The sequence below is a fragment of the Schistocerca serialis genome, chromosome 8, assembly GCF_023864345.2.
Source record: "Schistocerca serialis cubense isolate TAMUIC-IGC-003099 chromosome 8, iqSchSeri2.2, whole genome shotgun sequence".
NCBI classification, from domain to species: Eukaryota; Metazoa; Arthropoda; class Insecta; order Orthoptera; family Acrididae; genus Schistocerca; species Schistocerca serialis.
In genome coordinates this window covers 576,795,414-577,083,771 of record NC_064645.1, presented here as the reverse complement: position 1 = coordinate 577,083,771, position 288,358 = coordinate 576,795,414, and the positions used below count along the sequence as shown (strand labels likewise).

Sequence of the window (288,358 nt, the reverse complement as noted above, 5' to 3'; positions counted from 1 at the left end):
TGATGTCAATGTGGAAACTTTAATTGTCGCTACATGTTACATAGAATGAGAGTACCCTCTTTTTTGTTTTTCGTTTTTTTTTTTTTTTTTTTTTTTTTTTGTTTTTCGTTTTTTTTTTTTTTTTTAGAAAAAGTGTACTGGAAGAAGGAACACCATGGAGAAATGCCTTAACAGCAGACTATGGTTTGTTTCTAGAATAAATCTTTCACTCTCCAGCGGAGTGAACGCTATTTTGATACTTCCTGGCGGATTAAACGGTGCGTCGGACAGGGCTCAAACCCGAGCAGTGTTCTTGTCGATTGAGCTATTTAGTCATTAGCTGGCTGTTTTTAAATTTGAGGTTAATCGAAATGACCGCTTCGGCGGTTCTTTTCCTTGCGAATCTTTGTCACGGTTAAATGCCGAAAACGCTGTAGTCGAGTGTCAACAGAGCTATAAAGTTTGTCGCATGTGGAGGGGTTTTGTAAATGGTTGAAAATAACTTTTGGACTGTTTTTCTTCTCACACTCAGTTTCGTTCTGTTAAGTTTGCAGCCAAAATTAGTGTGTGCTGAAGGTGTAAAGTTTCAGTTTCCACTGATTCCAGTCCAACAGCGGTTACATACTGACGCGCCAAACAAACTGTTATAGGCAAGCGTATTCAAATACAGAGATATGTAAAAAGCCAAAATTTGGTGTTGCGGTCGGCGACGCCTATATAAGGCAACAACTGTCTGGAGCAGTTGCTAGATCGGTTACTGCTGCTACAATATCAGGTTTTTAAGATTTAAGTGAGTTTGAACGTGGTGTTATAGTCACCGCACAAGCGAAGAGGCACAGCATTTCCAAGGTAGCGATGAATTGGGGATTTTCCCGTACGACCACTTCACGAGTGTACCATTAATATCAGGAATCCGGTGAAACATAAATCTCGGACATCACTGCGGCCGGGAAAAGATCCTGCAAGAACGGGACCAACGACGACTGAAGAGAATCCTTTAACGTTACAGAAGTGCAACCCTTCCACAGCCTCCTGCAGATCTCAGTGCTGGGCCATCAACAAGTGTCAGCGTGCGAAACATCATCGATGTGGACTTTCGGAGCTGAAGGACCACTTGTGTACCCTTGATGACTGCACGACGCAAAGCTTTACTCCTCGGCTGGACCCGTCAACACCGACATTGGACTGTTGATGACTGGAAAAATGTTGACTAGTCGGACGAGTCTCGTTTCAGGTTGTATCAAGCGGATGGACGTGTACGGATATGGAGACAACCTCATGAATCCATGGAACCTACATGTCGGCAGGGGACTGTTCAAGCTGGTGGAGGCTCTGTATTGGTGTTGGGCGTGTGTAGTTGGATGATGTCGGACCCCTGATACATCTAGATACGACTTCGGCAGATGACACGTATGTAACCATCCTGTCTGATAACCTGCATCCATTCATGTCCATTGTGCATTCCGACGGACTTGGGCAATTCCAAAAGGGCAATACAACGCCCCAAACGTCCAGAATTGCTACAGAATGGCTCCACGAACACTCTTCTAAGTTTAGACACCTGCTGCCCACCAAACTCCCCAGACATGAACATTATTGAACATAGCTGGGATGCCTTGCAACGTGCTGTTCAGAAGATATCTCCACACCCTCCTACTCTTACGGATTTATGGACATCCCTGCTGCATTTTTGGTGTCAGTCCCCTCCAGCACTACTTCAGACATTAGTCGAGTCCATGCCACGTCGTGTTGCGGCACTTCCGCGTGGTCACGGTAGCCCTACACAACATGAGGTAGGTATACTAGTTGCGTTGGCTCTTCAGTATAAAATGGAGCTTTAAAAAATACAGTATTTAACTTGACATCTCGTAGGCACTAAACATGACACGAACCAGTAATTCACTTATGTTCATAACAAAATTACACTAAAGTAAGGCATTGAAACTTCTAGAATTGAAATACCGATATCTCAGAAACACATATTTACATATTTGTCTAGCTTAACATGCATATTACCAACGACAGACGTGCACAGTTTGTGCTTCTACGATGCACAATTTTACACCAATTATTGGACCGTTAGCAAGCACCTGTGCACAAAATTAGGGGAACCAGAACTAAACCAGTTAGACCATTGTTCTCCAGCAGTTTAATAACATTTCAGGAACTTGTAAAATGCCTTTGAGTGATTTATAAAAGCTGATTATAGATTCATCATAACTACAGACACTGTGTAACATTAATACTCATAAACAATTCGTATATATTGTGCGTATTGGAATGTGTAATTAAAACATGTCTATGATGTACATGATTTTCCAGTTTTACTTACTCATTAATAATGAAAATACCATTTCCAATTAAGTATATTTTCATGACAATTATACACTCGTCATTACATTAATAATTAAGAAACTTTTATATGTCGTTGAACACTGACGAAAAGTATGGTTCAGACTAGAAAGATACTGATCAGTCAGAGCATTATCACCACCGACGTCCAGGGGATAGCAGCGTCACCAGGCGAGGAATGATTGCTAGGCAAACACATGCACAGTGCAAGTAGCACCAGTGAGCTTGCTGTCCATGTGTAGAATGGGGAACGCATGCGATCCATCTGAGTTTGACCGAGGGCAGACTGTGATAGCCCAGAGGCTCGGCACGAGCATTTCGAAAATTGCACGACTTGTCGGATGTGTCGAGGAGTGCTGTGGTTAGTGTCTTCAACACGATTGTGTTTAACACTAGACTTTCCACTGCAGCAGCTATAAACAATTAAACACATAATAACAGCCCTTGTGTTGCGTAAATAGTTAAAAATTTTAACTAAATTCTTTTCGTTTCACAATAAATGAATAATAAAATAAGGCTAACTTCGCCTCATTTAAGTAATTAAAGTAAACATAATAGTGTAGCTTTTACTAAAGAATTGTTGACAAAATTAAAAGTCCTTTCAGTTCTGTCAGTGGTTAATGAGAGGCACGCCACATCTGCAGTGTTCCTGTGGGCCCTCAGCATGAAAGAAGAATACCACCTCCTGGATATGGGCAATAAATAAAGTTTTTTCTTTCTACTTTTCCGTTAAATGCTATCCTTCTTTCTAATAGATGCAAGACATATATATTACAGGCACAATATAACATAAAGCACTCCACTAACAAACTTTTATTTTACCATTGACAGTAATCCAGATAGTAAATCATGTAGGACACAACCAGAGTTAAATGCTCCTTTCCCATGTTCATTAGAGTTCATATATTTATCCCAATATAATTAAAACCGATACATCAATTACAATTACTACTAATAACAAATCTTCCCTGAACCATACTGTATTCAGAGCTCAAATTTTCATTTGAGTATTTCTTATAATCTAAATATTTTTCATACTGTGTCTTTTTAGAGTCATACAATTTGGTAAGTTCACTAGGGCACATAAATGTCTTCCTAAAGGCTATTTGCAATTTAATTGAAGTATTAAAGTTATTTTAATATTTACTATTCCATTCAGCAGCTTTCCCTCTTAAATGCTCAACAATAATTCCAATGCTCTTAATTTCAGACCAATCTTTGGGAAACACCCCGTCAAATGACTTTATTAATGCAGCTGGTTGTATATTGCCCACTGTATCAGATGTAACCAACATAGATAATACTAATTCATTGTCTTTCGCTGTTCCTTTCTTGACCATCAGTTTTCTAAACTTCATTTGGCTTATGTTGCTAATATTATCAATAAAATAAGCTATTACTGTTTGGCTTACAGTTATCTTCTCTGTTTTGGTAACCTGATGTTACTCTGCCATGTCTTGATTAGTATCTTGAATATTCTTTATCAAAAGAGGAGTTTCTGCTTTCATCAACTCTCTCGTTTGACTGCACTCAAGTTTCGACGTTTCTTTACATTTAGCAAATTCATTTTTCATAAATCTCTTAACTCTTTACAGTAAGCTTGTAGTTTATCATCTAATTTATCAAAATAAGATTCCAGTTCATTACAATTAGCCGCTAACTTATCTTCTAACTTAACAAATTAAGGTTTTATTTCATTATCAATTATTGGAGTCTAATTTGTCAAATTTATTTAATTTTCTATTATTAGAATTCAACTTAGATTGCAATTTGCTATTATTATTTCATACTTTGTTTAAATCATATCTGAGTTCAGTAAACATACTTTTCACACCACTGAATAAACTTGGTGCTTCCTGATTCCCAGAGTCACCTTCCTTTTTACTAGTTTCCTCCTTTTATACTAAGGACATTTTATCGCTTAGCTCCATATCACTAACACTTCCCACAGTTTTAGCTTCTCTTTTAAAACTGTTTCACTAGATATGTCTCCTAAGTCCTCCTTATAACTGTCTTTCCCTTCCATGGTTCCTTAGTTCACTTACTAGAATTCTGTCCTCAAAATTTATCTTAAATATAGCCAGCAATACGTGCAGTGCATCCAGTGGGTCGAACAGCCACCAAGTGGGTTGGTGTGCTACTGATGTACCCATGATGTTGAGGCTGCAGCCCCTCAGTTGACAAGGTGCAAGTCATGTTGTTGAGTGTGACACCACTGCCTGCCACCACCACCAGTGATGCTCGTCTGTGACTCGCCCAGTGAGGTTGAGAGGCAGTACCGAGTTTCCACCTGGCAGGTACTGGACCCACCAGATGCAACAGCCCGAACACGTTTGTACTACATCAAAAAAAAAAAAATGTGAGAGAGCAAATGGGCTCAGAGCCCACTGTGCAGCCGTGGCACCTGTGGCTCCATGAAGTCAGTCTCGCTGAACCTCAACCCTCCACCTAGGCAGCCAGTAGAGCTCTGCCAGCGACAAACTCGCCAAGCACCACCGCAGATAGAGTGACGGATGAACTGAACCACACCACACGGCGAAATGAGTCATGTAGCACCCCCTGCTGCCGATCACCTACTTGCCTGTTACCATCATAAACTTAGCCTAAAATCAGTTGTTTATCCGTCATGGCAGGGTCAGCAATGTGGGGATGTGCCTATCAGAAGGTGACGTTGAATGTCTTAAACTGTCTGTTTACCTTCACACTCCAGATCCTGGACACTCAAAGAATATTAATTCCAGTCCATGTGAGATCTCTCACTACAGTGATGTTGTATAAATCCCCACTAAATGCACAATGGTTAACTAAAATTATGGCCCTGACTAATAACCTTCACCTGACTGCGATAAATTAAAGTTCATCCTTGCACATGAAATTTTAAACTTCCAATTCTCATTGATTTTATAGTTTCCAAAGAATGAACATTTAACACTGTTCATAGTTGTTTCTGTGCACTGAATTAAACAGAATTGACAAACTCCAAATTTCAAGCCACTAATCACTGCAGCCTACTACTGTCTTTAAGAAAGAAGTTCTTCATTGCCCAAAAATTTGCTGTAAGAATAATATGTGGTGCTCTCCCGTGATCGTCTTGAAGACATCTGTTTAAGGAGTTGGGCATTCTGGCTACTGCTTCACAGTATATTTATTCTGTCATGAAGTTTGTTGTAAATAATCCACAGCAGTTCAAAAGGAGTAATGAGATACATAATTACAATACTAGAAGAAAAAATGCATTCATTTCTCAATATTAAGGTTGTCTTTAGCACAGAAAGGAGTGCACAACGCTGCAACAAAAATTTTTGACCACTTACCCAGTGATATAAAAAGTCTAACAGACAGGAAGGTAAAATTTGAAAATAAATTTAAAAAGTTTATCCTTGACAACTCCGTCTATTCCATAGCAGAATTTCTATGTTTGTAATGTATAAAAAGTGCTGGGTAGGGATTGCTAACTCAATCTGTATATCTTGTTTTCATTTTGGGGAAAAATTATTATGTGGTGAATGTTTAGAGAACAAATAGATGTACAAATTAGTTTGCAACGTGAATGTAAAATTACTCGTTCCACATCATGACGATTTATCGTGCAAAATGATCCATGGAACATGAAAGTAACTAACTAACTAGCTAACTAAAGTTCAAATCACGAATCACAAGAATATAAATGCTGTTAATAGTTTTTGCATACATGCTGAAAACAGCAGATGCATTAAAGCCACAGTATTTCTATAAATACTCTGAAGTATTTTAAAGCAATTCAAATTCCATGTTAAGTCAATAAAATTTGGCCTGGAGCAAACTATAATATTACGTTAGTCAATTAGATTGATATGCAGAATTTTCATCGAATGCTTCATATACTCATTTTAGTTCGTTCATTTTTTGTTTGTCAACAAGGCTTTTGGCAGCATTTAAATCTTCAGAGAAGCCCTTTTTGCTGTGGAGCAGTATTCAAATCGGAGTTCTTTTACTTCCCACACAACTTCACCCAGCACGTACCTATTTGTAAAACGTATTGAACTTTGTCCAATTATAAACATTTCCAGTCTCAGACACGGATACTTTGTACTGACTACTCAGAATACTTTGACTGTTCAGGTAATATTTCTTGTGACACTCTTTAAACGGATCTAGCTTTCTACCTTTCCGTACATCCATATTGACAGTTGTAGTAGCTGCAATGGTCTTATAATATAAGTGTGTAGGCTTAGGGACCGATGACCTCAGCAGTTTGGTCCCGTAAGACATTATCACAAATTTCCAATTTTGCTCTTTTGTGACCAGGAGACATAAAATATAGCTTTACGAGTAGTTTCTCTGTTCGATTACTCAAGGGAATATTCGAATAAGGCATTTAGAAAAATATCTCGTGAATATCTGTTTTAGCCAACCACTCTCATCACTAGAGTCTCCCAGCATACCTGATAACCTGAAATCTCCCCCTAATATTATAACATAACTAAGATATTTACGAACAACCTACTCTTTCCTTGAAATGTTTCGACACCACGGCTCATGATGCAGGGGGTCTACAGAGTTTTATGTACACACTTACCTTCACCCCGATTATTTCGCATTCAGAATCTGTGTTAAGCTAAGAAGGTATTATCGTATTGTTTCTGGCTACAAACACACCACCACCGACTTCCAGCCTATCTTTAGAACATACAATGTTCTAAAATTTTTTTCTAGTCATCTCTAATTTTTTGCAGGAGGAGAATGAAATTTTTTGTGAACATACTTGGAACATTTAGCTTGAGAGGCACCCACATGCCTTGCTCATACTGTGGCATCAAGCAGCCAGGCCTGCAAGATGAGTGGTCTGCCAAGCGAGTGGATTAACTCTTGTTTCACGACTAACATCAATGACTGATTATGAGCTCTAGTACCCACAATTAAGCTACAAATTATTCTCCTGTTTGAATATTACGCAACGGAAACGGATAACGCACATCTGACTATTTGTAATTTACACAACTCTGATTGTTCACTACGCTCTGGCAATACCACATTTTCTTTCTTACCCAACGGCTTTGATCAACACGTGGCCATCGCACTGAATATGAATGGCGCACACATTTTAAATTCTGGATATCATGACTACACACTGTTCGAAGAACCAGGCCACCAATATTTTTCTTTTCACTATCTTTTTTATTGCGATAAATTCTATTATGATTCGAAGATAACCTAAACACACCATTACATTTTATACAATTACACACGAGAAACTCCGCCCAGTGAGCATGGCTTTACATTGGTGATTCTCTATCTTATGGTCTCGTAATTATATAACGCTATAGTGCACTTTCTGGATAGGATGGTGGATCTTTTGCTATAACTCACACTTCGACTCTCACACCCATCATCACGAAAATTTACTCAAGACCGAGTGGTACAAAAAGGAACATGCATAACCCACTGCCTCTAAACCTATCTCCCATGCAAACCACACACACTTAAATTACATGAAATACATCACACTGGCAACATAGAATACATCACAAAGAATAGTCACAAAGTTAGAATCACTTCACTTTCAGATTTCCCACTTCAATTGGTATTCATCCCAGTTTTACACGACACTGCCCCACTTCGTAACTTTTCTTTCGTACTACGAACTCTGGAGGATATATGCACGTCTTCCGGTGCAATGCAAGTCAAGTGGCGTTGCTGGATAGACGGCTGACTCACCTTGCTTCTCTTTCAGAGTATTAGAGTTTGAATCTAGCGTCACATGGAAACGTAACACGCAAAGTAATATTAAGATCATATTCGTCACACACGCGAGTCCTCGACTGATACCTTGGACGAGTACTTCTCTTTATCCTTTGTCTCATACACAGATTGAGACTCACGCAGTACTCACCACGTGTAAGTGCTCGTCTCTAATTTCAAGTCCTGCACGCGCCACTTCTTAAATATTTCCAACTTACAGTACACACGCCAGTAATTCAGCTTATCATAGCACTCGGAAGTATTTCAACATATTACTAGTACTTGCAAGTATTTAAACGTAGTACTAGCAGTCGCAAGTATTTCAACTTATTGCTACACGTGGTTTCATTGTGACCATTGGTCACTTCCGAAGATTACTAGGATCCCCTCAATATTACCTGCCTGTCATTTAATTCTCCCCCCCCCCCCCCCCAAAAGTTCCTGAAATAGAGAAATAATTATTCCAAACTACTCTTAAGTATTTCACATGCATACCATTCTCTCCACTCCTTTGTCTTTACGGAGCACACCTAAGACAGGTCTTACCAACACAAGATCCAGTGCCAGAGTGCTAAAACATGGCTGTTCTTCAGGTCATCTCGCACCTCCGCCGAGGTGGGGGAGCACCATGCTCAAAGCTCAGGTAAATTTCATCTCTTTGGGTCCACCAAAGGTGACCAAAGGACTATCTCAAAGATGATCATATATTGCACATTCACTATCTGCGATTAGCAGACGACCATACATTCACTCATTTCACAGATCTCACAAAATTTGATGTAGGGATTTATTTTGTGGGAGTGCACATGTGATCAATTAAATAAATAAATTTTTCCTTCTTTCCTACACTGGTATCCGGCTTCGGTGTATTAAGTGAAATTGAGTTATTACTACAAAAAATATGTTGTTCTGACAAAAATAACGAAGAATGTTGTAACTATTTTCAATGTCGGGCGATATTGTACCCTTTCAAGCTATACATTGAGCCTATTCAATGTAGCCTCCACCAGCTGTGACACATCTGGCCCAACGTTCTTTCCATAATGTAAATGCACTTTGGTAAAATTCTAGGGATTGACGTTCGCACCATCGCTTGACACAAGAAATAAGGTCTTTTTCACTATCAAATGTTTTACCGCGCAGGTGGGCCTTCAGACGACCAAAGAGGTAAAAATCAGACAGAGCCAAGTCCGGACTGCAGGGAGGATGAGGAAGAATTTTCCAACCCATTTTCCAGATTTTGTCCTGTGTCATAAGGGCTGTACGGGGTTTGGCATTGTCATGGTGTAGTCTGATGAGCTGACCCTGAAGCTGTGGTCTGTGGGTCTTGATGGCATGTCGCAGCTTGTCCAATGACAAACAGTAACGGTCCCAGTTAATTGTGGAGCCAGGTTTCAAAAAGTCAACGAAGGGGAACTCCAGCACTGACCGTTGTCGCGACCTGACACCTACTTCACAGTCCATTATGGCTCACCTGTAAATAAAATAAAATACTATTATATACCAACTTATAGCTAAATGTTCAAAGTCTGTTCACAAAAAATTTCATTCTCCTCCTGCTAAAAATAAAAAAATAAAAAATAGTGACGACTGTGCAAAACTTTTTGAACGCCCTTTGTACATTCCAGACAGCACTTAAAATATTGATGCTATTCACTTCTGCAGTTAGGCAGATTTCTGTTTTGAGCACTATGTCTGCCTTGTTACCATTTATAATCGAGACTTGTTCTGAAAACTATCCATGGGCGAGCCAGCAGTTGACTAATACTGTATTAATAATTTTTTTCTCCGATTTTCCATGACGAATACTTGCCTCTGTAATTAAAGGAGCTGATGTGCTGACCTCTCAAAATCAAGATTTAATTGATTGGATCTGTGGAGACGTTTCTCTATGCCAAAAACCAAAATGTGCTTGTGACGCACACACTAGTACAGTAGTCGCCCCTCCATGCGTATAGTGCATGCCTGAATTATTTAGAAGGGTGCAGTAGTTCTGCATGCGGCAGCAGAGATCGAGAGACAATTGTAAAAAGGTCGCCACAGAATTGTCTGTGCATTTGGTTGAGACCTTCCACACAGTTCCAAAACCAGTGGATTACGATCAGTTCTCCATCTGGCGAGCGAACCAAATGGACATATTTCTTACTTCCTGACCTGGCTGTTGTTTCTCTAATCGGCGCCATCAGAGCTCTCAATGCCCTACTCTACGTTTGTCCAGATAGGTAAATCAAACCAGTCCCAACAGACGAGGTGTCCCATTCAGGCTCATGTGTGCTCACAGAAATGGGAAAGAACTCAGTTTTAAGGCATAAGGGGATTGCCACGTGGCCATTAAACATATTAACCTTCCTCCTACAGATTAATGATCCCGCCAGTGCAGGCCATGGCGAGCATACCAGGTGGCCATCGTCCTCCTTTCCTCACCTGACTGCTAGTTCCCTAATGGGCTCTATCACCCACCTGACGTTGGGGCTGTCAGTGAGCACGAAACCCACATCCTGTGTTTGTCCAGATGTATCGAGGAGATCAAATCCAGTCCCAACAGAAGAGACTTCCAAGGGGATGCCATGTGGCCATTACCCACTTTCGTCTTCCACTTGGAGATTCGTGATACCTCCTCTGTTCGCCATTCACCCCAAGTTATTTTTAAACGGACACTTGAGCCAGATCGGAAGGTGCTGTGACGCCGGGGTTCCTGACTGACTCTAGATGCGATGGCAGTACCAGCGACCCATTTTTTTGGCATCTGTGCATGACAGACACAGTCTCTATGCATCTTAACCTATATTCAGCTTCGCAAGAAGTAATACACTACTAATCCAAGCAGTTGCTTGATACAGTCTAAATACTCCTGGTAAGCTTTTGTAGACGTTCAGAGTTTTCATTGTCTCTTTTCCTTCCCCCCCTTCTCCACCCCCGCCTCACTTCCCATACACAATTTGCTGTCATCCCCAGATTTAAAATTCTTCAGATGCCTATGAGTTTAATAATTGTAATAATAATTATGAAATAAATGAAATGTTTCAAAATCATAATAATAATTTGTTTGCATCAGTGGTTAATACAACTCTTTTTGCTTTTCGGGGTTGGGGTCATGACCCCCCTCCATGACATCCCCACTCCCTCTCCCGTCCACCTTGGATCTGTACCTGGCAACGGTTCCTGGCTACCACTATACTACAAATTCAGTTCACATGATATTAACGCTGACAAGATACGCAAACTCTAAGAAAAAAGTTATAAACACTACTCATCTCACAAGAACAGACAGTTATTGTTGACTTCTTCACAGAAGTACAGAAGAGAAAAACGACTAAATTACGAGCAAAAAAACAGGTACTGCTGTTGCTTCTAGCACACGCCCTCGCCTCAGCGACTGAGCACTGCTGCGAAACATCACTGTTAATTTAAATAGCTGGATTTTCTAGGGTTTTAAACTTTGTTGTAGTATTAAAGCAGTGTTTTTTTATGTAACAGATAAACGTTGCGAGTTCAAGGGAGAGGTGATGTCTTCATTATTGCTTCTGTCTCCTTAGTTCAGCAGGACAGCAAAGATTTCACATACACTGCGGTGCACGAACCTCCGTGTATCGGACCTTCAGATACGCTGCTGTTGTGGAAAGAAAACAACAATGAGCCACTCCAGCTGGCGAATGACCTTGACTGATAACGCTTCCGCTTACATGACACCATTCCGCTGCTGCGTTAACTTTACGGGAGCTCTGTCCGTCTTACGCTGATAGCAGCCTCCACCAGCTGGACACGGCGGAGATTTTCCAGCAACTGAGTTCGTGGTCATACATGCGTTCATAACGGACGGCGTTAGATTTGAATTCTTCGCGATCTAGAGAACAAGACACATAGAGCATACCGTCGACATTTACACTCTTGTGCAGGTATTTTCAGTATAGTACGGATACGGAGATAATCGGGGAGTAAGACATCAAACCAAATGCAATTACTCAAACGAGACACCGAAAACCACAGGTTCCTTGTACCAAAATACATAGAAAATAGCCCTGAACAACCTCAGAAATTTATTCGGTGGAGCTCAGTTTCTACGTGTACAAAGAAGAGGCTTATCTGTACATATCAATGCTGCAGCTTCCATTGGATAATGAGAAATACCGAACTGAAAGACCAGTCACGTAAGGAGATCACAACAATTTCTCTCAGTGTCATTTTGCAGATGACATTCTTTGCCCCTAGTGTAGATGAAGTTATACATCCCAATGGAAGAACTTATCAAAACTAGTTTTAAAATAGGCTCGGAAATAAGTTACAGTAGTATTCAAGTAGTCAGAAGCCTGGAAGGCAAACTGTACCAATTAACTTGGAAGTCAGTGAGCCAATTGATAATTTTTTTGTGTCTATGGCAGCTGATGTCATCAATTGGGTTCACTGGAAAAGAAATAAACAGAAGAGTAAAAATTATTTGGAGTTCTTTAGATAAACTAAATAGACTTCTCTCAACAAAGTTTCCAATAAACCTGAATCGGAAATGGTGCAGTCTGTCTGTATCACCAGTTTCGAATCTTGACAGTGAGACTCAGTCTTTGAATACGAAAAATATTCAAAAACTAAAGGTTGTTCAACGAGGGACAGATTGACACATGATGGAAGTTAGCCATATTTCTTTTAAGTGGAGCCCCACAAGCCAACACTTGCTTGGCGACCATCACAAAAACTTCTACTCTTACCTCTGTGAAAAGGGTTAGTTTGTTGCAGTGGGGTTTACAGGATGCTGGTTTGCAATGCGGTCATCCATTATTATGGTCTCATCTGAGTTATATTCAGTTGGTGAATAAGTTCGTAGAGCGTTTTCGTTTTGCATGTTGATATTCCAGTTGCTATCGGTTTATTTATGGACTGTCATTTTTTTTATTTGTAGTTCGCTGCTGCTATCTGAGTTTACATACTGCCATTTAGTCGTTTGGAGATAGTGTGTGGAGCTGTGGACGCTAGAAAATGGAGTGCCAAGGCGAGAAATCGGGACGTTTACGACATATTCTTCTGTTTGAGTTCAGTAGAGATGTGACAGCAGCGGAGGCATCCAGAAACATTTGCACTGTGTATGGGGATAATGCCACTGGAATAGAGCACGGGTAAAAAATGTGTTCTTGTTTAAAGGAGGATCGTTTTGACATTAATGACTCTTCACATTCAGGAAGACTTCGGGGTTTGATGTAGATTGTGTAAATGCATTAATCAACAATGATACACGTAAGCGTACTCTAGAACTGGTGGAAGTGGTGAACTGTGATCATTCCTCCATCGAGCAACAGTTGCGTGCAATGGGCAAAATTCAAAAGTCAGATGTACGGGTACCGCATACTTCAAGCAAATGGTTCAAATGGCTCTGAGCACTATGGGACTTAACATCTGAGGTCATCAGTCCCCTAGAACTTGGGACTACTTAAACCTAACTAACCTAAGGACATCACACACATCCATGCCCGAGGCAGGATTCGAACCTGCGGCCGTTGCGGTCGCGCGGTTCCAGACTGAAGCGCCTAGAACCGCTCGGCCACTCCGGCCGGCATACTTTAAGCCAAAATCGCAAAAATCAGCAGGTGGCCATTTGTCCAACTTCGTTTGCTCGTCATCAGTTGGCTCGTGAACAACACCGACTATTTCTGTCTTGTATCGCTATTGATGACGACAAATGATCTCTTTATGCTAACACAAAGAAAAGAAAGGACTGACTGACCCCAATCGAAGCAGGAGCTGTCCATACACACACTTGCGTGCATCCACAAAAGGTAATTTATGCATCTGGTGGAACAGAAACGGTCTCGTGTACTATGAATTGCTTGCCCTCGGTCTAACTATCACTATTCACATTTATTGTTAACAACTGAGACTCGTTCCAGACGCAATCCAAGGACAACGACCAAGAAGACTGCTTAAACTGATGCTACTGCTCAATAATGCCCGCCCCATTCTGATAGACAGGCAAAAAAACACTATGCAGGAGTTGGGTTAGGAAGTCATTCCGTACCAACCTTACTCACCTGATTTTGCGCCCTCAGATTTTCACCCTTTCCGCTCTCTATCGAACAACATTCAGCAAGTAATGAAGTGAACCCAGAGCCATTTGTCAAGAAACCTCAAAAATATTTCGCCCTTCGCCGCTGTTCTCCTTGCAGCTGATAAATTACAAATGGGCCAGGCTTCTGAAAGGTTTCAGTTGCGTTGTGCCATCAATTCACGATTTTTTTTTTTCGCCTTGCATCACCAGCCAATTCTTTTCTATACCCACAGTAGAACTGTTCCCTCAGCATGTAATGAGTGTTAGTATTAAAGTAAAAGAGATTCCTAATCATCCTGAGTTAGCTTCGTACTTGTCAGCATCGATGTCGGCCGTTTCATCTTCACTGTTGGAAGTTACTAAAAATCTGATACGGACTGTAAGCTTTCTCAGTTAAATTAATTGGAGACAGCATTACTTAAAGCGGCAGCATTAATGTGTTCAGTGATTAATAAATACAGTTTTTCAGTAGTTTTGAGTTGTATTTTGATAGAAATTGTGCTTCGTAACTTCCGAATCTGGCATATCCACGAAACTGGAATGCGGCAACCCCCTAGCTCAGGCCCTGGTTGGGCCTGCGGACAGAAAAAAAAATAATAATAAAATCAGTGAGCAGACTGTAATGGAAGATATAACTATGGCTATAGTGAAAACAAAACGAAAACAGGCAGGACGTGGTGCGAGGTATACGGATGGAACGGCCAAAGCTGATTCCGAGGGATGACAGAAAGCTGACACGACAACTTAATGGAAAGTGGTTAGGTAACACTGAAAAACACCCAGGAGATGATGATCTATGGAAAAGTCTAGAGGTGGGCTTTTTCCAACAGTTAAGATGAAACGGCCGACATCGATGCTGACAAGTACGAAGCTAACTCAGGATAATCAGGAATCTCTTTTACTTTAATACTAACACTCATTACATGCTGAGGGGACAGTTCTACTGTAAGTATAGAAAAGAATTACCAGACAAATATTATTTTAAAACACTGATTATCTCAGAACACACATACCACTTCTTGTATTGAACAATGACTCGGGTTCCCCGCCGAGCTCCAGTATAGATATGGAGTCTAAGATAAGCGAATATCACTTAATAACAGTTCCTCGCGGCACCAGAGGCAGCGCAAGCAGAAGGTACAATGGATTCGTCCTCGTGCGGAGCTCTGCACCTAAATACGTGCTCGTGGACATCTGCTGCTACTTTCCTGTTGCTCTCGACTGCGCCATTTGGTACAGCGTTTGACTACAGCTTGTTATTAATTTTCCGTCTCTTTCTCTCTCTCTGTATTCAATCTGGACTGATCTTGTGCTCCAACGACTTTGCTGGGCTTTCGATTCTGTTTCTAGTCAGCCATTCTTTGTATCAAAATAATTTTTGTTGCTCGTGTTTCACAGCTTTGATAAATCATAGATAAGTATCCGGACACCTGGCTGAAAGTGACTTACAAGTTCGTAGCGCCCTCCATCGGTAACGCTGGAATTCAATATGGTGTTGGCCCACCCTTAGCCTTGATGACGGTTTCCACTCTCGCAGGCATACGTTCAATTAGGTACTGGAAGGTCTGTCGGGAAATGGCAGCCCATTCTTCACAGAGTGCCGCACTGAAGAGAGGTATCGATGTCGGTCGGTGAGGCCTGGCACGAAGTTGGCGTTGAAAAACATCCCAAAGATGTTCTATAGGATCCAGATCAGGACTCTGTACAGACCAGTCCATTTCAGCAATGTTATTGTCGTGTAACCACTCCACCACAGGTCGTGCATTACGAACAGGTACTTGATCGTGTTGAAAGATGCAATCGCCATCCCCAAATTGCTCTTAAGCAGTGGGAAGCAAGAAGGTGTTTAAGACATCAATGTAGGCCTGTGTTATGATACTGCCACGCAAAACAACAAGGGGTGCAAGATCCCTCCATGAAATACATGACCACACGATAACACCACCGCCTCCGAATTTTACTGTTGGCACTACACACGCTGGGAGATGACGTTCACCGGACATTCTCCATACCCACACCCTGCCATCTGATCGCCACACTATGTACCGTAATTCGTCGCAACGTTTTTCCACTGTTCAATCGTCCCATGCTTACGCTCCTGACGCCAAGCGAGGGGTCGTTGGTCATTTACTGGCGTGATGTGTGGCTTATGAACAGCCGCTCGACCATGAAATCCAAGGTTTCTCACCTCCCTCCTGTCATAGTACTTGCAGGAGATCCTGATGCCGTTTGGAATTCCTGTGTGATGGTCTGTATAGATGTCTGCATGTTCCACATTACGACCCTCTTCAAATGTCGGCGGTCTCTGTCAGTCAACAGACGAGGTCAGCCTGTACGCTTTTGTACTGTACGTGTCTCTTCACGTATCCACTTCACTGTCACATCGGAAACAGTGGACCTAGGTATGGAGTGTGGAAATCTCGCTTACAGACGTATGACACAAGTGACACCCAATCACCTGAGCTCGTTCGAAGCTCGTGAGTTCCGCGGAGAGCCCAATTCTACTCTCTCACGATGTTTGAAGACCATTAAGGTCGCTGATATGGAGTACCTGGCAGTAGGTTGCAGCGCAATGCACCTAATATGAAAAACGTATGTTTTTGGGGGTGTCTGGATACTTTTGGCCACATAGTGTACTTTCTTTATCTCTTCTACTGCAGAAAATGGTATTCTGCTCCACTGATGAGGCACACGTTCTATCGGGTGCTGGAAGGTTTCTTGAAGAATGGCAGCCCATCCTTCGCGGAGTGCTGCACTGAGGACAGGTATCGATGTCGGTCAGTGAGGCCTGGCACGAAATCGGTGTTGCAAAATATCCCAAAGGCTTCCAGAATGAAATTTTAACTCTGCAGTGGAGTGTGCGCTGATATGAAACTTCCTGGCACACAATATCCCAAAGGGGTTCTATAGGATTCAGATCAGGACTCTGTGCAAGCCAGTCCATTACAGGGTTGTTATTGTCGTGTAACCATTCCGCCACAGGCCGTGCATTGTGAACAGGTGCTCAATCGTGTAGAAAGATGCAACTGCCATCCCCGAACTGCTCTTCAACAGTCGGAAGCAAGAAGGTGTTTAAAACATTAATCTAGGCCCGTGCTGTGATAGTGCCACGAGAAACAACAAGGGGTGCAAGCCCCCTCCATGAAAAACACGAGCTCACCATAACACCATCGCCTCAGAATTTTACTGAAAGTGGGAGTGGGTTGGGTAGATTTGGTGAGGAGACCAAATTGCGAGGTCACCGGTTTCATCGGATTAGGGAAGGATGGGGAAGGAAGTCTGCTGTGCCCTTTCAAAGGCACCATCCCAGCATTTGCCTGAGGCGATTTAGGGAAATCACGGGAAACCTAAATCAGGGTGGCCGGATGCGGGATTGAAGCGTCGTCCTCCCGAATGCGAGTACAGAGAGCTAACCACTGCGCCACCTCGCTCGGTCCGAATTTTACTGTTGACACTACACACACTGGCAGAAGTCATTCACCGGGCATTCGCCGTACCCACACCCTGCCATTGGATCGCCGCATTGTGTACCGTGATTCGTCACTCCACACAACGCGTTTTACTGTTCAATCGTCCAATGTTTACGCTCCTTACACCAAGCGAGGCGTCGTTTGGCATTTACCGGCGTGATGTGTGGTTTATGAGCGGCCGCTCGACCATGAAATCCAAGTTTTCTCACCTCCCGCATAACTGTCACAGTACTTGCAGTGGATCCTGATGCAGTTTGTAATTCCTGTGTGATTGTCTGGATGGATGTCTGTCTATTACACAATACGACTCTCTTCAACCGTCGGCTGCGTAACTCGATTTCCATTGGCTTTAATTTCTTCTCACTCACCTTGTAGGTTTCCCACAGTTCAGCATAATACAGAGCAATGCTCTCAAACGTAGTTTCGTATCTCCTACTTTAACATGTTTAGACGTTGTTTTCTTCAAAATAATGGAATGTAACTGCTTGATTGCCATCTTCTCTTGCGTATGTTTTGCTTTATTTCTCGTCGTTTCAACTTTCAGCCGACATAACTGATCCTAAATATTTACACGATGGACCACACTTTAATACAGGTCCATTATCCATAGCAAGATCCCTTCTCACACCTCAAACGAGGTCGGCCTGTATGCTTTTGATCTGTACGTGTCCCTTCAAGTTTCCACTTCACTATCACACTGGAAACAGTGGACCCAAGTATGTTTAGGAGTGTGGAAATCTCGCGTATCGACGTGTGACACAGGTGACATAAAATCACCTGACCACGTTCGAAGTCCGCGAGTTCCACAGACCACCCTATTCTGCTCTCTCACAATGTCTAACGATTACTGAGGTCGCTGATATGGAGTATCTAGCAGTAGGTGGCAGCACAATGTACCTAATAAGAAAAACATATGTTTTGGGAGTGTTCGGACACTTTTGATCACATAATGTATATAATGCGTGTTTGTGTTCCAATTGTATCAAAAATAACAGAAACAAATATATGACTGTTTTGGAAAAACAAGTTACTGAATGCAAAACCACTTTGCCTTTAGATCAGATTTGTCAACAGTAAAAGCAGTAGGAAATCTGTTAGATATTGTATAAGAGGGCATTGAAAAGAGACCTGCTACATGTGGTACACTTATACATTTGAGCAAAGCCTACAACTCTATATCACACGAAAATATGTTAATACAATTAGCTCACTATGGCATTAGAGATTAATCATTCAGTATATTTGGAACCTATCTAGCTGACAGGTCACTGTTAGTATGTGCAATAATCAGGCACTACAGTTGTTGAAAATAAAATGTGGAATACCACAGCGGTTGGTTCTTGGACCCTTTCTTTCCAGTCTGTATATAAATGATTTCTGAATCATCTGCCATATAAGAATGTGCTGTATGCTGATGACATCACACTGATAACAATAGCTGGAAACTTACAAAGTGTTCAAAATTACAACAGAGAAATAGTTGAGATGACTAATCACGGGTGTCTGGCTAACCATCTGTCCATTAACAAGGCAAAAACACAAGAACTTTATTTCAGTCTCAGAGTAGTGAAGTCTGTGAATAAAAATTGCTTGCACATGTGATCGATGAAAGACTGTTGTAGGGTGGGTACATAAATTATTTAAGCACCAAACTAGCAAGAGTTTTATTGCATAAATGAAGTCATAGAGTTCAAAGAATCTGCTCCTTTAATCTAATTATGCGTTCTTCCGCTTAAACCTGCAATATGGAATACTGTTGTGGGAAAATACACCAGAGTTAGCTTACATTTTTCAATGGCAGAGGAAAGCTATTAGATGTATTCTAGGTGTGCCTCCCAGAGAGACTTGTTGAAGTCAGTTCAGAACATTTAACATAATGACAGTCCCCTACCTTTACATCTATAGCTCTCTAATTTGTTCTAAAGAAACATTAAACAAACTTAGACTAAAAGTAATATTCATTTTCGCAATGCAAGAAACAGCCACATGATAGTTTTATCATACTCAATACTTTCTCTCACACGCAATAGCTGTAAACACCTGAACCTTAAATTCTTCAACAAACTGCCAAAAACTGCTCACTTGACTCCCTTCAATGAGTTCAGGAAAGTCTTAAAAACTTTCCTACAAGATTAATAATTTTACCCAGTTAATGAGTTCTCGGAAAGCGAGCTTCAAGCAGTGTGCTTGAGGTAGCTCTATGTAACAGTAAAACTACATGCAATAATCAAACAATTAGATATATGCATGTAAATAAGTATATGAGTATTGTTGCCTCAACTATCCATAATTAGTTGTGAACTCTAAATGTGTGCAAATAATATGTCTCACATAAGTTTCTAATTAATATACAATTGTAATTAAGCATTTCCATATATATATATATATATATATATATATATATATATATATAGAGAGAGAGAGAGAGAGAGAGAGAGAGAGAGAGAGAGAGAGAGAGAGGGTGGTCCATTGATCGTGACTACCCCAAATATCTCACGAAATAAGTGTCAAACGAAAAAACTACAAAGATCAAAACTTGTCTAGCTTGAAGGGGAAACCAGATGGCGCTATGGTTGGCCCACTAGATGGTGCTGCCATAGGTCAAACGGATATTAACTGCGATTTTTTAAAATAGGAACCCCATTTTTATTATGTATTCGTGTAGTACATAAAAAATGTGAATGTTTTAGTTGGACCACTTTTTTCACATGCATACACTTTCATATCACATGCAAATTTGTGTCTTCAGTTTCATTTGTGTAAATAAAATGTTTTAGTATGTCTATCAATTTCCAACTATGTTCATGGTAAATTTTCCAAAATTTAACAAGATGCTGGAGTGTTTTCTTCAAATGTACCATAAACCTTATGCATTTAAACAGTATCTTATATTTAATGTGTCCTACTTTTTTGGATGGAAAGTGAAAGACTTCCACTTCCAGGATTAGATTATTAGACTGTTGTGATATCAGTTTTCCTGCCATCTACTCATGCATTGACCAACATCTCTTCCTCCAGTAAGACAAAATCTAAGCGCAAACTTCAGGACTCTGTTGTCCCCCATTCTAAAAATAAGGTTTTTCCAATTTCTCTTGTTTTCAGAAATTTTGTTATTCAATGAGGATATATTTAATTGCTGCCTTATTGCTACATTACATTTTTTGCCTTTTAGGAAGTATCTTTTTACTGATCTGAGGAACTGCATTTCAGAGGACTGTTTTTTGTTTCAATAATTTGTTTAATTCACCCATATCTCACTGTCATACATCAATGTTAGCACATCAGTAGTCTTATAAAATTTATGTTTAATCTCTTCTCTGACATTATCCTTCAATTTTCACCAAATTGGTCACCCAGATGCATTGAAACCGATGAAGCTTTTTCTTCACTTTGTCATCATCTTGAAAAGATAAATCACAGACATCTGGAACATAACTTTTGCAAATTATATTTAATATGTGTAATGATTCATGAAGCTTACCTAATGTTCCTGGAGGAAAAACTGAACATTTGCAAATAGCATAGTATTTATGTACATACTGCTAGTCAGTTTTATTCCAAAGTGCACGTTCCTTCTAATTTCTAATTATTTTGTGTATACATAATTTGAAGAGGGTTGGAGAGAGGCTACAGCGTTGGCATATTCATTGATTAATTACTGTTTTTCCATTTACATATTTCCCAGATTTTAAATATTTTTTTGTTATGCATACATATCTTGGATAACTTGAATTAATTGTTGAGAATGCCCCTTCTTTATCTCTATGCTCCCCAACTTCTCTCTAACTACCATATCAGAAGCTCTTGCCCAGTCAATAAAGGTGATGTAGGTTTTTAAGGTATATTCTATCCTCTTCTCCAATAACTGTTTTAAACTAAATGTATCAGCTGTACAAGATCTCCCCTTTTCTTAATCCAAATTTTTCTTTCTATAAAATAAAGAACAGCCTATAAGCTTAAGCCTGTTGTTTACTATTTTAGCATATATTTTGAACTCAGCATCTAGTGGACCTATTCCATGTTAGTTATTACAAGAACTTCTATCAGGTGAGATTACTTTAGCATTTCTTCCATTCTCCAAGTATGATTATCCTTTCCCAACAAAGGTTGATTAAATGTAAGTACCTGAATTTAAGAACCACCCCACCACATTCGGACAGCTTCAAATTCATTTTACCTAATCTCAGGGCTTTCATATTTTTAAATACTGTATTAAGTTTCTCTATACCGATTGGGTCATTTCCCGCAGCACCGATACCTCTACTTTGGTCTTTATATTTATATTGGCTGTCTCTCTTTCATCACTGTTAAAATGTTTTATTAATTTATAAGCAATATTTTGCTTACCATGCGCATGTTCTACTGAATGTTGTTAATATGTTCCAATATCATTGCTTCAGTTTCCTTTTTATTGACTTAACATTATTTCCGCGACTTTTATACGCTTCCTCATTTTCTGGGCTCCAATTCAGCATCAGCTTTAGATAAACTACTCATTTTTGCATGACAGCTTTTGAAAATTTTCCATTCCATATTTTTTATAATGACACAAGCTAAATAAGGGGCCCAAAGAGGAAGCTAGGGCGCAGCCACTGACAGTAGCTACTATCAATAACCTGCCACCACAGCAATCCCAGGAGAAGCAAATGCTTCCATGCCAGCCACTTCCATATGATTACTCCTGCATCTGGGACACTTTCAGGAAACTTCCATGCTAGCCCAAGGGTTCATGGACATGGAGGAACGTGGCAGAGGTGTGTCTTCCCCATGGTCAGCTCCATGCATCTGTAGTTAAACTGCTGGAACCTTCTGTCTTCGAAAGGATAGCTGGATCATGCTATGATATTCAGACTGTGCCAGTCGACGCCATATTTGTGACACAGCCATCACTGTGGCTCTGATCATCAGACCACCGACCACTGCCTGACTACCCAGGTCTCTGACAGCCAGCACATGGTTGCCGTCCCATGGTCTGAGGCACCAAGTGAGGTCCAACCAGCACAGAACTGTGTGGGTCCAACGCTATCTGCTACCACTCTCAAATCTGTGGTTCCATGTTCATCACTCTGAGCAGTACTACTGGGCAGACCCGTGTAGCCGCAGCTGTCAGCCACCATGTCGTCGCTCCTTCATCCTGTCCTCCACAATGCAAAGGCAGCAAAGCTGTATGGTACCAATTCCGTCCATGGGAAACGCTTGTCCTCGTGAGTGCATGCCAGCATGCTCAGGTCCAAGGGTCAATGGCTGCCACCTGTCGTTTACCTGCTGCAGACATACTATTCCACGTTCATTCGTGTTTGTAAATAAATAACTTTAACGAGAAATTGGCTGCCTACATCATCTGTATTGTATCGAAACCCATTACATTTGGCTTCAGAAGAACTATTGGAGGCTGAAATGACAGAATTCAGCAGCAGTGGCAGTGAGCGTAATAATACAAGTAAGTGGCGACTTTAAGCTATTGGGCCTGCCTGGTTACATTTTTTTTCCTTTTCTTTCTTTTCTGTTCGGGTATACTGAACGCTTGTGGTGGTAGCAGACAAGCAGAATGTCTGTCAATGATAAAGTGACACCCCAGGGGACGATTCAGTATTTGCCGGATCATGTAGCTAAGTGTAAGCTCATAATGAAGTGTTGCATAGGGAAACTGATCGATTAAAGGGGCGAAAGAAGAGAACGATCAACTCCTAGCATGCCTCCACCCATCCTTGAAACTAGTACTGCCTCATTAGTAATCCCATTACCTGGTGAATCTGTAGAAGATATCTGCATATAGGCGCAAAGTTAGGAAACTGGGAAAGCGAGCAGTTGTTAAGAATAGCTCGCTTAAAATTAGTATTGGATGCTAGAACGTAACATGCAGTGAGAAGTTCTTCGAAGACTTACAGGAAGGGTTAGTCTAGTTATTATCGAGAGCAGCTTAATACAGTAGTCCAAAAACAAGGGGAATTGGTAGAAAGAGGTTGTGGACTGAATCAGAAAACTCAATATTGATATATATGAGTTGATAGACGATGAAGGCGCCGATATGACTACTTTACAAAAAGCGGAACAAGGGCATTTGATGCGTTTTTGCTGTGTCTACCTGCTAAAACGTCGTAAAAAGTGCGCATGGAATTCCAAAAAATCTTGGACGAAGCATTAGCAACTGCATCAGCTGTTGCTGAGATTGACTCAGTGATGGAGCTGAGAGAGAGTAGTTTTTAATGAGGATTAGAATGATATAGATGTAGCCATCTGGGTTCCATTCACTGCTTTTGTGAGAAACCACAATGCAGATGGGGCCCTCTGTCCACAGGTGCGAGGAATGTAGGCTCAGGGTAAAACTCGCACCCCTACATTAAATGGGTTAGCAAGCATTGTGACCACTGTGCAACATTCCACAGGAAACCCCTTTGCCAAGTTATTGACACACTTTTGTCCAGCTGGCTATGTAAGAGGAAGGTTGTGGAAAATTTTATTGGATACGGGACCACAGACATCTATGGCAAGCCGGGGTATATTTGGTACAGTAAATTTGAACCAACCCCATTGTAGGTAGTAATAGTGTTCATTAGCTCAGTTCAGCAGCTTTGGTTTTCTGAGTGGGCATGAGACAGTTCAAGGTGTGTGTGGAAGTCATCCTTACCATAATCGTGAACTACCATGTAATTAATACATGTACTAGATTTCCTAATTAAACAACACGCCGAAGTCGAACTGCAATTGCACATAGCCGAGTTGGATAAGACATTGTTCTGTCTCGGTTTTACTGCTGAACGAACCGAGCTGTCACAAAGCACACCCGAGATATCAGGTAAGCCTACTAAACCCTGAAGTCTCTTAGATTCGAATCATAGGATACAGTTCTGAAAGGTACAGGGAAGCTCCTCTGGATAAATGCAGGAGGTGGTCTGTCGATTAATTCTTTATGTGTAGTTCATCCCTTGCCAGAAAACAAGGAACTGGATCAGGCACAATGTTTCAAACGAATAGTTTATCCTAAATGCAAGAATTTGGTAGAAATCAATTAGTGCTGTCAATGTAGACAGTTTTAGTTTCAAAGAAGCGAGGCTATCAAGTGGCGCAGTCCGTCAATTTTACCACAGAGGGGAAAAGTGCTGCATTTGAAAGAATGTGATAGGGTGGACATGGAGAGGTCACTGGAGAAATAAATGGAATTATTTAACCTGCCTGGACCATTGCCAATTAGCAGCACTAGGAATGAGCCACCTATATACAAAAAACTGTATGGATTTCCATTCCATCTACAAACAGGGATAGATTACTCATTAATTACAAGCTTCATGACAGAACTGTAGAAGAAGCACTATTCCCTGATGGGCACCTGTTGTCATGGTTCTGAAAAAGTCCTCAGATAGTAGTAAAGCTAATAAGTTTATCTGTCATTAGAGACATTTAAACGGTTATGGGTGCTTATCCAGTGCCTAATATTACAGAAACTTTGGACAATATAGGACAATGCCTTCATTTTACAATCACAGAGTTGCAAAGTGCAAAGGGGTACCACCAGTTAGAGGTAGCATGGGAGGATCACCCCATGGCAGTGTTTACGGATCCATCTGGTCACTATCAGTATCGCTGGATGCCATTTGGTTTGGAAAAGACACTGCTTACTAGATAGAGTTCTACAGAGTCTAAAACTGAAACAATGCATGGTGTAAATGAACGATATCACAGTATTTTCCAAGTACATATAAGAGGGTGTGGTACTTCTATGAAAGGTTTCTAATCGTTTATGTGCAGCCTGATTGGACCTTAGCTTTAAGCCGTATTATAGGCCAATTTGGTGTATGAACTGTTCAACGACTTATACAAGCCACAAAGAATTTCCCAATGTCTAGAGTAAGAAAGTAGTTATACTCATTTATTCGTATTGCTAATTTCTGTAGAATATTCATTCCTAAACTTGCAGGTGTAGCAAGACCCCTTGCACATTTATTAAAGAAGGGAATAAAATTTCACTGGCCTGCACATTGCAAAGCAGCCTTTCAGGAATTAAAAAATTTACTTACAGCTGGTCCTGTCATCACTTTCACAGTCTGTCAGAAACAGTTTATATTATTGTGTGATTCAACCACTCATACTCGAAGACGTGTTTTGAGCCAAGAGATACATGAGAAAGATCACACAATAGCCTATGCTTCTAGAATGTTCAGTAAGGCAGAGAAAAATTCTTCATCTACAAAAAAGGATATGTTAACATTAATCCTTGGCGTCATCTGACATTAATCTTTGGTGTCATCTGTTTTTGCTATTACTTTTTAAGGTCAAAATGGATCACGAAATGTTGAAATGGCTTTTGGGACTCAAAGAACCAACTAGTCACTTGACCCACTGGATTTTACAGATAAGGGAATTTGTTTTTGAGGATTTACATAATCCAGGGAAATCTCATGATAATGCAAACTTACTCGTAAAATTTCAACCTTAGGATGTATTGGTATAAGTGCAGAACAATGGAGCAAAGCTCAAGCCGGTAACCCAGATAGTCAGCAGTTCGCAAAGCAGGCACAATTCAGGTTCGCTAAATAGATTTTGATACAATTTTGGCTAATAGATTGAATGATTACTGAGGAAGGTTTGGTTATATAATTTACAAATATTTTATGAAAATTGGATGAACTATAATGAATTAAAACCCGTCACTACTATGAAAACGATGGCACTGTCATCTAGTGGTACAGTTACTGCAACTCCAGAGAGCAGTGAAGCTTAAGCAGAAACTAAGTTGAGTCTGGCGCTCTAGTAGTAAATCACATGCTTGGAAACTGAAAGCGCACCGTATCGAATTGTGGTTGGACCGTGGATTTTTCACTAGTATTCGCCTCTCCATGATGTGGACATTTGCCAGAAGCAAAATGTGTTTCAGATCTCATGTTAAAATGTATGCCTCCTTTCCCAAAACCGCATCGTAGTTGGGCTTGGTGGTCTAGTGGTAAAGAACATGTCAGGCAGCTGGAAGATTGTGGCATCGAATCTCGGTTAGACTGTAGACTTTTATCTTCGTTTTGTAACCTAGCAGCCACCTCTCAGTGCCGTGGAGAATCGCTAGAAAAGAAACATATTTCGGATTCCACATTAAACTGTAGGTCACCTTCTCCCAGTTGGATAACTGGCTCTAAGGTGCTGCAGTCATGGACTGTGCGGCTGGTCCCGGCGGAGGTTCGAGTCCTCCCTTGGGCATGTGTGTGTGTGTTTGTCCTTAGGATAATTTTTGTTAAGTAGTGTGTAAGCTTAGGGGCTGATGACCTTAGCAGTTAAGTCCCATAAGATTTCACGCACATTTGAACATTTTGATAACTGCCTAGGGAGACATCCAATTGAAAGATTTGCACCAGAACACCGAGCAACATGAAATTATCATTACCGGAATCTATACATACTTAGATACACTATCGTTCTGTTGATGTTGTCCATTAAAGTCTCCCGCCATATTTTTATGCCCATATATGAAGACTAATCTCAAGCGCGCTACGTCCATAAACTAATGGAGGACTGAGAGAATACATACAATGGTAGAAAAAAAACTGATTTCTTACATAAATAGTCACCATAGTGGTTGGGACGCTCTGCTACCATATGTAGTAGCAGCATATAACTCCAGCATACATGAAAATACGAGATTATCGCCATATGAGCTTGTTTCTGATCAAAAATGCCCTCCCCTTTCAAATTATGCAACCCACCGGCTGGATAAGATACATCCTCCGTTCGCAATTTTGCTAAAACGTTAAAAAATATCTGCCAGCAGGTTAAATAGATGAATACAATGGCTTTAGAACAGCAGGTAGGCACCCATAATTAAAAAGCAAAGCTGTCTATGTACCAAGTCCAGCAGTGACTGCTGAAAGTAAAAATTAAAACGTACATTTCACATTACCAAGGACGTTATCAGGTAGTCGAGATGACGTCTCCAGTCAATGTCAAAGTGAAGCTTCCAAATGGAACCACAAACGTCCATAGGGTGCATCAGAGGCTTTGCTTCAATTTCCAGTAGCTCCTTCCGGATGGGGAAGTGTTTGCAAAGAAGGAAAGGGGGGGGGGGGTTAAGACCAGGAAAGTGAAACTGGATAAGTCAACAGTCATCCTTACGCTCTTAGGTCGTTAAAGGGACAGGCAAATAACAGGTAATTTCCTATTCCAATAGAGTGTGATCCAAATCCAACCCAGGACCAGTTCATACAAAACAGGGGATTGAGCTCCAGCTCAAGTCGTCGAGTGCAAGACAAAGGGGGATATGAAAACAGAGACATCATAATTGTTGTCTTCCTGAGCCTGTTGGGCAGATATAAAGCGATAGAGTCTCACAAGGTATGTCCTTTGAGTGGTGAGGTACTGTTCACTCAGAAGGCCGACATAGTGGTGTCAGAACATTAGCAGACATTGAGCATGGACTTAAGTATATTGCTATAGAAACTGAAATTCAGTGACTGGAAGATTCCTTTGGGAAACGGAAATTATGATGCAAAGATAGGAGGGATTGAATGGCACTCGAGAGTAACATTAATTATTGCAATCAGCCTCCATACGTTTCCAAGAGCAGTAGCAATCCATTACAGGTATAGTCCTGCAGGCCTGACAAAATAGAGGCTGGTTAGGCGCAGGTGGTGGGATCCTAAAGAATGACTACCCAGAAGACCTAGAAAAGATAAACACGGTGATCCAGCAAGTATAAATGGATGTCGAAAAGAACCAGGAGACCACTGAATTGCACACCACGAAGCTCACGAGTTTCGAAAAGACCATGGTGAACAATACCTATCAATTACATGTGACAGCTACCACTCTCATGACTCATATACAGGAATCAGCAAATGCAATAAACCACGACATGGGTGTTCTCGAGGACTGTATGGATAAAGCTGACACCCAGCAATCGTGAAGCTCTCACATATTCTCCCCAAAGCTACAACCGACATGCACACTAAGACCAAAGGAGTTCAAGACACACTCTTTCTATGTTGTCTGAGGGCATCTGACAGCAACGCTTTTACCATGGGGTCAGTTCTTTTAAGGACTGTGTGACGTTCGAGCCTGGAATTCTTAGCCACCAAATGCCCAGCGTCATCAGCACAGAAGAGAGAACAAGGCCGAGGGCTCAAGTATAGATACTGCTATCATGCAGGGACTGGTAGTTTGAGGGTTTTGTTATCCACACCAGACCAGTAACATGGGAAATCCTACAGAAATTTGTGCATTTAAGAGTACACGAAATATTATTGGTAACGCCTAATAGAAAGTCTTATGGCCTATTCTACACCATGGAATTACCAAAGTGCCAAAATATGTGTTACCCTCTGCTCCACAAAGCAGATACACACAGACACTGGTTCATCCAAGTATGCCCTGTTTCTGCTATGCCAGAGCTCATAGCCCTCCAGTATAGAAGTGTTGCACCATGGGTGATCTATGCCAAAAGTCACAGGGGTCACAACAGTAAACACCGCCATGGCATACATCGCCGACTGATGGCAGTGGCATAGCCCTAAGAGGGCAGAGTCAATGTGGATCTACTCGCTTCTACAGGATCAAATTCTCGAAAATAGATCTCACCATAACCTGGTTTCTTAATAGTGTTTTAGCTGGGATGTGGCTATTGCTGGTCAGTTCTCCATAGACAATCTCTCTGGGTTTTACGCCAACAACTACTGCGGTTTCTCAGTCAGAAGCTCTCCTGTAATCCTCCCATGACCTGTTATTTGACACCAGTCTACCTGCCTGGGATCTTCGCCTCCAATGCTGCTAACAGTCGTTCTCAAGTCACACCACGACTTGGTCTCTACAGTTCGGACATTAGGGCTTTCAGTATTTTGGCCTGCTGCAGTCTTTGTATGATGGTGTTTTGTTTGTGGGTCACTCAACTGTGCAGTCATCAGTGCCTGTACAAAGTCCCATTCTTTACACAGTCCAACCTAGCCATTTTCACAAATGGTGATGAAATGATGGGGACAACACAAACACCCAGTCCCTGCACAGAGAAATACCCAACCCAGATGGGGATCAAACTGGGGACCCTATGATCAATGCTAACCACCAAACCACAAGCTGCGGACCAGTATTTGTGTGATTAGAGACAATCAGTTCCTCACGAATTCAGTGTTCCTTGACTGATGGTCCACTGAATCTATGCATCTCACTGACTTCAAAGACAGAGACTTAGTTATGTAATTACGATCTGAAGAGGAGGATTGAAGTTTATGTTCGTTTCAGTAAACTCGCTTCTCTTTATCTACTTGAGCTTTGGTTTCTTTGCATCGAACGAGATGTAGGACATTTCAATTGGCAACAAGGTTTTCTTCTGTGAACTCACTCCTCATGCTTGTGCTACATCCCAGTTACACGGTGCTTCTTCATATGTTTTCCAAGTTTCTGATGGACTAACATTTGCTGTATGTTTCAGTATGTCTACATCTATGGCCTTGACCATTCAAGTCTTACCACTTTTACAAAAATGGCTCAAGAGCTGATGTTTGAGAAGATGGCTGCCTTCCTTCCCCACCATATCATAGAAATTCCCACATGATTGGCTCATTGGCAAAGAGAGTCTAGATGGCGCCCACACTGTTCTAGGTGTCTGACAAAAAGATGGAGCCCTGGGCCAACTGTGTCTCCCACTTTGAATAACATTTCATTGCCCACAGTATCTCAAGAGACGTCCAGCAGAGGGCATTTTTTTCGCATACGCAGAAGTAGAAACCTATGACCTCTTGCAGCAGCTCTACCCTGTGGCTGAACCTCATGCTTTACCTCATGAACATTTAAAATCCTATTTGTGGTACTATTTTGATGCCCAAGTGTATTGTCAGCGCCTGCCACGAGTTTTTTAATTGCCATAAACAAAACTGGCAGCAGTACAGAGAGTGGATAGCCTGTCAGCAAGGCCTTTCTAGAGATTTCAGTTTCCAGTGTTGTAATCCTCAGTGCAAACAGACTTATGCCGAATCGCTTCTTAGGGATATGATCCTCGTCCACTCAACAGGTAAAGGACTACAGAACGACCTCTTAAAGCTCAATCTCAATCTTTAGCTACATACCTTCCCCTCATCCGTGCATTTGAACAGTCTATCAGGTCTTCGGCAGCTCTGCAGGACCAATTGCAGGTGTTTGTTGCCGTCCAGCTCATCTGGCCCAGATCCAGCCCTGTCCCCCAGGCCGACCTCGTTCGCTGGTCATGCACTCCTCCAGCAAAGTAGCCATGAGTAGACGAACATTTTATTTACTCATTTATTTTCTATATTACAATGATCTGCTGTCTGGTTTACAATAGCAGTTTCTGGAAATGATTATACAGTATAGCAGTAGTTACTATCCCTAGGTCCCCAAACAGGCTTCTGCAGGATGTTCATATGTGGTGTTAACTCAAGAACATCCTGCAGGAGCCTATTTAGGGAACTAGGGATACGAACTACTGCTTCCCAATGAAATTTGTCATTAAAATATTCACTTTTTCAAACCAACAGCTCAATTTTTGGAATCAATACTAGAAATAAAAATAATCTTCACAAGGATTTAAAGTCACTTAATCTTGCACAAAAAGATGTGCATTATTCAGGAACACACATTTTCAATAACTTGCCAGCAGCCATAAAAAGCTTAACAACCAATGAAATTCAGTTTAAGAGAAGCCTAAAGGATTTATTGGTGGTCAACTCCTTCTACTCCACTGATGAATTTCTCAGTAAAACCAACTGACAACTTCTGCACAATTTCAGTGCAGTAATGTGTTCATTGTAAATATATATATATGTGTGTGTGTGTGTGTGTGTGTGTGTGTGTGTTAAGTACAATCTAACTTCTGCACCATTTCAGTGCCGTAATGTGTTCATTGTAAATAACTATTACAGTAGTTGTATTAAACGTTTATTACCCTATAAATAAATAAATAAACTTTTTTATTTTAAATTTAGTGCATTAGTATTTGTAAAAGGACTCTTTCATACAGTGTTCATTAAAAATGACGATCATTCCTCTTGGGATCTGTGGAATGGTACATTAGCTTATTTGTTTTAGTTGTAAATATTTGTCGTGTATTGTTTTTCTGACATGTTCTACATCCTGGAGGACCTCCTCACTACGGATCAATTGGAATGAAAGTAAATCTAATCTAATCTAAAGATATGAAATGTGGTACAGCATGCAGAGTACTAGAGTGTAAAATATAATTCTACTGTGATTATTTCAGCTTACTTAACCTAAAAACTCTAATTACCATCTACTACCAATATATTACTCCTACAAATCAGTGGTGTTCTTGGAATGAATGGAGTCTCGCCATACGTACAGCTAAACTACGAACTATTCCAAAACTGCTACATTAGACAGACATTATCAAATGTGATGTTGCAGGGGGCAGCACACCCAGAAATTACAGAGAGTGTTCAAAAATACAGAAACCCCGAAAACGACATTATCGAATGTGATGTTGCAGGGGTCAGCATACCCAGAAATTACAGGGAGTGTACAAAAATACAGAAACCCCGAAAACACAACACATTAACATGCCTAATACAGTATGGGAAACCTGTTGGCACTCAAAGCAGCTTCCAGTCTTCTCGAAATGGATAGATACAGGTTCAGTATGGCTTTCGAAGGAATCTTAAACTATTGTAGCTGCAAAATAGTGACAAGTTCAGAAACCGATGACGAGATGGATAGTGATCACACAACCTTCGCTCCAAAGTAGACCGCAAAGCTCAAGACGAGTGAGATCTTTTGACTGAGATGGCCGGAGGATCTGCAACAGTTCATCTACGTGCTCACAAAACCAGTCCTGGACGATGTGGACCTGTTGCCTTGTAGTGCAGCATCACCACTGTGGAACAAACACTGAACCTTGGGACGGACCTGATCAGACAAAATGATCGCTTAATCCTTGGCAGTAATGCGAAGTTTCAGAGTAACCGTGGGGTCCACGGAACACCACGATATGGCTGCCCAAATCATAACCAAAACCCCGCCATGTTCATCTCCTACGGTGTAAACTCAGCCAGAAGTAGGAAACGGAGTGATACATGACTCATGCGACCACATGACTTTCTTCCACTGCTCCATAGTCCAGGTGTCTCACTATGGGTGTTTGCATAACTGATGAGTGATTTTGGAATTCCAGCTTGTCCTGCAATTCTCAGCTTATAGAGCTTTGTTCATATCATTTTGGTGCCGACAGGTTTCGTGATTTTGCAAACGTCGTCCTCTTATTTTTCGTCACAATTCTGTTCTGCAATGAATGTCTGCCACGATGATTCAACGCATACTTTCGTCCACGTTGTGACTTTAACGGATGATGTTTTGCACTTTCCCTGCATTCGGTATAAATCTTCGTGTGGATCTCCCTGAGATACTTAACACGTCGGCTCCCTCGGTTACGGAAGAATCCATCATACGAGCAGCAACAATTTGCCCATGCTGGAATCCACTTTTCTCTGACGTAACACAAACCTAACTACACAGAACATTGTCCTGACCACGACTGACACTGGCAACGTATAGAGAACATCACACAGGTGCCGTTCTTGGTCGAATACGACAGCTCAACCTACAGGCTAGCATCTGCATTTACTCGCACATTCAAGCAAGCATTTCTCATGGTTTCCAGAATGAGATTTTCACTCTGCAGCGGAGTGCGCGCTGATATGAAACTTTCTGGCAGATTAAAACTGTGTGCACCGACCGAGACTCGCACTCGGGACCTTCGCCTTTCGCGGGCAAGTGCTCTACCACTTAGCTACCGAAGCACGACTCACGACCGGTCCTCACAGCTTTACTTCTGCCAGTATCTCGTCTCCTACCTTCCAAACTTTAGAGAAGCTCTCCTGCGAAACTTGCAGAACTAGCACTCCTGAAAGAAAGGATACTGCGGAGACATGGCTTAGCCACAGCCTGGGGGATGTTTCCAGAATGAGATTTCCACTCTGCAGCGGAGTGTGCGCTGATATGAAACTTCCTGACAAATTAAAACTGTGTGAAGTTTCATATCAGCGCACACTCCGCTGCAGAGTGGAAATCTCATTCTGGAAACATCCCCCAGGCTGTGGCTAAGCCATGTCTCCGCAGTATCCTTTCTTTCAGGAGTGCTAGTTCTGCAAGTTTCGCAGGAGAGCTTCTCTAAAGTTTGGAAGGTAGGAGACGAGATACTGGCAGAAGTAAAGCTGTGAGGACCGGGCGTGAGTCGTGCTTTGGTAGCTCACTGGTAGAGCATTTGCCCGCGAAAGGCAAAGGTTCCGAGTTCGAGTCTCGGTCGGTCACACAGTTTTAATCTGCCAGGAAGTTTCATTTCTCATGGTTGTTTCATATTTTTTGGCCAACCCCTGTACCATCATCCAGTAACTTTTGTAACGCGTCAGTGCCAGCAGTGAGACTTTCAAAGGACAAAATACATAGCTTGTGGGAAGAATGGACACAAGCTGAAGTGTGCCGAACATTGACAAAGATGAATGGCAATCGTGCCCAACTGGACTCAAGGGATTCTTATTCTGATAACATTGACTGAATATATGGTATTGATTTATCTCTTGTTCAGGATGTCCTTTATATCTCTGATAAGTTATTAACATTGGAAATGTCCATCTACACCGTCACAGTTGTTTTTCAAGTCGATTTTGGATCATCAACCAATATTGTCAGTAGGGAGATGTACTGCCTCCTGGACCCCCCATAGACACCAAACTTTTTCTAAGTATCAGAAAAGTTATAGTAATGAGACAATCAAGGTAAAGGGTCAGTTCAGCACTTGGATTTAGTACCAGGCAGCATCTCTGTTATTACACATCCTCAGGGTCAACACGATGGAGGCCACGAGCAATATGTTTTGGATCTGTTCAGTGCCTTTGGTTTATGAGTCCACGATTCAACGAATCTCTTCCAGCCCTTCATCCTAAATTTCTACCTGCAGGACCTTTGTTCAAAATATGTTGTTTTTCTCAAATCCATAAACTGCTGTCACTGACTTCGATGCACACTTCTCTTTACTGCCTCTGGCAATGTCTGGGTCTTTTAAGGCAAGGTATGTTCCTTTTGCTCTGCGTAACAAGCTTCACCTTGGGTTGCAACGCCTACAAGAAGGAATCCTCATCAACGTTACAAACAGTGAGTGAACGACACCTATTATAATCGTTGAAAAACTGAATGGATCATTGAGGTTTTGTGGGGATTTTAAGTCAACTATCAATTCCTCGCCTTATTTGTTCATGAGACCCAGAAAATATTAGATACAGGCTCCCAGGTAGATGCTATTTTTCTTGACTTCCGGAAGGCGTTCGATACAGTTCCGCACTGTCGCCTGATAAACAAAGTAAGAGCCTACGGAATATCAGACCAGCTGTGTGGCTGGATTGAAGAGTTTTTAGCAAACAGAACACAGCATGTTGTTATCAATGGAGAGACGTCTACAGACGTTAAAGTAACCTCTGGCGTGCCACAGGGGAGTGTTATGGGACCATTGCTTTTCACAATATATATAAATGACTTAGTAGATAGTGTCGGAAGTTCCATGCGGCTTTTCGCGGATGATGCTGTAGTATACAGAGAAGTTGCAGCATTAGAAAATTGTAGCGAAATGCAGGAAGATCTGCAGCGGATAGGCACTTGGTGCAGGGAGTGGCAACTGACCCTTAACATAGACAAATGTAATGTATTGCGAATACATAGAAAGAAGGATCCTTTATTGTATGATTATATGATAGCGGAACAAACACTGGTAGCAGTTACTTCTGTAAAATATCTGGGAGTATGCGTGCGGAACGATTTGAAGTGGAATGATCATATAAAATTAATTGTTGGTAAGGCGGGTACCAGGTTGAGATTCATTGGGAGAGTGCTTAGAAAATGTAGTCCATCAACAAAGGAGGTGGCTTACAAAACACTCGTTCGACCTATACTTGAGTATTGCTCATCAGTGTGGGATCCGTACCAGATCGGTCTGACGGAGGAGATAGAGAAGATCCAAAGAAGAGCGGCGCGTTTCGTCACAGGGTTATTTGGTAACCGTGATAGCGTTACGGAGATGTTTAATAAACTCAAGTGGCAGACTCTGCAAGAGAGGCGCTCTGCATCGCGGTGTAGCTTGCTCGCCAGGTTTCGAGAGGGTGCGTTTCTGGATGAGGTATCGAATATATTGCTTCCCCCTACTTATACCTCCCGAGGAGATCACGAATGTAAAATTAGAGAGATTAGAGCGCGCACGGAGGCTTTCAGACAGTCGTTCTTCCCGCGAACCATACGCGACTGGAACAGGAAAGGGAGGTAATGACAGTGGCACGTAAAGTGCCCTCCGCCACACACCGTTGGGTGGCTTGCGGAGTATCAATGTAGATGTAGATGTAGATGAATTCCCTGTCCGTCATGAACGCTTACTCTATTTCTAAAGTCGAAGATTTCATGGCGCGCCTTACAGGAGGCAAGGTGCTCGCAAAACTTGACCTAGGGGTGCTCACCTACAGCTCCCCTTGGATGGATTTCCAAGACTATCCTGATCTCAAAACGCCGTTTTGTATAATTGCCAGCTCTTTGGCGTCGCCAGGGCACTGGCCATATTCCGATACTGCTTGTAACAATACTACTTGTAACACTTCACACAGGATGTTCTGAGGATGGCAAATTATTCAGACAATATCATTGTCACTGGTAAAAATGCGCAGGATCTAGCAGCCAATTTTGACTCCTTGTTCAGTGGGTTTAGTGCACTAATTTGAAGAAAAAATGCTGTTTCTTCATGCTGTGGAATATTTGGGACAGCTTTTCATTGCTTCAAGTGTATGCCCCAGTCCTCACCATACTGAGGCCATAAAAAACCTATCAGCCATTCGTTCGAAACGTATTCCTACTAGCTGCAGAAACTAATTCATTGCTTTTGTTGGATTCACGGTCTGGACATAACGACGCCTCTGTTTTTGTGGAGGACGACGAAACATCTGTAGATGTAATGTGGATTTCGCCTGGAACTACTAGCGCGATTCAGCTTCTCGATAAAGATTTTTTTCTGCAGTGGAAACCATTTTTCAGAAAATTATCAGACAACATAATTTCCGATACCTCTCTCTCATTTCAGGTTTCTCAGCGGAACAGTATTCTTAACCTCCAGTCATTTGTGCATTACCAGTTTTGTTCGCCACACTTTACGAGTTTGATTAAGTACGCCAGGTATGCAGTGCAATATGCAGAACAACGGCCGGAACCATTTCTGACTCCATCCCAGGTCTATCTAAATAAAACTAGTGGTTACTGCGAAGTGCCTGAGTGCACCAGTTTTTCCTTTGTCCGGTGTGCCTGGCGCAAGAAAAATGTTGGTTTTTGTCATTCAATAGACACTTCGCATTTTTGTGAGGACTACAGGGAATAAACAAAGAACTGTTTCAGTCACAGTCGAATGTACAACATTCAAACATTAGTATAAGGGATGGCCTGCAGGAATTGTCATAAAATGTAGTACTGCAAGACATATTTCATTTCAACTAATTACAAGTCCTCATTGACGGAAATCGTCTGTAACATCAAACAATGCCATGATTTTATATTCTCTGCTAGCCACTTTTATCAGAATTACATGTGCAAGAACTGAACTGCCGATATGAAGGTATAGTTTAAGCCAGGTGTTCACCAGAGCAAACAAGCTAATAAGCACGAGGTGTACCCAGTAGACCTCTTGTAGGTCTTTCAACCGGACGCCACTTACGTGTCCCTAACCCTGGAGACTTGCAGTTTAATATGGAATCCGAACCACATGTCTTTCGTGGCCACTCCAACATCTGTAAGAAGTGAATGCTCGGTTAAAAATTATAGTGAAAAAGTTGTGATCTGAACGGGATTTGATCCCGCGCTCTCTGTATCCCGAGGCGCGTGCTTTCCCCCTAAACCGTTTTTAGTTTAGAAAAAACATCAACAAAAAAGATTATGATAATTAGACGTTACACGGCTAGTGGAAACTCTAGCTGTGTCATCTCCTGAGATGACGCTCGTCGACAGTAATTAGTATTCTGCTTATAAATTTCCGCTCAATGGTAATGAAAAGTTAGGGAATAATTCAGCCGACATACAAGGAAAATTTTGGACCAGTATTAAGGAGAGATGGACAAGCAATTCCGTGTAATGTGCATGATCTCCACCCATGTCACGCTTCCATATAAATTGAGACACTTAAATTCTTCCTTCCCTGCGCCATTTTGCGTACTCCATCAAGAACAGGCTCTCCCCATGCAAAATAATCCTCACTGAATAGCAAAGTTTCTCATTGCGGCTCTACCAAGATATAGTTGTATCCTGTATGCTGAATATTAGCTCCAAAAACTAACAACACAGCGTTCATAGGTAATGTTCGTGTTTCTTCCTTTCCCTCTAGTAGAAACGATTCTACCGATATACAGGGCTATTACAAATGATTGAAGCGATTTCATAAATTCACTGTAGCTCCATTCATTGACATATGGTCACGACACACTACAGATACATAGAAAAACTCATAAAGTTTTGTTCGGCTGAAGCCGCACTTCAGGTTTCTGCCGCCAGAGCGCTCGAGAGCACAGTGAGACAAAATGGCGACAGGAGCCGAGAAAGCGTATGTCGTGCTTGAAATGCACGCACATCAGTCAGTCATAACAGTGCAACGACACTTCAGGACGAAGTTCAACAAAGATCCACCAACTGCTAACTCCATTCGGCGATGGTATGCACAGTTTAAAACTTCTGGATGCCTCTGTAAGGGGAAATCTACGGGTCGGCCTGCAGTGAGCGAAGAAACGGTTGAACGCGTGCGTGCAAGTTTCACGCGTAGCCCGCGGAAGTCGACGAATAAAGTAAGCAGGGAGCTAAACGTACCACAGCCGACGGTTTGGAAAATCTTACGGAAAAGGCTAAAGCAGAAGCCTTACCGTTTACAATTGTTACAAGCCCTGACACCCGATGACAAAGTCAAACGCTTTGAATTTTCGGCGCGGTTGCAACAGCTCATGGAAGAGGATGCGTTCAGTGCGAAACTTGTTTTCAGTGATGAAGCAACAATTTTTCTTAATGGTGAAGTGAACAGACACAACGTGCGAATCTGGGCGGTAGAGAATCCTCACGCATTCGTGCAGCAAATTCGCAATTCGCAATTCACCAAAACTCACGGTTTAAAGTTTACGGCCCCTTTTTCTTCTGCGAAAAAAACGTTACAGGACACGTGTATCTGGACATGCTGGAAAATTGGCTCATGCCACAACTGGAGACCGACAGCGCCGACTTCATCTTTCAACAGGATGGTGCTCCACCGCACTTCCATCATGATGTTCGGCATTTCTTAAACGGGAGATTGGAAAACCGATGGGTCGGTCATGGTGGAGATCATGATCAGCAATTCATGTCATGGCCTCCACGCTCTCCCGACTTAACCCCATGCGATTTCTTTCTGTGGGGTTATGTGAAAGATTCAGTGTTTAAACCTCCTCTACCAAGAAACGTGCCAGAACTGCGAGCTCGCATTAACAATGCTTTCGAACTCATTGATGGGGACATGCTGCGCCGAGTGTGGGAGGAACTTGATTATCAGCTTGATGTGTGCCGAATCACTAAAGGGGCACATATCGAACATTTGTGAATGCCTAAAAAAGCTTTTTGAGTTTTTGTATGTGTGTGCAAAGCATTGTGAAAATATCTCAAATAATAAAGTTATTGTAGAGCTGTGAAATCGCTTCAATCATTTGTAATAACCCTGTACAAGCGAATGGTAGTGAATTTTCTGCAAATACTCATTCGCACGTGTTCGCGTCCATTTGCTCCATTGTAAACCAGGTTTTTAGGTGCTTGAAATTGGTGTCTGTGAACTCCGGGTAATTCCGCTACGCGGCACTACGTGAGTGATTCGCTGAATCGCGCATTACGCGGGCAGAGCTGTACAAACTGCTGTTATAAGCTGTTCTTCGCGCATCAAAAATGTGTAACTTCAACATTTTTTACAAAATACTTTCAGTGCCTCTTAGCAGCTAAAATTTTGGCAGTGCATTTCTTTCGTTGTCTTCTTTCTCCATAAAAAATTTCAGGGTAGGTTTCGACATGTCTTATTGGACGAGTCCTGTGTGAACTTTACAATGACCACTGCCTTGCTCAGTCAGAAGCTCTCCTGGAATCCTCCCACAATCTCTTGTCCGAAGCCGCACTACCCTCCTGGCATCTTTGCCTCTGATACTACATGGAGCTACCAGCACTTGTCCATATCCATCATAGGCCACTACAGTTTTGCTCCAAGGATTCTTCTATCAAATGCCCTATGAAGGTAATTACGAGTAAAACTGCATTCATTCAGAGTAGTGGGACAAGGATTGTTAATAAATGATACACAGTATGACATTTAGGGACATGCATGCTGGTTATCTGCCACTGAGCCGTGGACGGATGGAAATCGATTTCACATGCCTCGATTTTGGGCATTATGCACTGGCGCCACTACTGGCAGCACGAATCAGTCTTACAAGGGGAGGCCGCCAATTGCGAAATTCAGATTCGATTCATACTGCGCATAATAAAAGCTCATGGCCATAGGTGTAATGTAAAGCACCAAGATGCACTTCTCAGCCGTTGTCGAGAAAATCGACAGTTAAAAGAAACCGTTGCGGTGAAATACTCTCTACGATTAATGATTTTCTACAGCGTCGTGGCGCAGCGGTAAGCGCTCTGGTTAGTAATCCGAAGGTCGCCGGATCGAATCTCACGCTATACAACCTTTTTTTTTTTTTTTTTTTTTTTTTTAGTATTTGTTTTTTATAATTCAAATATATATATAAAATTCCCGGCAATCAGTTGCAACAATTATGCATATAATAAGTTGTTGAAAGTCGTTTGTCGTGGAAAAACTGGCGACTTTGTTTTCCGCAAACAAAGTTGTATTTCACAAATGTTATTAATTGTCTTCATAATGTTAACCACGCATAGTTAACGGAAGACGTAGAAACGATATTCCGAAACGAATACGTATAGCGTAAGTCAAACGTTCGAATTAGAATAGAGACCCCACGAACACAAATTTGCTGTGGCAGGTATGAAATATAAACACCGTTAGTCGCTCGTTACACTTGAAGGACAGATGTTGAATGGGCCGAAACGAGCCGCCGCACAACAGCGTAGTTGCCTGCTAACTTCGAAAGAAGGTAGATGCGGTCCCTAGCGCAACTTATAACATTGTCGAAAATCAGTGCGGACGGGTGAGCTTTGGTACACCCTGTTAAAAAAAACGGAAAAATGGAGGCGGTACAATTGGAGAGCGATCCGCCTTCACCAACATGCAAAGCAATTCATTAATACTTTATATATATATATATATATATATATATATATATATATATATATATATATATATATATATATATGTTTGAATTATAAAAAACAAATACTAAAAAAAAAAAAAGGTTGCATAGCGTGAGACTCGATCCGGCGACCTTCGAATTCCAAACCAGAACGCTTACCGCTGTGCCACGACGCTGCTGAGAATTATTAGTCGTAGAGAGTATTTCATCGCAACGGTTTCTTTTAAATGTCGATTTCCTCGACAACGGCTGAGAAGTACATCTTGGTGCTTTGCCACATTACACCTCTGGCCATGAGCTTTTATTATGCGCAGTATGAATCGAATCTGAATTTCACAATTGGCGGCCTCCCCTTGTTAGCTTGGCGCTGTTATCTCTGGAAGAGGAGTGCTAAAGTAGACCTTGAGCAGCGTTGGTGGGGAAGTGAGAGTTAGGCAGCGAGTGACAGCAGACTAGAGGGCATCACAGGCCGAGTTTCAGACATATTGTGCCAGACGGCCGTTAGCTCTGTTTAAGACAAGACTTCGTGTAACTGGTGAAGTCGGAGTTACAACACTGAGCTGAATACAGCGTCCTTCTGTCTGCGCCCGCTGATTTGTCTGGCTTTGATATTATTTATTACATGCTGTGCAGGACTGGGTGCTGGGAGCCGCACTGGATGTTTCCAGGATTATCAAATATCTGCACACCACACGTTTATGGTCAGTACTTCTCACACTACGATACACCCACCACCCTGGCCTTCACTCGGTGGCTTACTGAAATATTTATTTGAGCGTAAATATCTGAGCTAAGGCTGTGTTGCTTCAGATTGTTTATTGGCTGTATATGTAATTGTGCATGTATTGGGGATTTCTGTGTAATACTGAAATCTTCACTGTAATGTATTTGTGTTAGCTATATGCAGGGTGAAAGACTAAATTCAGTGGTTAACCTTAATGTTAGATTCTTCCACTGATATGGCCATCGGTTGTGCCATAGTATCTTGGCAATAAGCTGTTGCAAAAATTTTGCAAGTTACATTATGATCTTAAATGTCTTTAAGGATTTTGCATTTAATTCTTTATTTTACATTTTGTTTGCCTTTTTAACAGAAATTTCCTATATTTAATACATGTGTTAAAACTGTGCTGAAAATTTCCATTTCTAAAAGCCACGGAAGGAAGTATTGTTTGTAAGGTCTCATTAGTAAGTACCACCTTGTAGAGGTAAGCTCGTCATTTTCCTTACGTATATTTTTGCTCCATGCAAGGTTCCTTTCCATGTGGTTTGGTTAAATTACTGTCACATCTTATTCTCTGGGCATTTATTAAGTTTACCTGCACCAAATTTTATTCAGCTAAATGATTTAAAATACATTACCTTTTCCACTACTAAGCACTCTTGATATTTTGTAAATTTGGTTAAAGATAGGTTTTTGAAATTTTGTAGCATATTAAGAGGCATTATGCTGACCATTTCTGAAGAAGGTGGCCATTAATATTTGGTTAATTTGTTTGTCTGACTGTGTTTCACAGATGTGGAATTAGTTAACAGCCCTACTGAATCCTCTGTGCTTCGCGGCTGGTTTTTCAGTGGCTGGTGGCCGTGGGAGCTTCTTGCTGTGACGCACCGCCTTGAGGCGCATCCACAGCTGCTTCAGCGTGCTAGTTCACACTGCCTACTGATAAATTTTAAGTCAAGTAGTGGTTATATTACTTATGTTCTGATGTATGGAACCTTATTTTAAGTGTACATCTATTCTGGAATATGCTTGTATTGCCCACGTTATGAGGTTCAGGTAGCTAAGATCTTTATAAACTTACTTATGTTATGCAAATATTTCCAAATAATTTAACCACAATTACTGGTTTGAGCCTAAATTGGGATTGTGCTCGCCTCATGTGTGGACAACCTAGATTTGTTTTGCTGTTTTGGTACTTGATGAAATTTTCATGCTGATTTTAGCAGTGTGTTTTCCCTCTTGTGTATTAAGGGCCTGTTTAATTTAAAAAAATGTATTTATTCTGGCACTGTGTTTTGTGGCTTGTTGAGGTAAAATCATTTTCTAAACCCGAGCATTGTTGTGAACAATCATTAGCCCTATCCTGTCGCTCATAATTATTTGTGACTATTGTATTTATTTATTCATGCTATTATCTGGTGATTAAACAAATGTAACCATTCAAACAATAAATGACGCCGTTCTTCTGGGTTCGCCCTTCCACACTTTTCTTGTCCTACCCCATCCTGTGTTTATGGATTTCAGCCACCATCACTGGAACCACAACCCTGAACATTAGTTACTCAGTGATCTACCTGCCAGACTTACACTTCAAAATCCTGCCAAAGGAAAACCTAAATGGCGTGATACATCTGACCTTTTTACATCCACTGATCAGATGGTAGCCACACAAAATGTAAATTACTAGTCACGTTGGCACCAGTGGTGACTCAGTCTCAGAGACTGAAGTAAAGTAGAGCAAAAATGGGATCTACAAACTCCATGTTCAAGCAATGTAGGTATGAGATACTGAATACAGTGTAACATAGAAAAGGGAATAACTACATGCAAAGGTGGAAGTTGCTCAAGAAGTACTTCATCATACTTGTGCAGGAAAACATAAAGTGCAAAGACAATGGTAAATATATTAGTGTTTCTGTTGCACATAATCTCTCAGGTAGTAATCCAGTGGACCAGATTTTCTAAGGAGATAAGAAATGTAACGACATGGGTAAAGGCAGGGGCCTAGAGCTGTACCTAGGGTGCAGCCACTGCCAGCAGCCATAGTCACTGACCTGCCAACACAGCAACCCAAGCGGCAGCAGCTGCTCTCATGTCATCTCCTTCTGCATAGCAATGTCTGCATCTGGGACAATAATCAACTTTCAGGAAGCTTCCACACTAGCCCAAGGGTCCATGAATACAGAGGAATATGGCAGAGGCATGTCTTCACCACACTCCGCTCCAGATAGTTGTATTTGAACCATTGGAGCCATCCTCTCATCAATGGGACACTGCAGCCATGTTTTCATGCTCGACCTGTGCCAATTGATGCCATATTCACGACACAGTTGCCACCGCAGTCTCCAGGACACAAACAGCCGTCTGCTGCCCGACCATTCAGGGCCCTGACAAACAACACTCAGTCGCTGCCTCATTATCTGAGGCTCAAAGTGAGATCCAGCCAGCGCTGCGCTGTAAGTGTCCGCTGCCGCCTGCCTCTGCCCACCGTCGCTCTCAGCCTGTGGATTCATCTTTGTAGCCCCGATCAGTAACACTGGGTGGATCTGCCTAGTCCTGGCTATCAGCGACCTTGTCACTGCACTGTTCACCTCCCACAAGAAACACTTGTGTCAACACAGCCCTGTCAGTGTGCTCAGATCCATTGCCCAATGCTTTGGATGGTTCCTTTAAAAGGGCACGGCCGACATCCTTCCCTAATCCGATGAGACCAATGACCTCACTGTCTGGTCTCCTTCCCAAATAACCCAACCCAACCCAACCCATTGCTTCTCGTTTGCATGCTGCAGACACAATGTTTCATATTTGTTTATGTCTGGAAATATAGAACTTTAACAGGTAATTGGCTGTTTATATCGTCTGCACCTCCACCTACCTTCAGCAGAGAGCTGCTGTCCCACACCTTCCTGTCGCCCAATCCCATGTCTGGCCATCCTGATTTAGGTTTTCCGTCATTTCCCTAAATCGCTCCAGGCAAATGACAGTATGGATCCTTTAAAACGGCACAGCCAACTTCCTTCCCTAATCCGATGAGACTGATGACCTCACTGTTTGGTCTCCTCCCAAAAACAACCCAAACCCTTCCTGTCACCAAATGTCACACTTTAGTCCAGCCTTTTACTGAATTTCCTTTTCTTCCCAATAGCCTCATCTCCTGCTTTCTTTACTGCTAGATATATATCTTCCCACTCTGTTTTAATATCATTTCTTGTTCGAATCCCAACTAAATATTTCTGTGACCAAATCTGATATCGGTATTTTATTCACTCACCTTGCAAAAGATATTTTTTACACATTTCATTGTTCTTATGTACTATCTCACAAATTGTAAACTATAGAGCTAAAAAGTTCCATTATTAAACTAACAACAAAAATAAATTTTATATTTTTATTCTTTCTACTCAGTTTAATAGATAGCACAGTTTTTTAAGTTACCCAAAGCAATAGATCTAGTCCTTTGTGCTACCACTAAAATCTTTTAAAGCTCTCAGGAATTACCTTAAATGCAAATGAGTGATTGATTATTTAATAATTAATACCAGAAAAAATTAAAAAGCTTATTTCTGTTGCTAAGGAATGTCTGTGTAGTACTTTGTGGATATTCTGGCTGGGAATGCTCGCAGGAAGAAGCAGAATGCCAGTGAATGTAATTAACACACACTTCATTACTAAATACTGGCATACAAAGAAACACATGTGCACGACACAATTATTCACAACGAACTGAGCAAGTGAAAAATATTCTCTCTATGGGCAGTTAAACTCGCTGCCAAAGAGTCTTGTTTTCTAATACTTTACATCATCAACAGTGAGGTCCCCACAGAGCCCTATCTCGCCCCCACCCCTTCAGTGTGTGGTGCACTGCTGGAAGAAGGTCGGTGAAGGTTCCAGCTGCTGATTGCTGACGTCATCTTCGAGCAGTTCCATGTGACCAGCCGTGCCATAGTAAGCTGCAATGCAGAACATGGCAGGACTGTTTGTCAGTGAGAAGAAAGTACATAGTACTGATGGCCTACTACCCTTCTTAATGTAAGTGATAATTGTTAAGGTAGGGGCGAGGTCGTCAGGGAAAACTATAACAGGACTGCTACTCAGTGTTGAGATTATCAGTTTGTAGTGGCGGAGTACTCAGCTCTGGAGGTGAAGGGTGAGAAGGAGTGCTGTTATCAATTTCTGACTGTCTGCTTGCTGGCAGCATTTGCTTCCTAGGAGGCATGATCGTTATGAAACCATCGGCTGATGGCTGTGTCCTATCATTGCAAGTTCAACAGTGTTAAGTAGTTTGTAAAGGCTTGTGAACTGTCTGAAAATAAAATCGTTTTCAACCTGTCGTTCCTTATGCTGCCGTTCAACCATGATGAAGTCGTCTGCTAGTTCCGCGTTTACGTCATTTGGCTGGAACTGGTGTATACTACGGCTCACCTAGAATGTGTTGTCGGTATTCTCAATGTGTGATGTCCTGTTGTGCTCTGGAGTGGCACTCTGTTGTCAATTCAAGCAGTCCCTGCACCATCTGTGCTGATTGCACCTCGTAAAATCCAGGCGGGTTTGAGAGAACGCATTGAGATGGTGACTGGCTTCCCATATAGGGAAATATCAAAAGTATAGAGTCTCCATTTCAGTATCCGATGTGCACCAGAATACAGTGGCTCATAACATGACATATTCGCAGTCTGCTAAAGCCTTGTGCACGAAAATTCTTGTTGAGCAGTTGGGTTATGACAGTGGTATCCTTAATTTCATGATATGTTGCTTCAGTCTTTGAACTAGAGCTGGTAGCTCCATAGTCGTTCGTGGTTGTACCATGGAGACAAAATCAACTGCTAAACTGAGCAGCTTAACACAGAATGCGCGCCTAAAAGAACCCAGATTAAGGACTCTGTCCACTTGCCCCAATGACACGTAAGTGCTGCGTTGAGTGTTCAGTGCCAGTGTTCCATCAAAACATTGCTCTGGGGATGACAGGCTTTGGAGCAGTAGTGCTTGATGCTACAAAGGTTATGGACTGCAGAGAATAATGCAGGCTCAAATTGGCACCTTGGTCAGTAGTAATGGATGCCAGGCAGCTGAATGTGACATCCACAATCGTGTAAACGCCCTCGCCATCATTTCCACCATGCAAGGGTGTTGCCTTAAGCCAGTGTGTGATGTGAGCAATCACAGAAAGAATATACTGGAAACCCCCCAAGTCCAGTACAGAGCTGACCATGTGGAGCTGGACATGTCATACTGACCTTTGGGTATTTCATATCATCTGTGTTTTGGATGTGCGTGTCGACCAGTCTTGCGGTGCTGGCAAGCCATGCAGATTTGTGTAACAATTTGTAGTCTCGGATCACATCCAGACAAGCCAATCAATCTGTAACATGTTTGTAGTCGAGACAGCATAAGATGATCCTTGACAACTCACGGCGCTGTTGTTATTTTCACTAATGGCTGCAGGTGCAAACACTAGCCATCTAGAGAGTTGTGACAACACTGAGGCGTTGCCACATAGTTGTTTACAAAATCACATTGCATTATTGATTGAGGTGGGCTCGCAAAGCTGCAGCACCCTGCCCAGTGCAACTGTCAGGGATCAACTTACGCCGACTCAGCTACAGTAGTGGGACTTATTGCCAGGTGTGAAAGTCCATGCAAGCTATGAAAAATAGGCTTCGACGTAGTGAGTGGAACTAGTGGGCAGAGGTAGTTTTGCGAAATGTCTCAGCAGACTTGTGTGAATGAAGTATGGATAGTGCAGCCCTCAACAAACCAGTCATAGTGCCTCATAGGAGACTGCAGATTTGCACATCCTGGTGTTGGGCCTTGGCGAGTTTGTCATAGTTGATGTCAACTGATAATGCATTTACTCGAGATAGGTAGTCAACCCTGACATTGTCTGCATCCTTGAAATGCTGAACGCCAGTAGTAAACTGTGCAACATAATGAATGTGGTGGAAACAGCATGGAGAACAGTCTTTTGCTGAATTACATACGGAATCTGCTAGTGTTCAGTTGTCCATGTAAACAGTGAAGGTCTGTCCTTGAAGAGTGTGTGTACAGCAAGCAGTTCTCTATCAAAAGCTGACCACTTTCAGTGAGACTCCATTAGCTTCTGTCAGAAGAAGTGTAATGGCTGTTGGTCGCTTGCAACTGTCTGCTGAAGCACAACTCTGACTGCAGTGTCACTCACATCAGAGGCTATTGACAAAGGAGCTGTTGTGCTTGGATGGGCAAACGTTGTAGCGTGTAGCAAACTGAACTTAATTCAGGTGAATGCTTGTTGCATTTGAAGTGTCTGAGTGAGAGCCTGCTTGCTGAATGTGTTTTTGCCAGTCAATTTGTCAACAGTGCCTTATGGCTGCCACTATTGGAAAATGATGCCTACAGAAATTAATCATGCCAAAAAAGGCTATAACTCATGATAATTCCTGGGCTGTGGAAGTTGATGGGTAAGTTCTATGCATTGGGTCATGGGTCAAAACCCACTTCGACTATTTGCCCCAATATACAGGGTCCGGCATAAAAAACTCCTCGATTACAAAGTAACGTGCAGCGGACAGTAGAAGGAACAGAGTGGTGGGGGGCGCGTCGTTAAGTAGCTGCCTACGTGCCGTTTTCAGTGTACGCCATGGCGTGGTCTGGTGAACATCGTGCCTTCGTAGTGGAAGATTTTATTCAAAATGGCGAATCGCCTATTAATACTCAACGTGCTTTTCGCGTTCGCTTTGCGCTCGGACGACGGGACCCTGTTCCCGATAAGAAAACAATTTATACTTGGGTTGCTAACTTTCGTGAGACAGGTTCCGCATTAAAAAGGAAACCACCTGGACGACCACGGACTGCAACAGGCCCCGGAAATGTTGATGCAGTTAGAGCTTCAGTTCAACAATCTCCTCGACGATCCGCTAAAAAGCATGCGGCAGCATTACGGATATCTGATCGAAGTGTGAGAAGAATCTTGCATCGAGATCTTAAAATGCATCCTTACAAAATTGTAACTACGCAGGAACTGAGTGAACGAGACTGTGGTGTCCGTGTGAGTTTGTGCCAAGACCTTCTTCGGAACATTCGTCCCAACGATATTGTGATTTTTTCTGATGAAGCACACTTTCACCTTGCCGGAACAGTGAACAGCCAAAATTGCAGGTACTGGTGTGAACACAATCCCCAAGAACTTCATCAACGACCACTTCATAGCCCTAAAGTAACAGTATGGTGTGCTGTTTACAATTCCGGAGTGATCGGTCTTTACTTTTTCGAAGAAAATGACAGGAATTTAACCGTCAACAGTGAACGCTATTGTGCCATGCTCCGCGACTTTCTCCAACCGCAACTAAGGGAGCTTTTTGGTGAAATAGAGAACGTGTGGTTCCAGCAAGATGGTGCTACTGCCCACACAGCGCGGCAGTCACTGGCATTGGTGAAGGAAATGTTTCCTGGACATGTGATCTCGTTGCGTGGAGACATTGGCTGGCCCCCACGATCGCCGGACTTAACGCCCTGTGATTTCTTTCTTTGGGGCTATTTAAAAGCAAAAGTTTATGAACAACGTCCACAATCTTTACGAGCCCTGAAAGAAGCAATTACACAAGAGGTTGAAGCTATTCCACCTGAAATGACTCAAAGAGTAATGAATAACTTCAGGGAAAGACTCAAACAGTGTGTCGACAGTGCAGGAAGCCATTTAAGGGATGTTTTATTTAAAAAGTAAGACCATAAGAGTATTTTCTAAAATGGCATAATATGTACTTTTATTTAGTATAAATAAAATTGTTCTACCTTATTTGGTTTTGTTTTTATTAGCTTTCCTTAAAGGGAAGGTTTTTCTGCCGGACCTTGTATTACTTTGGATGTTTCAAAGTTGGCATTAGTCATCATTTATCACTACATCAAAATGTTCAAGGATCTCAAAAATGAGTGTAAGATGTTCCTCGTGATCTTACAGAGATGCTGAAAAAACTAAAATATTGTCCAAGTGTGCGTAACAGAATGGAAGTTTGAAGAGATTGTTATCACTGAAGTATTGCCATGTTTGGGCTGCATTTTTCGAATCATAAGGCATAAACAAAAATCCTAGAGCCTTAACAGTGTTATTATCACTGTTTCAGATATGTCCTCAGAAGCCATGGGAATTTGCAGGTAAGCTTTTTTACAGTATAGAACGCTAAACACAGAAGCGCCTCTTAAGGTGTGCATAAAATTGTGAATTTCAGTTTGGGTAACTATCAGCTTCCATGCAAGCGTTGAGGGCCCAATGATCACCACATAATCTGTATGTTTCGTCTTTCTTGGTAACTAAGTGTATGTACAAAGCCCATGGGCTATCTGACTCCCCAAAAATGCCAGTTTGCAGTATTGCATTTATTGCAGTTTTATCTCCTTATGATCTGTCTGGTGCCAGTCTGTGTGCTTTGTGGCGAATTGATGGACCTGGTTTAGCATTAATTTTGTGCATAGTGTTGCGTCTAATGCTTGCCTGTTTAAATGGCGCATACATTGTCTGGGGAACACTGAGTATACACACACACTGCAACTAAAGTTCATCGTACTGACCTGTATTTGTGATGAGATACACAGCGCAGTATATCCCAACTGCATGTGCGTGCCATTGACCGGTGTCAAGGTGGGTGATGTCTCTTTCACACAAGGTACTTGGAGATGGTGACGCTGTTCCTGCTTTAAGTGTAGCAGGTAAGACTGTGTGGCATACACTTCATTCACTGACTAAAGTATTTCGAAGTGCAGTATTAGGTTCTTGCTCCATGGCCTGAGCTTCTCATAACTTGTTGTCATTGTTTGTATTTTTTATTCTAAAACCTGACGGTCATTAAGTAGCTGCAGATGGGTGTCATGTGTAGAGATTTAGGGAAGTGGTATCAGAATAGTCTCCTCCAGAAATGCCTGAAGATGTGGCTGTGGAATACTGATGACACCGTGTACCGATTTTCCACAGTTGGTTGTCCCGAGAATACCTTGTGTTAGATCTGGTGGGAGATGAAAATCCCAAAGGAAATTTGTGCACAAGATTGGTTTTCAAACATCTGTGACCAGAAACTGTAGACTGATGTCCACAGGGTGTGTGACAGTTCCGGAAAGTTTGATACGAGTATCGTTTGCAGCTTACAGTTGCATGACAGGTATCGTAAGCTCCATTGGTGGTTTCTCCCTAGGAAAGATGCTCACTTCTGAGGTTGTATCAATCAGGAAGTATTGATTTATTGATTGTCTCACACATACAGCCTACAACTGTCACTCAGAAATGGGACAAGACTAGTGTGGCCGATGTGTTTTGGGTGTAAGTGACCAGAGTGCAGTGGCGTGGAGTACCCATTGCAAACAGCGTCTTTGCATTTTGGCTCTTGTAAGATGTGGAGCAGCTGAATGCTCTGTCGCCAAAGCAAGCATGAAACCGACATAGCCACGGTTGCATCGGTTTGCCTGTGCGAGGACTTGGTTGTCAGTTGTGGGCATGGCTGTCACTGCTAGCCGAAGGTCACTGCCCTCACACTGGGGACCTGTAATGTCACTCACATGAGTATATATAATTACTCAGATTCGCATCAGCTGCTTGTGGCTACGGGCAGCATGTTGCATGAGGATGTAGTGACAGCATTTGCCATCTGTGTCCGGGGTGGTAGTTTGAGGAGAAATAGCGTCTATAGTGTGCTGTCTGTCATGAGAGTTCAGCTGATTCATGTATAGAGATGCCTTCAAAGCTGAGATTGTGGCCTGTTGCCCAGTCTTTACTCATAAATTATTTGTTGCAAATATTGCTCTGGTTTTTTTGTGTGTTGGTAGAGCAACGCTGCCCTCATGGTGTTGAATTTGCCATCGGCTAGGGGCTTGTATGATGTCACTGATGATTTGGGTGTGCTCTTCTATGTTGCTCAATAGGACCATGAACTTAAAAGCAGAATTGAAGATGCCGTGGCTGTGCAGCAGGAGATGAATGATTGTGGACCATATTGTCAGGTATTGCAGTTGAAAGTGCAGTAGTTCAGAGTGGAAACTCAGCTGCATGCATGATCCTCAGAAATTTTGTCAATGATGTGCTGGGAAGCGTTGGCTGATAGTGATGGCGGATGGGATCCCTGGAAATACGCACAGTGTGGATGACAACCTGAGAATCTTATGTGGCCCAGAAGACTTGGTCCTGCTTGAGGTTATGAACGAATTTGGTTGGGTCATGCCTGATGCAGATGGACTGGTAATATGGTACAAGGTGATGTTCTGTAGACTTGAAGTAAGTGGCAGAATATTGTCCTGTTGGTGCGAGGAAAGATTGAACTCTTCACCAAAATCGTCAGGCAGGTCGAAATTCGTTACAAATTGTTTGTGCACACATTAATCATTTTTGTAATCGACAGTACAATACGTTGTTCATAACGGCAGCAGTTGTGGGACGAATCCATTGTAGAAGTGAATGCAATTTAACAAAAGACTCTTATTATGTTAAAGTAGCTACAGTTGTTCGTTTCGGGGTGGCCACCGTGTAAATTTCAGCTGGGAATGATCACAGGAAGGAGCGGAACGCGAGTAAATACTTATTATTAACCGTGGATATAGAAACTCATGCACATGATACTTTATTCATAATGAACTAAGCGAGTCAAAGATATTCTCTCTGCTGGTTGCTCGTTGTCAAAAAGTCTTCTTTTGTAATATCTTACGTCAACGATGGCGAGGTCCCCACAACCTATTTTGAACGAAAAAAATAACCCATTGCCTCAATGATTAGATTTACACCTCAAGGAAAGGCAACTAATGTCTGAGAGATAAGGTGGGGGGCAGGGGAGAGAGGGTGCGTTAGATGATAATATGTTGCTTGTGTGTGCACAAATGTACTCGAAATGGTCTGGGGTATCGTTTCCACTTCACACTTCTCAAATCTGACGGCAATGTCAGCGGCTGAAAGCTTATGTACACCGAGAAAGAGTCTAACTAAGCGCATTTAACATGTGGTGGGCATTTCGATTTTCTTAAATATTATCACAAATAACTATGAAGAACCCACATTGTTTTTGTCTTTGTCCGTGACGTCACTATCCCGCTAGTGGGAGCCACGCATTTGCACACTTGCTATTGCGACAAAGTTACGACATAAACTGCGAACTGAGATAACTTTCTAGATATCATTTATACGGAAAATACTTAAGGGAACATTTCACTCTGTAATGGTTAAAGACACGCGAAACAAAGCATTTTAGACATTGTTTCCAACATACAAGAAAAGTGCACTCTATTAAAGGACACAAAAAGACGCAAAAGTTTGTCTTCACGTTAAGGTTAGCATACCATGAGGATTTCCACAGGGAATTGAATATGTAGGATGAAGTTGAGGGCTGGAGGGGAAAAGAGCGGAGAACCAAGGAGGTCGACGGCGTTCCTTCTGGGGGAATGTGCTCTTTATGTTCCAACCTGACCAAAGTACTTACGCATCTACTGATCATTATGACTTTGTGTGTCTTTCCCCTTTTTTCTTCTGTCTCTCTCTCTACCATTCTGCGGTTCCCTTTCACTAACAGCATCACAGCAACTAATATCGCTATGTAGCGCAGCCCATACAATTTCTACCTCCGGCTACACAAGTCTCACGATTTAGACAACTTCTTGCAGTATTAATCTCTGCCGTCAATGTTTATTCAGTATCATATCTCTTCCTCAGGCTACCTACCCTTTGTTTATAATACTGCGGAACGTTTGGTGATTGTCGTACCTACAACTGTTAGTTTATTTTTATCCACAGATGTGACACGACTAATTTTACCTTAAGATTCCGCAACGCTTATCAAAGTTCTATTGCTTGAGACTCTAAATAGTAACAAGAAGACTGTTACCAGACCTTCTACCTGTAAAACAATGGCCAACACTCATCTTCAAAGTTTACTGGATGCATCCGGTACCAGATACGAAGTTTTACTATGGCCGCATATCACTGTGATTATTCTTATGTTACTGGTATGATATTAAAACGCAGTACCGTTCACCAGTAGTGCAGACAGGAATCAGCTTTCTCAGTACGTTGTTACACCGAAATAACTGATGCGAGATGCCTTTTCTTTCTTATGCGCGTTGACACAAAGAAAGTTTAGAGCTAAACGATGCATGCGAAATAAATCAACACAACTGCCACTAACAATTATTAATATTCTCAATTCTAAGAGACTATTTGAAAATTTACCTTTTTTTCATACACTTGTAGTCTTTACTCTTGTATTGACCTTTTGCACCATTTAAAAGTTATACGGCATCTTTTTTAAACAAAAGGCCACAGACTAGACAAGATCGAATCGCTCCGAGTTCACTGCACTTGCAGTGTCGTATCAGAATTTGTTTTTTATTACATGTCTAATTACGAGTTGATATTGCCAAATCATAAGCATGGTTCAGAATTATATTTCATCTATGGGCAGTGTCTCACAGAGCTTAAACTTGATCTAACAGTGATCAGCTGAGATTGTAAACAAACAACGAGGAGTAGGTTTCATATCTCCCAGCTGTTCTTACGTCACTGTCTTGACAGCTGAGGTATAAAACAAGCAAGATGGCGCCGTAGGGGAGCAGACAAAGGAGCTGCGTATTAAACAGAAAATTTGCGTTATTCGTGTTTGTCACTGTGTGACTGGAAGAGGAACCTAAGTAAAGTTCTGTCGCTACATGCTGAAGAAATGCTCGAACTTGAGTTGGTACCAGAAAGAAGTCTAGGGTGTGAACAATGGGAATTTATTTTAGGTAAGCCTTTTACCATGTTTGTTGTGAATTATTTGCGTAATATTGTTTTTGTTTTGAACCAACGACAAGACTCTGAGATGATCAAACGAAGTACAGTAGCATGAGAAAATAGAAAATATTGTAACTGCTGATCATACGAAAAACTTGACGAGAAATATGAAGCACGATATAAACTGTCTAGAGTTACGTTGGAGAGGGTTGCACTAGGGGTAACCTTGATAGAGCAGAGCGAGTAGTATCTGAAATCATTTTATTTCTGATAGTAGCTGGCAAGTATTAGTGTGAGTCAAAGTAATTCCAATTAATGCAGTGGTTTTTTATAATTATTTTAATTTTTTCTTTTCATTCCAATCCACAGGAATGCACTTTTCGCAAGCAGTAGCAATAATTCAGTCACAGGTGGGCATCATAAAAGGCGTTCAGGTGCTCTACAGTGATTCGGTAAGCAGGCAATATCATATTGTTTAGCATTAGTTTACTGTGTTCATGGAGATACCAGAAAAATATTTTCTCCTTTTTTTTTCTACCGTATTACTTTAGATAATGGAATGCACTACAGAAAATTATAAAGGAGGATTGTTTCGTTTCTAGAATTTTGTTCTCGCTATAAACATCAGCAATGCTGTTTATTCGTCATTTTATGCAATTACCCTTTACTGTTGTTCACATGCTATTCAGGAAAGTTCTTTTTATCAGTATGTACAACAGAGAGAAAGAGAGAGAGAGAGAGAGAGAAGGAATGTAACGACATCAAAACATTACAGGCAAAGTAATTATGAAAAATTAAGCTCATTGGTTGAAAAAACAGTAAATATAGTCGAAACTGTTCTGTATCATGTGACAAGACCAATGAAAGCAAAAGAAAAGAGTGAAACTGATGTCGGAGAGAGTTGGTAACTGCAAAAAGATGTAGAAAGTCTGTTGCTGAATCATTATCAAGATGAATTTACAAAACATCATTTGCCTTGTGTTAATGTCTGGGAATTGGAAGTACCTCCTTTTAGATTGAAAATGAACAGCTGAAATCCAAAAAGAAGTATAATTCAAGTCGTAAGTTTGCAGGACAATAATGTGAGAATCTGCAGAGTATTCTTCTTCAACTGAATGTGTAGTGGGCATTACTTCTGTTGGTTTCACATTCTCTGTTATTGCAGGGAATACATTTCAGATTTCATTGCCAGTTAGATTTAAGCGTCATGCAATTTTGGAAGGGGGTGAAACTGAGCTGCACACCATAGTAGTTGGACAATATTTGTCTTGTAGGGGTCTTAAAGAAGGGCCTAGCTGATACCTTTCTATGTCCAGTCTGAGCTGGTGCTGAATATCTAACGATCTTGGTGTTGATAGTTGTTAGCTATAACTTTTATTGTAATGGACTGAAACTTCATCCAGGTACATTTCTTTTTTATATTATGATTACTGAAGATTTACATTCACTGCACAAATTTTGCAAGCGATGATGTAGGTGCAGTGCAGTAACAAACAGCAGTGATAAAACTGTTAATACCATAAATATAGCCTTCAATCAATTGTCTTATATATCACAACTGTGATGTGTAAACATATTAGTGAAATCTTGGCATAATTAGTTAAAACCTACTTGACATGGTGCAAGGTAGAACAAGCTAATGTTTGTGGTGTACTGAAATGCATATGGTGCACTGAAGAAATAATGGCAAATTGGAGATGTGCTATAGAGTAATTCTTATTTCATGAGAGCTTGAAGATGAACTGTGTTCAATTCATTATATGCCATTAATGGCCTCCGATTTCACATGTAAATAAGATGAAAATATAAATTAGTGGACACAAACTTTTGCTTTGGAAAGAAATGCTTATGCAAATTTTGTAAATGTTTGCATTTTCACCCATCTTTGATTATCATTTTCTCAATCCTTTGGCTCCTATTGCACCAGAAATATCACACTGAAGTAGATGATGTCAGAATAGTTTATAGTGGTAGTGACGATTGTAGCAGTAGTAGTAGATGAAGGCATTATGTTATGCATTTTCAATACAGTACTAGGTAATCCAGGGTAGTGTCATGGAAAAACAATGTCACTATCTAGAAATAACAGTGAGTAATCCATTCACACTCAAATATTAAATGTGTTGTTTCCAATGTTAGTTTTTCTGTCTTTTCATAGAGCTACCCTTTATTGTTTTGTTTTAATAAGTTACAATTCCTCTTTTTTGTGAATTATTGTCCCAGTAGTGTATGACTGTCACATTGATGGTTCTCAGTGAATGAGAATGTATGGATGCTTCCATTAGTTAGGGAAGAGTTTGAATGTAGTGCTTTCTTCACTCATGATTCTAATTTCTGCAGCCATCTTTGACTCATTCAAATTGTAATGCTGTAATAACTGAACCTTATACTGGGAAAATTGTTCCTTAAAATGTTTCACCTGTGGCAGGCTGTGTGTGGAAATTGTTTTATAACGAAACCCCATTTCTGTGTGCTGAAGATTATTCCACAAATTATAATCTAATGTTTGATTTGTGAAAATTTCATGAGGGATTACTGTGATTTGAATAGATCTTTTTAGATGAAAATATTGATATTGTGTCATAATTTAAGAGAAGTATAGCTAGTTTGAAATACTGAATATGTTCTTCCTTATATCGTGCCTTCTACTGACACCTGTGTGTCTCAATCTCCTCCTTGACATCTTGCAGAGCATCTCAGCAGTTATGCCTGCTTATTGTTGTTATCAGATAATTCGTTCACAAAAACAGATCTAAATTCTTTCACTTTCAAATCTTTCTTAATGTGGTCATACATTGTTGACCATGGTACTCGAAGTTCAGCTGTTTTTCATGAATGGGTTTCTCAGCTGTCACGCTGTGCTTTCGTTCCCTTTATATGTAAAAGACTACTAATTACAAGTTGTGTACAGGTTGAGAGTTTGGCAGACAACACAATCTCCTTGCTGATTGCACTTACACAAAGAAAAAACACTGTGGAATGCTGCATGCCTGCGTTTGAAGTTGGCCTATTTTATTGCTGTGAAAAATCCAGCCAGACACAAACACCACACATAGTCCAAGCTCATAGCATAAGTTGTCAACAAGAGGGTAGCTAGCACATGCAGACTGAATATGACACTGGCTTATTGTTACTGTGCTGGCAGCTTTATTCCCCTCCAGGTACCACGGGATCATGCCCTTTAATGTGATGTGGCAAAAGAAGGTGTATCCCTTGCCTGTTGTGATGTGCTTGCTGCCTGCTGTGCATATATGGCAACACTGGTGGTGGAAGTGAGTAAATAGTTTCCCTCTCTTTGAATCATTGGGTGCAACAAAGTCAAAAGGTGCACAGGGACTTCTCGCACACATTGAATAGTACTAAGAGGGCAGTCAAGTTTACTACCCATATCACATCACTTGCATGGATCCTCAAGAACTGTGTCTTGTGCTTTGATCCTGGAATACCCTGTGGAAAGGTCTTGAATTAAACCTATGGCATTAGCACTTGGTCAGAGTCACACACCTTAGAAAATATGTACACTGGAAAAGGGATGGGGAATGGTACGTAAAATCTAACACAACCTTTTTTGTTTGCCATATTCATGGAATATCAGGCATTTTTATCTGAAAGTAAATTCTGGAAATCGATCTAAAAGTTAAAATCATTTGATCAAGAGTAACAAGAGTAAAATTTTGTAGGAATGAAAATATAGTTCATTTTTATGCCAAAGACACTTATCGTTAACACTTTTAATAAACTTACCTTTTTAGTGCATTTGACTTCGATGTACTCTTTTTCACATTTTAAAGCTTCTTCAGCTATTTTTTATATGATATATGTTTTGTTTGCAGAACCCTTTAGGCGCAGATCTTATTATTAACTTGCCGCAGGATGGGATAAGATTAATATTTGACCCAATTGTTCAGAGACTGAAGGTATGGCTGTGAATGTAGTTTTTAATTGAATAATTTCTAAACGAAAATGAGAATTTGAGACTATGTTTTAGAGACTAACTTCTACAATATTTTATTTTTTATTTTTCAGATAATAGAAATTTACAACATGAAACTGGTCAAAGTAAAATACTGGTAAGTGTTTTCTTTTTGTGTAATTTTATGCAGAAAGCAGCATGTTGTCTAACTGTCCATCGGCTGTTGCAGTGGTCTTACATTCAACTCCCCAGAAGTACTGCCGAGTATTGAACAAATTGAGAGGTCTTTTGGAGCTACGCATCCTGGTGTACTGGATACCGAAAAACAGTTGTTTGTTCTGAATTTTAGGGGCCTTTCGTTTTGTTTTCCTGTTGAATCAAAATTTCAGGTAAGTGCCCTTAAAAAAATTAAGTGCTTAATTCTTGTAGCCTAATTATAGTACACTTCATATTGTGATTAGAGAAAGCAGCCGAAAAAATGTGCAATGTTCAAATCAATGTAGATGTCATAAGTAATACATAATCAATAACATTTGTGCAGAACTCCCTGGCTGTACTCAGACGTAATAAAAAGATTGTTTGTGGTTGCACAGTAGCTTGGTATGAAATGTCTTGTACACTCCATTTGAATGCCCAGTTCAGACCTTGTGGGCAGCCATTGACTGACCAGTTCCTACACGTAAACATAATAGTACAAAAATGACCAGTAGAAAACAAAGCTGTTCTTAAAGTCTTGGACAGCATTGATGTGAGTGAAATACAATGTAAGTTTTTAAGTTAATATAGGAGGAAGGAGTAGAAGAAGGGATTGTGGGAGAATATGGGCTTGATACTAGAAATGACAGAGGAGAAAACTAGTTCAGTTCTGTAATAAATTTCAGCTAGTAATAGCCAATACTCTGTTCAAGAGGAGGAGACCAGGAGATACAGGAAGATTTCCGTTAGATTAAAACATGGTCAGGCAGAGATTCTGAAATTGGATGTAGGATTGTAAGGCGTGTTCAGGAACAGATAAAGACTCTGATCACAATTCAGTAATGATGAAGAGTATGCTGAAGTTAGAGGCTAGTCAGGAAGGATCAATGCACAAAGAAATGGGATACAGAAGTACAAAGGAATGAAGAGATTGCTTGAACTTCTTTAAGGCTGTAGATACTGCAACGAACTCCTTGAAGGGAAAATTCCAACGGAAAATCATCCTGTCAATGAGAGACAAAATCTTTCCTTGCATTCCATTGTTTTTCTCTGTAGCTGGATGGGAACATCAAAACTTTTTGGAGAGGTTGGCAGGTTTGCCAATAGCACTTTCCACTATACTGCATGAAACCTATTCCCAATATATGATATCAGCTAATTTCATACGCTAAAAGTAACTGTGGGTTGACAGTATGTAAGGACAGAGGGCAAAAATGGCAGTGTTGTTATTTAATTGTAATTCATCGAAAGACTATCTCACATTGATGTAGGAAATGTCCTGTTAATATGGTGAAAACCAATAGCTCAAACTACAAATATACACAGAATACATAGATGTGCTCCACCAGGGTGGAGCCGGTGGGCGACTGTGGCCTCAATGAAGGAATGATCGCAACATTTGCCTGAAGTGATTTAGGAAGACCACAGAAAACTCAAATCATGATGGCTGGACAGAGTGAGCTTCATCCTCCTGAGTATGAGGCCAGTGTCTTAATAGCTTGACTGCCCCATTTGCCTGGTTTGCTCTTCATTGCCTCACACACTGGGAACGCCAGTTAATGACTTCTGGACCACGAAGATGCTGCTATGCCCCTTGAGCTAACTTCAGTTTGTTCAGAAAACTGACTCCAGGGCCACTGTGCTCCACGTTTGTCTTCCTGCCATGCCCTCCGTCCACCTGAAAAACTGTGTCAGCGGGGACTGGACTCTATCTGTACCTGCTGACTTCTTACTTTGTAATTTCTGTATTGTCTTCCTTACTTCAAGATTTGTTGTGGGGAAACATTATTGTGCTTGCTGTGTCATACATTGTGGACACTACATGTGTTGTAGTAAGATTTTTTTTCTGCAGCTTCTCCGCAATACCAAAGAAATAATCATTTACAAAATTTTCTAATTCCTAGGGACTTTCTGTTATTATACCCTAGTTTTTGATTTGCATGTTATTATGTTCGTGTCTGCCCTTTACAGCTTCTTGTTTTAGGATAACCTGCACTGCTTTGCATCTATTTTCTGCATTATGCAGTACTTTGTCAGTGAATGATATTTTTTTTTCAACAAGCAGTATCTCTCTGTATTTTTTACACCTGTGATAGTATTCTAGGAACTGTGAATTAGTGCAAACCTTTTGTAAAGAACTAACAAAATTAAGTTTCTGTGAGGACTTCCTGATATCCATAGTTATCCATCTATTTTCTTTGGGTGTTTTGTAGAGGTGGTTTGGAAATACTTCCTCAAAAACTAATTTAAACAATGTACAGAATCTAGAGAACTTAGCATCTACAATGTTTGATCAAAAAGTAATGGAAACTTTTGCTTTGCTTAAAGATTCTCTGCTTATTCGTCACGTGGTAATTTTTGTTTTTCTTAAAGATTCTGTACTTACTCGTCACCATTAACACCAACTTTGTCCCATTCAAAGTAATCCCCCTCAGATATAAAACAAATGTGCCAGTGTTTTTTCCAATCCTGGAAGCACCTCAGGAACTCATTTTTCGTTGCGGTGTTCAGCTCCTTTCTGTTGTTGTCTCATCAATGGTGGCAAAACAATGTCCTTTCATGCTTCTCTTCAGCCTCTGGAATAGAAAGAATTTGCAGGGGGGGGGGGGGGGGGGGCAGGATGTTCAGTGAGTATGATGGCTGAGGCAACATGGGAGATGTAATTTTCACAAGTAGTTTCATCACACTTTTGGTCAATTTCTTCAGATTGCTTCACGGAAACAGCACACAACTTCCAGGCAGTATTACTTATTGGCTGTACAACCGTAAGGCAGGAACTTATGATGGACTATTCCATTGTAATTGAAGAAAACAGTGAGAAGAACCATTATGTGTGATCGAACTTCAATTTTTTAAGCAGTTTCCATTGGGACAACTGGGCCCTGGTTTTGATGCCTTACCCGTGTACAGATGATTCATCATGTGTTATAACCTTCATTAGAAGTAGTGGATAGTGGTCAACTTCTTTCAGCAGTTCCTGAGTAATGTTTACATGACATTGTTTTTGCTCAAAATTCAACTATTTTTGGAACAGACTTTGCTGTTACACATTTCATACTGAAAACACCCCAAAAAATTGCTTGGCATGAGCCAAAGGATATGCAGACATTATGAGCAACCTCACTGGTCGTGATTCGGCAGTTTTCTAGAATCATTTTTTTTACTTGTTCCACAATGTCATCAGTAATTGATATGCCAGGGCATCCAGGAGAGTTGTCTTTTTTGGTGTCTTCTCAACCTTCTTTCAAATAGTTATACCACTAGTAAACTCTTGTCTTGGTCATAACAGATTCGCTAAAAGCCACAGTCAACATTTCAGATGTGGTGCTGCACTCTGTTCTATTTTTCAAGCAAAATTTGATAAAAATTCTTGGCTCCATCTATTTCGAAAGTAAAAATTTGGCAAGCGCTCAGAAACATGTATAACATTTTCAGCTGTCGGAGGTCAACTAAACATTCGAAACAGCTGAAAATACCAACATACATCAGAAACATGTGTACCAACAAGATAAAAAATTTGAAAATTGAATGTTTAAAGCCCACGAAATTAAAAAAATTCCCATTACATTTTGATCACATCTCGTCCATTGTTTTCCATTCTCACTGTCTCCCAGGTTTGATTTGCCAATTCCAAGGAAAAAGCATGTAATTTACACTCTGAGAGGATTCTTCTGTTAGCCTGCAGTTTTGCGGGTTTTGCCAAGCCTGTCTGTTGCTTTATTATCTAACAGATTTCATACAAATACTTACAATTTTCCCTGTCTGTATCTGTAAGCATGTGATCTAAGACCAGTGCTGAACATTTTGATATTCTAGGTGTTGTGTACACCATTTGCGCAACCCCAAAACTGCTCAAAATGTTTAAGAAGTTGTTACTAATTTCACCATTAACACCCATGTTAATATCCATATCTCAAAATATTATTACATTAGTTGTGATGGCTGATATTATTTCCAGGTGACAAAAGTAATGGGATAGCGATATGCACATACACAGATGGTGGTAGTATTGTGTACACAAGGTATAAAAGGGCAGTGGATTGGCAGAGCTGTCATTTGTACTCAGGTGATTCAGATGCATAGGTTTCTGATGTGATTACAACCGCACAGCGGGAATTAAGACTGACTGTGGAATGGTAATTGGAGCTAGATGCATGGTACATTCCATTTTGGAATTCATTAAGAAATTCATTATTCTGAGATCCACAATGTCACAAGTGTGATGACAATACCAAATTTCAGGCATTACCTCTCACCACGGACAACACAGTGGCCAATGGCTTTCACTTAACAACCGAGAGCAGTGGCATTTGTGTAGAATTGTCAGTGGTAACAGGCAAGCAACACTGCATGAAATAATCACAGAAATCAATGTTGGACATACTTGTATGACAACATATCTGTTAGGACAGTGTGGCAAAATTTGCTGTTAATGGGCTATGGCACCATACGATTGACGCAAGTACTTCTGCTAGCAGCATGGCATTGCCTGCAGCACCTCTCCTAGGCTCGTACCATATCAGTTGGCTCCTACATGACTGGAAAACCATGACCTGGTCAGGTGAGTCCCAATTACAGTCGGTAAGAGCTGAAAGTAGGATTTGAGTTTGGCTCAGACCTCACGAATCCTTGGACCCAAGTCGTCGACAAGGCACTGTGCAAGCTGGTGTTGGCTCCATGGTGGTGTAGGCTTTGTTTGCATGGAATAGAGTGGGTTGTCTGGTCCAAATGAACCGATCATTGACTGAAAATGGTTATGTTCGGCCACTTTGAGACCATTTGCAGCCACTTGCGGACTTCATTTTTCCATACGGCAATGGAACTTTTATCAATGACAATGCATCATGCTGCCAGGCCACAATTGTTCGCAATTGTTCTTCAAACCATTCTGGACAATCCAAGCGAATGATTTGGCACCTGTCAAATATTTATATGACATAATTGAGAGGTCAGTTCATGCACAAAATCCTACACCATCAAGACTTTTGCAATTATGGATGCGTATAGGAGTAGCATGGTTCAATATTTCTGCAGAGGGCTTCCAAAGACTTGTTGAGACTATGCCACATAGAATTGCTGCATTATTCATGGCAAAAATAAGTCCGACACGATATTAGGAGGTATCCCATGACTTTTGTCAGCTCAGTGTATGGTGTAACTCATCATCTCCAGACAAGTAATCTGTAATGCATACCATGACACTGTTCAAAGATTGTAATTAAACTTCAGGCTGGTGTACATTAGTTTTAATGGACTATAATTCTGAGCAAATGTTTGTGGTATCTGTGTGTTCCACTGGGGTACATTCTACCTTCTGTGCACACAATGAAGAAATCTCTAAACTGGTTGAGATAATTTAAGGAAGGGGAAACCATTGTCATGGTTTATCCGAGAAAATGTGTAATCGTCCTAACCTTGGAACACGTATTTGATCAAGTGTGACATCACACCCATCTGCTATATTCTCACTAACTCCACTAACCTCCCTTTTCTAGCACAGTTGAGGTACAGACCATGTCTAGTGTAGCCCCACCTCCCGATAGTCCATACCTGGCACCAGTACAACGTGTGCCCGGTCAGCATTTATCAGCACCATCTCCAGCTCCATGTTGAGGTGGCTTGCAGCACTGCCAAGATGAGGCCGATCATGCTGCTGGAACAGCTCTACCTTGCTGACATTGGTGCTATCAGTTTGGGAAGCTATCTTACTCGGGTCAACATCTATGCTGTATGCCCCCATCCATATCCAAGCTGTTCCCTGCCTCATTCACTGTTATTACCTTATCATCCATTGTGATATTCTTACACAAGGGCCCAAATCCTCAGTCATGTGGTTTAACCCAGGACTTGGCTTGAAAATGGCATCCTTGTACTCCTCCCCTAACTTCTCCCGTGATAGAAGACATGTGCCTCTCCCATAAGTGCTACCTAGCAGCAGTCCTCTGTTCTTCTTAACATTTGTGTTTTTCCAATCCTTCTTACTCGTAAAATCTGCTGCATATTTCCTACTGCTTTTTCTTTTTGCTGTTTACTTATGTAATTTGCATTTTTTTCAGTGTTACATTGAAAATGATAATGTCTCCATCATGTATGCTATCTTTATTATTATTATTATTATTATTTTATTATTATTACTGTTATTTTATTTTTGATTCATCAATCTTCTGACTGGTTTGATGCAACCCGCCATGAATTCCTCTCCTGTGCCAGTCTCTTCATCTCGGAGGGCAACCTCCATCCTCAACTACTTGTTGGATGTATTCCAGCCTCTGTATTCCTCTACAGTTTTGCCTTATACAGCTTCCTCTAGTACCATGTAAGTTATTCCCTGATGTCTTAGCAGATGTCTTTCCATCCTGTCCCTTCTTCTTGTCAGCGTTTTCCACATATACATATTTCTTTCCTCTCTGATTCTTTGCGGAACCTCCTCATTCCTTACCTTATCACTCCACCTAATTTCAACATTAATCTGTAGCACCACATCCCAAATGCTTCAACTCTCTTCTGTTCTGTTTTTCCTACAGCCCATGTTTCTCACTACCATACAATGCTGTGCTCTGAACATACATTCTCAGAATTTTTTCCCTTTATTATACAATACACAAGACACTTAACTGCATCACTGAAAAGAACAAAGAAATATATTAAACATTTTGAATGTGAGTAAAGAAAATAATTACTGTTGAAGGCAAATAGTTTTTAAAACATGTACTGTTATGTCTTTGATGTGAGATATTGGTTATAGTTTTAAAATTCTCTTCTAAGGAATTGTATTTCCCGTGCATCACCACTGCCCTATTGGGGGAAAATAGGAGCTCACTCTCTATTATACATGAAACTACACTGGCTTCATTGCTACTAAAAACAACTAGATTCATATATTTGTTGCCTACATACATTGTCTACATTTTTAATGGTATGGAAAGTTGCTCTATTGCTTGGTTCTGAGGGGAGCTATATTCTTTGAGAATATCCACATTGCTGAGACTTATTTTCCAAGTACACATACTAGGCTCTTTGCTGTGTCAGCATTGATAGGATTCATGTTCCTTATTGTAGGATTGTAGAGTTGAAGCAAGAATGAAGGGCTAAGAACACTGACGTACACAGATCTGTGGCCATAAGAGCTGGCCAGGTGCTGTCAGGTGTGAATATTACTGAAGATAGTAGTTGCAAAACACTGACTCAAAGTACGTACAGAATATTGGAAAAACTGGCTGAGGGAAACTTATATCATTTTCAGATTTACAGGGAGTATTGGTATTGTTGACTGGAATACGTTATTTGAAATTCTGAAGGCAACAGGGATAAAATAGGGGGAGTTATGACTTACCTATAATGTGTACTGAAAGCAAACTGTAGTTGCCGGAGTCAGAGGAAATGAAACAGATGCTGTGGTTGTGAAAGGAGTGAGACACAGTTCTAGCCACTCCTTGATGTTATTAAATTTGAACACTGAGTAAGCCAAGGAGAAATTTTCAAAAGGGATCAAAAGTTCAAGGAAATAAATAAAACTTGGGGGTGCATCAATGCTGTTCTAATTCTGTTAGAGACAGCATATGGTGTGGAAGAGCTGTTGAATGGAATAGGTAATGTCTTGAAAAGATGAATATCAGCAAAAGTAAAACAAGAGTAATGGAATGTACTTCAGTTGGGTGATATTGAGGGAATTAGATTAGGAAATGATACACAAAAAGTAGTCAGCAAGTTTTGCTAGTTGTGCAGCAAAACAACTGTCACTGGCCAAAATAGGGAGGATATAAGATGCAGATTGGAAACAGAAAAGAGTTATTGGAAGACAGAAGTTTATTAATATCAAAAATAGGTTGAAAAGTTAGGAAGCCTTTTCTGAAAGTATTTGTATGGTGTGTAGCCATGTATGGAAGTGAAACATGGATGATAAACAATTTTGACAAGAAGAGAATGGAAGCTTTTGAAATGTGATAATACAGGGGAATGCTGAGGTTTTGATAGTTGGGTTGTTTTGGGAAGGAGACCAGACAGCGAGGTCATCGGTCTCATCGGATTAGGGAAGGATGGGGAAGGAAGTCGGCCGTGCCATTTCAAAGGAACCATCCCGGCATTTGCCTGGAGCGATTTAGGGAAATCACGGAAAACCTAAATCAGGATGGCCGGACGCGGGATTGAACCGTCGTCCTCCCGAATGCGAGTCTAGTGTGCTAACTACTGCGCCACCTCGCTCGGTTTTGATAGTTGGATCGAATAACTGGTGAGGGGGGGGGGGGGGGGTGTACTGAATCAACATGACTAGAGAAGAAATTATTTATGGCCCAATAAGATATGGATTAGTGGGGTACATTCTAGGACATCAAGGAATTGTCTGTTTTGTAACAGAAGGAAGAGTGTGTATATGTGTGTGTGTGTGGGGGGGGGGGGGGGGGGGGGGAGGGGGGTGTATTGTAGAGGGTGTTCAGACCTGACCATGTTAAGGAGCTTCAAATGGAAGCAGTTTGCAGTAGTTATGTAGAGATGAACAGGCTTGATCAGGATAGACTAGCATAGATAGCGAATCACACCAGTCTTCGGACCAAAGCTGACAAGTGGAGCTGTCAGCTAAGTTTGAAAGAGCAACCAAATGTGTTTCAAGTTCTCTTTACATCTGTTCAAAGTATTTATCTCTGCTTTTTGTTAGTGTCTCTTTAATCTTGCTTGTTACATCACAAAAATTCCTTTCTTTGCAATAGAAAAGTGATCTTCATGCTGTTTTAGTTTGGAATACAGTTTATATGAAGTAGAATAATTTGAACACTAAGTATCCTGCCATATTAATCAGATTACCAGCATACCCTTACATTTTGCTTGAGGACACACAGAAAAGCCTTTTACAAAATTGCCAAAGTGTCAGTAACATTTTATAATGTTATGTCCAGAAGTTTTTGAAAGCAGGCATTTACTGCAGATAATATAGTTTGAAAATTTATGGAGAAGTGAGTAGGGGTGAAATTTGGCTTATGCTTTTAATTTTGTCACTTTTGTGTGACATAATTACACCCACGAACCAACATCATACACAAATTGCTGGATGACATTCCATGTATATTATCTGAAGTTTGATTAGGTGATTAAGCATATCTACTGAGGTATTAAAATAGTGGTACTGCAGTAATCTAATCTGAAAATTAAAGAGGAAGTCTCCGTGATGTTTCAGACACTTATTGTAATGTTCACCCTCATCGCAGTCACCTCTTGGCAATTGACTGTCTTCATTGGTACATTGTTCTCAAGTCATATCAGTTCCTCTTTTGGATTCTTCTGTGCAAGACCCTGAGCATTGTGGCACAATGGTTAATGTCAATGGTGAGCAGGGTTCAAATCCTCATCTAGATGCCTGGATTGTAGGTGCACCATTATTTGTTTAAAATATTTGAAGTGAGGAGTGTTTTGATAAAAAATTATCTTGGTACAAGCTACATAGTTTTATGGTCAACAAGAAAGTACTTCTACATGCAATATTACAAAAAAAGATTTCTGAAATTAAAGTTGTTTGTTACATGACTTATGATAGCATACAAGAAATGAAATAAGGAAACAAAGTAAATCCAACATTATCATATTTGAAACACGATCGTAAAAAAATTTTGTTAGGTCAGCACACACTAAGACAATACAATATGCAATTTCGACACAGTGCGGTAAAGGTCATGAGATGCATCACTTATTTGTGTGATGCTTGTTTTCCCTCTGGAACAATGCAACAAGCAACGGGAGAGTACAGATGTGTGACAGCTTACATTATAATTTCTTACAAGGTGTGAAGAAAGATCTGTTCCATACTTTTTAATAAGAGGCAATAATTGCACTGATTTCTTTGCATCACATGAATAGGCTACATTTTCACTTTAGACAATTATGTTATTGGAACTATTAATACTTACACCAATACAAAAGGAACATTTAACAAACTACATTCAGTAAGTGCTGCTCCAAATTGGATTGGTGGATAGTGTGAGGAAGAGTCATCAGTAGCAGATTAGTTCGTTTTATTATTATTTGCATATACAACTACCAAAAATAAGATGGAAACAATGACAGTAACAAAATCGTACATGTAAAGAGAAAAGCATATGATAGCTCATATTCTGCCAAGGCACTTTACCAGTCTCACTTGCAAAATAATTAGCCATTGAATTTCTGTTTCTTATTGCTGACACATTTCCTCCGCTTTCGTCAAATTTTGTGGCAGATTCAAATAATTTCGCAGTAAATTTATCTTCAAGTTGGTGACGTCCAGAACACAGTATGCTTTAGTTACATCACAATCAGAATCCTGTTTAACATTCCTAGCTTACTGGAACACAATGCGTGAACAAAAACAGTTACAGAATGTTTTGTGAATTAATCTGTTAGTGCAAACTAGAAAAATTGATGCATAAATTATATAGCCAACTCTGTCAACGGCCCTGTAATTGTCTCTCTCTAATTTTAAAATGAAAATAAGTCTTAATGCAGTGTTGAGTGACTTTATAAAGCACATACAAAAGAAACAATGTTCTCCCATTGTTTGATACACAAAAGAAGAACATAAGCCACAACTCTGCATGGTGTGCAGTCGTAGCATCAAGGGTGGTGTGCTGTAGCTCATCACAGCCAAACATCAAAATATATCACTTATCTGTTCAGGACTGGTAAGATAAACAGCTTTCCTTCCAGTGCTAAAAACAAGTTTGATGTATGAGTTAAATTTTGTATCCTGCAATGTGTGATCGTAAATAAACCAAACATAAACTGGCCAGCATATTTATGTTTTCTTTATTGCAAGTCCTTCTAAATATGTCCAGTGGTTTACTTATTTTTGAAGTAACAAATAACTGTGGACAATAGCAGAAAAGAAAAATAGTGCCTTGTAAAGCTGTGATGTGCAATTATAAAATTTTTTACCAAAAGTTTCCTCAGAATCGAATGAGACAGACAGAGGCTGCATGGTGGAGAGCACATGCGAATCTAAGAAATGTGATTTTTAAGTTTTTACACAAAAAGTAAAAGCTTTTCTGAGGAACTAAGTAGAAAGCTGCATGTAGCTTGGCTTAATTCACACACAACTTTTTTTTTTTTCAAGCCGCATCTGATTACTTGAAATTTGGTTCTCACCCTTCCCTCCCCATCTATTTTATGACACAGTTGCAGGGAGTAACCAGCATACTGTGTTGTGCTGAGCCATAAAATAGAGATACATGTCAGTGTATTGCTGTAGCCTCAGTGTCAACCAAAGTCACTTCAACTACATTTCCATGCAGATCACTGATGTGGGTTGCTTCTGCCTCATATCAAGAGTCACATCTCATATCATATCACCTCAGTGGAAACTGCAGCATGTTTTGTTTGTGTGTTAAGAGTATAAAGCAAATTGTGACTGCATGATTCAAATTAATTTTGCTGACTCCCATAACAATTAAGGAACTCAGATTCTTACTATTTTACAAGCAAAGTGTCACAATGGTTATCACACTGGTCTAACACTTTGGAGGACAGTATTTCAAATTCCCGTCTAGCCATGCAGATTTAGATCTATCGTGCTTTCCCTAAATCAAATGTCAGGACGGTTTATTTTTAAAAGCAGGTAGCTACACAACTGACTGCCTTCCTCACCTTTATTGTCCCCGATGACCTCATCATCAATATGATGAGGAACCTTAATCTCGTGTGATCTCTTCCTGCTATTTGGCACGACATCTATCACAACCCTGCAGATGTTAGAAAATATTTTTTCTTACATTAGAAAATTTTAGCTGACAGTTACTTCCTTCCTGTAATGTCTTCCTCTAACCAGCAACAGGAAAAGATAAAAGCTCCCATTATTCAGCAGAACAGGAATAGATTCAAAACTTTTGCTGAAGGAATTGCAGTGTCTAGTTTAGTATCCTAAAAGAATTCGGACACTGATACAGAAGTGAATGTAGCATGGTTGGCCTTTCAGAATTGTACGGTTTTACCGCCTCACTGCAGTTGGCATGTGAATGGGCAAGACCCTCCGACAGAATAGTTACTATTTGCACACAGTGACATGATTATTGTTGGTTATTCCTTCGGTTTGCTATTCAGGTTTTATTTATACAAAAGGTCAACAATTCTTTTGGCTTCACATTTCTCTTCCTGTCAGTTTTTTTCTTTTAGGACTTGTTTGGTCAGCTGTTGTCCAGTGCTCTTGTTTAGCCAGTTAGAGTTTCTGACAGAAAGTGTGTAGTGGCACTCTGCCACTTGGGTAGTGCGTTGGATGACGAAGCTGACACTCAAATGTGAAATCACTCATAACAATAGATCAGCAGTTCCTGGAGCTTGGGTAGCTTTAGATAAGGCTGTGAGAACAACAGTGGGAACAGATGTTACAACAAGTACTACAGCAGGAACAGGTGCAGGTACTGATCAGACAGAATACGGAGCTGATCTGAAACATGATGGTCAGCGTGCGGGTCGAGTATCTGTGGGACAGCCTTTGCCTCCAGTTGTCATAGCCATTATGAAGCTGTACAAAAGCTGCCTCTGCTCACAAACCCTGAAGCATTTGAATTTACTGAACTGTGCAGTCTGCTGCTGATCATTTCTGTCATCGGTCTCGCATTGTGGCAGTGTGATTGCAGTTTAAGCAATAAAGGAAATTTAGTGATCAGTCCAATGCGACTGGATAACAGATTTGCAAGTCATCATCTGTAAATGCACCTTGAAATGTATGAACTATAGGGTCTTGTTGCTGATTCATGAATCAGTGATTGTCTGATTATCACTGAGCAAAGAGATTCAGCCTAAAGCTGACATTACCAAGACATTTGAGGTGTTGGCAGCAGCTCAAAATGCATTTTCAGGTAGTTGGCGAATAGCTCTGCTCTCTACTGTTTGCCGGCAAGCTAGTCCTCCTGATGACACTCTGGGTGCAAGTCCCATGCAAGGAGACACTTCATGTTCCCAACTAGGTTTCATTGGACGTAGTAAAGAGGCACAACCTAGCCAGGCTTCTTGACATAGATCACATTCTTTAGATAATAAGAAAAGTACTCCCTCAACATTGGATTCACTCCCATTGATGCTCAAGTCTTGTCTGGACTGTTTGAGTTGTCATAAGCTTCACCAGTGTCCAAATTTTGTCAGTGCATATTATGCCTGTTGCAAGTGAGGGCATATAGCAGCAGTGTGGCTACACAGGGAAAGAGCACTGCAGGCTAATGCTCTGGTGTTTGACTGTACACTCAGTGCAGCAGAACATGACCAGTGTTAGTGTTTGATTCAACTCCAGTCTCAGAAGAGCCCATCCAACCACCTAATAAACTCCTGATGGATTTGGATATCAGTGGTTTTATGATCCAATGGGGACTGTAGTTTCTTGTATTAATCAGGAAGCCTATCATTGTTTGGGTACCCCTTCTGACAGCTGGCACAGTGGCAGGTTGCTTCATATATCTGGCTAAAGATACCTTTGTGAGGGTGAATTGTATTATGGACAGGACACAAATAATGTGGAATGTCAAATCACTTTCATGGTTGTGAGTTCATCATCAGCTGTAAATGTTTTTGATTTTGAAGAGATACAGTTTTGGCTGTTTCACTATAATGGGGTCATGCTATTTTTTAAGAAAAGTTTGTATTTTCTGTGTAGGTCAGTTTGAAAATGTGTTATTCGCAAAATGTAAAATAATGAAGCTTGTTTTGCAGCTGAGACTGTTTCTCTTCAAAATGTTCATCACTGACTGCTGTGTCATACCATCGCAAATTTGGAAAAGTTAATAATATTTTTGGTTTAGGTGGCATTCACTTCATTTGGTGAGGTGAACCTGGTATCCAGATGAGTAGCATTCCAGGATTTATCATGGTTGTTAGAGAATCTAAGCAGTTATTCCAGTCAACATTGTATCAGGCCAAAGAGTTTGAAGTGCTTATTTCACTCAAGCAGTCCGCTGTGACTAAATTTTGCTGTGCACTGCCAGTTCCTTTTGCAGTGCGTAACACAGTAAAGACAGAGTTAAACAGGATAGACAACTTTGGAGTCATTGTGCCAATCATAGCTAGTCAGTGGGTGACCCCAGTGGTCATTTTCAGGAAAGTAAACAGCTCCATCAAAATTTGTGGTGATTTTAAGACCACTATTAACACACAAAATGAGATAAACATTTACAGAATCCTTTGGCCAGAGGAAGTTTTAGTTAAGTTCTTGTTGCAGTTACCTCTAGACTCAAAATTCTGGTGCCAAAGATGCCTTTTTGAATGTATCAATATAGGAGGTTGTCTTTTGGAATCGCTTTGGCACCAGGAATTTTCTAAATGTGTGTGTGTGTGTGTGTGTGTGTGTGTGTGTGTGTGTGTGTGTGTGTGTAGCAATTAACTCATGGTATTTGAAAGTGTGTAAACTATTTGGATGACATTTGGGTGATGGGTGCAACTAGGGAAGAGCATAAGCAAAAGTTGCAAACATTATTTCAGCAGCTGCTGGAGAATGGAGAGAATAGACAAATGCAAGTTTTTTGCACTGTCTGCAGTATTTGGGGTGTACATTAAGCAGCAAAGGGGTCATGCTGATGGCAGAGCGTGTTGATGCAATTGAGAAGCTTCTGACCCTAAAAACCTTACAAGAATTGCAGTCTTTTCTGGGAAAGTGAACAACTATGCAAAGCTCATTCTCCAGGCAGCTCACCTCACATAGCCACTGAAACTTTTGAGGAATAAGGTATTTTATTCATTTGGTCATCTTGTAGTTGAAAACCACAAGTGATCAGCCCTATGCTTTAGTGACATTCATATCAGGCAAGTTCCTGACCCTTACAACTGACATATCACAATATGTACCCTCGCACAGTGGTGTCAGAGGTACACCACAACCAATTGCTTTTGTATCTAGGACACTCTCATCGGTACAGCAAAGTTATTAACTGCAGGCAAACACAGATGTGTTATCACACCTCTCCATAGTGCCTAATACTGAGTTAGACCTTCTGGAAGCAGATGTTTTGCCCCATGACGAGATTTTGTGCCACACTTCGAAAGATTTCCCAGTCACTGCTTGTAAAACAGCTGTGACTGCTATCCTGAACATCCTCATGTGATTCAGGGTGGTTGGCCAGAGTGTCTCCTGAAAGAATCAAACCCAGCATTGTGAAATTATACACTGAGGTGACGTGTTGTGAGATAGAGAAAAAAGTGCACATATACAGATGACATTAGTATCGCATACACTAGGTGTAAAAGGCAGTGCATGGGCAGAGTTGTCATTTGTACTCAGTTGATTCATCTGGAAAGGTTTCCAAAATGACTGTGGCCACATGACACGTATTAAGACTTTGAATATGGAATGGTAGTTGAAGCTAGATGCATGGGACATTGTGTTTCAAAAATCATTAGGGAATTTAATATTCTGAGATCCACAATGTCAAGAACTTGCCGAGAATACCAAATTTCAGAAATTACCTCTCACCACGGACAATGCAGTGGTTGCTTAACAACCGAGGGCAGCAACGTTTTCGTAGAATTGTCAGTGCTAGCAGACAAGCAACAGTGTGTGAAATAACTGCAGAAATCAATGTGGGACGTACGACGAATGTATCCATTAAGACAGTGCGGTGAAATTTGGCATTAATGTGCTAGTGCAGCAGGCGACCGACACAAGTGCCTTTGTTAAAAGCACAGCATCGCATGCAGTGCCTGTCATGGGCTCATAACCATATTGGCCTGATCAGTTGAATCTCAGTTTCAGTTGGTAAGAGCTTATGGTAGGGTTAGTGTGTGGTGCAGGCCTCACAATGCCATAGACCCAAGTTGTCAACAATGCACTGTGCAAGCTGATGGTGGCTCTATAATGGTGTGGGCTGTGTTGACACAGAATAGAATGAGTCCGCTGATTCATCTGAATGGAGAAATTTTTATCAATGACAATCTGCCATGTCACCAGGGCACAATTGTTTTCAATTGGTTTGAAGAACATTCTAAACAATTCAAACAAATGATTTGGCAAATTCTATCAAACATTTATAGGACATAATCGAGATGTCGTTTCGTACACAAAATACTGCACTGGCAACACTTTTCACAGTTGTGGACGGCTACAGCTCAATATTTCTACAGGGCACTTCCACTTGTCGAGTCCATCCCATGGTGAGTTGCTGCACTATGCCAGGCAAAAGGAGGTATAACTTGATATTAGGAGATATCCCATGAGTTTTATCATCTCAGTGTATTTTGCTGTGAAACATAAGCTGAATGTTGTTCAGGGAGCAGTATTATTGTCTACAGAGGCAGTCGGTCAATGCATTGGAATACAGTATCCAACCACGACCCCTTTCTGCCAGCCTCGAACTTGGAAGCTGAGTGGATAGTTGGAACATTCGAGGCACAAATGGGGAAGGCATTCACATTGCTGCCCACTGATATGGCCTTTGCTATCTACTGGTCTACCCCAGTTATCAAACGAAGCTCAGCTGGGATGGTGCACAGACGCAGGCCGCACACACTCCTGGGTGCTTGATCTGTTGCTTCCTGCCCCACCGACTCCTAAACTGGTCACACAACTTGCTAATTACAGAGTGCTGCTGCTGCTGTGTCAGCTCGCACATTTGGTCAAGAGCAGGGTTGGAAGCGGGCACGATTTTCGGCCACAAGGGCCACCAAATGTTGCTCATCCCGGCTGGGCTAGAGCACCTCCTCTGTCACAGAAACCAATTGTAGCTTCAACACAGGCAGGAACCATCTCCACTCCTCGAAGCGGCACAGGGAACTTCCAGCCCCACCACTATCAATGACAGTGTTTTGATGTTGCCCTGCAGAGTGTCAGTGCTCCTAGGTTGGCATCCTGCACAGGCCACCGTGCTGTTACAACCTGTGCCCACTCCATCATTACCAACAGTGTCAGCAGTTGATGACCAAATTGGCACAGGACTGGCAACTTGTGGATGTTGAGTCACTTACTTCAACACTACTCTTGCTGGCAAACTCAGTGTCTCAGCAATGAACGCAGCCTCTTCTAGAGCAGCCAGCAAATGAATAAGACACCACAGGAATGGAAACACCAGAAATTGAGATGGTGTTGGAGCCACTGGAGGGGCCACTCGCGCAATGCCCGCCGTGCCTCGGCAAATGAGGCACAGGTCTGGTTATGTCTGACCTTATGTGCCTATTGGAGGGGGGGGGGGGGGGGATTTAGTGTTACTAGATTCAGTTCAGACACACTAAGTGCAGTGTCAGCAACATGTGAATTGGAAAGACCCTCTGATGATATAAACAAAGAGGAAAGTGAGGCCTCACTCCTGGGTCACTTGTGTTGATATGTCTGAAGCTTTCTGGTCGCTGACATTACCATTTGGACACAATGACATGCTTTTTCTAGGTTGTTCTCTCAGTTTGCTATTCAGGTTTTATTTGTACACTGTTGACAATTACTTTGGCTTCAGATTTGACTTCCTGTTGGTTGTTCTTTTGGATTTGCGTATGACTACTCATTGTCTCGTGAAATTGTTTTGGGCAATTACTATTTTGGAGAGCGACCGCTTGGTGGTACACTGCCACTGGAGTAGTGCATTACAAATTCTTGCCCAGAGAAGTCCCTTTGGCTTGTGGTTCTAGAAGATACTTACATTTATGCTATAAGGTGCATGAAAGGAATGACCTTCATAGTGATAGGGCCTATGTTGTTGTGTTTATTGACACACACCACTTACCAAACCCACTTACTTTTGAATTAAAAGTAGTTGCCATCAGAACATATGTCACTGAAACTAATGGTTTGCACTTTATGACTCTCTAGACATAGAGGCTCTGCCTCAATTTTTTCTTGTTGGGCATTCAGTGCACAAACCATGTACTCTGCCCAGGCTGAATCATAGAAACCTTGACACTGCAACAGAGTCAACACCAGATATTGATATATTTTGCTGTTACGCTCTCATAGGTACTAATGAATGGGAAGAGAATAGTAAACTGGATTCTAGTTACCACATCCTAATATGGATTCGTCATCCTGGAAGAGTGGGCCTTAATTCAGTCACCTACAAGGATGCTTAGCTGGGTGAACTAGCCACCTTGCAACCACTTAGTTGTGTTTGATCTCCAATACAGAATCACGTTTACAGTGATATTTACCAAACTACTGAAACACACACTCCAAGAACATCTGAGCAGTGTAGAAGGCAGCTTATTCCATGGTGGAGTGTGGAATGCTGCCACACGATCAGGGAAATGCAAGAAACTCCTGTGGAAGTTTCGTTGTTGCTTGTAAACAGAAAATTTCTTTCGCCTTTCAAATGTGAAAAGCAGCAGTTCATTAGGTAATGAAAGAACAAGAAAATATCTTCAAAGAATTTTTGTATTATATCAGTTCTTCCATAACAACTACAAAAATTTGTGAGTATAAGAACAGCAAACACCAGTGTTCCAGACCTACAAGAACATGGAGGGAAGGGGGGGGGGGGGGGGGAGAGAGAGAGAGAGAGAGAGAGAGAGAGAGAGAGAGAGAGAGAGAGAGAGAGAGAGAGAGGGCTTGAACTTCTTCCCAAGCAAGGAAATATACAGCAACCAGTTTTCCATGCAAGTATCTGGACCTGCACTATCCCTGGCATGAGAAACAATTATGCACCAGATGTGATTCATTATTCCATGCTGTGTCATCTGTGGTCAGACACTAAAATGTGAACTCCTTTATTGTTTTAATAAATTTTCCTCTTGCAGATAGTAGCCTGATAATTAGGAGGAGTTAGTAATAGGGGGGTAAGTCAATTATTATCCACAAAGTAGTTATAAAATTTTATCGTAATCAAATAGAAAACTTACAGGAACATCATTTTTCAATCCTTGCGTTTCAACACACTTGGTCCATCATTGTACAAACTTCCTGATGCCCTCATAAAAAAGGTTCTCAGTTGAGCTGCAAGCCAGGAATGCACTGCTTCTTTCACTGCTTCGTATGAGGCAAATCGACGGCCACTTAATGCCTGTTAGAGTGGACGAAATAAGTGGTAGTCAGAAGGGGCAAGATCGGGGCTGTATGCAGGATGATCCAGTATTTCAAATTTGAGTTTCTGGAGCATTTCAGCAGTGTGGGCAGCAGATGGGCATTGTCGTGCAACAACACAACAACTTTTGACAGCAATCCTCGTCGTTTGCTTCGAATTGCAGGCGTTAGCCTGGCAGTAAGCATCTCACTGTACGAGGCGGATTCCAAAATTTTTGGAACTGGTGCTACTATCTGGAAGTGTGAGTAGTAGATGAGTCAGTGTGCTGAGTGGCATTCAGCTGGGAGGATGTGTTGCGTGTCCACAGTGATTTCCTTAATACTCTGTGTTTGGTGTGTGGCTATTTTATGATGGATCTGTGAACAGAACAGCGCATGTGTATCAAATTCTGTGCGAATCTCAGGAAAAGTGCTACGGAGACCCCTGCAATGATTCAACAAGTGTTTGGGGGACAGAGCATGAGCTGTACACCCGGGCTCTCCAAGACCCAAAAAAGCGAGACAGGTGAAGAGCAAAGTGAAGAGCATGATCATCATTTCCTTTGATACCAAGGGAATAGTGCGCAAATAATTCGTCCCACCCAACCAAACAGTGAATTCTGTGTACTACTGTGACATTTTGTGATGGCTCCGTGAAAACGTGCGGTGACGGCGGCCCGAACTTTGGCGTCAAGGGAACTGGCTGCTGCATCACGACAACATGCCCTGTCACACGTCCTTGCTCACCAGGACCTTTTTGGCAAAAAACATGGTGCTTATACCCCACTCACCGTACTTGCCACATTAGGCACCTTGCAACTTTGCACTATTCCCAAAACTGAAACTCAAGTTGAAAGGCCGTTGGTTTGACACTAGAGAGGATTCAAGAAGCATTGCTGGCAGTGATAAACACCTCATATAACAGGACTTCCAGAAAACGTCTGATGAGTGGCAGAAGCGTTGGGACCGGTATGTACGTGCGGATGAAAACTACTTCGAGGGCGATGGTGACCATTAGTCCAAAGGTAAGGTTTTCAACAGATGGCAGCACCAGTCCCAAACATTTTGTATAGCACCTTGTAACATACAATGTTTATTGTTGTGCCCCTTTCCACATAATATTCCAGCACTGGGCCTTGTGCGTCCCAAAAAACCGTAAGCATGTTTTCCTGTGGACAGTTGTCTCTTGAACTTTTTCTTGCACGGCAAATTTGGGTGTTTCCATTCCATACTCTGCTGTTTACTCTCCGGCTCGTAATGATGGATCCATGTTTCATCACCAGTAATGGTCCTGTTTAAGAAGTTGTCCCCTTCATTACCATAGTGATCCAAATGCTTTTTGCAGATGTCCAAACAAATTTGTTTATGCAAGTGTGTGAGTTGTTTTGGGACCCATCTTGCACAAACTTTATGAAACCCAAGTCTATTGTGGATAATTTCATAGGCAGAACCATGACTAATTTGCAGACAATGGCCACTTCATCAATAGTTAATCATCTGTCTAAGAGAATCAGTTCACATGAACACTGAATGGTTTCTTCATTTGTGGCAGCAAACAGTCATCCGGCTTCTTCATCGTGTGTAACACTTGTGCGACCATTTCAGAATTTTTCAATCCGTTCGTAGACACTCTGTTGTGGCAAAACAGTGTTCCCATACTGTACCGAAAGTCTTCGATGAATTTCGACCCCCGATACGCCTTCCGGCCACGAAAAACGGATCACTGAACGTTGATCTTCTTTGGTGCAAATAGACAGTGGAGCAGTCATGATAACAGCACAGCAGCGATAATGAAACTAACCTAGCAGCTTGAAAATTGCAAAAATATAACAACAAATAAACAAAGCATGAGTCGTCAACACAAAATGACACTACTACCAAAATAAACAAAAATATAACTAAATTGCGGATAATAATTGACTTAGCCTCGTACTTCTGCAATTTACTCTTGATGAGTACCAACCCGTCCAGAGACTTGATGTAGTATCATATTCATCAGCTACAGAGAAAAAGAGTTGTGAACAGATGCTCAACTGCAGCCTTGTATGGATTTTTGAATTCCAAAGACTCTTTAGCCACTTATCACTCCACGTTTCATAACCTAATTTGAGTGGAGAAAACCATACAAGAGTCTTTCCAGTAATAAAATCATGTAGTTTGTGTGTTTCCTTGGGAAGGTGAATGATGCTCCTAGGAGGTATAACATTCTTCACAAATTTGTCTTGCAAGGATTCTGTCAATTCTTATTCAGCTTTCTCCTGGTTAGTTCGACTACTGTGTTGAAAATACCACATTAAACCATTTTATTCGGGAGAATGATGTCCCCCAAGGCAGATTTGAAATAACTCAACAAATGTCATGTCCAATAAAGAGTTCTATTAAATGTTTGCTATTTGTGGATAATTTTGCATCTTTTGCTTCCTACCCGGCCTTATAACTGTATTGCAGTAGCTACATTCAGCTGTGAAGAGGTTCAAAGAACAGACAGATAAGACTTGATTTAAGTTTTCATTTGAAAGAGATTAGTGTAAATTTTAACCAGTAAGAGTTCTAAAGATGTGGCACTACAATTCAAATCTACATTTAAATTGATCAAACTGGACTCGCATTTGGGAGGACAACAGTTCAAACCCAACCCACGTCTGGCCATTCAGATATGTTTTCTGTGATTTCCCTAAATTGCTCCAGGCAAAACCCAGTATGATTATTTTGAAAGGGTATGACTCATTTCCTTCCCCATCATTGACACAGTTCGTGCTTGTGTTCTGTCTCTAATGAACTCAATGTCAACCAGACGTTAAACACAATCTTTCTTCCTTCTATCGAGTTGGTCAAGTACTGACTGAATGTCACTCAAAACTTGGTGTATAATGGCACAAAAATGGGAAGCTGCATTGTCATTTTAATACCATCTACAAAACTGAACATTCTTAGTTGATGAAAGAATTCACGTTTCCTGCATAGCGTTTTGGTTGTTACAAATAAAGTACTTTTCTTCAATCTACCTCCTCTACAGGCTGTTTTTTACCACTTGGTCCTTACCAAGTTTGCCTGAAGATCTGTTGAAACATTGCAGACTGTAATTAAGATCGGTATAGCACACAAAGTAACGTAATGAGTGATTGTGTTGTCAATTTGAGTCATTATTAAAAATTCGTAATCGAATATTCTGCATGGAAAACAAACAATGGAAAGAGTAAAGGTAATCACTCATCATACATTTTCTGTATGTCCATCTTTTTAGAGATGGTTGTGGGCCTCGGCTGATCAGAACAGAATGTCAAATCAAGTACCTTTCAGCCATCTAATTTACAAAACTGTTATTTTATTGGGCTACCAGTTTTGGTGATGTATTACACCATCATCAGGCCATCTGACTGACGTGTAGGAAGGTTTCAAGTTCATTTCCATTCAAAATAGGGGCCGGTATTCAAAGACTGTTATCTTTGGAGTTCTGCTTAATACAATGGCCACTTCAAACATCATGAAGTTTGAAGTGATTGCTGTATCAAGCAGTCTTTGAATGCTGGGCCCTATTTTGAGCTGAACTGAGGTTGGAATCTTCCTACATATCAGTCAGGTGGCCTGAAGTTGGTGTAATAAATCACCGAAACTAGTAGCCCAATAAAATAACAGTTTGGAAATTAGATGACTGAAAGATGTTTGATTTGGCTCATCATATAGTTAACATAGTTAAAGTGTTCACCATCAAAAAGCTCATAAACCAGGTTGAAATCATGATCAAGCTTTTGAACAGTGTTCTTCCAACACACTAACAAAAGAGTCAGATAAGCATTCAAGGCTACATTGTCCATGCTATGAGCACTGTAATTAGTGTAATCTTTTCTTTCTCGGTGCTACAGGAGCTTTGTGAAGGAGACTGAACTGCATTTCCTGATTCTTCTTTTAATACTGATTGTTGAAACCTTGTAAGCAGGCTTTTGTGGGAAAGCTAGCATCTGTCTTCAGTATCTGCCAGTTCGAGTTTTCAGCATTTATGCGACACTGTCCTGTGGGTCACACAAACATGTGAGATCCCTGTTAGATCTCTGTGGTAGAGGTCCCACACAATGCTCAGTCAGTACTTCATGGTTGTAACAAGGAGGACATTATAATGCCAGCTGGTATGAAGTAATACAACATACGAATTCTCAGGCTGCATGTTGGGGAAGAATATTAGATTAACTTGTTCACATGGAGGTAAGAAAACAGATTGGAATGCATTAGGAAATGTTTCAAGCATAGGGCTTATAATGAAATCCAAATGATGAAAAGCTTAATGCTGGTTCATTCTTCAAAACATCTAGTAGATGCTGTAATTCTCTTTCATCCTTTCGCAACGAGCGGTCATTTAATATTTTAAATTTGACTACTTCAATAAATTTATTTATTTATTTTTCTCTCTCTGATATCTTCAGAAGTGGCAGTAGTGGACGTAAGCATACATTTATTTGCAGCAGACAACAGTGACTAAATGATTTTGAAAGATCTACCTTTTCCTAAATAATATACATTTACTTGCACATAAAATATTAACTGTCTCACATTTGTGTATTATATTTATTGAGATTCACTTACATTGTGTACCATACCTATGTTCTACCTAACTTACCTCCACTAGATTTAGTTCTGTAAATCCATCTCGCATGTGGTGATGCTAACTAATTTTGGATGATATATTTAATGACATGGAATTACCTGTCTAAGTGTATTGTATAATGATTAACATGTGAATGCTTTTATCTGTGTGTATAGTATTTTTCTATTTATTTTCTCTTCAAATCTCCTTCTAGGACTTCTATTACGTTCAGGATTGACAAATGATGGTCACATGGCTGAAACTAATTGCTAATAAAGTTTTTATCTAACCAGCAGGTCTTGATGCTTCACACTGGCATTTTTCATTAAACATGATTTAATGCTTGTGGTAAGGCTGTCTTCAGCCACTGCTGTTGTGTTCAGATTTTTGTATTTGATGTAGTGACGATGTTGTGCACAGTGATCTGATCCAGACTGTATGGACTGTTCAATACAGATACTACCACATCCATGGGGAATGTTATACAGTGTGAATCACCTGAAACTTACACTGTAAATATTGCAGAAATGGTAAGTGCTATTGATGTGCAGTTTTCACAGAATGGGTTGGTAGTCAGGAGTTCGTATTGTTAGCCTATCAACAGATTAAAGTAATACTTAGAAAGTGTATTTTTTGTGCAGACATACACTTTTTAAACGGAACAATGCTTATTGACATTAACAAACTAAAAGTGGGGTAAATTAGAAGGTCATTTGTTGCAGGATTTTAATGCGAGTTTACGAGATACCATGTTTTGAAAAGTTCCCACACTAACACTTACACAATACTCATGTTAGCCCACACTAAAGAACAATTCAAGGGTGTACACTAGTTATGTGGGTTCTGATCAGTAATGAGTCAGTTGATAATCACAGGTTGTGTTCAAAATGACCACTGACAGTGGCAGTACATGCTTTCTTTTGGTATGAAATGACTGCTGCACACATGCTAGCATTTCAGCAGAGATGTCCGAGCAGGCTGCAGTAATATATCATTTGCGTATCATCGAGTATAGTTAGTATGTCCTTGTAGATAGTCTTTCAGCTTTTCTCACAGAAAAAGGTCTACAGACATCAGATCCAGTGAAGAGGCTAGCCAATGTACAGATCCTCTGCATCCGATCCAGTGATTTGGAAACAATTCACGAAGACATGCTGTAGTACTTAGTGCACTATGAGCCAGATAGCTATCATGTTGCTACCACAGGTTCGTGTTAGTCTGCAGAGGAACATCATCTGACACCCGTGAAAGATGGTCTGTTAGGAGGCTGCGACAGTTGTGTGCACTCAGTGTTCTATCTGTGAAAAACAAGTCCTATGAGCTGGTGGTTCACCATCCCACATCACATAGTGGACCTCAGAAATCACCAAGGCCGTTAGATATTGCAGGCAGGCTCTCCAACACCGTAAGTGGCATCCGTCATTTGAGCACCTCCTTGCCTTTAAACGGCTCTGTGCCTGGGTCCCTCACTTAATAAAATGACAAGAAGCAAGAATGCTGGGAATGGTATGTTTCAACCATCGGGCCACGTACACCTCCTCGGGGATTAGTCTCACCAATGTTGTCTGTAAATTACTCGAACACCTGGTGATCCAGCGGCTGTATTGGCTCTTTTAATCTCGTGGTCTTCTGGCTCTGTTCCAGGGCAGTTTCACAATGGCTGTTCCATTGCTGATAATTTAGTTTGCCTGGAGTCTGCCATCTGGACAGATTTCGACCAACGTCAACACCTAATTGCTGTCCTCTTTGATCTACAAAAGGCTTATGACATCATATGAGGGTAATCCCAAAAGTAAAGTTCCTTATTTTTTTATAAGTACATAGACCTGTTTATTTCTACAGTGGTTTACATCAGTTTACAGCTTGAACATTTAGCTATTTTTAGACATAATCACCATTTTTGTCGATTCGTTTTTGTAGACGCTGTGGCAGTTTTCGTATGCCCATGTCATACCAGCTCGGCGCCATGCTGTTCAGAAAGTCATGAACCTCTCCTTTCACCTTGTTGTTGAAGCTGAATCGCTTTCCGGCCAAATCATCTTTTAACCTAGGGAACAGGCGATAGTCACTGGTGCCAAGTCAGGACTATATAGGGTGGGTGGGTGGGTGATTATGTTCCACTGAAATTGCTGCAGGAGAGAAACAGTTTGCTGAGCTATGTGTGGGCGAGCGTTGTCATGGAAAATGTGTACGCCCTTGCACAACATTCCTCTTCTCCGGTTCTGAATTGCCCGTTTGAGTTTTTTCAGAGTCTCACAGTACCTGTCAGCGTTAATTGTGGTCCCCACGATTCAGCTCCGTCGACGAGGTGAAAGAAGAGGTTCATAACTTTCTGAACAGCATGGCGGCGAGCTGGTATGACATGGGCATACAAAAACTGCCACAGCGTCTACAAAAATGCATCGACAGAAATGGTGATTATGTCAAAAAATAGCTAAATGTTCAAGCTGTAAACTGATGTAAACCATTGTAGAAATAAACAGGTCTATGTACTTATAAAAAATAGGGGACCTTACTTTTGGGATTACCCTCGTATAGTGACACCTCATCCTTGCTACCTTACATGAGTGAGGTCTCCAGCACCTGCTTCAGATTTTTGTCCAGAACTTCTTGCTGCACCGTACCTTCTGGGTTAGAGTTGGTGCTTCCCATAGTCCCCCTCCTATATCCAAGACAATGGGTTCCTGTAAGGCTCTGTATTAAGTGCCCCCCTCCCCTTTTAGTGGCCACCAATGGTCTATCAGCAGCTGTGGGGTCTTCAGTATCACCCTTCTTGTATTTCAATGATTTTTGCTTTCACTATTGCTCCTCTAGTGTGGGTATTGCTAAACACTGACTGCAGGGCACTATTCGAAAGATGCTGTCATGGCCCCTTGCCCATGACTTTGTTTTCCACTGCCAAGACTCATGTCGTGCACTTCTATCGCTGTCGTACTGTTTGTCCACAACCAGAACTTTACCTTGATGACCAGTTACTTAATGTGGTGGAGGCTCATTGCTTTTCAGGACTGGTCTTTGATGCCTGACTGATGTGGCTTCCCCATCTCCACCAACTTAAGCTAAGGTGCTGGTTACTTCTTAATACTCTTTGTTACCTCAATAACACCAGCTGGTGTGCTGACAATACTGCCGTTCTGCAGCTGCACATAGCCCTGATCTTCTTCCACCTTGATTAGGGGAGTCTGGTGTATGGTTCTGCCTCGCCATCAGCCTTGTGGCCACTTGACCCAGTATACCACTGTGGGGTCAAACTTGCAACAGGAGCCTTTTGAACCAGACCTGTGAACAGCCTGCTTGAGAAGACTGGAATCCCTCCACTGCAGATCTGGCACCAACAGCTACTCAGTTACATTATACATGTTGGCAGCTTCCTTTAGCATTGAGGCTGACTTGTCCTTTTTCCTAGTAGAGAGGTCCACCTCCCACAACAGAGATCCAGAACTGGAGTCACAGTTGCAGTTCGACTGCATGTCTCTGCTCTGAACTCTTTAACTTCTCCCACTGTCGCCTCTTGTAAGAGAGCAATCGCATACACCCCCATGGCATGTACCCCGACCTCGGATCTGCTGCAATTTATCCTTTGGACCAAAAGATTCAATTGATCCCATGGTGTTTTGCCACCCGTTCCTGGCTGTCCTCAATGCATTTCCAGGTTCAGAAGTTGTATGCACTGACTGCTCAAAGGGTGATGGACAAATCAGTTTTGCACACACACATGCAAGGTGCATTAAACTATGCTCCTTGCTGAATGACTACAGTGTCTTCACTGCTGAATTGGTGGCCATCAAATGAGCCCTTAGTCATGCTCATTTGTGCATTGGCAAGATGGTTCTAATCTGCAGTGACTCCTTGAGCAGTCTTCGGGCCGTAAACCAGTGCTATCATCACCACCCATTAGTCACAACTATCCAGGATTTTCTTTCTGATCTCCATCAAGTTGGATGCCTAGTTCTCTTTGTTTGGAACCATGGCCATGTTGGGGTCACAGAGAATGAACATGCCAACCACTTGGCAAAGTTGGCTACCAGGATGCTGATTTTGGAAGTGGTGGACCCAGAACTTGACCTTGGTCAACTCTACACCATCAGTCGTTGGGTGTCTGGAACTTGGAATAGTTCTCCCGGGAGTCCCCAAAGAAACTGAGGGCAATAAAGGAGAGCAAGACCACATGGCAGTCTTCCCTTCATGCTTCTTGCAGGGAATCTGCTGTATGTTGCTGGCTATGCATTGACCACATAATCCGATGTGAAGACTCACATTACTGTCAATTTGTGTCCACCTGATGGTGGCTCACTTCCTACTTGATTGCCCGAATGTGGTTGCTTTGTGGCAATCTTTTAACCTTCCTGATACGCTGCCTTCAGTGTTAGCGGATGACGCCCAAGCGGCTGACCTGGTTTTATGTTTCACTCATGAAGATGATTTCTATTCGCCTCTATGAGGTAGGGCACTTTGGCCTCATTGACTACATGAGGGGTTGGAGGGGCACCCTTTACCTGCTCTAGCCCAGGGGTCCCATGGCGGTCCTTGCTCCGCTGTCTGGCCAGTCCCCTACCTTTCTCACCTTTTTATTCTCTTTGTTCTTTTGTTTGCCCTTTTTTAATTTTTTATCTTTCCTAAAATTTTATTATCTTGTTTGGACTGCTCATTTTTTTTTGGGGGGGGGGGGGGGGGGCGCTAACATACGCTGTGGTGGGGCTGGTCAGATGCAGAGGGTGCATCTCCCACCGAGCTTGAGGAACCTCCAATTGCATTCTGGACAAAGCAGCTCACACATCTTACCCCTCTCACTCCCCTCCTACTTCTCCTAGATTTTATCTCTGTCGTATTGTATCTTGCTTCTGTACCCCTCCTCCAAAGATTATTCCTGTTTCAATATACACAGGATGAAGGGACAGATAAGCTCACAGTTTGGCCCCTTTTAACTTCAACAACCATACAGCCAACCCATATCGCACATTTACACTCCATGCATGCTGATGTTCCACCTGACAAAGCTAATGGGGATTGTCAATAGACCAATAGTGCTTCTTTCAGCAGTTTATGTGGGCATATTTAGTAAATGTGGCTTCATCAATAAACATGATACATCTGGAGTATCCCGTCTTAATGCCCTGTATAGAAGTTAACACAATTCTCATAATTGTTTCCATGCAGCTCTTCATGGAGAGCGATGTGATAGGGATGCACATTTGTTGATGGAGAATGTGTATACACTTGCTTAACTCGTGGCCCCTTCCTCGTGTGATTGCATAGGAGCTAATGTGTGGATCACCTGCAACAGCAACAAGAACATTAATTGCCTTCTTCTGTCTTGACTTGTTTCCTTCTGTTACCTTGTCTAGGTGTTACACTACCATTTTCACATAACTGGTTGAAGAGGCTGGTATATAATTGCTGATATGATGGATGTCTATTGGGACATCTTGTTTCATACACTGTACAAGATACAAACTGCATTCTTCCTACACTCTCCATACACTATATCATCCACTCACTACATAGTGCTTGGACTGACACACACCAACTTATTAGTCACAGCAAGTCACAGTGTGCTCAAGGAATACACAAGCACACTTTAAGCCAACATAACAATGAACAACATTGTACCTAACAACTACACAGGTTGAACGGTACAAAACAAGTGTCAGTGTGGAAACTTTGCACAGTACAATGTTTTGTAAAAGACTCACACTAGACTCCTGCAACAAACACCACTGACATTCTAATTTAGCTTGCTTTTCATTTGTTGTTGTCAATAGGCAATACTCCATTAAAAAAAGATGTGTGTGTATGCACAATAAATACATTTTCTGAGTATTATTACAATCTGTTGGCTGGCTGATAATTAATACGACCCCCTGACTACTAGTCCATTCTTGAAAACTGCAGGTCAGTTGATTTCTGCAATATTTCCGGTGCAAGTTTTAGGTGACTAATCCTGTGTATTACACATACCCTGAGGGCACAGTTGTCTCTTTATAGGTGTGGAGCACTTTTTAATCTCTTCGGCAAACACAAAATTGATAAAATTCCTCCTTGTTTTCTAGCTATTTTACTGTGTGGAACACTACAAAGGGCAGAAGTGTTGCAAATGAATTATTTGTAATGGTTGTCCACACTTACTTTTTTTTTTTTTTTTTTTTTTTTTTTTTTTTTTTTTTTTTTTTTTTTTTTTTTATGATATACTCAATGCCTATTACCATTGCTGTTCTCCAAACTACCATTAATAGATGTGTTATCTTAGAATACAGGCAATTCTTATTGGAAATGATCATGGTGCTATATATTTAAGTACAGGGTGTCTCACAAAAGATGCCCAGGAGGATTCCTCGGGTCGTGTGGTATTCAGCCACCGGCCGCCACCACCGCATCTGCCAGCAGCCGTCACTCCTGACCATTGGCCACTAATCTGCCCATAGTCAGCTGCATATGCACTTCCCCTGAGTTAAGCGTATACAGTTTTGCCATCTGTTTAATTTAAGATTACATTTACTTACAGTAGGTGCTCAAAATGATGTCCCTCTGTATGGTAAGAGCAGCCTGACATCTTATGAAAACATTTGTTAACACTTGACGAATTTTAACTGCCAAAATCTGGAAAATGAGTAGTCAAATCCTGTCTTCCAGTTCTTAGAGTGTGTGGGGATTGGTTGCACACACCTTGTCTTTCAACATTCCCCAGAGATAAAAATTATACAGATTTATATCTGGAGAACGAAGAGGACAGTTGACTATCCTGTCGTCAAAAACACTTCGTATTGCTGTCGTAGAAGCAGTGGCGATGTGTGGACTTGCATTGTCCTGCATGAAATAAACATACATCTTTTCATTAGAGATTAGTTACCAAAATAAGGATGCAGTATATTGTTCACATACCTGTTGGAACGTATTGTTTTGTGGAAAAAGAGTGGTACAGTAATCTGTTTTGCACTAACTGTACGCCACATTCCTGTTTTCACATCATGCAGAGATTGTTGATGTAATTTGTAAGGGTTTTTGGAGCTCCAGCATCGATTTTTCTGAGATTTACATACCGTGACACATGCAGCCATACTTAAATTATAAATACACGCATCTCAGAATCAGCTTCCCCATCATGCACAGATTGTAACAGCTGGTTGCAATAACGATGTTGAGCAACAGTATCAGAGTTCCTCAGTTCATGCACTACGATTATTTTATATGGTTTCAACATGAATGAGCGCACAACTCTGTGAACAGATGCTCTTGACATACCGGTCTGAATTGCCAAACAGTGTAGAGTTTCTCTCGGACTTCTCTGCAAGGTCTCCACTATCACGTGTAATTTATTTTTGGTTAAAACATTAGGTTCCCTAGACCTTCATTTTTGTAACACTGATCCAGTCTCTTGAAATTTCTTCACTAATCTGCATATCATTGAATCATTGGGAACATGCACACTGGGAAATTTTCATATGAATTCAAGCCTACTTTCCACACACAAATTTGTTTTTGCATAGTTCAACTCAAGAAACACTTGTTAATCCTTCATGTATACCATGCGAAATGGATACTCAACAGGAAACTCAAAACAAAACACCTGAACACTAAATCATACAGTATAGAAGATACACAAGTGGTTTTTCTGAGGACCAGGCCCAGTGACATATAGGCAGGGAAAGCCATGACTTGGCGCAGTTGCAATAATGATGCATTTGAAAAAACAAAAAATATACCAGTACACTCAGCCAGTGTAGGGGATGCACGGAAAGTATTGATGTCTGAGAACTCCTCATAGTGCCAACTGCCAGACGCAGCAGAGACAGATGACAAACTCACTGTGTGACCAGTGGACCCCTCCCAGGCGTCTTTTGTGAAACACTGTATTTTAAATTTCTCTCTTTTAGCCAAATAATGTGAGCTCTCCATGCCAAGATAAAAGCCTGTATGCATTAGTCTGAGTACACAGTGTGACAAAGAAATTCATCAAATTTTTGTTTAACTGAAATGTCCGATAATGGTAATTTTCTGTCTCTCTTCATCTGACTTGTGAACTTTATATTAGAAGGCATGATATTCATCATATCAAGGAAATGGGGAAGAGCCATAACAGTATTTGACCAAGTCATGAATGTGTCATCAGCACAACAAAAGAGTAATGGCAAACTTGATTCCCATAATAAGTAATTAGCCACAACTGGATACACTGAAATATCCTTAGTTGATTTGTTCGTCTTTTGTAAAGTTTTTTCATCACACAAGAAGCATGTAGTAATATGAATATGCTAGCCACTTGCTGGCCTACTCAGTCCTTCATGCAAGAGAATTAGCATATTTCCTATGATTTTTGTTTCTTGTATATAGATTTAAATGACATAACAGCAGCTGTTACACAAAACAGAGCAAAATGTGGGAAGATAGGACATCTCATAACTCTATATCCATCAGCTGTTGACAGTTGAAGGCTGAAGGTGTGGTATCTATAAAATGTCCAAGTCTTACAAATGTATTTCTGCAGAAGACATTCTTTAAACATGAATTCTATAGTTTGTTCATGAGCTCCAAAGTCATTGGAGGAAAGGTTGCAGAGTCCTCAGTAGTTCACAATGACATTGTATATGGCACTTCCCATGATTGGTTGAGTCTAGTTCACACATTCCTTTTTGGAATGAATTCCTCTTTCATAATAATGATTTTTAAGTTGTATTTATCTACAGGTAGCATGTATTTCAGGTCACCTCAATAAATAAAGGCAAATTTCACCAATCAAAATATAAATTGCACCTAGACAGATGTATCCAAAAAATTCATAAATATCATATTATTAGCAGCATCAAATAATGGGAAATTCAGGATCGAATAATGGCAATACTATGGAAGGATAGATTGCTACCCAACACATAATGAAAATGTGAGTCAAGGACAGGCACATCATTTTTGTGTGTGTGTGTGTGTGTGTGTGTGTGTGTGTGTGTGTGTGTGTGTGTGTGTGTGTGTTTTTGTTTTGCCTAATTCAGAAGAAGGCTTTTTGGATGAAATCTTACTTGTTTAGCAGTCTTTTTGTTGTGCCTCTCTGCGACTCGTCATTTCCGGCATACGGTGAATAGTGGCCTTTCATAATATTGTCATATTACTAGCAGCTGAAGATTGACAATCCAGCAGAGAGATCTGTAACACCTTGTTGATACATTATGGTTAAGTTCTATGTCTGGCACCATTCTTCTTAGGTGTTGAAATCCTTCATAACTTGCCATACTGAATTCAAGTACTTAATCCAATTTGAAGGAAGACAGTCTAGGATCTCATGGATTTGGAGGTCATGTCATGGTTTGAGAAATATAACTTTCAATTCACGTATTGTTGCTTCCAATCCCATGAGTTGCGGAGGTGTTATATTAGTGATGGTGTGCAACCATAATGCAAGTGTTGACTGCAGTGACAATTCTGATGCACTCTTGAAGGTGATCATCATTCTTGTTAGTACCGCAGCTGCATTGCAAGACTGGGTCACAATACCCAATTACTGTGTACACTGAGATGAGATATGTCTAACTCATTTCTGATACTGCTAAATGCAAGTGTATTGAATAAAGTGAGAACCACATTTTAACTTTTTATACTCAAAAAGATTCAGTTGTTAAATTATGATACATAGCATAGAAGTAACACTCTTATGTCTTTGGCAGCCAGGTTATGCACATGGCCTGGGGTCACTGCAGTTTCCTAATGGATCTTCACCGGTGGTCTCTCGGACATCAGTGTACAGCGGTAGCAGTCTGAGTGAATGTCGCACACCGCAGTTACCACTGTGTTGCTACCATAACCACCTGTATCTGGAACGTGCAGAGGTTATTCGGGAGAGACTAACTACATGTGGCCTTCGTTTGCATCTCTTCACTGAAGGTAAAATAATCCATTGTCCCTTAGTTGTTTAAGTGTTGAGTACCCAATATTGCAATCTCCAAAATAGCTATATTTAATAAACATAATTTAGAATTCTGTTCTGAAATAACTTGGCAAGTTTAATAAATGGTTAGGAAATATGTGATGCAATTTTATAATAAATTAATTGGAAGCTCCTTAGTGCCCAAAACGAGCAATATTGATCACATGAATTTTGGTTTCAAATTGGACTTTCTTTTCAATTAAGTGTATGGTATGATCTGCAATTTTTAAGATATTGCTGTCCTTGCTGTCTATGTTTTTGTGTGCTCTTACTTTCGTAATTTACTATCTCTATTATCTGCCTGAAGTGGAAGATGAGCTTTCTTAGTGTTATGTGACTTTCCTTATTTTGAGTGTTGTAAACTAACATTACAGAGTTCTCCTACTGCAGATGATGTGAATTTAGCAGCAAAAATTCTGTGCATTTCACAAGTTTATTTACACACTTAAACCAACATCTGGAATTTACTGCATGAGAGTCCATGTATACCTTTTCTTTTTTTTTTTCTTTTTAGTCTTGCGCAAAATTGGTGCTGTATCATCAGTTATAAACTAAATTTGTGCTTCTTAGATATTTGTGGCAACAGCAGCCTCATTAAAGAACAACTGTTCTGTAATATTGTATATTAGGTAGTTTAAAAAAAAAAAAAATAAGAGAGATTCCTATGACTGTTGTGCATATCTTATTTCAAAGCAAATTGTGGGCTACAGTTGGGTATTCTGTAAATTTTGGCAGCAATATCTTGTTAGGAAATACTTTTCTCCATTCTTTCATCCATTTATTCTAAGCTATTTCCAGCCAAAAAGGCAACACCTGCTTTCCTACAGTAATTTTCCGCAGTCTGAGTTTGGGCTAGGCCTTGAATGGTATACTTAACAATTGGTTGTTGAATCTTTACTTTTATCTTCAATATGCAATTTTTATTATATATTGTAAATGGATAGATAAAAAATCTACTTACCAAGCGGCGGCAGGGGAACACACACACAAAAGGGTTTAACTTTTACAAGCTTTCGAAGCCAGAGGCTCCTTCTTCTGGCAGAAGAGTTGAAGGTGAAGGAAGGGGGGTGAAGGAAGAGGGGTGAAGGGAAAGGACTGGAGACGTTTGTTGTCCTAGTGTTTAATGTGACAATATATTTTAGTTATTTTGTTTTATTTGCCTATACTACCTGATAACTTACAGCATTAAGACATGACGAGTTAGTTGTAACTTATATAAAAATGAATATTCAGAAAGAAGTTGCAGAAATGTAGTGTTAGAAATACACCAAACAGAAATGAGCGATCAGTGTGTCAGTTTGTTACAGCATCAGACACATTCAAAGATACCATTACACATAACAGTAACTCCATCTTCACTCTCGTCACCATGAAATGAAAACTATTAATCACTGACAAATTGTCTGAGTTCTTTGAAATAAACACAATATTGAGCTGTAGTAAGCTCACCAACTAGTTGGGTTTTATTGTAAAAAAGAGATATGTACCTCCACAAGTTCTCCCATGGACAAACATCAGCAAAATGGAGGATGAAAAACAGCTGTAATGTTTTTTGTAACTGATGTAGTGTAGCAAGCAAAGAAAGTAAGTGCAACAAAGATTTAAAAACTCGTGCACAGATCATCTAGGCATTTTTGTTGCCTAGAACAGGCATTACTAATATTGCAAGTCGCAAAATTCTGCATTTAATGTACATTGCCCTTAACACGGAAAGACATTTGTAGTATGTAAATATTTCTATCACTATTCTAATTTCACTCCCTCCACTATTCAGTCATATCTTTGGATGGAGGACATGTTGGTTTTTTATTATTGTTTCTTTCATAATTTTTTGTACAGTTTTCATTTTGTTTGGTTCAAATGGCTCTGAGCACTATGGGACTCAACTGCGGAGGTCATTAGTCCCCTAGAACTTAGAACTAGTTAAACCTAACTAACCTAAGGACATCACAAACATCCATGCCCGAGGCAGGATTCGAACCTGCGACCGTAGCGGTCTTGCGGTTCCAGACTGCAGCGCCTTTAACCGCACGGCCACTTCTCATTTTGTTTGATTTTAGGTTAACTTGAGAAGGTACGGGTAGAAATATATTGCAATTCAAAGTTATTTGTCACCTTGAAGTAATCAGGAAAACAGATTTATACAAAGTGACATGAAGCAAAGGAAAATTACTATACATAATAACTTTGTTTCACATATCCTGCAATATTAAAGTAGCGTTACATGTAGTTTTCAGTAATACGTTAGTTTTCTTTGTACATAATCAGTTTAATGATTCCTTTTATTTTTATCTACTCATGAGGTTGGATTATATTTTTCGTGCTGCTCCATCATTTGATCAGGTCTTGTGAAAGACTAGGGAAAACCAGAACCAGAGCCTTCAACCACATGAAAAAATTTTTCTTACAGAACCTTGGTTTTGAATGCTTTTAAAGCAGCATTTTGTCACGTTTGTGACTGAATGCTGTTATGCTGTTATAGCAAGAGCAAACATGATTTATGGAACGTAGTACCATGTAGAGCAACATGTAAGGTACAGGTTGTGTGTAACACTGAACACATTGACTGGACAACAGTAATACAGCATAAAGAATAGGCCACACTTGTTTGTGACTGCTTAAGTATTACTGTTTCCTTGGTGGTTCACCAGAGCACACCAGGGGCCAACCAAGGTGGCATCTCTAAGTGGGAGTGTGAACTGTACGAACGTGCGATCCCTGAAATAATATGCATCATAAGTAAAGGTACAACACACCTACCTTCTAGGGGGTGGGAAAGCCATATACATACAAAAAACACTAGGCATGGAAAAATCGCATGACAGAAAAAATGCACTGATACTGGAAAAAGAACACGGGTACCAAAAAAAGCACTGATATCAAAAAATCACTGGTACCGTGGAGATAAAAGCACTGATCTCACAAGCCACTGAGATTACGAGTCACAGAAAACACCAGTGATGGCGCTGATGTCCATTTCATCAACTGATGACAGGTGCTGCAGCATGTGGCAGGCAGGCACTGGCGAGTAGGAGTGGAAGCGGTGAGGGGTGGTTTGGTGTGCCGTTCTCCCCTCTCATGAGAGGCTGTATGGCAGAATTGGGGATAGCACTTCCATAGTGATGTCCTCATTGAGGTCATCACCAGAGGCATCAACATGGGGCGTCGGACACAACAGCCGCACAGGGCCCAGCAACCAAGGCGGTGGCGGCTGCGGCATCAGGTGCAGCAGAGACTGCACTATCAGTGGCAGTAGAGAAGTGGTGCAGAGGCAGGAACTCAAGACAGCAATCTGCCAGGCAATGACCCCACTGTGGCGTGAATCAGACCATCTGTGACACAGGAACAGGTGTCAGTGGTGGCAGGGGCAGGGTAGGTGGTGGACTCTCCAGAACACACACTGCAAAGCATGGCCGCAGCTGGTCGAAGTGACCGGACTTCCAAATGTTAGGAGTGTGGATGAAGCACAGGTGCCTTATGAAGGCAGGAACTTAGTTCTGTTGTTGGCCAAAACCATGAGCCCAGACAGGAGGACCCGGACAGAACACTCGTGGAGCAGGCAACACCTTTGGAGGTGGTGTAGGATGCAACAGCTGAAGGAAGGAGGGTCCGTGGCTGGGGTCCATGTAGCTCTTGTCCCCCACCAAATTAAAATTCTACAAGCAGTCTAAAGGAACTTCCGGGGACATATTTCTGTGACTGAGTTTTAAATGTCCAAACCATGCATTCGGCCTCACCATTAGATTGAGGATGAAATGGGGGAGCTGTGAATGGCAAACACCAATAGCCAGGCAAAAGAATGCAAATTCTTGAGAAACTTCTTGGGGACCATTATCAGTAACTATGGTATATGAAAGCCCCCAATCGCAAAAATCTTGGACAGGGCCAAAATAGTGGCTGCTGCAGATTGGACAGGCAACATGCCATCTAGCGAAAGTTGGAATAGGCATTCAGTACCATGAGCCAATACTAATTTAGAAAGGGTGCAGCAAAATCGACAACTAGAAGCTCCCACGGGTGCTGCAACGTTTACCAGGGAGAGAAAGATGCCCGTGGGGCTGCCTGTTGCAGAACATTGTGTGTGCAAGCAGTGATAAGCCGCATAATGTCCCCATCTATGCCCAGCTAATACACATGTCGACAGGCCGAAGCTTTGGTGCGAGAGGTCCACCAATGACCAAAACACAAAAGCCACAGTATATTATGGCCTAAGGAAGCAGGAATCACAATCTCTGTAGCTAACAAAAGAACCCAGTCAAACACAGATGGCGGTGCTGGAGGGAGAAGTAATTATGCAAGGGATCCAAGGCACAGCCCGGGGGATTTTCTGGCCAACCATACTGCACACAGGAGAGGACCTGACTAAGTAGAGAATCCACCACAACGGCTGAGGTGATTGTGGCACTAGAGATGGGAAAACCATCGACCACTTTCTGATTCTCAATATCTAACTAAAAACAAAGCTATTCATCCAGATCGAAAAGTAGGTCTGGCCCAATTGGAAGGCGACATAAGGCATCGGCATTGGTGTGTTCCACTGTCGGCTGGTAATGGATCTGACAATGACATTGAGAGACGAGAGAACCCATCAGTGCAAACAACATGCTGCCTTTTGTGTTAGCAGAAGAGCCAACACCGTGTTAAGAGTGGAGGCCGAAATGCACGCATTTTAGCTCATGCAGGCTGGCGTGAGGAGGGAAGAACTATACTGACGTGAGGTCTGGAACATGACAAGGAATGAGAATTCAGAAAGCGGACGTAATTAGTTTGATACTTAACTTTAATCCATTAATGATGAACGTCGCTCTTGACGGTACATGATTCACAATATTATCTGTTCAGAATACATTCTTGAAGATAGTAATTATAGTAACTGAATATGCCACCTTGCTAGGTCGTAGCAAATGACGTAGCTGAAGGCTATGCTAAACTGTCGTCTCTGCAAATGAGAGCGTATGTAGACAGTGAACCATCACTAGCAAGTTAGGCTGTACAACTGGGGCGAGTGCTAGGGAGTCTGTGTAGACTAGACCTGCCGTGTGGCGGCACTCGGTCTGCAAGAAATGATAGTGGCGACACGCGGGTCCGACATATACTAACGGACCGCGGCCGATTTAAAGGCTACCACCTAGCAAGTGTGGTGTTTGGCGGTGACACCACACTACCTTGTCTGGCACTGAAGCCTAACAACAGGCAAGACTGTGCCACCCACACCCTGCCATTCGGACCGCGGGGAGGTAGGGACCGCCTGAAAACCTACTCCAGGGTGCACGCCAACATGCGGTGTATGCGCCCGTAGGGAGACAGGAGGGGCCAAAGGGTTGACCTCCATCGGGCCGGGGCACCCAATGGGCGAAGACGACATATGGTCCGGAGTGGGCAAGAGTTCCCTGTCGGAGGACAACTGGTCACGGGGAACAATCGGCGGCACGTAACCAACGGGGTGCCCGGTGGCTGCAGTGACGCGTCCACTGCGGGCGTCGCCGGCGGGAGAACAGGCGATGGCGGCGCGTGGCCATGGGGCAAAACTGTAGGCAGCGTCGGTAACACCTGGGGATGAGGCGAGCCAGTAGATGGGTCCTCGGGGAGCTGACCGGATGGCACCGTCGCTGAAAGCAGGCGGCAAGCGCACCTCACCAGAGGCCCCCAAAACCAGATACATAGCGTGTCCAAGGCAGCGAAGAATGCACCGTTCGAGCCAACGCCGTGAACCTCGATAGTGGCGGTAGTGGACAACGTCGCCTGGGACAAAAGCAGGTGTCTGCCGCTGCACAGGAACCTGATGCGGCGGATGTAGCAAAGACATCAAGGTTCAATGAAGCAAAGACATCAAGGTTCAATGATGGCGACCGTGGAGCAACTCAGCCGGCGAATGACCACCTTGGGGCTGAGAGCGATACGAGGACAAAAAGAGCAATAACGCGTCCTGCCGAGAATGCGACTTTTTCAACTTCAACGTCTGTGACTTGAAAGTCCTGACCAATCATTCAGTGGCACCATTTGACTGTGGCGAAAATGGCACAGATGTCAGATGTTGAATACCATTGGCCTTGCAGAATGACTGATATTCTGCGGACATGAATTGTTGGAAACATTTGTCTATGGAAGACCTTCAGTGCAAAAGATAGCAGATAACGTTTGGACAGTGGCAGATGATGTCGTGAAAGACAACCAGACAACAAAAGTAAAATTACTGAGTGAATCTATCATGACCAACTTTGGAGCATTCCAGAATGGACCAGCAAAATCGATGTGTAAACGTTGCCAAGGGGAAGTGGCTTTTGGCCATGCAAAGAATTTCCGCGGGGTGCTGATTGTTGTTCGGCACACACCATGCAAAAAGAGCACATATTCGTAATCGCGTCATCGATTCCGAACCAAGTACAGTGCAGAAGAGCAAGTTGTTTCATTCTCACTAGACCCCAATGTCCTTGGTGGAGAAGCTTTAAGACAGAGGACTGTAACGAACGTGGGACCACGACCCTGGACTGATCATTATCAAAACACAAGAGTAAAACACCACGTCGAACAAAAGGTCTCTCCTTGTGAGCAAAAAATTGGTGAACCAACGGGTCCGCAATTCGTGACTTTGAGAAGGGCCATTGCGTAGCAACAAAACGCAGGGTCGGCAGTTGTGGCTGTAGCTACACGATGAAAATCAATCGGAAATGATTCAACCATGTCATCGGTTTCCGAATCAATGAATATGCAAGCAAGTTTGGAGGAATCGAATGCCCAATCCTCAGCAACAGGCAAACGGGACAACGCATCAGCATTTCCGTGCTTAGCAGTGGACCGATACAAGATATCATAGCGGTACTGCGAGAGGAAAATAGACCAGCGAATGAATTTCTGCACTGTATGTGGAGGTACAGGCTTGATCGGATGAAAAAGTGATGTCAAAGGTTTGTGGTCTGTGATTACGGTAAAGTGACGACCATATAAGAAGTCGTGAAACTTTGTAACACTGAATACGAGAGCCAATGCTTCTTTCTCGATCTGTGAATAATGTCTTTGTGCAGACGAGAGCAATTTGGACGCAAAGGCAATAGGGCGGTCGTGCAAGCCATCTTTGTGGGCAAGCACAGCACCGATCCCGAAATCCGATGCATCCACCATCAACAAAAGGGGCTTCTGGGGATCAAATGGTGTAAGCAAGTATTAGAAAGCAACGCCAATTTCAACCGGCAAAAGGCGCGTCCAGACGAACGGAACACCTTTACGGCGTAAGCGATGAAGCGGAGCTGAAATGGAAGAGGCATGCAGCACATATCTGTGATAATAGTTGATTTTTACCAGCACACACTGTAGCTGCTTCAAATTCTGCGGCAAAGGCAAGTTGTGTATGGCACGAAGGTGTGTGGGACTGGGATATATGCCTCGGGCATTGTGTACATGTCCCAGGTATAGCAAGTCACGAGCAGAAAACACACATTTGTCCTTCCGTATGTCGCAAGACCTGAAATAATGTTCTGAGATTGGCTAAATGTTCTTCTTCCGTCTTTCCGGAGATAACAATATCGTCCAGATAATTTGCTGCAGTATGGACCGACGCACAAACAGTTTGTTGATATTGCTGAAACAATGCAGATGCACACCCGAATGGCAGTCGTTTGAATTTGTACAAACCAAGATGCGTGTTAACCACCAAAACGCGCTGAGATTCTTCGTCCACCGGTATTTGCAAGTACGCATTTGCTAGGTCCAACTTCGAAAAATATGTGCCTGGGCACAGTTTGTCAAAAAGATCTTCCGGGCAGGGTAAAGGAAAAGTTGCAACCACTAGTTGTGGATTCACTGTTGCCTTGAAGTCCACACACAGTCTCAATTTTCCTGAAGGTTTTGGCAAAATTACTACGGGTGATGCCCAGAGAGCAACCTGCACATGTTCAATTACACCTTGTGATTGCAAATCGTGTAATGTTTTTGCGACCTCCTCATGCAATGCGAGGGGAGCATTGCACGCACTGAAAAATTTTGGTTGCGTGTTTACTTCCAGTTCCAAATGTGCTTTATAGTTCGTAGCGCAACTGAGGTCCTGTGCAAAAATGTCTGCAAATTCATCACGTTGACGAGAAACACTTTCTAAAGGCACAGTCTGGTTCACTGATAGGACCTGATTTACTATAGTCAAGCTAAACAACTGAAATGAATCAAAACCAAACAAGTTCACTGCAGAAGAAGAACGTAGGACGTAAAATGACACGTTTTGTTTGTACTTTGGATGTTGCAAGAAGGCAGCACTGTCCTAACACAGGGATCTCTTGACCTGAATAGCTAGATAACTTTACATTTGCAGCACGCAACAAAGGTGTGCCCAGCAGTTTGTAAGTGTCTTGATTGATCAGTGAAACTGCAGGTCCGGTGTCGAGCTGGAATGGTATCACTTTGCCGTTAATGTCCAAGTCTACAAAAAGTTTATTGTCCTGCTGACAACAAGAACGACTGTCTCGTGCAACATGAACTGACACTGCTACAAACTCACTTGCGACTTGACGGGAGTTCTGGCGATGTCGTCGCAGACTATTTGTGGGACGAACACAGTCACTTTTAGAGAGAGTAGCACTGGGCAGAGTTGAATTAACGACATGAATTTCCATGGGCGAAGGTTTGTGAGCCTGAGTATCCGTGGTTCGATTCCAATTCCTTCGTGAAGTAAAGGAAGGGCCTGGAATGATTTGGAGTTTTCGATTTGAGCTTTTTCTGGCAAACACTCCGAACACGTCCCTTTTTAATACAGTAAAAGCAAAGAGCTCGGCGTGACGGGCATTTCTCACGCGACTGTTTAGTAGTGCACCGCGGGCATGATTTGAGCCCTGCATTTGCTTGCCAGCGCGGCACACATGGCGGAGAGCCTGGAGACAGCGGCGCGGCCAGGCGCGAGGGCTGTTTACTGCTCCGTGCAGCTCGCCTGGCGGGCCAGTTAACCTGACACACGGCTGGCGAAGTTTCAAATGATTCCTGAGCAAAGTCAAGTGTGTCCTGCCGATCCAATATGTCCATCACTTGTTGAAGGGAGGGATTGACTAGTCTCAAAATCTGTTCCCTTATACGAACATCAGAAACGTTCTGTGCAATTGCATCACGTACCAAAGTATCTGAATATGGGAGTCCACATTGACACTCAAAAGCCCAATCTCTAGTAAGGCCTTGCAAGGTTGCAACCCACTCCTGATTAGTCTGACCTGCCGTACGTTTTGTATGAAAGAAGGTATACCGTTTCGCAACTACATTGACTGATTGTTTGAAATATGCATCTAATGCAGACAGAATTTCTTCGTAGGACAGAGTTTCTACGTTGCGTCGGGGAAATAATTGGACTATCACACGGTAGGTTTGCACACCGACTGATGACAAAAGAAAAGGCTGCCGTTCGTTACCTTGAATTCTGTAGGCGGCGAGATGGAATCCAAATAGGCGTGACCACTCCATCCAGCTTTCCAGTGCAGCATCAAAAGGTCTGAGGGTCGGTGCAACTGCGTGTTGTGGCTGCATTAGCAGTGGAGCAGCGGGTGCCGCGTCGTTTTGCATTGCACGTTGACCCTGGACGAGATGTCCAAGGGCATCCAGTAATGCCTGCCTGCGTCTGCTGATTCTGTAAGAGATAAAATTCAGACAGTACATCAGGAAATTGTGGCGAAGCCATTACACAATGAAATCAGGGCAGTGTCAACGACCTATGTCAGTATAGTTAAGAACACCATTTTTACTCCTCGTTGCTAATTTTGTGTTAGCAGAAGAGCCGACACCATGTTAAGAGTGGAGGCTGAAATGCACGCGTTTTAGCTCGTGCAGGCTGGCGTGAGGAGGGAATAACTGACGTGAGGTTTGGAACATGACAAGGAATGGGAATTCAGAAAGCGGACGTAATTAGTTTGATACTTAACTTTAATCCATTAATGATGAACGTCGCTCTTGACGGTACATGATTCACAATAGTATCTGTTCAGAATACATTCTTGAAGATAGTAATTATAGTAACTGAATATTGTGCCTTGCTAGGTCGTAGCAAATGATGTAGCTGAAGGCTATGCTAAACTGTCGCCTCTGCAAATGAGGGCATATGTAGACAGTGAACCATCGCTAGCAAAGTAGGCTGTACAACTGAGGAGAGTGCTAGGAAGTCTCTCTAGACCTGCCGTGTGGTGGCGCTCGGTCTGCAATCACTGATAGTGGCGACACGCGGGTCCGACGTATACTAACGGACCGTGGCCGATTTAAAGGCTACCACCTAGCAAGTGTGGTGTTCGGCGGACACCACACTGCCTTGTCTGGCACTGAAGCCGAAGGGTTGAAAAGAGCAACCAGTGGCATGTGATCCACGAGTAAGTGGTATATAGAACCATAAGAAAAGATGTGAAATTTCTTGAGAGCAAACGTAGTTGCTAAAGCAGGGACAGCCAAGAACGCGGCATGTGTGCATCACTCCCTTCTGACGTCACACGTCCCCCACTGCCACACCAGCTGACTGCACGCGCATGCTTGGAACTATGAACATGCCGCACGCGACAGTGCATTCGCGTAAGGAACATCACCCTGCTAGCATGTGGCTTAGTTTCATATTACGACATTTGATAATATTAAGCTCTGTACAACACATCGTGTTGAGCAATACTGAATCTTTGTTGGCTGTTCGTACACCTACAGAAAAATAACAATAACTCTGGGTTTGAAATTGCATTACACCAACAATATCGTGCTTCTCACATCGTCACTCGTAAAATTCTTACAACATTTAAGCTGAGATATAGAAACAGACTTGAAAGTAGTCTACAGCATGCAGTATGATGTGGAAAAAGTGATTCCAACTGCATGTGAAACAAGCAAATTTTATATTCTGGAACTACTGTACAAAATTTGCAATAACTACATTCTCAACAAAACATATGACAAATACAACATAATTATCACCATTAATTTAATTATTTTTGGTTCACTGTAGACATAATAAGTACGTATCTGGCACAAACTGACGGTACACGGACAAACGCAAACAGTTTGTCATATTTTCGTCACTCAGATTGCCACGTAATCCTGACTTATTTAGTTTCATAATCGAAATAGACCTTTCGCACACATATGTCGATCCAAACACTGATATAACTTTTGCAGTCTCATTGGGGAGACGGGGAAACTCTTCCCAAGGAAAACCTTCGCAAAATTCCTGGACAGTTTTTACGTAAAAAAAATTTGTCTTTTAAATGGGAATTACACTGCAGATCAATCATTTCCATTTGCAAATGCACTGGAGTACTTTCAACTGAAACGGCAAAGGGTCTAGAAAATAGTTCAAAAACAGATGTCAGACTGGCAGTGTCCTGAAAACGTTAAGAAAATTGTGCCTGTAGTTCCTCCAACACAGAAACGAATTCGTCAGAAGTTGTGTTCTCTCTGACTTTAGAGAGCGTAGGGAAATAGGCAGTATTCATTTTCATGAGTTGTTCCTTCCACAATGCGAGTTTCTTATTAAATGCATCCACATTTTTCATCAGATCAGAAATAAGCTGCTACTCACCTTGCAAAGTCTTATTGAGAGCTTTGAAGTGTGCAGTCAGATCAACTAAAAAAGCGAGGTATGCAATCCATTTTGGATCTAATTTTGGCTCTGCCTTTCCTTTTTCCTTCAGGAACTCAACAATAGCGAGTCTTAAATTGAAAAATCTTTTGAGGCATGATCCTCGACTTAACCAACGTATTTCCCTGTGGTAAATAACATCTCCTTACTCTTCGTTCAGTTCCATGAGAAACTGTTGAAACTGACAGTGTACTAAGCCATGCAACTTCAAAAAATGCAGTATGGTGACTATCAACTTCATCACGTACTCCAAATTTGCATACTTAGCACAAAGAGCTTCTTGGTGTACAAAACAATGAATTCTGCACAAATCTTCTGTCGATCATCCTAGTTTTTTACGCAACAATGCTACAAGCCCATTTTGAGCACCTCAAATTGCTGGCGCTCCATCTGTGGTAACTGAAACAAACATTTTCCAGTTCAGGCCAACTGCTTCAACTGCCTCTTCAACTGCTTTTAGCAAGTTGGTACCCCTCGTTGGGTGTTTCATTGGTACTAAATCTAACAGTTCTTCCGTCACGTGCAAATTTGTGTCGACTCCACCAACATAAATCGCTAGTTGTGCTGTGTCCGAAATGTCGGTCGACTTGTCCAAAGCAATCGAGAATGCAATAAACTTGCAGGCACTATCAATTAACTGCCAGTAGACATCCGCTGCCATACCAGCTATGCGGCGAGCTATTGTCTGTCTGGAAAGACTAATTTCACTAAACTTCTTTACTTCCAGTGGCGTCAAGAGTTCCGCCACCTCAACAATACACTCCTTGATGAAATCACCATCACTGAAAGGCTTATTCGCTCTTGCAATTTTGAGTGCTATTTTGTAGCTTGCTCTTAAAGACAGGTCTCTATGTTCGGTTGAAGGCTAAAAAGAGGAAACAAAAATTGAGTGAACTCTAAATTCGAATTCTAACGACAAATATGTACAAATACAAACATCGGAATCACAAAGATTTGTAAGTGTTACTCGCGTTCGGTCCGTCTCGCTGCATAACACATCATCTTCTTAATTCCGCCAACTTGTTCCCAACAAAATCATTAAGTCCTTTGCGTGTGGTGTTATAATGCCGTTCTATTGCAAATTTGCGGTGCCCGGTGAGTATGCGACTGCATAATAGACATTGAGAATTTTCATCCTTCTCTTCAAAAAAATATTGCAATTCCCATTCAGCTCTGAAGGCTCGTGACGTTGTGTCACTACCCCCCCCCCCCCCCCCCCCCTCTTTGTGAGCATGTGTTCAATTGCAACAACCACTGTACAGTACTTATAAACTTCCTACAAATCGCTAACAAATAGCGAGGAATAAACATGGCTGCCACTACGAATCAACTAATGCACCCTATGTCGGAGGAAAAGATGTCGCATCGCACAGCTAGTCTGTCGCGCCGTGGCGAGCAGTGCCGCAAAAGACCAAGGAAAGCCGAGTAGTGCCGAGGCGGACCGAGCCCTGGACAGCACGCATGCAGCACATCTGTACATGCGTGCAGTTTGGCACGCCGTGGCCGTCCCTGCGCTAAAGCCTCCCTTCCAAGTCGAAGTCCCATAAGTGTAAGCAGTGGGTTGTTTAGACCCATCCACATGTTTGTGCACCAACAATGCACCAAGACTGTGCTGAGAGGCATCTGTAGCCAACATGAGATGCTGACCCAGCTGAAAAGTGGCCATATATGGAGCAGATTGAAGCTGAGATTTAAGCAAAGTGAACAGTTAGTTGCAAGCTGGACACATTTTTATGCAGAAGCGCATGCAGGAGCTGAGCAACAGTGAATGTGTCTGGAATAATCTTACGGTAGTACACAACTTTATCTAGAAGCAACTGCAGTGCCTTACAAAGGTCGGCTGTGGCAAAGCCACAATTGCATCAACATGGTGACAAAATGGTTTGACCCCTGTATGAAACCTAAGTACTCAGTTGACAGCTAAAAAAAATTAATATATGGCAAGATTGCACTTGAGACCCACAGACTGCAAAACAAGAAAAATGAACAGAGATTTCTGAGGTGGGCTTCGGTGGAAGAATCCAAAAAAGATATCGAGGTAATTGATGCAGCCAGGCACAGAGGCTGTCAGCTGTTCTAAAAAATCATGAAAAATTGCAGACACACTAGAAATGCCACAAGGCAAGCATTGATATTTGTATAGGATGAAAGGTGTATTGACAATGAGGAGACACCTAATGGACTACCGAGCGAGGTGGCGCAGTGGTTAGCACACTGGACTCGCATTCGGGAGGACGACGGTTCAATCCCGTCTCCGGCCATCCTGATTTAGGTTTTCCGTGATTTCCCTAAATCGTTTCAGGCAAATGCCGGGATGGTTCCTTTGAAAGGGCACGGCCGATTTCCTTCCCAATCCTTCCCTAACCCGAGCTTGCGCTCCGTCTCTAATGACCTCGTTGTCGACGGGACGTTAAACACTAACCACCACCACCTAATGGACTCATCTAAGAGGAGTTGGAGATACACTTCTGACAAATCAGTCATGGAAATGCAGTGGCCGCCTTATAATTTTGCAAGCTACTCATCGGTGTGTACCAAAAGGTATGTACCTATCACAGACTGTGCATTAATCGTGAAACAAAAGTCACTGCAGAGGCGAAGCTTACCCATCGGCTTCTTAATGGTGAATTATGACCAGTTGTGTAGCCCAAGAACTGGAAGAAATAGGCAGAATGACGTCAAGCAACACCAAATGGTCTTAATTCAGCCTTAGAGTTGCACTATGCGACAGGCATCTGCCGCGTCGGGGGGAAAAAAAACAAGGACGAGTGGACTCTGTCGTCATAAATTGGGTCTGAAAACGAGCAACACAGCTGAGCCCAGGAGAAAACAGAGACGAAACTCAGAGCAGATGGACTCCAGTTGCTGATATGGACCATGATCTGACACTAAATTTACCTTGTCAGCAACGTAGGAACGGAAAGTATTAAACACATCTAACCCAAACTGGTCGTGGTACGGGAATGATCCACAAGGGAAGTGAGGGTGCATACAGCAGATTTGGAACAGACAGGAGCAGGGAACTGACCTAGGATCGGAATCTGGCATTTATAGTTGCTAACCAACTTTCGTGAAACCTGTGTGAGGGGAAGCGAGCACGAGTCCATGTACGTTTGTGCATTTGCTAAAGTAACTGTAGCTCCTGTGTCTACTTGCATTTTTAGCAGTTTATTATACACAAGTCAATAAACAATTTTTTTGGAGAGGCAGTCACTGCAGAGGCAGTCACTGCAGAGGCAGTCACTGCAGAGGCAGTCACTGCAGAGGCAGTCACTGCAGAGGCAGTCACTGCAGAGGCAGTCACTGCAGAGGCAGTCACTGCAGAGGCACAGTTTATGTCCATCGGTACTACTGTGTCTGCCATGTTTGAAAAACAGCCCAACGCTTAGGGCACACAGCATGCTCGTGTTGGACGAAGCAGTATATGCAAGTTGGAAGGGGGGTGCACACCGCTGTTTTGATGTAGCCTGTTGCTGCTGTGGCCGTAACCAACACTGCCCCATGCGATGCCGAGTCGAAGGTTGTACTGCTGCAGTGCCCTCCCCATCTTTCTGAACACTTGCAGCATAACTAACAGGAATTGGCTGAGAAGCTTCTAATACCTCCCCCCACACAGCAAACTGATTCCCTGCGGCCTTGACACTTCAAAGGACTGTGCTATATTGAGCACATCTGTAAGCATTGGATCCTCACATTGAAGCACTTTTTCGCAGACTTTCCCATCCGGGGCCAGACAAATAATGTCACCATGCATCATACAATCAACATAGAATTCATGATGGGGACTAGTGACAAATTTACGATGATGGCTCAACCTGTGTAATTTTGCAGTCCAGACTTAAGATAGGTTTTGGCATTTCTGGGAATGGTAAAATTCTACACATATTATAATAACATGCCTCCTGTCACAGTAATAGGTTGAGAAGCATGCACATTCCATCAAATGACAAGCTAGCTAGTTCTTGGGGCACAGGTTGCCACAACTGATAAATGCACAGCGAAAGCCAGGCAAGAAAGAAAGCCCACACGGTTTGTATTGTCCATACGAAAAACTTGGAAATGTTGGCATAACCATGTCTTGTAGGAGTCCGTATCAGCAGCCGATTAATTGTATGCCATAAAGGGTGATGGTTGCAGTGATAGGAGAGTAACCTTCTGCAAACACACAGATGTCACTTGATTGAGAGCAATGGCAAGAGCCTGCTGTTGTTCCACGAAAGTTTGCTGCTTAATATGAGATGGAGTATTTCTTCCATCAAGACGTTTGTCGGGAGATGTAGCACTGACTTTAACACTAAGAGAAAATGTAACCCTCACTGGCTGCCAAGTTTGTTGCAGAAATAACAAACATGATTTATGGAACACAGTATACTTTATACAGCAACATGTAAGTTATAGGCTGAGCACTTGTTTGTGATCCCTTAAATAAAACCAGAGCATGTCAGGGGGCTGACCCAGGTGGCCTTGATAAGCAAGTTGGCGAACTGTAGGGAAATGTGATCCCTGAAATTGCACACATTATGAGTGTGAAGGTACATCATATGCAGTTTCATACAATAGGCACAGTAGTATATATTTACATTGTAGTAAGTCCATGGCATACCTAACCGTCTACAAATACTGCTGTAAAACATTACTGGAAGTATCCTGGGTGGGGTATGGTCCCTAATCTCATTAATTCCAGGATAGTTACATGAATAGGCTGCAGCATGGGTTATTGCAGTGATTTTGAATTGTCCTGTGTAAATCAGTTGCCATTTCTTACTCTTTTTAGTTAAGAGTAAGGACTTAACATGGTTTCTAACTAGTACTCCCTCTCCCACATGAAATTTCTGTATTGTTTAAAAAAACCCAAAGTGCTCTGAGGGCTTCTAACGTTGTGGTTGAATACATTTTCTCGCATCAAGATAAAATATGACTGGCAAATGCTTTAGTGTGACCCATAGGTTTGCAATTTATGTTCATTACTTGAAACAGACAGTTGCTGATGCCAATGGAGGAATCATCAGTAGGAAGACACAGCTTTTTGATTTTGTATGGGTTGTTTAATTTTATCAAATGCAGCCTGGCAATCTTTAGACCGGTATGATGGTACATATTTACTTAGCAAGTTTTACATAAGAATTTAATCTTTTCATGCTTAAATTTTGTTTTTGTAAGTCTGCATATATATTTTCTATAACATCAACATGATGTTAAAATGTTTCTGTCGGTATTAATAACTCGCCCACAAACAAGGTTACTCTGTCAAGTAACTCAAATCCTGGTACAAGATAGAGTGCTTTGATAAACATACTTGAACTAATGTCCAAGCCGGAGGGCAACACTTTAAATTGATAGTACCTTCCTGGATAGGTAAAAGCAATATATTTTATTTATAGAGGAATCTGCCAGTTGGTAGTATGGTTATCTATGCTAGTTAGACATTCAATTCTGTGGAATTCCTGAATCTATTCTGTTTCCTGGTCTGCTCCAGAATGATAAAATATTCCTAACAGCCCTGGCACCTAAAACAAGTCTACTATTTCCTCCTTGTTTCACTACTTTAAATAGCGGGCTACAATGTGGGCTTCTGGATAGTTTGATTACGTTCCTGTCCAACGGCTTTGCAAATTTCTTTGGTGACAGCAGGTATGTTTGCCCATCTACATCTACATTTATACTCCGCAAGCCACCGAACGGTGTGTGGCGGAGGGCACTTTACGTGCCACTGTCATTACCTCCCTTTCCTGTTCCAGTCGCGTATGGTTCGCGGGAAGAACGACTGTCTGAAAGCCTCCGTGCGCGCTCTAATCTCTCTAATTTTACATTCGTGATCTTCTCGGGAGGTATAAGTAGGGGGAAGCAATATATTCGATACCTCATCCAGAAACGCACCCTCTCGAAACCTGGCGAGCAATCTACACCACGATGCAGAGCGCCTCTCTTGCAGAGTCTGCCACTTGAGTTTGTTAAACATCTCCGTAACGCTATCACGGTTACCAAATAACCCTGTGACGAAACGCGCCACTCTTCTTTGGATCTTCTCTATCTCCTCCGTCAACCCGATCTGGTACGGATCCAAACTGATGAGCAATACTCAAGTATAGGTCGAACGAGTGTTTTGTAAGCCACCTCCTTTGTTGATGGACTACATTTTCTAAGGACTCTCCCAATGAATCTCAACCTAGTACCCGCCTTACCAACAATTAATTTTATATGATCATTCCACTTCAAATCGTTCCGCACGCATACTCCCAGATATTTTACAGAAGTAACTGCTACCAGTGTTTGTTCCACTATCATATAATCATACAATACAGGATCCTTCTTTCTATGTATTCGCAATACATTACATTTGTAAATGTTAAGGGACAGTTGCCACTCCCTGCACCAAGTGCCTATCCGCTGCAGATCTTCCTGCATTTCGCTACAATTTTCTAATGCTGCAACTTCTCTGTATACTACAGCATCATCCGCGAAAAGCCGCATGGAACTTCCGACACTATCTTCTAGGTCATTTATATATATTGTGAAAAGCAATGGTCCCATAACACTCCCCTGTGGCATGCCAGAGGTTACTTTAACGTCTGTAGACGTCTCTCCATTGATAACAACATGCTGTGTTCTGTTTGCTAAAAATTCTTCAATCCAGCCACACAGCTGGTCTGATATTCTGTAGGCTCTTACTTTGTTTATCAGGCGACAGTGCGGAACTGTATCGAACGCCTTCCGGAAGTCAAGAAAAATAGCATCTACCTGGGAGCCTGTATCTAATATTTTCTGGGTCTCATGAACAAATAAAGCGAGTTGGGTCTCACATGATCGCTGTTTCCGGAATCCATGTTGATTCCTACATAGTAGATTCTGGGTTTCCAAAAACGACATGATACTCGAGCAAAAAACATGTTCCAAAATTCTACAACAGATCGACGTCAGAGATATAGGTCTATAGTTTTGCGCATCTGCTCGACGACCCTTCTTGAAGACTGGGACTACCTGTGCTCTTTTCCAATCATTTGGAACCCTCCGTTCCTCTAGAGACTTGCGGTACACGGCTGTTAGAAGGGGGGCTACTTCTTTCGCGTACTCTGTGTAGAATCGAATTGGTATCCCGTCAGGTCCAGTGGACTTTCCTCTATTGAGTGATTCCAGTTGATTTTCTATTCCTTGGACACTTATTTCGATGTCAGCCATTTTTTCGTTTGTGCGAGGATTTAGAGAAGGAACTGCAGTGCGGTCTTCCTCTGTGAAACAGCTTTGGAAAAAGGTGTTTAGTATTTCAGCTTTACGCGTGTCATCCTCTGTTTCAATGCCATCATCCCGGAGTGTCTGGATAGGCTGTTTCGAGCCACTTACTGATTTAACATAAGACCAGAACTTCCTAGGATTTTCTGTCAAGTCGGTACATAGAATTTTACTTTCGAATTCACTGAACACTTCACTCATAGCCCTCATTACGCTAACTTTGACATCGTTTAGCTTCTGTTTGTCTGAGAGGTTTTGGCTGCATTTAAACTTGGAGTGAAGCTCTTTGCTTTCGCAGTAGTTTCCTAACTTTGTTGTTGTACCACGGTGGGTTTTTCCCGTCTCTCACAGTTTTACGCGGCACGTACCTGTCTAAAACGCATTTTACGATTGCCTTGAACTTTTTCCATAAACACTCAACATTGTCAGTGTCGGAACAGAAATTTTTGTTTTGATCTGTTAGGTAGTCTGAAACCTGCCTTCTATTACTCTTGCTAAACAGATAAACTTTCCTCCCTTTTTTTATATTCCTATTGACTTCCATATTCAGGGATGCTGCAACGGCCTTGTGATCACTGATTCCCTGTGCTGTACATACAGAGTCGAAAAGTTCGGGTCTGTTTGTTATCAGTAGGTCCAAGATGTTATCTCCACGAGTCGGTTCTCTGTTTAATTGCTCGAGGTAATTTTCGGATAGTGCACTCAGTATAATGTCACTCGATGCTCTGTCCTTACCACCCGTCCTAAACATCTGAGTGTCCCAGTCTATATCTGGTAAATTGAAATCTCCACCTAAGACTATAACATGCTGAGAAAATTTATGTGAAATGTATTCCAAATTTTCTCTCAGTTGTTCTGCCACTAATGCTGCTGAGTCGCGAGGTCGGTAAAAGGAGCCAATTATTAACCTAGCTCGGTTGTTGAGTGTAACCTCCACCCATAATAATTCACAGGAACTATCCACTTCTACTTCACTACGGGATAAACTACTACTAACAGTGACGAACACTCCACCACCAGTTGCATGCAATCTATCGTTTCTAAACACCATCTGTACCTTTGTAAAAATTTCGGCAGAATTTATCTCTGACTTAAGCCAGCTTTCTGTACCTATAACGATTTCAGCTTCGGTGCTTTCTATCAGCGCTTGAAGTTCTGGTACTTTACCAACGCAGCTTCGACAGTTGACAATTACAATACCGATTGCTGCTTGGTCCCCGCATGTCCTGACTTTGCCCCGCACCCGTTGAGGCTGTTGCCCTTTCTGTACTTGCCCAAGGCCATCTAACCTAAAAAACCGCCCAGCCCACGCCACACAACCCCTGCTACCCGTGTAGCCGCTTGTTGCGTGTAGTGGACTCCTGACCTATCCAGCGGAACTCGAAACCCCACCACCCTATGGCGCAAGTCGAGGAATCTGCAGCCCACACGGTCGCAGAACCGTCTCAGCCTCTGATTCAGACCCTCCACTCGGCTCTGTACCAAAGGTCCGCAGTCAGTCCTGTCGACGATGCTGCAGATGGTGAGCTCTGCTTTCATCCCACTAGCGAGACTGGCAGTCTTCACCAAATCAGATAGCCGCCGGAAGCCAGAGAGGATTTCCTCCGATCCATAGCGACACACATCATTGGTGCCGACATGAGCGACCTCCTGCAGATGGGTGCACCCTGTACCCTTCATGGCATCCGGAAGGACCCTTTCCACACCTGGAATGACTCCCCCTGGTATGCACACGGAGTGCACATTGGTTTTCTTCCCCTCTCTTGCTGCCATTTCCCTAAGGGGCCCCATTACGCGCCTGGAGTAATAATTGTGGTGGAAGGTCTTGGATGGAATGACAAAAGGTGGCATTCATAACCTCTGATTATTACAGGCCTTTCTTGAAGGAGATCTAAATACTTCAACAAATCCTTGTTAGATCAGTCCATTGATTATTGCTCAAATACATAGACTCAGTTACTTAATTCCCAAGTAATTCTGAATATGAAGAACCCCTGTTAAGCCAGGTTGCTGCTTGTTTGTGTAGTCACTCTCACTGCTGATAAATATTTCTTTCCTGCCTTGGCAGAATTTACTGTTGCCAATGTCAGTCTTTAGGATACATAATATAAAAGGTGTGGCAGTGAAACATGCGATTTTGGAACTTACACCAGCAATACAAATTTATTCACAGCTATTTGAAAGAAAACTGACAATGGCCAGGAGAGCGATGTGCCCCTCTGTAACTTCATCTGGTGATGCTTAAGGGCTGAAGATAACATGGCACCTAGTCAGTACCAAAGGGCCTTCAAAGCCTGTTCAGATGGTGCTTGTCTATGTGTATATAAAAGAAATATAACATAAATTTACAGTGCTTGCAATTAAAAATGTTTGTCACTTGAAAATATCATGTAGGTATCTGCCATTTTCCTGCACACACATTTCAAGCCTTTTACAGAAGCTAAGACTTCACATTTCACTGGGATGGCCCTGGAATTTGATTAACTTTGTCCAAATTTGATCCTTCAGTTCTTGGATGGTATGTGGTGGCTCACACCACAGTTATCAGAGATTTGAAATGAGAAATTCAGTACATGATTTACTGCCCATCACTCAACAATCAACAACCAGGAATATGAATTCTATCATTACATTTCCAGCTTAATAGGCAGGTGAGCCTTTAATTTATACTATGATATCTGGTGTCTACAACTCCCAGAATCTTGAGAGTTACTGGCGTGCAAGTTTGGTACCTTTACATATTTGCATATTCCTGTAAACAAATCAGCAGAGACCACATTAACTGCACAGCCTGTATCCAGAATCATGATGATCCAAACATTGCCTAGATACGCAATAATTGCGGACGCAGAATGTGTATCATTACAGTGACTACTCACTGTATAGCGGAGATGCTGAGTTGCAGTTAGGCACAAGAAGAAGACTGTCAAACAAGTAAGCTTTCAGCCAAAAAGACTTTCATTTAAATAGGACAACACACGCGTGTGTGCGCACGTGCCCCCCCCCCCCCCCCACACACACACACACACACACACACACACACACAGTTTCCAGCTGCCGAGGCTGATAGTGTGTTGCCTGGTTCTGATGGAGGCCTTTTTTTTGTTGAAAGCTTACTTGTTTGACAGTGTTTTTGTTGTGCCTATCTGTGGCTCTGCATCTCTGCCATTTGCTAAGTAGTAATCTATCATTTTCATAATATTGTAATTATTTCATTCTGAATTTTCCATTGTTTGATCATTACAGCGATTTACATGATACTAAAGTTCATCGCTAATGTCATTTCCATTGTTGTAACGTGTTAGGTGAATCAATCTGTCACTGCCCCAGCACCACAACTGTCGTCTCAGGGCATAATGAGGGCACAATTAGTTCTCATTTACAGAGGTAGATGGTCAATTGTTCTCATCCTCCACTCTCTTGTCAGGGGTCCAGCCGCACCAATTATGGTCAGATTGATGGTTTTGCCATCTATTGTACCACTGATGATGGTTTTGTTTGCATGGTCAGAGTTGTGTTTGTGGTCTTGTCTTGCCTGTTTATGCTCATTAGGATAGTTGTGGTGATTGTTGTTATTGTGCTGTTCACTCGGCACATTATGTTGCTCGGTGCTATATGGGCGATGATATTGTCAGTTGACCTGCTGTGATGTTATTGTTGTGGTTTCTCACACTGTCTATTCCTGCTTTTGTGTCTTTGTTAATTAAATCAGTGGAATAAAGTAGGACATGAACTCCTACATTTGACTCTTGTACACTTACTAATTTCTCTCTTTTATATCTCGGCAATTTCACTTTAAATGTTGTGATAAGATAATGAGATGAACCGATATCTTGTTTTGGTGTTACCCTTTTTGATGTACATTCTCAGACTGCCCTGTCAGGCATGAAGTGGTTCCAGGTTGGGAAGATCCTTGAAGAGTCTTTCTTGTATCCCTTTAGACCAGTACTTCATCAAAAAAGACTTGATGTAAAGATTGGTTCATCCTCCATAATATATGGTGATTCTTGCAACAATTGAGTCATCATCTCCAGGATGTAGCCAGGACTTTGTCAAAGGGAGGGTCCAATATGTTAAAGAAGACCTTAAATAGACTCATGTTCTTCATTTTATTGTGAAAACACGTTTATTAGTATATTTATTTATTTATTTTAAGTAAGTAATTAGCTTTTGGTAGCCTTTGTACAAATAGTATCTGATCTATAGGATTAAGGAGGAAATTGTGGGAAATTAAATATCTCTTTAATTCACAATATGTTAACTTTACTCTATTGCTACACCAATTAAAATGTGAATATAATTCACTACCTCTTTGTAAACAGAATGTAAGTCAGTCTTCTAATGTAAGATTCACTATAGCAGAGCACAAAAATCTTATTATTGGGTTGAATAATTTATAATGTTAAATGGCTTCAAATCTCTTTTGACAATAGCTATCACTCTCCTACTACATCCTTTATTTAAATTTACAAAGTATTTGAAACCAAGTCCGAACTTCATCAGCACATCAGAGCATCCAAAGTTTCTCACTTTAAACTCAAATTTTATTTAAGTAGCTTTCATTTCATTAAAATTTTTCAATTTCCTTAAGTGACCAAGAACTCTTCTTTAAATTATTATTTCAATATTGAACTTGAAACTAAAGCAACTAAATGTATGTATGAAACAAAATGGAATACACAAATACTATGAGTTACAGTTTTGGCCCCGTAACACTGATTCACACATTAATTTCAGCTAGACTTCTAGTGTATTCGACCTTGCGACCTCATAAATGAATTTTTGTTTATAAACTTATAGTCTTTGATGCCAGTAAACTCCTCTACAATGTAAAATAGATGATGTCATTTATATTTATTTACTAATATGTTAAGTTGTGACATTTGGACTTGGATTATTACGAATGAGACATTTCACAGCAAAATGTTGTTGTTATAGTAAAACTTGAAGAAATGCCATATTGCGATTCCACAAGTAAGCCATCTTTGTGCACAGATACATAGTAGAAAATGATGACCGTTAGATGCCTTCCAATGTAAATATGGCTTTTAGTGTGGGGAGTCTGGGAAGAGATGTTTGGCTCACCTTTGATGCAACTTGTTGTATTTAAGCAGAGAGACTGCATCTTTAAGAGAACTAGAATCTCCAGGAAAGAAAGGAATTTGGAAGGAATTGTCCCAACCTGACATTAGCCTAAACTGAAAATGGGAAACCACATAAAACCATTTTCAAAGTTTCCAGTGGATGGATTTGAACCAGCTTGCATCATGAATCCAGGGATTGCTAGCTCAATGTTCCAAGGTGCAGAGCTACCCTAGTTGGTGGAGAGTTCAGAAAAACTGGTTGTTGTACATGTGTCAAATAAAATAAAATGCATCACAACAAAAGATGCACATTTTTCCTTTAATGGTGCATGCTTCCTCATCTGATAGTACAAGAATGCATACATATTTTAAGATTTAGTTGTGCAGGGAATTTGTGGCTCCAGTTACCATAGTATAAGAAGAGTGTAGACGGACTTTCGACCGGGGGGGGGGGGGGGGGGGCATATTTTTGTTGATTGACACTATATATGTAGGCAAATCCAAGTGTTTTTTTATTCACTGACTTTAATTTATTGTTATTTGTAATGATATTTTCTGTTCTACTGCCCTGTGAAATATTACAACCCTTAAGTCCTGCTAGTTTCCGAACAATGACTCCTGTGCTAACTATAAACTGCTATAGAGAGATAATTAGGCTATGTTCGTAGTGCGTACATATTTTTAAGTTACATAATGCTAGTGGGCAAATCAGAATTGGTTTTCCACTTCTTTGTTGTTACAGACTTTACCAAAATTAGAAGTTATCAGAACAACATACAGCACAAGATCAATCAACAGGAGCACTAACATTAAATTCAACTGCAGATAAAAAAACAGGAATAGCCAAGAGCCGATCGTCTTGTCGATATATCAGTAGCTTAAATCTGTCAGTGGCCTTGTTGACTTTCGACAGTGCGTATACTTTTATTGTGATATGACTGAAAATCAGAATATAAAGGACAATCGAATGGTTTTAGTTTGAGACCATACTGTCCAGAATTGGTATGCAACTGAGGCAAAATTTCTGTGGGCATTGAAACAATTGTCCCACCAATGCACTAGGTTGAAGATACCTGTTTGGTAAAACTCTGTGTCCTGCTACATGAAGAAGTCAGTGACTGCCTGCTGCACATGCTTGTCTGGCAGGAATCAACAATTCTTCAAGGCCTTTATTAAGGAACAAAAGGCTTGTAATCGCATGGGGAGAGATCACGACCGTAGAGCAGATGCTCAAGCATCTCCCACTTGAGTTGGTGTTCTGTGTTATGACATATGTGATTTGGTGATGTGCATCATCATGAAGCAGCACTACTCTCGTCACACAATCTACAATAGCAATATTCGACAGACAGGCTGCTACATACACATTCTTCATTCTAAGATGGGTGTCTACTGGTGTTTGTCCTTTGGCAGCCAAGGGAAGAATAACAGCATGTTGGTTCTGTTTGGATGCATTTGGTAATAATGTCGTGATTGTTCACGTTTCCATGTTTACCGCAGGCATGTTGGAAAGATACGAATGCCACACTAAGCCCTTGCTTACATATCTGTGCTTATATACCTGCTTCAGAATCGCTCTGTGTTGCATATGCACTGCACTGTCCTCAAACGGAAACTTCTAATCACTCCTTATACCTCTCTGTTTCATTTTATGGCAGCTAGGTTGTGTGTAGTTTCATATTACTTGCAGGCTATTAGACATCGGTTTGGAAGTGTACATATTGTCAAGATTTGGGTGTAAACAATACATTATCATGGATTATATCCTTTACATTGGCTGATTCTTTCCTTACAGCTTCTATCTATATACTTACGGCAGTACACCATAGTGAAAATCTTTATCCAATTTGACGATGACCTTACATAACTTGGTTTGAAACTGACTGGCTTAGCAATCCATGTCCAGACATAACCTCTTCATTTATTTTGCAGATGTCTATTTGGTATTTTTCACTTATGATCTTGGCTATTTGTGTGTCTATTTTGTTCTCCAAACTTCAAATTCATCTGCAAGTGTCTGCCTTTGGAATTCACATTGCTTGTGCATCCTTTTCTCTTGTTTAGCAGCTATTGCATTATTTACTGTTTCTCAAAGATGACAAACATTTTAATACACCGTATGCTGTGCTTTCTTTTATTTCTGTGACGTCATTACCTTAATTTTTGTATGGCTTCTGGTAGGTCTATTCAATGAGCTTGCTTTAATTCTGAAATTTCAAGTGAGATTTCTGTTGCCCCTGTGTCTTGTTTTTATGATAAAGCATCCTATGTGCTGAAATTTCTAATGCCATGACCTCTTGCTTTTCTGAAACATCTAACATCATAGCATCTAAGAAACAAAAGTTTTGCCTACATTGTTGACAAATCTGCTTGCTTTGTCAAAATTTTGCTTACACTATTTAAGATGTGGACATCATTGTAGTTATTAAATCCATTTTTTGGACTAGTTTAGTCAACTGATCATTCATTTGATTTCCCTGAGTCGTAGATTTGCCTAATTCATGGTTAGACTCTACATCTTTTTCTCAGAAGGATGCATGTTTTTTTCTACCTTTACCATAACATTGAAATTAATAAAAATTTTCTAAAATTTTTGTTCTCACAATGAGAATAATAAATAACCAAACCTATTAATATTTTATATGTTTGCCAACAATGCTGGTTATGTCAGTTTCACAAGAAAGAACAGTCTGACAACACAGTCATATTCTTTGTGTGGCGTGCAAATTCCTCCAGCTTAGACATATAAAAATTGCTGATTACAATGTCTATTTTATAACATAAGTTATGTGCAACTGCTAAACTGAACTTCGAATGAGTAGTAACCAAGGTAGTACAGGAATAAGTAAAATTTTCAAACTTGTGGTCAAACTCCACGAGTGGAAACTTTTCTTCTTGGCATGCCAATTTTTAGTTTTGTCTGTGTCCTTTTTGGGTAATACTTTTTATTTCCTGGCAGATGTCTTCCACTCAGAACATTAGAATATGATTTTCATGAAACAGAAAAAACATCATTAGTAATTACCAGTTATTTTACATAATTTCAAATTATTTTTCAATGTAGAATTATGGCTTACATTGTTTATCATGAAGGCACGATTTAGTTGTAAGTTATATAGAAATGGATCTTTGGTTGCAATGTGACACACAGAAATTCCATTACACATTACAGTAACTCCTTCTTTACTCTTCTCGCCATGAAATGAAAACTATTAATTATTGATAAATTATATCAGTGCTCGAAATAATAATAGGATATTTCAATAAAAAAATCTACTCACCAAGCATCAATAGGGGAACACCCACAGAAAAGGTTTAACTTTTACAACGTTTTGCAGCCAGTGGCTCCTCTTCTGGCAGGAGAATTGAAGGGGAAGGAAGAGGGCTGAAGGAAAGGGACTGGAGAGGTTTAGGGGAAGGGTTACAGTTCAGGAAAGTCACCCAGAACCTGGGTGAGGGGAGACTTACCGGATGGGGTGAGTAAGAAAGACTGATTGTTGGACACTGCATCAGACAAGATTTGAAAACCTGAGAACTTAAAGGTGGAAGACAGGGTAATATGCAAGACAGAGATTACTACTAAACTGTTGGGCGTGAGTTAATGAGAGTGAAAAGCAAAGTGCATTGTTCGTAATAGAGGTGGAACAGGGGACAGCGAAAAATAGATAAGTCAGAAAATAAAAGATCTACAAAACTAAAATGGAGTGAAGAAAAGAGTAGTTGCCGTGAAGAAATGCTGAGGCAGAAGGAATTAACATAAATTAAGACCAGGCGGGTGGTGAGAACAGAGGAAATGTTGTAGTGCTAGTTCCCACCTAGTCTTGAATGTATTAATCAACTACTTCGACAAGGCCATGACTTCGTAAAATCATGCCATGGAATGAGATCTATTCTGTCTGAGATTTTTCCCAGCATACCTAGAATAGCATTTTTGTCACGTGGGCCTTCCAATCTCCACAATATCCTCGTTAGACACTATGCTCCTTTTGCACCCATCTTCGTACCTGATGGCTCCTACCCCTGTGACCGTTTCCACTGCAAGACTTGCCCTATGCACCCTCCTACCATCACCTATTCCAGACGTGTAACTGGCAAAACATGTACTATCAAAGGGAGAGCCACCTGTGAAACAACACATCATATACCAGCTGTTATGTAAACAATGTTTGGCCTTTTACATCGGCATGACTACCACCCAGTTATCAGTCAGGATGAATGGGCATAGGCAGAGGGTATATTCAGGAAACACACAATACTCTGTTGCAGAGTATGCTGTACAACATGACAGTCATGACCTCGGTGCCTGTTTCACCACAAGTGCCATTTGGATTCTTCCCCCAGAAACCAGTTTCTCATAACTCCGCCAGTGGGAACTGGCACTACAAAATATCATTGGTTCTCGCCACCTACCTGGCCTTAATTTACATTAATTCCTTCCATCTCAGCATTTCTTCACAGTAACTACACCATTCTTCGCTTCATTCTAGTTTTTAACATCTTTCACTTTCTGACTTATCTATTTTTTGCCATCTCCTGTCCCGCCTCTGTTACGTACACTGCACTTAGCTTTTCACTCTTATTAACCCATGCACAATATTTTAGTAGTAATCTCTGTCATGCATATTACCCTGTCTTCCACCTTTAAGCTCTCAGATTTTCAAATCCCACCAGGGATTTACCAACACCACCACAGTCACACCAAACCTCAGAGTTAACAAGCTAGCAAGTGAATCACATCTTAGTTCCAGCATTTCTGTAAATTAATAGGTAAAACCAGTTACAAAATTAAGGCTACATTCTAAATTCTTAATACATTAATTGTTCTCATGTGGCAAATTTGTGTATTTCTCAATTAGATTATGGTACATTGTAAAGGGGTTGTCACTATTTAGCTGCCTTGAAATGACTATTAAGTGAACACTTTCCTTGCTGTTTACACTGAAATTGTAAAGTAGTTCAAGTCAGAGAATCCAGTTTTCCAATTTAAAAAACTTGCCACTTTTTCCAATAATGTGCTTAGAGAAAATAAACCATTAACAGAATGCAAATGGGTTCCAGTACTTGTATAAAATTTAACACCCTTAATTTCAGTAAGGAAGTTCTATTTTGCAGATATATGATAAATACTGATTCCCATGAACTCAAAAATTAGTGGTAGGAGTAAACTACCACTTACATTTAAATTTATAATCAAGGGTGTAATTGATGAAATGCGAAAAAAGGGAAGACAAGCAGACAGGCATTTAGTTTCCCATTGTTATCAGATTATATAACAGCTGATTGTATCTGTCTTAAAGTGTGGCCATATATTCCAAGTCCATTTCAGTGACTATTTTCTGAGAAATAGAAAATACATATAAAGATCACAAAACAAATATAAGGTTCCAAAGACAGAAAACTGTGATGATATCAAAAACTACTAATGTTTTTTGGTCATTAGCTTCAGTAGCCAAAACAGGAACAGTTCAGAAGAAAGAATCCTCATCTGAGCTGTAACTAGTACCTATACTAGCACCTGAAAGTGTATAAAATTGCACATTCTATAAAAACCATTGTCTCGTCTATACAGGGGGATGATATTGCCTCACAACTCAGAAAGTCATCTCAACAGACCTGCAGAGAAAAACTTGGGAGTGGAGTCTCAATTGCAAATACTCTGATTCTACCATCGAAAAGGAAATAGGATCAGGGACCAAATGATCATCAGACACTCGATAAAAGGAACTGACTGTTGAATCACAATCTGACCTATGAACAAAGGATATTTAAAATCAGTCTGAGGGAACCAACAAGATGCTTGACAAGTTCCTCAACTGTTGTAATAAATACACCATGATAAAAGACATGGTGAAATAAATAAATACATAACTATCCCCAAGTGGAAAATAAAAGGGTTTGAAATGCATGAGAGGAGCTAGGACTGATAGCAAAGGGAAGATAGTGCAAGTGACACATTTCTAGCACTCTGATCTTGCTTTCTACTGTCATAACAGCAGTTGCTGTCACAATGTATGCAGCCATGTCTGCCATCCTCACAACTCCCTGCCTGTTACATTTTAATAGATGTAAAATTCTATGGGTCTCTGCAACTGCCTGATCCAGTGATCAAGCTGTGGAGAGAACCTTTTATTGGGAGACCCTCTGAACAATAGGCCTGAGGCACATTCATCACTGCTATGAGATTCTCCCCTCACAATTGATATTTCATTATAGCATACTTTCCTCCTTTCACAGCTGAGTAGGAGGTAATCCAACTTACATTTCTGTACCAACTTTCTCATTTAAAGTTGCTTGCCATCTAGAGCAATGTCTATAAGAGCCTCCAAGGTTGATATTCAACAGGGAAAATGCAATATTTCACACACAGGTTGCTGTCAGAATATTGTGACAGTCTTCAGGAAATGTGAATCATAGTTGCCTGTATGATCCACCATGTTGCCAGAACACCAGTACATAAATTCCACTGTCTTCAAGCCATCTTTGAATGTATGCATTCCACAGCTGAAAGATGAGGGACCACTTCGCAGTCAGGGGCAGGTAGGTGGCTTTGTGTAAGGACAGATAACCACAGCCTTTTGGGTAGTGAGATGAAACAACACAGAATAATGAAGGAGCCAGCATGGCCCCAAGTTCTTTAACAGATGCACTATGAGCCCTGTTCTATGGAATATTTCATGGAGAGTTGGAAGGTGCCCAGTTGCCTCTATACTAAACCAGCTTACATAAAAACATTCTGATGTCCACATTCAGCTGCATATCATACTGTTGTTTACAAAACTCCTTTTGAGTAGCTAGGTAAATTTATCAATTACAGATGTTAAGTCTGTAAATCAGTCCACAGTCATGTTAAGGCACTTTATTTGCAAAGGTCCATCTTGATCACATTAATTGCATATCTCACAGTTACCACTGTGGGCTACTGACATTTTCAGATTTGTTACAAATAGAAAAAGTGGAATAACTAAGTAAGTTCAAGTAGTTGAAGTAAAATCTATAACAGGCATAGTAGTACATAAAAAATGTTAACATGATCAACAGCCATGCATACCAGCCATACATAGCATATAGTGGTGGCCTGCATACATCCATGTTCATACAAGTAACTGAGGCCAATAGAGGGCGTGAATGCCTGAGTGCAAGCTAGTTAAATACTATAAGCAAGCGTTAAGTTTCTGTTTTTTCGTTGAGTTCTATCCTTTTGTGTAAGTATCAGGGAAAATGGATTGTTATTAAGGAGAAAAATTCATTTACTTTTATTCCCATAGTGCCACACAAGCACTGTAATGGATACGCTTGGTGGAGAAAACAACCCAACACTGGTAGGAGAGGGAGTATCATGCCATAGTTTACTGCAGCATGGGAGAGGAAAAGTGACTGAAGGTAAAGAACAGTAAGCTGTGATTAGGAACAGGGAAAATCATTATATTTTGTAGGCAGGTTTGATGTTTTTTTTTCCCCCAATTCTGGCGCCATTTTGTGCCACCTTTGGCATTATTTTTTGCCAATTTTTGTATTAGTTTCTGATTCCTTATTTTTGATGCACAATATGTTCTTTGTTTTTTCCTATGTCATTGTTTCTCAGTGTTATGCTGAAAATGAAAATATCCCTATCATTATCTTCATTGATAGTACAAATCACATTTATTCACAATATTAAAAAAGAAATCTTTTGTATTAAACCTATTAAATCTAATCAGTTAAAAATAAGTAACCGTGTAACTATATACTGTTGAAAATTTTTCAGCAGGAAGCAAAGTTCTCCTCAGAGACCTTATACCACTGATCCATAAACACTTCACTGTATTTCGAAAACAGTTGTGCAGAGTCAAAATCTGAATGTGGAAGACAAACTACCTTCATTTGGCTGTTTATAGAGACATCGGGTTTCCTGCTACTTTTGTGTAACAAATCATACCAAAAACTGCATGCATTGGGGAGTTCATTAATGTGGTGCAGCAGTTAAATAGGATATGTTTGGTAATACACAAATAAAAATACAAAAGTCACAAAATAAATGACTTTTAACTTTGCAAATGCATAAACTGACATGATGTCATGCAAATGTGTTTCTAGTGGTAAATCTGAAAATGTTTGTCAATAGTTTTTTAGTATTTTTAGTATTTTGTGAATGATGATTTTGGTGACAACATATGTTGCATAGACCAGGCCTTAGGTTAGGTTGAAAGGTGATCAGAGGCCATGTTGATTTATGTATTTGCATCACTAAGGTACTCCATATTATACACTCCTGGAAATTGAAATAAGAACACCGAGAATTCATTGTCCCAGGAAGGGGAAACTTCATTGACACATTCCTGGGGTCAGATACATCACATGATCACACTGACAGAACCACAGGCACATAGACACAGGCAACAGAGCATGCACAATGTCGGCACTAGTACAGTGTATATCCACCTTTCGCAGCAATGCAGGCTGCTATTCTCCCATGGAGACGATCGTAGAGATGCTGGATGTAGTCCTGTGGAACGGCTTGCCATGCCATTTCCACCTGGCGCCTCAGTTCGACCAGCGTTCGTGCTGGACGTGCAGACCGCGTGAGACGACGCTTCATCCAGTCCCAAACATGCTCAATGGGGGACAGATCCGGAGATCTTGCTGGCCATGGTAGTTGACTTACACCTTCTAGAGCACGTTGGGTGGCACGGGATATATGCAGACGTGCATTGTCCTGTTGGAACAGCGAGTTCCCTTGCCGGTCTAGGAATGGTAGAACGATGGGTTCGATGACGGTTTGGATGTACCGTGCATTATTCAGTGTCCCCTCGACGATCACCGGTGGTGTACGGCCAGTGTAGGAGATCGCTCCCCACACCATGATGCCGGGTGTTGGCCCTGTGTGCCTCGGTCGTATGCAGTCCTGATTGTGGCGCTCACCTGCACGGCGCCAAACACGCATACGACCATCATTGGCACCAAGGCAGAAGCGACTCTCATCGCTGAAGACGACAAGTCTCCATTCGTCCCTCCATTCACGCCTGTCGCGACACCACTGGAGGCGGGCTGCACGATGTTGGGGCGTGAGCGGAAGACGGCCTAACGGTGTGCGGGACCGTAGCCCAGCTTCATGGAGACGGTTGCGAATGGTCCTCGCCGATACCCCAGGAGCAACAGTGTCCCTAATTTGCTGGGAAGTGGCGGTGCGGTCCCCTACGGCACTGCGTAGGATCCTACGGTCTTGGCGTGCATCCGTGCGTCGCTGCGGTCCGGTCCCAGGTCGACGGGCACGTGCACCTTCTGCCGACCACTGGCGACAACATCGATGTACTGTGGAGACCTCACGCCCCACGTGTTGAGCAATTCGGCAGTACGTCCACCCGGCCTCCCGCATGCCCACTATACGCCTTCGCTCAAAGTCCGTCAACTGCACATACGGTTCACGTCCACGCTGTCGCGGCATGCTACCAGTGTTAAAGACTGCGATGGAGCTCCGTATGCCATGGCAAACTGGCTGACACTGACGGCGGCGGTGTACAAATGCTGCGCAGCTAGCGCCATTCGACGGCCAACACCACGGTTCCTGGTGTGTCCGCTGTGCCGTGCGTGTGATCATTGCTTGTACAGCCCTCTCGCAGTGTCCGGAGCAAGTATGGTGGGTCTGACACACCGGTGTCAATGTGTTCTTTTTTCCATTTCCAGGAGTGTATATTTCATATATGTGTGTTCCTACTACGAAAATATGCAGTTTTTTGGTGACCATGTTGAAGGTCTCCCAAAAACAGGACATTTTTTGTATGAAAACTTCTGCAAGTCTCTGGAAATGTCGGATTGATGCTGTTGCTGGAATGGAGATCATTGGTAGGATAATTTTATTTTATGTCATGCCTAGAGCCATAGTTCTTTACACAGGAAACAAACTGCCTTTTTAAGATTATACACAATTCTCAACATTGAGGAAAACACCAAAAATCTAATTTCAACATTCAGTAACTATCAGTTTACCAATATTAGTAAGCTGCCACTCTCAGATTTGATATTTTTACACAGGAACAGGGAAAAAATGCCAGATTTTGTGACATTTCATAAAAACTGGAGTAATATCACAAATTTATGCATAACTTTGTGCTTTATCATTTATGCAAAAGTTTCCTGCCGGCCGTAGTGGCTGTGCGGTTAAAGGCGCTGCAGTATGGAACCGCAAGACCGCTAAGGTCGCAGGTTCGAATCCTGCCTCAGGCATGGATGTTTGTGATGTCCTTAGGTTAGTTAGGTTTAACTAGTTCTAAGTTCTAGGGGACTAATGACCTCAGCAGTTGAGTCCCATAGTGCTCAGAGCCATTTGAACCATTTGAACCATTTGAACCAAAAGTTTCCTGACGCTACCTGTTGTTGTCTTGAGTCCAGAGACTGGTTTGATGCAACTCTCCATGCTACTCTGTCCTGTGCAAGATTCTTCATCTCCAAGTACCAACTGCAACATACATCCTTCTGAATCTGCTTAGTGTATTGATCTCTTGGTCTCACTCTACAATTTTTATCCTCCATGCTGCCCTCCAATACTAAATTGGCGATCCCTTGATGTCTCAGAACATGTCCTATCAACAGATAGTCAAGTTGTGCCACAAATTTCTCTTCTACCCAGTTCTATTCAGTACCGCCTCATTAGTTACGTGATCTACCCATCTAATCTTCAGCATTCTTCAGTAGCACCACATTTTGAAAGCTTCTATTCTCTTCTTGTCTAAACTATTTATCACCCATGTTTCACTTCCATACAGGGCTATACTCCACACAAATACTTTCAGAAAAGACTTCCTGACACTTAAATCTATACTGATTGTTAACAAATTTCTCTTCTTCAAAAATGCTTTCCTCACCATTGCCAGTCTCCATTTTATATCCTCTGTTCTTCGACATTCATCAGTTATTTTGCTCCCCAAATACCAAAACTCATCTATTGCTTCAAGTGTGTCATTTTCTAATCTAATTCCCACAACATTGTCTGATTTAATTCGACTACATTCCATTATCCTCGTTTTGCTTTTGTTAATGTTCATCTTACATCCTCCTTTCAAGACACTGTCCATTCCATTCAACTGCTCTTCCAAGTCCTTTGCTTTCTCTGACAGAATTACAATGTCATCAGCAAACCTCGAAGTTTTTATTTCTTCTCCATGGATTTTAATTCCTACTCCAGATTTTTCTTTTGTCTCCTTTACTGCTTGCTCAATATACAGATTGAATAACTTTGGGGATAGGTTACAACCCTGTCTCACTCCCTTCCCAACCACTGCTTCTCTTTTATGCCCCTCGACTCTTATAAATAGCCTTTCGCTCCCTGTACTTGACGCTTGCCACCTTCAGAATTTGAAAGAGAGTATTCCAGTGAACATTGTCAAAAGCCTTGTCTAAATTTACAAATGCTAGAAATGTATATTTTCCTTTCTGTAATCTATCGTCTAAGATAAGTCGTAGGGTCAGTTTTGCGTCACGTGTTCCAACATTTCTTCGGAATCCAAACTGATCTTCCCCGAGGTCGGCTTCTACCAGTTTTTCAATTTGTCTGTAAAGAATTAGTATTTTGCAGCCGTGACTAATTAAACTGATAGTTCAGTAATTTTCACACTTATCAACACTTGCTTTCTTTGGGATTGGAATTATTATATTCTTCTTGAAGTGTGAAGGTATTTCGCCTGTCTTATACATCTTGCTCACCAGATGGAAGAGTTTTGTCATGGCTGGCTCTCCTAATGCTGTCAATAACTGTAACAGAATGTTGTCTACTCCCAGGGCCTTGTTTTGTCTTAGGTCTTTCAGTGCTCTGTCAAACTCTTCACGCAATATCATATCTCCCATTTCATCTTCATCTATGTCCTCTTCCATTTCCATAATATTGCCCTCAAGTACATTACTCTTGTATAAACCCTCTATATATTCATTCTAGCTTTCTGTTTTCCCTTCTTTGCGTAGAACTGGTTTTCCATCTGAGCTCTTCATATTCATACAAGTGGTTCTCTTTTCTCCAAAGGTCTCTTTAATTTTCTTGTAGGCAGCATGTACCTTACCCCTAGTGATATATGCCTCTACATCCTTACATTTGTCCTCTTGACATCCTCTCTTAGCCATTTTGCACTCTCTATCTCATTTTTGAGGCATTTGTACTCCTTTTTGCCTGTTTCATATACTACAATTTTATATTTTCTCCTTTCATCAGTTAAATTCAGTATCTCTTCTGTTACCCAAGGATCACTATTAGCCTTCATCTTTTTACCTGCCTGATTCTCTGCTCCTTCACTATTTCATCTCTCAAAGCTACGCATTCTTCTTCTACTGTTTTTCATTCCCCCATATTTGTTAATTGTTCCCTAATGCTCTCTCTGAAACTATCTACAACCCCTGGTTCTTTCAGTTTATCCAGCTCCCAACTCCTTAAATTCCCACCTTTTTGTAGGCTCTTCAGTTTTAATGCACATCTCATAACCAACAGATTGTGGTCAGAGTCCGCATCTGCCCCTGGAAATGTCTTACAATTTAAAACCTCGTTCCTAAATCTCCGTCTTACCATTATATAATCTATCTGAGACCTTCCAGTGTCTCTATCCCTCTTCCATGTATGTAACTTTCTTTCATGATTCTTAAACCAAGTGTTAGCTATGATTAAGTTATGCTCTGTGCATAATTCTACCAGGCAGCTTCCTCTTTCATTCCTTATCCCCATTCCACATTCACCCACTACTTTTCCTTCTCTTCCTTTTCCTACTATCAAGTTCTAGACCCCCGTGACTATTAAATTTTTGTCTCCCTTCAGTATCTGAATAATTCCTTGTCTCTTATTGTACATTTCTTCAATCTCTTCGTCATCTGTGGAGCTAGTTGGCATATAAACTTGTAGTACTGTGGAAGGTGTGGATGTTGTGTCTATCTTGGCTACAATAATGTGTTCACCATGCTGTTTGTAGTAGCTTACCTGCATTCCTATTTTTTTTATTCATTCTTAAACCTACTCCTGTATTACCCCTTTTTGATTTTGTATTTAGAACCCTGTATTCACCTGACCAGAAGTCTTGTTCCTCCTGCCACCGAACATGATTATCTTACTTTAATAATTATCTATAAATCTAATCAGTATACTGAACTTTCATTATTATTTATTATTGCCATAAAATGTTAGTAACTATTTAATTAATTTTGTTTAAATGCTTTGTAGGTTCATCTCGTATGCTTGAACCAAGGAAGCAGAATCTTAGCAGAGAAGTAATGTTTGGTGATACATGCCAAGACGTTGCCACGGCTATTGGTGCACCATCACGAGTTTTTTATAAGTCTGAGGATAAAATGAAGATACACAGTCCAAATGCACACCGCCGCATTTCTGCCAGACGTTCAGATTTCTTCTACAATTATTTCACCTTGGGGATAGTAAGTGCCCAAGTATTGTGAAACGTATGCTAGTCATATTTTGTAAGATCATCTGCCATTACATTTACTTGTAATTTACCATTTCAGGACATTTTATTTGATGCTAAGACTCAAAAAGTAAAGAAGTTTGTTCTCCATACCAATTTTCCTGGTCACTACAACTTCAATATGTAAGTTTATAGTATATGTCAGTCACCTTTCATATATGGTTTAGTAAAGATATAATGTTGAAATAATTACATAATAATGAAAGTAACTTCATTTGTATACTGCTCTACAAAAACGGTCTTCAGCCTAGGCCAAGAACTTATTATGTACAGTAAAAAATGTGACTGTGTACCATATTTATTTAAACTGTACAGTCAGGAAATTCACTTACAACAAACATGAATAAACTATTGTTGTAAGAAGGAACATAGAAGTCAAGCTAAGCAAGAGTTAATTAACATAGAGAACATAGACGCTTACTTGTGGAAGTATTTTGTGTCAGCTGTGCATTGCTTATTTTCCTGTATGAATTTCATGGGTAATGTTTTCTTACAAAACTTAGTTATATCTGGAATAAGTATTCATGATGTAAACATTTGCAGATCGTAGTAGATTCTGTTGACACTGGGAACGCTACCTAATATTAGAATGGAGAAGAATATGACACTCCTAGAATCGCATGAGAAGTTCGTTTTGAATATCACATAAAAGTTTGTTAATTTTGACAGTTTGAATTTATATTTTAAGGTCGTCTGCATTACATAAAAGTGTAGTTATTTTGTATTGTCCATTTAAATGCAAACTGTTTATAAATTGTTCACTACAGAACTATGTTGTTCTTTTTTTTCTGAATGGTGGACTTTCCAAGATGCTTTTCTCGTTTTGAGACCAACATAGACACATTTTGGAGAAATAAAATTTCTGGCATATTTAAATGGCATGCTGCACATGGACTCAAACCCAGAACCTTGCCTTTGTGGCAACACTCTTATTGTCTGAGCTATTGGCACATGACTCACAAGCCACTCTCTTAGTTTCTCTTCTGCTGGAACTATCTCCTACTTTCCAAGCTCAACAGAACTCTCCTGCATACCTTTTTGAAATAGCACTTTCGGAAGAAAGGAAACTAGAAATTGCCTCACTATTTTGCTTTTGGTTTGAATGTTGTTGGTAATGTCCACAGAGCTAAACGAACAATTAGATGACTTAACTGTATTGTTATATTGCTTGTTTGTAAACAGTGTTGATGGGCTGGAGTGCCTTTATCCTGAAGGCATGAAATGTGAGTGGCCCACATTTATATACAGAAATCCAGGAGAGCATGTGCATTATGTTTGGCCATACAAACTGACCTTCAGATGTACCCTTCCTGAAAATCTGCATTCACAAAATACATTAGAAATCCATTTTTTTCTATCTTTATATGATATGAACTGTGAGCCACTCAGATGGTGATGCCTCAAGTTAAAATGTAGAAACATTGGATACTGGTGGGTACCTGGCATATGTTGCAATGCCATTCAAAGAAAGAAAGTGTTTGGATTCAAATTCAGTTTATTGAAGTGCTTTTGGATACATAATATTGTTTTGTTTTTCGATCTGGTGTGTACACAAATAAATCAGAAGATTTTCCAACACTTGAGCAGTCCACATACAGCTGATGATGTGAGGAGCATGGATTTGCCAAATTTAGTCGTCACACTTGTACTTTGTTGATGATCATAGTAAATGCAAGTTGCACCGGGAACTGCAAATGTTAAGAGTTCAGATAGCTTGTATGTCAGAATCATTGGGATGTGTGACAGTGGTACATCTTCTCCTGTAAATTTTCCACTTAAAATTATAACTCCAGTGGCATTGTCCATCACCCTTTTCATGAGGTGCATTTATGTTTCAGAGAAGAGTGATATGCATGCTAATTTTCAATGTTGAAATGTGCAGCATCTTAGCTGGCAAGTCAGGTGAATCCAAGAATTCAGTTGAATATCTGACAACTTCATCTTGATTCTTTACAGTACCAATGGGGTGATATGTTGTTGCTTTGTTTCATATTTCATTTTGAATGCTGAAATTCATTGCATTGAACTTGCTGCTTTTTGGCTGCTTATACAGCAAATGCACTGGGCCATTGATCATTTTTGTAAATGTGTGTGATATTTTGGAGTGCTTTCTCTGATTTTACAGAAGTTTGTTGGTAATGTGATACATTGTGTGGATTCATCAATTGCCATTTTTCCATCCCCAATATCATGTGATTGTTGTGAAAGACTTTCAGTGGACACCTTATATTGTTGTAAAGCATATTGGTCTTCAAAGCTGGTTTCTGTACATGTTGCTGTAAAACTGGTAATTTGAGGCTTGTACCGAACATTAGTAGAGATTAAATGCAACATAATTGGTAATTGGTAGAGTTTGTCAGAAATCACCAAGTAATAAAATGAGTGCACCACAGAAAAGCTTTTCACTACCTCTCAAATCTTTCATTATGTGATTAAGTGCATCAAATACTTTGTTGTGCCCCAAGTGCATTTGTTCTGTACAGTGAGTTGACATGATTGTTGTACTTTACCCATTCCAGATTTTTTGTTGATATTGCATGTTGGTATGTCACTGATTTGCATATTCAACGACAATTTCTGTGACTGAATGTGCTGTTCGGCCACCATCCATAAGAACTGCTGAAATTCCAGTGTAATATTTTTGCATGTCCATATGATTGCCAAAATAAATGAGAAAAGTTTTGCCTGTGCCTCTGGCCACATTTAGGAAGTACAGTCCACTGCTTTGGTTTATGATTGTGTACATAGTTTGGTCATAAGCACACATTGTTCTGGAATCAATTTCATAAGACTTATTTGAACAAATGTACCCAATTCGTTGACATAAAACTGTGTTTGTCATTGCAAATCATGAATGAAAGTCATTTGCAGATTGATGTAGCACACTCATTCTCATTTATAGCAGCTCTTCATTAGTGATTATCAAATTTATGCCCTCAGTAGAACCCAGGGTATCATTATAGACATTTGGTGTGAAATGAATCTCTGGATTCTGATTCATAATACACAGATGGCGTAGGACGCTTTCACTATTGAAGTCTTTGCATTTTCCCAAGTATCTTTTGATCAAATGGGAAGCATGTTGTTAGTATTGTTGTAAATAATGTGCATATGTGCATCTTCATGTTTTTATGGCACAAGGACTGCTCCATTAAAAATAAAAAATGCATATTTGTGCTGGTTGAGCAGTATTTGATGCATCAGTGAGCTAACTGTCACAGTGCACATCATTTTTAAGATGATTTAATTCTTAGCATACTTCATGATAAGTGGCACATATATTACAGTTTACTGTTTAATTCTTGAAAGGATGTCGATCCACAAATGTTAATTAACAATAATCACAAGTAAAAGCATTCTGCATTGTTTGGATGAATAGTGTACAGGCAGCCTAACACATTGGCTGAATATAAATTGAGATGTCCTGCAACTATTTTACCTTATTTGTGACACTGAAACTTGTTCATTCCATTTGTGTTACATTGATACATCAGAATAAAGTAGCATCACAGACCATGGTTAGTGTCACTGCCTCTGGATCACAGGGTCTTGGGTTCTATTTCCGGCCAGGTTGGAGATTTTCTTCACTTGGAGATTCGTTTTTGTTTTGGTCTAATTATTTCTTCTCATCTTCATCAATGAACAAGTCGCTGAAGTGTTGTCAGGCAGCTGAATGACCCTAGATGGGGTCTTTTGGCCAATAAAATCGTCCCTGTGCATTGAGAAAAATGCAAATAACATTGTTAATGTGCTAGTAGTATTCTAGCACATGCCCTATCCATTGTGAATTACCCTTGCTTCCTATTTTGAAAGTATAATGTCAAATTAACAGTTGCTTAATGTCGCTCATGGACTGGAAATAATGAAATATGCAATACTGCTTAATAGGTACTAATGTAGCTCCTAATTTATAATTGCTCAATTTCGTTGAGGTGCTGTTGCATTTCCCATTCCAAAAACTGCCATATTAATTCCTTTGTTGATAATATTTGCAAACTCACTTTATGGATATCACCAAATTACAGTACTCAACATAGATGTGTGTATGTTTTCTAGAGTAACAGTGAATATGGTGAAACCCAATGATTAGTTGTTTAGCGTGGTTATTTTGTACTTTTAAAGTGCTGTATTTGCCATCATATTGAACTGATTGCCGGCTCTAGAGTGGATATCCCTCATAACCAGCGTTGACAAGATTGCATTGTTAGCTGCGGCATGCAGAAGGTGAGCTTTGTTGTTGCAACACAGTTTCTGCATTTTTGAGTGCGATAAACTGATTGATCAGTGTTCATCTCTGGCTTGCCAGTGAAGGAGATGTCTCAAATTCATCTAAGCAAAAAATCCATGCAGTCTATGCATTTATTTACATATATAAGCAAACTTTCATTTTTTTCTGTACGTTAGACTGCATGTGGCAGATAAGTCCAGTTTGAAATTCTGGATTCTAACATTCTACTGTTTGTGTCCTCTTCACATAATCTTAATTGTGTCAGTATTTTTGTATATCGTGATATATTGTGTTTTTTCGAATATTTGTGAGTACCATGAATAACGTTTGCTGTATTGTCAATTGTAACCTTAATTTATACTTTGAAGAAGCTTTTGGCCATGGTATACTCCTCAAAACCAACCATTCCTTAATTTCATTGTACAGGGTGTTTATAAATGAATATCAGGGTTTTAATGCTTTATAATATTTATTATATTAAACTTAAAGTTATGGTTATAATAGAGGGAAACATTCCACGTAGGAAAAATATATCTAAAAACAAAGATGATGTGACTTACCAAATGAAAGTGCTGGCAGGTCGACAGACACACAAACAAACACAAACATACACACAAAATTCAAGCTTTCGCAACAAACTGTTGCCTCATCAGGAAAGAGGGAAGGAGAGGGAAAGACGAAAGGATGTGGGTTTTAAGGGAGAGGGTAAGGAGTCATTCCAATCCCGGGAGCAGAAAGACTTACCTTAGGGGGAAAAAAGGACGGGTATACACTCGCACACACATACATATCCATCCACACATATACAGACACAAGCAGACATCTTTGTTTTTAGATATAAACTTAAAGTTATAAATGATATGTCAAATGAAAGAGCAACTCAAACAGTTTTACCAAGAACCTAATAAATGTGCAGTGTGAGCACCATTTATAACATGGCACACATCACGTCTGTAGCTGAGTTCTTCCTAAACGTTGATAAGTGTGTCTTCAGTGATTGTAGCAACAGCTGCTTCAATCTGGTTTCTTAATTCAGGGATGTCTGCTGGTAGCGGATGCATATACACACAATCCTCGATGAAGCCCCAAAGGAAAAAATTGCATGGCGTTAGATCGGGTGAACATGGAGGCCATGCAAAGCAAGCTCTGTCATTGTCGTTTGCGAAGAACTCAGCTATAGACTTGATGTGTGCTGTGTGACAAACGGTGCTCACATTGAACATTTATAAGGTTCTTGGTAAAACTGTTTGAGTTGCTCTTTCATTTGACATGTAATTTATATCTGTAAGTTTAATGTAATTAATATTATAAAGTGTTAAAACCTCGATATTCATTTATAAACACCTTGTGTGTGTGTGTGTGTGTGTGTGTGTGTGTGTGTGTGTGTGTATAAGGTATATGTTTGAGAATTTATGGGTGCTTGCAAACATATATTTTCAAGAATTTTCGTAAGTTGTGGATGCTGTGCATAACACATTTTGCAGTAAATTGGCGTTTGTGATTTACAGCTACCACAGATAACTAACATACTGTGTCAAATTAGTTTTCTGTTTTAGTAGGAGTGTGTATTGTATCCAGCAGTAAATTATGTACCAAGTTCTTTCTGTTGTCATAATATGTATCTTGCTCTGGCTGTTACTCACTTCAGCTCTAAAAGACTGCTGGTAATATTTGTAGCTCATCAGACCCATAAATCAAAAGATAATCAGCAACCTTAGTTTAAAGTTACTTTTTACTATTCTGTAAAATATTGCACCTGACACCATGCAACCTTGCTATGTATGCTGTTCTTGAACATAAGATAAGCTAGTTGCTGTTTATAAGCAGCTGGGAATCGCTGTAACTGCTATCAAGCAATTGGAAGCTGCTGCGAATGAGTGTGTTAAGTGGGCACCCAAGAGTTTGAGAGGTATTGCAAGTAATACCCTCTCCTGTGGATACTGTCCTCCTGCAGAAAATACATGATCTATCACTGCTTGTTGTCTTGACTGTGAGTGGTGTGCAAATGGTAGGTCTAGGTGTTCTGTGAAGGGGAGATAGGAACCAGGGAGAACTCGGAGTGCTATGCCCACCCTCTGTAACCAACAAGTTCAAGGTCCTGTCTTCCACTGAAACCAAAACTGAACAAGTGATACTCACTTCACCTTTTGGGGAAAATGCTGAGTCCTGTGTCAAGGGGAGGCAAATGCAAAAGGGTAGTGGTAAATTAATCTTTGGTAGTTCAGATATATGCAGTCTCTCAAGGAAATGGCAGTGAAGGGAAGGAACAAGCTGTACATTCAGTATGTATGCCCAGGGGTCATCATTCAGTTTGATTTGCTGGGTATGGACTTGCTGACCCTGGGGTTCCTGAGCTGGTGACTGGTAAGCACCACCAATCCCCTTCGTCATAAGCTCTGGGCATGCTTCAGCAACCATCGTGTGGCACGGCGGTGGAACTTTGTGTGTCTCAGTGAATGGGGATCTTGACTTGACCGCCCAGATTGCAAGGACGGGACACACCTATGTAAAAAAAACCTCTCAATCTCAATGTGTGCAGCACGCTGAGAGATACATGGCTGTTGAGGTGGAACAGTCGTTAGCGGCCAGACTCTGTGTACCTGCCGCATCTCAGTTGTATAAGGCTTACTCAGGCACACGGGGCTCTGTGTGAGAGGACCCTTATTTCCCTCGCTGCTCCTGGGACCGAGATGGAACCCTCGAAATCATCTTCTCCTCCTCACAGTGGCAAGGGTGCGCTGCCTGGGAGTATTCACACCCATTCATCCAAAAAAATGAAAGGGGCTAGTCCTCCCGACAATAAGAATATTTTCGACTGCAGTAACAGGGCTCATGGAGTCATGAATAACAATGTGTTCCAGGTGATAAAGAGGAAGGAGGGGTCATTTGAAAATGTGTCCCCCTTTTTATCACTAAGGGTTTGGAAGGCCTTGCTGGAACATTAAAATCTATAAAACAGGTCAAAGCAGGTAGACCTTCTTAAGAAATTGCAGAAACTGGGTGATGATGATATCATTGTTGAGATGCAAATCTCTTTCAACTCCAGTAAGGGCGTTGTCACATGCCAAGATACCATGGACATGGACATAGCAGAATTGAAGCAAGAATGGGCATCCCAGGTAGTAGTCGATGTGGAGCAACGAACGCACAGGAATAATTGAGCAACTGAAAAGACTGCCACTTCCATTCTCACATTCAGTTCTCCGACACTACCTGAACATCTTATGGCAGCGTTCCTTCGACTCAATGTTCGGCCTTACATTCCAAACCCTATGTGATGCTATAAATGACAGCATTTTGGCCATACAACCGTGAATTGTGGAGGTGAAGCGATCTGCAATAATTTCAGAAAAGCCGCTCATGACACTGGGACTGACTGCCCGTTTCTGGCGATCTGCATCAGCTGCTCTGGGAACCATCCAGTCTGGAGTCTAGACTGCCCTGTTTTTGCGGAAGAATGCAAAATACAGGACTGAAAGTGACCAAGTGGATCCCCTGTGCTGAAGCCAAAAACAATATAAGGTGCTGAAACCCCCTATGTTTGCCACCTTACATTCTTCCACATGCAAAAACCTATTCCCAAGGTGGACGCTTAGACACAGACGATGCCTAGTGTGCCTGTATCCCCCACAAGCACCTGTACCTGTACCTGCACGTGTACATGACAAGGGAAAAAGAGTAAGGACAAAGCAATTCAGGCAGGTGCACCAGGAAAGACCAACAACAGTTCCGCAGTGAGCATCCAGAAGGTACAAGAAAAGAAGTATGCCTCTCAGTGTCCCCTTCACCCCCCCCCCTCCCCATCCTCAAAGGGACAGGGTGCAGGGAAAGGCACAACATTCAGGTCAAAAGCTGCCCCACACATTGTCAGACGTCGTTCTTTCCTGTGTGACTACTGTTGAGGAGGATGTCATGGAGTTACATGCCTTTTATCCAGGCAGCCCCACCACTCCCCCTCACTCTTAAAGTGCTTCACCTCCTCAGTGCAAAAATAGGGGTAAACTAAAACAACACTGATGACATGGCTTCCATGCTACAGTGGAACATGAATGGGTTCAGGGCTCATGTGGAGGAACAGAAACTCCTAGCACAGGCACGTCCCTTATGCTTTTGTTTACAAGAAAACACATTTTAAAGATGCACGTGTCCCTGTACTACAGGGATACACACTATATCGCAAGGATGACCTTTCGGGGGAAGGGCCAAAGAAGGTTGCAGTTTTTGTCACTAATGCGCACCCCTTGGCTACTGACCTGCAAGCAGTTGCAGTTCAAATTCATGTATGTCAAAGGATCACTGTTTGCTTACTGTATTTACCTCCACAAGATGCACTGGACTCTGAGGCTCCAACAGATCTTATCACACAACTCTCGCGATCATTCCTCCTCCTGGGAGACTTTAATGCCCATCATGTCCTTTGGGGCTCGACCAATACTTGCCCTAGGGGTCGGGTTTTGGAGGCCTCATGATGTCTCACGAGCTGTGTGTACTGAACATGGGTACTCGCACATTTCTCTACTGCTTCTGGGTCATTCTCAGCCATCGAACTCTCTTTCTGTTCTCCCGCCCTCGCTGACTCTGTTCAATGGTAGGTCATTGACAACCTTCATTTCAGTGACCACTTCCCAATCCACCTTCACCTATTAAATGGCTCACCACCTGAAATAAGCCCCTAAAATGGATGGTCAGTGGGGCCAACTAGACGTGTTTCAGCCAGCTGGCTGTGTTCGAACACTGCGACAGCGTCCAAGGATGGGTGGACCACATCACACGAGTGATCCATCGTGCCTCTTACCTCTCCATCCCACAGTCCTCAGATCATTTTAGGAGGCGACTGGTACCTTGGTGGACAGATGAGTGCCTTTCCGTGATCTGGGAAAGTAGTGCGTCCCTTAGACATTTTAAATGCCGACCGACAGCAGATAACCGTAGAGCCTTTCGAGTCACGAGGGCCAAGACTCGACACGTCATTAGGGAAAGTAAGAAAAGATCATGGCAAGCATTCCTGGACTCCATCAATTGTTCTGCTTCTTCTAAAAAAGTATGGGGAGCCATCCAGAGGATTTCCGGTAAACGCAGCTGTTTACCGATAGCAGCAGTGCTGAAACAGGGGTGCCTCCAGACAACACCCACAGACATTGCTCAGACACTGGTCGAACATTTTGCACAAACTAGTGCCAATGCAGGCCAGGATCCAGTGTTTCTTCGCTATCGTGCGATTGTAGATAGGGAAAAGTTGGACTTCAGGTCCAACAGTTCTGAGGCGTACAATTCCCCTTTCTCCATGTAGGAGCTCAAATCGGCACTGACTGAGATTCGTGACACTGCACCCAGGCACAACCAAATCCAGTACTGCAGGCTTAGACATTTTCCAGCGACATTAAAGGAAATCATCCTCAAATTTTTTAACCTAATATGGCAGGCAGGCAACTTCCCCAACTCATGGAGGGAGGCCATTCTGATCCCTCTCTTCAAACCAGGAAAGGACTGTACATGTCCCAATAGATATTGGAGTATTGACATAACAAGCTGTGTAGGAAAGACCCTGGAACAAATGGTTAACCACAGTCTCATCTGGTTTTCAGAGACCAGGCGACTCTTTAGCTGCTGTCCGTGTGGATTCCTAAGATTTCGGTCCACTGTCAACAATCTGACTCTCCTAGAAGCAGCTATTCAGCAGGCTTTCCTCCGCAAACATCACTGTGTCGGCATGTTCTTCAATATAATAAGGCATATTATACTACTTGGAGACACTGTACTCTCACACAACTGAATCAGTCAGGCTTTCGTGGCCACCTCCCCATCTTCACACAGTCTTTCCTGTCTCAGCGGTTTTTTAGGACCCAAGTTGGTAACACACTGTCTGCTTGATTTGAGTAGGAGGATGGTGTTCCTCAGTGTAGTGTTTTAAGTGCTACCCTCTTTGCCATAGCCATCAACAGTATCACATCTATGGCAAAGAGCCCTGCACAGTGCTCCTTATTTGTAGATGATTTTGATGTTTTCTGTTCCTCCTCCAGTGTTGCAACGGCGAGCCGTCAGTTGCAACTTAAAGTGCAGCAGTTAGAGAGTGGACCAAAAAGACGGGTCTTCAGTTTTCTGCAAATAAGTGTGCGTGTGTTCATTTTAATCATTCTCATTGTCTTTCTAATTTGCCTGCCTTAAATATGGGGGACACCATCCTACATAGTGTGGTTTCTGGGCCTCATTTTCTACTCCCAGTTGTCGTGGTTACCACACCTGTGAGATCTGATAGCCAGAACCCTGAAGGCACTGATCATCATCAAGTGCTGCAGCCACAGGTCTTGGGGAGCGGACAGGATGCATCTCTGTTCACGAGGGATTACGTTTGCACGGGGTGTGGCTCAGTGAGGCCCTCTTACTTGCATATCATTGACGCTGTCCATCATGAGGGGATATGGCTGGCCACATGTGCTTATCAGACCAGTCCCATACCTAGCATCTGTGTTGAGGCGGAGGAACCGCCACTTACACCTGGTGCCATCTCCTCATGGTGTGTCAGGCGTGTAAGTTCCTTGCAGCTCAAACTTCTGCACACCGTATTGTTGCACATCCACCTCTGCAACGCCTTCTTTCCAACCGTCCATGAGCCACGATGCCATTTGGGATCTGCGTGCAGCTTGTGCTGGATTTACTCGGTGTGGAGCCAATACGACCCCAAATCCAGGGTTTTAACCTTCGGCCTCCCTTGTTACTGGAGAGACCCAGAGTGATTTTAGATTTGGTGCGGTACAGGAGAGATAGCACACCTACTTCCATTTTTAATGCAATATTCTGTGACATTTTATCTGATTACCACGACCTTGCAGTTATTTTTATGGATGGGTCTAAGCAGGGGGCCTCTGTTGGTTGCTCTGTCGTTTTCCCAGATCATGTCCTTGAGGTCAGACTGCCTCCAGAATTTACCATCTTCGACGCAGAACTGGAGCAGATGAGATGTTCTCTCGGTGTTAGATTTCTCATATGCTCAGATTCTCTGAGCCCCCTTTACTCTCTTCAGTGTTTGTACCCAGCATATACAGCAACCCAGAATATCCAGGATGCCCTCCTACAACTACAGTGACTGGGAAGGAGATGTCTTTCTGCTGGGTACCTGGGCACATTGGAATTCCGGGGAATGAAAGGGTGGATCGAGCAGCCAAGAAGGCGTGTCATGATCCTCTGGTATTTCGGTGTGCTATCCCCCTGCATGCTATCGCCTTGCTGTTGAAGTACAAGGTCATGTGTCAATGGGAAGATGAGTGGCTGGCAGTAACTGATAACAAGCTCCATGTCATCAAGCGCACAACTCAACCATGGAGTACTTCCTTCCAGCCACGTCGGTGGGACCCAGTCCTTCTTACTCATCTTCACATAGACCACAGCCCCGTGACACGTGGATTCTTACCTGGTGAGAGGACCCTCCAATGTGTGGTGCTTGTGGCATACAGATCAGTGTGCCACATTTTATTGGACCGCATTTTATATGCCGAACAGCAGACTTCGGCAGATTTGCCAGCGGATCTGCTGTCTATTTTATGTAATGATTAATATAATGGAAGGAAACATTCCACATGGGAAAAATTATGTATAAAAACAAAGATGAGGTGACTTACCGAACAAAAGCGCTGGCAGGTCGATAGATACACAAACAAACACAAACATACACACAAAATTCAAGCTTTCGCAACAAACTGTTGCCTCATCAGGAAAGAGGGAAGGAGAGGGGAAGACGAAAGGATGTGGGTTTTAAGGGAGAGGGTAAGGAGTCATTCCAATCCCGGGAGCGGATGTTTGTGTTTGTTTGTGCGTCAATCGACCTGCCAGCACTTTCTGACATCTCTGCCCAAACTCTTTGTCTTTAAATATGTCTGCTTGTGTCTGTATGTGTGGATGGATATGTGCGTGTGTGCTAGTGTATACCTGTCCTTTTTTCCCCCTAAGGTAAGTCTTTCCGCTCCCGGGATTGGAATGACTCCTTACCCTCTCCCTTAAAACCCACTTCCTTTCGTCTTCCCCTCTCCTTCCCTCTTTCCTGATGAGGCAACAGTTAGTTGCGAAAGCTTGAATTTTGTGTGTATGTTTGTGTTTGTTTGTGTATCTATCGACCTGCCAGCGCTTTTGTTCGGTAAGTCACCTCATCTTTGTTTTTATGTAATGATTAAATGAATGTGGTTAGGGTTTTAAAGTTATGTTAATTGTCCAACGTTTTTAACAAGATTTTAGGGAGATGATCTTAACGTGTCGAAGGGTGGCTGGCTAATCCTAGTTTTTTGTTAGTGGTCAGCCAGTCACATTTCCTTGTGCTTTTCTTCTAGTTCTTTTGTGTTTTATTTTCTTTGTGTTTTAATTTCTTGATTAAGTCTCTTCCCTCATAATTGATTTTAGTACATGTGATGCAGAGTGACTGTGTGGTCATTTCGAGTGCATTTATACACAACACTTTTAGTTCATCTCCACATTCGTTTATTTTCATAAATGTAAGGGCACTGATGACCTCTCTGTTGGGTGCCCATTAGATCAAACATGCACATTCATTCAGTATGTTGAAGAGCCTGTTGCAACAAGCATTGAGGGAACAGCATGTAGCAATGTGCACATTGTACCACATATTGGGATAAACAATGCCTGTCATCTAGGATGTTGTTGTTGTGGTCTTCAGTCCTGAGACTGGTTTGATGCAGCTCTCCATGCTACTCTATCCTGTGCAAGCTTCATCATCTCCCAGTACCTACTGCAACCTACATCCTTCTGAATCTGCTTAGTGTATTCATCTCTTGGTCTCCCTCTACGATTTTTACCCTCCACGCTGCCCTCCAATGCTAAATTTGTGATCCCTTGATGCCTCAAAACATGTCCTACCAACCGATCCCTTCTTCTAGTCAAGTTGTGCCACAAACTTCTCTTCTCCCCAATCCTATTCAATACCTCCTCATTAGTGACGTGACCTACCCACCTTATCTTCAGCATTCTTCTGTAGCACCACATTTCGAAAGCTTCTATTCTCTTCTTGTCCAAACTGGTTATCGTCTATGTTTCACTTCCATACATGGCTACACTCCATACAAATACTTTCAGAAACGCCTTCCTGACACTTAAATCTATACTCGATGTTAACAAATTTCTCTTCTTCAGAAACGATTTCCTTGCCATTGCCAGTCTACATTTTATATCCTCTCTACTTCGACCATCATCAGTTATTTTACTCCCTAAATAGCAAAACTCCTTTACTACTTTAAGTGTCTCATTTCCTAATCTAATCCCCTCAGCATCACCCGATTTAATTTGACTACATTCCATTATCCTCGTTTTTGCTTTTGTTGATGTTCATCTTATATCCTCCTTTCAAGACACTCTCCATTCCATTCAACTGCTCTTCCAAGTCCTTTGCTGTCTCTGACAGAATTACAATGTCATCGGCGAACCTCAAAGTTTTTACTTCTTCTCCATGAATTTTAATACCTACTCTGAATTTTTCTTTTGTTTCCTTTACTGCTTGCTCAATATACTGATTGAATAACATCGGGGAGAGACTACAACCCTGTCTCACTCCTTTCCCAACCACTGCTTCCCTTTCATGCCCCTCGACTCTTATAACTGCCATCTGGTTTCTGTACAAATTGTAAATAGCCTTTCGCTGCCTGTATTTTACCCCTGTCAACTTCAGAATTTGAAAGAGAGTATTCCAGTTAACGTTGTCAAAAGCTTTCTCTAAGTCTACAAATGCTAGAAACGTAGGTTTGCCTTTTCTTAATCTTTCTTCTAAGATAAGTCATAAGGTCAGTATTGCCTCACGTGTTCCAACATTTCTACGGAATCCAAACTGATCTTCCCCGAGGTCCACTTCTACCAGTTTTTCCATTCGTCTGTAAAGAATTCGCATTAGTATTTTGCAGCTGTGACTTATTAAACTGATAGTTCGGTAATTTTCACATCTGTCAACACCTGCTTTCTTTGGAATTGGAATTATTATATTCTTCTTGAAGTCTGAGGGTACTTCACCTGTCTCATACATCTTGCTCACCAGATGGTAGAGTTTTGTCAGGACTGGCTCTCCCAAGGCCATCAGTAGTTCTAATGGAATGTTGTCTACTCCGGGGCCTTGTTTCGACTCGGGTCTTTCAGTGCTCTGTCAAACTCTTCACGCAGTATCTTATCTCCCATTACATCTTCATCTACATCCTCTTCCATTTCCATAATATTGTCTTCAAGTACATCGCCCTTGTATAAACGCTCTATATACTCCTTCCACATTTCTGCCTTCCCTTCTTTGCTTAGAACATCTGGGATGTGATATCATAATTCAATCGTTTCGGAGACTGGCCAAGAAGGTAGAAAACACAGCCTTGCTAATGGATTTCAATGAAGCTCACAACCAGCAGCTTTGTCCCCAGAATAGATTATTCTCCCCTGGTTCTGAGTCAAGTGGAAGGCTTGAACCAGAAGATGTGAACCAGAGGCTGTCAAGGTTCTGTGACAAGCTAGGCTCTGACTTCCTTAGGCTTGCACCATAGGTTGGAGAAGCGTAAAGACCCCCTGAATGGCTTAGATGTGCATTGCACATCAGAGGCTGCCAACCAGGTGGCTGACTGTGTGTGAGGTGCACACAAGGATTTTTCAGATTAGGTGACTCTCCACTTGTCCAGATAACAAAATAACTGTAGGAGACCCAGAAGTATCAGTGTAAGATCTAAGAAAATGCCGCCCCCCCCCCCCCCCCCCCTGCAGATGAGAGTATTAAAATATTAGTGGTTCACTGCCCCAAAACATTTGCAACAAAGAGCACACCAGAAAGGTAGTGAAGCTCACATAATACCATGTACAAAAAGCTGGTTGATTTCTGAAGTTGACAGCAGTGAGAATTTTGGGGAAAATTTAATCGTCTATGAAAAGGGTAGGCTAACGGGAAATGGAAGTGGTATATTTGTTGCAATAGATGAGAAACTCAAATCTACCGAGATAGAAGTTGAAGCTGTATGCAAGATTGTTTAAGCAAAACTCAAGTATCAGCGTGGGCATAAAATTATAATTAGATCCTTCTACTGACCAGCGAACTCATGTGCTGATGTAAACTTCAGTTCACTAGTGGGGTAAGTACCTCAGTCATAATGTAGTCAGTCACTGGAAGAGTCTTCTGAGATAGGCCTAAGGATTTGATTAGTGATGGGAGATCCTGCAGTCCACCATCTAAAAACTGATCCCGACCTTATAATCTTACCTGCAGACAAAGGCTCCACCACCGTTGTTTTGAACCGTTAAGATTACGTGGCAGAAGGACTCCATCAGCTGTCAGATACTTCCACCTACAAACCATGCCACAGTGATCCCATTCCAGTAATCCAGCAGGACCTCCAATCACTACTCAAAGCCTTAGGCCCATCCCAGAACCTCTCCCCAGAGTCCATCTCTCTACTTACACTGACCACTCCCCGCACTCCCGCCTTCTACATGCTTCCTAAAGTCCATAAACTCAACCCCCCAGGACGCCCCATTGTGGCCGGCTACTGTGCCCCCACTGGGAGAATCTCTGCTCTCGTAGACCAACACCTTCAACATATTACTCGGAACCTATCCTCCTATATAAGAGATACCAACCATTTCCTCAACCGACTCTCCACAGTTCCTGTCACTTTATCACACGGTGCCCTGCTTGTCACTATTGACGTCACCTCACTGTACACTAACATTCCTAATTCCCATGGCCTTACTGCTGTCGAACACTACCTTTCAAGATGCCCTATGGATTCCAAACCAACAACCTCCTTCCTAGTCTCCATGACCAACTATATCCTCACCCACAATTACTTCTCCTTTGAAGGCATTACTTACAAACAAATCTGCGGTAATGCTATAGGCACCTGCATTGCACCATACTATGCTAACCTATTCATGCGCCATCTAGAGGAATCCTTCCTAAAAACCCAGAATCCTAAACCCCTCACCTGGTTCAGATTCATTGATGGCATGTTTGCTATACGGATTGAAGGTGAGGACACCTTATTCACATTCCTCCAGAACAACAACAACAATAACAACTACTTTCCCCCATTTGCTTCACCTGATCCTACTTAACCCAACAAGCCACCTTCCTAGATGTTGACCTCCACCTCAGAGATTGCTACATCAGTACCTCAGTCCATATCAAACATATTAACAACCACCAATACCTCCACTTCGACAGCTGCTACTCATTCCATACCAAGAAGTCCCTTCCGTACAGCCTAGCCATCTGTGGTTGTCGCATCTGCAGTGACGAGCAGTCCCTCTCAAAAAATACCGAGGGTCTCACTGAAGCCTTCACTGACCGTTATTATCTTCCCATCCTTGTACAAAAACGAATCTCCCGTGCCTTATCTTTCCAGTCTCCCACCACTTCCCAAAGTCCTACAGCCCGGCCACAGAGGAGTATTGCCCTCGTAACTCAGTACCATCCGGGACTGGAGCAACTGAGTTACATTCTCCGCCAGGGTTTTGATTACCTTGCATTGTGCCCTGAAATGAGAAATGTCCTGCCCACTATCCTTCCCACACCTCCTACTATGGTATTCGCCATCCACCGAACCTACACAATATACTCATCCATCCTTACACAACCCCTGCTCCCAATCCATTACCTCATGGCTCATACCCCTGTAATAGACCTAGATGCAAAACCTGTCCCATACATCCTCCTACCACCACCTACTCCAGTCCGGTCACTAACATCACCTTACCCATCAAAAGCAGGGCTACCTGTGAAACCAGTCATGTGATTTACAAGTTAAGCTGCAACCAATTTGCTGCATTCTATGTAGGCATAAGAACCAACAAGCTGTCTGTCCACATGAATGGCCACTGACAAACTGTGGCCATAAAACAAGTGGACCACACTGTTGCTGAACACGCTGTCAAACATGACATCCCTCATCTCAATGACTGCTTCACAGCTTTTGCCGTATGGATCCTTCCCACCAACACCAGATTTTCTGAATTGGGCAGATGAGATCTTTCCCTGCAATACATCCTACTTTCCGTAACCCTCCTGCCCTCAACCTTCTCGTTAGTCACCGTCCTCACCCACCCAGACCCCACCCTATTCCCATTCCAAAACTACACAGCCGTCATTTCACCACCACACACAGTCTTTTAATTTCTTTTTATTTCTCTCCTTTCCGTTACTTAACCCCTCCCCCCTATGCACCTTCTCTCCTGCCCTCCATCTAAACTGCAACACTTCACTGTCCACCACTCCCACCATACTATCCCTCCCCCTCCCCACCCCAGCCTCCTCCTTACCCCCACCCAGTCGCCACTCCCATCATGCACTGGTGCTGCTGCTCACAGTGTGGTTTCAGTTCTCTGGGACTGCAGACGTGTGTGCAAGATGCGTTTTCGTGTGTGTGTGTGTGTGTGTGTGTGTGTGTGTGTGTGTGTCGTATTTTTACATTTCATCCTGGATTTTCCATTGTTTGAATACAGGGTTATAAATACAAATCAAACAGGGTCATGCAGGAATAGGTTTAATAATAAATAATAAAATAGAAATGTGGATAAGTTACTATGAACAGTGTAGTGAATGCCAAGATAGAAATGAAGCCCACAGCACCATTACAGTAGCACAAGTTTGTGTACCAACTAGTTCTGTGAATGATGAAGAGATTGAAGAAATGTATGTTGAGATAAAAGATATTATTCAGATAGTTAAGGGTGGTGAAAATTTAATAGTCATGGTAATTCAATAGTAGGAGAAGTAGTAGGTAAATATGGACTGGGGGAAAGGAATGAAAGAGGAAGCCGCCTGTAAGAAATTTGCTCAGAGCATAATTTAATCATCGCCAATACTTGGCTTAAGAATCATGGGAGAAGGTTGTATACGTGGAAGAGAATGGAGGCACCGGAAGCTTTCAGATTGATTATATAATGGTAAGACAGAGATTTAGGAACCAGATTTTAAATGGTAAGACGTGTTCAGAGCCAGAAATGGATTCTGACTACAATTTATTGGTTATGAACTGTGGATGAAAAGTGAAAAATTATTAAAAAAGTAGGAAATTAAGGAGATGGGATCTAGATAAGTTGAAAGAATCAGAGGTTGTTGAAAGTTTCAGAGGCAGCATTAGGCAATGGATGACTAAAATAGGGGAAAGGTATGCAGTAAAAGATGAATGGGTACCTTTAAGAGATGAAATGGGGAAGGCAGCAGAGAATCAATTGGGTAAAAAGATGAGGCCAAGTAAAAATCCTTATGTGATGCTAGAGATATTGAATTTAATTGATGAAAGGAGAAAATATAAAAATGCAGTAAATGAAGACGGCAAAAGGAGATACAAATGTCTAAAAAATGAGATTGACAGGAAGTGCAAATTGCCTAAGCAGGAATGGCTAGAGGACAAATGTAAGGGTTTAGAAGCATATATCACTAGGGAAAGGTAGATATCACCTGCAGTAAAATTAAAGAAGCCTTTGAAGAAAGAGAAGCAGCTGCATGAATATCAAGAGCACAGATGGAAAACCAGTCTTTAGCAAAGAAGGGAAAGCTGAAAAGTGGAAGGAGTATATAGATGGTCTATACCAGGGAGATGTGCTTGAGGCCAGTATTATAAAAAGCAAGAGGACATAGATGAAGATGAAATAGCCCAGATGAGATGGGAAATATAATACTGCGAGAATAATTTGACAGAGCACTGAAAGACCTAAATTGAAACAAGGCCCTGGGAGTAAACAACATTCTGTTAAAAGCTGCTGATAGCCTAGTGAGATTCTTCCATCTGGTATGCAAGATGTAAGAGACAAGCAAAATACCCCAGACTTCAAGAAGAATATAATAATTCCAATTTCAAAGAAAGCAGATGCTGACAGTTGTGAATATTATCAAGCTATCAGTTTAATAAGCCATGGTTGCAAAATACTGGTATGAATTATTTGCAGAAGAATGGAAAAACTGGTAGAACCTGACCTCAGGGAAGATCAGTTTGGATTCTGGAGAAATGTAGGAACACAAAAAGGCAATACTGACACTACAACTTTTTTTATAGCATTTGTCAACTTAGAGAATGCTTTTGACAGTCTTGACTAGAGTACTTTCTTCGAAATTCTGAAGATAGCAGGGATAAAATCCAGGGAGAAAAAGGCTATTTACAACTTGTACAAAAGCCACACAGCAGTTATAAGAGTTGAGGGGCATGAAAGTGAAGCAGTGGTTGAGAAGGGAGTGAGACATGGTTGTAGCCTATTGCTGATGTTATTCAGTCTGTACATTGATCAAGCTATAAAGGAAACCAAAGAAAAATCTGCAGTAGGAGCAAAGGGTCTGGAAGAAGAAATAAAAACTTTGAGGTTTGCTGATGGCACTCTAATTCTGTCAGAGACAGCAAAGGGCTTGGAAGAGCAGTTGAATAGAATGGACATCGCCTTGTAAGGGAGATATAAGATGAACATAAACAAAAACAAAACAAGGGTAAGGGAATGTAGTCACATTAAATCAGGTGATACTGTGGGAATTATATTAGGAAATGGATCACTTAAAGTAGTAGATGAGTTTTGCTATTTGGGTTGCAAAATAATTGATGATGTATGAAGTAGAGTGTATATAAATTGTTGACTTGCAACGTCTTAGAAAAGTTTTTCTGAAGAAGAGAAGTATAAAATTAAGTGTCAGGAAGTTTTCCTGAAAGCATTTGTGTGGAGTGTATGCATGTATGGAAGTGAAACATGGATGATAAACAGCTTAGACAAGAAGAGAATAGAAGCTTTTGAAATGTGTTGCCACAAAAGAACGCTGAAGATTAGATGGGTAGATCATGTAATTAATGAGGAGGTACTGAACAAAATTGGGTACAAAAGAAATGTGTGATGCAGACTGACTAGGAGAAGGGATTGGTTGATGGGAAACATTCTGAGACATCAAGGGATTAGCAGTTTAGTACTGGAGGGAAGCATGAGTAGAGGCAGATGAATAGATGAATTCAGCAAGCAGATTAAGAAAGATGCAGGTTGTATTAGTTATTTGGAGATGATGAGGCTTGCATGGGATAGGGTAGCATGGAGAGCGACATCAAACCAGTCTTTGGTCTGAGGATCACAACAACGACTACAACACCTATTAGACATGTATAGTGAACTGTTATTAAGTAAGCCAAATGGGCCATGAATCAAGTTTTAGTTGATGACTTCAAATCAATCTGGCTTAGTGTCAACATCTGGTACCTCTACTGGAGTGACTTGATCAATTTCATATGGTGTCACTTTTTCGATCAACCAAATATAATGTGTGCATGTGGCAGTGCTATCCCTTGCCATTCAGTGGAGTATGTCCAACAGTGTGCTTCTCCAGAAACACGAAGCCGGCCGCGGTGGCCGTGCAGTTCTGGCGCTGCAGTCCGGAACCGCAGGACTGTTACGGTCGCAGGTTCGAATCCTGCCTCGGGCATGGATGTGTGTGATGTCCTTAGGTTAGTTAGGTTTAAGTAGTTCTAAGTTCTAGGGGACTTATGACCTAAGATGTTGAGTCCCATAGTGCTCAGAGCCATTTTTTAACCAGAAACACGATACTCGACAAAGAAACCCATTAAAGATTTCAACTTTTGTTTGAACCCGCACGTGGAAATATTGTGACAATCCAATGATGATTCTCCAGTTAACAGAAGTTCTTTTATTTCATCCCTTGTAGGATTGTATGTGGATGTAATAAAAAGATCTAGGTGCTCATATATGTGAACATACATCAATGCTTCTTGCATGGCATGTGCAAGGGACTTATAAATATTGGCTGTAGTTTAACCAATTTTTCCAGTTCATTAGGATTCACATTGCTATCATTAGCACCTGCATCACATAAAAGAATGTACTCTTAAGAACGCAACTTGGTTTGATTTAATCAAATGTAGAGTAGTTGTTCAGTTTCAATTTTTGCATTTGCATCAACACAGCTATGGATGGAATAATTGTCGATGTTTCAGTATGTGATTTTCAGTGTTTTCATAAAACATCAGTTGATATGAATAGGTTACTTACGGGACTGACTTTCTTGTTCATCCGTTTTCATCATTTTCAAATTTGATGTTGAAATAATATCCCCCTTCTTCAAGCCAGAATAAAGCCAGATATTACTGTCTCACATTTCGTATGAGCATTGAGTATCTGAGACTCACTGAATATCACCATTCGTGCAATGAAGAATTATGGCATGCCAGTTAAACTCTTCACCATCTATAATAATCGCCACTTCATAAGTTGTTGGTGCATTGTACTGTCTTTTGTCTTGACTGGCAGGTGATTTGTCTGTTGTAATTGTAACTCTGTAGTCATCACCTGGCATTAGTTCAACAATCGAATTAATTTGTTGTGTTGATAGTATCAAGTTTTTAATACAGCAAAATTCTCGTACAGTCTAAATATTGAACTGACTATGTTGATTTATTTGTTCAGCAGTGGTCCCCATGAAATAAATTGGAAAAGTTTGTGATCTGACTAACTCGCATGGTGATAAATTGGCCTCTGCACTTTGAATGCCGTGTAATTCACAACATTTGTTGCAGTGAAAAATTTCACGTGGAAATTGAATTGTGTTTCCAAACGAAACTTCCTGCCAGATTAAACTGTGTAACAGACTGGCACTTGAACCAAAGCCCTTTGCTTTTCCTGGTCAAGTGCTCTACTGACTGCACAATTCATGACCCACTCTCCCAGCTTCTCTTCTACCAGTACCTCATCTCCTACATTCCAAACTTCATGGAAATTCTCTTTCATACTTTATGGGTCTAGCACACCTTGAAGAAAGGATATCGTGGAGACGTGGCATAGCCACAGGCTGGGGAATGTTTCCAGAGTAAATTTTCACACCACAATATCCTTTATTCCAGGTGAGATAGCTCTGCAAGATATGCAGGAGAACTTGTCTGAAGTTGAGAAGGTAGGAGATGAGGTATTGGCAGAAGTAAAACTGCGTGTGTAGGTCATGAGTCCTGCTTGGGAAGCTTAATCGGTAGACCACTTGCCTGCGAAAGACAAAAGTCCCAGGTCCAAGTTCTGACCTCGCAAACAGTTTTAATCTGCCAGGAAGTTTCCTATTAGTGCACACTCTGTTGCAGAGAAAAAATTTGTTCTGTATGTGCATTGTTTGCCAGTAAATGTTTCGATTGGCTTGTCACCTAATATCAACATTGATAATGGTTCAGATAATGAAAGTAATTGTGGAAATTTCACTGTTCCACCCGCACAGCCCATTTCTGTTGTTTCAGTCTTAAATTTGAGGGCACTGCAATACATACATAATTCATCCATTTTTTTTCCAATAACCACATGTGAGTGAAGACTGTAAACATTATTAGCATGGTAATGGACTGCAGCAAGATGTATGTAAATCAGTGTACAGTGTTCATCTAGATCTAGCACTGCATACTCAAATGGATTCCATCCTTTCTTCCTGTTTCTCATCTCTTTCAGATGAGCAGGCTCAAGCATTTTGTACTCAAATGATTTCCAGTTTTGCTTCCTGTTGCTTGTCTGTTCCTGAAGCTCATGTTGCCTTTGTCTTTTATGCTTAATGCATAGATTGACCAGTTGTTTGTAGATTAGCTGGCATAAATGATTTGACAGAAAAAATGATGCTGTGTAATAACTGTTGCAAATCCACTTGGAGAAAGAAGAGAGCATGTTTGTGATATCTATTATCTAATGTCAATTGGCAGTTGGAGTTTTGCAATAAACTCCTCCTGTAATGTTAATATATGAACTGAAATGTTGATGTTTGTGTTTGGTTCAATCCAATAATGTCATGTGTGTGCTCTTATATTCTGAAAACACACAAACTGCTGATAAACCATATGAAATACACTCATTTGTTGAAATAACTCACATGCCACGTATCATAAAATGGATGTACTAATTCAGAAACCTTCATGGGCATATGCACGATGACTCACCAAAGTTTCATCACATTCGGATCGATGGCATAGGAATGCATACGGGATAAACAAATACATGGTAACAAAATATTTTATTAGTCTTTGGTCCTAAAACTAATTTATTTAGTAAGCTGAAATGATTAGTTGTATTTGTTTAATTAATTTGCATGGAGTAGACAATAATTGAGACCCACCTCATCTATTTTAACTGTGAAGCCCAGTTTTATAATAAACGTTAATCAGGAAATTCCTGTGTCTGAGCCACATTGTTTCACTGTACAGGTATCATCGCTGTGAATTTCACCTGACATTGCCACCAGATTCAAGGCATGGGTCTGAAGGAAGCAGGCAGCTAATAGATGTGTCTCCAATCCCAGTAACGGTCAGACATAGTTTTATGAATGACACTATTTACGCAAGGAACAGCTTCAATGTAAAGCATAAATTCTTTATTTCAATGTCATCAATAGTAATTTCCTTTCTGTGTCTACAGATATCTGCGTACACTAAATGGGACACAATATCAGAGCAGCTTAAACCAAGTGAGCGACCTGTGGTTCTAAACAGGGCAAGTTCAACAAACACGACCAATCCTTTTGGCTCAACATTTTGCTACGGGTACCAGGACATCATCTTTGAGGTATTATTTTTAGCCCAGAGTCAGCATATTTGGTTTGGTTTCTTTAATTGCATGTTCCATGTATTGTACTAATGACTTCTCGCTATGGTTTGGGATGTCTCAATTTTACACTTATCATACATTTTTCACAGTGAAAAATATCACAATGTGTTAATCACATACATGATTGTCTTAAACTACCTTTTTTTTAAAGGCATTGATTTTCAAACACATGCTCATTCACATTCCCTGCTCTTAAGAGCCCCTGCAACTTTTACACACTAGGTAGGGATGCCCCTCATTGCCACTGTGTGTGAAGGACCCACAGCAGTTCAGTCAGTCTGTTTGGGAGTCAGCAGAAAAATACTGTGGGCATGAAGGGAGTAGTCCCTGTGACCATCAGTGAGGAGTGACCAGATAGTTGGACGCCATAGAGTCATCGGACAATGATGACTCACAATGTTGCTGCAACCTGATAGTCACCGTACATTTGCTGCATGGGTGTGGAACATGTGGTGGCATGTTCACTGCCATGACTTATGGCCTTGCCTTCAGTCATTTGCTAGCAGCCTGCGCAATCTCGACCAAGTGGACGATGCACAAGAAGTCCTCCAGTGATAGATTATTCAGTTTCACCACTACTGTGCAAGCCTCAGAGTCAGCTCCCAGCTGAACCACAACATCCTAAATCAAGGAGTCTGCGTAAGAAGCCTTGCACTCTTGATTGGAGCAAGTGAAACAGCATTTGCAGCTGAGACATTGCAATTCAGTGACCCAGGAGCAATATGATTCTCAAGGCTCTTTACAATATTGGTGAAACTCAAGCCTGGAAACAACCACATGATATATCAGTGAATAATAATTAGTCCACAGTGAGTATATCTCCTAAAAGAAGAGCACGACGTTCTCAGACAGAGGTGCTACTTTGTGGAGATGGAAAATTGTGCCCGATGACTCCCAAGACAGAAATAACGATCACTGTAGTGAATCACCCGTGACTTGAAACAGCGTGAAATGTTATTTGACTCGATGCAAATATGTGTCCCAGTCCTCCGCAGCATCTCTGAAAGGTGGAGACGGTGGAGGACGAATGGATACATTTTCTGCACAGGGTGCTGAGATCTGGAGCAAAGCTTCCTCATTTGCTCGGAATCTGTCTGCCTGAACCTGAAGCGACTTTTATAACAAGTCTATCTGAAGCTGCTGCTGTTGCATAGCTGCTGCTGTTACTCCAGCAGGCAAATCAGTTTAGTGTCCATGCTACCGAACAACTTTTGTTTTCCTTATTCCCAATGCTATATCTGCTAGTAGCCAGGTATCAGCACTTGTATCAGAATCCAGGAGAGAAACACTTGGAGCCACCTGTGGAAGAGAACATGACACCTAGCAGGAGCCAAGCTGAACACAGCTGATTGGTGGTGGACAGGACACAGACAGTTTCAGGACCAAATCAACCTATGTGAACAATGAAGTACAAAGTGAAAACCTTAGCTGTAGTTATGTGTCAACAGGTCAAGAGCAAAGAGAGAGACAATCTGACGAAGCAAGGTTGTTATCCAGTAGTCCGAAGTATAGTCATGATAGTAATTGACAATATCAGACACAAGTACAGAACTCGCCGACCATTTGCTGGGTGGCCATATTTATATTGGCTGCAAAGAACACCATTGGCCAGCGTATTCGTACAGTGAGACAAGTGGTGCACTCATGCTGTGAGCGCAATGTTACACTGAGACTGTGCCCTCTGACAGCCATCCTAGGTCCATAACCTCTGGTGGCATTCATCTTCCACAAAGCCAAATACCAGAGTGGGACACATACGTGACAATATATATTAACCTCATAGTCAAACTTCCACAGTTTAGGATCCAAGTTTGAGTCTCAGTTGATTGCACAATTTTAAAGTGGCCTGAATCAATTCATTTATCATGTTCCATACATCTCATCGTGAAAGAGAGCCTTTGGAAATGTGAAAAAAGCCAAAGTGTTTCTTAAATGCAGAGCAGCAGTTGGTACGAGCTCAGTCTGTATGCTTTATTCGTTGAAAACTGTCACTACACTGTCATATAGTCTTTGCACTTACAGGGACTAAATTTAACTTCGTAAAATTGGCAAGTAGGCTCAAACTTGTAAAATGCTGCTGTTTTCTCAGTTACATTAAATAAGTATTCTGTACTGCTGCTGCTAGATTAATAATAAAGTGAGTGCAGTAATAATTATCAAAGAGTAATAGTTACTTACCTTTGCAGTGATAATGGCCTGTAACAAAAAAGAAAAAAAAAACTTCAGTGCTTTTTTGCTTTATCCGTGATGGGGACTTGTTAAAAAATGTTCGCACCAGAATACAGAATTCTACTAGGAACTCAAAGCAAGGAGACATTGTCTCTGGGAAATCTATTTTTGTTGCTTCCATTGTAAGTGTATGAACCAAAGCTGAGCTATAGGACATTTTGAAGTTTTGCACCTCACCTGTCTTTCATAGGTATTAAATTTATTATATCTTTCCCGACTGGCCGATTTCAGCCTTGCAGGCTATTTTCAAGTGCAGAAGGCATTGATGTGTTGTACAGTTATCCTATTATTAACTGGTGGGTATACACAATCTGAGATTTCAACACATCGACACCTACTGCAATTGAAAATGGCCTGGAAGGCTGAAATTGGCCAATCGTGAAAGATACTATAAATTTAATACTTACGAAAAACAGCAGAGGTGGAAAACTTCAAAATGTCCTGTGACAGATATATGACTGTGGTATCCACATGAAGAAAATGATGAAGTTCAACTAAATTAATGTATTATTACTATGAAATATCATTAACAGTAAATATAATGGGAAATAAGTGTAAGAATACAAAAGTCTTTGATAAAGACCGAACAAATGTGTGTGCAGCTATTTTATATAGTATTCTTATTGCTCACTTGTACTGAAAAAATATTTTTGATTATTTCAGCTTTTTGTTAATATCTAGCTTGCTATCCACCAGATAATGTAGGAATTGTACCAATAGAGTTTCATTTGTGTATGATAATCGATATTAGATCTTGGATGAAATGCCATAATATGACTCTTCGTTACATTATTTGTTTCTTTTGCCTTACATCTCTTACACATTATGAGACAACCTTAATGAATCAGCATTGCAATATGCATAGTATGTGAACAGTGCATAATAATAATAGTAGTAATAAATATGTTAGGGTTAATGACCATCCCCATTTGGATGTCAGATAAATTACCCTGTTTCAGCTTTACAACAATGACTACACTGTTTTTCACATCCCCTCGGCATGCTTTGTATATAATCCATGTCTAGTGCTGCCACCCACTATCTGTGAGTGGTTATTGCATGTTGATGCCAAACATAGATTATGGTCGCATTAGTGTAACTGGTAGACACGAAGCCCATGCCTACTACAGTAGTACAAGTTTATCTACATCTACATCTACATTGATACTCCGCAAGCCACCCAACGGTGTGTGGCGGAGGGCACTTTACGTGCCACTGTCATTACCTCCCTTTCCTGTTCCAGTCGCGTATGGTTCGCGGGAAGAACGACTGTCTGAAAGCCTCCATGCGCGCTCTAATATCTCTAATCTTACATTCGTGATCTCCTCGGGAGGTATAAGTAGGGCGAAGCAATATATTCGATACCTCATCCAGAAACGCACCCTCTCGAAACCTGGCGAGCAAGCTACACCGCGATGCAGAGCGCCTCTCTTGCAGAGTCTGCCACTTGAGTTTATTAAACATCTCCGTAACGCTATCACGGTTACCAAATAACCCTGTGACGAAACGCGCCGCTCTTCTTTGGATCTTCTCTATCTCCTCCGTCAGACCGATCTGGTATGGATCCCACACTGATGAGCAATACTCAAGTATAGGTCGAACGAGTGTTTTGTAAGCCACCTCCTTTGTTGATGGACTACATTTTCTAAGGACTCTCCCAATGAATCTCAACCTGGTACCCGCCTTACCAACAATTAATTTTATATGATCATTCCACTTCAAATCGTTCCGCATGCATACTCCCAGATATTTTACAGAAGTAACTGCTACCAGTGTTTGTTCCGCTATCATATAATCATACAATAAAGGATCCTTCTTTCTATGTATTCGCAATACATTACATTTGTCTATGTTAAGGGTCAGTTGCCACTCCCTGCACCAAGTGCCTATCCGCTGCAGATCTTCCTGCATTTCGCTACAATTTTCTAATGCTGCAACTTCTCTGTATACTACAGCATCATCCGCGAAAAGCTGCATGGAACTTCCGACACTATCTACTAAGTCATTTATATATATTGTGAAAAGCAATGGTCCCATAACACTCCCCTGTGGCACGCCAGAGGTTACTTTAACGTCTGTAGACGTCTCTCCATTGATAACAACATGCTGTGTTCTGTTTGCTAAAAACTCTTCAATCCAGCCACACAGCTGGTCTGACATTCCGTAGGCTCTTACTTTGTTTATCAGGCGACAGTGCGGAACTGTATCGAACGCCTTCCGGAAGTCAAGAAAAATAGCATCTACCTGGGAGCCTGTATCTAATATTTTCTGGGTCTCATGAACAAATAAGGCGAGTTGGGTCTCACACGATCGCTGTTTCCGGAATCCATGTTGATTCCTACATAGTAGATTCTGGGTTTCCAGAAATGACATGATACGCGAGCAAAAAACATGTTCTAAAATTCTACAAGAGATCGACATAAGAGACATAGGTCTATAGTTTTGCGCATCTGCTCGACGACCCTTCTTGAAGACTGGGACTATCTGTGCTCTGGCAAGTTCTTTTGCGTACTCTGTGTAGAATCGAATTGGTATCCCGTCAGGTCCAGTGGACTTTCCTCTATTGAGTGATTCCAGTTGCTTTTCTATTCCTTGGAGACTTATTTCTATGTCAGCCATTTTTTCGTTTGTGCGAGGATTTAGAGAAGGAACTGCAGTGCGGTCTTCCTCTGTGAAACAGCTTTGGAAAAAGGTGTTTAGTATTTCAGCTTTACGCGTGTCATCCTCTGTGTCAATGCCATCATCATCCCGTAGTGTCTGGATATGCTGTTCCGAGCCACTTACTGATTTAACGTAAGACCAGAACTTCCTAGGATTTTCTGTCAAGTCGGTACATAGAATTTTACTTTCGAATTCAATGAACGCTTCACGCATAGCCCTCCTTACGCTAACTTTGGCATCGTTTAGCTTCTGTTTGTCTGAGAGGTTTTGGCTGCATTTAAACTTGGAGTGGAGCTCTCTTTGCTTTCGCAGTAGTTTCCTAACTTTGTTGTTGTACCACGGTGGGTTTTTCCCGTCCCTCACAGTTTTACTAGGCACGTACCTGTCTAAAACGCATTTTACGATTGCCTTGAACTTTTTCCATAAACACTCAACATTGTCAGTGTCGGAACAGAAATTTTCGTTTTGATCTGTTAGGTAGTCTGAAATCTGCCTTCTATTACTCTTGCTAAACAGATAAACCTTCCTCCCTTTTTTTATATTCCTATTAACTTCCATATTCAGGGATGCTGCAACGGCCTTATGATCACTGATTCCCTGTTCTGTACATACAGAGTCGAAAAGTTCGGGTCTGTTTGTTATCAGTGGGTCCAAGATGTTATCTCCACGAGTCGGTTCTCTGTTTATTTGCTCGAGGTAATTTTCGGATAGTGCACTCAGTATAATGTCACTCGATGCTCTGTCCCTACCACCCGTCCTAAACATCTGAGTGTCCCAGTCTATATCTGGTAAATTGAAATCTCCACCTAAGACTATAACATGCTGAGAAAATTTATGTGAAATGTATTCCAAATTTTCTCTCAGTTGTCCTGCCACTAACGCTGCTGAGTCGGGAGGCCGGTAAAAGGAGCTAATTATTAACCTAGTTCGGTTGTTTAGTGTAACCTCCACCCATAATAATTCACAGGAACTATCCACTTCTTATATGCCAACGAGCTCTGTAGATGACGAAGAAATTGAAGAAATTTATGATGTGATAAAAGAAATTATTCAGGTAGTGGAGGGAGACAAAAATTTAATAGTCTTGGGTGACTGGAATTCGAGAGTAGGAAAAGGGAGAGAAGGAAACATAGTAGGTGAATATGGATTGGGGGAAGCCGTCTGGTAGAATTTTGCACAGAGAATAACTTAATCATAGCTAACACTTGGTTCAAGAATCATAAAAGAAGGTTGTATACATGGAAGAATCTTGGAGATACTAAAAGGTATCAGATAGATTATATAATGGTAAGACAGAGATTTAGGAACCAGGTTTTAAATTGTAAGACATTTCCAGGGGCAGATGTGGACTCTGACCACAATCTATTGGTTATGAACTGTAGATTAAAACTGAAGAAATTGCAAAAAGGTGGGAATTTAAGGAGATGGGACCTGAATAAACTGACTAAACCAGAGGTTGTACAGAATTTCAGGGACAGCATAAGGGAACAGTTGACAGGAATGGGGGAAAGAAATACAGTAGAAGAAGAATGGGTACCTCTGAGGGATGAAGTAGTGAAGGCAGCAGAGGATCAAATAGGTAAAAAGACGAGGGCTAGTAGAAATCCTTGGGTAACAGAAGATACATTGAATTTAATTGATGAAAGAAGAAAATATAAAAATGCAGTAAATGAAGCAGGCAAAAAGGAATACAAACATCTCAAAAATGAGATCGACAGGAAGTGCAAAATGGCTAAGCAGGCATGGCTAGAGGACAAATGTAAGGATGTAGAGGCTTATCTCACTAGGGTAAGATAGATACTGCCTACAGGAAAATTAAAGAGACCTTTGGAGAAAAGAGAGACACTTGTATGAATATTAAGAGCTCAGATGGAAACCCAGTTCTAAGCAAAGAAGGGAAAGCAGAAAGTTAGAAGGAGTATATAGAGGGTCTATACAAGGGCGATGTACTTGAGGACAATATTATGGAAATGGAAGAGGATGTAGATGAAGATGAAATGGGAGATGTGATATTGCGTGAAGAGTTTGACAGAGCACTGAAAGACCTGAGTCGAAACAAGGCCCCGGGAGTAGACAACATTCCATTAGAACTACTGACAGCCTTGGGAGAGCCAGTCCTGACAAAACTCTACCATCTGGTGAGCAGGATGTATGAGACAGGCGAAATACACTCAGACTTCAGGAAGAATATAATAATTCCAATCCTAAAGAAAGCAGGTATTGACAGATGTGAAAATTACCGAACTATCAGTTTAATAAGTCACAGCTGCAAAATCCTAACGCGAATTCTTTACAGACGAATGGAAAAACTGGTAGAAGCCGACCTCGGGGAAGATCAGTTTGGATTCTGTAGAAATGTTGGAACACGTGAGGCAATACTGACCTTATGACTTATCTTAGAAAATAGATTAAGGAAAGGCAAACCTACATTTCTAGCATTTGTAGACTTAGAGAAAGCTTTTGACAATGTTGACTGGAATACTCTCTTTCAAACTCTTAAGGTGGCAGGAGTAAAATACAGAGAGCAAAAGGCTATTTACAATTTGTACAGAAAGCAGATGGCAGTTATAAGAGTTGAGGGGCATGAAAGAAAAGCAGTGGTTGGGAAGGGAGTGAGACAGGGTTGTAGCCTCTCCCCGATGATATTCAATCTGTATATTGAGCAAGCAGTAAAGGAAACAAAAGAAAAATTCGGATTAGGTATTAAAATCCATGGAGAAGAAATAAAATCTTTGAGGTTCGCCGATGATATTGTAATTCTGTCGGAGACAGCAAAGGACTTGGAAGAGCAGTTGAATGGAATGGATAGTGTCTTGAAAGGAGGATATAAGATGAACACCAACAAAAGCAAAACGAGGATAATGGAATGTAGTCGAATTAAGTCGGGTGATGCTGAAGGAATTAGATTAGGAAATGAGACACTTAAAGTAGTAAATGAGTTTTGCTATTTGGGGAGCAAAATGACTGATGATGGTCGAAGTAGAGAGGATATAAAATGTAGACTGGCAATGGCAATGGCAAGGAAAGCGTTTCTGAAGAAGAGAAATTTGTTAACATCGAGTATTGATTTAAGTGTCAGGAAGTCGTTTCTGAAAGTAATTGTATGGAGTGTAGCCATGTATGGAAGTGAAACATGGACAATAAATAGTTTGGACAAGAAGAGAATAGAAGCTTTCGAAATGTGGTGCTACAGAAGAATGTTGGAGATTAGGTGGGTAGGTCACGTAACTAATGAGGAGGTATTGAATAGGATTGGGGAGAAGAGGAGCTTGTGGCACAAAGATTTCCCTTTAGGATGCCCACCTCTGATCACATATCTGAGAACAATTTGCAGTACATTGGGATTCTCCAGTCAACTTACCTGGACATACATTTCTCAGTTAATATAAAGTAACTGAATATCATTCTAGAAGGGTTCAAAATGCTGTAAATATTTCTTCTATTAGACAGGAAGTTCTGATTTTCACTGTTTTGCAATTTTTATATTCTCCAGTACTACCATGGTCACCACATTCAACTTCATATGGAAATAACAGAGGATCTGCAGATGATGTTAAAGCTAAATGGGCATCTGTTGCTACTGTAGGTATGGTAGTGATGTCATGATAGTCATCATCATCTTTATTATAACCTTTTTTCAGAAGCTTTTTGGACAGCTGACACAGTGGGAAGCATTCTATTGCAGTCATAGCTACAACAGGAATTACTCTTCTGTCACCAGTTCCCACAGCATGAGAAGTGGATGCAGATGATCCCCACATTCTCTCCCCTCAGATGGAGATTACAACTTCATCTGTTGTTATTCGGCATGTGATGGGGAAGTGCCTTCATGTCTTGTGGCTGGGTCAGTTATATTGCCTATGTTTAAGCTTCATGAATGTTCAGCTTCACTTGCAAAAAGTTGCTGTAACTCAAGTTCATTTAACATTCACCGCATCTTTGTGTACATCATGACCCATTTGAAAGATCTGTCTCCTAAGTTTCTTTGCAGCTGCTGCCTCTAATGCCTTTTGTAGTATCATGTTGACTGTGAAATTCATTAAGCCAAGATGTTGGTTCTCAAGAACCTCTGTACTAATTATTGCTGGAATGCTGTCAAAATGTGACACTCTTCTCCCTGGCAGTATAATCCCAAGTAACTGACACCAGGCTATGAACAATGCCAATTCCTGGCTACTGTTGATAGGGGATTGTGTGTCAGTTTCCTGTGCAGTCTATCTTCTGTTACTTGATTTACATAGATTTGATATGGAGTTGACCACTCTGTTTACTTGTATTTTAGATGGGTGCTTAGTCTGTTATAGCTGTTTCACTATGTGACAGCAGTGCATAAGCTGCAAAGTCTTTCCCAGGTGAGTCACATTTTCTGTTCCTGTTGCAGCATGAAATTCAGAAAGTTTTCTCATCAGTTTTTGTGCATGCACTTTTCTGGTGGCCCTCTGCTAAACAATGGAGAGAACTCTATATTTAAAATTATGTATATAATAGAGGGAAACATTCCACGTGGGAAAAATATATCTAAAAACAAAGATGATGTGACTTACCAAACGAAAGTGCTGGCAGGTTGATAAACACACAAACAAACACAAACATACACACAAAATTCAAGCTTTCGCAACAAACAGTTGCTTCATCAGGAAAGAGGGAAGGAGAGGGAAAGACGAAAGGATGTGGGTTTTAAGGGAGAGAGTAAGGAGTCATTCCAATCCCGGGAGCGGATGTTTGTGTTTGTTTGTGCGTCAATCGACCTGCCAGCACTTTCGTTTGGTAAGTCACATCACCTTTGTTTTTAGATATATTTAAAATTATGTACCTACTCAGTGTGATCAAAGACACAACATTTATAATATTTTGGCAAACGTGTGCATAATCATTCATTCTTAGAGGGCGGATACCTGCACACACCATTTCTTTTGCTGCAGAAGCTTAAAGACATGAGACTAACTTCCATTACATGATCGACTTAGGTTTTCTCTCAGGGTCCATTTTGTAAGGTCAGTCATACCTCTTCATATTCCTTCTTTTGCATGTGCTCAGTCATCATTGTGATTGGATAAGATGCAGTTCACATTCTTTCAGAGCTGTATGGCTGAAATGGAGACAAGATGAGGAAAACATTAGTGTCATGCCTAGGTACAGCCAAGATGCTGGACGTATCCAAAACTTGGGTTGCAGTTTTTGAATGATGATTGGTACTTGATACGTGAAGAAAAATACCGAGGACACTTATGACTAGGAAGCAATTGGAGAAAATGAAGTGTTTGAAAATAATGTTACCTATCAGGTTAGATTTAGTTTCACTGAGCAATGGAAGAACTGATGTTTTCAAACAGCCAAATGTTACACTCATCTTATGGAAGTAGTTTTGCCTAGCTTGAGTCATCTGAAGTTTTTAGTGCTTGTGCTGTGTTAAACTACTTCACAGGAGTAAATTTTAGCACAACTTAAGACTGTACAATTTTTTGTTTAATTTTAGGTGGAAAAATATTTCTAAATTATTAAATTGCATGTAGACGAGAGAGATTTCCTGCATAATGAGATAGTTTGTTCTGTCCAGTTTGAATGATGATCAAAGATAGTACTAAGATATTTGTGAAGGAGTATAGAAGGAATGGTTTCATGAAAAGTTTGCTGATCAATTCCTATTGGGATATGAGGAAGGTTTGTGGCTTCTTAGAGTTTAGTTAAAAACCTAGGTTCAGTATCTGGCCTCTCACTGAACAAAAGTTGTCATTCATACTTAATACAACAGCAGCTTCTACAAAAGAAGTCTCAGTGTTCTTATTGCTTGCACTTACTTACAATCTGTTGTCATCAGCAACTAAGTGATAGTTACAAGACTGTAGCACAGATGAAACATCATTGACATGCAGCGAGAAAAGCAGTGGTACAAGGACTGAAACGTAGCAGACCTCTGAGATTACAGGTTTCGATCATGATGATGATGATGATGATGATGATGATAACCCACAGGCAGTTTGTTGGTATCTGTTTTTAAGGTATCTGTCAATCCACAGTATTACACTGTTTGAGAAATTTTAACTGTTTCATTTAGATAAGTACTGTATCAATATCAGCAATATTAAAAGTCTTCCTGAAAATAAGTGGAGTCAGTATGGTTTCTCTATGCCTTTGCGTGGTAGGTTTGGTGTCATAATTTTGCTTTGATTATTGCAGTTGCTGAGTTATGGTTTTTTGGAAGACGTGATATTTACCATTGATGTTCTAAGCTAATCCATCAACTGTTCGTAAACAATGTACTCCAAGGTGTTAGGTATTGTGGATAAATGCTGATTGGCTTATAGTCACTTGACAAAAAAAGGAATTACGCAAATTAATCTTTGTTTCCACTCAGTATTATGTGTACCACCAACAAGAGAGAGTTTGAAAATCTCTGAGAAAACCAGTGCCACCTTGTGTCTGGTAATTTATTGTAAATTGAGAGCGGAGTCCTGTTGCGAAAAAGTTCTTTAATTTGTCTGCCGACGCTTGAAAATTATTAAATTTTCATCTTTATTATGACCCAACTGCACAGTTTTCTTTCCATTGTTCAATTGCCTGCAAACAATAGAATGTGTATGCCTGATTTTTGGCTTTGTCCATGGTGTGCATCATTTTGGCCCATAACCGTAAAGGTCAGAGGCTGGATTTCACTTGGACCATCTGTATGCAGAGGCTCATTTATTCATTATCTGGTGTAGTTCCATAATCAGCCATGGAGCAAGAGCTCTCTTTACTTTAACTGAACATTGAGAGGCATTGTTTCTGTGCAGTACAGTAGTTGTGCAACTGAATTCCTGGATTTTGCTATCTAATTCCAGCTCACTGCTTATATCCTGCCATGGTATTTCTGAACTACCCTTTTCTAAGGCATCATCGTTGACTTGTTTAAAGTTGCTGTACATTATTAGGTGAGATTTTTCTCTATATTTCTGCAAAGAGTACAGTAAGAATATCTCATCACAGGCAGAAAGACCAGGAGCAGAAGTCTGATGGTGCAAATAACTCTCTGTCCTCTTCATTTTCATTATACACTGAAGGGACAAAGAAACTGGAATAGGCATGCGTATTCAAATACAGGGATATGTAAACTGGCAGAATACGGTAATGCAGTCAGCATTGCCTATATAAGACAACAAGCATCTGGCACAGTTGTTAGATCAATTACTGCTACTACAATGGCAGGTTATCAAGATTTAAGTAAGTTTGAACGTGGTGTTGAAGTTGGTGTCCGAGCGATGGAACACAGCATCACTGAGGTAGCAGTGAAGTGGGGATTTTACCATATGACCATTTCACAAGTGTACCATGAATATCAGGAATCCAGTAAAACCTCAAATCTCCGATATCATTGCGGCCAGAAAAATACCGTGCAAGAACGGGACCAATTACAACTGAAGAGAATCATTCAGTATGGTGGAACTGCAACACCTCCACAAATTGCTGCAGATTTCAATGCTGGACCATCAACAAGCACCAGCATGCAAATCATTCAATGAACCATCATCGATATGGGCGTTCGGAGCTCGAGGCCCACTCATTTACCCTTGATGACTGCACGACACAAATCTTTACGCCTCACCTGGGCCCATCAAAACCAACATTGGACTCTTGATGACTGGAAACACATTGCCTGGTTGGACGAGCCTCATTTCAAATTGCACAGATGTGGAGACAACCTCATGAATCCACAGACTCTGCATGTCGGCAGGGAACTGTTCAAGCTGGTGGAGTCTCTGTAATGGTGTGGGGCGTCTAGATACAGCTCTGACAGGTCTGATAACCTGCATCCATTCACGTCCACTGTGCATTCGATGGACTTGGGAAATTCCAGCAGGACAATGTGACACCCCAGGAAAACTCTTCTGAGGTTAAACACTTCCACTGGTCACCAAACTGCCCAGACATGAACATTATTGAGCATATGTGGGATGCCTTGCAACATGCTGTTCAGAAGAGAACTCCACCCCGTCGCACCCTTATGGATTTATGGACAGCCCTGCAGGATTCATGGTGTCAGTTCCCTCCAGCACTATTTCAGACTTTAGTTGAGACCATGCCATGTTGTGTTGTGGCACTTCTGTGTGCTCGTGGGGACCCTACACAATATTAGGCAGGTGTACCAGTTTCTTTGGTTCTTCAGTGTGTCTATTAGGGTGTGGATGTGGGTGGTGTTATGTGTTGGATCCAGAAGTATAATAATCATATTAGAACAAAACACACTTCTTAAATTGTATACAGAGCAATACTAGGTGCAGGTCTATTTTTATGTCTCGCATAATGATTACAAGTTCATTCTACGACACTAGAGGGGACAAGGCTGGTGGCTGTTTGCAAGAAAGATACCACTCTGATTTTGGATGGTTTACGGATTACTCTAGTTAAAACATTTATGCTTAGATATATTAGACACATTATCTGGGAAATTAGAACCCATAATTCTGATGGTGTGCTTAACATCTTCAGTTTGAGATTAGAATAAACATAAGCAACCATTAGTTAACGTCATCAGTACTTAGAAGCATATAACATGTGAGGTGAACAGTGTCTAAGGAGATGCTTGGATTGGGCCATGTCTTCAACTGACAAATTACTTAGAAGTTCACCTGACACAATGGATCGTTTCTCCTAAAATAGGCCAAACATTGTTCCGATATGTCCATTCTCATGCGTTTTTCATCCAGCATCAAGAGTCGTGGCACCCATCGTGCAGATAATTTTTTCGTTTATAATTCTGCTGTTAAAATGTGATATACCTTTTCAGATGACATGCAGTTTCACGCACTTTCAATCGGCAATCCTCCATGACCATTTTGTGCACTTTTGCAATGATTTCTGGACTAGTGATACATCTTGGCCAACCACTGCGCAGATCATCATCTAAGCTCTCCTGGAAATGAAGTGCCATTGTGAGCTGAGATTCTTGTACTTCCTATTTGATATAAAGTTGCAAAACCTAAGTGATCTGAAAGTGAGACTCCATGCAATTTTGGATGCCGTAAATTCTCTCAACAAAAGAGCTTGCAATTGAAAAAGAACTGATCTATTTTACTTGAAAGCTTTTACTCAGTCCCAGTGACTCTGAAATATGTATATGTGTATTTTATTGATCAGCAAGGCATTATTATTAGCACAAAATTGTATACTTGCCACCCAGAATATTATGCTAGCCACAGGGTATTTACAGAATTTGCTAAATTTTCAGCTTCTGTACATTAACCAATGGATGACAGTTTCACTTAGTGGAACATTTTTATAAGATTTTGTTAGTCCAGTTGTAGTCCTCTGCATTCAGTGCCATTGCTTATTCATTATTGAACAGCTCTCCCATATTCTTAAAGGATGCTGGATTGAAGAAACCTCAGCAGATGTAACTCAAGAATGTTATCCTCAATAGAGTCATTTTCAGAGTAGAAAATAGCATCAGTACTTAAGAAAAGTGTGATAGAATTTGTATTATTGATAAATGTATGTGGGCTGTTCAATACAGAATGATCATAATTTTGTTTGATAATATACAGGGTTATTCCAAATAATGGACCCATTTTCAAAATTTCGCATTTATTTCAGTGCAAATCCAAAATGAACAAGCTTTATACCAATGAAAGGAGGAAGTTTCAAAGCTTCTGTTTATAATGTTTGATATCAGTTTAATAACTTGTAATAATTTGCAATTAATTAGTTTTTAATAATTATTTAATAATGAGAAACGTGACAAATGTTCATTGTGAGCAACATTGGCAGCATGGCAAACATAGACGCAGTAGCCAAACTCGTCCCACACACGCAAAAGTGTATCTGGTGTTACTGAGTGCATGGCAGCAGTGATCCAGTTCTGCAGATCGTTCAGACTGTTTGGTAGAAGCAGGACATAAACAGCTTCCTTTACATAATCCCATAAGAAATAGTCTCAGTGGCCAGAAGTGCAGAGCCAGGTCCTGAAGTTCCTTGAGACCAATCCAGTGCTGAGGAAGGGAGTCATTCAAAAAGCATCTTACATCATGATGCCAATGGGAGGGAGAGCTCCATTCTGTTGGAAAATGAAGTCCTGGGAATTTTCCATAACTTGAGGGAACAGCCATTGTTCCTACATGTCCAGGTATGTGAGTCCCATTACAGTTCTTTCTGCAAATAAAAATAGTCCATAAACCTTTGTACAGAATATGGCACAGAATACATTGATCTTTGGTAAGTCTCTTTTGTGTTTCAATGGTGAATGTGGATTTTCCAAAACCCATATGCAAACATTGTGTCTGTTGACTTTTCCACTAAGGTGGAATGTTACTTCATCGCTAAAAATTACATGCTGTAGAAATGCGTCATCCTCCATCTTTGCTAGCACATAATTACAAAATGCTTCTCTTTATCATTGGGGTTGAGAATTTGCACACGTTGTAATTCATAGGGCTTTTACAGCAAACGCCGTCTCAGAAGTTTCCACACAGTTGGTTGGGGTATTCAAAGTTCTCAACTGGCTCTGTTGGTAGACTTATTGGGACCCCGCACAAAACCTTCATGAATCCGTCTGACATCATCCTCTGACACACGCAGTCTGCCTGTGCTTTTTCCTTTGCACACTCTCCCAGTCTGTTTAAATTGCTTAAACCAATGGCTAATGCTTTTGCAAGTTGGTGGTTGAATATCAAATTTGATACAAAATGCCTGCTGCACTGCAATTTGCAACTCATTTTTTGCAAACTCAAGAATGCAGAAAACTTTGCGTTCCACAGTCGCTATCTCACTCACAACTGACAAGGATCAGTACCAAGCCCATTCTTGTCACTAATATACACAAATGTTCTTGCAGTGATGTTAAAGAATTGGTCAATAGCAGTAAACAGCAGATACTTAGTCTAACTAGAAGACAAACACTGTTTTCAAAGTAGCTGCTTCCTTTCTAATTTACTGTATTAATTGTAACTCTCATAAGCATGAATAGCATTAAGCAGTATAATTATAGTTCACTGTTAACACACTACACAGATTAAATTTACACAATTGTTGATGTAAAACTTGACTCGTTACACATTCTTGAAAGGAGGGGATCTGCGGAAAATGATAAACAATTGAACGAATGAATCAATCAAAAACTGTAATTAATGTATGTTGATGTCACAAGTATACTAATCAAAAGTCAAAACTCAACCTTAGCTGAAAAAGCTCTGGATAGCTGCACAGACCTACAAGTGATTTATAGGTAACAGTTTTTAAGCCTTAATATCACAAAAACTCATATTACGTAATTTCAAACATCGTGCAGTACTGATATGATAGTGCCAGAAGTAGGCATTAATGGTCATAATGAAATGAAACTAATCTGTGTAAAATTCCTTGAGGGTCAGGTGGATTAAAAGTTAAAATGGAGCCAGCACATAGATAATCTAATCAAGAAACTCAGTTCACTATGTTTTGCCTTTAAAAGCATCTCTGAATCGTCTTGATCTAAAGGCCCCCTGAGAGCTTGCAATTACATTGCGAGTTCATGCATGGCGTGCTTAAGGCCCCAAGCCATTGCAGTAATTCCTCTTTTCCTGTCTTGTAATGTTTCTCTTTGACTATATCTTTTCTCAAACTTTTGTGTTCTAGGACAGATTCACAGCTGACAACCTAGTTTTTTTGTAGGATGCAGATTATGGCTTTTCCCACCCTGTTTCTTTATTTTACACCACCTATTTCAGTTAACTTACGTTTGGTTCCCACATCTGTGTTTGACCTCCATCTTTTCCAAATTTCTACTGAAGTTTGGGAGCTATGCAGGGGAGGTCATGCAATACCCAGCACAGTAGCCAGTCCATGTGATGGGTCGTCAGGTACCTGTACAGTGTTAACTCCTTGACTAACCATGGAATGCGTCGTTCATGCCCGAGGTGTTTGCAGTAGGTAGCATCATGGTGGGTACCTGCCACCATGGAAAGACATAAGCTATCAGCCACTGGCTATGATGCTCAGACAGATCAGAATTCTTCAGTGGAGATTATTATGACCCTAGAAACTTTCCCTCTGTGGCCATGACATGGCAGGAAAGCAAACCCAAGAGACTTGCAGAAGCGTAACCCTCAGTTGCTTGTTTGCACACAGACAGGTGGAGGGTCCTTTCTCTCTGCTAAGCCACTGTTTTTTTTAGAGAATTCTGAAAACATATTTGCAGAAGTTTCTTCCCATAGTAACTTACAAAGTGGCTCCCTCTTAATTTGGACTGTGAATCCTACCCAATCATGGGCATTACACTTGTAAAAATCATGGTGGTGTACTGTACATGTTACCATAATGCTCCAGAAGAGTACATACATGGTGCAGGGTATAATTTTTCACCGATACTTTATGCTGCTGATGGCTGCTGAACTGTGTGAATGTGCAGAATCCATTTTGTATGTCTAGGCCCACCAGATAACAATATTAATTCTGGAGCAATTATCCTCGCTTTTGAGGATGATTTGCATCCAGAGAAAGTGAAAATCATGGATTACTGCTGTAATTTGAAGATGTATTTCCCACATCTGACACAGTGCTTTAAATGCCAACAATTTGGGCTTATGTCTTCTTGGTGTATCTCTGTCAGTTGCGCAAATGACCATCCTTCCCAATACCCACAGTGTACTACCCTAAGTAAGTAACACAAAATCCAGGAGCATTATCAACCTTTGCTACTTCTGTAACCAGGTAGTCAGTGGCAACTGACATAAAACTTGACTGTGAGGGTGATAAGCCCTCACCTCACATAGCTCTTGTGGCACCATCTTCAGGGACCACTCGATTTCACCAAGCACAATGTAAATGTTTCACAAGCACCAAAATAAAAGAGGCAATAGGAGACCTTCAGTTCATGGGTTTTGCATTCCTTATTATGGTAGTAGCTCAGTGATGGTGGTCATTTTTGCAATTGACATGGACAGATGGTAACACACATGGTGTATTTTTGTAAAATGGTGGACCACATTTTCCACATATTGGGTCATATGTACACCAAGAAGACATGTGCCCAAAGCATTGGTATTATTTAAAGCTCCATGTTAGCACCGGAAAATACAGCTTCACATCACAGCAGCATCTTCCTCCTGAGTCTTACCAGTTACAGGGCTTCCTTTTGGGACCACCTTAATCCAACACCCACTCCCTCTGCCACCCTTCCTCACCCCCATCCCCATCCCCTTCATTTCTCCTGCTTCAGGATTTCAGTCTGCACCATCGCCTATGGGGAAGTACCATATTGTCTGGCAGGAGCCTTCTGATTGACCATCTTCTTTGTAATCCTCATCTGTGTTTCTTTAATGATGAGTCTCCTACACACTTCAGTGCCACCCGTGCCGCCCTTCAGCCACAGGTGGCAACCAAAGACATTGCAACAGCTATATCATTGAAGATATTAGCAGTAAATTTTCAGAGTGTTTGGAATAAAGTTCCTAAATTTACTGCCCTCCAGGAAGCGTGTGGCACAGAAGTTATTCTCGGGACTGAGACCTGGCTGAACCCTGAGATAGGAAGTTCTGAAATATTTAGTGAGGGTTGGAACGTGTATTGGAAAGACAGGTTAGACACTGTAGGAGGTGGTGTCTTCATTGCAGTTGACAAAAACATTGTTTCTACTGAGGTCGAAGTAGAGTGCGATTGTGAAGTTATCTGGACACGTTTAACAGGGCTAGGAGAAATAAAATTAATTGTTGGGTGTTATTACCGGCCACCAGGTTCCACCGTGACAGTTCTAGAATCATTCAAAGAGAGTCTACACTCTGTATTGCAGAAGTACCCGGATCATGCTATATTAGTCGGAGGCGACTTCAACTTACCTAGCATAGACCGGGATGTCTATGGATTCACTACAGGTGGTACAGACAAGCCGTCCTATGAATTACTTGTGAACACATTATCCGAAAACTGTCTTGAGCAGCTAAATCGACAGCCAACGCGTAATGGAAATATTTTAGATCTGGTAACCACGAACAGACCAGACCTCATCAACAGTGTCAGTGTTGAGACAGGGATTAGTGACCATGATGTTGTCATTACGACTATGGTTACGAAAGTTAAAAAGTCGGTCAAGAAGGCTAGGAGAGTATTCTTACTAGAAAGAGCAGATACCGTATTTACTCGAATCTAAGCCGCACCTGAAAAATGAGACTCGAAATAAAGGAAAAAAAAATTCCCGAATCTAAGCCGCACCGGAAATTTGAGACTCGAAATTCAAGGGGAGAGTAAAGTTTTAGGCCACACCTCCAAATCGAAACAAAGTTGGTCCATTGTAATATGAGACACAATTTAGGTCGAATGAATGACGATAGAGCTACAGTAGTTTGGTTTGAGTCGTAAGTTAGCAGTTAAGCTTTACCAGGTAGCCATTGCTATATGCCAGGCGCTCCGTCCGTATTTATACGGGTACCCTTCCTTTTTCACGTGCTTCGTCTGGTTTGAATCGATTGCTTATTTTGCTTTGATCTGATAAGTGCTGTTTTCTTTGTTATAGGTGTTTACGTCACTCAAAGCTGAAAATGCATTACTGTACTGTGTCACGCATTGTTTGTTGCATTCTGATAGTGCGTGTTTACGGCCTGTCGCCGTTCGCGGCATGGCTTGCTTTTGTGGGCGCTACCGCCGCTTACAATTTAAAAAAATAAGAGAGGAATCGTCTCATTAGCAAAATGATGGCAAGAGACTGCTATTTGTTGTTACTTACACCGCTGCTTTCTTTGATAATGATCAACAAGAACCAAATAATAGACTGCGTATGATAGAACATGTTCTGAACAAGAGTTAGGCGAAAATGTTTCTCCGTTTGAAAATCTTTGCGGCCGCTTCTTTAGTACATCAAATTCTGCACAGAAATTAGAGTCATCTTAGAATTAAAAATCTGGTCAGTTGCTGTGCTTCATTTCTGGCTGTATCACTATTAGGCATAAGAATAATACGAATATAAACATGACACAATACGTATATTCTTCCGCGTTTGCTGTTGTCTCACTCTAGTTTCGTAGTTTATTAGGCAGACAGGATTTAAATGAGATAGCAGCAAACACGAAAGAATACATGGCAAAATGTTGATATTTGTATTATTCTTATGGTGAAGAGAATACTGCATGTGATTCACATTTCATCAGGTTCCTATTAGCTACCATCTCTTCTCACAGGTAGGAAAAAATTCAGAAAGTAGAGTTGGCCATATTGACAAACATCCCAAACAGTCTTGCATGTCGGATTTTCGTAGTACATTGAAATTCTGCTACGTTCGAAGATGAACAATACGGAATTTGTATTTACTTCATTGGATAATGTATGAAAATGCAGTGGTCGAAACTCGGAGCGGAGGGAAAAAAGCTCGTCTTCCACCTTTTTTTTTTTAATTTATTTATTGACGCCGAGGTTTTGGCGCCAGTATTTATCTTTGTGCCTACAAAGCATGCCTGTGTAGCACTACATATATTCGACGGCAGAAGTTAGTTGTGGCGGCACCTACCAACATTTTTCAGAACTTCCACTTGCTTTGCACTCGATTCTAAGCCACAGGCGGCTTTTTGGATTACAAAAACCGGAAAAAAAGTGCGGCTTAGATTCGAGTAAATACGGTAAGCAGTTGTTAGCATCCCACGTAGTAAATGAATCAAGTTCATTTGCTTCCGGTACGATGGATGTGGAAGAATTATGGGCAAATTTTAAACACATTGTAAATCACGCATGTGCCGAAAAAGTGGGTTACAGACGGAAAAGACCCACCGTGGTTTAACAGTGCAATTTGGAGAATGGTCAGGAAGCAAAGACAGTTGCACTCACGGTACGAGAAAGATTGGGAGAATGAGGACAGGCAAAAGTTAGTAGAGATTCATGCTGCTGTAAAAAGAGCGATGCGCGAAGCGTACAACCACTACCACTGTCATACCTTAGCAAAAGATCTTGCCTGAAAACCCAAGGAAATTATGGTCTTATGTAAAATTGGTAAGCGGGTCGAAGGCTTCCATCCAGTCACTCACTGATCAGTCTGGCCTGGCAATGGAAGACAGCAAAACAAAAGCTGAAGTTTTAAATTTAGCGTTTGAGAAATCTTTCACGCAGGAGTGTACAAACATACCGCCATTTGAGTCTCATACAGAGTCCCATATGGAGGACATAGTGATAGACATCCCTGGGGTTGTGAAGCAGCTGAATGGGTTGAAAATAAGTAAATCACTAGGTCCTGATGGGATTCCAATTCGGTTTTACAGAAAGGTACTCTACTGCATTGGCTCCTTACTTAGCTTGCATTTATCGTGGATCTCATGCCCAACATAAAATCCCGAGTGACTGGAAAAAAGCACAGGTGACGCCTGTATATAAGAAGGGTAGAGGGACGGATCCTCAAAATTACAGACCAATATCCTTTACATCAGTTTGTTGCAGGATTCTGGAACATATTCTCAATTCAAATGTAATAAATTTCCTTGAGACACAGAAGTTGCTGTCCATGCATGGCTTGAGAAAGCATCGCTCCTGCGAAACGCAACTCGCCCTTTTTTCATATGATATCTTGCGAACCATAGATGAAGGGTATCAGATGGATGCCATATTCCTTGACTTCCGGAAAGCGTTTGAATCGGTGCCCAACTGCAGACTCCTAACTAAGGTACGAGCATATAGAATTGGTTCCCAAATATGTGAGTGGCTCGAAGACTTCTTAAGTAATAGAATCCAGTACGTTGTCCTCGATGGTGAGTGTCATCAGAGGCTAGGGTATCATCTGGAGTGCCCCAGGGAAGTGTGGTAGGTCCACTGTTGTTTTCTATCTACATAAATGATCTTTTGGATAGGGTGGATAGCAGTGTGCGGCTTTTGCTGATGATGCTGTGGTGTACGGGAAGGTGTCGTCGTTGAGTGACTGTAGGAGGATACAAGATGACTTGGACAGGATTTGTGATTGGTGTAAAGAATGGCAGCTAACTCTAAATATATATAAATGTAAATTAATGCAGATGAAAAGGAAAAAGAATCCCATAATGTTTGAATACTCCATTAGTAGTGTAGCGCTTCACACATCCTTTCGAATAAATATTTGGGCATAACATTGCAGAGCGATATGAAGTAGGACAAGCATGTAATGGCAGTTGTGGGGAAGGCGGATAGACGTCTTCGGTTCATTGGTAGAATTTTGGTAAGATGTGGTTTATCTGTTACGGAGACCACTTATAAAACACTAATATGACCCATTCTTAAGTACTGCTCGAGCGTTTGGGATCCCTATCAGGTCAGATTGAGGGAGGACATACAAGCAATTCAGAGGCGGGCTGCTAGATTCGCCGCCGCTAGATTCGTTACTGGTAGGTTTGATCATCACGCGAGTGTTACGGAAATGCTTCAGGAACGCAGGTGGGAGTCTCTGGAGGAAAGGAGGCGTTCTTTTCGTGAATCGCTACTGAGGAAATTTAGAGAACCAGCATTTGAGAGGCTGGCTGCAGTACAATTCTACTGCCGCCAACTTATATTTCGCGGAAAGACCACAAAGATAAGAGAGATTAGGGCTCGTACAGAGGCGTATATGCAGTCATTTTTCCCTCGTTCTGTTTGGGATCTGTCTGTGTTATCCCTTTCTGCAATTACCGTATGTTTTTCTAATCATTTTTTCACTGTTCTCTTAGTACCACCCACGTACACATCCCCACAACTAAATGGTACCCCGTATATTCCTGCTTTTTCCAGCAGTAGTCCTTGGCTGACTTTAGGTGTATCAGTATTTTCCAAGTGGGTTTGTAGACTACATTCATATTTCATTTTGTCAAGATCATTCCTATGCAGCCACTAACATTTTTTATGGATGGTGGGGAAACCTTGGATTTTACAGAAGCCTGTACATTGCTATGATTATTTCGTGGCTTTCTTCACTCTCCTTTTATCTCAACAAACAAATATTCATTTTCCAGTAATGCACTAGTGAGATATTCCATTTCTTCTTCAAGCAGCACCAGTTCACAAATGTTCATAGCTCAATCCACAAACATTTTTATAACACGCCACTTTTGACATGGACGGTGATTGGAATCCCAGTCTAGGTAATGGTCCGCACCCATAGGTTCTTAGTGTAGCCTGTGACCCAAGCTACTGTTTTCTTCCTTGATGACTAGTACATCAAGGAAATGTAATTTAAGGCCTGCCTCCTCCTCCTCCTCCTCCTCCTCCTCCTCCGTAATGAAATGAATCTTTGGATTATCTCATTGAAATGTTCATGAAAATGACCTAATTTATCTCTGCCCTTTCTCCACAACACAAACGTATCATCCATGTAACAGAACAATATATTTCCCTTTTTTTTTTTTTTTTACAGCACCTCATTAACTCTGTACCTACCATCAGCCCTCAGAGGCTGATGTTTAATATCTTCTCTATGTGTAACTATGTAGTTTATTTTAATGAAATTTTAGACTTTTCCTAATTTGTCAAGTTAGTCATAATTTTGGAAAAATTATAAAATTTTGCCTATGGCTTTGTGTTAGAGTTGGTGCACATTTCCTGCCATATAGGCCTTGCAGGCCCATACAGTTAGAAGCAGTTTTTGAACAACCAGATGTCTGTCTGCACAGCATCTGGTACGTCATTTGCCATTGTTGACCTGCACTGTTGTCCTTTCAGTGTTCAACAGTCCTCCTTGTGATAAGCACGTGTTTAATTTGGTGCATTATTTTGTAACAGTCAGAGGCACCAACTTATAAAAAATATTGGGGGGAGGTCTTGCCCAGGGAATTTTTCTAAATTTTAGATGAAAAATAGTGAGTTTTAAAGTTTTCTTAAGCATTTTAGAGTCATATGATCAACATTAGAACCCTGAAAACTGGACTATCAATTACTCAACACTCTGGGCAACTTGACAAGCCTGGCACGTTTTTTGGCTTTGAAAAAGGAAACAAAACATAAATATGCATGGTTTTTCGTAAAAAGTTAATTTAGTTTACAGTAATAATCATGCTTATTGACTATTACAGAGCATTGAATATATAGCTCTGAAAAGACTGAAATTATATTTGAATAAATCTTAAACTATCATTAAAAGAATAAAAAATAAAATATTGCTGTCGCACAGTAATAGCACTTTGATTAATAAGTGAAATAGCTAATTTAAGCTTACTTTGAATAAGGCTCAAGGTTCATTAAATAAAAAGAGTATCTCAAAGTTAATGCTTCAATACACTTAATAAAGTTAATACACAGTGTTGCCTAATAATTTCAGTCAAGAAGTATGGAAATAGTGGGTTTTAATTGGGTCTTACACTCTAAAAATATTTAAGTATTTGAAAATAACTAATACAGTACTAAACTAGTACTAATATTTCGAAACTGAAAATTTAACATTGTGTATGTATTTAATTCTCTTTTTTATAAAGATTTTTAATATTGCTCGAAATGCGATTATTAGGGCTAGAGTGTCTGTAGAAAGGTGCAAATGTTGACCGCCTGAGTGGATTACTGAATGTGAAGTTGTTGATGACTGGTCGGATATCCAATTCATCCAAAACATCTCAGTAGACATGAAGAACAGCCAAGTTGTCCAATCTCTTCTGTCGCATTATTGATGGGAGGTATGACTTCAGGCATCTAAGGGCTCTAAATGACCACTCTGCTGTTGCGTGATTGGAACTACCTGGAGAAGCTTAAAGCACATCACTACTTCCTTAACATTTCTCCAACTGCAGACTCTTGTGTAATGTACTTTCTCACATCATGCATGTTTTTAAGACCAGTTGTTTTTTATTAGCAATATTGCCTAACATATTCAAGTGTAAGCGCAGTCTCTCAATGACTAGGTTATTTTTGAAAAACTCGGTTGATTTTTCCAAATTTATTTCACTCTGTTTACTAAAAGCAAGCACTCTTGTTCAACTTCAATTATCTGTGTGAGTCCAGTTGTTGCAAACCATGCAGTAATGCAAGATTGCACCATTTCACAAACTTCAATGTAAATAGCTTTGTAGTATTCCTTTGGGGTTTTGAAAGTGTGGTGAGCTGGCTTCGTTGTTTCATACTTCTTTGGTATACTTAGATTCCAAGGAAGATTTTTCTTTTAAACACAATTCCCAAAAGTGTTCAAAACTACCACGCCTTCCATCCAATATATAAATCAAGCCCTCATATATTTTTCCAGATCAGCAACACTTAGATGAGGGCATTGAATTTTTTCATTGATATCCTCTACTGGGTTCATTGCATGGCAATAAAGAAGTAAAAAGAAAAAAGTCTTGAATTGTAACACTGACTCAAGGTAGCCTGCACATTTGTAACCTGCCTCTGTTTTGTCCTCTGCAGAAAATATTTCAAAAAAACTCTAGAAGTTCTTCAGAGTTTTTCAATACTCTCAAGATACTAGAAGCTCGCGTGGTCCACCGAGTTGGGCAAAGGAGTTGTAGTCTAGCCGTGTTGTTGGTGCTCTCAAAGCGTATGCTTCTGAAAAGTCCCATCCTTTTGTTGGATTCCCTTGCAGTGTTTATTTAAGTCCTTGGCTAAAGCCATAGTATCCCTCATAGATGTAAGATGGCGGGGACTGTCTACAACTGCCAAGTTTAAACTGTGAGCAGTACAGGGCACTGAACATGCTTTTGGTAGTATATCCAAAACTAACTTTTTCAGTCCTTTGAACCTACCTCTCATAGTCGAAGCACCATCATAGCACTGTCCTCCTTAAGTTATCCACTGACAAACCTATATGAGGAAAAACTTCTTTTAAAATACTAAACAGAGTTTGTGATTCAATTTTGGGGGTCTCGTATAAGCCAATAAAGTCTTAGTTGAAGATTAAGGAATCATAGACAGTATGAATACAAAATGACACTTGTTCGTGAATCGAAGAAGTACTTGTTTCGTCAACCATAATAGAAAAATGTTTAGTCTTCTTGATTGAAGCCAATACCTCTCTTAACACAGACTTTCCTAGTAGATCAAGGATCTCGTTTTGAACATCGTGGGATCTCCACTTGCGCCCCGAACCCCCTAACCAATCTTTAAACTTAGGTATGTCATTCTTTCGGAGTTACTACAAGCAAAAAAATTTTGAGTTTACATCTTTGTGCCCTCTAATTGCTAGTCTTTGTTGGCATAGAAATTGCATGGTAGTACAAATTGTCTCAAGAGCTAAATGGCGTTTCTTCGTATCACTATATAATTGTTCATTCAATTGGGAGGCCACACTTCGGTTAGTGATACAATTTAGTTTCAGAACACCTTCTTTATATGTAAACATATTTTCATGAAGATGGAATTTTTCCAAAGCCTTTTGCATCTGCCTCTTTGCAGGTTTTGCAAAAATCTTTTTTGATAGATGCTTCATATTCTAGCCATGTATATTTGATCAACCAAGACTTCTGAAATGATCTTCCCTTACGGGATTGTCCAGGTTTTGGCTGTAAATGGTTCTCACCTGAAGACAATGAAGCAATTGACGACACAATAATTGTTGGAGGTTGACTTGCAGTATCATCAACTTCCAAGCACGCATTTTTGGTAACAAATTTATCTATTGCAAACTTAATTCACAATACACTAAGAGACTAAAGTAAACGAATGAAATACTGTCATACCAAATAGTCCACTAGACAATAAAGTCGGAACACTAAACACGTCTGCAGCATGCAGTGAACGAAACTATCCACACTGAACGACTGCAACAGCTGGGTGGGCTTTATATAGCCACGGCATCGTAATGTGTCGAAGCGTCAAGACGACGTGAGGTGGAGGGTTCCAAGCGCTTCTGCTCCAGTCCTTTTGATGTTGCGCCACAGTGCTAGCCCACCGGCGCCAGACTTTACCCGAAGGTTCACGCGCCGGGACAAATTGTAAGTGTGCCCGCAGCACCGAAACACTATCATGATTCACACCACTCGTTTTCAGTTAACCTGCTTAACACCATAATAATTATTTGTATTAACTCATTACTGAATGTATTTTAAAAGGTAACTATCGCCAAACAAGGAAAATAAAAAAATTCCAACATAATTTTGTGATTTTACAAAGCTTAATATAACTGCCCCCCCCCCCCTCCCAAATATTAATTTTTGAGAGGGCTCAGTCCCCCCAGGCCCCATGGAGTCCGTGCCTGTGTAATAGTTACGTATTCTACAAACTGAAAGTGTTACAGAGAAGAGATCTATCAAATGAGGAGATACGAGAATTGTTGGAGCAGTCTTCTGATTCTGAAAACCCACCTAGTTCATGTACTTTCCTCTTGCATTAAATTATTTCTCAGGTGTGGTATCAATATTGCCTTCGGTGCCATGATTTTGCAACTCTTACTTGCTTTCATAAGTTTATAAAGTTTGTGTCTTGCATCACTGATTCCAGATGAACTGTCTCTTTACTGAGGAACTGATGACCTCACTCACCCCTAACCAACCACATTGGCCTAAAGACAGGAGTCATATTTTCACTCCTCCTTGTCTTATGGAATTATCTTGTGGAGAAGTTCACCAAATGCAAATAAAGTCTTTCTTCAGCAAAAACTAGCAGTGAGAATACCATTTAATGAAGACAACTGCACTTCTGGTAGAAAACATTTTTAGTAACTTGGAATTCTGTCTCACTTCCCAGTGCATTTACTGCTTAATCATTTTCAATGCTGACAATAATTGTTTCAACCATACTGTAAATGCACAGTACAAGAAACTAAAATATTGCTATAGTGTTTTTTTCTGGTATCGACTTTGTACTCTGGTGCAAATATATTAAACAATCTCTCATTTAACACATAGCAAGAAATTGTGAATCTATGCCAGTTCGAAAAAAAAAGTCAAAAATTAAACATTTCCCTCAAAAACCACAAATTATCTGAATATCCAACTAAGCAAACTAAAAAGTATTTTATGTATGTGGCAATGTGTCAGAGCTTCCTTATCCATATTTCTGTTAATTTTGAAATTACTAACCTCAGTGAGTTTTCAGAAGCACAGTCTGCTCTGAAGTGACAAATAATATTTCTCAGCTGAGAAAGCTGATAAAAAAAATTAGCTGCACTACACATGTTAATGGAGTGCATGGAATTAACTGCTTCATTACTATAAAGTATGTTCATTTCATTAGATCTAGCTGTAATTTGTAAATCAATTAAAATTCTTGGATAAAACATCTGTTCTCCTTTTGTTACTTTGAATACACAGTTTTTGCTACCAAGTCCACACTAACACACTGTTCCAGAAACGAAAGTACAAAAATAGTCACACTAATTTCTGCACACTAGCAACTGTCTCCCCCTCCTCCCCCTCCTCCTCCCCCTCCTGCTCTCCCTCTCCACCCCTCCCTCCCCCCCTTCTCTAGCAGCCGTATAATTTAAATCCACAACCCGTTATTCAAACAATCGTACTTTTTATCAGCTAATAAGCTATAATGGCTTGGAATTCTTGCTCAAATACTGTGCAGTTCATCCTATTTTAGGACTCAAAAAGTTCTCTGTCATGACTGGACAGCATGCAATGTGGAATTTATACCCTTCGAGAGAAAGTCTCAGTTCTCATTAGGAAAATTTGATATTTCCGTTTACATCATCCTTGACTAATCACAATCTTTTATGGATTAATCTAATTCTTCATAAAAACAAATATTGCACAGTCTTAACAAAAGATTTGAACTCTGGTCTATATGTCCGCACGTCGCTAGAACTGGCCATGGACTCCCAGAGACAAATGCACAAACTCATCTCCCAGTACCAAAGTGCATGAAAGGTCTCTACTCTGATGGGCGAAGATGATGGGGAGCCCTTCACATGGTGGTATTTACAGATACATGCAACAGATCCACATGTCCCATCCGCCCTTTTGTTCACTGATGAGATGACATTACACAGAAGGGAATATTCAACCCACATAATAACCATGTTTGGTTGGACAAAAACCCACATGCAACAAGAACCCGTGCAGCTCAGAGAAAGTTTTCAATTAATGTATGGGTTGACATTGCCTGGGATCACCTCATTGGGCTTTACTTGTTACGCCAATGATTGACAGGTGCATCCTGTCTCATCTTTCTTCGGCAAGTATTCCTGTAGCAATTGGATGATGCACACACAGCCACTGCGTTGCATTCTGCCATACGGGTTGAGCATGATGGGGCCCTCTTGCATTACTGCCTTGATGCCTGTTGCCATCTGATGCAATGCATTGTCAACATTTGACTGCCGAGAGTATTCTGCTGCATTGGCTAGCAAGATTGCCAGACCTCACTTGCCTTGAATACATGGGTGAAAACACTGGTGCACGAAACACCCGTTAACAGTGTTGAAGAATGTGTTGTACACACCATGGTAGCTACTGGGGAAGTCTGAGTCACTCCCAGTGTTTCTCAGAGCATCTGATATTCCAACACAGAGATGTGAGGCCTGCATCATTGTTCAGGGTTGTAATTTTGAACACACTCTTTCATGGAGATGGTGGTCTGTTTTGTTCTTGTTTTTTGGTTTCTGCTGTACTAAGAATAATAAAGTTTTCTCATCCCATTTGTGTCTTGTCATCACTACCATGTCAGGAAAGTGTTTCTGACCATACACTGCTATTGTCTAGGTGTTCTCTCTCTCTCTCTCCTGGAAGTTTGTAACCACTGCGCTAAACACCCTGTATGTAAATAAAAAGTTGTCTAATGATTATATTACTAGTAACTCAATAAAAAATATTGCTTTATTATTCTTTGAAGCATCTTAGAAAATGTTACAGCTTATGCTAAATGAGAAGTAGGAAATGTACTAAATTTACAGTAGTGACTTATTTTAATACAATAAAAAAGACAAGAATTGCAGAAGTTTGAGAGTGTTCCACCACCAACGCAAACACAGTCCAGGGATAGAGGCCTTGGAAAAACATCAACCCCTGTTTTCCTGTATGACGTGAGATGTAAATGGACTAGACTGTTCTAATACCTAATGCTGCGCAAATACAGTGTCTCCGAAAGATTGAAGTCTCTGTTCTGCACAGCTGAGACCTTTTTCTAAGTTTATACACTTTTTATGTATAATGTAACCGTATAGATAAAAAACTGACTTGCCAAGTGAGGACAGGAGAAAACATATATGAAAGTTAAGGAAACATGCAAGGTTTCAGAGCAAGTGGCTTCTTTTTGCAAATTGTTTGAAGGGGAAGGAAGGGGACTGGTGAGCTTTAGGAGGTAGATAGAGTTCGGAAAAGTCTCCCAAAACCCTGGATCAGGGGAGACTTATGGATGGGACGACAAGGAAGGAAAGACTGATTGTTGGGGTCTGCACCAAATGAGATTTGAAAATGTGAGAAACTAAAGGTGGAAGGTAGGGTAATAAGCAAGACATAGATCACACCAAACATCATTCAAGAGTTAATAAGAGTGGAAAGTTAATTACGTTGTACATGGTAGAGGACTGGGGGGGGGGGGGGGGGGCAATAGTCAGATCAGATTAAAGAATTTAATGTTAATTAAGGCCAGTTGGGTGGCGCTAACTAAAGACATGTTGTAACGTCATTTTCCACATGCGGAGTTCTGAGAAACTGGTATTCAGGGGAAGAATCCAGATGGTACATGGGGTGAAACAGGCACCAAGGTCACAACTTTTACTTTTTAGAGCATGCTTTGCAACAGGATATCGTGTGTTGGCAGTATGCATCATCTGTCAATGTCCATTCATAACTTGGTGGTAGTCAGCCCAAATTAAGAGGCCAAATAGTGTTTACATAACAGCTGGTACACAACATGTGTTATTTCACAGGTGGCTCTCCTATTAGTAGTATATATTTTGCCAATTATAGGGTTGGTGTATGTGACGATAGGAGGGTGCATTGGGTAAGTCATACGGTGGGGATTGTCAGGGGAGGTAGGAGACAATGAATTAATAAGCTACTTCAACAAGGCTATAAATTCCTAAAATCCTACCCCAAACTAGCTTTTTGGCCCCAACCTCCTACCCAACCCCTGCAATATCATGGTTGGACCCTACACTCCTTTTGCACTGACTTCCCTATACTATGGCTTATACTCCTGTGACTGTCCCCACTGTAAGACTTGGCCTATGCACCCTCCTACCACCACCTATACCAGCCCTGTAATAAACGTATACACTAGACTCTCACTAATCCATCCATTCCTTGCATACATAGGTACCAGATTAGTGGACATACCAGATTATTGAGAATGTCTGAAATTTTGTTTAACTACAAATGGACTATACTTTATTGAATCCAAAGATACATTCATTTTTGGTAAAATCTTTCTTTGAATGTGTACATATGTGATATATCGCTCTCTATGAAACATGCCACAAATTTTTAGAAATGGCAGCATCTGTTATCATGCAACTGCTTTAAACGTTTTACATCAGTACTGCATGTATGTGATTGTTGCATAATGTACTCGATGAAGATGTCTGTACCTTCAGTACCATCAGAGTGAGAAGTCCTCATGCTGTCTCCTCCTATGTCCTCTTCTTCATCACTATTGCCGTATGTCCTTTTCTTCATCACTATGTCAATGTACAAAGTGTCAGCAATTGATGATTTTGAATTGACTGGCTCATTGCTGTCTACAACTTGCAAGTTGATTGTTTTGCGCATCTTCAACAAAGCATTGGTAGAGTCATTTTCTTCTTCAGCTCTTTTCTCATATATGGTGCAAATACCTCATGAAACCACAGAGTGAACATTTCTCTGTACATCCACCTATTTTCTTCTGAGCACAATATTGCACTGGTAATGTATTTATACCACTGTGTTGAAAACGGTGTAGGTGTTGGGATTTTACAAGGTCACCACAAGTGGTGGTTATGACTCCCATTTGCGTTACAGCAAACCATTAATGTTTAAGCCTTGTTTCTGTTGTTTAATTTCCCATTCTAGGTAGATAATATTTTTGAAAAAAAAAGCGTCTTGTAAAAGAGACAAGTTTCATCAGCATTGTATAAGGTGTTATCAGCTAAATACTCTTCCTGTATTCTCCTATATCCTCTTTACAAACAATTCTGCATCTTTTTGTTAGGTGAACAACTTTCCCCCGTGACCGTTAGCTGCTGCACACCATGCTCTCTCTCTCTCTCTCTCTCTCTCTCTCTCTCTCTCTCTCTCTCTCTCTCTCTCTCTCTCTTTTCCCAGTTTGACAGCCAACCCACTCTTACTGCAAACAGTTTACTGTCACCACAATGCTTGTTAAATGTGACTGCTTTCTCCTTTATCATCAGGCCACTGACTGCAATTTGTGTAGTATGCGGTCGTATACCATCTATAAACAGATACATTCAGTTCTTCATTCTCATTCTTTCACATAACTTTCCATTTTCCCAATTTGCCGTCCATACCGTCAAACATCATCTCCCTTTTCAATGCCACAAATAGTTGAAAGTCAGCAGCAATAGCTTTCTGCTAAGAAACAGTTCAACTTACCTAAAATTTCATATTTCTCATTGAGGTCTTGCTAGTGTATTTTCTTTTAGAAGCCACACTACTGAGCTCTAGAGAAAGCCACAATTTCAAATATGTGTAGCGTTGTTTAACATTGTAATGAATTAACACATTGTTGCAAATGAGAATTCATTATTGTTCACGTCATTTCTCCTTGAACAGCTAGGGACCAGATGTGGGCCAGATTACTGGGCACCAGACCACTAAGAGCCAGATTAGTGTGAGTTTAGTGTACTATTAAAGATAGAGCCACCTGTAAAATGACACGTTATGTAGCAGCTGCTAAGTGAACATTACATTGGCACAATTTCCACAAAGTTATCAATTAGGATGACAGGCCATAGACAGAGGGTGTATGCTGACGATGCAAAATATCCTTTTGCAGAGCACGCTTTGTAACATGACAATTGTGATCTTGGTGCCTGTTTCACCACACGAACCATCTGTATTCCTCTCCCAAACACTAGTTTCCCAGACGCTGCAGGTGGGAACTGGCCTTACAACATGTCCTTTATTCTCAGCACCCACCTGGTCTTAATTAACATTAATTTCTGTGGTCTCAGCATTTCTTTTCTGTAACTTCCCTTTTTCAGTCCCGTTCACCTTGCTATACCTTTTGTTTTCTGGCCTCCCTGCCTCTACCATATACAATGCACTTGGCTTTCTGCTCTTATTAACTCTTGCATGATGTTTCGTCCGTGATCTCTGTCTTGCTTATTACTCTATCTTCCACATTTAAGCTCTCCGGTTTTCGAAACTTGCCTGATGAAATCCCCGACAATCAGCCTTTGCTTCCTTTCCATCCCATCCAATAAGTCTGCCACAGTTCTTGGAGTCTTTTCCTAAGACTCTCCATTTCGTAAACCTTGCCAGTCCTTTTCATTCTCTTCCTTCCCCGTCTCCTCTTCTGCCAGAAAAAGGAGCCACTGGCTCCAAAAGCATGCTCATTTCATTAACCTTTGTATATGTTCTCTCCTGCCGCCACCTGGTGAATAGACTTTTTATCCATCCAATTACCGTATATTTTCAAAAATTGATTATTTCTGTAGATATAAACTTTTTGTGTGTTATTTTGGTACACAATAATAAGGCACAATCTTGTCCTAATTATTACAGTGCCTTTAATGGTTACAATAACTGGGTATGAGTTTTATTTTTAATGTATGTAATTTTAAGTATGATGTTCGTCTGTGTTCTAGAGTTTCCTTTGTGTGTTAGTTTTACTCTGGTTTCAGTTGTATGTCTAGTGTTCACTGTGTCCATGTAGTCATGATAGCTTTTGATATTAGTAAGATCATGTTGTCATCTTTGCTCTTCTTTTATAATTTGTTCTAAATGCTGCTCATTTTCATCTTCTGTGTCAGCAGTATTCTTGCTTGAAGTGTCATAAACAAGATATTGTGTGGTGTGTCGTCTGTCTATATGATTGTCTTTGTATTCTTTGTGTGGTGTTCTGGGTGCATTGTCTGCAACAGTATTCAGTTCTGTCCATTTTCTAGTGCTTCATAGTGACTGTCCAATGTCTTTATCTGTCAATTGCAGCTGTTTTGTTTGGTCCACACTGTGACTCTTCAAGAATATGATGTAGAGACTCGTATTCTCTTCATGTACATTCAGGATCCTGACTGAGGTCCACTCTGTAGAAATGCACTGGATAAGGGCCATGGGTGGTTAAGGAAATGAACAATACACCAGATGGGGTTAACATGTTTCATTCACAGTGATCGGGAAAGAAGTTTTTCACATGGCATGCCTTATCACTGGCGTCTTACTCCCTTTGCCTGTATCTTTGTCCAAAGTCTTAGTTGTTCCAATATATGGATGTGCTCACCTTTGATTTCTGCCATCTTATCTTTTTCAACCATCTTCAGCCAGTATGTTGCAGCCTTATATTTGATGGTGATGTTTGTCAGGTATGTTCCAAACACTGCGTGTAGTGTTTCCACAGATGATGTCCTGAAATCACATGATAGTCATAATAGCACACTTCTTTATCCCTTCCTAACAGCTGTGATATTAAGTGATACACAGCAGCACTGGTCACAAAATCTACTGTGCATTGTGAAGAGTTTACAGTAATACTTTGAAGTGTGTGCAGCAGCAGTTTATCTTTATCAGTGTTAATTCTGACCACTTTGTAGGGAAGATGTCCTGCTTTTTCTGTTATCTGACTGATATGATCATTAAATGAGAGTTTCTGGTCAGTATTTACTCTCGTATATTTGTTTTCTAGATTTATTAATATTCTATAGCATGTCTTCTGTTGCAGGTCATGCCTAATAACTACATTGCATCTGTTACCCTGTATGCTGCTGAGAAGCAAATGCCTGAGGTATGACAATGGCTTTCTGCCACCTACCTCGTGTTGCAGGGAAGGTACTGGCAGTTCTGACACCTTATCATGTTTTAAATAGAAAATAAAAGGAAACTGGAAGTCATATCATGTTTCTGCTATTAAGGGATTGTCTATGCAGTGAAAGCAAGATGCCAAATACTTTGCTGTAAAATACAAACATATGCATTTTTTTAAAGGAAGAGCTAAATAATCATCAAGAGATACATGAAGAATATAAAAGTATATGCACCTTATGTGGATCAATATGTTCATAATGACAATAAGTTTTTGCCAGTGATAGGGGTTGTTAGTTCAGACTGTTATTATTTATCATGCATGCCTCCCTTTCCCTAGTATAGCACAGATTGTGAGTACATTTTCATGTGAACAATGACTCACGCAGAAACTTCTGAGACTGAGCTAAAATGGGGAAGGTCTAAATTCTTTGTTGTAATGTCGCTGTAACTGTGATAGAGGTATTAGATGGATGATTCAGTTTTGTCAGGAACTTGTTGAGGCCTTGTACTTCACATTGTATAAATCCTGATAAAAAATTTTGCACTCCACATTACTCAGCAAAAGGAATCTAGGTTACTGAAAGTTGTTATTGTTTCCGTTTCCTTTAAACAAAACAGATTTTGCAGTTGTATTAATTGTATACACTGCAAGATTGAAAACTTAATAAGCTATTAAGATGAATTGTGTCATATCTTGTTGCAGAGAGTTCTGGCAGTAACATGACTCACATTATTTATCAATAAAGTTTGCGATAGTGAGATTCCTGTTATTTTTGGCTCTGAAATAGACAGCCACAGATTTTCTATTATAATTTTTATACTTGTTGCTACTTGATTTGTCTGTAAATGCCCTACTTCAGTGTGAAGTAATTTTTCTCCATCTGCTTGATTGGTCACAGTCACTGGTGACAGCAGTGGTGCACTCGTTTCTGGTGTTGCCATTGCCACCTATCTGAAGTAAGTAATTTAGGCCGTACTAAAGGTATTTGGGCATTTTGTTCAATATTTTTTTACAATGTCGTTCTCTTTTCTTTCTCGTCATTTCTTGCCCTTTCCAATGTTTTCTCAAATGAGATGCAGATCGCTTACCACATATTTCTTTCCTGGAATTTACTCCAGAACTTCGTTGTTTCAGTCCCACATTAGTTTTCTGTTTGATTGTAGGTCTTTTTTCAAAATCTGAAATTTTTTGTATGCTGCAGTCCATGATTAGAGCTGTGCTTGTGTTGTGTGTTGATCAACATGTCCTGGATACTTAACCCTTCACATTTTGTGGTTTTCAGGGCTTGCTTACCTTACAGTTTAGGTTTACCTATTTCTTCCAAATGGAAGAGCTTGATATGTAAAAAATAGTGTTGCTATTTTGTTTACACCTTCACAAATCAGTAAATCATACTAGAGGTCAAACATTATTCTGTCTTCAATGGAGAAGCCAAATACTCTAAAATTTTGTTATTGTAGGGTTGGGTGTGAAATTCTTAAGCTTAGATAACATTACTTTTAATTGTGTACATAACTACACATTTTGTGCCCAGTTTTAGATGTTTGTTGCTTTTTGTGTGGAGTCTCATTTAATGTAAGTGTATGAAGATAATAGTAGTAGTTTAAAAGACAACAGTATGGTGGTGAGTGCTATCTGTATGATTGTTATAGTCTGTTGTGAATGACATTTAGTACAAATTTGGAGTAACATGTTTACTGAATTTCTGACACTTTACAAAGCTGAGACTATATTCAGGGGTTTCTGATACGCTAGGTGCAAATATTGTATTATTGTACTTAGTATGTTAATAAAGCTTTCGTCAGCAAGTAGAAGGCATAAGTGAATGATATTTGGCAGTTTGGATCACTTATAGACAGTCCCTGTGAGATGATTGAACACAGCCTGGATCTTATATTGTGAATTCGAATGTCATGTTTCATTACAGTGTTACAAAAACAAACTGTGAATAATGTCGGAACTTTCCTGTAAAAATGAAAAGTATAAAAAAAAGATTAAAAGACAAAGATATGAAAAAAATTAAAACTAAAAGTATTAAAAACTTTATATTAATCTCTTTTTCATACTTTTTGAGTTGGTTTGTTTAAAAAACCAAGGTAAGGCATAAGAAAATGACCTAAATTATTTTAGGTAATATGCTCCATGTCTGTTACCAACAGAAAAGAAGCGTATTGATCACACATGATTAAACAGTTATATGTATCTGTATGTAACTATTTGTGGCTTTAGTCATACAAATTAAGGCAGTTGTTACATTATTTCAATCTGTGATGTTATTTAATGGCTTTATTAAAGCACCAGACTATTATATAACGGAAATTGAACTCCTGTACACAAATTCAGGTATTTTTAATGTGTGGCATTATTTAAATTGTCATTATGCATCTTCACTGTGAGATTTTCTATACTTCATTTTGTACACAGCCATTTCCTTCAAATCCTTTTCTATAAGTCGATGATGTTATGTGGTTATATTATTGTAAAAGTCTGGGATTTTGGAAATAATTTTGTGTGATTTTATGATGAACACTTTGTGTACCATTCTTAATAATTGTATAGGTTTTCCCACTTCGACCGATAATTCCACGGTGGGATAAAAAAAGAAAAAAAGTTTTGTTTCTGTAGTGTCAGTTTGCAGCCATCTATAATGTGAAAATACTGTTACTTGTTACAGTCTTTGTTCTCTTATTCCGGAAACAATTCACTTGAAAACCTATACCTGCAAGCTTATTTCTGAATTACGAGGTTAAATTTCATCAACATCAGTCACAGTTCAAAGCTGATTTCACTTCATTAAATACCATTTCACTGCCGAGTAAGAAGTTGACAAACGGATTTTAATTTAGTTGAGACAATCTTCAGTTTTTAAAGTGTTGTCTTATTTCTTACATTAAAGCTGGTTCTTTCATTATCAGTTTTGTCTTTAGAATTGACTGGCTGATTCAGCAATATTAAGGAATATTTATGTAAAATATATTATTTCTGTTATCTCATAGGTTAAAAATGTTTTAATGCCGTAAGTGACTAGGATATCATGGCAAGATAAATGGTTGCTTTGATAGTTTACACGTGGAGTGTGTGACAAACCAACTAAGGTTTGACAGTCACAGACAGCATGTGTGCTCATTGTAATATATTAACCCCTATTTATTAGTTGCCAGTTGGCAGTTATATAATGTAGTAGTGCATGAGATTGATGTTTCATATGTAACTGGAAATTTTTTGCTTAGCATTTCTTACAGCGTGTTCACATAGTGAAATCACCTTTCTCATTTCACACCAAATAAAAATTTTACCTTGTGCATGTATTATTCAACAGTGCCGTCAGTGTTTCTTAAGATACTACATAAAATGCCATTCACAGATCACTGTTTTCTCCTATTTTAAGAAATATGTCCCAATTTTTCTTTTACGTTATCAAACCCATAAATAATAATAGATGAAGTTACAAGTCTCTGTTTTTGATCTTTGTCACAGTGACTGCAGTTACAATCCGTGCCTTACAAATGTAACATATAATTACTATAGATTTTGTTTAGTGCATTTAATCTGCGGTGATGGTGTTTACATCTTAAGTCACTGGAGCAGGAAAGTGAAAAGTGCCTAGATGACTGTTGTTTCTAGTGTTCATCCTTTCTCAGTCAGTTATTTGTTGCCTTTATACACTGCCGAGTTTGCAGTATAATTTTCTGTATCTGCAAGACATCAGGTTGGGATACATGAACTTCAAATTCTTGGCAAGTGTTTCATAACCTTTTCCATTTGGAATTCGTGTTTCATAACCTTCTCCATCTGCAATTCTGTTTGACCATACGTGTTCACAGCAACAGATGTTGGGTAGTGCATTCAGAGTAACGTATCATTTGTGCCTGATTTTCTGTTTGCTAACAGCTCTTGACTTCATGTTCGTATCAATATTATATATATTATGTGTTGAGCAAATTTCAGCTAGATAACTCAAGAAGACTAGAATGCTAGAAATAATCTTCAGTATTTTCTGAAGGGTCATCATTCTCACAAATGGTGGTTATGCTGAAACAGTAGACATTTCATTTCATTTGAGCTTTTTATGATGTTTGTGTTCTCTGTCTGTGGCCCTCTACCAAAATGAAGAATTACCACTTTCACCTTATTCTTCACTTTAAAAATATGTTTTGAAATGTAATAAGTAGCTGTATTGATAGAGCCCATTTTTTAATAGAGCTAAAAGCAATTTCATACCACCTGAACAGTCTTAATTTACTTAATAATGTATGTGTTTCTTCCCCTTCTTTCTTTTAAGTAATGTCTGGTTACACTACCTTAGTTGTCATTACACAAATGTTTTTCAATTTATTTGTAGGTATTATTGACTGATTGACAACATCACTTGTAGATTATGTGACAATAGACAGTGATAAATTCATTCTTTGTATTTGGTGGCATTTTTGTTCCAGTGACTTGCGCAAAAGATAAAAACCTCAGATTCATTACTTTGTTCCAGATGACTCCCAACTGTAGAATTTTTAAAAACAGATTAGTTAAATATGAAGTGGGATACAGACCACAGTGTGTGTAAATACTCTTAATAAAATTTTAGGAGCTAGGGTAGGTGACATATTTAACATAATCACTTGTATTGTTAATGCTAAATTTGCTCATTTACAATCAGAGTTAAAACTTTTCAATTAAACACTTTTGTCATATGCTCATTAAAGAGCACAGTGATTGTTTTGCATCATTATGGAAGTACAGATATTGCTGTTTTTACTGTGATCTAGTCTACAAATTGTAGTTACCAGTGTTCACTTCCACAATTCAAAATATGAAAAGATACTATTCATTTATATACTGAAAAACCAACTTGCTTTATTCCGGTCACCCATATTCTTTAGTATAGTGTGTGCACAATATTGGGCACAGATCATTTATCAGCCCCATGCTGAGTTCTGTTTACATATGTAGTTGTTAATGTGGTGCAACTTTTGTAATTTGTGTGTGTGTGTGTGTGTGTGTGTGTGTGTGTGTGTGTGTCTGTCTGTCTGTCTGTCTGTTTTGTGGTAATATTCCTTCCTTTTACTTAATTGTCAGTTTGTGAATCACCACATTACCATCTGCACTTGAGGTAGACACCATAGAATAAGAATTATCCTGCTGTGAACTGCTGTAGAAAATGCTGATATTGTGTGAGTGAATGTGTTACTTGATGTGTTACGAAAGACACCTACCCTATTGAGAAAAACAGTGGAAATATTTAGTTAGAAGTGCCCTCCGATTGATTAATTCTAAAAATTATCAAGATTGCTACTTAAGGAGCTATCTATCTCCAGTATTGTTGATTATGTTCGTGATGCAGGACATTGTTGCATCATTTCCTTTTTTATTGTGATATGGACTCAGTACATTTTGTGAATTGTGTGCGCATTGTGATTTTTGTGTTGTATGGGACCATAATTTCAGCTAACCAAAGTTACTATTGGATGTCAGTGAATGTAGTAAGAATAAATAATTTGTTGAAGTGTTACTGTAATATGAATTTGATGTTATTGAGTAAATTACATTTGCTATACAGAAAGAATGTGTATGACATGGAATATACCACATCGAGGTTTCACAGAATGAAGTTCTCGTCACTGGTTTTTCATCACCACTATAAGAATGTATCGCTGTGTGAAAGTTTGGGAATACAGCGAATCATATAGGTTTTTAAAATTACCTAAAACTGAGGCATACGGGTCTGTGATTTTGTAGAATGAACTGAGATGAAGAGTGGTTATAATTGAAAAGTGATTCACTGTATTCCTAATTCTTTTCTTATATTTATTAATTATGGCTTGTAGTAGCCTGTTTGTATACTGCTTGAAAGTCTTAATATTAAAAATCAGTGCATACAGTGCACAATGCTTATCCATGAAAGTGGTAAAGGCATTTGCCTGTTGACTTGTGCTAGCTGTAGTTTGTATAAGAGGATGCCAGTATGCTGTTTTTATTGTAACAATAAATTTGACACTGTTTTTAAAAAGTGTGGATCTCAGTAGATAAGTATTGTATTTAAGTACACTGTAAAGAAGTAGCCAATTTCATCCCCTCTCATCCCTCCCCCCACCCCCCACCCTCCTCTCTCTCTCTCTCTCTCTCTCTCTCTCTCTCTCTCTCTCTCTCTCTCTCTGTGTGTGTGTGTGTGTGTGTGTGTGTGTGTGTGTGTGTGTGTGTGTGTGTGTGAGAGCATGCGCGCACACCTAATATGCGCATATAGTGTTGTCTCTTAGTGGCAAGAGAGTGATCATACTAAGAAATGCTTTGCTATCTAACCAGAGTGAAACATCGGAGGTTTCATTTCAGATACAGAGAAAAAAAGACTTGTGTGGAACAAATTAGTTGTAATAATGTGTGCTGTAAATCTTCATTTATCAGAAAATATTGAAGATGTAAATATATTTTGTTTGGAACCTGAGGACAAAAATTGTAAATGAAAATGCCTGAATGTTTTCATCTGTATATATGTTGTTTTTTATAGTATCCACAGTTTGTTGACTGTATTTGTTAATAATGTTTGCATTTCAACGTCAGCTACAGAAACATACATTTCAATTTTGTGATTTACGGATTGCAGTTCTGACATGTTTATTGCTGTGTGTAAATACAATTTTTTTAAAAAAATAATTAAATGAAAAAGTTGTGTATAGTGGAGTGTTTGTCATAAAATCCAGCATACCTGTATCTATTTTCACTCATATGAAACACAAAATGTGAAGAATTAAAGCATATATTTGGGTATTCAACCTCACGTTACCCTTTCCTCTTGTTAAGGGATTCCTGTGGTCTATAGCCTTTACCTTCTAAAAGCTTATTATACAGCACCATTGTGTCAGCTGTTGAAGGGCTTGCATTGGGTTCTCTGCCTCTCATTGTTATTGTTTGATCCCATCCCACTCATCCATTAATTAATAATTGTTTTCTGTAGATCCCATCAAGAAGGAGAATGTTCAAGGATATGGAATGAATCAAGCTATACATCAATTTTATTTTTTTTAATCTGATCAGTTTAGGGTTTTCAGGCCCTCTTTACATTGAATAAGAATTTCACACATACAGAATTTTTTCACATCAGTTATCCAAGAAAGAAAAATAATTTCAATTTCAATATCAGTATGACAGATAGCAATGAAATAGTGTTAATAGAATTAAAAATGATTTGAACGTACGTGTATAGAGAAGAGAGACCGTGTGAATAAATAATATCAACCAAGAACTAATAAAATCAAACAATGGAAAATCCAGGATGGAATGTAACAATACGAGAGAAGGAAAGTTGCTACTCACCATACAGCGGAGATGCTGAGTCGCGATAGGTGCAATAAAAAGACTCACACAATCATAGCTTTTTGCCATTAAAGGTCTTTGTCAGCAGTAGACACACATACATACAAACACACTGCAGTGTAGTTTCAGCTCTCTGAGACTGCAGACGTGTGTGCAAGTTGTGTGTGTGTGTGTGTGTGTGTGTGTGTGTGTGTGTGTGTGTGTGTGTGTGTGTGTGTGTGTGTGTCAACTGCTGAGAAAGACCTTAATGGCTGAAAGCTATGATTGTGTGAGTCTTTTTTATTGTGACTCAGCATCTCCGCTGTATAGTGAGTACCGTATTTACTTGAATCTAAGCCGCACTCGAATCTAAGCCGCACCTGAAAAATGAGACTCGAGATCGAGGAAAAAAAAATTTTCCCTGAAATTTGAGACTTGAAATTTGTGGGGAGAGAAAAGTTTTAGGCCGCACCTCCAAATCGAAACAAAGTTGGTCCATTGTAATATGAGACACAATTTAGGTCGAACGAATGACGATACAGCTACAGTAGTTTGGTTCAAGTCGTAAGCTTAGCAGTTAAGCTTTACCAGCTACGAGTCAGGCGCTCCGTCCATATTTATACGGGTACCCTTCCTTTTTCACATGCTTCGTCTGGTTTGAATTGTTTGCTTATTTTCCTCTGATCTGATAAGTGTCGTTCTCTTTGTTACAGGTGTTTACGTCACACTAAGCTGAAAATCCATTACTGTACTGTGTTGTGCATTGTTTCTCACATGATGATAATGAGTGTTTACAGCCTGTCGCTGCTCGCGGCACGGCTTGCTTTTGTACACGCTACCGCTGCTTACAATTTAAAAAAATAAGAGAGGAATCGTCTCATTAGCAAAACGATGGCAAGAGACTGCCATTTGTTGTTACTTACACTGCTGCTTTCTTTGATAATGATCAACAAGAACCAAATAATAGACAGCGTATGATAGAAGATGTTCTGAACCAGAGTTTAGCGAAAATTTTTCTCCATTTGAAAATCTTTGCAGGCGCCTCTTTAGTAGATTACATTCTGCACAGAAATTAGTCAGCTTAGATTTAAAAATCTAGTCAATTGCCGTGCTTCATTTCTGACTGTTTCACTATTAGGCATAAGAATAATATGAATATAAACATGGCATGATACATATATTCTTCCGTGTTTGCTGTTGTCTCACTCTAGTTTCGTAGTTTATTAGGCGGACGGGATTTAAATGAGATAGCAGCAAACACAAAGCAATACATGGCAAAATGTTTATATTCGTATTATTCTTATGGTGAAGAGAATACTGCATATGATTCACAATTCATAAAAGTTCCTATTAGCAACCATCTCTTCTCACAGGTAGGAAAAAATTCAGAACGTAGAGTTGGCCATATTGACAAACATCCCTAACAGTCTTGCCAGTCAGATTTTCGTAGTACATTGATATGCTGCTACATTCGAAGATGAACAATACGGAATTTGTATTTACTTCATTGGATAATGTATGAAAATGCAGTGGTTGAAACTCAGGGCAGAGAAAAAAAGCTCGTCTTCCACCTTTTTTTAAAATTTATTTACTGACGCAGAGGTTTTGGCGCCAGTATTTATCTTTGTGCCTACAAAGCATGTGTGTGTAGCGCTACATGTATTCGACGGCAGAAGTTAGTTGTGGAAGCACCTACCAACATTTTTCAGAACTTCTGCTTGCTTTGCACTCGATTCTAAGCCGCAGGCGGTTTTTTGGATTACAAAAACCTGAAAAAAAGTGCAGCTTAGATTCGAGTAAATACGGTAGCAACTTCCCTTCTCCCGTATTGTAAGAACTAATAAAATATTTACTAGCAGTACTGCTGCTGTACTGCCAGTAATAATAATAATAATAATAATAATAATAATGGCAGATGCAAAATGCATTTGTAGGTAAACAGAAGTGACATTTTCTGACATAGGAAGTTCGGAGAAAAATTGCGGTAGATTGTGCTAGCTAAGAGCACTGGGAAATGAATATCTGATTGGAAAAAAAGATATATTTGGGTAAGGAATGCATACAAGGACAAAGGTAGACATTATTATTACTTCAGTACATACACCATCAACTGTCTTGTGAAGCTTTAGATAGTATTCAGTTCACTGACATAATGAGAGGAGCCATTCCAGGACTCAGGTTCCTATTACTGAAAAGGACTTTGAGGAAGCAGCTGAGTGATGTGATAGAATAGATTTTGCTCTGATGAGAGCAATATTTCCTGCAGTGTTGCTGAGACAAGAGCCTTAAGGTCAAGGAAAGATTTGTAGGACAGTGCAAAGACTTTGAGTCTGCATGTGCTTGTCTGCACACAGCCAGACTAGCTGCACAAGTGTTTATGAAATGATCAATGTGTCCAACATCACAGATACATCTAATACAGATGTTCATCATCAGTTGCAGACACTGTGAACTTTCCTGAAAAATACCTTGCAGGTTAACATCACTATAATACACAATTGGAAGTATAAACATATTTAGGTGTGAGCGATACCATTTTTCTGCATGTAGCACGAAATTTAAGTTGCTAAATTTGATAAATAAAATGTCAAATTCGACAGTGTCAGAGACTTCCCTAAAATCTAAGAAGCACATGACAGTCTCCTTTTCTCTAGTCGTGGCAAGCTTCAGGTCATTTCTTACTTTTATTAAAGTAAACATAGTGCTGCTATGTTTTGGAAACCTCATTGGCATTCATGTATTAGGTTGTTTGTAGTTAAGTACCTGACAGATGACTGTGTTGTTGAAGTCGTCTTCAGTCCTGAGAGTGGTTTGATGCAGCTCTCCATGTTACTCTATCCTGTGCAAGCTTCTTCATCTCCCAGTACCTACTGCAGCCTACATCCTTCTGAATCCGCTTAGTGTATTCATCTCTTGGTCTCCCTCTACGATTTTTACTCTCCACGCAGCCCTCCAATACTAAATTGGTGATCCCTCGATGTCTCAGAACATGTCCTACCAACCGATCCCTTCTTCTAGTCAAGTTGTGCCACAAGCTCCTCTTCTCCCCAGTTCTTTTCAATACCTCCTCATTAGTTATGTGATCTACCCACCTAATCTTCAGCATTCTTCTGTAGCACCACATTTCGAAAGCTTCTATTCTCTTCATGTCTAAACTATTTATCGTCCACGTTTCACTTCCATACATGGCTACACTCCATACAAATACTTTCAGAAACGACTTCCGGACATTTAAATCTACACTCGATGTTAACAAATTTTTCTTCTTCAGAAACGCTTTCCTTGCCATTGCCAGTCTACATTTTATATCCTCTCTACTTCGACCATCATCAGTTATTTTGCTCCCCAAATAGCAAAACTCCTTTACTACTTTAAGTGTCTTATTTCCTAATCCAATTCCCTCAGCATCACCCGACTTAATTAGACTACATTCCATTATCCTAGTTTTGCTTTTGCTGATGTTCATCTTATACCCTCCTTTCAAGACACTGTCCATTCCGTTCAACTGCTCTTCCAAGTCCTTTGCTGTCTCTGACAGAATTACAATGTCATCGGCAAACCTCAAAGTTTTTATTTCTTCTCCATGGATTTTAATTCCTACTCCACACTTTTCTTTTGTTTCCTTTATTGCTTGCTCAATATACAAATTGAATAACATCGGGGATAGGCTACAACCCTGTCTCACTCCCTTCCCAACCACTGCTTCCCTTTCATACCCCTCGACTCTTATAACTGCCATCTGCTTTCTGTACAAATTGTAAATAGCCTTTAGCTCCCTGTATTTACCCCTGCCACCTTCAGATTTTGAAAGAGAGTATTCCAATCAACATTGTCAAAAGCTTTCTCTAAGTCTACAAATGCTGGAAACGTAGGTTTGCCTTTCCTTAATCTTTCTTCTAACATAAGTCGTAGGCTCAGTATTGCCTCACGTGTTCCAACATTTCTACGGAATCCAAACTGATCTTCACTGAGGTCGGCTTCTATCAGTTTTTCCATTCGTCTGTAAAGAATTCGCGTTAGGATTTTGCAGCGTGACTTATTAAACTGATAGTTCGGTAATTTTGACATCTGTCAACACCTGCTTTCTTTGAGATGATTATGGATATTATATTCCAAGATCTTGGGCAGTTTGAAGAATGCAATTAGCATTCTGTGGAAATGTTCTTTCTAGGTAGTGGCGTAATAAGTCCCTTTTTTCCACCCCTCAGGGAAAACACGTGGCTAAGGAGTTATTGAAGCTACCTGTTATAACTGGCAGTAATTGGTTAATAATAAGCTTCATCATTTGGACTGTGATGCTGCTGTTGGTAGCTTCTTGTTTACTTGATTTACACTGGCATTTTTCAGAGAATGTACTTACCTATATCTGTATGTAATGAGTCCTGTTTAAAGTACATTACTGTGAGAGTTGGAACGTTAATGTGGCAACCATTTATTTACTGAGTACAAGCGCCTAGCGTTGCCATATGTCAACAACGACGTTCAAACGGCGTAAATGAACGTAATTTATTTCACAGCAAGCAGTAACCCCCAAAGAATATATATTTGAGTATTTAAAGCAAAACCATACTAAAAAACCAAATTATACATCGTAAGTTACTGTGTAAAACATACTTACTCGAACTTATACTTCATTTTATTTGTCATTCAGCAAACGACGACTTCCAACACTGTTTACGCCACAGAATTTAAATGTATTGTTAAAACTGTTGTATTGTAGTGATCTTCATAGTCTTGCGGAATGGAATCCAGTGCTGCCAACACTCTCGCTTCGTTGATGTCGTGGAATCAACGATTTTAAAAAAGTGTTACAAACGTTGCCATATGGCAACGCACGCTACAATGGGTTAAACATGTTTGTCGCGCAACATAAGTAATTAGTTCTCGTTAGGTACATAAAACTGCAAAGTGTGTAGCAAGACAACAATCGAGGCCCTTAGCTGATAGCACTGTGAGAGACCTGGTGAGGCACAGCGTGTGGCAAGAAGGCACTGCTGCTCTGATACGCTGTGATAAACTTTTTGAGATGAGAAAAAACAAATTTTGTTGTGACTGGTTTCAAGAGACAGTCAGTTTGAAAAGTAAAGTCTCATCTACAGAACTCTTCACTATATTCACACAATGTTTTCAAGACTAAATTCCTTTGATTGACAAGCTGCATACAGAAATAGAAAACATAGTTAAAACCTTTTTTGCTCTTTTTTTAACATTTCTGTTTTGAGAGAAATTCAGTGCATTTCTGAACTTCTTCATAATTAAATCCTTATGTCCGATAATCTGCTTCCTCTTGAACAACTAATTGTTAGCGAATGAGTAAACAGAAAGAATGTGGAAAATTGTGATTTCTAAAGAATGCCCAAAAACTTTACATCATATGTTGCAAACATGATGGACGAAACTTATTTATCAGGTGCCCAACTGAAAGAAGCTACAGTTTTCCTGTCTACAAAAACACAGATAATAACAAGCACAACACTTTATTACTTCAAGAATATTGGTACAGGGAAACACTTGCCACAACATGGCGGCACTACTAATCTGAGATACGTAGGCTGAATGTCAATACATGACAAAAGTGAGGCTGCCCAGGCCTGACTCTATAAGCCGTCAGCTGGCCGATAGAGTGCACTACACAGAGTCTGTGCATGCATCCGAGAGTGAAGGCCTCTGCCAGTGCTAGCATCTTGCAACTTCTGTGTGAAACCGTACCCTGCACACCTGGATTGTGCGTGTGGAATCTTACTCAGGTCACTATATCCCTCTCCCCTTGGGGGTGGAGTGGATGGCCATGATGTGGAGACAGTGCACACATCTGTGGAGGCCATGGAGTGGAGAGCAATTCACAGTCAGCAAAGTGGTCAATGTAAGGAGCACCCTGACAACAGCTGTAGGAGCACAAACTGACAGGAACAGCAATGGGCAATCCTAGCCAGTATCCATGATACTGGTGGGGAAGATGGAAGTGAATCTGCCACAGGATGAGGCCACATTGGAGACATCGAACCAGTGAGGGGCCTGTCCAGTGGCTGGAGGGGTACCAGTGCTGCTGCTGAGGGCTGTGATGTCATAGACTCATTGACTGGCACTGACACAGGTAGAAATTGAGGCTGTAACACCACCCAGCAACAGGGATACCGGCGAAAGTGGTGGCATAGCTGGGATGGGTGCCAGGGTGCCCACCCGGACTCTGAGCTGATTTTGATGGCACCGAAACTCTCAGTCTTCCATCTGGAGAGTGTAGGCAGTGCAGCCAATCTGACACGAAAGCGAACCAAAACCAGGTGCCCCAACTACCTTCCCTGGCGGAAAGCATGGTATAGTGCAACATGATGGAGGACGAGAATCTGGATGGAGATGGAGCAGCGTCCTCACTGCTGTCCATGGAGAACCTCAGCAGGGATACGGGAATTAATAGGAATTGTCTAGCAGGCAGTCAGAAGAAATAGTAACACGTCCTCAGCAGGATAGTCCTGCAGGTTTCGAACACTATGCAGATTTTCTGATTTAACTAAGGTGTTTGACTGTGTTGATCACAAAATATTGCTCCAGAAGTTGGACCATTACGGAATGTGGGAAGTAGCTCATAACTGGATCCTCTTACTTTAGCAACAGACAGCAAAAGGTCATTATTTACAATGTTGACAATGGCTGTGATGTGGGGTCTGAGGGGGGTAGATGTGTGCAGGGGTATGTACCCTGGGGGTGCCCCAGGGATCAGTGTTGTGGCCATTCCTGTTCCTTATTTATATAAATGATATTCCCTCTAGTATTACAGGTAACTCTAAAGTATTTCTGTTTGCTGATGACACTAGCTTGGTAGTAAAGGATGTTGTGTGCAACATTGGCTCGGTTTCAAATAGCGCAGTTCATGACCTAAGTTCATGGCTTGTAGAAAATCACAGTAAGACTCACTTTTTACAGTTTCTAACACATAATTCAACGAAACCTGACGTTTTAATTTCACAGAAAAGAAAGGTTCCATCATGGGCTATGTGTTGGCCCCATAATACACATTCCTGCAATCACCATAAGTATTTGACCGGAAAAACCAGCTCATTCAGAGGTAAGATCGTACCTCGATTTGTAAAGTGGCTGTAGCTTTTAACATGGATACTTGCATGCAGCTGTAGAACCAAGGCCGCTTGTGATGGAAACATACAGTATTTGTTGTGATCAGGTTTTTTGTAACGTCTGACCGATTACGTGTCTCTTTCTAAGACATAGTGGTAGCACTCGCAAGAAAAACTTAAGAGACATGCCCACCCATCGTTCATTTTCGGTCAGTATTATTTTGCATCATGTGCAATCATTTAATGGTCAAAAATTATTACACTTAGTAGTAGTGGTGGGTGCGTGATATGTTTGCACTTGAGTATCAGGCTTATAATGTGACTGTTTGTGATCCTATGTGTGTAAAGGAGATGACTATGTCCAGTCATAAGGAAGGTACAGATATTTCCATTACCAGAGTCACAGCCTTCAGCAGGGTGTATTTCCGATACTTCGCCCATTGTCGAATGCCATTCAATTGAGTCCGCAATCATAACATTTCATTGTAAGTATAATGACAAAACATGTATGTGACCGGTTTTCTAGAATGATTCCTTCTATGCATGGCCTGTGGTGGGAATGACTCACGTTACCCATCAACGGCAGTAGCCATCCGAATGCAGAGGCCTGTTGGAGTGTAGGAATGTATCTGAGTGAACTTTGCCATCGTTTAGAAGACCGAATAGCGAACTAGTACTTAGTATGTGTTGAGTAGCTTTTGTCATCAAGTGGAGATTTGAGAAGATTGTGTATGGAGGTGCGTTTGCGCTGGACCGTTATTCCTTCCAATGTAAATTGTTTGGTTGACAGCTTCTGCAAATTCCGTGCCTTTATTTAGTTGAGAGAAGATCGATTGTGGTGTGTGCATCTAGCAAGTGGAAGACACATTTGCCAGTACTCTAGACATGGGAAAGTCCTTAGTTGGCTTGTAAATTATAGGGATGATTCGGAATCTGTTACATCACTGACATTGGTATTCGAGATTTGAAGTATTAGTTTTCTTTATTTGTTTCTAGTGACTCAGTGGCTTACAGTACACTGCACATCGCTAAAGTTTGGGGTTTGTAGAGAAATAATTTCCCGTCTATATCTTGCGAATTATGTTGCACTAGCGCTGCCTAGTGCTCGATATCGAGAAGTACCGCGAAAAAAGGTCTAATATAATGGCGAATCGTGTGAAAATACGTGTGTTCTTGTAATCCCCCAGTCTGGAGATGTGCGTAGAAGAGCGAGCAAGCAAGGGAGCAGGTTCAGAGCAGAAACAGTAACGCGTTTGTGCCAAGGGCAAAGGATCCCGAATTTGCAGAACAGTTCTGCGAGCGACTTTGGTCCGCCGAGGGCGCTCTGATGTAAAAGGGATGATTTTGTATGGCACAGGATATGAATTTTATGTTTACTATATCGACACGGTACGCGGTGATATGTTGCTGGGATGGATATAGCTTTCACACTCTAATACTCGTATTCAAGCTCCTGTCCTCAGTGGGAGAGCAGTGTAATTGAGTAACAATCTTTCCGTATTTGACGATATGTATGGCATTTTCGGAGGTTTAGGTTTCGGTGCAATATAATGATGAGTGTAAAATAGTTTATTGGCGCTGAATGTCAGGTCTGTAGAAAGAAAGAAAAGGCTGACAGTGCTTACCTAGATCTGAGGAGCATCGTGACATATAGCCGGTGTGGGTGTAGACATACCACAATTTTTTCGGGTGCTGTACAGATCTAAAAGATAAGTGCACTGTTTGTGTAAATTGTGTATATATTGTATTCTAAAGTAATTGTGGCTTACGTTGTGTAAAATGTGTATATATTGCATTGTAAAGTTACTATGATTTATGTTGTGGCATGACTAGAGTGGATGGCTGTGTGTCCTATCGTGAGGGATGTATAGATTCAGCACATTAATAACCGCGAGGTTATGAGAGAGATTTTTTATGTGCAAAATTATGTGCGCTATACGAGGTGTGGCTAGAAAAAAATCGGACTAGTACTGGTGAAACAATAAAACGAATGCAATAAGGCTGAAAGTCGTGTGGCCTGTCACGTGACTCTCGCTCCGCCTACTGCTCGAGTTTCATCTGCCTCCTGCACTCAGTCTGCCCGTGGCGTCTGTTTTAAGTAGTTGACGTTTTGTCTGTGCGTCGGAAAATGTTGAGTGTACAGAAAGAACAACGCGTTAACATCAAATTTTGTTTCAAACTAGGAAAATCTGCAAGTGAAACGTTTGTAATGTTACAACAAGTGTACGGCGATGATTGTTTATCGCGAACACAAGTGTTTGAGTGGTTTAAACGATTTAAAGATGGCCGCGAAGACACCAGTGATGAAACTCGCACTGGCAGACCATTGTCAGCAAAAACTGATGCAAACATTGAAAAAATCGGTAAACTTGTTCGACAAGATCGCTGTTTAACAATCAGAGCAGTGTCTGAGATAACAGGAGTTGACAAGGAAAGTGTTAGGCAGATTCTTCATGAAAGTTTCAACATGAACAAAGTGTGTTCAAAAATGGTTCCAAAGTGTCTCACAGTGCGTTGTCAGTGAAGACGTTTTTGGCAAAACACAACATTCCCATCTTAGATCATCCACCCTACCCATCTGATTTGGCCCCCTGCGACTTTTTTCTTTTCTCTAAAGTCAAGTCAGCTTTGAAAGGAACTAGATTTGAGACTGTTGAAGCAGTAAAAGAAAAAGCGACGGAAGTAGTGTATGGACTTACCGAAAATGATCTGCAGCATTGCTATGAACAGTGGAAAATTCGTATGGAGCGGTGTAGAGGCCGAGGAGGAGAGTACATTGAAGGAGATAACATGAAATTGTAAATAATTGTAAATAAATGTTTTTTCCAGCATCAGTCTGGTTTTTTTCTAGCCGCACCTCGTAGATACTGCGATTCGTTTCAGAAGCGCAACCATAAAGAGAAGAAATTACGTATACGTCTATCGGTGTCAGATTGTTGCGGTAATCGTAATAATATTTGATTGTAGTTAGACTGGTAAATATGTTCCTGGCTTCCAATATTCTTGTGAGTCTCGTATGTATTTCATGGTCTATAGACAACTTTGTGGGTTTAGCTGCGAGGGCAATTTTGCGATCTGTGCCAAAGGGTCCCGTCTCCAGAAAGAAAGGAAAGGTGGATGGTGCTTTGATACCGGCGGCATCTTTAATTCGGTGGGTAAATTCGATAAGAGCCAATCGTAATGCTCGATTCATTCACATCCTTTGTGGTGGGATCTAGGAACTTCTACATAGCTGAGGGAACGTTTGTGTGTGTTGAAAGCAGGAAGGGTAACATGTGACGTAGTGGGTACCACATTAGGTCTGAGAGGAAGACTACATTCGACGTTACTCTGCGTTATTTTCGTAAACAGGTTCTGTTAGCACAAGAATTTTCCTGCATACAAGCTGAGACATCAAGAAAGCGAGTGTTAACTATTTCTGGGACACTACACAATTTCCGAGAGGTCGACTCGGTTTCTATTTTTTACATAGTCAAGTGATATGAGTGTAAGATTGAGAACCTTCTTAGATGCATTTGGAAAGGTTTGTAGCTATTCTATCATCAACAGTAGAGACATGTGCTGCCCGGAGGTGTCTTGCATATGGGGGCTGCGTGAGTGCGCCTTGGGGTTCTGTGATGTCAGTAAACAGTGACTGTACACTCGAAAATAGAGGAAACTTTCACCTGCGTCCAGCACCTAGCTGATTATGTATTTCACGAGGAATTTCTCAGGCGCCATGTATGAAAGGGACTCCACCACCTCAAGCGTGTGGGACCTTAACAGGCGTCTGTGTGTCTTTTGAGAGCTGATGGCCGCGTCACTTCACGGCTGGCTGCCGCTAGCCTCCTGTGCGGTCTAGTGACCAGGGGGTGGCGGAGGGTGCTTGCCTGTGTGTGTTGGATTATTTTGCGAGCAGGTCTGTAGGCTGTGCTATGAGTTATTTGGACAGTTTACGATTTCGTGTCTGCACATCAGTGTACTGAATTATTTAGGAGTGATGAAACAAGTTTTCTATAGCACAATGTGTGACGTTCATATACGTGTCACACACACACGTCATGAGGTGTGGAACAGCGGGATCTGTGACATCAGTATCTGCATATCAGAGGTGTCCCATTACAATGTCGATAGAGAGAAAGAGAGAGGGATGATAACAAGCTCTGGTGGTGGTGCTATGCACTAGGTCAGTTGGGCTCTGGACCTCGTGGCGAACACACTAGATGGTGGTAGTGGCTCAAATTGTTTACATAAAGACAGGTGCATGATTTTGACAGTTGATGATTGGCAAGCATGTTTGCAGAGTCTTTTAGTGGTTCGCCTGTCTGTAGGCTGTGTGACGTGACCCCAAGCATGTCAGAGAGTGTGTTTTGCCTCAGTGTAATAAATATACTCCATCCCTAAATAAATTGTTCCAAAACAAATACACTCCTTCCTTTCTCCACCAGCCCAGTGCAGGCTGAGTCCTTCTCCCGCAAATCCCTAGGAGGAGGTGGGGGTCCAGTGACTTAGGATAGTGGAGGTGGTGCAAGTGTCCTTTATGTCACATCATTTCCTTAGGGTAGCAGAGGTAGCCCAATGGACCTATCTTCCCTCTAAAATTCAAACTTTCTGCCTGGGCTATGTTGGATATGCGTTATCAACTGACGTCACGGCCGCCATCTTTTTATGATGTTGTGTGCTGTAAATGTTAGTACACATTAGTACACACTAACCCACCAACATGAGTTGTCAATGGGATGTGATGGTCAGTTGAGGATCGTGGTGGAGACTTCAACTACTTCCTTCCAATTCCAGGTGGGCGTGGCACTCGCAAAAAGGTGACAAAATTTAAATTTCCCATCTGGCAGGGAGGCGTGCCACTTTTTTAATTTCCCGCTGCCGCCATCTTGGATTTGTGGTGAGAACCCTATCAGTGTTCCTGTGATGTCACAGGTCTAACCGTACTTGCATTACCACCTGTCGTCATGGCCGCCATTTTGGACGAGAGCGCCCTCTGGTGGTGGCACTATGTACTAGGTCAGTCTGAGTCTGGACCTCCTGGCGAGCACAGTATTTCCCGCCATCTTGGATCACGTCACAGATGGGAGTGCCCTCTGGTGCCGGTACTGTGTACTAAGTCAGTTGGAGTCCAGACCTCATGGTGAACACACTGGATGGATGTACTGCATGAAATTGCTTAAATAAAGACTTATGCCCAGCACTGGTCTAATCCTAATCCCACGAATCCTTAAGAGGAGGTGGCAGTTGGGTGACTGAGTTGAGTCCAAGTGTTCTTTCTTTGGCGCCATTTCTTAACTTAGTAGAGATATGCAAATTGACCTTTCTTTACCATCAAAATTCAAATTGGCGCCAGTTCATAGGAAGAATTGGCGGTTGGATGACTTAGGTTAGTGGGGATAGTCCAAGTGGCCTATCTTCCCTCGATTTTTCTTAGGTTTGTAGAGATAACTGTGGTGTGATGCATTATCCTGTCGGAATTTGAACTTCCCACGATTTTTCTGGGAGAGGGAGGCCTGGCACTTTCACACCAAAATCCGCCATCTTGAACAACGGTACTTGCGTCATTGGCTGACGTCATGGGCGCCATCTTGGATGATGTCATGTGCTACTGCCATGTCTACATGTCACCATCTTGGATACATCTGGCAACAATGGACAGTAGGGTGGTACAAACTTTGTTCTAATACTGACATTTTCAAGATCGTTTGCCATATTATTGTTGGAGTCACGAATGCTGGCGGTCAGGTTTAGGCCTGTTCTGCCAACCTACGTCACGTGTGCTCTGACAGCCAATGATCATTCAGTATGCTCTGAACGCTCTGCTCTGAATGAAGTAGCTAATGCAACCATTAAATGTGATTGTAGTGAGTTGTTTAATGAATTTATATTTCATTGGTTGCTAGTTGTCATTGCTAAGGGTTGTGGTAACATAAATTCCGCATAAGCAAGCGAAAGACATAATTTGCAGAATATAGGCTTCCTTTAAGAGGAAAGCAGGTGCATACCTTGTAACGGAACCTATTAAAGGCTTTACTTTACCGAAGTATGCGATACCCTCGAAATTCAACCAGTTTAACGAGTATTTATGAATATAGAAAAGTTATTGTGTATGTTACCAATGATTGCATAACATGTCTCCATAAACAGCCAATCCATTAAATTATACTGAATAACTGACCCACACAAAAGTTAATCACTTGATCACTGATACAGCAAATGTCATCATGTAAAAACACTAAGTTCATCTTAAATAATTAATACGAAGTACGAAAAATAGTGGCCAACTTAGGTATTTTGGATCTCCTTAAATAAAAATCACCCAGTGAAACCTATTTGTTCACTAGGACCATTTTCACTCAGTTTTCACGTAAACACTCCTATTTTAGACGAAAACCAATGTAATTCTTAATAATTCATGTTATTTACTTATTTATGCAAATTAGAGAAGTCAATTGACAAACTTCTAAAAAACGGCCTTTTTTTAACAAAGAATTATTCTGTCAAGTCAACAAATCTGTCTGTCATTTTAATAACATGTTAAATTATGTCACCCGATGCAAATTAATAACTTTTCTGCACAAATTATGATAACAGATGTACATGTGACTTATAAACTATATCTCTTTTTAGTAGTTCTTTGACAATGTTATAAATACAAGCAGCAAGAAGGGTTGGGGGCGCAGTCGGAATGTCACATTGGTGAAGTGTGTTTTTGTGTTATTGTTTGAGGTGGATAAGCAATGCAGAGAACATGTAAAAGAAGTACTCCTTTGTGTTGTGTCATTGTCTTTGGTGGACAGTGGAATGAAGATGGCCACCAGAGTAATAAATAATTGAAGTTTAAATATTTGTTGGTTTCGCTCGTTATTTATCATCAAAAGCACATCAAAAACACAGGACCTCATGTTTTTAACCCTAGACAACCAGATTTAGAGCCAGCATCAGCATCGAGACACAGCAGCGATCCAGCAAGCAGCAGCAATTACCACAATGCATTTTAATGGCGCCAACCTAACATCAAGTGCTAACAAGTTCCGTAAATGGGAGTGAAATAGTGCGATTATAGCAATTAGCAATATCTATGACTAGGCAATCGTTACAACCTGAACCACAACTTTCGCTTGAAGGCGTCAACAACGCCATTCCCGATCATGGCTTGACATGTGCTAACCGCCATCATTCGTGGATCGGACTATTTGTAGATTTAACTGATCGATCTGTGGTGTAATTCCCGATTAAAAGAGAAATTTTATTACGTTAAAACCATCCAGGAGTTCTCTGATTTTCTTCACAAAGAGCTTTCACATCTCTATAACGAGGCTGCAATAGTGATATCCATAATGTATGTGAGTGACAATTTTTTTCATTAATGAAACTACATAAATCATTTAATGACAACAATATGATAAACTACCTGTGCCTGTCAGTGAGTGTTCAGTTCGTACCAGATATCAGTTATATTATGACTTCAGCGAACGAAAATAATTAGATAATGATGAAATTTTTGTTTTGTTTTTGGAACTTGGGACCTTTGTCTTTTTGGGTAAGTGCTCTTCCAACTAAGCTGTCCAAGCATGATTCAAGACCTGTCCTCACAGCTCTACTTTTTTCCAGAAGTGCTAGTCTTGCAAGGGTCGCAGGAGAGCTTCTGTGAAGGTTGGAAGGTGGGAGGCAAGGTACAGGCCGAAGTACAGGTGCGAGGACTGGTCATGAGTTGTGCTTGGGTGGCTCACTTGTAGCGGGGGATGGTAGCTCAGCAAGTTCAGTCACAGGGTTACCTGCCCTCTGTAATAAGAAAAACTAAGTGATTGGATCAACGATGAACTTGAATGGGTGTCAGAGGATGTTTGCCCCAAACAAATGTAACGAACAATTACGAATAAAATGAGATTTAAAACAAAAGAAAAAAACAAAAACATGTAAGTTGGAAGAGCACTTGCCTGCGAAAAGCAAGGGTCACAAGTTCGAGTCTCAGGCCCACACACAGTTTTAATCTGCTGGCAAGTGTCATATAAGAGCACACTGGGCTGCAGGGTGAAAATTTTATTCTTCCTTTTTGGCTTTCACATGTATTTATGACAATTTATTCCATCCGTAAAGGCATTCTACGTATACTAAAAGCCATGTTTTTAAAGTAAGGTCCATTTCAATATAAGTACACAACAAAAGCTTATTTCAAAAAAGTAAATTTATTTTCAGAAAGTACATACTTCACTCTATTTTTCGACGTAGTTGCCAAGTTTGTTGAAACACGTATCATACCTCTCAACCAATTTTAAAATACCCTCTTCATAAAAACTTGCCGCCAGCTCTGATAACGAAGAGTTCACTGCCGTTTTCATGTCGTCATCATTGTAACAGTTGCCACTGAGGTGTTGTTTGAGGCGGAGGAACAGATGGTAATCGCTCGGCGCAAGATCAGGCCTATAGAGTGGCTGGTCTAAAACATCCCAGCCAAAACTGTCCAATAAATTGCGGGTTTGACCTGCAGTGTGAGGTCTTGCATCGTCATGGAGAAGGACAATTCCCCTTGTCAGCAAGTCGAATCTTTTGTTTTGAATCGCTCTGCGTAGCTTTCTTAGGGTTCGGCAGTATGCTTCTGCATTGATAGTGGTTCTTTGTTGCATGAAGTCGACCAACAAAACACCATGCTTATCCCAAAACACCGACGCCATGATTTTGCGTTGGGACAGTCTGTTTGGTCTTCACCTTTAGAGGCGAGTGTGTGTATCTCCATTCCATGCTCTGTTGCTTCGATTCAGGCGTGATATGCGAAACCCTTGTTTCATCTCCAGTTACGATCTGACTCAAGAAGCTGTCACCTTCTTCGCGATAATGAGTCAAGAACTTTATCGCTCACTCAAATCTTTGGTTTTTGTGTTCCTCTGTTAGGAGTTTCAGGACCCAACGGGAGCACAGTTTACTAAACTTTAGGTGTTCAGAAACGATGTTGTAAAGCACTGAGCTCGACACGTCAGGAAATTCGTTTGAGAAACCTGTTATTGTGAAGCGCCTGTTCTCACGAATCCTCGCTTCAACTGAAGCCACCAAAAATTATGTAATCAAAGAAGGGCGACTGGAGCGGTCCTCATCATGGACTTTGTCACAGCTATTTTTGAATTCTCGTACCCACTTACACACTTTGCTTTCACTCATAACAGTATCACCATACACTTTGCAAATTTGTCGAAAAAATTCTGCAGCAGACAGGTTCCCTGCTGAAAAGCCGTATCACTAAGAGAACCTCACACGCGGCAGGCGAGTTGATAGTCTTAAACATTTTGAAAGCACAGGACAGAACCGTACAGGTTAGCTACAGAGCTGAAACTGCGCACATTTGTTCCCGAGGCATGACGGTAAACGACGCACGCGCTCGTTGCGGTATGTGCGCGAACTACTAGTGTCTACAACAAAACGGACCTTATTTAAAAAACACGCCTCGTATTTGATTTTGCGTCTTGCAGTATATCTCAGCTGAAACGTTGTAAGAATTTTACAAGGAACTATGTGGTTCAGTCAATATTACTGACGTAATGCAGATGCAAACTCAGCTTTGTTTTAATTCAATTTTTATTATTTTTATTTTTGTAGGTATATGCGATTGTGCCAATAGTCTGTAACAGTATAATACAGCTCTTCATACATAACTTAAGTTTTACGAATTTCCTAATACAGCATAATATGAAATCAAGCCACTTGCAAGCTGATCTGTGTCGCAGGTGCGACTACTCTGCCATTTAAATGATGCGTTTGCAGAAAGGCGCCTGCAGCCCAAGAACATAGACTGCAGCCAACACCGTAAGGGACCCTCAACTACCGAGCAAACAGATAGATGTCACTAAGATCACGTCACAGTGATCCTTTGTGAGTGCACGGTGGCCATTTATTCACCCTGTCTTGGTGAGCTTTTGTAGGAGTACCAGTAGTTTACATACAACGAAGATGTTTATTATTCCAAATCACAAATGTCGCAGATACACTTATTTAATTTCTCAATAACAACTCAACCACAGACTGTGATATACAGCTGTATTATTAAGGTTATGGGTTACAGCACTCTCACCACTTTATTGTATTTGCATTTTAATACTTACTCTGATGTAATTAAGTTGTGATGTGCGGCATATGTACACAAATATAATGCGGACATCAATTGTGAGTCAATACTATTTTTTGGCTGTAGCCGAAATCTAGGCTACGCTAAAAGGTGACAGGTTGACGGTAAGTTCGCTAAGTCAACGAATTTGTTGGCGTAACAACAAATATAATTATTGTTATGGCTATGTATATTGTATTAAAAGAGTCATTTATGTCCACTGTTTTGATGACGGTGGTATCGAATGATTCAGTTAACCTGGAAAACGATGAGCATTTAATCTGTGAAAATTACAGTAGCATAACTATTCCAGCTGCATGTATGACACATCAGTACAGAATACAATACCCCGCAATCGAAACAAACTTCTCAGGAGGAAGAATATTCAGCACTGCAGCATATTGCCCCCAGTTTAGCTATGATTTTAAAATAAGTGTAGGCACAGGACACGTAATAGGGACGTTTGGATTAGAAGAATGTGAATTATTTTACAAATACCCACGGACAGATCTCGAAACAAATAAAAGCTACCTTCCCTATTACAAACTGTAAAATACATGAATATTTCCATGTACATCACATTTTTGCGATTTATCTTATACTTTTAAGGTAAAATCCACGTTGCAGATCTCCATCGCCTTACATTTTCAATGTCAATGTAATATTCCTCAAAATATCTGAAACATGACGATAATCTACTATATGTTATCTGAATTTACCACGAATTTTTAGTTTTTATGACCAAAGGTTCTTGAAATATGCAAAAAGAGTTATATACAGCGCGAACATAGTCATTAGGTAGCACAACACGTCAATATGTTACCACAGTCTTTATTTAGCATTCCGTTGACTTCGCCGGCTCACAATCAGTAGTAATAAATGGTTCAAATGGCTCTGAACACTATGGGACTTAACTTCTGCGGTCATCAGTCCCCTAGAACTTGGAACTACTTAAGCCTAACTAACCTGAGGACATCACACACATCCATGCCCAAGGCAGGATTTGAACCCGCGACCGTAGGGGTCGCGCGGTTCCGGACTGAAGCGCCTAGAACCGCTCGGCCACTCCGGCCGGCCGGTAATAATACCTTCAGTCTGTAACAACAACCAAAACTTCAGTAGGGGGACCAATACCACACGCTAGCCCCTTTTAATTCATCATAGTTTTACTTAAATCGGGAAATCTGGTTTTGTACGAATCGCATTCCAACACTTTCCTTTCAGTAACGGAGTTGCGAGCTTTTCGAGTGAATTTTCAAACTGTATACATATATATTCTACAGAAAAAGACACATTTCGGAAATCTGAACGGCCTAACCTGTTCTCTTAAGCTGATGCTTTAATTAATTGATAAGGGATCGACGTAGCGTGACAGGTGTTGAGGGTTCCTTAGGCCTGGTTTAACGCGACCACAGTGCGCGACGCGCATTTGCGTAACTCAGTGGCAAAACTAAACATTTACGATTTGTTCCAACGTTGGCGACACTAGTTACACGAGTATTGAGATTAGGTCTGTAGGTAGAGAGTAAACAAGGTGAAATATAGTGTTGAACGGAGGAAACTGTTCGTTTTATGGGTATCAGTGCTATGCTTAGTTGTTTTGCAGGATGTTGATTAGGAAAACAAGCAGCGACTTGCTGCTGCCTTTGAGACTGTCATACTGGACCTTCACACGCATTGGTCGACAATACTTGAGCTGTAAAGCAGAACCACTCAGTTAAAACTATAGGAATACATACACAAACGATATAAGGATACAGAATGAGATTTTCACTCTGCAGCGGAGTGTGCGCTAATATGAAACTTCCTGGCAGTTTAAAACTGTGTGCCGGACCGAGACTCGAACTGGGGACCATTGCCTTTCACGGCCAAGTGCTCTACCAACTGAGCTACCCAAACACAACTCACGCTCCTTCCTCACAGCTTTAATTCAGCCAGTACCTCGTCTCCTACCTTCCAAACTTTACAGAAGCTCTCCTGTAAACCTTGTAGAACTAGCACTCTTGGAAGAAATTATATTGCGGAGACATGGCTTAGTTTCATATTAGTGCACACTCTGCTGCAGAGTGAAAATCTCATTCTGGAAACCTCCCCCAGGCTGTGGCTAAGCCATGTCTCCGCAGTATCCTTTCTTCCAGGAGTGCTAGTTCTGCAAGGTTCGCAGGAGAGCTTCTGTGAAGTTTGGAAAGTAGGAGACGAGGTACTGGCAGAATTAAAGCTGTGAGGCGCAGCTGATGCTTGTTTGCATGAAATCGCTGCATAAGGCAAAACATTTAAAAAAATAAATAGGAAAAGCGTTTGGGTTCGTAGCTGAATAAATAACCGACATCAGATCGGCTGCTCAGCGACCTTGCTGAAAGAAATAGTCCTGGAAGACCATATAAGTTATTTTATCTCTGCACTACAATTCGTGAACGTACTTTCAGGCCTGTACGTTACGTTCTGATGACTTTTTTTTTTTCTTTATTGTATTTCAATTCCCCATCGAGGCGGGCTGGCAGCAGCATATGCGCTGCTCTTCAGCCGAAAGACATAGAACAAAACAATAGAAGACATGTAAAAACAGCAAAGGAGAGAAGAAGGCGAACATAGATATAAAAAAGGGAGAAAATCATGGAAGGCAATATACAAAAAACGGGGTGACTGTAAAATGGAGATGATAAAAAAAAAAAAAACTGTTTAAAAGTAGCACACACAAAAAGCCACACACTGCGACGATTAAAAGAACACAAGGCACAGTATGACTGGAGCATAAAGGTGTTGACGAATGGCATAGCACACAACGTAACACTGACGGCGAACCTCAAGGCAGTACACAATTAAAATCACACCTCTGGACGCACACGAGAAACAGCACGAAACACAACACTGACGTGGCACACTGATGATGATCAATACAGAGGATCTGCCAGGTTCAAGGAGATGAGGGAGACCTGAAGAAGGGAGGGAGGGGAAGAGATGGGGGAGGGGAATGGGGGGCGCTCGGAAGAGGGCCAGGTAGGGAGGGATGTGGGAAGGAGAGAGGCAAGTATGGGGTGCAGGGTCTCAGGGGTGGGGGGGATGGAGGAAAATCCGCTCTGGGAGAAGGAGGAAAGAGGAGAAGGGGGCCCTGGGGAGGGGGGGGGGGAACAAGGCCGGGTTATAGTTGGAAGGAAGGGTATATGTCACGGCGAAGTTCGTCATCTGGGAGGGGGAGGCGTTGGAAATTGCCCTGATGAAGGAGATGGAGGGTGTGGAGGTGGAGAGAGGGAGGGATACAGCGATAGAGGCGCGGCAACGGGCGAGGGGTGGAGAGGAAGGAGGAAACCAGAGGGTGGGGGGGATCAACCCTGCGAACAATGTAAAGGATGCGGAGATGTTGGAGGAACAAGAGGAGGTGGGGGAAGGGGATCAGTTCATACAGGAGCCGTGTGGGGGAAAGAAGGCGGATACGGAAGGCGAGGCGGAGCGCATGGCGTTCAAGGATTTGGAGAGCCTTGTAAAAGCGGGTGGGGGCAGAGATCCAGGCGACGCTGGCATAACAGAGGATAGGACGGATGAGGGATTTGTAGGTGTGGAGGATGGTAGAAGGATGCAATCCCCATGTCCGGCCGGACAGGAGTTTCAGCAGGCGGAGGCGGGAATGGGCTTTCTGCTGGATGGTCAGGAGATGAGGGGTCCAGTGAGGTGTCGGTCAAGGGTGAGGCCAAGGTATTTCAGGGTGGGGGTGAGTTGGATAGGACGACCATAAAGGGTGAGGTAGAAATCTTGGGGGCGAAAGGAGCGAGTGGTACGGCCTATGATGATTGCCTTGGTTTTGGAGGGGTTGAGACGGAGGAGCCACTGGTTACACCAAGTGGTGAACTGGTTAAGGTGGGTTTGGAGGGTACGTTGAGACCGTTGAAGGGTAGGATAGAGAGCCAGGAAGGCGGTGTCATCAGCATATTGGAGAAGGTGAACTGGTGGGGGTGGCTTGGGCATATCAGCTGTATACAAGAGATAAAGGAGAGGGGAGAGGACAGAACCCTGGGGGACGCCAGCCGTGGGATAAAAGATACGGGAGTTGGTGTTGTGGAGGGTTCTGATGACTTCTAGTGGCTTCATATTACGAGGCTACTGCATTTATTTTAACACGAGGCAACTGCATGTTTCCACAGCCATGCAGCGTTCTTATTGATTATTAATATTGTTTCATATTATTAATGTATGTGGCAGGAAGTTCCCTGGGCGTGACAGGAAGTAGCGCCACGATAAACCGCAATGGCGGCGGGAAGCAGACTCTTTCCAGCGGATCGCGCTTAGTTAAAACTATAGCGCGATCCTGCGAGCTCTAGCGGCAGCCAGGCGAACTACGTATCCACTGGCGCTGTATGTAGCTGCAGCAGCTAAGTCAACACAGCCATGCATATACACCCACCCACCTCCCCAGGGGTCGGAACCCCTGCAACCCACACATAGATTATAATTAATAAATAATTAATTTAAAGATCTAAAAGATAAGAACTTAAAGTCAAAGTAGAGGTAGTGGCGGCACACACAGCCACATAGAATACCCACCCACCTCCCCAGGGGTCGGAACCCCTGCAACCCACAATAGAGATAGATGCTTCAGTAGCTGATTAGTGTTTTTAATTTTAAAAAAAAATCTCACGGGATAGATAAGGATGGTTCGTTTTATTAAGGATGATAATATAGAGTCACATCTCCTTGTACTTTAATATAATTTGTTAGTACACCATCAATCTTAACCCAAATATTAATTCTTTCATTAGCATTAACACATCTCCTGTTCTTTGTATATAAAGAAAATGGCTTATCAGTAATTACAACAGCTGTACCACAATTCCTGTCGCCCTTAACTCCAACTGAACAGGTACGATAACAAATAATGTCTCTATCATAATATGATTCCAAGCCTAATAAAGGCTTATCACTACCCCTTGCAATAGCAATAGTTAACCAACTATTACCAGTTACAACTTCTGTAGTTGTACAAGAAAAATTAATCTTAGCTCTTACAAAAGTAATAGGTCCATTTAATAACTCTTCTTGTGCTACATTATTTGGAGTAAGTGTGAAGGTGTCCACAGTCTTGTAAACAGGCATTCTTGATCTTGTTGCATATCTCCTCCTCCTGTATGGCATGGCTGTGTGCTTCGTGTGGCTGCCTCGAGTCAAATGAGCGTGCAGCTGCCTGTCAAGCGGAAATGCCTACTGATAAACTGGATCATTTTATACACGATTACAGCACTCACAAAACGACGAATTTTAAATGCATTCTGGTGGCGCGGTGTCTACGGACATATACCATACCACTGACGTGCAACTCGTTGCATGGAACGAGTGGCGCAAGCTAGAGTCATCGTGTAAAATAGGCTTTACGCTGTTAGCTCTAGACGCCTGTCGTTTAAAGTACTCCCATCGTTACCGCTCAGACAGCGTTAAAAATAAAAATTTGCATCTTCAGCTAGTATTAGGGTCATTGTTTGGATCTTGGATCGGCTCAGGCTACTGCTTACACACTCATGCTCATAAATTAAGGATAATGCTCATAAATGGTGAAACAACGCTCTGGTGGGCGGTTTGGTGCTTTAATCACCTCGGGTATGACCATGCAGTGCATTTGAACTACAGTCGCCACACAGTGGCGCTGGCAGCAGTCCACATACGCAGAGGTGTGTTGGTGCATGTCAGAGTAAGTGTGCAGAGGTTTCCAGACGTGCTAATAGTGACAGTGTGTTGAAAATGGCTCAAATGACGCGTATTGATGACACTATGAGGGGTAGAGTACTAGGGCGGCTGGAGGCTGGTCAAACAGGTTGTAGCATGGGCCCCTCTGTATGCCACAAAGTGTGATCTCAAGATTATGGCAACGATTCCAGCAGACAGGAAAAGTGTCCAGGTGCTACAGTATGGGACGTCCACAGTGTACAATACCACAAGAAGATCGATATCTCACCATCAGTGCCCACAGACGGTCACCGAGTACTGCAGGTAGCCTTGCTCAGGACCTTACCGCAGCCACTGGAACGGTTGTCTCCAGACACAGTGTCTACAGATGACTGAACAGACATGGTTCATTCGCACGAAGACCTGCAAGGTGCATTCCACTGACCCCTGGTTACAGGAGAGCCCGTAAAGCACGGTGCCAAGAACACAGTACATGGTCATTGGAACAGTGGTCCCAGGTTATGTTCACAGACGAGTCCAGGTATAGTCTCAACAGTGATTCTCGCCAGGTTTTCATCTGACGTGAACCAGGAGCCAGATACCAACCCCTTAATATCCTTGAAAGGGACTTGTATGGAGATCGTGGTTTGATGGTGTAGGGTGGGATTATGATTGGTGTTTGTACACCCCGGCATGTCTTTGACAGTGGAACTGTAACAGGTCAGGTGTATCGGGGCGTCATTTTTCACCAGTATGTCTGTCTTTCCAGGGGTGCAGTAGGTCCCACCTTCCTCCTGATGGATGATAACGCACGCCCCACTGAGCTGCCATCACGGAGGAGTAACTTAAAACCCAAGATATGAGGCGAATGGAGTGGCTTGCCTGTTATCCAGACCTAAACCCCATCGAGCACGTCTGGCATGCTCTTGGTGGACATATCGCTGCACGTCTTCAAACCCCTAGGACACTTCAGGAGCTGCTACAGGCGCTGGTGGAAGAATGGGAGACTATACCCCAGCAGCTGCTCGACTACCTGATCCAGAGTATGGCAACCCATTGTGCGGCCTGTGTTCATGTGCATGGTGATCATATCCCATACTGATGTCGGGGTATATGCGCAGGCAACAGTGGCGTTTTGTAGCACATGTGTTTCAGGAGGGTTTTCTCATCTTATAACGAATAACGTGGACTTACAGATCTGTGTCCTCTGTGTTCCCTATGTGCCTATGCTATTAGCGCCAGTTTTGTGTAGTGCCATGTTGTGTGGCACCACATTTTGCAATTATCCTTAATTTATGAGCATGGTGTATTGTAACTCCACACGGCTCCAACCCTGTCACCAATTTTGTTTACTAAATTGTATCGACACTTTTTACATTGCAACTCAAAGTATCTTTTAAGATGTTGCCAAAGTACTTGATAGTTAAGTATATACACAACTACCCCAGTAAATCATACGCATGAAATTCCTAATAAAACACAATGAACAACACTGAAATGATATTTGATTGTTGGAAATGTAATTCATCAGGAATCAATGTTAAAACCAAGCGTTTCAATTAATCTAAATAGTCTGCTTAAAAAAGTATAGCATGCAAGTTACACGTTTTGCGAAATGATTTATCTAAAAGTAAGAAACAAAACATATTAGAGAAATATTTGATGCACCTTATTTTCTGTGCGTAATTCCGAGTATCATTCAGAGGCACTTCAAATATTTTTCTGTCCAGTTTTATTTCTTTTAAACATATCATTCCAAAATATATTTAACCGAATCCTTCCGCTTTTTTATTTTCAAGTTTTATTTAGAAACCATGATTTTATTGACACCTTATTTGCCTTCCTGCATCCTCTGTTCATGAATTTCCTATATATAGTACTTGATTCGATTCTAGGCCTTGAGGAGATTAGCTTTCTAACACTTACTTTAGACAGATGTCACTAGCTGTTCGTGAAATATTTCAAATTTTCCCCAGATCAGTAATTGAGTTTTGGTTATTTACCTTGATTACTGTCAAGAAATTAAATGTTTACTTGCAAAACGAGTCATCATGCTAGTCACTTTAATACTCTGTTCATTTCTCACTCTTTGTTTGGCTATGAAAATTCGGACAAAAACTCACTGTGCAATTTATAGGGAGTCTTTTTCCGCTCCGCTCAAACATTTGACCAAAACGTTTCGAGCGTTAATCATTCGACAATATACGTTCTTTTTGCGTGGTGTCGTTTTCAGAAAACCTCATTTCGTTATCTTGAAGCTTTTATGAAATACGACGATTTTTTACGACCACCTCGTTTCTGATGAGCAGGAAACGATTCGGGTGCGCATGGAGTGACGTGTCTGCGGATATAACAACCAATATCTTGAGAATGAAAAGAGTTATCATTCCGTTCTCAACTTTAAGCTCAATTTCGATACATTTCATACGCAATAATGTGTAGCCTAACATGAACTGTACGTGAAGTCTACACAATATGATTTTACCTCTGCAACTATTTAAAATTTCGAGCAGTAATTTACTTAGTTTTTGTGCAACACAGTAAGTACGACGAATAAAGAAAATAAATCCACTCCTTCATCGAACGAAGGTGTCAAGCTGTAAGAGGCGGAAGAATCTTATGTTGTCACCGGATAGTTTTTTAAAAATCGGATGATAAATACTTCATAGCAGCTGGCACTTCAGCTCCACTGCTTTGGCGAGAATACTCGCAGCTGTCGCTCCCACTGTAGCGCGTGCTGCAGCGAAGAGATTCACACAGTTGGAATTCAAACTTCGCAAGTTGTAGCGGAGGACAGGCAGCGCCACGGACGTCGTTCACCTAGGACACTTCCGTAACTATACGGGGGGATTGTGTTTTGTCGTCTGAAGCTACCGCGCGCTGTCGGTCGCTTATATACGAGTATATACGTAGAACACGGCCGAAGACAAGAGAGGGCGACCCGCATACCAAAGGGCCGCCCGCGTGCCCGGTTTCTGGCCACCGCTGCTCTAGAGAGTTCGTTGCTGAACTTATTGTAATGTATAGGAGGCACACATGTCTGTGGGTAATTAAGAGCAAGAAATACAGTGATCGAGATAAGAAGGCAGCAGCTTATATTTCTTTAATATGGAAATTACGAGAGGTTGACCCTACGGCAAAGAGGGAAACGGTAATAAAATGAAATAAATTCGTTGGAAATTGTTTACGCCAAAGAGCTAAGAAAAGTAACGAACTCTATTCGATCTGATCTGGCGCCAGGGAAGATGAAATATGTAAGCCAAGTCTGTGGTATTTTGAGATCCTCTGCTTCCTGAGTGATTCCAATGAAGATGATCATATGAAACACAATTGGTTTTTCCTAGAATATCACAGTACCTAAATATTACTTTCTTTCGCAACTCGATTCACCTAGCTACAAGACAAAATGCATATAAGTAGGAAATGAGGGAAATGACTGCAGATACAGCACATAACCTCACACAATGCCTTTTTTAGCTACTACTAACAGACATCATTTCATCAAACTGAGATGGCATTAGCGTGTTGATAACTGAAATTCTCTGTCTGCTTGCTTTTCACTTATAAATCACTCACATTATGTTGACCTGCAAAAAGGGATTGCTAAAATTCTTTCATTCAGTAGCGTCCTATGCCATAACATTATGTTAGAGAGTAACGATAAAAACTAAGCCCTATCTATTCTAAAGAAAGTTTACTCTGAATATTGTGTTTAGGAGATAATAAGAAAGCTTGCAGGAGTACCTTCATAGACATAGGGATCCTTGCACTTGCTTTACTTCCAAAAATAATATGTGATTTTTTACAAGTCTGAGTTAGAGGTGAGCTGTAGAATTCACTATGGTACTACAGTACTAGAAGTAAAACTTTCCCATAGACTGTGAATACTTATCTAAAGTAAAGAAGGGAGTTTTATATTCTGATACTAAGGGCTTTAACAAGTTGTTGGTAGACTTAAGGCAGTCAGCTGAAAATTCCGCCTCATTAACAATCTAAAATAGCTCTCTGGCCAGATCTATAATGTTTAAGAATATGTCAACAATGAATTTCAAGTGGTAAGAGTATTATTATCTGTAATGTGCCAGAACTGATGTGCTACAGAATTGAGGCACTTTATTTACCTTCATAAAATCCTCCTTTAGGACAGCATAAATAGATTCACATGTGTTGAGTATGATGTCACTCATTGCTTGTTTCGAAACTGCAGTAGAGAGTTCTAGCTACTTGTAGCTTCTTCCTGTTGCCACGAATCTTAACGTCAGCATCAGCCTCTCATGCAGAGTAATTGCTCATACAAGTGCTTTTTTCTCATTCTACAAGGGATTATGAGCACCAAAACACAGTTTTATGTCTCCATATTCATCCGCAAATAATTACGCCAGCTGTTGGGCACAGCCTGTAACATGCAAAGTATATTTATTTTCGAAAATTGCGTTCACTTAGCCACCAATGTCTAGACCATTTTGCTTGTTCTTTCTGTTTCTTACATTTTTTTTTACTTTTTTGTCAACAGAAGTTGCGAACTTAGATCACAACAGAATTTCCTCCATTAAGAATTTCTGAATAAAGGAAATAGACTCTGGGGTTACGTTAACCTAGTTGTTTAATTCGCCTCCCACTGAAAATTCATTTCTGGCCTGATAGTTGGTAGGCAAGCAGTAGATTGTTACTTGCATCCTGTAAACACACCATATTTGCAGTGATTTATTGCATTTACAGATCGTCACATGTGGACCGTCCACCTGCTGGGTTCACACACACAACAAAAGTGTCATTACATCTAGTGGCATACTGCAGATGGAGTGCAGTAACATAGGTGAACTTCCAGTTTTCAGTGGCGCAACTCAAGAGACGCAACTTTCGTCACGACACAAAAAATTCAACTTGTTTGTTCTTGGTCACGCTACTTTTCTTTCGCTGGCGCTCTCTGGCGGCTGTATTACGAAACATGCCGATTTTTTTTTCAGTTGTGGAGTAATTGCTGCTGTACTTCATTTGATTTCAGTGTGTTTTCGTTTTATTGCTGAAGGAAGTCAAAACAGTAGTCGCCAGGTACACTTTCGCAGCTTCTGAACTGCAAGAACAGTGACCAATGTTTAATTTTATGTATCAATGTGTTTGTGCAAACCAATGACGTAGACCTATCCCACAATCTTTAAGATTTCTTGATGAATAAATAAATAAACTCATAACGAAAAAAGCAAATCGTATGAACTTCGTGATTTGTGAGATCAAGAACTGTACAAATTTGGGATTTATATGCGAGAAATAGCCTCCGAGTGTGATTTGGCAGCCCTTTAAACTAAAAATTGGTTAGTCTAAAAGCCTTAGTCAATGAATACAATAAATTCCAAAATCATGGATGAGCGGCCTACCTGCAGCTGGTATTCACATGTCAACTGTTGATTAGCTTGTCATAACAGACAATATTTCCGCCTTTGAGTGTTATTTCTTATGTAAATGTGTTTGTGGCCCCTTAATTATCCGTATCTGAAATCTATTTTGAGATCCAACATTTAGATTCCTCTTGCTTCCATTTAACTCTTGTTACAGCTCTTGTCCTATAACCTGCATTATAACATTAACACTACTGACATGATTTCAGTTGACACCATGTTGAAAGCTGTGCAAACTGTGTAGAATTTGTGACATCCTTTGTGGACGGTACCTCAAGGTGCCACTACACAAAGCCACAAGCTGTGGCGTCAATTTAGTAACATGTGTGAACGCGGCTTTAAGCAGTGCTTTCTTACAACTGTGCACGATTTTTTGTTTGAGGGATCTTCAGTATGTCATGGCTCTTGCCACACCGTATGAGTGTCTGGACACTAACTTCAGTGGTACTAGCAGCTATAAAATATGATCAGAATTGCTTTGGGTCTTATGATAGATGTTTTGATAAAACCCTGGTATGGTAGTCATTGAAAACTTCATGCACTGCAATTTTTGACAGCCAAACATGTTTTCTTACAGCATCTCTCTATCTATAGCCCTTTGATCTGTTTTGCACCTATTAGGCATTAGTCTCTGTTACTTTACAATTTTCTGTACAGTGATGATTACGCTGTATCATTTCTCACCTCATAAGCTGTTTACTGGTTTGAGCCACAGACTTTCTTCATACTCCAGTCTGCAATTAAATGTTTCAAGTTCCTAGCTGAGATATGACACTGCAATCTATTTATCTACATTACTGAACCTATAAATCTTCCTACTCATTTTATTCATCCTTCATAATTATTAGAGAAATAATTCATTGCTTTCTAGGGAAAGTAGTTGTTAAACACTGATAGAAACCCATCTATAAGTATATTAAATTTAGACACATTACGTGTCGAATTATTCACATCCCCACAGTCAGCATCCTGTAAGGATGCAGTGAAATTTTTTTTATATGTTCATTATTTGCTGCATTTGTTTCCCAGTATACCTTTTCATTGCAGTCAGATAAGTTATTTAGTATGAACAGTCATGCATAGTTGTAAGAGAGGCTATTCACCACTGTGTAAACATTTACATCTCTAAGGAAATCCAACACTACATCGGAATAAAGGACCAGCAACTATATTTCAATATTTATATGATTTCCTGTCACAGTTGCTTACATATTTCTTGACGGAGATTTTTTTGAACGAGTCTGTTACTTTTCGAATCATTTCATATGGCAACAAGTGAAAAATAAAAGACAAAATGAAGATGGTATCTGTTACTGAAAGAACAGATACCATTGATGACTGTGCAGCTTCTCTGGAATGAAATGATAATTAAATTGAAACCCTTAGCTTCTGAAAGGAATTGTTGATATACATCAATGGGGACAGCTGAAAATGTGTGCCCTGTCCAGGACACGAACCCAGGATCTCTTGCTTACATGGTAGATGCTCCATCCATCTGAGCCACCGAGGGCACAGAGGATAATGCGACTGCAAGGACTTATCCCTTGCACGCTTCCTGTGAGACCCACATTCCCAACTGTGCACAGCCTACATTCGTAGATATTTGCCCATTTACTCATTACTCGCGCCAAACTATGCTGACGAGTCCTGCAAGAGTTCGGGCAAAGTGTGCACATTCACACAGAAGAAGGTCAATGGCTGGGTAGCCTTTAACTATATAAAGATTTGAATGTGGGTCTCACAGGAAGCGTGCAAGGGATAAGTCCGTTCGGTCGCGATATCCTCTGTGCCCTCGGTGGCTCAGATAGAGGGATCATCTGCCATGTAAGCAGGAGATCCAGGGTTCGAGTTCCGGTTGGGGCACACATTTTCAACTGTCCCCATTGATGTATATCAACAACACCTGTAGGCAGCTAAGGGTTTCAATGTAATTATCATTTCATTCTAGAGAAGCTGCGTGGTCATCAATGGTATCTGTTCTTTTGGGAACGGATACCGTCTTCATATAGTTAAATGCTACCCGGCCAGTGACATTCTTCTGTGCGAATGCGCACACTTCGCGTGAACTATTACAGGACTCGTTGGCTTAGTCTGGCTCGAGTAATGAGTGAATGGGCAAATATACAGGTCTGCAAAAAAAAATTTTTTTCTGAAAGTTGTTTGAAATTTGATAACTGACTTTTATGTACTTTTCAGTGGTTTCAAAAATGCAATCCATTTTTTTCTATTGCATCAGGTTTTGTCTCAAAAAGGGAGTATTTTTGGGTATAATAACAAAATTTAAGTAATTTATCACATTTTTTCCAACGTTATAAAATTTTATTTTATTCGTAAATCATGTTCTAAACTACATTTCCAGTACACTTCCATTTCTCTTTAAGCTCATAATTCCTTATAATAACGCTTTTGCTTTCTGTTGAAGCTTCTTTTATAGCTTTTACGGCTGTGGTCTCGTTGAGGATTATCTCTTTTTCTCATCTAGCAGTAGTCTGTTCTCATGTTGAGATTCCATCTTCCTTGATATCTTCTTTCCATTTCTTGATGCCTTGATGGAATCTTTCGCCCTGCTCTTCACTTGCGTCACCAAGATTTGCAGGGAAGTGGTCAAGATGCGAGTGGAGAAAATGAACTTTAATGCTCATGTTACAGCCCAGCTTTTAAAGTTGTCGAGTATGTCTGCGTTGATTGTCTTATAGTTTGGGTCTCTTGTTTCCTAGGAAACCGGTAACAACTAATTTAAAAGATGTCCATGCAGCATTTTCTTTTGTTTCCATTTTGTCCACAATGTTGGGATCTGTCATTAGTTTTCTAATGACTGGTCTGACAAAGGTTCCTTCCTTTAGCTTTGCCTCGGATAAACCAGGAAATTGTCCACAAAGATATCTGAAACACTCCCCTTTTTTTGGCAATGACTTAACAAATTGTTTCATCAGCCCCAACTTAATGTGAAATGGTGGAAGTAACACTTTTTTGGGATCCACAAGGCTTTTCCACTCATCATTTTTAACCGCTACCTGTAAAGTTTTTCTTAAGGGCCAAGTTCTTTTTTTATGTTGTGTTGCTTTCTGTCTCTAGTGTCCCATTCACAGAGAAAGCAAGAGAGCTTTGTATAGCCACTTTGTTGACCAAGCAGCATTGAAATCACTTTTCATTCGCCACATAGTGTCCTTTTGTGGTCTGAATAGCATAGTTTGCTTAAAACCAATTCAAGGTTTTCGTATCATTCTTTTAAGTGAACTGAGTGTCCAACTGGTATAGAAGGATACTTATTGCCCTTGTGTAGAAGTACTGCTTTAAGGCTTCTTTTTGAAGAATCAATAAAAAATCTCCACTCATCAGGAGCATATTCTGTTTTGAAATGCGCCATAAGTCCAGGAACATCACTGCAAAACACCAGGTCACCTTCTTAAGAGAAGAAAGATACAAAATCATTTTCTCGCGATCGATACCAAGAAAAGGATGTACCAGGGGCTAACATATGTTTATCTTTCAATCTAGATCCTAAAGCATCTGCTGATTCTTTAGAAAAGCCTAGGTCTCTAACTAAATCCATCAGTTCAGATGGTGTGAATGGAATGGGATCGGTTGTCCCACGATCGAAGCAGTCTCTGTACTCTTCACTACCACCTTGCTGAGCCAATGGCTCGTGATCATCTATATCATCCAAAGAATCTGGAGAAGAGGGTATTGGTACTTCAGGTCCACAAGGAACAGGGCGAATGGCTGATTGAATGTTAGGGTAAGAAACATCCTTTTTGTTTTTCAAATTGAAACCTCGTACGTTGCAAGAACAGAAATAGCAGTCATCACTATGAATTTTGGGCTCCCTATAAACCATTGATATTCCAAAACGTAAGGACTGCTTTTTACATTGAAACCATTGCCTCAGTTCTTCAACACACACTGAACAAACATTGTGTGGGGCCCAAAGCTTATCTTAATCGCCTAACAGTATCTCAAAATAGGCGAAATATAATTTTTCAACAAAATCGGAAATGTTTCTTTGTTGCTTTTTAACTGTATAGTTACCACAAATGTAGCAGAAGCAATCTGGCGAGTTTATACATCCCCAGGTAGCCATTGTCCGTTGTCCATAAAACAACTTCACAACACAAGAAAACAGTCACTACTTTAAAGCACTAGTAACAACAACATGTGAACAGCACAGAGTGAAGAGGTACTGTGAACTGAAGGACAATAGCAGAAGCTCACTACTTGGTGATGGTGGGGGAAGGGGAAGCACGACAGACAGCCACTGACATGAAAATACTGCTGGTTTCTCCTAATTATTCTTTATTTTATGTATATCTAGTATAAAAAGGGCTAAATAACAGTTTATGGAGGTATTAAAAAACAAAATTCAAACTCACTAGAGAGCTGAAATATCGAAAAAAGCTAAAACTAGACAAGCAGTTGGTGAAATAACTGTACGTGATGGAATTTTTTCACTATTTTTCCTGAAATCAGCGTTGAAAACATTATAACAATCACTTAATAAATTTGAAACAATTTTTATGTCACAGACCTGTGATATCTATTAGGAACACTACGAACATAGGTTGTGGACAGTTGGGAATGTGGGTCTCACGGGAAGCGTGTAAGGGATAAGTCCCTGCAGTCGCACTATCCTCTGTGCCCTCTGTGACTCAGACAGATGGAGCGTCTGCCATGTAAGCAGGAGATCCTGGGTTCGAGTCCTGGTTGGGGCACACATTTTCAGCTGTCCCCATTGAGGTATATCAACAACACCTGTCGGCGGCTAAGAGTTTCAATTTAATTGTCATTTCATTCTAGAGAAGCTGCACGGTCATCAATGGTCTCTCTTCTTTCGGGAACAGATACCATCTTCATATTGTTAAAGGCTACCCGGCTATTGACTTTCTTCTGTGTGAATGCGCATGCTTAGCCCGAACTCTTACAGGACTCGTCAGCTTAGTCTGGCATGAGTAATGAGTGAATGGGCAAATATCTATTAGAAACACTATGAATGTAGTTTGTGGACAGTTGGGAATGTGGGTCTCACGGGAAGCAAGCAAGGTATAAGTCCCTGCTGTCACACTATCCTCTGTGCCCTTGGTGGCTCATATAGATGGAACATCTGCCATGTAAGCAGGAGATCCTGGGTTCAAGTCCTGGTCAGGGCACACATTTTCAGCTGTCCCCTTTCATCTTTCATGTATATCAACAACATCTGTCGGCAGCTAAGGGTTTCAATTTAATTATTGTTTCATAAACACAGCCCTCCCCCCCCCCCCCATGAAGCATGGACCTTGCCGTTGGTGGGGTGGCTTGTGTGTGGCTTGTGTGCCTCAGCGATACAGATAGCTGTAATGTAGGTGCAACCACAACAGAGGGGTATCTGTTGAGAGGCCAGACAAATGCGTGATTCCTGAAGAGGGGCAGCAGCCTTGTCATTAGTTGCACGGACAACAGTCTGGATGATTGACTGATCTGGCCTTGTAACACTAAACAAAACAGCCTTGCTGATCTGGTACTGCGAACGGTTGAAAGCAAGGGGAAGCTACAGCCGTAATTTTTCCCAAGGGCATGCCGCTTTACTGTATGATTACATGATGATGGCGTCCTCTTGGGTAAAATATTCTGGAGGTAAAATAGTCCCCCATTCGGATATCTGGGCGGGGACTACTCAGGAGGAGACTGTTATCAGGAGAAAGAAAACTGGTGTTCTACGGGTCGGAGCGTGGAATGTCAGATCCCTTAATCAGGCAGGCAGGTTAGAAAATTTAAAAAGGGAAATGGATATGTTGGAGTTAGATGTAGTGGGAATTAGTGAAGTTCAGTGGCAGGAGGAACAAGACTTCTGGTCAGGTGAATACAGGGCTTTAAATACAAAATCTAAATAGGGCTAATGCGGGAGTAGGTTGAATAATGAATAAAAAAATAGGAAAGCGAATAAGCTATACCATAGTGAACACATTATTGTGGCAAAGATAGATACGAAGCCCACGCCTACCACAGTAGTAGAAGTTTATATGCCAAATAGCTCCACAGATGACGAAGAGATTCATGAAATGTATGAAGAGATAAAAGAAATTATTCATACAGTGAAGGGAGACCAAAATTTAATGGTCATGGGTGACTGAAATTCGATAGTAGGAAAAGGAAGAGAAGGAAACGTAGTAGGTGAATATGGAATGGGGGTAAGGAACGAAAGAGGAAGCCGCCTGGTAGAATTTTGCACAGAACATAACTTAATCATAGCTAACACTTGGTTCAAAGATCATAAAAGAAGGTTCTATACATGGAAGAAGCCTGGAGATACCAGAAGGTGTCAGCTAGATTATGTCATGGTAAGTCAGAGATTTAGGAACCAGGTTTTAAATTGCAAGACTTTCCCAGGGGCAGATGTGGACCCTGACCACAATCTATTGGTTATGAACTGTAGATCAAAACTAAAGAAACTGCAAAAAGGTGGGAATTTAAGGAGATGGTACCTGGATAAATTGAAAGAACCAGAGGTTGTAGAGAATTTCAGGGATAGCATAAGGGAACAATTGACAGCAATGGGGGAAAGAAATACAGTAGAAGAAGAATGGGTAGCTCTGAGGGATGAAGTAGTGAAGGCAGCAGAGGATCAAGTAGGTAAAAAGACGAGGACTAGTAGAAATCCCTGGGTAACAGAAGAAATATTGAATTTAATTGATGAAAGGAGAAAATATAAAAACGCAGTAAATGAAGCAGGCAAAAGGGAATACAAACGTCTCAAAAATGAGATCGACAGGAAGTGCAAAATGGCTAAGCAGGGATGGCTAGAGGACAAATGTAAGGATGTAGAGGTGTATCTCACTAGTGCTAAGATAGATACTGCCTACCGGAAAATTAAAGAGACCTTTGGAGAAAAGAGAACCACGTGCATGGATATCAAAAGCTCAGATGGAAACCTAGTTCTAAGCAAAGAACGGAAAGAAGAAAGGTGGAAGAAGTATATAGAGAGTCTATACAAGGGCAATATTCTTGAGGACAATATTATGTAAAGTGTAGAGGAGTTAGATGAAGATGAAATGGGAGATACGATACTGGGTGAAAAATTTGACAAAGCACTGAAAGACCTGAGTTGAAACAAGGCCCCGGCAGTAGACAAATTCCATTAGAACTACTGATAGCCTTGGGAGAACCAGCCCAGACAAAACTCTACCATCTGGTGGGCAAGATGTATGAGACAGGCGAAATACCCTCAGACTTCAAGAAGAACATAATAATTCCAATCCCAAAGAAACGGGTGTTAACAGATGTGAAAATTACTGAACCATCAGTTTAATGAGTAACGGCTGCAAAAAACTAACGCAAATTCTGTACAGACGAATGGTAAAACTGGCAGAAGCCGAACTCGGGGAAGATCAGTATGGATTCCGTAGAAATATTGGAACACGTGAGGCAATACTGACCCCACGACTTATCTTAGAAAATAGATTAAAGACTGGCAAACCTACGTTTCTAGCATTTGTAGACTTAGAGAAAGCTTTTGACAATGTTGACTGGAATACTCTCTTTGAAATTCTGAAGGTGGCACGGGTAAAATACAGGGAGCAAAAGGCTATTTACAATTTGTACAGAAACCATCTATGGCAGTTATAAGAGTCGAGGGGCACGAAAGGAAAGCAGTGGTTGGGAAGGGAGTGAGACAGGATTGTAGCATCTCCCTGATGTTATTCAATCTGTATATTGAGCAAGCAGTAAAGGAAACAAAAGAAAATTTAGGAGTAGGAATTAAAATCCATGGAGAAGAAATAAAAACTTTGAGCTTCACTGATGACATTGTAATTCTGTCAGAGACAACAAAGGACTTGGAAGAGCAGCTGAATGGAATGGACAGTGTCTTGAAAGGAGGATATATTGATGAACTTCAACAAAAGCAAAACGAGGATAATGGAATGTAGTCGAATTAAATCGGGTGATGCTGAGGGAATTAGACTAGGAAATGAGACGCTAAAAGTAGTAAATGAGTTTTGCTATTTGGGGAGCAAAATAACTGATGATGGTCGAAGTAGAGAGGATATAAAATGTAGACTGGCAATGGAAAGGAAAGCGTTTCTGAAGAAGAGAAATTTGTTAACATCGAGTATAGATTTAAGTGTCAGGCAGTCGTTTCTGAAAGTATTTGTATGGAGTGTAGCCATGTATGGAAGTGAAACGTGGAAGATAAATAGTTTAGACAAGAAGAGAATAGAAGCTTTCGAAATGTGGTGCTACAGAAGAATGCTGAAGATTAGATGTGTAGATCATATAACTAATGAGAAGGTATTGAATAGAATTGGGGAGAAGAGAAATTTGTGGCACAACCTGACTAGAAGAAGGGATCGCTAGGTAGGACATGTTCTGCGGCATCAAGGGATCACCAATTTAGTATTGGAGGGCAGCTTGGAGGGTAAAAATCGGAGAGGGAGACCAAGAGATAGATTCAGGAGGATGTAGTTTGCAGTAGGTACTGGGAGATGAAGAAGCTTGCACATGATAGAGTAGCATGGAGAGCTGCATCAAACCAGCCTCTGGACTGAAGACCACAACAATAACAAACATAAAAGGTTAAAAGTTGTGAAACATCCTGATCACAGAAGTTAGTCACAGTGGTTATAACATACCTGTATTTTTATCCTGTGACTGCAAAATATATTCCTGAGTAATACATAAAAGTTTCATTCTAATCTTACAGTATACGTCCAAACTGCTCTTCCTTGTCACAACCGACTTCCATACAATGGGACAGCTCAGCAAATGTGGTTGAACTGTAGTTGACGGGGGCCATCAGTGTTCAATAAGTGCTCATGTGCACTATCATTATGCTGCGATACTGTTGTATCTTTGTTTATTTAAAACATTACCTATCAATGTGAGCATTTCAAACACGAAAAATTTCCCATTTGAAAAACCTTTAAAATTACTCCAGTCTTCATAAAAAGTTCTTGTAGTATTATACATTTGCTTAAAAACAAAAACAGTATCCATAACGATATTACATTGACAATAGCCTCAGATGCTGGAATTGCATATTTTACAGTTTTTACTTTAAGAACTCTTTAATAGTTCAAACTGCCATAAAAACGTTATGTCTTAAGATATAAAAACCTTATTCTGAATAGTAGCAGATGCTCGTGCAAGTACTTGCAGCCTACAGATCGCTGCCACTTTCTGCTACAGCTGTCAATTGACTGCTGTGCCTTTAAAGACATGATAAGTTTCATAAAATTGCTTCTAATCTTACATCTTTAGTTAAAATAAATTGTATTCATATTGCATGGACAACAGCTTCAGACGCTGTCACAACTGATGATAGCTTGCAGAGTGTTGTGTTATTATGCTACAGCTGTCAGTTGACAGTTGTGCTGAATCATATCACTTCACTAAATAAAGTAAAAAGACTGCTTCTCTTATATTAGGACTACTCCTTCATTAATTTTTCTGGCTGCTCCACTTTTCATTTATATGTCTATTTACATGTCTCACATGCTGTAATAATGTCTAACTTTATTCCCATGCACACTATGTGCTAATTTCTCATAATATTTCCAGTGCTACTTTCCGCATATTTTTTTACTTCAGAAATGATGGCGAAAAGCAGTTTCGTAGTTCAGACTGATGTGTTCCTCAAGTCTAGCGTTAAAATTACGATCAGTTTGGCCTGAAAAAAAAAAGATTACATGATACACCATTGTAATCTACATACACCAGAAGCTTCCTGTTTCCTGTTCTTATTATGTCTTAGCTTAAAACACTATTGGCTTGCTGTCCAAAATGCTACTTTATCCTCTTTGGGGAAAGCATGTGCTATCTTTTTTGAAATATAGTCATAATACTTCATTACAGTACCCTTATGTGGGTCCTTGTCACATTTGTACTTGCGGAGAACCTGTATGAGTAAACTTCTCTTGAAACTGCCTGCTAATGCTATTTGTTTCAGAATACCTAACTGTTGTATTTCTATTTCATCTAACAGAAGCTTTCATAGACGAGCCACTGTGGCAAAAATATGCGACCTTTTATTCTGTGGTGTGTGGTTGGAATCCTATCCTATTATTCCCCTATGTTTGCATTGGTTTATGACAAATCTAAAGTTTTTACTTTATTTTCTGTCTGACCAAAGAAATTAATTTTTTTTCTGTTTATTTTTCTGGGGTGTATTTAATGCTGTGTTGCTGTTGGCTAATAGTCACATGGTGGGCATGCAAATACTCCTCCCCTTTCTTTATTGAGACAGGACAATAAAGGTATCAAATGCATCATCTAGATAGTATTTGTACATAACTGCTCTCTTTACCATAAACTGATTGTTGCGAAACATCACTGTATCTAAATCATTAATAAAAATGGCTGCTAATAATAAGAGATGAAATTGCCCATCACCAAATCATATTTTTATTGATACATTTTCCCACCAAATTCACAGTAATTAAAACTTAAACTAGACTCTTATAGTTCTAGAAATTCAAATAGTTTGTCTTTTCTCATGGTACCATACTGTACTATGTTTTCTCTTTTATTTTTAAAGTTTCAGCTATCATCATATTTGTTTAGAGACTGTGTTGAATGACACCAGTAGCATGTAATCAGTGATCGACAAATTTGCAAAAACTTCACTACTGGGTTTACTGTATTTTACTGAAAATCTATTTGCATTACTACTTTTTTATATAAAAATTATATTCTGCCTTCTGAACCTCTTTCATATTAGTAAAGATATGCACAATTTTGATCTCATTTTGGAGTTTTATTAAGGCAGTGACCAGCACAAACTTGGGATTCATTCCAAATAGACCTCATCTCTCATTTAAAGTAACAGAAGTTACTTGTTTTCAGTCTTTCTCCTTAGCATGGATTGAAATAATTTGCTCAGGTCCCTGTCTACTTCTACAAAGTCATACTATGTAAAAAACATTAATATGTTTTTGTTATAATCATCCTCTCTTACTTTGGTAAGGCTATAGTCTTTATCAGTCTTTATTGCTATTGTTGCATTTTCATTTATCTTACTATTATTGCTAATGTGAAGTTAATTGCTCTTGTATACACCACTAACATGTGATCTCTGCATTTCATTTGCCATCAGTTGCCGAGCCCTAACTGCTTCTTTAGTGCATGACATTTTCATTTATGTACAAACAGATTTTGTTCCCACTATCATAACTGGTAAGTGACTTTCTGTTATTGGTACAGTGGGAATATACTTAAAACAAGTGTGGATGAAAATCCCACATCAAGATCGTAAATTTTCTTTACTAATTACCAGTTTTGGCTCATTACAGAGCCATCTTCAGATTAGTCTGAATTGTTGTTCAGTTTGTGACACTCATTAAACATCGTCATATTGTCTAGAGCAAAGTCGCCCTAGTTTAATAAAAAGTCTTAAACTGAAAATCTTAGCTGTTTTTGTAAACTGACAAGGTTAATCACAAATCAAATATAGCTACAGCGTCCACTTTGCCAAAATTGGCAATCAGTAAAGAAAATTTGTAATCTCGATGTAGGATTTTTATCTACACATTTGTTGAATCAACAGATCACATATAGCATCCCATCGTCCCACCTGCCCCCACCCATTGACAGTATCAAAGAATAACAGGAAAATATTTCATGCCTTTCTGTAACCAAGTTTCCTCCTCAATAGAAAATTTTATCTTAGATAGGTTTTCTACTCAACTACAAAAAAAAAGAGTTTCTCCAATGTCAGTAGCTAGCAATACCTCGCTTTCATCACTGATGATCAACCTATTAATCTTACTGCCATGTTTCCTATATAACTTTTCCCACATTGTGAACTCGTATGGTCAATTTTCCAATAGCAGCTCATACTCTAAATATGTGTAGATGGTAGTAGATTAATTTTAGTTTTTTCTGAATACAGCAGCGAAGTCATCTGTAGAAATACCATTTTATCAGCTTTCCATGTAGCATGTAGTTCTGTAACAGATCACACACTTTTTCATCTTTATGCATGGACACACAGCAAAAATATTGTGCCTTGCACAAGAGGTAAAAGCTATCATAGATGCAGCATAAAGTCTATGGCATTAATACATTTACTGCAGTAAGAGCAGAAACAATTATGTTCATAAGGTAGATATTGGTTCTCATGTTTCATCATTTTGTTTCCTGCTTTATTTTCGTGATACATTGTATGCTTTTCACAATTTACTTCAAGCATTCTCCAAATGAGACCAGTATCTGAAAGGGATGTGAACAAAGAAATTTTCTTCAGCACACACAAATAGAAAATGTCATGGAAAGTTTTTTGAAGTAAAAAATTATTCTGCAGTGTAGCAATCAGCCCAGCTGATTGAGAATATTAGTAACAGTTACAAACAAGACACAAAGAATAAGGAATGGCTTTCGAAATATTGTTACTTTATTTGTACATGTATTTTTTTGAGCAAATAATCTATGTTTCTGATGTATTCACATGTATATAAGACCTTTTTCCTCTTCTATTAGGCCCCCAGCAACGCGAGAAATTAACCACAGCAACAGAATTGATCATTAATGTTATTTTGAGCAGATAGGAATGAAACACCTACAGCTCAAATAAATCAACTTTGTCACTGACGTATTACATCTGAGGGGTGCAAGTCTGTAGCCATGTAACCGGCTACATTTGACAAGGGTCTGTACTGACTATTTACTTGCAAAGCAAGCAAAACAGTGATCACTTGGTGGCTGGTAGCTCTTACTACTCAATTAGCTCAAATGTCAATCACAAAATTATTAGAGAAGGCGACAATGGCGTAAAATGGAGGTGTGTTCACAGTACACAGAACTTAAACACAATGTCACTTTGCTTAGCCAAGTAGCGAACGATGAATATAAGGTAATCAGAGCCCATCTGTGCTACAAAATGTCAGAATATAGTTTCAGGATTAAGAGACTAGAAATGATACTTTATTAATGACTAATGCCATATTCATAAAAAATCTTCTTCACAAAGTTTGCATGGCCAAACATTTAAAAACATTGACATATGTTTGCCATAGATATTATATACATACAAACACATCAAGTAATGTTTATAAGTCAATACATCAAGGCTTTTTACATTATCTGTTGTGATTGTTTCTTTATGTGTGAATATAGCTTCCTTTTTTCAGTGTTATTAAACATTATTTAATGATAATGTTTCCATTAATTTGTGGTCTTGTTTATTCGCAGTTTCTGTCTAGGTGGCATAAAACAAAAATCATTTTTTGCTTTCAGATATCATACCCCTCTTGTGGAAGAACACTCATTGAAAGGATACCCAAGGTCTCATAGAATGTTTACATTTTCATGAGAAGAGAGTAAAATAATGAAATAAAGACTGACATGATGCAACAGCATAAATTCCGCTATTATAACAAGAGTGAGCATCGAGAAAATAGGTTTACTTACGATGGGCGTTAGCACATAATGACACCATCCCATTTAACCCTATCCCCTTCACCATCAAAGCCAAAATTTCTTTCTCAGAGACCTTAACATTGACCCCCTATCCTGTATCTTTGTTGAACTGTATGAATGACGCCATTTGAAATGCAAAAGTCGTAATGTCTTTCAGTTGTAAAGTGTATACCTCAGGGATCTGTTCTTGGGCCTATTATTTTCATTATTTATTTATTTATACACTCCTGGAAATGGAAAAAAGAACACATTGACACCGGTGTGTCAGACCCACCATACTTGCTCCGGACACTGCGAGAGGGCTGTACAAGCAATGATCACACGCACGGCACAGCGGACACACCAGGAACCGCGGTGTTGGCCGTCGAATGGCGCTAGCTGCGCAGCATTTGTGCACCGCCGCCGTCAGTGTCAGCCAGTTTGCCGTAGCATACGGAGCTCCATCGCAGTCTTTAACACTGGTAGCATGCCGCGACAGCGTGGACGTGAACCGTATGTGCAGTTGACGGACTTTGAGCGAGGGCGTATAGTGGGCATGCGGGAGGCCGGGTGGACGTACCGCCGAATTGCTCAACACGTGGGGCGTGAGGTCTCCACAGTACATCGATGTTGTCGCCAGTGGTCGGCGGAAGGTGCACGTGCCCGTCGACCTGGGACCAGACCGCAACGACGCACGGATGCACGCCAAGACCGTAGGATCCTACGCAGTGCCGTAGGGGACCACACCGCCACTTCCCAGCAAATTAGGGACACTGTTGCTCCTGGGGTATCGGCGAGGACCATTCGCAACCGTCTCCATGAAGCTGGGCTACGGTCCCGCACACCGTTAGGCCGTCTTCCGCTCACGCCCCAACATCGTGCAGCCCGCCTCCAGTGGTGTCGCGACAGGCGTGAATGGAGGGACGAATGGAGACGTGTCGTCTTCAGCGATGAGAGTCACTTCTGCCTTGGTGCCAATGATGGTCGTATGCGTGTTTGGCGCCGTGCAGGTGAGCGCCACAATCAGGACTGCATACGACCAAGGCACACAGGGCCAACACCCGGCATCATGGTGTGGGGAGCGATCTCCTACACTGGCCGTACACCACTGGTGATCGTCGAGGGGACACTGAATAGTGCACGGTACATCCAAACCGTCATCGAACCCATCGTTCTACCATTCCTAGACCGGCAAGGGAACTTGCTGTTCCAACAGGACAATGCACGTCCGCATGTATCCCGTGCCACCCAACGTGCTCTAGAAGGTGTAAGTCAACTACCCTGGCCAGCAAGATCTCCGGATCTGTCCCCCATTGAGCATGTTTGGGACTGGATGAAGCGTCGTCTCACGCGGTCTGCACGCCCAGCACGAACTCTGGTCCAACTGAGGCGCCAGGTGGAAATGGCATGGCAAGCCGTTCCACAGGACTACATCCAGCATCTCTACGATCGTCTCCATGGGAGAATAGCAGCCTGCATTGCTGCGAAAGGTGGATATACACTGTACTAGTGCCGACATTGTGCATGCTCTGTTGCCTGTGTCTATGTGCCTGTGGGTCTGTCAGTGTGATCATGTGATGTATCTGACCCCAGGAATGTGTCAATAAAGTTTCCCCTTCCTGGGACAATGAATTCACGGTGTTCTTATTTCAATTTCCAGGAGTGTACAAATGAGTTACCTACAGTGTGAAGGTATTTATATGGAATTTAGCTTTGTACAGAAGTGAAATGTGGATACTAAACAGCATAGCCAAGAAGATTCTTATTGATTCTTTCACAGTACCCTCTAAACAGTAACAAAATTATGTGAACCAGTGATATCTCAGATAGGGCTGTGAATGTAGACACCATATTTTCTTAATCTACTTCATAATAACCATGCATAAAACACACAAATTATAATATGAAAAATTGTATATTATAAAATGATCATAGTTCTAAGATAAATGCAGAGACACATAGCCTCAAACAAACAACCAAATTTTGAGGGGACAAAATATACGTAAATGTGTGCTTGCTACCAGTACAACAAAATCAGTTTCTGTTCATACAAGAGATCCACAAAATCATTCATCCAGCGAAACGGACTAATGGAAACACAAATACAAGTCACTATAGAATGCCAAAAAATTATAGTATACAAAGTAAACAAACCTGAAATAATTAAAGCATAATTACATTAAATTGATATACACATTATGATAAATTAAAGCCATCAACATACATGAACAGCAAGCAAAAATACATTCTACAGTTCAATAGTGTGTGGAATGTTCAGTCACTCAAAGAACTGAATATCATACACAGGTGAAAAATGGAAGTGCTGTCAAAAAAGCGTAAATACAAGTAGGCAACAATCAATAAAATACAAAAATATTTACAGTAAAACACAACTAAATGTAAGGCAGTAACATATTCAAGGATTAAAATACACTGAAGCGCCAAAGAAACTGGTATATGCATGTATATTCAAATACAGTGATATGTAAACAGGCAGAATAAGGGGCTGCAGTCAGCAACGCATATATAAGACAACAAGTGCCTGGTGCAATTGTTAGATTGGTTACTGCTGCTACAATGGCAGGTTATCAAGATTTATGTGAGTTTGAAGGTGATATTATAGTTGGTGCACAAGCATCTCAGAGGTAGCAATGTAGTGTGGATTTTACTGTACAATCATTTCACGAGTGTACTGTGAATATCGGGAATCCAGTAAAACATCAGATCTCTGATATCATTGCGACCTGAAAAAGCTCCTTCAAGAACAGGACCAGTGACTATTTAAGATAATCGTTCAATGTGACAGAAGTTCAACCCTTCAGCAAATTGTTGCAGATTTCAATGCTAGACCATCAAGAAGTGTCAGCATGCGAACCATTCAACGAAACATCAACAACATGGGCTTTTGGAGCTGAAGGCCCCTCATGTACCCTTGACAACTGCACAACACAAAGCTTTACACCTTGGCTGGGCCCGTCAACACCAACATTAGAAAGTTGATGACTGGAAACATGTCGCCTGATTGGACGAGTCTGGTTTCAAATTGTATCGAGCAATGGACGTGTATGGCCATAAGCCCTGCATGTCGGCTGGTGGAGCCTCTGTAATGGTGTGTGGTGTGTGAAGTTGGAGTGATATGGGACCCCTGATACATCTAGATATGACTCTGACAGGTGACGCGTACAACAAGGATTCGACACATAAAAGTCTCGGCTTATTTCCCCCAAGGAAATATGAGTCAGAAGGTCGTGAATGAATAAAATCGATCATGTCAAACCTATTGTGCATGGGCCGATTATATAAAAACTTTGATGATATCATCAACAACCTCAAACATGTTGCAACAGAGTTTGCTGCTTGAGAACTGATGTTCAATCTGGAACCACATACTATTGTTACAAGTATGGCTGATTTTCCAGTTCTGACTAAAATATCCCCAGATAAAAAGAAAATACATGCGAGAACAAACACTTGGGAAAGACCACTGGACAGGAAATAAAATCATGGCACAAAGTCTACCCTCGCTAGTTAGGGATTGGTGAACTACCGTTAGTTAAGACGAAGAAAAAATGCAAGAAGATTTCAGCAAAAACCAAGTAGTTCATGCATATTAGAATAATAGGCAAATGACATGTAAATGCTTATAGGCTTGACTAGGCCTACCCTAAAAACAAGAAAGTGTTGGGTCTCAGAAACACTGTGGATGTGAAGAAATTTGCAGATTGTAGTCTGTAGGGAGTCTGCCACTCTTTGGCAGGTATACATTGTGGCATACTTTGCAGTCACAGCTGGATACAACCTTATTCCAGATTTTTTCCTATCTTAGTGAGTCGGAATTTTATGTCCTCATGTTTTTTAAACAACCTACTAGTGAGTAAGAATCTTCCTAGTTTAAGTATTATTATCAGATTTCACATTCTGAAAGTACGATACGGCACTAGTGAGACTAGAGTTTCCACTAATGAATTTAAGAATTGCTGTAGCTTCAGACAAGACCAGAGAAGATAGTAGGAAGAGTATGTATGTGCTATAATAGCTGAAAGTAATGATTAAATAGAAAAATAGTATTAAAAGTTGAAGTTTTCTAAAATCTAAAGAATTGAACTCTGCATTAAGTATGTTTAAATTAGTTAATACATTGTATGTAGATAAAAGAATGTAATAAGTCTGTGCCACATAGAGGCAAACAAAAGCGTTTTTGCTATACCATAAAGGAGTTGTGAGGATATGGCGCGATGATCAGGCCAGATATTTGAGTAAAACGGTCAGCAGGCCGGCGAAAGAAAATAGAAATGAGGATATTAGGATGATCCATTCAATATAAAAAATTAGACGTAAGGGGGTCAGTAGGCAGACGAAATTATGGAGAAATGTCAAAAGGAGAGAAGTATATCTATTTCCCCCAAGTCTCAAGAAGTTATTTAAAAATGCGTACACTTGCTTAAGATAAATGATAAATTGAAATGTAACTGTTGATCAAAGTGGATAATAGTATAGACAGATAAAAAGGTTAAGGAATGCTGAGTATTGAGAAATGTAAATATAATAGATACCGTTTTTTAATAAAAGAAGCGAAAATGCACACCAGCTGTCAACAAGAAAATACTTCTATAGTAAGATAATCCATTTGCTAATCGAACCATGCACAGATAAAAGCTCACTGAGGTTTTTCAACTTTACAAAATAATGGAACAACTGCTGAAAGAATAATATAATGCGAACTAGACAGAAGACGATAAAGTAAATATCAATGTGGACATATATTAAACAAAAATGTAGAATTTTGTGAAGAGCAGAGTTCATGAATCAGGTCCTGCAGAGAAAGATTAAGCAAGAGGACATTAATAGTTTCACTTACCATAAAGGTGATATACTGTAATGCTAATCTTCAAAAAAGATATTGATTATTTTATTTATAGTTTCTGAAGATGACAAATCAATTTGGCAAATATGGTAAAGCATAATAAAATTTATTTGAAAACTGATAACTGAAAATTTATTCTGAAAAAAGGACATTGACTTTAAACAGAAAAAATCTTTCTGTTGACTTTTATTACAGTATCTAAGTTAAGAAGGAGAAAGAGGATGGATCTAGAATTTATTTCATCCTCCCTTAGCACAGTAAGAAAACAGAAGCCAAGGCTATGTTATTTGTTTCTCAGGGACATGGAGGTATCTCATATTGCAACCTGTGAGTGGTGTGGAAAGAATGGTGAGGAAGGACACAATCCAAAGTGACTCCTGCCTTTCCCTTTTATAGTTCCAGAGTGGCAAGAAGAAAACATCTCGTAGTGACACTCCCTCTTCAAAAACGAATTAAGAGAATGATCATAGTACACTCACCACAGTGACTAAGATCAGTGATATGTGAATACCAAAGCTGACAATGTACAAGTTTCTTCAGAAACATTACAAAAATATCTAAAATTTCCTCTCACATTTGTTGTCCATGTACTAATACGTTAATTGTCTTACACACACACACACACACACACACACACACACACACACACACACACACATATATATATATATATATATATATATATATATATATATATATATATATATCTGTGTGTGTTTTTGTATGTCTGCTGTTAAGTTACGAATATATTAATAAGCTCTTGCTTCCAATATTTGAGTTTGTTCTAAGTGATATTATCACCGAAAATGGGGGGGGGGGGGAGATAGTAAAGGAAAGGGGCTGGCTCTAATGGGGTGAGAAAAGTATTGATTTTTCCCAGCTACACAGCGAAGGTCAGTTCAAAAGAGCACTTGATGCACAATGTGAGGACCTAACAACCAGATTACATCATGTACTTAAATCTTTAAACGTTATTTCAAAGTTTGCTCTGATTGTATAAGATTATGTAAATGTGGTGCGCTGGTAAGTTATTTCAAAAATCCATTTTTTCTAAAATTCTAAGAGGTGCGAAATATTAAAGCTAGAAAATTCTGTTTCTGTAATCAGATATCATTCATCATAAAAACACATGATAGAGCGTTGTAGTATTACTTATTCTCTTTTTTTAAGTATTAGAAGGGCTCAGTATTAAAGTTACAGAATTCTATGTCTGGAATTAGTTTCAGTTTATCATAAAACGTATGGTAGAGGATTCCATGAGGACATCTCATATACTTTTTGAATTATTAAGGAAAAACCAATTTTCATTCCTAAATTTTGAAAAACGAATTAAATTAAGTAATCTTTGTTATTAAGCTACAAAGGCAAGATGAAAGTGCTCTATTCATTATTTGTAATAATGATGTTGTGCCAAGTTTAAAGATAATATTTTAAGTTATAAAAGGTACAGAACTGAAACGGAGACAGTTCAGAGGCCAACATCTACTGTCAGTTCTGTCTGGAAAATTGTGGAGTTCAAAATTTCAAAATTATCAGGCTAAGGATTTTATAGAACATAAATAAAATGCAGAGAAACTTACAGAAAAATTGCGACCGTTGTTAGTCTTCAACTAACATTGATGTAAATAATTTTGTAGCTATAAAGGGTGCTGGTCGGTCAATATTACCAATGCTAGAAGCAGTTTTGGAAGAAGTGTTCCCATTATCGTCTGCACCAATCATACATACAGTAAGTAACGAGGCCTCTGCACCTGGGAAATTACTCCACCATTGACAGCCGTATGGGAATGTGCTACACTCCATTGTAAATCTGTCCACATCCACTCACACCTTGGATGGTGTTAATGAGCTCTCTCTCCCCATCCGATCGAGCTTCAGATGGCCCAGTGGTACTGATCGACTATCATGTCATTCTCAGGCGACAGGCATCACTGGATGCGGATATCGATGGCATATTGCGGTACACTGGTCTCCTGGCCCTTTCCAGCTTTCATGATTGGAGCCACCGCTTTTCAGACAGATAGCTCCTCAATTGGCCTCACAAGGGCTGAGGGCACCCCACTTGCTAACAGTACTCAGGAGACCCAGATGGTTGCCTACCCAAGTGCTAGTCAAGCCGTACAACACTTAATTTCGGTTATTTGACCGGAATCGGTATTACCACTGTGGCAAGGATGTTGGCGCTTTAATAATAACTAACATTATTGCGTTATGTCAAATGATATATCACATACAATTAGGAAAAGTGTGCAAAAGTGAATTTACTTGGATTAAGAATTTATCTGGAGAACCCCTGTTTCGTTCTCTATGTTCTGTTCTATGTGCTCCCCACTATTTTATAGTAAACCATGTGGCGAGTGTCGGAGGCTATCCTCTACTTTTAAGGTGAGCAACCATCTTTTCGCAATTGGGAACAAACAGTAAAAAGCATCCTTCAACTGCTTCGTGAGCTGAGTAGGACAGGAAACATCAATTATTTATAGAATCAAGGTCATGTGGGTGTCAACATTGATCAAGATGTACTGTTTCAATGAAGGACAGTAGACTTTTATTTATCGTTGTGCTTCCTGACTCCTTTGAATTATTCTTAGAGAGTTAGAACATTTTATTTCAGGATGTACTCTATCACTCTGTGGCTGCCTGTTCAAATAGTTTTCAGGCCCTTGTATAAGACTGTGATATTTAAAAATCACGTAAGACTACCAAACGTTTCAACTTATATATTAGAAAAAAATACCTCATTTTAGTATCTGCCGTCCCACAACTTTCTCATGCTTGCAAAGTACAGTATAAGTTAATACTCTGTACACACTTGGGTGCACCATAATGTATCATATACAGGGTAATTATAATTAAAGTTAAACTTACAAAACGCCGTTGAAATAACACCACTGGTCTGAATGACGTCAAACTGCAACGGAATATTATCAGAGAAGGGGGAAAACGCATGGTAGAAGAAAAAATAGTATGAAAATTGATCAATAGATGGCACTGTGTGTGTCAGAATATGTAAATGGAAACGTTCGCCATGACTGTCTCAATGCAGGATCGCGCTCTGGTTGTAAAGCTATATTACAAGAATGATGACCGTGCACACGTTGCTCTGCAGAAGTTCCAGACACTGAAGGGTTTGAAAAAAGGCGTTGGTCTGGAGAAAATGATTCGGACATTCGAAAAGACAGGGTCTTTTGGTGTGCAACCTGGTAGAGGGAGAAAACAAATCGATTCGACGTCAGTAGAAGCAGTGGCGACAGCAATGCAGGAGGAGACGAATGGTGGTGTGCAAACATGTAGTGCACAGAGAATTACCCGAACATTGGAATACCTGTGAGCACTGTTTGTAAAATCCTACAAAACATCCTTCTTTACTATCCATTCAAAATTACCCATGTGCACGAGTTGCTTCCTGTTGACCTGCCAGCAAGCGAGATCTTTGCTTTAGAATTTCTGTCTCGCATGGAAGTGGACAATGATTGGACGTGGGAGGTTTTGTGGACATCTGAAGGCCACTTCCATTTCACAGGATATGTCAATACACAGCACTATCGAATATGGGCAATGGAAAACCACACGCAGGCCACTGTATGGTGCAGGTTTACGACATCTTTTATCATAGGGCCATATTTTTTCTAAGAGACAGGTGCTTCCCGTCCCGTTACCTGTACTGTCACTGGTAAGCGCTATCAGTGTCTTCTGCGCAACCATGTCACTCCGGCTCCCCGACAGCATGGATGTGTGGATGGGATCATTTTTATGCAAGATGGCACACCTCCACTCATTAAAAATCCAGTTGAGCAGCTGCTGAAGCGCCATTTCGGAAATGCTAGAATTAGCAGCCGACATTTCCATACAGCCTGGCTGTCCCGATCGCCTGATCTTAAACCGTGTGACTTCTGGCTGTGGAGCTATCTGAAAGATGTGTTCAGTGTTCCGATTGCAAATTTAGCTGAAGACACACATTGCACAACACATGTTGAATGTGACCCTAGAAACACTTCGATCAGTTGTGGAACATGCTGCTTCTCGATTTCAATTTGTTGCAGAAAACGGTGGACAGCATACTGAACATCTTTTGCCCCAATCACACGGAAATTAATAATCCGATATGATTTTGATTGATGCTTTTTATGCGGTTTTTGGCCTAAAGACAATTAAAAACCGATGTGAGTGATGCCTTTTGTGCGGTTTGTGGCCTCAGGACAATTAAACACTAATTTTTCCCATCTGATGTGATATGACCTTGCCGTGGTGGATAGGCTTACGTAACTGGCAGTATCACACTTGTACTCCCATGCGCATTGAGTAGTACAGTTTGTTTAATGTCAAACGTACATCCTAGGCATTGTTGCATGATTCATTTGTCATTTATAGTCGGCCAATATAAAATTATGATGCTTACAGCGCCATGCATTGCTACATTTTGTAAATACTTATTTTTCTTCTGTCATACGTTTTCTCCCTTCTCTGATAATATTCCATTGCAATTTGATGTCATTCTGACCAGTGGTGTTATTCCTACAGCAGTTTGAAAGATTAAATTTAATTATAATCAACCTGTATATCAGCATTGCCAGTGTTCTGCAAAACTATACGGAAACCATTAGAGTACCACGATAGCTGGCCAACATCGCTTCCCACTAAACGATCCTCAAGCTATTTGCAACTTTTACTGCCTTCCAGACAAAATAGCGCGGGCTCAAGCGATCTTCCTGGACATAAAAGCGAACTACCCGACATGGCCTATGTCAAAATGCAACATTCGTCCACGTCATCTACACCGCGACCACCGCCATGTCACATGAGTGTCTCACATCTCCGTCATCCGTCCCACATTTACTTGCAGCCACCACCACTATGCATGACGCACACACAATGCAACTCCTCCATGTGTGTGTAATGACCAAATTCAGGATAACTTCCTTCCAGATTCATTACCTCGTGAGCATGCCATCTACACACAGCATTCGGCGGTTCCTGTCAACCAGCACTGTGCACCACATATCGCTGGCCACGCCCATATTCATGCTCAGCTCACTTCTAATATGCCACACATACCTTCGTCTCATCTCAACATGCTCCATCCTGATGCTTCCGCACCTGATATGCCTACCATGTTGTGTTTCTCTTCACCACTTTATGAAACCCCACTCCCCAACTCCTTCGCTTCTGCCATGCCTACCATTCCACATATCTCTTCGCTGAGTTACGATGCACTGCTCTGTGATGCCTCTGCTGCTGCTGCTGCTGCTTCAGCTGCACTGGGCAACACCGACCTCATGATGGCACCAACCTCGCTTAACAAAGGCCCTTAATCTTTATGCACACCATCGGCCGAAACTCCCTCCATTGAAAGTGCACTTGCCTATGCTGTGGCTCGCACTTAGTGAGTGCATAAGGCAGATTGCAGGTGTCACTGAGAACAATGTCAAATTTTCAGCACTTCTCAACCACCTCAGTGATAATTCCGATCTCATTGGTGACTTTTTGTTCGATTTGCACACTCAAATGAACAAGTATGAAACTATCAAGGCACTTCTGCTTCAACGTCTATCCCACTTGCCAGAGAAACAACTTCATCTAGTGATAAGCGAAACATCACTTTGTCACAGTATGCCTTTAGAGCTGTGGTGTAAACATTGCCTGCAAATTGATACGAGCCTGCCCCCGGATCGTGTACTGCAGACATTGTGGCTATTAAAACAGTTGGAGAGCACTCAAATCGCAATGCTCACATACAAGAACGCTCCACTAGATTCCAAAGTACACCTAGCTGACAGAATCCTAGCGCTCGCACAGCATCGCTCTTTGATTAATTTTCATGACCTTGCTTCAGCTGACAGCGCCCCTACCTACATTGTTTACAACACGCAGCGCCAGCCAATACTAGCTGACGCCCTGCCTACAGTTCTGTCCACTACTGCACACCTACTGTGCAGGCGGTGGAATCCGGCATGTACTGAGACGCACTGGACCCCTGGAAATCTACCGAGTCAGCACTTGCTACTGCTCTATGCCCTCTCCTGGGCAGGGAACATAAACAAACGCCTACAGTGCGGACTACCACCAGTGCGCCTTTGCCCGGTCACAACTCCATGCCTGCCAGTCAAAACAATGAAAGTCAGCCGGGCACTACAGCCGTCCACATGCATTGCCTCTACTGGTTCCACACTTGCATTGGCTCCATCATTCTACGTTGCAGACAGCCTTGCTCGTACCCAAACTGATCTCATGGCCTGATACTGGCGCACCAGGTCACTCATCCTCTTTATATCGCCGCAAATCACCACTTTGTGATAGTGTCCACAGCTCCCATCTACAACCGCATGGCTCTCACCTCTTCATTTTGGGTGCACAACTGAATTCTTACATTTTAGTCGACACTCGCGCCGATGTCAGGACGATTCCACCATCTCTCGCTCCTGCTACACTTTCACCTTCAACCATGCATCTGCTTGAAGCTAATGAGTCTGTGATACAGTGGTTGGCACCTGCCTCCATCACAAGTGATCTCGGGAACCATGTACCTTTGCCCTGGATGTACTTGGTGGCCCATCTTAGGAGCTGATTTCTTCAGGCACTACTCTTTGCTGCCAGACCTGAAGCGGGGTCTGCACCTGCACCACGATGGTCAAAGGCTCATCAGCGGCAAGATCAGTGATTCCCTCTCTATGCTGCTGTCTCCTACTTCACAGTCAGAGGTGACTCTCGAGCTTATCTTGAAATGTCAAATGCTTCTGGATGTGCTCTGCACCACGTCTGCCACATTCTCCAATCTCCAGCATTCCGACTCAGATGAGCATGCTACCAACGACCTTCTCTGCTCACACATTGCCAAAACACCTAGCAAGCTTCATACTGCACAACAGTAACTCACCTTTATGCAACATTTACACCCACTCCCTGAAGATAAAGACAATATGTCGACCTCAAAACAGGTCAATCAAATGGCATTACCTAATTGTGCTCAGCAGACCACACCCAGTGTTATAGACAGTCGCTCCACAACTGGGTTGTACATTGATGACAGTGTCACAATAACTCCTATTGCTAAGCCCTCGACACACACTTCACGCCAGCCCATCCAGCTGCAGACTATTTTTATCATCCATTAAGGGACAGTTCATTGCATCAACATCACCCTGCCCCGCTGGTCCGCTGTCACCCACTCCTCCTAACTCCCCAAAACTCAAAGCAGCAAAAGCTGCAATGGACGAACTCTTGAGTGCTGGTATTGTATGGCTATCCAACAATGCCTGGGCTTCTCCTGTCAAGCCTGCCCTCAAAAAGGATAATACTTGGAGACTGTGTGGCGATTATCGGTACCTCAATGCCCAGACTATAACAGACAGTTACACTGTATCAAACTTACGAGACATTACACAAGAACTTGCTGGTGCCACTATATTCAGTGTTTTTGACTGTAAAAGGGTCTATTTACAGATACCTGTGGCTGACGAGGATATGCAAAAAACTGCAGTAATCACATCATTCTATCTGTTCGAGTTTTTATTTATTCCATGTGAGTTAAAAAACTCGGTCCAGACTTGGCAGAGATTTATTGACGGACTCTTTTTTAACATGTCCTTCTGCTATGCTTATCTAGATGACGTGATAATTTCTCACAGTCTCCTGATGAAAATAAAGTTCATTTACTCACTGTGTTGGACAAGTTAGCGGGACATGGCGTCGTAATTAATAACAATAAACCCCAACTACAAGAATCATGTGTCACCTTCGTTGGACGTTTGGTTAATGCTTCCAGGATACGTCCCACGTTGGAGAAAAGGGAACAATTCCGCCTTTTCCCTCGCCCCTTGGATTATCAAGAACTACGCCATTTCCTTGGAGTCGTCAGTTGTCAGAGGCGTTATTTCCTGCATGCACCTGAAATACTTGTGCTTCTGACTGAGCCGCAGCACGGTACGAACACCACTGGCAAACGTGGACACCTGGAACACAAAAGGCCTTCAACAAGATTAAAACCGACCTCGTGCAGGCTGTCACCCTCACCCTTCCGTCACCAGACGCACAACTCGTGATCATTGCAGACGCCAGCGGCCGTGCGATTGGCGCGGTACTGCAAAAAGAGATCGCCTGCATAACAGCTGCTGCGTTCCTTCTCTCGAAAGTTGACTAACAGAACAAGAGGTCGACTTTCGATAGAGAGCTCTTGGCCATCTATGAGATGGTCTGCTATTTCCAGGATGACACTGAAATATGTCCTCTAACCATTTGCACCAGCTGGAACTAGTGCAGTGAGCACATGAGCATATGTGCAACAGCCTCATGCAACCGCCCACCCATTACGCAAAGCCTATGATGTTTGTACACAAGAACTTAAACACCTCTTCCCATGTTATGCTGTGCATAGATATTGTCACGCCTACTTTGCACCTCCTCCCCATTTGCAGTGGTCCATGCCATGTTGCCAAGTAGGACGCCAACACATTTGAAATTATTATCTTGGGAAAGACCACTACGATGTCCTTAAACAGACTGAACCCTTCATGGACTTCAGCCAATTCCCTGGTGGCATGCCCTGGATCGGCGCCTCCACAGCTAACATACAAACAGTTCAAAGTACAACTAAATATGGGTGACTTTCTGTCAGAATATATCGATATTGTCCTATGTAACTCACTGTCAGTCATCTCCACCAGTTTCACAAATAGGTAGGCAGGGTCCAGTACAGTCTCTAGATCAATCGAACGTACCAAATCCCCACCCTCCTTCGTGGATACAGTAGGTTTAACGCCTCACTTCATGACTGATGGAGCCCTAATCGCCACCGCCACTGCATATATCGCTGTTGCTACTGATGCTCTGGATGACACCAGCTCTACCACTGCCTCACCAGCCTCTAATCATTACGCCACATATGCTGCCCCCTCCGCCAATTCCGATGATCACATCACGCCCGATGCTGCCTCACCTGTCGTGGACCACAATACCACCTACACCACACTGCCATCCACCTATCCTCAGCCTCTGGCGGCTTCTCCCACTTCGCACTTTGCTGCGCATTGCACAGGCTGGTGCACCTCGCTGCTTACAACATTTCAGCGATTAACGCCAGGCAGGCTCTGTGGGGATGTAACTCCATGGAGTCACCCAGAGGCATGTCAACTAACCTCTCTGGACCTGCAGTTACTTCGTCCTGATCGAATTTTGTAACAACGTGCTTTGTACCTTGCAGGACAACAAAACATATTGTAACCTCCCAACAGATAAATTCAGTAACCTCGCAATAAAAAAGTGACTGCTCGTATATAACATTTCAACAGAAATCTCATAATGTAACCTTTCAATAATTAATTGACTATGAATCTAAACCGGTAAATCTGGAAGTCAGCAGTGCTGCGTCATGACTCTGAAAAATCTTTCTGATTAAATTGAAAATTCTTATCTCAATTATGTCACCAGATAATGTGTATATATCTGCTCCTATAAGAATTTTTGCTGGCACAGCCCAGTGCAATGCTGTACACTAGATTTTGTGTATGAAAAACAACTGATTTTCTTTACGATAATCGGTAGACTATGGATAGGAGAAATTAGCAAAACCTTGAAATTCAGATGAATGACTGTCAAAACTTATCTTTATAAGAAAAATTATTATTGAAAGATTTTATGAAGACATTTACATGGGACTGTGATATAACAAGAGTACAAAAATCAGTTGTGGCAATTAACATATGCGCACGGCAATAAAAAACAACAATATTTTGCTTTTACCTTATATTACATCGCTCAGGCACCGCCATCGCTCTCCACGACCGGCCTTATCGCCCAACTGCGAGCTACAACTACTACTAGTGCCGTTACTGCTCTCTGGTCTGCGATTCTATTGTAGCTTAAATATCGCAGGCAGTGTGTGAGCAATCCATCGAAATTACATCTGCTTGAGTGCGCTAGCAATAAATTCCTTAGTCATGGACCTCTTACAATATTTTTATGGAATTGGACGATCTGTTTAGTTGTTATTATATGTGACCCTATTTTTACAGTGTTAATATTATCTTCAGTTATGGTCATCAAACTCATTCTCATCAGCAATAGATCGACTGTCTTGTTGGGTTGTTACTTCCAATGATTTCAGTATTCCTATTTTTACCGCAACAATACAATGTGACTGCATTCACTCATATTAAAGGTAATATAGTTCAGGTAAATTTAGAACCCAAATAACTAACTCTGCTGAAGAAGAATGGACTAGCGATGGACCATGGCTAAGCTTCAACAGTGAAACATAGCTGCACCATTCCATGTTCCCACAACATGATTTCAGTTATCTAGTATGGTGCAGTATCTACTATTGTTGAACGATGTAATAATGAAATTATCTATTCTACTGTGATAAGCAAACCTGTTAATTACTCTGCATATAAACTATTGTAATAGCTGCAATACTTGAACCGGTACACTGAGTGCAATCTGCAGTTCCTTTTGTTCTGATATGATATTTTTCTCGTGGCTGAAATACAATTTACAGTTGTGACTTATCATTCAATTTTTTTTTCATTTTTATACTTGACTGTCACTTGTACCATCATTTCCCTTCAACATTATGCATGAATCATTCATGCGAAGAAAAAGAGGCAGATTAGTGATGGCCAGTTGTAGTATACCCCTAGTAAGTCTTAGTAATCATTCAGGAGTTAAGATAGATGGTTTACTGTTTGGTTTCAGCGTATATGAAAACAGGTCTTGTGGTACTGGAAATAACTGTGACTAGCTTAGAATTTAGATACGATTTGAATAAACTCCCATAGTAGCTCACTCTGTAGATATTATCTTCTTTGTTCATGTTGTGATGAAGTTAGATGCAGAGATTGCTGTATTAGAGCAGTAAGTTGCAGGAAAGTTGACTCTCTTAAAATGTAACACTAAGCGATAAAATAAGCTGCATTATACAATGACTGGTATTTTAATAACAAACAATTTAGACTGCAGGTTCTATAAGAGAGGATGTACGAGGGCAGTTCAGAAAGTAACCTCCGATTGGTCACAGTGCGGGTTGTGGGGGGAGTAGCGACGCCATCTGTGCGTTCACGCACTCAACAGGTCAGTTGGCATCAAGGCGTGGTCGAGTGAACGTCGTACCTGCGCTAGTTTAGTTTTTGTGGCAGTTTGAAATGTGTGCTGCAATAGAAAACCCCGCCAAATGTGAAGTGCGTGCTGTCATAAGGTTTTTTACAGCCAAAGGATATTCTGCAGCAGCTATTCTTCGTGAGCTTTGTGCCGTGTACGGACCAAGAGTTATGAGTGAAGGAGTTGTCCGTGAATGGGTACGTTTATTTAAAAGTGGACGAGAAAACGTTCATGATGAAGAGAGGAGTGGTAGACCATCATTGGTGACTGACGAACTCGTTCAGACAGTTGATGCAAAAGTTCGTGAAAATCGACGTTTCTCAATGTCGGAGTTGTCTACTGGTTTTCCACAGATTTCTAAGACTCTCTTGTACGAGATAGTGACAGCAAGATTGGGTTACCGTAAGTTCTGTGCACGATGGGTGCCCAAAATTCTTACCGACCACCACAAAACTCAAAGAATGGCCTCTGCATTAGACTTTCTGTCACGTTATGAGGACGAAGGAGAACCATTGTTAAACAGAATCGTGACCGGTGACGAAACCTGGATGAAGTACGTGAACCCTGAGACAAAAGAACAATCAAAGATGTGGGCACATTCAAATTCGCCTACCAAACCAAGAAAAGCCTCGCAAGATTTTTCTGCCAGAAAACTGATGGCAATGGTGTTTTGGGATGCCAAAGGGGTGTTGTTGGTTGAATTCATGGAACGCGGTACGACCATTAATCAAGACGTGTACTGTGAAACAATAAAAAAGTTACGACGGGCTATACAGAACAAACGCCGTGGTATGCTGACTTCCGGTATCGTTTTTTTGCACGCTAACGCCCGTCCTCACTCCGCTCCTAGAACAACGGCCCTTCTTGAGTCCTTCAAGTGGGATGTTATCAACCATCCACCTTACAGCCCAGACCTGGCGCCAAGTGATTATCACCTCTTCATGCATTTGAAGAAATGGCTCGGGTCACAGCGGTTTGATGACGACGAAGAGCTTAAAGATGCGGTCACAGGCTGGCTCCAGGCACAAGCGGGTGATTTTTATGCAGAAGGAATTTCAAAGCTTGTGAAGAGATACGATAAGTGCCTCAATCGCTATGGAGACTATGTAGAAAAATAGTGCAAAGATGTAGTTGTAAGATGTATATATTAAAATATTTTTTATTTAACTTGGTGTATTTTTTTAAATCAACCGGGGGTTACTTTCTGAACGGCCCTCGTAGATATGCATATGGCAGTGTGTAGATGGTGCTTAATCATCCCATAACCAAACGTATAAACATACAAATCTAAATGATTAATACTTGAATTGTATGAGCATGCAACTTCATAAGCAGCAGCAAAATGAGTGTGTCGATGTGTAGGATCACCTTTACAACCCACCTCAGGAGTGAGAGGACATTATGAATCATAGCATATGGTAAAGGGTCCTCGCTAATTGTGGAAAAAAATCTTAAGCTTTAAGATTTTATTCTCGTCAGTAGGCATTGCAGCAAGTATTGGATCCTTGGTAGGGAAATCTATCTGGTGCTTTGTTAAGCCCTCACACGTTTTCAACGAGTTAGGGCACCTATGGAAAAATTACCATTGGACTGTTTTTTCTCAAGTGGGAGGAGAAAAGGAAGGACATGCTTTGGGTTCAGCAGTAATGTTAGTAGTAGAACAACCTTTGTAGTACCCCACTTTCCATTGTTGCCAATTTATTCAAGATGGCGGAGATAGATAAGGCAACATCGCAAAGATGTCATGGCAGGAAGTACAAATTTTGGCGGGAAAATAGGTCAACTGGGCAACCTCCACTAACATAACCCCCTCCCTTCACTCTCCCCTCCCATCCCCCCAGAAAATGTCGGGAAGTTCAAATTCCATCAGGACAATGCAATACACCTTGGCTACTTCCACTAACCTAAGAAAATGGCAGGAACGTAGTTCACTTGGGTTACATCCACTAACCTAAGTTATCCAACCACCACCTCTTCCTAGGAATTGGCGGGACAAAGACTCAGCCTGTGATGAATAGGATGGACATAAGTCTTTATTTTGCATGCAGTGTTTATTTAAATAATTTGAGGTAGTAGTTCCACCCAGTGTGTCCACCATGAGGTCCAGAGTCCAAGTGACCTAGTACACAGTACTGCCACCAAAGGGTGCTGCCATCCCTCTCATGACATAATCCAAGATGGCAGTCTGTGAAGGAAAAATGGCAAGAAAAGGACTCAACCTGTGCTGGGCTGCTGGATAGGATGGACATAAGTCTCTATTTTGCACGCAGTCTTTATTTGAACAATTTAAGGCAGTAGCTCCATCCACTGTGTCCACCATGAGTCTGGAGTCCAATTGACCTAGTACACAGTACTGCCACGAGAGATCACTTTCATCCCATGGCGGTCTGTGGGGAAAATGATGGAAAAATGACTCAGCCTGTGCTGGACTGCTGGAGAGAGGAAGGAGTGTACTTTATTTGTTTTCGAACAATTTATTTAGAGACAGATTTGACATAGTACATTTTTTACACTGGAACAAAACACTCACCCTGATGTGCTTGGGGTCACAATACACGGCATACAGACCCACAAGCAACTCATAAATTGCCGAAATAATGCTGTACACTGATGTACAGACATGCAAACAACTTGTAAATTACTGAAATAATGCATAGCACAGCCTACAGACCTGCTAGCAAAATAATGCAACAGACACGCAAACAACTCGTAAATTGTCAAAATAGTGCAAGTAAAAGCCCCTCCAAATACGCTCACGACTCTTAAACAGCCGAAAATAATGTTGTGCACAAACACTTAGTGCACGTAACAAACGCTTTCGAACTAGTGTCAACTGCTATATATCAACAAACTGTTCCACATGTCGAAGCCAGCGACACTGCAAAGGCTATTTGCAGCCCGCGGCCAGCAGGTGAAAGTCGCATATATTTTCGGGTACACAGTTAGAGTTCTTCGAGTGTTATACTGACGTCACATGTCTATGTAAATAAGAGCCAAGTCACCGTCTGGATGCGTACACCAGGCAGGGCGTTCACATAGCTCTCACATGCAAGACGCCTCTGGGCCATACACACATGTTAACTGTTGCTGGCACGCTTCCTCTCTACCTATGGATACTGACATCACAGGTCGCACTATAGAAATCCGTTCCAATGCGTCTCAGAATAGCACAGGGTGCATTGTTCTTAGCAATCCTAATGGGATATGCGAACTGCATCTAGCCGTGCACATGTTTACCTCCCCATCCCCCCCCCAGTGTGTCTGACGCATCGCGGTGAAATGTTCCCATGGCACAAGAAAATAAACCAAAATAACACCGATTGTATTCTTCTTGATGGTCCTAATGAGGCACCCTATCCATCATATGTTACCCTTCCTGAAAATCGTTAAGTGGTGCTTTCAACAAACATCTCTGAAATACAAACGTTTTATTGGCTATGGAGAGACTCCTACGCCCCAGCACAAAGGAAGTCTTGTAAATGAATGGAGCATTCTGATTGGCTCTTACTGAATTTACCTGTCAAATTACTAATGCTACTGGTATGGAAGCAATGTCCGCCTTTTAACTGCAGACGAGACATTCAGTGGCAAAAAACTATTTTGTACAGATCGCCTGTACCCTTTAAAAGTGATCTACAGATCGTCAAATACATCCCACGTATTCACCGTGCCACTGTGCAGTGTCCATGGAGGAAACTACCACCATAAACGCTTCCCATGACCGCAGTCACAGTAGAGCGTGTCAAACAGAGAGAGAGGCCAACTGGCTGCGGACGACCTCTCATCCCAGGGGAACTCTGTCAATACTTTCAATACAAACACGCATCGTATTGAATCTTCTCAAATTTCTGCAGAGTATACATGTGACACACGCGGTCCCAAAGACAACTCAATGCAAACAGAGTATTAGTTCATCATTCCCCTCCCAGGGGGAGCCACAAGCCAAATCGTCACAAGCTATAAGCTTTCTCAGAATCTCTGAACTGATGTACAAAGGATGGGCAAGACCCATCTCGGAACAAAGGCGTTACTGTTTCTGCCCCTGACCTGCTTGTACTGCTATGCATTCTACAGCCATCTCCAGACTCACAAGAATATTGGGAACCAGACACAAATTTATCAGTGTAACTACAATTAAATATTAGGGATGCTGCCGTAGTCTGACACTAAGCAATGTACTGAATATGTCTTCTCTTTACGACCGCGATTCTGGAACGAATCTATCTATAGCGCTCATAATTTTCCACTTAAAAATAATCTTTCATTCCCTTTATGGCTATCGATGTGCTGAATATATACCTTCCTCACGATAGGACATGCAGTGGCGACCATCGGACACTTCTACATATACTGCAAAGACTGTTGTACAAAGGCTGGATCGGTTCCCCTCGGCGCTAAGTCGTCACTGCTTCTGGCCCCGACCTATTTGCTTGCTTTCTACATCCATCTCCAGACTCTGGGATTACAAGAACACATGTATTTTCGCATGGTTTGCCAGAATATTGTAGCATTTACGCGATATTTCTCGATACCAAGCACATAGCAGTATTCTACCGATCACTCGCACAACATAATTCCAAAGATATAGACTGGAAATTATTTCTCTACAAACCCGAAACCGTAGCGAGGTGGACCGTGCAGTAAACCATTGAGTAACCAGAAACTTATCCTGTCTGTGAAGACTTTTAAGTGAAAACTCGAATAAAATAGAGGAAACTGATATTTCCACTCGTGAATACTGATTTCGGTGATACAACAGATTCCAAATCTTCCTTATAATTTACAAAGTCAACTAAGGTGTTTCTCATGTCTAGAGAACCAGCAAATGTGCCCCTCACCCGTCTTTTACCTGCTAGATGCACTCAACACACACCTCAACCGATGTTCCCTCAACCAAATAAAGATGGGAAGTGTGAAGAAGCCGCCAATCGGACAATTTACATGGGAGGGAACAACGGTCCAGCGCAAACACATGTCCATATTGAATCTTCTCAAATTGCTACGCAATCACGAAAGTTGTCCAACACATACTAAGTATTAGTTCGCTATTCGGCCATCTAGAGGACGACACGGTTAAGTCAGCTACATTCCTGCATACCAACAGACCTTTTCATTTGGACGGCTCCTGCCATTAATGGGAAATGTGAATCATTCCTGACACAGGCCACTGCTGGCGCGCCACGCACCCCTATACAGAATCGTCCTAGGAAATCGGTCGAATATTTTTCATCGCTATACTTACAGATAAATGTTACGATTGCAGCTTCAGTTGAACGACATCCGACAATGAGTGAAGTATCGGAAATACACCCTGCTGACGGCTGTGGCACCGGAAATAGAAATATTTGTACCATTTTTATGACTTTACATACTCTTCCCTTTGCTATCCCAGTATTCCACATCAAATCCATACCTTCCTTACGATTGGGCAAAGCCATTCCCTGTACACATGTCGGAAAACAAACACATACGTTATAAGCCTGATGCTCAAGGTAAACCTATCACGCATCCCCTACCACTAAGTATAATACTTCGTCAATAATTGATTGCTTGCGATATGAAATAATACTGACCAAAAATCAACAATGGTTGGACATGTCTCATACATTTCTCTTGCGAGTGGTACCACTGTGCCTTAGAAAGAGAGATGTAATAATCTTACATACTGCCAGGTGTTAAAAACCCGATCGCAACAACTATTGTATGTTACTATCCACAGACGCAGACTCCACAGGGCGTGTGGGAGCGCGAGCCCTGTGAAAAGTTCCTCAAATTAATTCCTCAAATTAATTTAAGAAAATTATTAGTTATATCATGCTTTGTAAAATTACAAAATTATGTTGGAATTTTTTATTTTTCTTGTTTGCTGATATTTACCTTTTACCCCCTGGATGGGCCTCCCCCCATTATTCTTAATATTTCAGAGCCCAGTTACTATCACAAGCGGTCTTGGTTTATACAGGTGCCTACAAGAATCCATGTTAAAAGCTATACTGGCTTTATAAATCGAGGTATGGCACTACCTCTGAATGAAGTGTTTTTTTTCCATACAAATATCGTGACATTGAATATAGACGGTGTCCGCCAAAGTGTGTAGTATCAGATCAACAGTGCGGTTACACGTCGCCAACGGTGCAACCTTGTGATAAAAATACCGAATTCAGAAAGTGATTCGGCTAAGGAAAGTGGCATGTAACCGGTATTTGCAACTCCCTCACGCCGCCGCCGCTAGATGTTTCTCCATTACTTGTAAAACATTCTGTCTCGAGGCCATGTCAGACGTTCGGTAATATATCCACTGGGTTGTAGGCGATGGTTGGTTGAGAAGTATTGAAGGATTGTAAATAGTAGATGGTGTGCTGATTGAGATCGTAAGAAATGTACACTAGCTTTTCAGATCTCTAGTGTTACCCTATCCGCTAGAAATGCTGTCCGGGATTTGGAATCAAGTCTCTCCATTCAGCCACATACCTGTGTTGGATCCTATGGAGAAGTCCTTTAATATTTACAGCAGCTACTGAATCATATTTTTGGCACTCTCATATCTCTAAACGAGTCTCCTTTCTCGAACCTACCTGCTAAAGTAAAATTCCATCATCGTTTTAGGCAGTCCTTATGCATCTTGAAACTGCTGCCACTTCTGCAGCTTCACGCATGTGATCGTTCCAATTTAAGACAGAACTGAGTAGTAGTCGGAGAAAGCTACATCCACCACCTTACTCAACCGTGTAGAAACATGCTAAGCTGAGTTAGTGCAACAGGACTGTGTTTTGACTATTCGATGGAGACGGGACCATATGGTTGTAGCTCTGCCAACTATGCACGATGTGAAAGGTCAGCGCCAACCAAGCTTGCTCCTGCAACATGAAGTAGTAAAAAGACAGTTCGGAAACTGGGGAAGGACAAGGATTTGGGTACTGCATTGTGGTGCGTCCCCAAACTACATACAAGTACTGCTGTTAGAAGCAGATCCGTGTCCCTCAGGGCCCATTCACATCTATCACCACAACATACTATCTTTGTTATTCTGTATCATCCAACAGAGAAAAATTACGGACTATAAAAGCTCCACTAACTTCATCCAATGGAGGACTTGATAAGATTTTTACCGCATCTCTCTCATCCCAAATATCGAAAATAAATATCGTATTCGTGCCAGCATCGAGCACATGTGACGATCCAATTAAAGCTATTGATCCATTGCATGGACCAGTGTAAAGGTGCATCGCCTGTACTGTAGGAGGATGACCGTATCTATACTATAAGTCGAAAAGACCCTCCCTGTGACCCTGCGTCGTTGTTTGAAACATTGCTTTTTTTCTGCTGTAACGCTTTGTACACTGCCATACATCTTGTTTTCTACATGGGTTGTAGAAGGTGGTAGATATAGCTTTCTCCGACTTCTACTCAGCTCTGACATAAATTGGAACGATCACATGCGTAAAGCTGCAGAAATGGCAGCAGTTGCAAGATGCATAGGGACTACCTAAAATGATGATGGAATTTTACTCTAGCAGGTAGACTCGAGGAAGGTGACTCGTTTCGAGATATGAGAGTGCCAGAAATATGATTCAGTAGTGGCTGTAATCATTAAAGGACTTCTCCATAGAATCCAACACAGATAGGAGTTGAATTGAGAGACTTGATTCCAAATCCCAGACAGCATTTATAGCGGATAGGGTAACACTAGAGATCTGAAAAGCTAGTTTACATTTCTTACGACCTCAATCAGCACAACATCTACTGTTTGCGATCCTTCTCCACCAACGATCGCCTATAACCCAGTGGATATATCACCGAACATCTGACATCGCATCGAGACAGAATGCATTACAAATACTGAAGAAATATCTAGCGACGGCGGCGTGAGGGAGTTGCAAATACCGGTTTCATGCCACTTTCCTTAGCCCAACCACTTTCTAAATTCAGTAATTATATTACAAGGTTGTATCGTTGGCTACGTGTAAGCTCACTGTTGGTCTGATACTATACACTCTGACGATCACCGTCTACATTCAGTGTCAAGGTATTTATCTGTAAAAAAAAAAAAAAAAAAAAAAAAAAAACACTTCATTCAGAGGTAATGCCATACCTCGATTTATAAAGCCAATATAGCTTTCAATATGGATTCTTGCAGAACCAAGACCACTTGTGATAGTAACATGGCGCTGATTTATAAAAAATATTGGGGGGAGGCCCATCCTAGGGGTCTTGCCCTGGGAAATTTTCTAAATTTTAGATGAAAAATCGTGAGTTTTAAAGTTTTTAAGCATTTTATAGTAATATGATCAAAATTAGAACCCTGAAAACTGGACTCTCAATGACTCAACTCTCCGGGGAACTCGACTAGTGTGACATATTTTTTGGCTTTGAAAATAGAAACAAAACATAAACACGCACAGTATTTTAATAAAAAGCTACAGTAATAATCATGCTTACAGACTATTACATAGCAGTTAATATATAGATCTGAAAAGAGTGATATTATATTTAAATAAATCCTAAACTATCATTAAAAGACTAAAGTATAAAATATTGCTTTCACACAGTAGTAGCACTTTGATTAATAAGTGAAATAGCAAGGACCAGGGTTCATTAAATAAAAACAATATCTCAAAGTTAATGATTTAATACAATTAATAAAGTTAGTACAGTATGCCTAATACTTTCAGTCAACAGTATGTAAATAGCGAGATTTAATTGGGTCTTACACCCTAAAAATATTTAAGTACACTCCTGGAAATGGAAAAAAGAACACATTGACACCGGTGTGTCAGACCCACCATACTTGCTCCGGACACTGCGAGAGGGCTGTACAAGCAATGATCACACGCACGGCACAGCGGACACACCAGGAACCGCGGTGTTGGCCGTCGAATGGCGCTAGCTGCGCAGCATTTGTGCACCGCCGCCGTCATTGTCAGCCAGTTTGCCGTGGCATACGGAGCTCCATCGCAGTCTTTAACACTGGTAGCATGCCGCGATAGCGTGGACGTGAACCGTATGTGCAGCTGACGGACTTTGAGCGAGGGCGTATAGTGGGCATGCGGGAGGCCGGGTGGACGTACCGCCGAATTGCTCAACACGTGGGGCGTGAGGTCTCCACAGTACATCGATGTTGTCGCCAGTGGTCGGCGGAAGGTGCGCGTGCCCGTCGACCTGGGACCGGACCGCAGCGATGCACGGATGCACGCCAAGACCGTAGGATCCTACGCAGTGCCGTAGGGGACCGCACCGCCACTTCCCAGCAAATTAGGGACACTGTTGCTCCTGGGGTATCGGCGAGGACGATTCACAACCGTCTCCATGAAGCTGGGCTACCGTCCCGCACACCGTTAGGCCGTCTTCCTCTCACGCCCCAACATCGTGCAGCCCGCCTCCAGTGGTGTCGCGACAGGCGTGAATGGAGGGACGAATGGAGACGTGTCGTCTTCAGCGATGAGAGTCGCTTCTGCCTTGGTGCCAATGATGGTCGTATGCGTGTTTGGTGCCATGCAGGTGAGCGCCACAATCAGGACTGCATACGACCGAGGCACACAGGGCCAACACCCGGCCTCATGGTGTGGGGAGCGATCTCCTACACTGGCCGTACACCACTGGTGATCGTCGAGGGGACACTGAATAGTGCACGGTACATCCAAACCGTCATCGAACCCATCGTTCTACCATTCCTAGACCGGCAAGGGAACTTGCTGTACCAACAGGACAATGCACGTCCGCATGTATCCCGTGCCACCCAACGTGCTCTAGAAGTTCTAAGTCAACTACCCTGGCCAGCAAGATCTCCGGATCTGTCCCCCATTGAGCATGTTTGGGACTGGATGAAGCGTCGTCTCACGCGGTCTGCACGTCCAGCACGAACGCTGGTCCAACTGAGGCGCCAGGTGGAAATGGCATGGCAAGCCGTTCCACAGGACTACATCCAGCATCTCTACGATCGTCTCCATGGGAGAATAGCAGCCTGCATTGCTGCGAAAGGTGGATATACACTGTACTAGTGCCGACATTGTGCATGCTCTGTTGCCTGTGTCTATGTGCCTGTGGTTCTGTCAGTGTGATCATGTGATGTATCTGACCCCAGGAACGTGTCAATAAAGTTTCCCCTTCCTGGGACAATGAATTCACAGTGTTCTTATTTCAATTTCCAGGAGTGTATTTGAAAATAGCTAATGCGTTATATTGTAATAAGTAATACAGTAATGAACTATTATTAATATTTCGAAACTGAAAATTTAACATATGCATCTAATTTAATTCTCTATTTTATAAAGATATTTTATATTGCTCTAAATGCCATTATTAGAGTGTCTTTAGAAAGGTGCAAATGTCGACCATATGACTGGATTACTGAATACAGTAAGGTAGAGGGGTTTGGTTCTTGCTTGCTTAGTCTTGAATTGAGAACAACCATGTGAGATGAAATAACAAGTTTAATGTCACAATATTTTTCACCAGATTACAGCTTTTCACACAGTTTTCAACTCGCCAACATAAAAACAGTGCGATGGATAATTAACCTTGCCAACATCAAAATGTGAAATAAGTTTATACACAACCATGTTAAATATTAACTCTCTGAAAGAACATTAAACTTAATGTTTTTATGAAAGTTTAATTTGAAGTTTCTTTATATTAATCCTAAGCACAATAATATGAAAGTTTAGTTAGACGTTTCTTTACAAAGTCGCTCCTACACATATGTTATGATGTTGGTCAGTACTACAAAACTCGATTCCTGCCACCCCTTTAAGTGGTTGCCGGCATAACTCCCACAGCGCGGCTTCGCTACGCCGTTGTGGAGCTGGCTTTTAAAAACTACCCTGTTCTACCTTCCCTGTTCTACCTTCCACTCAAAGACATGCATTGTATAGTAATGGTGTGTTAATTACTGTCGATTGACTGTCATCCCTTTTTGCATTACATATTGATAGGCTAATATTCTCATAACTGTCGATTTACGTTAGATGTCATCTTCACCTTCTCATTGCGATTTGTAAAGGTCTCATGTAAGGTGCGAATCTGATCATTTATTCTGCCACCTTACAATATGAAGTCGCTGATGACTGGTCGGATATCCAATTCATCCAAAACATCTCTATGGCCATGAAGAACAGCCAAGTTATTTAATCGCTTCTGTCCCATTGCTGATCGGAGGCATGACTTCAGGCATCTAAGGACGCTAAATGACCATTCTGCTGTTGCTGTTGTGATCTGAACTACTTGGTAAAGCTTAATGCACTTCACTACTTCACATAACTTTTCTCCAACTGCAGGGTCTAGTGTAAAGTACTTTCTTACTCCACATATGTTTTTTAAGACCAGTTGTTTCTTATTAGTGACATCGGTTAACATATTATAGTGTAAGAACAGTCTCTCAATGTCTAGGTCATTTTTGAAAAATTCAGTTCGTTTTTCCAAATTTGTTTCACCTCTGTTTACTAAATGCAAGCAGTCTCGTTCAACTGCAATGACCTGTGTGAGTGCAGTTGAAGCAAACCACTCAGTAATGGAAGATTGTACTGTTTCACAAACTTCAATGTAAATAGCTCCGTAGTATTTCTTTGGGGTTTTGAATATCTACAGTGAGCTGTTTTCACTGTTTTCATACTTCTTTGGTATATTTCGATTCTGAGGAAGCGAATGATCATCAACTTGCGAAGGTTTTTCTTTTAAACACAGTCTCCCAAAGGGTCCAGAACTACTACGCCTTCCATTCAATATGCAAATCAAGCATTCACATATTTTTCCCTGATAAGAAACACTTAGATGAGGGCATTGAATTTTTTCATTGACATCCTCTGCTGGGTTCATTGCATGGCAAAAAAGACATAAAAAGAAATAAGTCTTGAATTGCAACGTTGACTCAAGGTAGTCTGCACATTTGTAACCTGCCTCTGTTTTGTCCTCTGCAGAAAATGTTTCAAAAAGCTCTGGAAGTTTTTCGAAGTTTTTCAATATTCTCAAGATACTAGAAGCTCGCATAGTCCATCGAGTCGGGCAGAGGGGTCGTAGACCAGCTTGATCGTTGGTGCTCTCACAATGTATGCATCTGAAAAGTGCCATCCTTTTGTTGGATTCCTTGATGGTGTTTATTAAGTCCTTGGCTAAAGCCATAATATCCCTTATAGACGTAGGATGGCGGAGACTGTCTACAACTGCCAAGTCTAAACTGTGAGCAGTGCAGTGCAAATGACGTGCTTTTGGTTGTATATCCATAACCAACTGTTTCAGTCCTTCGAACTTACCTCTCATATTAGAGTCACCATCATAGCACTGTCCTCTTAAGTTATCCATTGACAAATCAAGACGAGCGAAAACGTCTTTTAAAATACTAAACAGAGTTTGTGATTCAGTGTTGAGGGTCTCGTACAAGCCAATAAAGTTTTTGTTGATGATTAAGGAATCATTCACAGTATGAATACAAAATGACACTTCTTCGTGAATCGAAGAATCACTTGTTTCATCAACCATAATGGAAAAATGTTTAGTCTTCTTAATTGAAGCCAATAACTTTCTCAACACAGACTTTCCTAGTAGATCAATGATCTTGTTTTGAATATCGTGGTATGTCCACTTATATCCCTAACGCCCTAACCAATCTTTAAACTCGTATGTCATTCTTTCGGAGTTCCAACAAGCAAAAAAATTTGAGTTTACATCGTCGTGCCCTCTAATTGCTATCCTTGTTGGCATAGACATTGCACAATAGCAAAAATTGTCTCAAGAGCTAAACGGCCTTTCTTCATATCGCTATCATTCAATTGGCAGGCCACACTTCGATTAGTGATAGAATTTATTTTCAGATCACCTTCCTTATGTGTGAACGTATTATCATGAAGACAGACTTTTTTCAAAACCTTTTTCCAGTTAGAAAACACTATGGAAGTAAATGCATCACCTTTGTTTTTGAAGAAAATTGTAATAGATTTTTAGAATCTGCCTCTTTGCAGGTTTTGCAAAAACGTTTTCGGTAGACGCTTCATATTCTAGCCATATATATTTGATCAACCAAGACTTGTGAAATGATTTTCACTTACCGGATTGTCCAGGTTTTGGTTGTGAATGGTTCTCGCCTGAAGAAAAAAAAATGGTTCAACTGGCTCTGAGCACTATGCGACTTAACTTCTGAGGTCATCAGTCGCCTAGAACTTAGAACTAATTAAACCTAACTAACCTAAGGACATCACACACATCCATGCCCAAGGCAGGGTTCGAAACTGCGGCCGAAGCGGTCGCTCCGTTCCAGACTGTAGCGCCTAGAACCAAACGGCTACACCGGCCGGCTTGCCTGAAGAAGATGAAGCAACTGACGACATGATAATTGTTGGAGGGTGACTTGCAGTATCATTAACTTCCAAGCGCGCCTTTTTGGTAACAGTTTTATCCATTGCAAACTTAATTCACAATACACTAAGAGACTAAAGTAAATGAATAAAATATAGTCATATAAAATAGTCCACTAGACACTAAAGTCAGAACACTAAACACATCTCTAGCGTGCAATGAACAAAACTGTCCACACTGAATGATTGCGTCAGCAGGGTGGGCTTTGTGTAAACATAGCATCGTAATGTCTTGAAGCATCAAGGCTATTCGAGGCAGAGGGTTCCAGGCACTTCTGCACCAGCTCTTTTGATGTCGCTGCAGCTGCAGAGCTGCTCTGCCAGTGCCAGACTTTACCCAAAGGTTCACACACCGGGAAAAATTCTAAGTGTGCCCGCAGCACAACAACACTATCTTGATTCACAACACTCGTTTTCAGTTAACCTGCTTACTACTGTAATAATTATTTGTTTTTACTTATTACTGGATGTATTTTGAAAGGTAAATATCAACAAACAAGAAAAATAAAAAATTCCAATATAATTTTGTAATTTTACAAAGCATAATACAACTAATAATTTTCTTAAATTATTGGGGGGGGGGGGCTCCGCCGCCCAAAACAAATTTTTCACGGGGCTCGCGCTCCTAGATGCCCCTTGGAGTCGGCGTCTATGGATAGTAACATACAATAGTTGTTGCGATCGGGTTTTTTAACACCTGGCAGTATGTAAGATTATTACATCTATCTTTCTAAGGCACAGTGGTAGCACTCGCAAGAGAAATGTATGAGACATGTCCAACCATTGTTGATTTTCGGTCAGTATTATTTCATATCGCAAGCAATCAATTATTGACGAAGTATTATACTTAGTGGTAGGGGATGCGTGATAGGTTTGCCTTGAGCATCAGGCTTATAACGTATGTGTTTGTCTTCTGACATGTGTACAGGGAATGGCTTTGCCCAATCGTAAGGAAGGTATGGATTTGATGTGGAATACTGTGATAGCAAAGGGAAGAGTATGTAAAGTCATAAAAATGGTACAAATATTTCTATTTCCGGTGCCACAGCCGTCAGCGGGGTGTATTTCCGATACTTCACTCATTGTCGAATGTCGTTCAAATGCCGCTGCAATCGTAACATTTCATTGTAAGTATAGCGATCAAAAATATATGACCGATTTCCTAGGACGATTCTGTATAGGGGTGCGTGGCGCGCCAGCAGTGGCCTGTGTCAGGAATGATTCACATTTCCCATTAATGGCAGGAGCCGTCCAAATGAAAAGGCCTGTTGGGATGCAGGAATGTAGCTGACTTAACCGTGTCGTCCTCTAGATGGCCGAATAGCGAACTAATACTTAGTATGTGTTGGACAAATATCGTGATTGCGTAGCAATTTGAGAAGATTCAATATGGACATGTGTTTGCGCTGGACCGTTGTTCCCTCCCATGTAAATTGTCCGATTGGCGGCTTCTTCACACTTCCCATCTTTATTTGGTTGAGGGAACATCGGTTGAGGTGTGTGTTGAGTGCATCTAGCAGGTAAAAGACGGGCGAAGGACACATTTGCTGGTTCTCTAGACATGAGAAACACCTTAGTTGACTTTGTAAATTATAAGGAAGAAGCCCTGCCTCACTATGATACTGCACGGGCGCTGAAGACCTTGCTGTCGTGCGCCCACAACACCCCTCTACTACTCTACTCTCCTATAAGGAAGATTTGGAATCTGTTATATCACCGAAATAAGTAAAGAGAAGACATATCCATTACATTGCTTAGTGTCAGACTACAGCAGCACTCCTAATATTTAATTGTACTTACACTGATAATTTTGTGTCTGGTTGCCAATATTCTTGTGAGTCTGAGATGGCTGTAGAAAGCTTAGCAGTACAAGCAGGTCGGGGACGGAAACAGTAACGCCTTTTGTGCCAAGATGGCTCTTGCCCATCTGTTGTACATCAGCTCAGAGATTGTGAGAAAGCTTATGGCTTATGACGATTCGGCTTGTGGCTCTCCCTGGCAGAGTTGATAGTGAACTAACACCCAGTTTGCATTGAGTTGTCTTTGGAACCGCGTGTGTCACATGTATACTCTGTAGAAATTTGAGAAGATTCAATAGGACGAGTGTTTGCGCTGGGAGTATTGATAGAGTTCTCCTGGGGTGTGAGGTGGTCCACAGCCAACTGGTCTCTCTCACTCTCTGGTTGACACTCTCTTCTGGGGCTGCAGTCATGGGAAGCGTTTACGGTGGTAGTTTCCTCCGTCGGCTCTCCACAGCAGCACGATGAATACGTGGGATGTATTTGACGATCTGTAGATCACTTTTGCAGGGTTTAACTGTCAGTGGAATATGGCGATCTGTACAAAATAGTTTTTTGCCACTGAAAGTCTCGTCTGCAGAAAAAAAGGCGGACATTGCTTCCACACCAGTAGCATCAATAATTTGATGGTTAAATTCAGTAAGAGCCAATCAGAATGCTCCATTCATTCACAGGACTTCCTTTCTGCTGAGGCATAGGAGTCTCTACATAGCAGTGAAAACGTTTGTATTTCAGAGATGTTTGTTAAAAGCACGACTTACCGATTTCCAGGAAGGGTAACACGTGATGGATAGGGTGCCTCATTAGGACCACCAAGAAGAATGCAATCGGTGTTATTCTGGGCTATTTTCGTGCACCACGCAAACGTTTCGCTGCGATGCGTCTCACACACTGGGGGGGGGGGGGGGGGGGGGGGGGAGGGTGTTAACATGTGGTTGGCTAGACACTGTTTTCATATCCCTTTAGGATCCTTAGGAACAATGCAACCTGTGCTATTCTAAGACGGCCGCTGTGACCGAGGGGTTCGAGGTGCTTCAGTCTAGAACCACGTTGCTGCTACAGTCACAGTTTCGAATCCTGCCTCAGGCATGGATGTGTGTGATGTCCTGAGATTAGTTAGGTTTAAGTAGTTCTAAGTCTAGGAGGCTGATGACCTCAGATGTTAATTTCCGTAGTGCTTAGAGCCATTTGAATTATTTTGCTATTCTGAGAAGCATTGGAACGAATTTCTATAGTGCGACCTGTGACGTCAGTATCCGTCGGTGGAAAAGTAGCGCGCCAGCAACAGTAAACATGTGGGCGCGACCCAGAGGCTCCGCATATGGGAGCTGTGTGAATGCTTCGCCCGGCGTGCGCGTCCATAGGGTGACTTGGCTCTTATTTACATAGACATGTTACGTCAGTATAACAATCGAAGAAATCTAACTGTATACCCAAAAAAATACACGTGACCTTCACCTGGTGGCAGCGGGCTGCAAATAGCCTGTGCGGTGTCGGGAGCGCGAATTCGATCAGTTCGCTGATATGTCGTGGCTGATGCTAGTTCGAAAGAGTTTTTTACGTGCACTTAGTGCTTGTGCAAAACATTAATTTCCGCTGTTTAAGTGTTGTGAGCGTGTTTGCACAGCATTTTACCTGCACTATTTTGACAATTTGCGAATTGTTTGCGTGTCTGTTGCAATATTTTGCGAGCAGGTCTGTAGGCTGTGCTGTGCATTATTTCAGTAATTTACGAGTTGTTTGTGTATCTGTACATCAGTGTACTGTATTATTTCGATAGTTCATAATTAGTGAGCGTGTCTCCTGAGCGTTTTACGTGCATTATTTTGACAATTTACAAGTTGTTTGCTTCACTGTACATCTGTGTACTGCATTATTTGGGTGATTTATGAGTATTTTGCAGGTCTGTATTCTGTGTACTGCATTATTTCGATAATTTTCGGGTTTCTTGTTTGTCTGTACATCAAGGTATTGCATTATTTCGCTAATTTACGAGTTTTTTGTGTGTCTGTATGCCTTGTATTGTGACTCCAAGCACGTCAGGGCGAGTGTTTTATATCAGTGTAATAAATATACTATGTCAAATCCGTCCCTAAATTAATTGCTCGAAAATAAATAATGTACACTCCTTCCTCTCTCCAGCAGCCCAGCACAAGCTGAGTTATTTTCCCACTATTCCCCCCCCCCCCCCCCCAGACCGCTATGGGATGAAAGTGTACTCTGGTAGCAGTACTGTGTACTAGGTCAGTTGGACTCCAGACTCATGGTGGACACAGAGGATGGAGCTACTGCCTCAAATTGTTTAAATAAAGACTGTCTGCAGAAAACAGACTTATGTCCATCCTGTCAAGCAGCCCAGCACAGGTTGACTCCTTTTCCCGCCATTTTTCCTCCGCAGACCGCCATCTTGGATTACGACATGGAGGGACGACAGTGACCTCTGGTGGCGGTACTGTGTACTAGGTCACTTGGTCTCCAGACCTCATGGTGGACACGCTGGATGGAGCTTCTGCCTCAGATTGTTTAAATAAACACTGCATGCAAAATAAAAACTTTCATCCATTATATCCAACACAGGTTGAGTCCTTTTCCCGCCAATTTCTAGGAAGAGGTGGCTGTTGGATAACTAGGTTAGTGGAGGCAGCCCAAGTGAGCTATGTTTGCGCCATTTTCATAGGTTAGTGGAGGTAGCTGTGGTGTGCTGCATTGTCCTGATAGAATTTGAACTTGCACCATTCTCTGGGTGAGGGGTGGAGAGGTGGGAGGGGGTTAGGTTAGTGAAGATATCCCAGTTGACCTATTTTCCCGACAAAATCTGAACTTCCTGCAATGACATCATTGTGACATTGCCATATCTATTGCCACCATCTTGGTTCCACTGTCTTGAATAAATTTGACAACAATGGGGAGTAGGGTGGTATGAAGGTTCTTCCACTACTAATGCTACATGCCACCCTCAGAGTTTAACAACAAATCTGTAAGTTTTGCTCACTAGCCAATCACTTTGGAAAAGTAAACTGGTCCGACGAACGTGTGTGCAACAGCACCACCATTTGACTTGCACTCCCTCAGGGCATATACAAGGTAGATACATGGGGTTTCTGGCTCTCAGATTTATCATTGTCCTGAGGTCTCATGGGGAATTTAATACCATCTTGTTTATAACACCCACAAATATCTGTATAGTACTGTTCTGGTCGATTTATTATTTTCTTATAATTTCTTTTGCTAGCCAAATGTGACCTCAAAAACGGTACTGATCATTATTTTGCATACAAAGAACTGCCTTTTTATGAGAAATATCCTTAGGGTGACAGACATGAGGGGATCCTCCATGTATTGGGTCGTACGTATGTATGTGCGTGTCCAAATACAGAACTTATGGAGAGCTTAAACTGAATTTCTTTTGGAAATCAGAGTGCTGGGCCTGTGTAACCTTCATGGTACAATCATCAAATCATTTAGCGATTGTGTCACTATCATGTCACCTATGTATGAGGACATCCTTTGACACACCCTCCATAGGTGGGGGAGTGAACTTGAAGATTATTACAGCGTAGCACTTAATAGTGGGATACCAATGGTCCTTTAACGTCGTGGAAAGTTTCCTTTCCACATCGGGCAGACATCCATTCATAGAAAAAAGTTTGAGTCTTGATACCTGACTGTGTTACTAATGACAGAAAGCAAGATCCTGTCTCCAAGTGGACCTCGAATCACTGAAAATGATAATTGTATGTGATATGCCTTAACATCCTTATACTTAGTGTTGAATTGGCAGAGGGACTGCTGCTGGCGGATAGCTGATCTCTGATATCACTAATAAGCTCCATCCTGAAAGCCCAGGTGTTGGTGCTGCTTGTGAGAGTTCAGCTGTTGGCCCAGTTGTGACCTGCAGTGGAGGTCCAGTAGTCACTACCAGTTGTAGTTTGGCCACTGACATACATGGTACCTCTTGTGATTCTCTAGCCTCTGGTACTTCTGCTCACGATGGTGATGATGCAGTTGTTGGCAGTTCTGGTGACAGGGATATGAGCTCCTAATCATCAAGCAACTCTCAAACATCACAGAACAAAAATCTATAACTATCAGGGAAAAAATTTGCACACTCAAGCAGTTCTACAGGAATCGGAACAAATCTATACAGAGATACAGAGAGATTTACTTAAGAATTCAGCCAGACCTGACTGACTCGTGGCTGCATATCCTCCATCAAGCTTCTCCTTCAGTTATTATTACTCAGAACTGGAGATTGCCTTATTGGGGCTGTTACAGGCAGTGATGATATTGCGTAAGGCACCTCAAGTGCATTGAGCATTTCTGTGAAGCAACAATACAGTCATCATCATTGTAGTCATCATCATTACCGTCATCATCATCACCATCAGTGTCGCTATATGGTACTAGCCTTGCAGGAGGGTCATTAGAAGTCTGGGAGGACATAGCCAGCATCTGAATACATGGGGTAATTTTAACCAGCTATCATTCAGATGCTAACAATGCTGAAAAGAGACTAGAACTTGGAACATTAACTGATTCTGAAACAGCAAGAAAGACATTGGCTAAGTAATATATTTAAACAACAGTATAACAATCCGTAAATATAAAAAAATACAGACAAACAGGGCATATATATATATATATATATATATATATATATATATATATATATATATATATATATAAATGCTACTTACGTTCGAGATTTTCATCTCCTCCAATACAGCACATTAAAGCAGCAAAAGCCCAATCATTGAAGGAGTTCGATGGTACATTATTCTCAACGAAAGCCTGCTTGGAACGAGGACACCTGCTGCTGCTGTTGCGGGCAATGCTGCTGTTGCTGGATGACATTTTCCTTACAGCTATTAGATAGAGATAGACACATACACAAACACACATGCGCACACACACACACACACACACACACACTCACACACACACACACACAATGCTAGAAATGGACTGAGGAGAAAGTATGCCTACTGAGTTATCTTCTACATCGTCGGCCAGTGGGTAGGAGTGGGGGTGTGCAGCTTTCACCAGGAGTGGACGCATGCCATGAGAGCACCATACAGAGAGGGTGTTTGTGAAATAAGAAGACATGAAAGGTAGTTTTAAAATAATTTATTTATAATCCAATTAAATATTACTTTTACATCATCCATTGAACATATATAACAATTCTTCTTCTTCTCCAATCTAAGGTGATCCAGTGGACGAGATCCATATCTTTGTAGATACCTAACAGAGGCGTTATTCAAAGTATCACATATTCATGAATACTTCTCACCACATTTCCTGTAAATAATTGAGTCTGCAAGATCGAAATTTCGAAGTAATATCAGCCCTGCAGCCAAGCGACTAGCGCGAGGTTTGGTGTTCTCGTAAAGATAAGTTATTTTAGATTATAAAACACATAGATTAGTACTGATTACGTGGTAAATAAGTGTATTAGTGTGCCGTTTAAGTGTACCATTAAAGGTTTCATTTCTCATTACGTAATATAGCAGAAAACGCGAAAAGACCGTACAGTCGTATTTTCTGTTTACGTTCTGCTGCAGCAAATCTATAGAATTTCGTTTAGTTGTTCCTTGCTCTCTCCAGCAATTTAACTTAGCGTACCTCTTCATTATTTAACTAGCATTTCCGGAAAGTAGCGTAAAGTTTAACTTGTTGTTTCAGAAACTTTGCACTTTTGTTTTTGTTTACACACAGTTGCGTATAGGCCAAATTTGTGTAACCATATTTTCGTGTTTATCTGTAATTTAACTGACTTATTCTTAATAAATTATTACGTTTATCATGAGTGAAAAGTGCTTGACTTGCCGTAGAATTGTTAGGTCGGGGCTTTGGTGTGATGGGTGCTGTAGTTTTTTCCATGTGGGTGACTGTAGTGGCGTGGGAATAGGGGAAGTAAATGAGACTCATCAGTGGTTTTGTAGGATTTGTAGTAGAGATAGGAAGATACTGGAACAGGAGGGGAAAATTGCTGCCCTTCAGGCTGAGTTAGACAAGGCCAGGGGAGATCTTGACAGGTTAAGGAGGGAGAAGGGTAAAGAGAGGTGGGAAGTGGCAACAGGCAACAGGAGGAACAGGCCTAGAACTTTGTCTGACAGCTTTATGGTGAATGTGGAAAATAGATTTGACCTGTTGCTTCAGTTAGAAGCTGGTGAGCCTCAAGCAGTTACAGGTGTAGACAGGGCACAACAAACTTTCAGCAGCAAATTGAAAAGTAAGAATGTAGGGAAATCAGTAAAGAGAAAGAAAGTGTTGTTGTTAGGTAGTTCCCATGGAAGAGGTGTTGGCCAACTCTTGCAGGATGAACTAGGATCAGAATACCAGGTCACCAATTTTTTTAAACCTAGTGCTGGTCTGGAGCAGGTGACAGAGGATTTAGGATCACTTTGCAAAGATTTCACTAAGGAAGACACCGTGGTTATAGTGGGTGGGGCAGGTAACAGTATTGACAGAGATCGTGGGTACAGCATAGAGTGTGACCTGGCGAAGATTGCATCAGCATCGAGGCATACCAGTGTTGAGTTTGTATCTGTTCTTGGGCGCCATGACCGACCTCATTTGAACTCTTCTGTCAAGAGAGTTAATTTGGAGCTGGAACGGCTGCTCATGTCGGGCGCGGGGTCACACATTGGTGTGGTTCATGTCGATTCTGTCAGTAGGTGGGATTATACTAGGCATGGCCTTCACCTCAACAGGAAGGGGAAGGGTAAATTGGCTGGGGAAATAGCAGGAAAGTTAAAGGGGGGAGGCACTGTCATGAGTGGTAAAATACCAGTGGTTATAGGATTCAGAAAAGACCCTTTTTTAGGGTAGGGAGGACAGAAAGAAAACAAATTTTAAGAGAGGTTAGAACTGAGACAAACCTTCAGTTTGAGAAAGAAATCAAAAAACATAATTCCAGCTTATTACATCAACATAAACAGCCATTGGTTAAGAATTTTCAACTGTCAGCAGATATTTTAACTCCATCCAATTTTAAGTCAGTCAATGTGAAATGTCAGCTATCTTTATTGCATCAAAATATTCGAGGACTGAGAAATAAAATTAATGAATTAACTATCTGCATAGATGAATTAGAGTCTTCAAACCCAGCTGACATAATCTGCCTCTCTGAACATCATGTGACCACTGGTATAGAACTTTTAAGTGTTACAGGGTTTAGGTTAGCATCTCACTATTGTAGATCAGAAATGGAGAAAGGAGGAGTTGCCACATTCATCAGGAACTGTCATAAATTTAAGAACATAGACATTCATAAATTTTGCCTAGAACAGCATATGGAAGCATGTGCAACAGAATTAGATTTTCACAAAAAATCTTTCATAATATTAAGTGTATATCGAGCACCTGCAGGTAACTTTAATCTGTTTGTAAACCACCTTGAAGCTGTACTGGCCCATTTAACAACCAAAAACAAAGAAATAGTGGTTGCTGGTGATTTCAATGTAGATTTCCTTAAAGACTCTCCCAATAAGAACCTATTTGAGTTAGTAACACTATCATTCAACTTAATTCCCACAGTAAAGTTCCCCACTAGGATAACCACTTGCTCACAAACAGCCATTGATAATATCTTTATAGAAAAGTCAAATGAACAAAATTATATTACAAAACCAATAGTCAATGGCCTCTCAGACCATGACATGCAGTTCCTTCTGTTAAATGTTAATACTGAACAGGATATAAAATCTGTTAAATCTGAGCTCACGAGGGTAATCAGTAAGCCAAAAATTGATTATTTTAGGACACTCCTCAGAGACATTCACTGGACTGATGTTTACAGTGCTCATGGCATGAATGAAAAATATAACATTTTTGCTAATAAAGTGCTTACCTTATTTGAACACTGCTTTCCCCCAAAACTTACCAAGGTTAGAGCAAAGTCTACAAAGAAGCCATGGATTACTCGAGGAATAGGGGTATCTTGTAAAACAAAAAGAAAACTGTATCTGTCAATCCGAAACATTTCCAATGTTGATGCTATAGCACATTATAAGAAATACTGCAAAATATTAAAGACTGTAATACGGATGTCAAAGCAAATATATTACAAGGAAAAGATAGTCATATCAGATAACAAAATAAAGACAATATGGGATATAGTGAAGGAGGAGACCGGTAGAACCAGACATGAAGAGGAACAAATAGCATTAAGAGTAAATGATGCATTGGTGACAGATGTGTATAGTGTTGCAGAACTTTTTAACAAACATTTTATAACTGTTACTGAAAAGATGGGGTTGTCAGGTTCGGTAGATGCTGCTATGGATTACCTTAGACCAGACATTTCAAGTAACTTCCATAATATGAATTTGACCCTCACTACCCCAACAGAAATAATGTCCATCATAAAATCTTTAAAATCAAAAACATCTAGTGGGTATGATGAAATATCAACAAAGTTAATTAAAGAATGTGATTCTGAGCTAAGTAACATATTAAGCTATCTGTGTAACCAGTCGTTTATCAGTGGAATATTTCCCGAATGGCTGAAATATGCTGAAGTTAAGCCACTGTTTAAGAAGGGAGATAAAGAAATAGCATCAAATTTCCGTCCAATTTCACTGTTGCCAGCATTCTCAAAAATTTTCGAAAAAGTAATGTACAGTCGTCTTTATAACCATCTTATCTCAAATAACATACTGTCAAAGTCACAGTTTGGATTTCTAAAAGGTTCTGATATTGAGAGTGCTATCTACACTTACAGTGAAAATGTACTTAATTCATTAGACAAAAAATTGCAGGCAACTGGTATATTTTGTGATCTGTCAAAGGCATTTGACTGTGTAAATCACAATATCCTTTTAAGTAAACTAGAATATTATAGTGTAACAGGAAATGCTGCAAAATGGTTCAAATCTTATATCTCTGGCAGGAAACAAAGGGTGTTATTAGGAAAGAGACATGTATCAAGCTATCAGGCATCATCCAACTGGGAACTAATTACATGTGGGGTCCCACAAGGTTCCATTTTGGGGCCCTTACTTTTTCTTGTGTATATCAATCACCTTTCATCAGTAACATTACCAGATGCCAAGTTTGTTTTGTTTGCTGATGATACAAACATTGCAATAAATAGCAAATCAAGTGTAGTCTTAGAAAGATCAGCCAATAAAATATTTGTAGACATTAATCACTGGTTCCTAGCCAATTCTTTGTCACTAAACTTTGAAAAAACACACTACATGCAGTTCAGAACTTGTAAGGGGTGTCCCAAGAGTATATGTCTAACATATGATGACAAGAAGATAGAAGAAGTGGACGGTGTTAAATTCTTGGGATTACAGCTTGACAATAAATTCAACTGGGAGGAGCACACCACAGAACTGCTGAAGCGTCTTAACAAATCTCTGTTTGCAATGCGAATTTTGTCAGACATAGGGGATATAAAAATGAAAAAGCTGGCATACTATGCTTACTTTCATTCCATAATGTCATATGGGATTATTTTCTGGGGTAATTCATCAAGCCAAGCTAAAGTTTTCCGGGCACAAAAACGTGCAGTAAGAATTATATGTGGTGTGAACTCAAGAACATCCTGCAGAAGCCTGTTTAGGGAACTAGGGATACTAACTACAGCTTCCCAATATATTTATTCCTTAATGAAATTTGTCATTAAAAATATATCACTTTTTCAAACCAACAGCTCAATTCATGGAATCAATACTAGAAATAAGAATAATCTTCACAAGGATTTAAAGTCACTTAGTCTTGTACAAAAAGGTGTGCATTATTCAGGAACACACATTTTCAATAACTTGCCAGCAGCCATAAAAAGCTTAACAACCAATGAAATTCAGTTTAAGAGAAGCCTAAAGGATTTATTGGTGGCCAACTCCTTCTACTCCATTGATGAATTTCTGAGGAAAACCAACTGATTTGTATATAAGTACAACATAACTTCTGCACAATTTCAGTGCAGTAATGTGTTCACTGAAAATTTGTGTGTGTGTGTGTGTAAGTATAATCTAACTTCTGCACCATTTCAGTGCAGTAATGTGTTCATTGTAAATAAGTATTACAGTAGTTGTATTACATGTTTCTTACCTTATAAATAAATAAAAAACTTTTTTATTTTAAATTCAGTGCAATAGTATTTGTAAAATGACTCTTAGTGTTCATTAAAAAATGACGATCATTCCACTTGGGACCTGTGGAATGGTACATTAGCTTATTTGTTTTAGTTTAAATATTTGTCATGTATTGTTGTTTTTCTGACATGTTCCACATCCTGGAGGACCTCCTCACTACGGATCAATTGGAATGAAAGTAAATCTAATCTAATCTAATCTACGCGGCGGGGTGGGGTCGGTCGTTTGTGTTGTTGTTAACGCTATCGTTCACTCCACCTACCTTGATGGGATTCATGCTGAAGTCCCTTCACTCTGTGGTAGCAGTTACGTGCTAGGCCGTGTAATGCAGCGTTGATGAAACCACCACCTAATACCTACCACACAGAGGCTGCGTAACTCTAGTCGAAACTCAATTCCTGAAAATTCGTGATTAAAAACATCAGGCGTTCGTAATATTCAGTCTACTTGCAGAAATGCGTTTAAAATTAGATTAACTCTGTTTTTTCTTTATATTGAAACTCATGAAATGGGTAGCAATTCCGTATTTAATATGGTGAAACGTTATCATTGATATTTCACTGTCTGCATAACGAATATTTACTCAAAAAAGCAGCCAGAATTTTAGCAAGTCCGACCCGACTAATTTTCACGTTCTACCAATAACAAACTCATAACTATTCGCGTGTTAAACATTCGTTCGTTTTACTGGTCTTCTTCATAAGATGTTCTCACCAAAATATTCCGTAAAGAGCACGAAACACGCCACACGGAATTTTTACCATGACCAGAAAGTTCACAAGCTCATATGCCTCAAACTATTTAACTTAAACACCAAACTTTCATTAAAATGTTCGTAACTCCAGTCGGTTCAGTCACGATATGTTCGAACCGAAATTAGCTCACTATTTCCTTATCTTACAGAGTATTTTTAAGGAGCGATCTAACATCGTGTTATCCATAGGTTGGGTAGCAAGCGAATCTCTTGAGGTACTCTACTCAATTTGCGCGGGAACTACCTATTGTGATTGGCTGTTGATCTAACTGACCAACCAGAACGTTCCTTCCTGATCATTATCGCTGCAAATCTTGCCTTATCCAGTCACTAATTTGATAGTAATTAATGCCAGCAAAACTTCAATTTCTTGTAATATGTTTAATCAAAATAAGCAAACTGCGATATATTCTTCAAATTAATAAATAAACTTATTCCGCCTCTCACTTCCATTATGGCTTCTTTTATACAAAAGCATGCTCACACAGACATTCGTCACCTGAATCGTGGTTGCAACATAACATTTCTGCAGTTCGTTTGTACAAGGTTTTACATAAAATGAGATATTAAATTTTAACTTATGTCCCAGATACACTTTCTCAATCATTCTCACACACTCAAACAACAAAATATAATCAAATAATAATTTTAACAGTTTTTGTGTTACATAATGCAAAGTGACTAAAGTTTGAAATACAAAATACTAATTAATTGACTTTTATGCACTGACAACTTTGTAACAGCTTCATATGATAATGGAAGTTAATCTGTTATTGTTCCTAACTTGGTTTCTAAAAACAAGCATAGGTTTTAGAATTTTTAGGTAATTCTCTTTATGAATCTTTGTGTCGACTGAATGTTACACTATGCAGTTCACACAGCAGGCAGTGTCAGCTGTGCTGTGAGCAGACCAAAAAGAAAAAAAAAAACATAACTATCCCACAGCCACCGTACTAGAATGGCTGCGTGCCTTACTGTAACGAATGTTATATCATAATAACTTTCTGTATTACACACCCCAACGAACCTAAAATTATGTTTAAGTGCATTTAAGGTACATTAATGGCAATGTTATTACTGAATTCTTTAACTGAACTGACAAATTTAATTATGGGATTTTTAATGAAAATTGTTTCTACTTACAATTTTTTTCAAGTGAACAAAATATCAAAAATATATTACAGTTTTTATGATGTTTCAAAGGCTTGGACTTGATAGCGAATAATAAAATTGATTTACAAAATTTCCTTTTTCTTTAGAAAAAATATTTTTTGTACAAATTCTACATTTAACCTTTTCAAAAAAAACGAAAAAACAAAATGTATCATTTACATCAGCAAATATTCAAGTTTTCCTAAAAATTAAATTTTACTTTAAACAATTACTTTATAAATTTCAATATTGTTTTGAAATAAAATAAACCACTTAATGCTCTTTACAGTCGCTATGTTAGTGTTGATGAAACCTAATATATTATTGTACAAAAGCTTCGAATTAATTAGCGTTATTCCACAAAATTTTCTAGCAGGATAACACTAGCTTTAATCATCACTGTGGATAAAATGTTTCTTTTGTTATATTATTACAATGAAATTTTCTTCACTTATTCTTAACCTTCTCGCTTTGGATAGCGTCTTTTTTACATACTTTAACAAGAAAAAAATTATTTTTTGTAGCAGCACAGGGGTAGAACATTTTTCTTTCTCTCACTTACACTTTGGTTGCTTTAAAGGCACTTCACTGTGATATAGCGTACAGTCATCTGTCCTATACCTGGTTTCTTATAGTCTTGCATCTGGTTTTTCAAAATTTCGTACCTGCAAAATACATTACATCTAAGCCTCTAAAGGGGAAACTTTGTGAGGAACCTTCCAGAATTTTAGTGTATTCAACATTTACTGCTTATTTTCACAAAACTCTTTTCCAGGAAAACTCACTATTCATTGAAATTCAACATCTTTCATCAAATAGTCTTATACAGTACTAATTATTTTCAGTAAAGAGTGAATTAACCATTATTCAAAAATAACAGCACCGAAATTGGCACTATTGCTTTACTCTTTTTCAAAAAATCATTATATGCATTTTGTACTGGGAGAATTCTTAAGCAAGTTCCTGCTTAAAGCAATACTTATTACTAAGTAAACAAGCCAAAAAAACTTTTTTCCAAAAATTTAAAAATATTTTCTTTATTTCTTATTTCCAGAAAAAATATTTACCTTACAGTTACTATTAAACATCTCATGACTACATAAAACAAGCTATTATACACAGAGAATACAGAATTTCTGGAAATGGTGAAAATATTTATGCCAACTTTCTTTCAAATTTCTAGATGATACATCAGCTAAAATGTTCTCTGAGCCCTTCATGTACTTTATCTCTGTATCAAATTGCTCTTCAGTCTGCCGTATTTTAGTTGGCATGTCTGCAAATACACTACTGGCCATTAAAATTGCTACACCACGAAGATGACTTGCTACAGATGCGAAATTTATTCGACAGGAAGAAGATGCTGTGATATGCAAATGATTAGCTTTACAGAGCATTCACACAAGGTTGGCGCCGGTGGCGACACCTACAACGTGCTTACATGAGGAAAGTTTCCAACCGATTTCTCATACACAAACAGCAGTCGACCGGTGTTGCCTGGCGAAACGCCGTTGTAATGCCTCGTGTAAGGTGGAGAAATGCGTACCATCACATTTCCGACTTTGATACAGGTCGGATTGTAGCCTATCGCGATTGCGGTTTATCGGATCGCGACATTGCTGCTCGTATTGGTCGAGATCCAATGACTGTTAGCAATATATGGAATCGGTGGGTTTAGGAGGGTAATACGGAACGCTGTGCTGGATCCCAACAGTCTCGTATCACTAGCAGTCGAGATGAAAGGCATCTTATCCGCATGGCTGTAACGGATCGTGCAGCCACGTCTCGATACCTGAGTCAACAGATGGGGACGTTTGCAAGACAACAACCATCTGCACGAACAGTTCGACGACACTTGCAGCAGCATGGACTATCAGCTCGGAGACCATGGCTGCGGTTACCCTTGACGCTGCATCACAGACAGGAGCTCCTGCGATGGTGTATTGAACGACGAACCTGGGTGCACGAATGGCAAAAAGTCATTTTTTCGTATGAATCCAGGTTCTGTTTACGACATCATCATGGTCGCATCCGTGTTTGGCGACATCGCGGTGAACCCACATTGGAAGCGTGTATTCGTCATCGCCACACAGGCGTATCACACGGCCTTACGGTATGGGGTGCCATTGGTTACACGTCTCGGTCACCTCTTGTTCGCATTGACGGCACTTTGAACAGTGGACGTTACATTTCATATGCGTTATGACCCGTGGCTCTGCCCTTCATTTGATCCCTGCAAAACCCTACATTTCAGCAGGATAATGTACGACCGAATGTTGCAGGTCCTGTACGGGCCTTTCTGTATACAGAAAGTGTTCGACTGCTGCCCTGGCCAGCACATTCTCCAGATCTCTCACCAATTGAAAACGTCTGATCAATGGTGGCCGAGCAACTGGCTCGTCACAATACGCCAGTCACTACTCTTGATGAACTGTGGTATCGTGTTGAAGCTGCATGGGCAGCTTTACCTGTACATGCCATCCAAGCTCTGTTTGACTCAATACCCAGGCATATCAAGGCCGTTATTACGGCCAGAGGTGGGTGTTCTGGGTACTGATTTCTCAGGATCTATGCACCCAAATTGCGTGAAAATGTAATCACATGTCAGTTCTATTATAATATATTTATCCAATGAATACCTGTTTATCATCTGCATTTCTTCTTGGTGTAGCAATTTCAATGACCAGTAACGTATGTTAAAGCCTGATGGCCCCTGTAAGCTATTACTTTGTGGCCTAATAGATAATGTTCAGATATCTGTAGCCCAATTATAATTGCTAGAGCTTCCAGCTCCGAAATGCCATACTTCTTTTCCGCCTGTTGCAACTATCGAGCAGCAAATGCGATCGTTTTGTGAACTTAGTTTTGTCCTTCTGTTTCAGTTTCGAACAGTTCCACCCCCAGACCAGAACCACATGTATCTGATCCAAGAAATAAAGCTTTGGCAAAGTCAGGATGGTTTAAGATCTGACTACTTAGCAGCGCCCCTTTAAATTCTTCAAAGGCCCTCTGACACACATTTGTCCATCTAAACGGTATATTTTCTTTAATAGTTCTCTCAGACAACGTGGATTGAATGATTGGCCAGGCACAAGTTTTCGATAGAATCCAAAATGGCCAAACATACCTTTTAATTCCTTTCAGGTAGTAGGTGCTACATAATCCCTAATGGTTTTAATTTTTTCAGGATCGGGCATAATTCCTTTTCCACTAAAAATATGTCCCACGAATTTTATTTCTTTCCTCATAAACTACGTTTTGTCTAATTTGAGTTTCGTTTCAGCCCTTTCTACTGCTTCAAAAACCTTATCCACAACATACAGTGTTCTTCCCAAGTGGGAGTTGAAATCAACACATCGTCCACATAAACTGTAATTTTTCTTAATAAATCGTCACCTTGCACTTGGGACATTGCCTTAACAAATGCACAAACGCTGGTGTTTAACGGAAAGGGCACAACCTTGTACTGATAGCACCTTCCCTTGAACAGGAAAGCTGTGTATTTCCTAGATTCTTTCGCTAACGGTAGGTTCCAGTAACCACAAGTTACATCCATCGATTGGGAAAATGTTATACCTTTAAAATTTTGGAATAATTCTTCTATATTTTTAGGTCTCTCACTATCTTGAAATATTATTTTGTTCAAAGCTCTGGCGTCCAAAACGAGCTTAGTTGAACCATCTTTTTTGGGCACCACAACCAGTGGGTTGTTCTACACGCTAATTCCCCTTTCTATGATGTCCCATTTAAGCAATTTCTGAATCATATCTCTCACAGCTTCCTTATGTACTTCCACAACAGCTAACGGCTTTTGGAAGAAATGTGCATCCTCTTTCACAGTTATATAACATTCGTAATCGCGAACTAGTCCTGGCTGGTCAGAAAACACATCCTGTTGCCCTCTCAAAATTTGTTTTAGCTCATCCTTTTGTGTTTCTGTCAAATCATATAATCTCTGTACTTTTTCGTTAATTCTTATTCGGATGTTTTCTACCTCAGAAATATCTACTTCCTTCCTTTCGCAATACTCGCTATACCCCACAATATCCTCATTCTTTCTGTAGTAACGTATAGGCATATCACTTTTCTCATCGGATTCATATTGCCTTTTACCAACAAAAGGAATAGCTACTGTTCTTCCCTGCACCACAACGACGGCTTCATTACGTCCAGAATTACGTTCACATAATATGCAAAAATCTGGTGATTTCTCAAGATGGGGAACAATCAAGAAGGGAGTGCCACAAGGTTCGGTCTTGGGTCCTCTGCTGTTCTTAATATATGTTAATGACTTGGCATTCTATATACACGAAGTTGCAAAGCTGGTACTTTCTGCCGATGATACAAGTATAACTGTCACACCTGACAGATAAGAATTAACTGGTGATATTGTAAACAATGTTTTTCAGAAAATCAGTAAGTGGTTCTCTGCAAATGGGCTCTCATTAAACATTGACAAAACAAAGTATATATTGTTCCACACAGTAAATGGAATGACCCCATTAATAAATATAGACTTCGATCAGAAATCGGTAGCTAAGGTAGAATATTCAAAATTTCTAGGTGTATGCAGTGATGAGGGGTTGAACTGGAAAAAACACACTGAGGATCTGCTGAAACGTTTGAGTTCAGCTACTTATGCTATTAGGGTCATTGCAAATTTTGGCGATATACATCTGAGTAAATTAGCTTACCACGCCTATTTTTATTCTCTTCTTTCATATGGCATCATATTCTGGGGTGACTCATCTTTGAGTAAAAGAGTGTTCATTGCACAAAAGTGTGTAACCAGAATAATTGCTGGAGCTCATCCAAGATCATTCTGCAGACACATATTTAAAGAGCTAGAAATCTTCACTGTAGCCTCACAATATAGATATTCACTTATGAAATTTGTTATTAACAATCCCAACGAATTCAAAAGTAATAGCACTGAACATGGCTACAACACTAGGAGAAAGGAAGATCTTCACTACTCAAGGTTAAATCTAACTTTGGCTCAGAAGGGGGTAAATTATGCTACCACAAAAGTCTTTGGTCACTTACCTAATAGCATCAAAAGTCTGACAGATAGCCATGTAGCATTTAAAAGGAAATTAAAAGAATTTCTTAATGGCAACTCCTTCTACTCATTAGATGAATTTTTGGATATAGTAAATGGGTAATTTCCCAACCTCCACAAAAAATTAAAAGTGTTGAGTGCCATGTAATATTTTGTCTAATGTAATATCTTGTATAGACACCTTCTGTTAACCTGACACGTTCCACATCCTTACAAAGTGTCTTATTCATGATCTATGGAACAAGTACTAATCTAATCTAATCTATTCCAAAATCCACTATTCCTTTGTCCTTTTGTAAGAAATCTGCTCCCACCAGAATTTCCACGCTTAAGCGACTTATTATCAGAAAATTCTGGTCCAGCTGTACATCACCGATCCCGTCAGGTAGCATAACTTCATGTTTAACTACATTCTTACTTTTCCCTGTGGCTACAATAATATTTATGTGATACAATGGCATTATAACCACATCCTTAGTAGCAGGGAGAGGATTCAAAAAATCCTGTGACACTGCACATAAATTGGAACCTCTATCCAGTAAACAAGGAACTTTCCCATTAAAAATAGTAACTTCTACTATAGGCGGTCCTGTAGTTTTCTCTCTGACTTCAGAATCAGGTTCGTCTAACAAATCTTGCACTACATCACATCTATTGAATCCTACACCTTCTGTGGAAATTACGCACGTATTTACGGAGTCTTCTTCCTCTTTAAATGTGGCAAATTTAATTAGTCTGTCCACTGCTGACAAATCAAAACACTACTCCAAACACTCTCCTTCTTTAATAATAATATTGTATTCTGCAACCCTTCCTATCGTGTTGTCAGAACTATAAAAATAAGCCCCTGCTTCCTCCACCTCCGTTCCTTCTTCGCCACTATCAGGTACTACTACATCTAATCTATGTAAAACTTCTTCTGCCCTTCTATATGCTTCCTCAGGTACCTCCTACACCGTTTCCCCTATTATGGTGCTAATTCCACAGTTCACTGGAAGCTCCTCATCTACATTGCAGTGAATCTCACACTAACATCCTGTTCTGAATCGTTATTTTCTAATAGCTGTTCCTCATTAATGTGGTTCCTGTAATCGCTGTTATGACCTTTTCTTTCGCAAAAATCTACTAAACTTCACTGAAAAACGCATATTTTAACAGTGCCCCTCTCCTCTGCAACATCCGTTTCTACTACACCAACCCCAAGATGTGCAGTTGGTGGCTGCCTTATAAAAGGTTTTGCTGCAGCAGCCTGCAAACGCCAGCATAATTACAGATGGTGGTGGTGGTAGTTAGTGTTTAACGTCCCGTCGACAACGAGGTCATTAGAGACGGAGCGCAAGCTCGGGTTAGGGAAGGATTGGGAAGGAAATCGGCCGTGCCCTTTCAAAGGAACAATCCCGGCATTTGCCTGAAACGATTTAGGGAAATCACGGAAAACCTAAATCAGGATGGCCGGAGACAGGATTGAACCGTCGTCCTCCCGAATGTGAGTCCAGTGTGCTACCACTGCGCCACATCGCTCGGTGTAATTACAGACTGCCATTGGTTTTCTCTGTCTCCTACACTGTCATTGCCGAGTCCAGTGTGCTACCACTGCGCCACATCGCTCGGTGTAATTACAGACTGCCATTGGTTTTCCCTATCTCCTACACTGTCATTGCCACTGACATTTCTTTCGGCTGTCTGTCTATGTCACTCCGACCAGTCAGCGGACTGCTGTTGTCTATATTCAACGTTTCGATCTCTGTCATTATGTCTACTTCCAACAGGACCCCCTGCCCTCGGTACCTGCCTCTGTAATTACTGGATCTTTGCACCCCTATTCGACTTACACGTGCCTCCACTCTGTTTTCATTATTCTTAATGGGAGGCCTATAATCCTTCCTAGCATTCTCCTCCTCCTTTGGAAGATTTTCTACCTTCTCAAGATATTTTTCACCTGACCAAAACTTGTTTAAAACTTCCATCTGCTTTCGTTTGCTCCAATAGTCCTCAAAAAATGCCTATTTCCTCTATCTTGACATATTTGTCTACTGTCCAATTTCCCCACACTGTAGTTTCACCCATCAAATGTGATGCTATGAAGCCAAATTTTTGCTTATCATTCCATGATTTGGGCAAAAGTCCTCAAAATCACTCCAAAATTCTTTAGGATGTACATTTTTACTTGGATCAAATCACAAAAACTGCTGATGTGTCACATATACAATTTCTGAGGATTCTACAACACCATTGGATATTACATAGTCACTACTGTTTTTAACACTTGTGCTACTCTTTTTAGTCTACCATCATGGTTACGCAGTTGTTCACCTACAGTTCTACTAAACTGGGTTATGTTAATTTCCAGGTTAGTAAATTTAGCAGCCAATTGCACACAAAATTTCTCACACACATCATTTCCTTCCTTGCTTTGTTTTCCCATTACAGTGTGACTATCCTCACATTGTTTTTCCACATTATTTACTTGTTCCTCCATTTTATTTAAATCTACATGTACTTGTTCCCCTAGCTGTTTGATGTCACCAGCAAGTTGCTTAATCTGAGATGTCAATTCATTTTTTACTGTTACAACAGCATTATTATATTCTTGTTTTACTTTACTAATTTCACTTTTTACACTTTCACTAAACAAAGTCATATCGTTTTTCATGAATCTCTTAATTAAGAAATTTTGTTTTGCATTCTGGATTCCATTTCTACTGACATTTTAGTAAATCCATGATTAACTTCAGAAGCCAATCCATCAGCTGCAATATGCAACCCATTTATTTCAGTGTTCAACCCTTTTATCTCAGAACTTGAAGAATTCCTTATGTCAGAATGCATTTCCTTCATTTTAGTGTTAATATCACAGCTTAATGAAATTTTAATTTCAGAACGCAAGCCAATCATTTTGATATTCATATCCCCCACATGTTTCAAAATATCTGCTAACATTGCTGAAACAATATCTTTCTGCTCACAAGCAACTGAAAATGGTTCCTGTTTTACGTCTGTAATAGTAACAGGTGTAAACTTAACATTAACCTCAGATACTGCTTCAATTCCTCCTGAATAGGAATAGATGTGGAGTTTTCAACGTTCGATTCACTTTTTAGTCTTTGAACACAATACAGTGTAAACTTGACATCAGTTTCCACTGTGTTCTGCTCATTGTCTGTCCCTTAATTAGCATGCATCGAATTTGGCAAGCCTCTATCATTTCCTTGTGATGCATCAGAACTAAATTCACCAGCCACTGAATCATCTACATGTATTACTTTCATCAAATCTACCCCCACATTCTCGTCTACTATAGCAGGGTTATTATTTTCTGCCTTGTTCACGAGTTTCTTTCCACACACACACGCCAAACGAAGTAGACTACAACGTAGCTTTTCTCGATCATCGTCAGCACAGCGAGATGTTACAGAGGGTCCGTTCGCCAATCTCTGCCCCCACAGATGTAGTTTCTGGGTCCACACTCCATCCACTGCCGCCAACTGCCGCAGTGCTGGCTGCTGCTGCTCTTTGTCACGCGCTGTTCAGCTGTTGCCGACGTCGTCAGCCGCCTTCTCCACCGGTTGTTCTAGCCACTAAATCTTCCACTTCGCTATTGCTGTCCTTTCTGAATCATCTTCCCCTGATCATATGGTTCCTCTGTCGTTCTATCAAAGTTTATTTATCCACTTGTGGGTCGTTCCTTTTCGGGTTAGCTGCACTGCTGCTTTTGAAGTTTGCACTCATTTGAACTTCACATTTCCCAGAGGGACGGTCGTCTACGTTGTTGTTAATGCTATCGTTCAGTCCACCTACCTCGATAGGATTCTTGCCGATGTTCCTTCACTGTGTGGTAGCAGATACTTGCTAGGCAGTGTAAAACAGCGTTGATGAAACAACTACCTAACA

The 288,358-nt window shown here is 40.8% G+C and overlaps 1 protein-coding gene across 1 annotated transcript; it reads left to right on the top strand.

Moving 5' to 3' along the window:
• The first annotated feature begins 54,075 nt into the window (after nt 1-54,075).
• On the top strand, nt 54,076-194,364 carry LOC126416209 (PHAF1 protein CG7083). Its single transcript, XM_050083800.1, has 11 exons — nt 54,076-54,264; nt 54,623-54,705; nt 58,087-58,170; nt 58,280-58,323; nt 58,396-58,555; nt 91,510-91,726; nt 128,824-129,035; nt 129,123-129,205; nt 152,477-152,576; nt 152,688-152,834; nt 187,371-194,364. Exons 1-11 carry the CDS (start codon nt 54,201-54,203, stop codon nt 187,437-187,439), a joined length of 1,263 nt encoding a protein of 420 aa, XP_049939757.1. The 5' UTR covers nt 54,076-54,200; the 3' UTR covers nt 187,440-194,364.
• The last annotated feature ends 93,994 nt before the right edge of the window (nt 194,365-288,358 follow it).

Coding starts and splice junctions, on each gene's coding strand:
- LOC126416209 (XM_050083800.1), top strand. CDS start 54,201: ATGCTCGAACTTGAGTTGGTACCAGAAAGAAGTCTAGGGTGTGAACAA. Junction 54,706..58,086: donor AGGTGCTCTACAGTGATTCG/GTAAGCAGGCAA, acceptor TTTTGTTTGCAG/AACCCTTTAGGCGCAGATCT. Junction 129,036..129,122: donor ATTATTTCACCTTGGGGATA/GTAAGTGCCCAA, acceptor TTACCATTTCAG/GACATTTTATTTGATGCTAA.